At 40.6% G+C, this 233,250-nt stretch overlaps 3 protein-coding genes across 5 annotated transcripts; 1 reads left to right on the top strand and 2 right to left on the bottom strand.

The window, feature by feature from the left end:
- Window positions 1-8,111: 8,111 nt before the first annotated feature.
- On the bottom strand, window positions 8,112-22,800 carry gpnmb (glycoprotein (transmembrane) nmb). 3 transcript variants are annotated; one of them, XM_055225541.1, is made up of 12 exons: window positions 22,643-22,800; window positions 18,928-19,074; window positions 17,147-17,308; window positions 16,250-16,423; window positions 15,513-15,674; window positions 15,107-15,436; window positions 13,481-13,537; window positions 13,134-13,358; window positions 12,863-12,968; window positions 11,527-11,747; window positions 9,957-10,047; window positions 8,112-8,419 (listed from the first exon to the last, which is right to left on the bottom strand). In XM_055225541.1, the coding sequence occupies exons 1-12, from the start codon at window positions 22,713-22,715 to the stop codon at window positions 8,266-8,268; spliced, it is 1,902 nt and encodes a 633-aa protein (XP_055081516.1). In that variant the 5' UTR covers window positions 22,716-22,800; the 3' UTR covers window positions 8,112-8,265. The 3 variants fall into 3 exon arrangements, with proteins under 3 accessions (XP_055081516.1, XP_055081515.1, XP_055081517.1); XM_055225540.1 differs by having other exon boundaries at window positions 8,113-8,419; window positions 13,481-13,540; XM_055225542.1 differs by having other exon boundaries at window positions 8,113-8,419; window positions 13,481-13,540; window positions 17,168-17,308.
- A 4,259-nt stretch (window positions 22,801-27,059) lies between these two features.
- LOC117378297 (polypeptide N-acetylgalactosaminyltransferase 15-like) lies at window positions 27,060-35,498 on the top strand. Its single transcript, XM_055225496.1, has 10 exons — window positions 27,060-27,511; window positions 29,069-29,235; window positions 30,504-30,708; window positions 31,862-32,065; window positions 32,720-32,888; window positions 33,525-33,719; window positions 33,943-34,074; window positions 34,442-34,546; window positions 34,975-35,118; window positions 35,274-35,498. Exons 1-10 carry the CDS (start codon window positions 27,060-27,062, stop codon window positions 35,496-35,498), a joined length of 1,998 nt encoding a protein of 665 aa, XP_055081471.1.
- Window positions 35,499-60,626: 25,128 nt separating this feature from the next.
- kcnh8 (potassium voltage-gated channel, subfamily H (eag-related), member 8) lies at window positions 60,627-214,041 on the bottom strand. The gene is made up of 17 exons (XM_055225495.1): window positions 213,966-214,041; window positions 178,321-178,554; window positions 166,711-166,842; window positions 158,327-158,454; window positions 152,577-152,814; window positions 149,369-149,526; window positions 120,157-120,361; window positions 110,052-110,261; window positions 102,546-102,745; window positions 99,240-99,489; window positions 87,564-87,778; window positions 85,965-86,003; window positions 81,681-81,692; window positions 76,219-76,397; window positions 73,788-73,876; window positions 71,764-71,843; window positions 60,627-61,109 (listed from the first exon to the last, which is right to left on the bottom strand). The coding sequence occupies exons 1-17, from the start codon at window positions 214,039-214,041 to the stop codon at window positions 60,627-60,629; spliced, it is 2,928 nt and encodes a 975-aa protein (XP_055081470.1).
- Window positions 214,042-233,250: the final 19,209 nt, after the last annotated feature.

The raw sequence follows: 233,250 nt of genomic DNA, 5'->3' as shown, positions 1-233,250 counted from the left end.
CCCATAAAAATAATATGAAGCATGATTACATTTAAATATGAAAAGTATATGTTTTGTTTTTTGCTATATTACCCATGCCACTATTGTATCCATTTTATCTTCATTGTCTGTTTTATTTTCCGCCTAATGTTTTTGTTGACCGTATAACTACCTTCTGAACGTTTTGGTTTAGCACTCTTACAGTCCTGGTTTAGCCTTGTTTCAGTCTGGTTCAGTCCTCGTTTAGCCCTGTTTTCATGTGTTTTAGTCATGGTTTTAGCTGTGTTTCAGTCCTGGTTTAGCCCTGTTTCAGTCTGTTTTAGTCCTGGTTTTAGCTCTGTTTCAGTCTGTTTTAGTCCTGGTTTTAGCTCTGTTTCAGTCTGGTTCAGTCCTCGTTTAGCCCTGTTTTCGTCTGTTTTAGTCATGGTTTTAGCTGTGTTTCAGTCCTGGTTTAGCCCTGTTTCAGTCTGTTTTAGTCCTGGTTTAGCCCTGTTTCAGTCTGTTTTAGTCCTGGTTTTAGCTCTGTTTCAGTCTGTTTTAGTCCTGGTTTTAGCTCTGTTTCAGTCTGGTTCAGTCCTCGTTTAGCCCTGTTTTCGTCTGTTTTAGTCATGTTTTTAGCTGTGTTTCAGTCCTGGTTTAGCCCTGTTTCAGTCCGTTTTAGTCCTGGTTTAGCCCTGTTTCAGTCTGTTTTAGTCCTGGTTTTAGCTCTGTTTCAGTCTGTTTTAGTCCTGGTTTTAGCTCTGTTTCAGTCTGTTTTAGTCCTGGTTTTAGCTCTGTTTTAGTCCTGGTTTTAGCTCTGTTTCAGTCTGTTTTAGTCCTGGTTTTAGCTCTGTTTCAGTCTGGTTCAGTCCTCGTTTAGCCCTGTTTTCGTCTGATTTAGTCATGGTTTTAGCTGTGTTTCAGTCCTGTTTTAGCCCTGTTTCAGTTCGTTTTAGTCCTGGTTTAGCCCTGTTTCAGTCTGTTTTAGTCCTGGTTTTAGCTCTGTTTCAGTCTGGTTCAGTCCTCGTTTAGCCCTGTTTTCGTCTGTTTTAGTCATGGTTTTAGCTGTGTTTCAGTCCTGGTTTAGCCCTGTTTCAGTCCGTTTTAGTTCTGGTTTAGCCCTGTTTCAGCTGTGTTTCAGTCCTGGTTTAGCCCTGTTTCAGTCCGTTTTAGTCATGGTTTAGCCCTGTTTCAGCCCTGTTTCAGCTGTGTTTCAGTCCTGGTTTAGCCCTGTTTCAGTCTGTTTTAGTCCTGGTTTAGCCCTGTTTCAGCTGTGTTTCAGTCCTGGTTTTAGCTCTGTTTCAGTCTGTTTTAGTCCTGGTTTTAGCTCTGTTTCAGTCTGTTTTAGTCCTGGTTTAGCCCTGTTTCAGTCTGTTTTAGTCCTGGTTTAGCTCTGTTTCAGCCCAAGTTGTAGCTCTGTTTCAGTCTGTTTTAGTCCTGGTTTAGCCCTGTTTCAGTCTGTTTTAGTCCTGGTTTAGCTCTGTTTCAGCCCAAGTTGTAGCTCTGTTTCAGTCTGTTTTAGTCCTGGTTTAGCTCTGTTTCAGCCCAAGTTGTAGCTCTGTTTCAGTCTGTTTCAGTCCTGGTTTAGCCCTGTTTCAGTCTGTTTCAGTCCTGGTTTAGCCCTGTTTCAGTCTGTTTTAGTCCTGGTTTAGCCCTGTTTCAGCTGTGTTTCAGTCCTGGTTTAGCCCTGTTTCAGTCCGTTTTAGTCCTGGTTTTAGCTCTGTTTCAGTCTGTTTTAGTCCTGGTTTTAGCTCTGTTTCAGTCTGTTTTAGTCCTGGTTTAGCCCTGTTTCAGTCTGTTTTAGTCCTGGTTTAGCCCTGTTTCAGTCTGTTTTAGTCCTGGTTTAGCCCTGTTTCAGTCTGTTTTAGTCCTGGTTTAGCTCTGTTTCAGCCCAAGTTGTAGCTCTGTTTCAGTCTGTTTTAGTCCTGGTTTAGCCCTGGTTTTAGCTCTGTTTCAGCCCTGGTTTAGCCCTGGTTTAGCCCTGGTTTTAGCTCTGTTTCAGCCCTGGTTTAACCTGGTTTTAGCCCTGTTTCAGTCCTGGTTTAGCACTGTTTCAAACCGGTTCAGTCCCGTTTTAGTCCTGGATCAGTCCTTGCAGTCCTGATTTAGTCCTGTTTTAGTCCTAGTTCAGTTTGCTTTAGCTTTCAGCCTGTTCTGGTTTAGTCCTGTTTCAGCCCTCGTTTATTTCTGGTTTAGCCCTATTGCAGCCCTGGTGTAGCCCTGTTTTAGGGCTGGTTTTGTCCTCGTTCACTTCTGTTTTAGCCCCATAGTCCTGTTTCATCCTGGTTTTAGATCTATACAGGTGTAGCACTATTATAGTCCTGGTTTATCCTGGGTTAGGCCATTTTCAGTCCTGTTTTTGTCCTGGTTTCGTTCTGTTTAGCCCTGTTGCAACCCTGGTGTAGCCCTGTTCCAGTGCTGGTTTAGTCCTGATTCAGTTTTATTTTAGCCTTACAGTCCTAGTTCAGTCCTGGTTTCGATTCTGTCTGGGTTTAGCACCATTTTAGTTCAGGGTTAGGCCATTTTCAGTACAGTTTTTTGTCTTGTTTTTGTCCTGGTTTAGTCCTTTCTCAGTCCTGGTTTTGGTTCAGTCCTGGTTTAGCACTATTTTAGTTCTCTTTCAGTTCTTTCAGTCCTGGTTAAGCTCTTTTTCAGTCCTAGTTTTCGTCCTGGTTTAGTCCTGTTTTAGCCCTGTAATCCTGATTAACTTAGTTCAGTCTAGTTTAATACCAGGTGCATTTGTCCAGATGGAAGAGGCTGGACGTCAGTGTCCAAAGAGTGATTAAACCTTATTTAAAATGGCGTTTAGCATGGGTAAAGTTCTGAGTATTAAGAATGAATTTGTCTAATCTCATATTGTTCACATTTGTGTCTTATAGAGAGAAGTCTCTGTCTCAATCTGTCCTGGTGATCAGCTGACAACCCCGAGCAAAGCAGTAAGAGTGTGGTAAACTGGATAAAACTGTTTATACTGTTTAAATCGACTACAGGCCTAGTAATTACACAAAAACTTAAAGAAATTCTTGGTGGACTGACTAAGACCGATTAATCATCTTAACGACTCTAGGGTTCTTATTTAGTCTGTAGAAATGTATGTAATGTGTAGAGGCGGTACATATCCTCTTAAGATAATTTTGAGAGGGCTGTTTTGAATGTACATAAGGCATGATTTGAATTAAAAAGTATGTAACTCAATTTTTTAAACCAATGCTCAAACTACGAAGGGTTGAAATAAAAAATAATACATTCATATATTTACTTTCAATATTTGTAGATTTACATGTAGATACTGTCTGATACTGGAATTGTTATGAATTCATTGTGTATGTCCTGGATTAGCCCTGTTTCTGTCCCTATTAAGTCCTGGTTCAGTCCGGTTTAGTTCTGGTTCAGTCTGGTTCATGCCTGGTTCGACTCTAGTACAGTCAAATTTAGCCCTGGTTCAGTCTTTGCTGTTCTAGGTGATAGTCCAGGTCACATAATCCATGCTTGTACCCTCCCCTCCACCTTTGGCCCTGGTTGTTGAGTGTGTAGGGGGAGTGGACTTTGGATGGAGCACTCCTCAGATACCTGGGGCCCTCCACGTGACCCCTGGGTGACTGAGGGGCCCCTGCTCTGCTCTGCCGCACATTGTTATTAACCCTCTGTTAGCTACTACTCCCTCCCATTGTCTCATTTCACAACCAAATCTTTAAAAAAAAAATCCTGGTTTCGATTCTGTTAAGTCAAAGTTTAATTTTGATTCTGACTTTATTTCCTGATAAATGTCCTGGACTTACTTTGATAGTCCCTATAGTTCTAGCCTTAGTCCTGGTTTAGACCTGATTTAGACCCTGTCTAAGGTAGTCCAGGTTAAATTTTGATTCTGACTTTGGTTATTCCTTATTCAGTCCTGAACTTGGACTTCTTGGGTACCTTACTGTGCCCTATATTTCTGGGTTTAGTCCTGGTTTAGTCCTGGTTTAGTCCTGGTTTAGTCCTGGTTTAGTCCTGGTTTAGTCCTTCCCTAGTCCTTCCCTCCCGGTTTAGTTGACATTTGCCTCTAATCACTTTCTAACACATTCACACAGGAGAGCAGGGTGGTGCCTTGCCCAAGGACACAACAGCATTAGCTAGTTCCAACTGGGATTGGATCAATAACCCTCCTGTAAATGGGCAAGTGTCTCTACTAACTGCAACTGCCTTCCCACACGTTTGCACTCAAAATGTGCCTAAAATAAAAACGTATGTGCTATGCATTGGTTGTGTATGTATTAATTGAAATGTACCTGTATAATTATCCATGTAAGTCTCTGCTGTGAATATTGAAATGTGAGTTTATAAATGTAATAAAGATGAATCTGAAGTCCAGTGTTGTCTTGTGTTATTTAATATATTTGTGTGCACTGTAGCTAAACCAGATCTAAAGCAGGGCAAAGCAGGACTAAACCAGGTCATAAGCAGGATTAAACCAGGTCTAAAGCAGGTCTAAACCAGTCCAAGTCGGGCCTAAAGTAGGCCATAAGCCGATGTAAAGCAGGTCTAAACCAGATCTGATGCGGGTCTAAGCCATGTCTAAAGCAGGTATAAATCCTGTCTAAAACGGGACAAAAGCAAGTCTAAACTAGGTCTAGACAGGGACGGGTTTTGAAGCTAGCCTAAAGCAAACCAGGACTGAAGCAGAACTAAATCAGGACTAGACCAGGTTTATGATCCAGTCCTGCACATGTTGCCTCCACTCTTCTGAGAATAGATGTGAACTTGATAGATGAGATGAGAGCTTTTGAGGGCCGTAGAAGTAGTATACAGACCATAGACTGTATATGTATAAACATGTTTTAGACCTGTTTTAGATCAGGGTTTCTCTTAAAAAGCTCCGTAATCATCTTTATAGAGTCAATGCTACATATCCACTGAGAGGACTCGGACCATAGACAACGTGGTGTGAGACTGAGATAAGGAGGACCTCTAGTGGTGGAAGGCCGTCATCACAGCCCACAGAAGCGCGCCTGGTGGACTCGTGTATATAAAAAAAAAGAAAGAAAGAAAGAAAGAAAGAAAAGATAATTAAGCATGAAAATAATCTTTTTTTTACCCCCGTTTTTAATGAATAAAGAAAGAAGAAACAAGTTACAGAATTTGTCTTTGTGTATATGAAACATTGTGGAAAGGAGAAGGAGTTTAACATATAATCTATTTTTAAAGTTTAGGGGTGAAGAAGGTTTTTATATTTTGATATTCTATGTTAATAATTTGATCCATTTTTTGATGGCTGATTCATTTTAATTGGATCCAAATCTATGTATTTATTTTTCTAAGTGTGCACTCAAAGAAGAAAAGCATTATTATTTCTTCTGTTGCAGAATGAACAGAGTAGCTCAAGATCTAGAGACGACTCCTTACAGGTTTAACCCACAGACACTGAAGCATGGGTCAAATGCAGGTTAAACCCAGAGACACTGAAGTAACCTTAACATTAAACCAGGAATAAACCAGGCAACACATCTAAACCCAGACTAAACAAAGTAAACTTGAACTGCACAGGTGTAAACTACAAGGACCAAACCTGAGATAAAGTCTAAGATAATAATACAAAAGACTGGCATGAGATTGGGCAGTGTTAACAGTATTTGCCTATTTCTAACTTTCTGAGTGACTTCGACCATTTACTTGAGTAACTTTTTAAAGAAATTGTACTTTTCAGAGTACTTTTCTAGTGGCATACTGTTACTCCTACTTAATACAGAATATTTTTATTGAAGTATCAGTACTCTTACTTGAGTAAAGGTTATGGTTCCTCTTCCCACTGTGAGTAAGTCTACAAGTAACAAAAGCTTTATGTTGACAATATGAAATGATTTGTACATGTGTGTTTCTTGCAGCGCTCCTTCAGATATGATTTAGTTTGTCTCATTATTGTGTCTGTCCTTTGAAAATACTTGATTTTGTGCATCATTTAATGTTTTGTCCTTCTAATTTCATTAACATCAAATTATAAATCAGATGTTACGTCCTGACACTTAGTCTTCAATTTAATCTTACTTGAGTAATTTGCATTTCTACTTAATATTTTCTTTTTAAGTTACATTACTCTTACTTGAGTACTGACTGTGGTTGTACTTTTTCGACAGCTGACATCTCCCTCACTTCTGCTCCTGTTTCTCCAATACTCTGGGTCCATCTCCAGACTTAGTACACAGATAATCCGTAGATGGTCTTTTCCCATTTTTGTCAAGAGAAAATTTGTCTAGATGAAGATTGCAGCGAGGAGGACATCTAGTGTTGAAACTATGTCATCACAGCTAACAGATGGTGCTCTGCCTGGCAAATCCACACTGATGTCTCTGTGTATTTTATACAGATTGATATCAGTCTGGTCCACACGCCCTCCATTGTGTCTCAAGACCAGACAAAAGTGATCGTGCAACTAGATCCTTTTCTCTTTTCAATGACGCATGTGAAACGAGCTCATTGGACCTATTGTTTACAAAAGATCTAAAGCTGTTAAAGCCCCAGAAAACACTTCACACTCCTTCAGCTCCTCAATGATATCATTTCATTCAAATTAATCAGGCCTTTCCTATGATCTTACTCCCAGCACATGCCTCTTCCTTTATTTTGTATATATATCTGTATTATCTCAGGTATATATACCTGATATAATATGTGTGTGTGTGGGTGTGTGTGTGTGTGTGGGGGGGGGGGGGGTGTGTGTGTGTATGTATGTATATATATATATGTATGTGTGTGTATATATATATATATATATATATATATATACACACACACACACACACACACACACACACACACACCCATACATATATACACATAGTTCAAAAATTCAAAAATGTGGTGGAGTATAAAGTACAGACACCCATTCTCAGATGTAGTGAAGTCTAAAGCCTAAAACTTGTACTTAGGTGTAGTACTTTACTGCTTTTATTTTTCTTATGTTCCAGCACTGCACTTCATGGCACAGTATAGACTTTGTTCCCTTTAAAACTCAAACACACCCTCAGTCAGTTTGGTTTGGACCTGCCTCTGCAATATCACCCAGAGAATGACACTGGTTAGTTTATTTTTATTATATCTATTCATTACACACCTTAAGTCACTATAGAAGACATTTATATAATCATTGTGCAGATATATTTTGAGTACATCTTTAAAGCAATCATATGTGTTATTGTTGACAAAGTGGTATCAAAGATGGTGGGTTAGTCCAAGCAGTAGTATATGACTGAGCCTCTGTTTTCTAAGTAACTGTAACTTTTATTTTTCTCAAACAGACACATTCAATATAAAAAGCAACTAGTAAGAAAAAAAGCTGATATTAACATGGTTGGTGGTAGATGGTGAGCTCCAGAGGGACAGACGTGATGGCATAGCTCTTGTTACCATGGTAATGTATAAACTACAGTTCATAACAGGTCCCAAACTGAGGCTAGAGAGTGACACATACATTTTTAAAGTTGACTAATCCAAACCATTTTCCTAAACCTAACCATAAAACTGGACGTCCGTAAACATAACTCTAAACATGCTAAACTGTTTGCACTGATCTACAGTTATTCCTCACTAACCTTATGCATTCAGAGCATCCTAATTAGCCACAGCAACAACTAGTATGCTAACGTTCACTTCCTGATTCTCGGACAATAAATTACTTCACAATTAGATGTAGACCTAACGTAGTAGACTTATTTTGACCTCGAGAGCTGCTTATACAATATTTCAGATATACTGTGGGACAAGACAGGACACTTGACCTGTTCCTAAACTAAAAAGTAGGTTGTGTAACCATGTGTGTCTTTTGCCCGGAATGTTCCATGGTATGGCATTTTGTTTTGAAAATGTTATATTCTCTGAAAACAATGTATTAACATGTTTTATAAGTTTCAGTTTTGTTTTTGAGGCTCTGAGTCCCCCTTCCTCTCTGTGTTAAGTCACTCCCCCTTCAGAGGACCATCACAACACAATCAGTGTTCATCCCGCTAATGAACCTATTACATATCGTATCAGGTTTGTCATCTTGTTGTGTACAGTTTTTATCATGGTTTTATATATTTATGGAGAATTGTCCAGTGTGAGCATGCGTGACGTGGGCTTGTGGGCGGAGCATTGGACAGAATCTTGAAGTAGGGTTTTATTGGGAGAGATCGCTAAAATACTCAAACATGCATGGATAACATTTAAAACCTTTGAGGGAACAATGTTATAACATAGTAAAGAGCTAAAAAAAAGTTTTTGCATAATACATCCTCTTTAAAATATAAGTAGACACATTCACAAATACGAGAACAGGTACACAAAAAGCATTTGTTGTTACAGAGGACAGGGAGGGGTGAGCAGGTGGACACTCTCCTCACTGTGGGGGAACAGCGACTCACGGAGGCTCATCATGTGACCTCTAACCCGGGCAGGGCTCAGGGCATCGTCCACCAGGATTCTGCGGATTGGCCGATACACTCGGTAACGCCTGGTCACAACAGGGAGAGGAGGAGAACTGTGACATAAGCAAACACTAAAGGAAAACTGTTACTACTAGTACAACCACAAGTGAACCCAGGTTAAAAAAAATGCTTCATTTGCACACATTTGAGTAATCCTGGTTTATTAGTCTGTCTCATCTCCAAAGCTCAAAATGCTCTGTTCCACCTTGTGATGTCATGAAGCCATAGTTTTCAAGTTAACAGCTCGTTTTACCTTTTGTTTAACAGAGATTGGCAATTCCAGGGCTGAGATTATTCAAATGATTCTAGTGAAGGTGCATGGAGTTTATTAAAAACACAGAGGAGCACTTCCTGTATTACCACATGACATCACTAGGTGGAGTGTTTTCTGTTTCAGGGAATAACTCAGCCTACATATGCAGGGTTTATGTGTTAAACGTGTGTAAATGAAACAAAACATATCACCAAGTCTGTTTGTGATGACGAAACAACATTATAACATAAATCAGAAAATAGTGGAATATGGACCCTTTAACCTGCAGACAGAGGACACATCAAAGTTTTTCTCAATTTCAGTGTATGGACAGGCCTCATGTGAAAACTCAGAACCTCCAGAATTCACTCACTGAGCTGCAGAGACTGCACTGGCACTGACTAAAGATTGGCTGCAGGTGCTGGGCTTTCTGATTGGATAATCATCTTGAGAACAAAAACAACAAATAACTAAATATGTTTTCTAGCGGAGGGTTTGTCAGCTGTTATTTGCCATGGAGATGGTAATATTGCTTTCCCTAGAATGTTTCACACTTGAGAACTAAACTTGCATCATGTGCCGTCATTCAGTCACAGGTATTTTTATTTCTTAAAAATACCTTAAATACATGTATTCTGAACAAGTGAGAGGCCTCGCCTCCCCACTGATCTGACCTATTACTTGGCCTGGTTGACTCTATGAAGTTTATTGCCCTACAGTGACACATCTCAGACAATGCAATAACATCTCCATGGAGACAAGCAGGTGTCTGTTACATCATGCACCTTTAAAGTGATAGTACGTAACATTCTGGAGGTGGAAAGTCATCTGCATGATTCCATGGAATGTCTTATAAAACATTCATAATGAAAAAATATGCTTTTATTTTAGTCTATTTTTTGGCAAAAAAAATTACATACTGTGAATTTAATTCTTTAATTCTTTAATTCTGTTTGCAAAGGTTTTATCTAAACTTACAACTCTATCCAGGGGCTCCAAGATGTGTCATTAAGTTAACATTTTGTAATAAAACATATTTTCATAAAATAAAAAAAATATGGAGGTGCATGCATGCTCCCATAATAAGCTATAGTTAGGATTTAGTTTTTATGTCACATTTTATTACTATTTTATTATAACATAACTTCTCTACTATATTATAAGGTGAAGCTGGGTATTTTCATCACGTGGCTTTCACTCATTAGACACTTTGGGCAGAATCACCAGAATGACTCCACAGCCCGTCGCACACAGGTCAGTACATATGTTATTATAAATGTGCATACCCTGGTTGGTCAGACTGGACTCACCTGTAGACCATGAATGCCACAAAAGCAAAGAGTGCAGTGAGGACAGCACTGGAGGAGATGACCACCTCTGCAGTGTGGGAGCGCTGTGGAGCTGTGCACACAAACATAAGAAATGCGTGGTTACACAATGGTGGTTTGTCCAAAATCTGAACACAGATCCATGAAGTGTAGTGACGTCATGAGTTTTTAAATTTATTTCTACTGTCCTTGTTTTTCTCAATATTATTTTATTTGAATTGAAAGTGAAGATTTATTGTATGTATTTTTGTATATATTATTTGCATCTGTCCATAAGAGGCTTTTAGAGCAGTTCAAATCTTAAAATCTTGAACTTAACATGTTCATTTTCATTTATTCATCCTGGTTTTCTTGTGCAACTTCCTGCATTATTATTATCTTAAAACTTTTTCTTTTTTTTAATCTTATATTTGTTTTTCATTATATATTTATTTTAAATATTTCAGGATTTTGACAAACTGAGAAGTACAGAGCATACTTTTGTCCTGAGGGTTACTACTCTCCTCAAACTGCTCTGATACTGGATGACCCTACTTGTTGAGCTGCACTGAGACTATTGTTTGAGTTTTCTATTGTTTTTTTACTGCCCGTACTTAAATTGCATCTCAGGGACAAATAAAGTGATTAATTGATTGATTAGTTGATTAATTGATTGATTGAGCTCCAAAGTTCAAAATGCTCTGTTCCATCTTGTAATGTCATTGAGTGGTGTTTTTAAGGTTAACAGCTATTTTGTAGCTATATATCTAATACTATTTAACCTTGTTGTAGCTTTTATTTTTGAACATTTTTCATTTACCTTTCATACAGTTGAGATTGTCAATAGAAAGCTTCTGATATCTGCTGGTGCACCAAGAAGTGAAGCAGCTAAACTATAGCTGGAACTTCAAAGATTGGCAAATGACTCAAATGATTCTAGTGAAGGTGTATGGAGTTTAAATACACAGTTGAGCATTTCCTATATTACCACTGTTATGGAAAAACACATTCTTCATTAGACACATCAGATCCTCTACTTTTCTATGCACTATTACATTGTCACTGCTGATGCACTCTCTTGTATCTGTATCTGACCTTGGTATTTCTTTATATAAAACTCCAGTCTGGGAGTGACCCACTCTGGATAATACTGAACAACCACTGTTCCTTCTGTGTGGCCCTCGTTTGCAGCCATTAAAATCCACCACAAAGACAACTCTTCGAGTCAGACCTCCATTTCATTTACATTTACAGTTAAACAACATTTTTCCACGACAGCACTTAAAGACATCACAAAGGGTAACATACTGATTTCAGTTTGAGAGAAGAACTCAGCCTAAATATGCAGGGTTTGTGTGTTAAACGTGTGAATGACGCAAAACACAACTCCAATTCTGTTTGTAATGAGAAAACATAACATACATCACAAATAGTGCAACATAGGCCCTTTAGAAGGAGCATATGCTTTAAACAGTATTGTATAGAATTGTGTTACGGTGTGATTCTATAAGTAAAAAAATATAGAATAATATCAATTTTTTGCAAATTATGACCCTTCTGAAAAGTGTCTGACCTGGTGGTTCCTGAGCCTTGTTGATGGTGACTGTGGTGCTGGCCAGCCCCATGCTCTGGCTGTCCTCCAGGGTGATGTTGACGCAGTAGGTGCCTGGCTCAGGGAAGCTCCGGCGAAGGTGAACCAGGCAGTGTGGAGATGGAGGCACATCATTACACAGAATGCTCTGGACCTTGGAGCAGCTGGGGTCAGACACAATGGTGCAGACTGAGGTGGGAGGACTGGGGAAGGCAGACAGAGAAAGGTGGTATGTAATTTAATGGAACTGTATGTAAGATTTAGATTTTAAGGTTTTAAGGTTATGGTACACTTTATTGTCCTGAAATGTGGCCTCTACATTTCATCCATCCTTCAATGCCTTTGGGGCAACCTGTCAGGAGCAGTGCTTGGGGACCCACCTCTGTGATTTTGTTGCTAGTCTTGGTCAGGACTACTTTAGCTGAAGGATTTGACTTATTGTGTATATTTTGGGTTGATGGATGAAATCAGATTGCCTGGAGAAAACCCACCCAGACATAGGAAGAAACATGAAAACTTCACACAGAAAGGCCCGGGTGACCCGAGGATCAAATCTGAAACCTTCTTGCTGTGAAGCGTGAGTCCTAACCACTGCAAGATCTACTATAACTATGACAACAGATATGGGTTACTCATGTTCAACTCAAATACAGCTTTTACTGACCATTCTCATGCTGATTTATTCTAAATTACAAAACATTGGACAAAATGACCACGTTGTTTATATTATAATTTGGTGCTCTGGCCCCCATTACATTCACCTCCAGCACCTGCAGCCAATCATGGATCAGTGCTAGTGCAGCCTCTGCAGCTCAGTGAGTGAATTCTGGAGGTTCTGAGCTTTAACATGAGGCATGTTCACCTTGAGATCTTAGAAGCTAAGCAGGACTGGGCCTGACCGTCTGGGCCTGATGATCTGGGCCTGATAGTCTGACTTGTACTCGGCTGGGACGCAACTAGGAATACCAAGTGGAGCAGCAGTGTAAACTGACATTGTGCCCTTTATTAAGACTTTATACACTGCTGTATGAATGAGAGGGCGTTTGTGTGACTGAATGTGGGGCAACCGATGGAGGTGAATCCATGGTACAATGTGACATGTTTATGTTGTTTGTTCATTAACATCCACTGTACCCACAAAATAAACCAATACTACTAATAATATTTTAGTCTTACATTCCTAAACATGCTTTGAAGCTCAGAAATCGGGAACAAAAATGTTGGTTGTCATACATGTGAATTAATTCAGGTTACACTTTGTGAAATGCAAAAAATAGCTGCTGAACTAAGTATAGAAGTACACTGTAGTGAACCTCACCTGCCCACACACTTGACCAGGAAGCTGATGTCTGTCTTGGTCTCCCGGGCAGCGGTCACATCGATGATCTTATTGTTAGGCCAGCTCCTCACTGCAGGCTTTGGCTCTATTCATATACAGGAAAATATCAGTAACTGTAAGTATCTGTAACTGCTTTTCTGACACAAGTATAAGAAAATGTACTGCATGTTTTGGGCTACTTATAGGTAACAGTTGTAGCAAGTAAACAACTTCAAAAAATGTTGATCAAAATGTATTTGCATGTCGTTACCGATGATGGTGATGTTGGCAGTGAAGCTGCCATGGACATAGCGGAAACACTGGTTAGCATTAGCAGGGTGCCTGTGGAGCCAGGGGCCCGTGGTGGAGGGGCCCTCAGGAGATGGGCTGAGTGTTGGAAGGAGGGGCTCTGTGGAGAAGAGCCCAAAGGTGGAGGCAGACGGGGTGGAGGAGGGGGGCACAGGGGGAGGAGGGGTGCTGCTGGTGCGGGGCGGGACTGTGGGGGGCAAAGATGTACAAACTTAGAATCTGTTCTTTCAAAACCTGCAGCAGACACATTCGACTTTATTTTCTGAACATCTTGCCTTATCTGTCTTCCTACAACCATGTTTACATTACCTGGTGTGGTGTCTATCCTGATGGTGAGGGCGTGGGTGCCAGGGTTCGCTGTGGATCCTTCTAGAAGATATAAACAAGTCAATGAAGCATGTGTTGTCATCTCTACCTGCTACTGGGGACAATGTTTCTCCATTTGATAAACTATAGCCAACTATTGATAACCACAGACAGTATAAAGAAATACGCTAAGTGAGTGTGACGTCACCCACAGCGTTCGGCTTCAGTCAAATGAAATGAATCGAGGCTAGCAGGTTAGAGGGTTAGATTTGGAGCCAAATTCCATATTTGGAATTCCATCCGGAAGTATCATAGCAACCAAAGAGTCAATCAGGAGTGAGGCAATTGAAGGTAATGCCCCGTCCCACCCACACCACTGGTTTAGCAAAGGGCGGGCATTTAGCAATGCTCTCAATCAAACTTGTTGCTAACACTAGTGGGAACACTGAAGGCCCTTTAGAACCAGGAATCACTCACGCATTCACACACATTCATACAACAGTGTATGCAGTCAGTGAGGGCAAGGTGGGTTAAGTGTCTTGCCCAAGGACATAACGACAGCCTTCATCTGTGGGAGCTAGAATCGCACTGCCAGCCTGTGCATGAGTGGATCTAACTACTCTACCAATGGTGGTAGACAAGCCCAGCCTATAAGCAGACTAAGCAGCTGCTTAGGGCCCCAGGGCCAACAGAGGGCCCCAAGAGCCCATGCATTTGTAATGAAAATAATATAATATGTAAAGTTATACTAGAAACAGAGCTTTGGTGTTTACACCAGCCTAAATATTGCTATATAAAGATTACATTTGTTTTTATTTTTATATATAGTAGCAAAATATCTGCTGCCTACATTTGTTTATGTATGTGTTTACACCCCCAAGGTGCGCTGAGGCCGCTGAGGTACTTTTGAATGGCTGTTTTACAAGTTAGATTAAAACATCTGTCTGTCTTTTGGTCATATAAATAGAAACACATTTGGACAAGGTGATGAGAGCAGGGTCATAATGGTGTCAAATGCGAGTCACCAATAGCTGAGCCCAGGTACATCCACTGCCCGGCGGCCCAGAGACACACTTCTTTTTAGGGCCCCCTGAAAGCTAGGGCCAGCCCTGATGGTAGAGCTCAAGTCCAGCATTTCTGTTCAGAGACAGATTCTCTTTCTTCACCTAGGCAAGGCAAGTTTATTTGTATAGCATAATTCGTACACAAAGTAATTCAAAGTGCTTTACAGAATAAGAAGGACATTAAAATCACACAAATAAATAGTTTCCTTTACTCCTAGTGCACACCAATTCTTTACTCTGCTCACTGATTTCAAAATGAGTGATTTGTGGTTTACAGATGGAGGTAGACAGCAAAATTAACGCAAATTAGCTTGCTGCCCCAGCCCCACACTGAAGAGCTGTCACTCAATCACCCCTGGGCGTGACCTCCTGGCTCCTGTCTCTGGCCTGAACCATGGCAGGCAGATAAGAGGGGAGGTTTAAATTGGGTTCAGTTAATATTACTACCTTCCTTTAACTCCTATGTCTGATGTTGAGGTGCACACCAAGCACACATCTTCCTTTGATGACTGCTCTGCCCTCTCTTACCACTCCATGGAAATGATCAACTGCATGTAAGAGGTACCTGGGCGATGGGTGGGTACTGCAGAGGGCACATGTGGGGTGGGAGTAGCCGCTGCAGGAGGACACTCAGTCAGGAAAGCCGCCTCCACCACTAGCTTTACACTGCGTCTCCCTGGGGTGCTGTAGGTGTGGGTGATGGTCTCCCGGTGGGTGACAAGCTGGTTGCCGTCTCTGAAGTCCCACAGGTAGTCCACGGAGGAGGCAGTCTTCAGGTACCCGCTGGGGTCGTGCAGTTTCACCTGGAACAGAAGCTCCTCACCCTGGAAGAACACGCCGTCGGACATGTTCACCGCCGACTTCTGAAACATGCTCACCAACACCGGGATTTTGTCTGAGGAGGACAGGGCAAGAGTCTACACTGTCGAAGCTCTACCATAGTATTAATGAATATATAAATAACACAATACCTGTGATGTGGTAGACGGCAGAGTCGGTGGTCAGGGGGCTGTACTTCCTCCTCTCTCTCTGCCTGTACACCAGCACCTCCATGACCTCTGCCCCCAGAGGGAAAGTGCTGGTGTTGAGGCTCAGGCTGGAGGAGGAACCATCACATGTCTCATAGTACTGACCTATTCACACACACAGACAGTAACAGTTGGGTATAAATATCTTCAGTCAAGATTGCCTTCAAATAATACGGGATCCTCAGTTTGGAGTTCACTGCTGAAGTGCACTCTACTGGGCCAGTATTCTATCTCGGTTGTGGGGATGCTCTTGGAGCCCTCTGCTAACATCTACCCAGTCTAACCTTGTTGCTAGTTGGAATCCACCAGGACTGCTCTTTTGCCCCAGTTATGTTCATTATATTTCTATTCACAATTTCTTAGTGCAGTCACCCTGGATAAGCAAAATAAGTGGGATTGATGGATTATGGATAGATAGTCCAATTATTCTGGATAAAATACATATCATATAATTTACTACAGTTAATACCCATAAATATTTGAATGAAACTGTCAACTGTCTGTAAAAAAATCATGACTTTTGTCCCTTGCCTTTCAGACTACTCACCACTAAAACAAGTTTTATTCTGTGCTACAATATGACGACTGCTTTTGTCAGAGGCTACTCAGAACTCTATGGACCTATATCTCTGGTCCTGGTGTTTCACTGTGTATGTGTGCATGTCTGAGATGAAGCATACCTCTGGTGTGCCACACGTACACATAGTTCTTGTGTCTCCAGTCATTGCTCTGAGAAAAGGGTTTGCCGTCAGGGAACACGTTACATTGGTTGGAGTCCAGGCACTTCCCATACCCATAATCCTCCAACCAGGAAGTCCAGTTGTACACATATCCAGAGCGCACCTGCCCATTGGCTGAACAGATAAATCACGGATTAGAATATTTAAATTCTATATCTACTGTGCTAGCTTTGACATGTCAACAAGCTCAATGTTTCTTCTTGACTTGAAATGGGTGACTTATTCAATGTCCTGGCCCCTAAAGTTTAAGTAATTAATACTGCCTGAAAAATGATCTCTTTGCATTCATTTTCAGTCAACCTATGACAGTGCTTTAGTAGTAAGGAGGTGGTGTGTGTTCTGGCAGTGTGGTTGCTGTGGTGGGAGTTCATCTAAAATGTGGAGTGCATAACCTGTTGTATTGGGTGTGACCTGAGGTTCAGTGGGTGAGCTTCTGTTAGAATGTGGGTGCGGTTTTAGCTTAATTGTTTGTGGGTGTTACCTGACATGTGTATGTGTTATTTGTGCGTGTGACCTAGTGCGTGGTGGGTGTGGCTTTGTTGTTTGTGCGTGTGGTCTGGCATGTAATGGGCATAAGGTGCGATAGAAATGTTTTTATTATTCTTTTTTTGTCTTCCTTGTTTTTCGGTAAGGTCTGGCGTGTGATGGGTGTGACTTCATTGTTTGTGGGTGTGACCTGGTGTGTGGTGGGCGTGGCTTTATTGTTTGTGAGTGTAGCCTGCTGTGTGATGGACATGTCTTCCTTGTTTTTCGTTAAGGTCTGGCGTGTGATGGGCTTGACTTCATTGTTTATGGGTGTGGCCTGGCGTGTGGTGGGCACGGCCTGGCTCCGAGCACCTGAGGCCTCCAGCTCCGTACCGTCCTCGCAGTGCTCGTCCCACAGCAGCTCCCCATCGGCGTCCTCCTTCTGACAGGGTGGGTATTGCAGCTTCGCCGTGAAGGACACATTGGAGCCGTTCAGGGCTGGGCTGTCACTGGAAAGCACCACCTTGGGTTTACCTGCATCACCAGAAGTATACGTAAGGCTCTTTTGAGTGCACAAAATACACAATGAAGAGTTAGTGCAGTTTGATATGGTAAAGGTGCTAAAAACATACATTCATTCATTTCAATGGCAGTTTTCTTAAAAAAGGCTTTGTCAATCTTTCTAGATTACAGATCTTAAAGTGCCGTATAATAGTTATGCCCCCACCACCATGTATTCACCCGAAGTTGTGGAGTGATTCATGCATGTTTGAGCAATCTTTAGTAACTTATTTTTAAGTTATTATTAAGTTATTTTTTGGCAATTAATCCCCATTTTAAAACACACACCCGCTGTTCATTACTTAGTTCTCCAATTTTATTTTCTTAATCTCTGATACATGCAGGATTTGGCAGCGCTCCTTTTTGTTTTAATTTTTACCAAAAATGAAAAAAACAAAAAAAAAAAACAAAAACAACGGTTGCTTGCCAGAGTGATGTACAGCTATCCATTCGGGGTGACCCTTTGTTATGATGACGGTTATGGCAATGTAAGCTCCCATTGGGCACTGCAGTTTTCTAATGTGGAAGTTAGCGGACTTGTTCCTTTTATTAAGTCGTTTTAGATGAAAATCACGATTTAAAATGTGCAAATTATAACATAATGATTCACAGGCATCATAAATTAAAACTATATAGCAGAAACAAGCACAGCATGTCGTCTTTAAAGCAATATTATTATTATTTTGTATTATTATTTTCAGCAGATACTTTACTTTAAAAAACAAAACTTAAAGAAGATATATTATTCGTTTTGGGGGATATGTATTCATCTATAGCATAGGTAGATCAAGATTGACTTAATAATGGAAACTGGTCTAATGACTTTCTGTCCAAAACTACAAACTGATGCCTCTGCATACTGGCATTTCACCATAAGCAGTGTATTTTCATTTCATATTTTGTTATTGTAAATTGGCTCTGTGTCATTTTTGAACCCTTCATGACCCTGAGTCTGAGTTTTTCTTTTTAATAATTACAAGTAAGTGCAGAGCAGTGGGTGGAGAGAGGAGGTAGGTGAAAACAGTAATTTTCTAAGTACTCAAGCCTCTAATGCAGGACAGTACAGGATTACTCAGACATGCAGGAATCTCAAAATACATCTCTGAGTAAGATAATGATGAGAGAACATCATTAAACATTGTTAAAAGCTCATGAATGTTGATTTTAGACTAATAAAAATTATGAAGCATTTTACTCTCTAATTAGGAAGTGTGTGCCAGAACGCTAGTAGTTGTTGTTAGCATTACCGTGATGGCAAAACTCCGCTCTTGTCTCTGAAAGTTGTAAAAAGCACTTAACTCATCGTGGTGAATAATTAGGATGGTCAGAGTGCAAAAGATAAGTGAGGAATAACTTTGGACCACTGCAAACTGTTTAAAATGAACTACTTCTGTTTTTTTTGTTTTTTAAAACAGTAAAAATCAGGTGCAGATCCTTTAATAATTACAAGTACGTATAAAACAGTGGGCGGAGATAGGGGGTAGGTGAAAACAGACATTTTTCAAGCACCTTTTCTTGCACAAATAACACTGTATAAAATATAGAATACAAATTTAAATTTAAAAGTAGTCATGCATCCCCTTATGCCCCACCTCTGTGCCGCTGCAGCTCTCTGGGTAAGGGTGGGTACAAGGTGTCATCCCAGGGTGCGCTGTCAGGGTCCCAGCCGGGGATGGGGGGCACGGGGAAGGGGAACCAGCCCGAAGGGGAGTGCTTGTGCTGAAACATGTCTGCGTATGCTGCAACAGAGAGGACAGTGAAAGAGTTATAAAAGTTATGAGAATGTAAACAGCAGAAGTGATGTTTTCAGTAACTTTAAAGTAGATAGGAAATTGATTATGCTTTGAACAAACTGGATTACTTATTTTAATTTCAGTCTGGTATCATACGTTGCTATGTTGTGTTTTAGAATGAGAGCTACTAGGGTGGTTGATGACAGGTTTTCATGTTTTTCTAATCATGATTTGGTGGGATAGTACCTGTGGTGAATATTTATCATTGTTTTACATCCGTTAAGTGGCAGTTTGTTTTTCAATTTAGTCCTTGTTTACATTATGGTTGCTAGGTAACAGTTACAAAATTACCTCTGTGTATGTCATATCTGCTGCCCGTGTCTAACAGGAAAATGATAAATAAAAAAAAAAAAGTTGTATACTCTTGTAATTAGGTAACGTAATTTTTTAGGTCAACATTGCTTTCATCTTTTTGTGTCAGACTGTTACTGATTAAATTATATAATAAATAACATCCCCTGTCGTCTGAAAACACATGAGACGACTGATCTGATTATACTCCAGGCAAACGTTTCGATCACAGTGGTCCCAGCAGACAGGGAGGGGGACTATCCCAACACACATGCTAATATTTCTTACAATCGGCACACCTGGATCCCATTTCGCTCATTACCTACAGCGTAAGATGGTTATTTATTCATCAACTCTTCACCAGATTGTCGTTAGTAATACTCCAGTTAGTAGATGTGTTTAATGTCACAAGACAAGTTGACTTTTTTCAGCGTGTTTGTATTACAGTTGCTTCGTTCTGTGTACAGGTGCCTCTGTCGTTAATTTTAGAAGCTGCCATTCTGATTACTAGTCAGCTCAATACCTACCTGTACCTTTGGACCCCCCAGCCTTATACTTTAGCTGATTAATAACCTGCACAATAAACAGTTGAACTACTTACCAGTTGTGGGCTGACTTTGGGTCCTAAGTAAAACCAAGACAGTGCTATATATTTAGCATTTTACATCAGTTAAGTGGCAGTATGTGGGGAAAAAGGCTGAGAAGAAGGGAAAGTTGACAATAAAAATACAAGAACTAGCTGTGACTTCTAAAACAGAATCCTTCTACCTATACTATTAGCACGGAAAACTCCATCCAAAATGCAGAGACAGTTTACGAGCAAGAAACACATTTATCTGACAGTTCAAACCTTCATTTAACAAAATAGTGAAGTATACTTTTGTAAGTCGGCCTGTAAAGCTAACATTACTGCACGGTTGTTTACAGAAATGTTCATTAATGTGCATTATCTCTGGTAAAATAAATACTAGTCATATCAGTGCATAAAGGATGCAGAGGGCTGTGAGTCAGACATCTGACTCTTTACTTCATGGGTTTGGACATGGAACATTCAGGATTGGATCCTTATATCAAGAACAAATGTTTGTCAGGTTGGGATCATAATAGTTGTAATAGTTTGAGCCAAAGCAGTAGGACGCCTGAGAGCCAGGAAAATGGTCTGAGGGCTGTATTTGGCCCTGATAACGTCAGTGTAACTTGGCCTTTTTACATTATGTTAGTGCCATTCTTTCCATCTGATGCTGATGCAGTTTATGGACAGTTAAAGCCATAGTATGTAATTATTATTTTATTTTTATTTTTTTAACAAAAATAGACTAAAATAAAAAACATGTTTTTTTCATTATGGATGTTTTTACTGCTTGTTTCCATAGAATTGTTGTACGTATGGCATAAAACTTATTATCTCCATGGCAAATGTTCCAAAGTTAACTTTCTGTTTCCTGTGAACCATACAGACTTTCCACTGTCAGATAGTTACATACTATCACTTTAATGTACCTGTGTCACAAAGGCCACAACACTGACATTAGAATAATACATAATGTATAAACCCTGTTCTTTCCTGAGGTTAAAGTGTGTTTTTGCAGTCGGGAGAGGGCCCTCGGAGCAGCGGATAACTGACTGATGAGATGTAATTAAGCTCATGGGACTATGACTGTACACAGGCCCTTATGACACAAGCACTGGTCGACAGAGGTGGAGCTACAGGACAGGCCAAACAGGCAAGTCAGGGGGACCCCTAAGTCAGACCACAGGATTCAGTCAGGAATAATCATGACGTGAGGTGAAGTCACTTTAGTGACCACACTGATAGTTGTTTAAAGTGAAACTAAACAATTAAAATGGGCAAACTGGGACTAAAAGGGAAAGTGAGAGGGGAAGCGGGTGGAGTCTGGAGGCATAAGGAACAGTGTGATTGGTTTAACAGGTATTTGCACTTCAAAATCCACCCCTGCAGCCAGGTGTTTGTAATCAGACACACCAGGGCAGTCTTGCGTGGTGTCACCAACTACATAAAATTGCAGAGGCCACTGAAGGCAGTTTTGACTATTAAGCTGAAAATTTACCTAGTTTGGTTAGGAACAGTAGACGATTCTATTAAAACACCATATACACAGTTTATGCACAAAAAAACAAAAAAAAACCAAAAAAAAAAAAACGTAGATTTAGTGTTTAGTTCCACTTTAAGGTTCTGCTAAAGAGGGCATGATCTGATTTGGGCTGGACACATATATAAATAATACAAAACATAGGCACAATAAAACACCAAGACATCCTGTGTAGCTAGTATGCCAGGGAGAAGAGCTGGGTTGTCAGTCCAACTTTAACCTGCTTGAAGTTCCTTTAGCTTGAATACAACAGTATGACTTAGAGTGTATCTCAATGAAGATTGTTCAGAAGTATGCTTTTAACTTTACAACTTCCCACTTCCAGAAAATTCCATAGTGTGTCTTTGAAACTACAGCAGCAGCAGTGCATTTAATGGTGTTTTAATGGCACTGAGTAATTTTGTTATTAAACCCTGCTATGGGGCCCCTGTAAGTGTGTGCTCGGGGCCCCTGAAGACTCTTGCAACACCACTGACTTTCTAACATACACGCACGCACAATACTTTAAGATTGACATGGGAACAAAAACAAAGTGACTAGCCTAGTATCTGCCTGTCATGAATTCTTTAAAAAGTCAACTTCGTGATATTCAAAAAGTAGGCTAGACTATTAAAGGAGCACTATGTAACTTTTCTGGCAAAGCATACACTACTTATTGCGTTGCCTGGAATGGTCAACAATATGGTATTAGACATATCTATTGTACATTTATGTCTTTTATTGCTCAAAAAATCTTCAAAAATATACATGGTTATGGTGAGAGGGCCCACTTCTACGCAGATCCGACTTGTAATATAGGCTTGTGACATCACCTGGTCGTCTTCATGGAGATGGATAGTTTAATGCCATACTTAAGAACATTCAGGGCTAGGATTGTGAAAAGTATTGGGGTAGTTTTATTGTCTGAATGTTTAAATGTTGTATTATCCTTGTGGTATCTCAATCTGTATCTGCAATCTGAGTATCGAGTCTATTCCTTAGTATCGAAATCAAGTTTGAAATTATAGTATCGTGACAACACTATTCTGGGCACAGCAATATCATTTCCATAGCAGAAAAGTTACACAGTACATCTTTAACAGCTATAACTTGTAAAACTACATTAGACTTACTTTTCCGGCCTTCACCTTGACGCACAAACCACAGCACACACGCAAGAAGAACAGCACAGTGAATAGACCCCATGTTTGGAGAGTTTAAAATGACACTGAGTAAAATTATGATTCCTTGGTTCCAGGATGGGTGCGTCCTGGTCCGTGCTGCCCAGACTCGTGCACCTCCTCTGGGTCAGATCATTTAATGTGGGCCCTGAGCATGGGGAACATGTGACGGGCTAACGAGATACAGCGCTCCGCTCATTATCCTCCTCACAGAGACCACTGCACATGCGCACATGCTCTACTGCAAAAACATCTAAATCATGCCACATTTTTCCATTGAAGTTTTGAGTCATGTAGATGGATTAGATCTAAGTAGGGTTGTCAAAAGTATCCAAAATCTGATACCAATCGATACTAAAAAAAAGTCACATTCACAGGCTAGAAATGAACCTTTCCTGAATGATTTTGAGGTGTGTTAGGATAAGGATAAGACACATAGACCTGTATACACCCATGTGTAACCTACCTGGACGACTGAGAGATTACACAGATATAAGGCCTTGTGGGAATATAAAAGAAAGTACTACTATTTAATGCTGAAAATCACATTCTATTATCTAAATAAAGAGTGTTTTTATTATCATCGTTGTATCTGGAGGGATCGTCCGATAGACAGATTGAGTATTTGTTGGGACTTAACAATTCCCTTCTCAAAATGAAGCATATCCCACAAAATTTGTAAATATGTAATAACAAGAAGTAAAGGCAGAATGTCTTATTATCTGTTAAAGCGAGGGTGTCAGACTCATTTTCACAGAGGGCCACACCAGCAAAATTGTTGCTCTCAAAGAGCCAGATGTAACTGCAGAGATAAATGTCACTAAATGTAACCAAATGTAATGTAAATGCAACTACTTTTTAATCTTGTTAATGAACCATTTCTATATTTATTACTTATTCAAGTTACAAATATTGCATATGGATTTGCATAGATATGAAATAATGGCTGTGTAACTGTGTATCTCCTGATAAACTGACATTTTAAGATAGTCATAGCTTTTAATTTACTTTGTCCCGGGCCATAAAATGCCATAAAATTACGTGGTGGACCACATTTGGACCACGGGCCTTGGATTGACACATGTGTGTTAAAGGGCGGACCATAAAAAATACATGAACAATTCTGCAGTTGGTGTAAAGCCTCATTAATAGACCATTTCATGTTTTTATTGTATCACACTTTACCCCATAGTTCCCAAACAGTCTAGTACAGGGCATAGGGTGTGTTCACATAGACCTGGTTTGGTCCTGGTTCGGGGCCAGTTTAGTTCAGATGTAGACTTGGCTTGGGTCTGGTATAGTCATGATCTAGTCTATATTTAGTTCTGAGTCTAGTCCCAGTTCTGATGTGGTGCAAATATGAACAGGTGCTGTATTGTGCAGGTTCTTTTGCACCTCATTGATACAACCACATTTTCAACCCATTCTTCGATGAAGAAGGGGTTAAATGCAGAAATGCTTTAGTACCACACGACATCACAAGGTGAAATAGAGTGTTTTCAGTTTGAAAGAAGAACTCAGCCCTAAATATGCAGATTTTGTGTTAAACATGTGTGATAGAAACAAAACACAATTCTAGGTAAATAGCGTAATATGAGCCCTTTAAAGATTATGCAACACAATGTAATAATACAGTATAAAGTATCGTGGCATCCCCAAAACTGGCATCACAAAAACGCTCCAGTATTTACTTATTTAATAATATGATTTATATTGACTGTGGCATGAACCGTAATCATTGGGAATCTCTAAATTTGTCATCATAATTATAAAATGCATAGAGAACAACTACTAATGCTTTTTTATTTTATTTTTTGAATGATATACCCACCCAGAAAATGTTAACTAGGACATGTTTCTTGCCAGTTGAAAAGTGTGTCTGACCGATCCAGATGAATTCAATTTCAAATAATTTTAGATTTTTTCACCGAAAAAATCGGTGTATGGACTGACACATTGTATCTCAAATGTCAAAATTTGACATTCTAGAAAAAAAAGTTTTTAGAAGCTATTTTGAGAGGATGCAGCACCATCATGAGTTCAGAGTGGAGCAAATTGTGGTTGACATCTCCTTATAACCAGTCATGCACTCTCCTCTATTAAATAATATAATTAGCTCTATAATTACCCTCATGTGATTCCAGCATTATTCAGCACACAGGCCTATCTTAGTGAACTCTTTGTAATTTTCATTGAACATTTCAAAGATTTATGTGAGAGCCTGTTCAGTCGATCTGTTAAAAAAACAGATGTGTTTAGGCCTGTGGAGTCCAAACAGTGACACATGAATCACTTAAAGTCTTTGTGTCTGATTTTTACTGTTTTAAAAATGTGAAAAACCAAACTAGTTAATTTTAAACGGTTTGCAGTCCAAAGTTATTCCTCACTTATCTTATGCATTCCGAGCATCCTTATTACTCACTGCGATGAGTTTATAAGCACTTTTCAAGTAAAGTTAACAATAACTAGTATGCTAACACACACTTCCTGGTTCTTGGGCAATAAAACACTTTATAATTAGTTGCAGACAGAACACAGACTTATTTTGACCTCAAAACCTGCTTAAACAAAATATCTGTACTTGGGCAAGACACATTTCATTCAAATACATGGAAAAAAATCATGTGCAGCTCCACATAGTTTAGAACTATATACAGAGGTAGTGCTCATGTTACATTTACTTGAGTTACTTTGTAATACAATTGTACTTTAACATCATTTTATTTCTACCTGAGTAATGTTTTAATGACGTAAAAGTGCTCTTACTTGAGAAAAAAACTTGCAATGTGATGTGGCTCATTCTACCAGAGGTCAGTCCAGGTGACCTTACACTCCATGCTTGCTCCCACCTGCTCCCACCTGGTCCCAGAACAGCTGCTTTGCCTAGTCCCTTTTTCTCCACTGCCACCCTGATTTCCTCCTGTATGAGCCTGCACTTCTTTTTCCCCTTGCAGTCCTTATGCCGAGGTGGAGTGGAGAACATTACCAAGCAACCTCACTCCCATCAGTCTGTCCCAGGGCAGATGTGGCTACAATAGTATCTTACCACCAGTTTATTCTTAATTACAAAAACTTTGGTCATGATGGCCCATTTGTTTATGTTATAATTTGGTATTTTGATTCTCAAGGCAATTATCCAATCAGAAAAGAGAATGAGCCTCACATGAGTCTCTCATTTGTGTTTCCAGTTCAATGCTGAAATACAGTTGGTTTAAACCTAAAATGCCTCTCTCTGATCTGAATGGTCACTACATAAACCCCAGCTCCTGCGGCTGATCACGAATCAGTGCTAGTGCAGCCTCTGCAGCTCAGTGAGTGAATTCTGGAGGTTCTGATCTTTCATGAGACATGGCCTGTCCATATACTGAGAATGAGTCAAATATATGTGTCCTCTATCTGCAGTTTAAGGCTCTATTAACCCACGTTCAGTTTTAATTGCCTTCTGTTTAAAACAGTGCTTATGCTACACAGTTCCTTTAATACAGACCATGTGACTCACAGGATCACAACATTACATCTAGTTGTGCCCATCACTAAAACACATGTGTATTATCCATGTGACTATTTTGCACTTACACCACAGCAACCTGAAAAACGGTGCCTTGTGATTGACTTGTAACTTATGACACACTGAAATGGCCAATTAAGCAGAACAGACAGGATGGACAGGTCGCAGAGGAGACAGGCAGATCTTGATCTTGAGTCCCTTGTACCAGTGTGTGGGACACTGTAGGACACTGTGAGAAGACTGCCCCTACTCTTCTGTGTTCTATGATCAGGACCCCCAGAGCCCTGTCATCGACACCTGCCCCGCCCTCTTACTGTGGACATGCCCTAATGACAGAGACATGTCCCCTCTGCTCACACCATCAAAGACAGACTGAAAAAGGACAGCCAGGGGCAACAGGTCCACCCGGGAACTGACCTAAACCCCGCCCTTACACCCGCCCATAGACCCACCCAGACCCTCTGACAGGCAGGTCCATGAGCGCGCGTCAGGGAAGCGTCGCGGCACCTGTGGTAGAGGACACAAATAAACTCTGGCTGAGCTGAGCGCGTATGGTACAGTTTAGAACAAAAGTATAACCCATAGGACTACAGTGGCACGGACTGGATTGCAGTCCAAACAAATGTAAATGTGTAAAGAGATCGGAATGTAGACATTGCGAATACGTTTCCAGGACAGCAGCGGGAGTGCGTCAGGTGCGCGGTCATGTGAGGACGGCACAAGCAGGGGCAGTGTGTCTGGGTCCGGATAACTCAGAACCACGTGATTCTAAACTTTAGTGCCTGAGGTCGTTCTGAGCACAGTCCCACCTGTAGACTGATCGGATCAGTGTAGCGCACCGGGCCAGGGCGCTGCTCCATCATGAGGCTGTGCATCAGGGCGCTGTTCCGCAGGAGAACAGTCTGTCTGTGGGGGCTGTTGCTCGGGTTCGCTGCGCTCTCACTGACGCTCACGGATCTGCTAAACCAGAGCCAGTACCGGGACTGGACTCAGGGTGAAAGCACGGCTCCGGTCCCTCCTCTGCGGTTCGCCAGTCCTCCCGAGCTGGAGGTGATGGTGGACTCCCGGGACGCGGCGTCACAGCGGGGTGTGAAAGTGCCTCTGGACTCGCTCCAGGAGGACCAGCTCCTGTCCGTGCCCACCCTGGGAGCACAGCACAGCACACAGAAGCGGAGCTACAAGCTGCTGATGCCGCGCGCAGTGAAGGAGCCGCGCGGGAGTGCGCATGTGACGCACGCGCAACACGGTCCACAGAGCGCGTGGAGGCAGAGCGTCCCACTGCGCCGAAGTCTGCCTGAGTCCAGAGCCCCGGGGTGAGTGCACAGGGCCGTGGAGATGGACGTGACACTATTTCCACAAGACGGGACAAGACATGAGACTGGTCCACGACAAGATTTTGACATAATTTTGCCCTATACTGTAATGCATTTATTGTTAAACCAGTTTCACCATTTTGGGTTTGAAATATCATGATCTATCTCATTTAGTGAAAATTTTGCCTCCAGATGCACAAAGGAGAGGTTATGGAACTTGAAATAATTGTAGGAGGTCAAGGTTAAATTCTCAGACCCAAAACTCCTGGCTGGCTCTGGTTGCATGAATTATGGAGGAAATAACACAGCCCAAAATCTGTTTTAACAAAGTGTTCTGCGACAGCTCCTACAGTTTGCCATCTATATTATCTTGATAAAGCCGAGGTATTTTACTTACACAGCATATTTAGCGAAAAAAAACAAACATATTATCATATTTGTCAGCTTGCTGTGTACAGTTTGCTATCATGTTTTTGCATACTTATGGAAAATTGTCATGTGGGAGCATGGATGACTAGGCTTGTGGGCTGAGAATTGCACAGACTAACCGTAAGGAGGGTTCGAACAGGACCCGGAAGAGATTGATAAAATACTCAAACATGCAAGTATGACATCTAAAAGCTTTTCAGGCATGAGGAAACAACAGTATCTAAGGGCCAAAAAAAAGCAACTTTAATGTGGTGGAGGAGTTTGAGCGCCTGAATAATCCTGGGAGCTGTTGTTGAGGGCTTCATGCCCCTTGTACAGTCACCCATGGCAAACAGGTCCTACGGGACTAAAAGCGGTTTAGAAGCCATTTTTGATGAGATCTACGACAAGGTCAATTTTGTTTCCTGGATTGGGGTCACCAAGGCCCCACCCTAGAGCCAGGCCTGAGGCTCAAGTATCTCGGGATCTTGTTCACGGTTGAGGGCAGGATGCACCGTGACAATAACAGGCAGATCGGTGCAGTATCTGCAGTGATGCAGTCTTGGTAAAGAAGGAGCTGAGTCAAAAGGCAAAGCTTTATGTTTATTGGTCAGTTTACATTCGGCCCCTCACCTGTGGTCAAAATGAGTTTCCTCCGCAGGGTGGCTCGGCGCTTCCTTAGAGATAGGGTGAGGAATAGTTACATGGGAGAAGCTCAGAGTAGAATTCTTCTCCACGTGGAGAGGAGAAGCTTGGGAATCTGTTCCAGATGTCTCCTGGACACCTCCCTGGAGAGGAGTTCAGGGAATGTCCCACTGCAAGGAGGCCCCAGGGAAGACCCAGGACATGCTGGGGGACTAGTTGGCCTGGGAACATCTTGAGGTCCCCCAGAATGAGCTGAAAGAAGTGTCTGGGATGAGGGAGGTTTTGGAGTCCCTGCTTCGACTGTTGCTTCCATGACCCAGCCCTGGATAAGCCGAAGAGAATGGATGAATGGATAATACGTCCTCTTTAAGTTATATCTCAGATAACCCCAACAATTTTACGTTTGTGTGAATAGAACTGCCCCTGGTGGTCAGCTCAGTGTACTGCATGTGTCTTTGCTTGTAAATGCTTCTGATTGCTCTGTGTTACTTGTCTGTGGTGCAGGTGCCTTGGGGGGCAGTACCCACAGACCCTTCCCTCGGTGAGTATGGTGCTCTGCTTTAGAGACCCTCCCCTGTCCTCTCTGCTGCAGACGGTCCACAGTGTGCTGCACACAGCCCCTCCCCTCCTGCTGCAAGAGGTGCTGCTGCTGGACGACCACAGCCACAGCGGTGTGTACACTACAGCACCGCCCTTTCTGTTCATGGGTTGAGGTCATGTTATACTCTTCAATGAGTGCCTGCGTGATCACCTCACTATTTGTTCTTTTTTCCCTCTCTTCCTGTTTTTTGGCACTTCAAACATTTTCACGATCGTTAGATTTTTCTCTTTTCTGTAACTTTTGACATGCCTTATTATTAATCAGTATTAACACTTCATAACACTTTCTCACTTTCAACTCTCTAACTCCATTAATCTTTCTCTGTTTCTTAACAGTTACCTTAGCACCTCAGACTTTACACAGATTTTTGCCTCAGTCATGACTGACATTGGGTTAATTATATGAGCAGATGTCACCAAATTCTCCAAGTCAGGAGGTAATCTACTGTTTTATTTGTATATCAGAGGTGTGCTGGACTAGAGCTATGGTGACTGGGGTCTGAATACTTCTCGGCACATGTGCTTGAGTCTTGCTATTTTTATTAGCCAGCCTGCTGTGTTCTTCAATGGCACTAGTTAAACTTGATGTGAGGATAAACTTACTTTTGTGTCACTTTCAAATAGTTCCTGTACTCAGTCACCTGCAGTGGCTTTAGCTATTGCACTGTGTCTAGTTTAAAGTTTTCATTCTTTTGGGCATTTTTGTAACCATCTGTCATTTTTCATAATCCACGACATAGTGACTTTTTGACACTTGTAAATCCTGGTATTACGTATTTTGAAATAATACGGTTTGCAGTGGTCCAAAGTTATTCCTCACATACCTTAACCATTCTGAGTATTCTAATTATTCACCGCGATGAGATTATAAGAGCTTTTACAACTCTCAGAGACCTGTGTGGAATTTTGTTCGACCAATCATCATTGCACTGTTACTTATACCTCCAGACCTCGCCCCTCCTCCCCCTCACTGTCCCCTTTAGTCCTCCAGGCACTTCCCAGTTTAGAGGCTCTATTTGAAATGTGTTTTTGAGTTTAGTCACACTTTAAAGGCTTTGACCGGCCCTGGTACGAGCCTTGGTACACCGAAGTGGAAAAAAAGCCTGGGCACACCCCTGCTTATTTCATCACCAAGGCAACCATAAGAAAGGGGTGTATCCACATCTATTGAAGCGCGCCCTTCTGAAGCGCAACAAAGTACCTTATTTTCTTTAGTTAGGTGTTCAACCCAAACTAAAAATGCAAACTAAACTTGTATGTTGATATAAAGTTCTCAAAACATGGAAAACGCTAAAGATGAAACGGTCTTGTAAAAGTCAGAATGTGTGTTGTGTTCCAGAGGAGCTGAGGAGAGCTCTGCCCCAGTACGTGTCCCATCTGAGGGGGGTACGTTTGATTCGGTCTCCTCGTCCTCTAGGGCCCGGGCGGTGCAGGAGCTTGGGGGCCTCCAGAGCCACAGGGGACGTGTTGGTGTTCATGGACCCCCGCTCTGAGCCACACACGGGCTGGTTAGAGCCGCTGCTGGAGAGAGTAGCACAGGACAGGTACGGACTGCTTCACTGAAATATATGTGTTGGGATTGAACAACATCTCTTACAGTTCAAAAGAAGCAAAACTAGTGTGCTAACTAAATAAGTACATCTAAAACGGCAAAAATTGGAAACTGAATCACACTATTTATATATTAGGAATTCAGTTAAAATCTCATAGAACCAGTCTCGTTCCATCAGTAGAAAGCCTGTGTCAGTGTTTGAGCACAGAGCTACATAAACACAAAACCACTGAATCACCAAAGAACCATATAGCTCCAGGAACATATATTTGAAATCATAGCTGTTGGCTGAATGGAGAAGCTGTGTCGAAGCTGGGAACCATTAAGTCACACTAACACTACTAACAATGCATTTTGCAGCTGATGTCATTAACATTCCCTGGTTTTGTGAAGCTAACTGTAGGCTCTGCTCCGTCTGAAGCTCTGTTAGACTTTAGTTTGAGCTTTATTTGAACACAAACTGACCAAAAAAAGCTGATTTGTGCTGTTAAAAAGTCTTTCACACATAAAATTACAGTTACAAACTAGCTAGCATTAGTCACTCTCACGATAATTTTAAAGCTTTTTTGACAGTGCTAATGTATGCATTGTGTCACCATGGTAACTGCTGTGACTGAACATTCCACCATAGAGATAATGTAGAACAGCCCCATTGTCTTGACCTGGTTTAGTCCTGGCTAAATCCTGGTTTAGTGTAAGTTGGGTCTTTGGGTCACAAAGTCTCCAAAATGACAACATAATTTGCATATTAACTAGCACCATTTTAGGCTATTAAAGCATCAGAGAACAAAAATATACAATTCAAAATTCTCCCACTGCTAAAGACTTTAAAGCTGCTGTGAAACGTTTTTGGTGGAGGGTCTACCACATACTTGTCTCCATGGGGATGTCATTGCTTTGCCTTGAATGTTCCATGTTATGGCATTAAACATAAATAAACTCATTGGAGATAATTATAGGCAATGCTGCCAGCCCAAGTTCAGGTCAGATCTGTGGAGAGGAGAGCTTGGTCACAGTTATGCATAGTGGTCCAATGAGGTTCATCTGGTTTCCCGATAACTGATTTTAATAGATTATTTTTCCAGACCAAGGTTCAGTTTGTTAAGATATATACATATTTTTATCCTCTGCTGTCTCTTCTGCAGGACCCTGGTAGTGTCTCCTCTCCTGGACGTTCTGGACGCACAGAGCCGGAAGTACAGCGCCTCCCCCTGGCCTCTAAGGGGAGTGTGGGACTGGAGGTTGGATTTCCACTGGGACCCCTCCTCTCCCCCCAACTGCCCCCCCTCCTCTTCCCCCTCTACTCCAGTGGGACAGCAGCAAGAGGACAGGGACATCCTGCCCCTCAAGTGAGTCATTCAGCAAAACATAACCAAGAATCATATTGACTTGAATAAATGAAACACCAACAACCAAAACCACATGAAGCATGGTTTTATTTTGTATAATCAGGAGGCGCAGAAGAAAATGCACCAACACATTTGTATGATAATTATTTTAATTATAGTTTTGAATTTCCAGACAAAAGTAAAACTTTAAAACACAACAAAAAATTATAAATCAAGACAACTCGTACAGGGCCCAGATTACGCTATTTTCTGATCTGTTATAATGTTGTTTCTTCATCAAAAACAGACTTGGAATTGTGTTTTGTCTCATTTACACATGTTTAACACACAATCTCTGCATATTTATTTAAGTTCTTCTCTTAGGCGAAAAACATTCTGTTCCACCTTGTGATTGAGTGGTGATACAGGAAGTGCTCCACTGTGTTTTTAAACTCCACACACCTTCAACTGGAATTGCCAATCAATGTGAGCTCCAAAAAATTTGCAACTGAATACTGGAGGTTCTGAGCTTCCAAATGAGGACATGACATCTTTGGAGGTTATCTGAAATTTGAAATCTCTCCATGTATATTGGCCCCCAAAACTTTATTTTAGGTCCCCCTAAAGGTCCCAGCATAACCTGTGTCAAACATGTGTACATGTGTCACTCCTCAGTGCTGCCCCAGGTGGTAGCACCATGTTACTACAGCTCTGTGTTCCCTTTAGGAGCCCGGCTCTGGGAGGGGAGGTGCTGGCTGTGGACAGGCTTTTCTTTAACCGACTGGGAGCCTATGACCCCGGGACTGTGGCATGGAGCCTCCAGCAGGTGGAGCTCTCCTTCAGGGTAAACACACACACAAACACACCCATACACATTACTGAAGATGAAGATGTGGTAAGTGATCCTCCATGTTTTTAAAGCTCGTACACATTCACCAGACTTCACCTAAGCATTGCACAGCTCAATTTGCACCAATTTTCCATTACTGATTTTAACCACATTTAAAGCAACTGTATGTAAGATTTTTATTTAAAATTTCATAATCAGAAAGCAAAAGGAGCCTCACATGATCCAGCTGGTTTAAACATAAATGGACTCTCTCTGATCTGAATGGTCTTTACCTAAACCCCAGCACCTGCAGCCAATCATGAATCAGTGCTAGTGCAGCCTCTGCAGCTCAGTGAGTGAATTCTGGAGGTTCTGAGCTTAACATGAGGTCTGTCCATAAACTGAGAATGAGAAAAACATGTATGTGTCCTCTATCTGCAGGTTATGGCACTGGCAACCCAGGTAACCCAGGTCTTTTTTAACAGTAAAAGCACAGGCTGCTTACATTTCCTTTAAATTGTTGTCAGTAGAGGGCACAAAGCATATTCAATCATTTTATACCTTCATATTACAGAGTAAACATTAAATAGACTTGACATTGATTTGTCGTTTTACATGTGATCTAACCTTCCTCCTGGTTGTTGTTCTCAGGTGTGGTCTTGTGGGGGCGCCCTGGAGGTGGTACCCTGCTCTCGGGTGGCCCTCCGGAGGGGTCACAGTGCTCTGTATGAGGAGCCCGATCCAGAGCAGCTGCAGCAGGACAGGGTGCGGGTGGCAGAGGCCTGGATGGGCCCGTACAAGGAGGTGTTCTACAGGCGGAGCACACTGGCACACTCCATCAGACAGGTGAGGAGGGACAAATACAGACGACCATACGTAACTTGCTTGTCTCCTTGGAGATAGATATGTTTAAAAAAGATTGGAGCCTCCACCGAACAAACAAAACAAAACATAGTGTTAACAGATATTTGTGTCAATGAAATAATAAAACAGAAAATTTACAAACAACTTACAAAATTCTTATTTCCTGTAGTGCCTTATGTTAGCAGTATAACCATATTGTGTGCAGGTGGAGGCCCCTAACGTGACGGCCTGGCTCCAGATGCAGAAGACCCTGGGCTGTAAAGACTTCAGCTGGTATCTGTCCTCTGTGAGCCCTGACCTCCACGTGCCCCAGGACCTCCCAGGACTGTCTGGAGAGGTACTACACTCTATAATGTCTAATCAGACTGGTACTCATGATCGATTATTGACTCATTAGTCTATTATATTTTGATTAATTATTGGTACATCCTTTGAAGCACAGTTTAAACATGACATCTGTGGACAATGACTGAGTGAAAATGTATTTCTATGAAAGCCACCAAATATTCCTCTAGTTCTGTTCTGACTTTCCTCCATCTCTATGTGGGCAATTCTTTTGTCAGCACATGACGTATAGAGTCTGAGCACAGTATTTTACACAGTTGGATTTGCGCAGTGGCAGTCTTGTATAATTCTAAATATGCTGATTGCTCATCAGAACTTAAGCCCTGTGTGTATGTATGTGTGTGTATGTGTGTGTGCAGCTGTACAGTGTGGGCAGTAGCAGCTGTGTGGACTACCCCAGAGGCCAGAGCTCAGGGCGGGGACGGGATGTGGTTATGGTCCCCTGCAGTGGGACAGGAGCACAGGTAACAGCCTTTGTATAACTTATATCACCTCTCTGGTGACTTGACATCATGTCCTGACGACCAGACGCTGTGTGTGGGTCTGGTTAGACCCTGCCTTCCACTGTCGCCCAATACACACTGCACCTGCATGGGGCCCAGCTGACATGGGCAAAAACCCGGCCTCAAGCCCAGGCTCTAAGGTGGGGTCCTGGCTGTATCATACAGGGCGGCGTCACAATCCTCTTTGATTATTTCATCTGTAAATGTGCAATAAACATTTTAGCATGACCTTGACGTCTATGGGAAAAATGTTGTTTGTTTGTTGTTGACCATTCTCCACAGCTTCCTAACTTGTGTATGTGTATGTATGTGTGTGTGCACATGCATGTGTGTGTGTCTGCGTGTGTGTGCACATGCATGTGTGTGTGTGTGTCTGCGTGTGTGTACAGCACTGTGAGCTGAGCTCCTCGGGGCAGATGCGCTGGGGCCCAAGAGCAGACCTGTGTTTGGACTTGCCCTCACACCACCTCCTCCTGTCCCCATGTGGCACACAGACAGCGCCCCCTGCCTCTCAGCACTGGAGCTACAGGAAGGTGTGGAGACCTAGTGTTCAAGTAGATTGACTAAGTTTTGTGGTTGACACAAGTAGCATTCTTTTGATGTCTAAACCAAAAGAATGCTAGACTGCTTATAGATTCACTAGTGACTCTAATAAATCTAATGCAATTTTTTTATTTTTTGTTTTTAGAGGACTGGTCAGCTGGTCCACTCTGTGTCACAGATGTGTCTGGAGGCAGTGGCACCCCGTGGACAGATGAATGTGGGTACTCAGGCTGGTGGAGGTGGTGAGGCTCCATTGGGTGCCGTGGGTGTCCATAGGACAGGTGGAGTGGGTGCAGTGGTCCTGAGGCCCTGTTCACATGTCCCTCTGCAGCAGTGGAGCTTCGAGCCACTTTTGGATCCAAACTTCTGAAAGTTTTGGATGTCTTGTTATTTAGTTACCTGTACATAAACAAGTATTGGACCATATGGTCCAAATGTACAGTTATATTTCTTGTTCCTGTTTTATGGATCACTTAACAATTGTTTGTATTTTTTATGACGTTTTTTTTGTATTTTGGATCTATTTATTCTATATTTTTTATAAATAAAATGAATGCCATGCAATCCAGTTCTAAATTAAAATGTTCTCAGAAATATAGTTTTATGGCTGTCAAATTCTATTTTTTGCTTTACTGATAAAATGTTATTATTATGCTGTTTCTGATCTATGTTTCCTCATCACAAACAGACCTGGAGTTTTGTCGTTTTGTTTCATTCAATCAAACTCAATGTATGTTTTTGTGGACGTAACAACATTCTCAGGCTCAATTTTGCATAATATAGATCTATTAGATGTTGCAAAGGGGATTTATACTTGTCTCATGTGGATGGTGAGATTATAATAACGCAACTGGAGACTTAAAAATACAAAGAGATACATAAATACAGTTCACTGTTTAGCTCTCCCCTAAGCACCAGCAGAGGGCGCCATTGCTTTAACAAACAAGGCAGATTTGTCTGTTCCATCTGAAACAATATAACTTCACTGATATTACAAACACGATCAAATGTCATGACTTAACATATAATTTTGTATATACCATGGTCAGTGAGTCTTGTAATGCCATCTATGTGTTTTTTATATAACCACATAGACAGTCTGGCAACAATTAATCACTTCTTCATCACTAAACTGTGAGCATCACTATAACAACAGATAAACAAATTAACTGCTGTTAGGAGGGACACGCTTCAGCTAGAACAGAAATAACTAACGCCTTGAACACCAAGAACACAAGTTTATCAATTTAACATTTTCAAATAAGCCTCATTTTTGGGAGGGATGATGGTAAAAGATTATACTGTGATCTTTGCCCACACCATGGAAGTGTCAGTATCCAGAAGAACGTGACTACATTGTGTCCGATAGCCCGTAAACCTCTCAGTGATTGTGTTTATGGTCTGACCTCGCAATAACAGAGACGTCTGCTGCCCGGGGACTCAGACAGAGACAGGATCACACTCCTCCTTGTGTGTGCCTGTGTGTGTGTGTGTATGTGTGTGAGGAGCAGATGTGTGCCATGGTACTTACAGCACACTGGCTTCTGTGTGTGCCCGGTGAGCCGTGAGCTGCCCGGGGGCCTGTACCGGGCACATACCGGCTCCTCATGTGACCAGTGGCTGAGGTAGACAAGCTTCTCAATCTATAGTTCAGATTATATGTAGTTTAAAGAGGCACTAGTGACTTTTCTTATAAAGGGTATGTTATTATCGTGAGTTTATTACTTTATCAACAGTCAGGGGTCAAACCTGCCTTCCCCTCGTCCCTTCCCTCACCTGGCCCCTCCTCTCTCCCCTGACCCACCTGTGCTCTCTGGTCTTCTGCATTTTTTTTTGTAATTTTTATGTATTTTTGTATTAATTGCGTTGAAAAATAACAGTTGTACAGTGTGCAGGGGGCCCACACTGATACTTTTACCTGAGAAGATAATAATTATACATAACATATATCTAGAATGTGCATAAATATGTTACAAAGGGGTGGGGTGACGGTGTGTGTGTGTGTGTGTGATTCATGCATGTTTGAGCATCTTTAATCACTTATTTTCAAGACACCATACCGCTGATCAAACCCCGTTTCCATCACCACCATCTACTCTGTATGTACTTCATTCTCCAATTTTATTTTCTTCATCAGCGATACGCACAGGATTCAGCAGCAGACTTGTATCAGGCCGTTTTAGATAAATATCGTGATTTAAAATGTTCAAATTATAACATAATGATGAATGTTTTAAGAGTATTTCGACAAGACAATGACTGTAAGTTGAAGTAGTTACAAATGCTTAATGTTTTTCTGCTTTGTGTTTTGAGTGGATTATCAGGGACATGTAATTCTCATATTTTTTTTCCATTTTCTTTCTTTTTCTGAAGCTAGTACACCATCAGACAGCAGTAACGCAGCTAGGATCTAGTGAGAATACAACACGGGCGGGATTCTAGTCTAATTTAAAAATGGTAACTTGGTTGGATGGTCTTTCTTTCTTTCTTTCTCATCAGGGACCATGTACAAATTCATTAATCTTACAAAAGAAAAGATGATTTGCACCAGATTTAGCTGCTGCTGCTTTCCATGTGCAGTGTCCGTGCAGGTGAACACACATTAAAATACACTTTTCATTACAATTACATTACAGACAATCAGTTCATTATTAACATTAGCAGTAAAATACAATCAAATGTATACATGATGTTTCCTACAGTCCAATCCAACATAAAAAAAAAAAAAATCATTATGTGCAGGTTTTTACAGTAAATACAGAAAAATACAATTTAACTAGACTGATGTGGACACATTTGATTATCTAAAATGTACTTTTTCAAATTTCTAGTACAATTATTCAAATCTACAAACAATGTCAGTCTGTCTGGAGCTGATTCTCGTCCGATGTTTGAAAAGAAAAGGCGACTGAGCAAAGACCGAGGACGTTTTTGGTTCACAAAGGAGCGAATGGATCAGGGAGTTTGGTCAGAAGAAAGTTTAATATTTTTTTCAATGTTGGTGGAGCTGCATTATTAATACATTTGGATACATTTCTTCGATTTGAATACAGAATTTAATTACTTTCAAACTGTTCCTCATTCGTCTTAAGGATCGGATTGAGTTGTGTACTTTTTTATGCTTAAAGATAAACTCTGGCCCAATTGAACCCCTAGGTATTTTGTCCTAATTTATTTATTTTCATCCATATAGGTGCTCTTCCCATGGTCCATAGAGGTTTTACAACATTTTAAAGTTGTTTTATCTCATTTAGTCCTGGTTTTGTCCTGGATCCATCTCTGATTCATTTGGAGCATCTCTGTGTGGACTTTACATGAAGATAAGTGACGAATCCTCCAGCTAGGTACTCCTAACCATGGTCCCGGTTCATTGTCTCCCAGGGCATAAACTCAAAATGTCTGCTTTAATTTGAGAGCAACTCAGGGTTTTATGATCAAAACCATCCAATAGTCAATTACTCTGTGCAGCCCTTCCACTTTACACTTTTTCCAAGCCCAAGAGCGGGATATTTTGTGCATTTCTAACATATTTCCAACAAATTCAAACAGAAGAAGGAGCAAACGACAAATGACATTGATGTTTTAAGTCAAGAGTGGGATTTGGAACCATCAACCTTCACACTGGACACTCTGCTGACGTCCCGCTCTCTGCTCCAGCTCTGGTTCAGTCCAAGGCCAGTTCTCCGTTCGCTCGGCGCTCTCCAGATATTTTTTCATCATTTTTATTTTGTTTTGACAAGTTGACAACAAATTAAAACCCTGTGAAGAGCTGTGACTTATAATATGTTTGTGTTTCTCGCCTAAAGCACTGCAGAGTTTGCGCTGATATGAATATGAAATGAGAGCAGCAAAGTCCGAATACGGTTTGATTATACGAGTGTTTAAGAGAGGGAGAGAGGGAGAAGGAGGAGAGAGGGAGAGAGGGAGAGAGGGGAGAGAGGGAGAGAGGGAGAAAGAGGAGAGAGGGAGAGAGGGAGAAGGAGGAGAGAGGGGAGAGAGGGAGAAAGAGGAGAGAGGGGAGAGGGAGAGAGGGAGAAAGAGGAGAGAGGGAGAAAGAGGAGAGAGGGGAGAGGGAGAGAGGGAGAAGGAGGAGAGAGGGAGAGAGGGAGAGAGGGAGAAAGAGGAGAGGGAGAGAGGGAGAAAGAGGAGAGAGGGAGAGAGGGAGAGAGGGGAGAGAGGGAGAAAGAGGAGAGAGGGAGAGAGGGAGAGAGGGAGAAAGAGGAGAGAGGGAGAAAGAGGAGAGAGAGGAGAGGGAGAGAGGGAGAAAGAGGAGAGAGGGAGAGAGGGAGAAAGAGGAGAGAGGGAGAAAGAGGAGAGAGGGGAGAGGGAGAGAGGGAGAAAGAGGAGAGAGGGAGAAAGAGGAGAGAGGGGAGAGGGAGAGAGGGAGAAAGAGGAGAGAGGGAGAGAGGGAGAAAGAGGAGAGAGGGAGAAAGAGGAGAGAGGGGAGAGGGGAGAGAGGGGAGAGGGGAGAGAGAGAGAAAGAGGAGAGGGAGAGAGGGAGAAAGAGGAGAGAGGGAGAGAGGGAGAAGGAGGAGAGAGGGAGAGAGGGAGAAAGAGGAGAGAGGGAGAAAGAGGAGAGAGGGGAGAGGGGAGAGAGGGGAGAGGGGAGAGAGAGAGAAAGAGGAGAGGGAGAGAGGGAGAAAGAGGAGAGAGGGAGAGAGGGAGAAGGAGGAGAGAGGGGAGAGAGGGAAAAAGAGGAGAGAGGGGAGAGGGAGAGAGGGAGAAAGAGGAGAGAGGGAGAAAGAGGAGAGAGGGGAGAGGGAGAGAGGGAGAAAGAGGAGAGAGGGAGAAAGAGGAGAGAGGGGAGAGGGGAGAGAGGGAGAAAGAGGAGAGGGAGAGAGGGAGAAAGAGGAGAAGGAGAGAGGGGAGAGAGGGAGAAAGAGGAGAGAGGGAGAGAGGGAGAAAGAGGAGAGAGGGAGAGAGGGAGAAAGAGGAGAGGGAGAGAGGGGAGAGAGGGAGAAAGAGGAGAGAGGGAGAAAGAGGAGAGAGGGAGAAAGAGGAGAGAGGGAGAAAAGGGAAAGAGGAGAGAGAGAGAAAGGGGAGAGAGGGAAGAGAGGGAGGAGAAAGAGGGGTGACCGGAGAAAGGGGGGTGACAGGAGAAAGAGGGGTGACAGAAGAGGAGAGAAAACAAGAGGGAGGGAAAACAGAAGAGAGAGAGAGAGAGAGAGAGAGGAAGAAAGAAAGAAAGAAAGAAAGAAAGAAAGAAAGAAAGAAAGGGGAGAGAGCAAACAAGCAAGAGAAAAGACAGAGAAAGGGATGGGCTGGAGAGAGAGAAAAAGAGAAGGATGATAGAGGGAGAAAGGAGAGAAAGAAAGCAGAGGGGTGAGGGGAGAGAGGAGAAAGATGAGAGGAGAGAAAGAGAGAGATAGAGCAAAGATAGGAGAGAGGGGATGAGGAAAGAGCAGAGAAAGAGGAGCGGGAAAACTATAGCCCTCATCCTCCTCTTCTAGATATTATACACTGTTTAAGTTATAAGTCTAAACCTTGGTCTTAGATCTTAAAATAGCTCCCAGACATATTTCATTGTTTGAAACAGTGTGAAAAGTAAATAGACGTGTGAGGAGTGGTGTCCAGGACAGGCTCACGACATTACAGAGCAGAATAGGCTATAGTCAAACCTGGAAATAGCAATCAAACCAAGCAATACCTGACTGAGTGTGGGAGAATACAGACATTGGGTAAAGAGGGGCTATTGAACAAAATTGATTTTTTTCCATCCATGTATGTTTGAGTATTTCAGCAATCTCTCCTGGGCCCTATTCAAACCCTCCTTATGGTTAGCTGTAAGATTCTGTGCAATGGTCCGCCCACAAGTCTACGTCATCCATGCTCCCACACGACAATCCTCCATAAATACACAAAAACATGATTCAAAACTGTACACAGCAACTTGACAAAACTGATGTGATGTGCAGTAGTTTCATTAGTGGGATGTGGATGTGATCGTGTTGTGATAGTGCTCTGAAGGGGGAGGGAGAGGTGGGAGGGGGGAGTGGAGACAGTGTATTGAAAACTTATACAACATGTTATTATATTTCTGATGAATATAGCATTTTCAAAACAACAAAATCAGTGGCGGGCCATGCATTTCACTCTTGGGCCTTCAGTGATGTCCCACTTACACGTCATAACATCACCTCAATACAGACTAATCAAGCAACACTTAATTTCAGGAGCATTTAAAGCCAATAAGCAGCACTGCATTCACAATTAAAAGAAGGAAACTAAGTTCACAGATTCTGTCGAAAATTAAAAAAATTAAAATATGATTTAAAGATCCATCCATTTTCTTCCGATATCTAAAATCGAGAGCTTTGCCTTGCGACTCAGCTCCTCCAAATCTGAGGCCATGGTTCTCGACCAGAAAAAGGTGGCTTGTCCTCTCTGGGTGGGTGGTGAGTCTCTACCTCAAGTGGAGTTCAAGTATCTCGGGTCTTGCTCACGAGTGATTTAAAGATGCCAAACAAAATGCCACCAAAATTACCCTATGTGAGCTTAAACAAGTCTGTCCAATAAACTGCTCAATGTTGCTGCTTCATATAAGACACCAAACAGACAATAACAAAATATTGTTAGGATATACAGCAGCAAATGACTGAAAATGTGGCGCAGCTGAGATTGAACAAACTGTTTTAACTGTTTCGTGAAAGGCCTGTCTTGAAAATGACGTGAAAAATATATCTGCAACCAGATCAATCTCTCCTCCTTTGGCCATTATTAGTCTACATTACCAAAGCTCAAAATGCTCTGTTCCACCTTGTGATGCCATGTAGGGGTAGTTTTCAGGTTAACAGCTCCTTTTACCTTTTATTTGGTAGATATGGCCACCTCCAGGTCTGATCATCCAAATAGGCATATAGGCATAAGGAGTTTAAAAACACAGTAGAGCACTTCCTGCTTTCCCACATGACATCACAATGTGGAACAGAGCGAGAGAATGCTGTCAATCAAACCTGTTGTAAATGTTAGTGGGAGCGACCTCAGGGAAAGAAGGCTCCTGATTCGTCTGATATTGATGTTCATATTTTGATTTATGGACAAAATACCAGGATCATGGAGAGCAGGTTAATACAAACATTTTAAGAGCAAAATAACGAGTCTGACAGCAGCAGTTACAGAGAGAGGGGCGTTTTTCAATTGAAAGTGAATTGGAGTCGATGGAGCCAGAAGCGTGTTCATGATCACTTCTTATTTGGAACACGGAAACTGTGTTTTTTAGGAAAAAAATGCCCACGCATAAATATGAATGAATATGTCTTTTTTTATGAGCTATTATTGTTCAACACAATGGAAAACAAGAGCCCAAGAATGAGACACGGACTCAGAGGGGTAGACTGGCTCTGAAAATGTCAAGCCTCACCCTCTCTACCTCCATTCCTCTCTATTCTACCTCTTTCCCTCTCTTCTCCTACCCCCCCTCTCTCTCTACTGTCGCTTTTGCTCCTCTTAAACCCCCCTTCTGTCTCTCCCATTCTCTCCCACTCTGTTTATTTTTGTCCCTCCCTCTATCCCCTCTCTCTCTTTCTCATTTGCTCCTCTTTCTCTCTCTCCCTCTCCATTTCTGTCTCTCTCTTTATTTTTCCCTCTCCCTCTAACCCCCTCTCTTGTCTCCTCTTTTCATTCTCCATTTTTATCTTTTCCTCCCCGCCCCAACCCCCCCTCTCTCTTTTCCACGCTCCTTCTCTTTCTCCCTGTTTCTCTTTCCCCCTTTTTATTTTCTCACTCTCTCTCCCTACCTCTCTTTCTCTCCTTACCCACTCTCTCTCCCTCCCACCGTTCCTTCTCTCTCTCCCTCTCTCTCTTTCTCTCCCTCGCTTCCCTTTCTCCCCTCTCCCTCCCTCTCATTCCCTCTTCTCTCTCCCCCCCTGTCTTCTCTCTCTCCTCTCTCTGTCTCTCTCCCTCATTCTCTCTCTCCCCCTCCCCCCTCTCTCTCTTCCCTCTCTCTCCTCCCTCTCTTTATCTCTCTCTCTCCCTCCCTCCCTCTCCCTCCCTCCCTCTCCCTCCTCTCTCTCTCTCCCTCCCTCCTCTCTCTCTCTTCCTCCCTCCCCCTCCCTCCTCTCTCTCTTCCTCCCTCTCTCTCTCTCCCTCCCTCCTCTCTCTCTCTTCCTCCCTCCCCCTCCCTCCTCTCTCTCTCTTCCTCCCTCCCCCTCCCTCCTCTCTCTCTCTTCCTCCCTCCCCCTCTCTCTCCCTCCTCTCTCACTTCCTCCCTCCCCTCTTTTCTCTCTCTCTCTCTCTCTCTCTCTCCCCCTCGCTCTCCCTCCTCTCTCTCTTCCTCCCTCCCTCTCTTCTCTCTCTCTCTCCCCCTCCCTCCTCTCTCTCTTCCTCCCTCCCCCTTTTTTATCTCTCTCTCCCCCTCCCTCTTCTCTCTCTCTTCCTCCCTCCCCCTCTCTTCTTTCTCTCTCTCTTGAACATGTGAGCCTAAAAGCGTTCATTTACGCGCCGGCTCTGTGATAGGTGCGTCCCAGGCTCACACTCTCACACAGGCCTCTATTCGTCTCAGCTCGTGGCATGTGCATTGTTCTGGAGCTCTCACCCTCCTCCACCGCCTCACCCTCCTCCCCCTCAGTCATGGGTCCCACAGCACCCATGGGAGAAGAGCGACACACACTCATTTATCACCACTGCAGGTAGCGAGTGAGGGAAAGAACAGAGAGGGAACGGGAAAGAGATGGAAAGATAGAGAGAAAGAAAGAGAGAGAGAGACAGAGGGAAAGAGAGAAAAGGGTAGTAACATAGCAAAGGAAATGTAGAGAGAGCGAGAGGGCCAAAGAGAAAAGGAAAAGTAGAGCGAGATGATAGAGAGATGGCATGTGGAGAGAAAGATAGAGGTAGAGAGAGGGAGAGAGGGCGAAAAGGTAGAGAGAGGAAAGACAGAGAAGGGTGAGGCAAAAGAGGAAGGGTAAAGAGAAAGAGAGAGAGGGAAAAAGAGGTAGAAAGAAAGAGAAAGAGAGAAACAATGAGAGAATTAAAGAGAGAGGGAGAGAAAAGCAGGTGGAGGAGAGGTGGAGCTGATGAATGGACGTCTCATGTAGAACTTATAAACTCAGGTAAACAGGTAGAATCTTGGAGAAAAAAAGTGCTTATGTAATAATTCATACGCCCTATTTAAATCCTTATGTGGGTAAGTCATGGAGCTGAGGTCTCCACTGGTATCACCTCAAAATCTGGGAAAACAACCTAATCCGTGTTATCCTGCAGGTTTGGTTTTTCATTCAAAAGCCCCGACCTTAACTGAACCCTAACCTTAATTAAACCCTAATGTTAACCCTAACCTAAAGCTTAACTTTAACTTACCTTAACTTAACCTTTGACCCCATAAGAGAGGCAGGTCCGCATGATGTAAGTTTGTGTACAGAGCTACGTCCCCAGATGTGATAAATATCCCTCTGAACGCACGTTGGTTGGGTTTCCATGCTTTGTGGGGACATTCCATTGACTTCCATTAATTTCCGGGAGACTGATCCTAGCCATAGTCACTACTTAAATAGATATAAATTTACCATAAGTTAGGTTAGTTAGTTAATTAGTTTGTTATTTTATTTATTTATTTATTTATTTATTTATTTATTTATTTATTTATTTATTTATTTATTTATTTATTTATTTATTTATTTATTTATTTATTTATTTATTTATTTATTTATTTATTTATTTATTTATTTATTTATTTGGGACACTGCATGCTAATGAACAGACATGATACAACATAAATGTAAACACACCGGGTTATATCCAAAGACTGATTTCCATCCATTGTCCCAAAGAGCTGGGGTCACAAAACGGCCAAATAAGAAATTGCACACTACACTAGAAGTCACACAGAGAACTTGTACAATTGATTTGCAGTGACATCACATTGGTGGGGTTCTACATGTAGGTCTATGGCGGAATGCTCATTTGTTACCATGGTGACACAATTCACACATGAGCTAAAACAAGTTTCAAGATCGTATGAAAACTCAAGAAAAAATACAAAATGGATTTAAACAACACATTTTCAGGAGCCTGAGATCAATATGAGTGTTTATGGTTGCGTTTAGATTCTCAACAAATAAGACGAGATGAGCTCACGTGTCGTAGTTCCAGCTAATTCAGCTCTTTGTAGTTAGATTGTGCTAAAATAAAGTTTAACAAAGCTCTACACAGAACAGTGCCCACAGTTTACATCACAGTCCCAGGAAATGTTACTGACATCGGCCGCAAAGTGTCAAATGTGTAATTTAGACATGTTTTGACCCTTTTACATTATGATTGCTATGTGACAGTTATGGACTTACCTCTACAAATGTCCCAACCAGGAAAAAATGTTAAAATTCAACACTTCACCAAAATGTATAAACTAGAAAAAACTAGGCAATTTATCATGTTAGGTAAATTCAAACATAAATATAGATTTTGTCCCCACACCGTCATAAATACCGCTGCCCCCCCACAGACATGCACACACACATATGGCACCGTCCCATTGTCGTGGACCTGCACTCGCTCCTCTGCCTCCGGACCAGCCCCTCCTCCTCCTCTCCCATTATATCCCCAGATGAAAGCTCTGCACTGGACACATCTTTTTGTCCCTACCTGCCCGAGTTCTCACCTTTTGTCACAGTTTCATGGTGTTTTTGCACAAACACGCACCTCTTTTCATTGGGAGATTTGAATAGTGGCTGCATTTGGGTCAGGACTCTCACTGCAGAGTTAGAACGCTCTGTATCAAGCACATCGCCACAGCAACAATACATAAAAGACGTATTTGCACATTTGGGTGTATGGTGGATTGTCTGAATGCTGAGGTCGCCTGGAACTGTGGAGTGTTGTTTTGTTACGGTCCAAATGCAGTTTACACAGGCGCAAACAGAGGCGCAGATGGAATACTCAAATGTGTATAGTAAAAGTTGATTGCACCTGCATGAGAGAACACGAGGATAAAAGAACTGAATATAGAAGAGGGACTTTTTAGTCCAGGATGAGGGATAAATAATGGGAGCACTGTGGAACTTTTCTAGTAGACGATATTTGCATTGGTGGAACGTAATGAAGTAAAAGCAGTAAAGTACTGTACTTAAGTATGAATTTTAGGTATTTGTACTGTATTTTAAGCAGTCCTAACATGCAAAAATGACTTTTTAGACTTTTTACCCATGTTATAGTTTCCCTTCTCATTTACCCTCTTGAAGTTGTATTTGGAGTGATTTGTGCATGCAGTCTTTAATTGCTTATTTTCAAGATGCCATTTTGCAGATCGATCCCGTTTTCACTGCAACTGGTATATGTCCATTGCTCTGTACATTTTCCAATTTTCTTAATTGGCCATACATGTCGAATTTGTCAGTGCTGGATAGTAATTTTGGCACTTTTTTTTTTTTTTTTTTTTTTAAATCTGCTCTTTGCTACCATGATCTGCAGCTGCCCATTGGAGTATCTACCCATCATACCCAGCCACCCATCATATCCCATTTTTTGTGATTAAGATTAAATCAGCATTGCACTTGTTATCAGTAAAAGCTACATTTGATTTGAACATGTGTACATGTTTATGGCATTTAAAATCAAAACCTTATAAGAATTATCTACATGGAATGACATTTGTCCCTTCATCCAGATATAGGCCAGGATCTGAGGAGTAAACAGCAACAAACAGATCTGAGACAGACGTCAGTCAGACTCCAGATCAGATGCACCTGTCTGGCCCTTCATCAGAACCACCATGCTGCTGGGCAATTTCCTCATTGTGTATAATTTGAGTTGATGGAATAAACACTCAAGATGAGACCCACCACCCTGGCACAGGCAGAACATGCAAACACCACATAACCACAGTGTTAAGAGGTTTTCCACCGGGTCAACTGCTGCCAGCCTGAGTACTGACTGATGCTGACCAGTGCCTCTGTGTCCTACAGGGATTTCAGGACAGAACCTCTGTCCTGAAATCCCTGTAAGGAGCAAATGGACTGCAAAAACAACTCCAGATCCTTTATCTATTTATTTATGTATTTATGTCTCTGCAGTTGGAGCTGTCGTCAGCACAGACCTTGGAGCTGAGGGGGTATTGTTTCAGTTAACTGAGGTTACAATAGTTCAGCACAGTCACACAATTCTTCTATGTGAATTGTAAAATGATTAACCGTAACCGTATTCTAATTTTAAATTCCATAAACATGATCTATCATGTTCAAGTATAGTATTAACCAGTTTCATTTAGAGATGCACCCATCCAGCTTCTTCTGTTCTGAGAGCGATGTCAATACTTTGGCTTTAATGATATCAACAGATACTTGACCAGAAACTGAAAATATAATTTATTGTCTTTAAAGTCAAATGGTTTATGGTAAAAATGATCCAAATGTGTTCTGTAACTCTTATTTATTATTTAAAGTCAGGATCGGCCCAGGCTGTAAGCAGACAGCTGATGGCCACAGGGCCCCCAAGGCCACCAGAGGACCCCCAAGAGCCCATACATTTATATTGAAAAGGGTTTGTGTGTTTACAGTTACCTAGATATCCTTCATAAATTCATTTGTTTGATTTTTTTTTTAATCTACAGTAGGAAAATATTTGCTGCATTTATTTTTGAACCAGGCATAAGTGTAGACAGCTGTGTCTTTACACGGGTGTAAGGACCCCTCCCCCAAGGTGCATTTCAGTGGCTGTTTTACAAGTTAGCTTGAAAGTTAGTGAGCTTAAGTTTATCTAAAGTCTTAAGCGATGCATCAAGAATCCAAGAAGATGACTGTTTTGGGAAAGACAGTGAGAGGACTCGGAATAGCTTTACTCTCGGCCACATCACTACAGACGCTGCACCGATCCACCTGTCAGTCTCACACTCCATCCTTCCCTCACTCGCGAACAAGACCCCAGGATACTTGAACTCCTCCACTTGAAGAAAGCACTCACCACAAACCCGGAGAGGGCAAGCCATCTTTTTCTGCTCTTGATTTACTGGTGAATCTATGCTCCTACCCTCACCTATGGTCATGAGCTTTGAGTAATGACCAAAAGGACAAGATCACAGATACAAGCGGCCGAAATAGATTTCCTCCGCAGGGTGGCTGGGCACTCCCTTAAAGATAGAGTGGAGAGCTCAGTCACACTGGAGGAGCTTGGAGTAGAGCCGCTGCTCCTACACGTTGAGAGGAGCCAGGTCCGGTGGCTAGGGCATGTGTTCTGGATGCCTCCTGGATGCCTCCCTAGGGAGGTGTTCTGGGCATGTCCCACCGGGAGGAGGCCCCGGGGAAGACCCAGGATACGCTGGAGGGACTATGTCTCTCGGCTGGCCTGGGAACGCCTTGGGGTCCCACCGGAGGAGCTGGAGGATGTGTCTGGGGTGAGGGAAGTCTGGGAGTCCCTGCTTGGACTGCTGCCCCGGCGTCCTGGCCCCGGATAAGCGGAAGAAAATGGATGGGTTACTTTAATGGACATGACATTCTGGGATAAAATGTTTATATAATACATAAAGGAGATATATCTGAGCGACAGGAACACATCATGGTGAGTGAGCTTATTTAATTGTCTGCATTTGATTGTTGGCTTTTTCTTTCCCAATCAACCATCAACTCGGCTTCTGTGAATGTTTAGGCTACTGCAGGTTGCTCTGGTTATCAAATTAGTGACCTTAATAAACTGCTGTCACATGTATGCAAAACTGCATTGTGTTACTCAACTGCTGACTGTGGTCATAATGTAGTGACCACAGCTAGTCATTTTTTCTCAGAGGTGGATAGTACTCAGTTACTCTAATAGGCTACATTTACTTGAGTAAGCCTTTTTAAAATTTAATTGTAATAGTATTCTGACACCATACTTTTACTCTTATTTGAGTAAAAGTTTTGGTTGAAGCACTACTTTGTACTTCTACGTGAGTAGCCAATATTATTTTGAAGTGCACTATTACTTTAGTACAGCTTTTGGGTTTTACGCTGCTCAACTCTGCATTTTATAATGTAAATGTAAAATCCACCAAAAACAAGGAAAACATTTTTAGACTTTGAAAAATCTTCTGGGGGAGCCCTAGATACCCCTTATATGTTTGTCTACTGTTCTTGTGGCTATAGTAGTTGTGACATTCTGAATGTTTTCAGTCTGATGTTTGTCATATAAACACAATTGGTTGAGGTGATGAGAGCAGAGTCTTAATGTCAAATGTGAATCACCAATACCTGAGCCAGGGTACATCCACCGCCAGGGGAATTAGAGACAAGGGTCCCCTGAAAGTTTGGACAGACAGAACAGCTTTGTAAAATTACAAGTTTGACATTATCAGATGATTTGGGCCAGCTTTGGCCAGTAAATAGACCAAAATGAGATAATAGCAGAGCCGATATGCGATCCATCAAAATGTTCAATGTCGGCACCAATGTCCGATACCAGTATTGTATCGCTGCATCCCCAGTTTCAATGCTTAAATCCAGTTTAAATGTCACTACATAAACCCCAGCACCTGCAGCCAATCACGAAACAGTGCTAGTGCAGCCTCTGCAGCTCAGGGACTGAATTCTGGAGGTTCTGAGCTTAACATGAGGCCTGTCCATAAACTGAGAATGAGGAAAACATGTATGTGTCCTCTATCTACACCTTAAGGAACTGGCAACCCAGGTGCAGCTGTGATTTCAGATTACTTACATTCCTGTTTAATCCTATAGTGAGACATTCTTGTGGTGGTGAAGAAAGAGACGGGACATTTCAGTCCTATTAGTGGTTTATTGGCATATCATTTTGTATCTAATAAATATCAAAAGGTAATGCTCAAAGTGTCAGATACAGTACATTCCATAGCAGAAGCAGACAGGAGTGCGCCTGTGTCCCACTGCCTTCTCTGAGGTACAAAAATACATCTTTAGAGTAGTTCATACATTCACAGAAATATAAAAGCTTCAGGTTTTTTCATTGTGCTTTTTGGAGGAATATTGCCTTCACGCGGTTACCATGGAAATGGCCTGCATGGCGTGTCTGTGGTAGTCGTAGAGAGTGTACAAGCCACGCCCACAACAGGGCAGAACCAATCTCTGCTCTGCTTTTGTTTAGTATGAGAAAACTGTGTATAATTTTGGCACTTTTACAAAACTTTAAACATTATACTTGGAGATGTACCAAAACACACTGGCCAGAATATTCAGAAAACACCCTCCTATCAATATTTTATGAACTGCATTACTTTAAGTGGAATGTCTGATGTGATGGCAGTCTCTGCGTATGCTATATGGCAGAATGTTTGGGCAGCAGTCGCTCAAGAGTAAACTAAAAGCTGGCAGTTTGATGCCCTCTTCCACCATGCCCTGGGGCAAAGCACAGGACCTGTCCTCAGTGAGTGTTTGGTGCAGAGTGATGGACCGGCTGCTGACACAGGAATTCTGGGAGTCAGCAGCGGTCAAAACGTTTATCAGCCGAATTTAAGATTTTTTTTAAAGGTCATATATGACGCAAAATGCCTCAAAAACATACCTGGAGATGTGTTTTGTTTCATTCACACATGTTCTTTATTATTAGTGTTTCCACAGCTCCAAAGTTCAAAATGCTCTGTTCCACCTTATGATGTCATAAAGTTGTAGTGGTAGAAGTTAACCGCTGCGCTTTACCTTTAGTTCAGTCGAGATTGGGAATTGCAGAGTTGAAATCATCCAAATGATTCTAATGAAGGTGTGTGGAGTTTAAAAACACACTCCCTGTACAATGCCTCCTGTATCACCACATGACATCACAAGGTGGAACTCAGCCTAAATATGCAGATTATGTGTGTTAAAAATGTTTGAAAAATAAACACAATAGAAAAAGAAAATTGTGCCTTCCAGCCTTATATCTGTCTGAAGGAGGAGCTAACTACACTGAAACTGACACATCTATTTATATGTCAGTTTCAGTGTAGTTAGCTTCTCCTTCAGACAGATATAAGGCCAGCAGTAATCTGACCAGAACTGAAGAAGCAGCTTGGATGAACAGCCAAACATCTTCACTCTAAAACTTTTGTCCGATTGACAGAATTGAATTTTCTTTTGCAATGGGTTTACCTGGACGACTAAGGGATAACATAGACATGTTTGAATGAAACAAAACACAACTCCAGGTATGTTTTTGATGAGCAAACAACATTACATAAAATAGATCAGAAAATAGCGTAATATGGACCCTTAAAAGTACACACAAACACTCCAGTTGTTGGGCTTAAATACTGGAACTTCACACCATTAATTTGTTTTTCACTATTAATAACACTGTAAAAGGTGCACGATGTAAGTTTCTGATATAGTGTCTGTCCCTTGCTGCTTCTCTTCATGGAAATATTATTATCTATTTCCATGGAGACAAGCAGGTTACGCCACCAGGCCTAGTTACAGGTCAGATCTGTGGAAAGGTGACCGCTCACAGTAAGAAAGCATGTTTTTCAAGGTATTTCTTTTTAGCCATATAAACAACTGCATGTGAATTACGGTTGTCCAAAGTATTGAAAACCTGATTCTAATTGACACTAAAAAGAGTATCAAAACTGGATACTCATTTGAGCAGGTATCGATACTAAAAAGTCATGTTCAAAGGACAGAAATTAACCAAGTATTTCTGTATTTTAGTATCGTGGCAACACAAATATTAATAAATAAGATAGATAACTTTGGAACATTCCAGGCAAAGCAATAATTCCATGAATACAAGCAGGTGACTGACCCTCCACCAGTAAAGTTACGTAGTGCACCTTTAAATTATAATGGTGGGATTAATCTGCTACATCAAGCCTGGAGTAAAACTGAGAAAGTATTGACATTTTGTGTCTGTGGCCTCTTCTGCACAGGTCGCCACACAATCAAAACACACGCTCACAGGCAAGTTTATGTGCAAGGCCCAAGGGCACAAAGGCAGTGTGAGCCGGAATTGAACCATTTTCACTTGTAAATACCAACACTGTGATCATTTTAACATTTTGTTGGTAAATATTACATTCTGAGAGCATCCAGTAACATGCACAATACGGGTAGGTCAAATACAGAGGACAACTTTCCCTATAGGGACAATGAAGTATTCATATAAGTTTCATACTGTGTAAAAATGTGAACAGTTGCCATGGAAATTAAAGGACCTATATTATGCAAAATTGACTCTTGTGAGCTTTAAGCCATGTTATAATGCGATTACGTCATCAAAACATGCCCAGGGTTGTGTTTTTTCACTCACACATGTTTAAGTAACCCGTTATTATTAGTCTGTCTACATCTCCAAACTTTAAATGCTCTGTTCCACCTTGTGATGTCATGACGTGGTAGTTTTCAAGTTTTACCTTTTGTTCACTAAAGATCGACAATTCCAGAGTTGAAACTATCCAGATGATTCTAGTGAAGGTGTACGGAGTTTAAAAAATACAGTAGAGCACTTCCTGTATTACACATGACATCACAAGGTGGAACAGAGTGTTTTCTGTTTGAGAGAAGAACTCAGCCTAAATATGAAGGGTTTGTGTGTTAACCTTATGTGAATGAAACAAAACACAACTCCAGGTAGGTTTTTTCACAATAACACAGATCAGAAAATAGCGTAATATGGGCCCTTTAATCATTCAAAAGAATATACTCTAACTTTTGAATCACCAGAAGTCCTCAAAATGGCGGCTGACCACATCAACCATTCATACATATCACGTATGACTTTTCCAATGGCTTCTGTAATGTAATATGCTCTACCATAAGGCACCCATGTCTCTATCAGGTATTTCAAAAAAAGTTAGTCTGAAAGTGTATGGGCGTGGCTTGTCCCTCTGCACACCACCCCGCGCTCTCAGCAGGTGCGCTCTCACATTGTGCCTAAAATACAACTCTCACGTGGGATAAATACTCATATATATGCACGGGTAAATGTCATCTGGAGCTATTAAAAGGAATGCCTCTTTAAATAGATGGAGAGAAAAATGCCAAGGCTGAGGGGGCGTGCAGCGTGGGCTTGTGGGTAGGGGACTACATGCAGAAATGGGGAGGGGTTAGGAGGAGGAGGCAAGGAGACAGGGTGTGTGTGTGTGTGGGGGGGGGGGTGTCTAAGATATATGGGACAGAGAGGAGAGGGGGAGAGGAGGAGAGAAAGAGAGGGGTGCTTCAGGCAAGAGTCAACACCATAGAGACATACAAAGAGCACAAATTTGATCCTAAAGAATAGAATATTTGTAATGATAAGGTCTGTCCATAACTAAATAGTGGTCACTATATCCCTGCGTCAGAACCACACACGCAACATCTCGACTTAGATTTGCATGCTAGTTATTAAGAAGCTTAGCCTGTTCTCCAGTGGCATAGGTCATGTTTTGTTAATAAATTAAATCTAAATTGTACCTGAATTACTGACCTTATTCCGCTCTGCCTACTTTTGCCGAACATAAACTTCTAAACTGCACTTTCACTGTGGTAGCACTTCCGGTTATCCGTTTCCAGGAATCCCATACATTTCAATGGAGAATTTGGGAAAAGTTTGGCCACTAAAGTATGATATAAAGTTGGTTAATTTGTGTAAAATGTTAAATGTTCATGTGACCAACAAGTTAACACTGCACCAATTCTCTGAGAGGCTTTAAAACAAGTTTGTAATCTCTGTAGAACTTATTTACTGTCAAGATCGGAAGCCCCATGCAAAATAATACCACCCGAACTTCTGGAATGAGGTGAATACTTTTAATCATAAGACTAATTTCAGATATTCTCAAAAAGATGTTTAGTAATTCCCAAGTTTCTGGCACTGTGAGATGTGGTTAAAGTTAGTGTAAACATTGAAGTACCTCCAGTTTATTGTCAGCTTTTTGTGCATTTATTTCACTCCTCTTCGCCTCTACACCACGTTTTAGCATCTATTTATGTAACGTATTAGATGCATTATGCACTGGAAATGTAGTGCCATGCATGGATAAACAGGAAACAGCTGTTGCTAATGTTTCCTTTTGCTAAAATGTTGGCGAAACATACAAGTCCCATCCGATCATCTGTTTATATCTGCTCCTCCTTATATAAGGTGACCAGACGTCCCTATTTACACGGGTCAGTCCCAGTTCTGAGCCCTATGTCCCCTGTCTCAGAAGATTTATCCAAAAATTTGATTTGTCCAAGTTTTATACGAAAAAATGTCCCAGATGTTTTTAACCAATTTGATCCCTGCCGAGAGTGAAGAGGGGAATATACTGCCATTTATTTTTAGCTAAAATACAGAAAAGCATGCATCGACAGAAGTGCCTCAGTTTATATACTGACCCACAGGTGAGTCAAGAATGGACAGTGCTACAAATTTATTTATACCGACTATCCCAACCGTGGTCTGTCGCAGTTTTTAGTTTTGAAAATCTGGTCACCCTTCTCCTTATAGGTATAAGTGGGAGTCAAAGCGAGTCAGTATCCGTTGTTAGAAGTTAGTACCCCCCCAGGGTCCTCTTTAGACTCCTCAAACAAGCCACTCCAAAGCTATCAAATGGAAACGAGGCTTAATACTCTAATGCTAACGGCTATATTGAAAAACACACGGGACCAGCTCCAGAATTTTAAAAAGCCCCCACCATCCATATATACAATACATACAGTGACCTTCAACAAGCCTGAAGGGTACAGCTGAGCATTACACTGCCCCAGAAAGTGTCCCATACAATGAGAGGGTAGAGGAGGAGGGGGAGGGGTGCTCAGGTCACTCAAACACGGTCTGATTTGAGTCTGCAACAGGAAACTTTGATCCTTTAAAGTGGTCAAATTATGTATGTCATTCAGAAAACACACTTTAAAATGTGTGTGCTGTTTAGACCGTCAGCAGTGGGAAGGAACAATGAACAATAACAAGCCATTATCCAACGTGACTGCTATGCTAATAGAGCTGTGCTTTTGTAGTGAACACAATTCAACCGCAGAACTGCTGTGAACGGTTCTGGCGTTTATGGACATAAAAACTTCTGATTTCATTTTCCATCACATAATTATCTCAAATTGAAACAGGAGTAATTTGTAAGCTCTCAGAGAACACGACCTCATAAACAGGCTTTAGAAAACAAGCAAAAATACAGGAATGATTCTGATGATTATAAGATGGTCAAAAGGTCAAAAAGTCAATTTTGTATTGATATACAGTACCATTCAAAAGTTTGACCACACCCTTTCATCCAGTGTCGTTTTTCCTTTATGTTTACTACTTTATACATTTTAGATACATACAGAATATATGAAGCAAGATATATGGAATTGTGTAGCAAAGAAAAAAAGGTTCAATATTGGAACTTTTTTTTCATTGACAGCGCTGCAAATCATTGGCCTTCTCTCAATGAGCTTTTTGATGAAATCTCCTGAAATTATGTCTTCAGTGATAATCTACAATGTAAATAATGATGGAAATAAAGAAGAAACATGAAGTGTGTCCAAACTTTTGACTTTTGGTAGTGTATCTGAACAAATAATCTCTGTGTTGTACTTGTTCCAACACCAGATATCTGAACAGCAGGTTGTAAACTCTGCTGGACCCATATGCATTTATTCTCAGTAAAGATGTTTATATATGGTGCTACTGACATGACACCTGTGATCTGCCATAATACAAAGAATAGGTCTTTTTTGGAACTACCATCGAACTCTGATAAATCCTGGTAAATATTCTCTCTACTCCAGGGCTGTCCAAACTACGGCCCAGGGGTCAAATGCGGCCCTCAGACCAATTTTTGTTGGCCCTCATGGCTCCTCCTAAACTGGCCCAATTGATCAGGAAGTATTTTTTACTCCAAACTGAAGAGATTCTACCTCTATATCCTGAACAACATCACACTGCATTGTGACACAGACCTAAAAATAATTTTCCATGTCTTATTAAAGGTACAATTCTGTCAAACCTGTGTTAAATGCGCCATTTGACTCCCTGTATTGGCAGCTTCAAATATGTTTCAGTATGCGGCCCTCTGTGAAAAATGTATGGACACCCCTACTCTACTCCGTCAGCAATCTGTCAGAGAACACTAGATCACTGTCAATTAGGGCTGAACAATTTGTGAAAAAATATCTAATTACAATTTTTATGACAAGCCTTGTACTTGCGATTGGATTTGAGCTTTATGTTTTATTAATAGGTTTTTGTCCAAAGTTCACCTTTTAAATGCGGCCAGAAGAATTAGCAAAAAAGACTAAAATAAGCCTACGAACTCACAGACCAATACTTCCTGTAATCACGTGTATTTCAGGACATGTTTGTACAGATCTAAACAGGGTTAGCAACAATACGCACAATAAAACAGCAGATTTAGTTGTTTTGGAGGACATTATGGTACTTCAAAAGCTGCAGACTTTGCGATTTACTATTCAAAAGGTAAATTCATAAATGTATAGAAACAAAACCTGCTATTTAACCATAGACATTTTAGCTGCCCCCCTGTATTAAATATTATTGGTCTATGCTGTCATGTTATCTAAAACCCAGCAATTTACCTTCTTCTGCCGGACTATAATCTCATTAAAGCTCACTGGAACATTCTGCTGTTTCGAAATCCTTGTCAACAGAGCAGGTAGATTTCAACTGGTGTTTTGGCTCTTGGTTTTTTCAACCCCATACTCTTCACATCCTTTTCACCTGTGTTATTTCACATTATGTGCGTAACACAATTTCTCGATATAGAAATAACGATTCTTTTTGTCAGACAGGAGAGTTTGTTTATCAGCTTTACGTGTTTCATCTGCTTGCCGTATCTTCCTCAGAAGCATCACGTGACGGTGTAGTGACATGTTTTTTAGGGCTGCATGGTTTTGACAATCAGAAGGGGAAGCTTACGCCCCCTACTGTCCGTCACCTTCTCCAGGACCTCATCCCATGTGTGTCATAACGTATAGGCTCCCTCGTCTCCATTCATGCTCATTGCACCTGGTTTATGGATCTTAATGGCCTCTCGGATACAGTGATATTTATTACTTTCAGCATGGATGACTGCGGTATTGTTCCAGTGCATGATGTGCTTTTGTCCCTTGCAGTGGTTGGATATGGCTGAGTTCAGATTTTAGCTCCGCCCACTCTACTGGCAAAACCATGCACGCATCCTACAAGACACCTCACTACACCATCACGTGACACTTCTGAGGGCGATACAGGAGGTAACTGAAACATGTGAAGCGGGTAAACAAAGGCTTCTGTCCGACAAAAAGAATCGCTAATTCTACGTATAAAACTGAAGACAGAATTAACTTTTACCAGTGATATTTTATGGCTTATGTGGATTACTTAAAGGTCCGATATTACGCAAAATTGACTCTTGTGAGCTTTAAACCATGTTAAAACCTACTCGGAGTTGTGTTTTGTCTCATTCACGTATGTTTGAGTAATCCTTTATATCATTGGTCTGTCTACATCTCTAAAGCTCAAAATGTTCCACCTTATGATGTCATGTGGTGGTAGTTTTCAAGTTAACAGCTCCTTTTACCTTTAGTTCATGAGAGATTGGCAATTCCATGGCTGAAATGATGCAAATGATTCTAGTGAAGGTGTATGTACTTTAAAAACACAGTTGTGAACTTCCTGTATTACCACAGGACGTCATAAGGTGGAACATAGTGTTTTTAGTCCAAAAGAACGATACAGTACACAACTCCAAGTATGTCTGATGAGGAAACAAACGTATAACCCATTTTAGAAAACAGCATAATATGGGCCTTTCAAGCTTCAAATATGTCTGAAAATGTCATTTGAAAAGCACTTTTACCAATATATTTACTGAGAAAGTGTGACCTGAACTACTGCTACATAGTTACGGTTGATATTTACATTTAAACGCATTGTGTCCATCCACCATTTTAGCGTGTTTGTTGTGTAAGGCGGGTTGTCCAATTAGTGACCTCTGCTTTGTTTACTGCCGTTCGCAAAGCATTCTGGGATAGCCCATTTGAATCCTCTGCGCTCTCTCTCACACACACATACATACATACATATAGATACAGGAACAGGGGGGACAGTATGGGGAAAGAAAAGGGGGGTGAGGGTTAGAAAGGGCTGGGGCAGGGTCTTCTCCGGGGGGCAGTGGAGCTTAAAGAGAGTCCGCGGGCAGTGACAGTACCATCCATCAGAGCATTACCACACTCCTTCTCCTCTTCTTCTTCTACGGCCTCTTCATCACCTCATTTGGAGCTATTGTGGTAATCTGTCAAAATGTGTTTTAACAGCCTGTATTCTGCAAAATCCTTGTTAGTGTTTAATGTTTCTTTTTTTTGTTTTTTAATACCTGAAGTTGAGTAATCTTACAGACAGCAGACCTTCCCTTTAAAGATGCACTATGTAAATTTTCGGATGTCCCCATGGATACGTTATTGCTTGTATGGCATTTCCACGGAGACAGGCAGAAGACACAAACAGGTCAAGTCAGATCCGTGGATAAGTGAGGTTGAATACATGGTTTAAAGCAATAAAAAATGTAATAAACGCCAAATATATCATTTTAATGCCATACTGTGGAACATTTGGGACAAAGCAATAAAATCTACATGGAGACAAGCAGCATAAAGGACAAGCATAAATCATAAAAGTTACATAGTGCCACTTTAAAGCTCAACATTCTTCATTCCTCCGTGTTATGTCATTAGGTGGTAATCCAAGAAGTGTTGTTATGCAAAATATAAGATTTATTTTAATCATTGCTGCGCTCAAGTTGCGCTATGAAATTATCAGCTATTGTTTTAAGCCTTATTAAAACTGCTTCACTCCTCATCTCAACACACCTGCTGCTTTATGTGGTGTTTTGTAGGCTCAAAAAATCAGGATTGAATGAAGTTTTCCCAGAAATGCAGTCTAACCCTAAGAACAAGGCTGACCGGTGCAACAGTGAGGAAGAATGCTTTCTATAGGACCTTTCATGTCTGTATTTCTGTGGGTTTTATCTTGAAAAGAGGAACATAAATGACAGTTCCACGTATTGATCTTTTGAGTCTAAGGCTGTGTCCGAGTGTCCACCCTAGCCCCTACCCCTAACCCCTCGTTCAGTACATAGCCTTCCATTCTTTATCAGACTCTATAGTGCCTCATTCACAGAGCGTTTCAGACACACAGCTCACTACTTCTCCTTCCAGACTCTGGCATCTGAGAGAATCAAAAGTTAGCTAATTTCAGATAAAAATTGATTTCTGCAATAGATAATGATCAATTTGACTGGCACACAAGTATTAATGGACTAATAATAACCCCACATGTTTAAGTTAAATTACAGACGGCACTGGGAAGCTATCGATCATGTTAAGATAAGAATAATGCTGATTGCTATCAACTATACCATAACGGTTTCTTTAAATGCCATATATTACGCATAATTGACTCTTGTAGCTTTAAGCCATGTTAGAATGCTGCTACACCCTCAAAATCCCACCTGGAGTTGTGTTTTGTTTCATTCACACATGTTTGAGTAACTCTGTATTATCAGTCTGTCTACATCTCCAAAGTTCCACCTTGTGCTGTCACAAAGCGGTAGTTTTCAAATTAACAGCTACCCTTTACCTTTTGTTTAGTGGAATGATTTTAATAAAGGTGTATCAAGTTTTAAAACACAGTGGAGCACTTCCTGTAACACCGTATGACATCACAAAGTGGAACTCCGCCTAAATATGCAGGATTTGTGTGTTAAATGTGTCATTGAAGCAAAACACAGCACCAGGTATGTTTCTTTGATGAGGAAACAACATTATAACATAGAAAATAGAGTAATATGGGCCCTTTAAGAGTAGTTTATTGATAATTACGAGACAGCAGAGCATTAAACAGTGCTTCACCTGTCACTGCCCACTGTTGTTTTTATGTAACTTGCAATGCATTGTACTCTACGCTAATCTATAGTGCCCATCACTGGACATTACTTTTCAAGATGCATTGTGGGAAATTTATAGTGCTTTACTTTTTCATTCACTGGACATTTGTACACCAGCAAAAATGGCGTGACCCCTAAATAGCACCCTCAGTGGGGAATAGTGTGAACATTCGGACACAGCCTAAGTCTAAGTAAGACGTTTGAAATGAAGTCAGCTAGACTAGTGGTTATTCTGCATAGTTCGGTTTGTTCACTGCTTGAAAACATATTTTTAGTGGACCTTGAGTGAGTACATATCAGTAGAAAAAACTGTTCTATATTGAAAAGGCTTTTGTAAAGACGACTTAGTAATGTTACCATAGCAACTTCAGAGCAAGTGCGAAACTATCTGGGCATGCACAATTTGAAAGTTTACAAATCAGGTTGGGACCAAACCCAGGAATCTTCTTTTATGGCCATGACGCAGGGTTAAAGGGATGCAAGTAGATTGGGCCTCCTAGTGGCCGATCCACGCCTCTACAAAACTACATCTCTATAGGGTAAAACTAACATACCTAAGCCGTCTGTAACTTCATGCAACTTGGCTAGGAATCGTGCCTTAAAATAAAATTAAAAAAACAAAAACATATGAGCTGCATTCCTGTCCTTCAGTCATTAAGGTCCAATAAATAAAGTCAAGTTTCATCTGTTATAAATATCATAAATATCATTAATAGTCCTGCATATTCCATTGGTCAGTACCAGAGGAGTCGTGTGCTACAAGGTTGCGCTCCGGTTGTTCTCCCAGAGTGCATCGTCCGTGTATAGGCCGCTGTGGGACGGGCTGTGGGACGGGCAAGGCATCAGGCTGTGCTGGAGGTGCAAGGGGGCGGAGTCAGCAGCAAGGGGATGGGGCTGGAGGAGCATGTGGGTGGGGTCAGCGGCAAGGGGGCAGGGTTGTGTGTGTGGCGTTGGGGATGGCGTGGAGCGGGTGATGTTGGCAAAGGTCAGGTGCAACTTGTGAGGTTGGCGGACGTGTGGCGAGCAGGGCATCGAGGCGGGCGTGTCCGTCCAGAGTGGGGGGCCCGAAGGGGGCGGGGGTCCAGGTGGAGAGGGGTGGGGCAGGTAGGCGTGGTGGGGTGAGCAGTGGGTGGGGCAGACTGAGGGGGCGTGGCCCCGGGACATGAAGGAGTCCATGAGCTGGGCCATCCTCGTCATCAGTTGTCCCAGGTCAGACACCTCCTTCCCCAAAGAGCTCACCTGCATACACACATACAAACACAGGTACACTTACATAAACGATGCTTTCATAGGGATGCACAGATCAAGCTTTTTCAGTTCTGATATCGATACTATAGCTTTACGTATCTGCTGATACACGATATTAGCCAATACCAGTGTAGGGACAGAAAATGGCACTTTTTTCCTTAAGACGTGATTCACTTATTACACAGGCAATCCAACTGTGTTATGTAGCCGTTATTTATAAATAACATTACGGTTACAGTATGTTACCATAATTCTGTGAAAAGACTATCTCTCCACACAGTTACATATTCCATATGTACGGGAGTGACCCACAAGGGGTTGTTTAAGGCTGAAGTCCCAACAACTGAACCACTAACCTGCAAGATGTAAGGCTAGAGAGAATAACAACTCATTGAGATGCATCAAGGGATGTACTTGATGCCACATTAGTGGTAGCAGGACAGACCTTGTCTAATGACGTGTCATGCCACAAATCCCAAGAATCCTCCATCTCACTTGTAGAATGGGCCATGACATTTGGATGAATGAGTGGGTGCTCATGCACACATCCACAACCAAGTTTTAGAAAGGGGCTGTCCCAGCACATCTCTCTTAAAAAGGACAAAGAGCTGGTCTGTGGCCCTTTGCCCCTTTGTCCGAGTCTTGTACACATCCAAGGCCCTGACTGGACACACAAACGACCGTCTATCACCCTCTTGTGTAGAGAAGATGCACCTGGGCTTCAAGGTCATATCTGAGTGCCAACAACTTTAGGGAGAAATAGTAGATATGGACACAAAACAACACTTGCCCCATCAGGTAGCAACTTATAAAAGTCCTGATGCACTGAGAGCACATCTCACTTACCCTCTTAGCTGAAGCAAATGCCAATAAAAAAGGGCTTCAAGGACGTCTTCAAAGATAACCATTTGTCATTGCATTGTCTGTCCTCCTGTGTTCTTCCCCCTCCCCTACCTGTCTGCCTGGAGCTGGGCGGAGTTCCTCACTCCTCCCGCGCGCACCTGGAGCGCATCAGCGTAATTACCCCCACCTGTTGCTGAGTATATGAGGGCTCGGCAGAAGACACTCGGTGCCAGACCGTCCGTGTGTCAACGTATATGCCTCAGCCTAGCTTTGTATTTGTGTTGCCTGTCCGCCCGCTACTTACCGGATTTCTGGTACCTTCCAGATTCCTGCTCTCGCTCGTCCCTGCTCCTGCCTCTGTGCTCTAGCTCCGGTACAGTCCTCCTCACTGCCTTTCCTCCTGTCCCGTCTTGGCCTCCGGCTTGCTTCCCGTCTCCGGCCCTGTCTCCCACTCTCTGGACTATCCCTTCTGGGTCTTCCCTGGCCCTGTTCCTGGTCCCGTTGTGCTCCGGCCCTGGCTGTCTTCGTGCCCACTCTGGACATCTCTGCCTGGCTTGCTCTGGTCTCATCCTGATCCTGTCCTCGTCTCGGTCCTGGTTTCCCATCCCTGCTCAGCACCACTCCCGTCTGGTTCGCCTCCCGCTCCCTGCTCCCTGTGTGTGTGTTACATGAACTGTGTAAGACTGAACTTTCACTACCTGTAAATAAAACACTGTAAACCTGTCCCGAGTCCTGCACGTCTTTGGTCCACTACACCCACTGTTACGACACCATTTTAGGTTTGCCACTTCCAGGGGCTTAAATGGACTTATTTCCATGCCCTGTAAATCCAGCTCCAGAGCCCAGGAGGGAAGGAATGGCCTGACATGCCAGCCACCACACCTCCTTGACCCTATGAAGAACAGGGCAAATACCTCCCCACTTGAGCTGCCCTATAGCGGCCACCATTCCACCAAGTGTCCTTACAAAAATTGTAGAATCTCTTGGTGCTAAGCATGACTTTGTTCGCACCACTTCACAAAGGCATTCCATCTACACTCGTAGATAGCCTGTGTAGCTGGACACCAGGTCCCTTGCATGGTCTGTATGAGAGCACAAGGCATAGATGAATTGTAGCACTTTCTTTTATAATACCATGTGGCCTTATATCTATGTACAGTTGAACCCAGAAGTTCATATACTATGTAAAATGACACATACCCTTTTTTTCCCCCTTCACTGTTTAAGATTAAATCAGACTAAACCTTTCCTGTTTTAGGTCAATTAGGATTACTAAAATTATTCATTATCATTATCCACAGTGAAACGAGTACTGTACCAAAATGGGCTGAAAGGCCACTCTGCCAGGAAAAACATAAAAAAAGCCAGATTACAGTTTTAAAATGCACACAGAGACAAAGGCTTTAATTTTTGAAGACATGTCCTGTGGTCTGATGAAACTGAAATGTAACTGTTTGGCCATAATGAGCATTGCAACAAATGAATCACAGGTATGCTGTGATTCATTTGTTGTCATGTACCCCCTGCTGTTCAGACTGGTCACTACACTACAGTACCCTGCTCTCTGACCATCTGTTGCTGCCAGCCCCCTCCTCCTGTCCATTCATCATCAAGATCCTCCCCTCACTCCCCCCACACTGGAGGGTCCCTGGACACGGCACAGGGTCTCCCCACAGAGAGAAGGTCACTGGTCAGACAGCATGTGGCCGATATAAATCTTTCCACTGTATGATTGGATAATGAGTGGGTAACTGCTCCTGTATGGGTAAGTCTAATGGTCTAATGCATGTCGTGAAATCATTACACTGTTCAAAAGGTGGAGGTGCTACAAATATGACATCTCTGAAGAGTAATAACTGCCTATGTTCAACAATATACGCAATTGTGATACTAAAATTTCAATTCTAAATTTCGATACTAAGGAATAGACTCAATACTCAATACAGTTTCTGACATCAGGATGATAATAAAATGAAGTACTTTCTTTTATATTACCATGTGGCCTTATATCTGTGTAATCTAGGTAGGTTCCATTGATACCTGTTCAATTCTGATTTTCGATACATTTGGCAACCCTAACCTCTAATAACAGAACATGAATAAATAAAATGCAGCAATACTGTGTAGTATGCTTTGTGTAATCCCTCATTTGTCCAAGTAGGTTCCATCACTAAAGAAAATTCAATTCTGGACAAGAGGCTTTTTCAGTTCTGACAAGGTTCTGGTAAGTCACTGCCTTATATCTGTCTGAAGACATGAGCTAACTACACTAAAACTAACACACCCTAGTTGTTTACAGTAGGGAGTATCTGTTAAATCCACTCAACTACTCTAAGGTGTGAACTGTCTCAGGCTTCAGTTAAAACAATTGCAAAGTCTGAAAAGATGACAGACATGGTGTGCTTAAATTCACTTAAGGGAATTACACTGTTTGGTTTGAGTTGGTTTATGTGTGTTCCACAAATGAGGGGCATTAAATCTAAAACCAGTTTTACCTTTGTGGTACTACTGATTTGTGGTATTGCTAAGGTCAGTCTCTCCTGAGACCTGATATGGTAATGATGAGAATTGAACTGAATCAGGGAGGTGAGGTACTGTGGAGGTTTGGCCAGTATAACTTTGTAAATGAAGATGTGGGTGTTCAAGTCTGCAGTGAAGTCCAGCCAACCCTGAAGTACAGATCATTTATTATTTTCACTTATATAAAAAATAGGCTTTAATCCTGTAGAGACCTATTTGAATAATTTTTAAGTTTTTGTGAAAGGTTGTCAATATGTGTTTTAAAAGATAGCCTGCTATCAAACCAAATACCAAGGTATTTATAATGAGGGACTTGTTGAATGAGGTCATAATTTAAAGTATAGATGTGGTTGTAGGAGTCTGTGACATGAGACCTGGTGAAGTGCATAGTTTTAGTTTTTGATGAATTTAGGACCAGTTTTAGATTTATTAGTGACTGTTGAAGTGTCAAATGTCAAATATGTTTTGTAATTTGGATAGACTTTCCTGAGCAATGGGTGCAATAGCCTACAAAATTGTGCCATCTGCACAAAAATGGGCCGTGCAATAGGAAGATGTGGGGAAAATATTATTAATAAACAAAGTAAAAAGTAATGGGCCAAGGATTGAGCCTTGGGGAACACCCTATTTGGTTATTGACCATGGAGATATGTATCCATCTGCCATTACTGATTGTAATCTATTTGAAAATCTTATCAAACTCAAGGGACATAAGCGTATTTAGGAGAATAGTTGAGTTGACAGTATCAAACTCCAAACTCTAACTATGTGACCACTGCAGTGACAGCCGTGACTGTACTGTGGCCCGATCTAAAACCTGATTGCTGTGGATCCAGGATATTCCTAATTTCAAGAAATGGCCGCAAATGAGAGTTTACTAGACTCAAGAATATTTGCCAGACCTGGTAATTTTGACAGTGGAAGATAACTATTAAGGTCACTTGTATCATCTTTATGTGGAGGGACAACTTGTGCTGACTCCACACTGATAGAATGTTGCTAGACATGTTTAAAATGTGCATGGGGAACCCAAGTGGATGCCTAAATTATATTGCAAAGCTTATTGCAAGTAGTGGGTTTCAAATTCTAGAGGCAAAAGACACTTTTTCCTGACATATGCAAAAGGTAAATGCATAAATGTTGAACATGTTAATGACTACACCCTAGAACTCACTGTATTACAACACAAATCTGCATTTTAACATTATTAATGCTACATGCGGCCCATCTGTTTTAAATATTATTGGCCTGTAGATTATGGTGATATCATATGAGCAATTACAATCTGACAGTTTTGCACAATAACTCAGTCCTAGCCACTACATCAACATCAGTGTATCATTATCTGTCGTAGTGACCATATCTCCAGAGATTCTCGTGAGCCTGCTGGTGCGCTCCATTTGATTTTTGTCAAATGTTACTGCTCTAGGCAAATAAGCAATTAGCTGCTCCTATTAGCATACACCCAGAGTGACATGGAACCCGCACGGGGCTGGTCGTGCATCTGGCTCTCCTCTGGTCCATCTCTGTCCATCTCTCCGGAGCACAGATATAAATAGCAGAAGTGAGAGCCAGAGGACAGTCCAATCTGACACAGTGTCCTCCCACCACCACGCTTAGAGACGGACAGTACCAAATCATCACTAGATCTGCTGCCCACACACAGCAGAACAACATGGTTTAGGATTTTAAATAGTGAATAGTACTGAGCGATGAGAGAAGCTATTAAAGAGGCACGACTGACGACGTATTTCAATCTTTAGACCAAGCAGAGTCATTATGTTTATACACACACCAGGAGAATTGGATAACCGGCCTAGTGCAATTTAAACAGTTTTATCAAAATGCACATAAACATGGGAAGTGGGATTGCAGTGTCGTGAATCGAATCTCCCAGAAGTTTATACTCCGATGCCTGCTCCATGTAGACTTGAGTAGCCAAAAACTGTGCTGAAGTAAGAGTAATATTACTTCAAAATAATAGTACAAAGTAGTGGTTCAAGAAATACTTAAAGAGTAACTGTAGGGACGTAACATCTGATTTATTATTTGAAGTTAATGTAATTTGATGGACAAAACATTAAATAATGCACAAAATCTGGTGCAAAAACGAGACAAACTAAGTTATACCTGAAGGAGTAGAGCAAGAAACACAAATATTCAGATCATTTCATATTACTACATAAAGCTTTTGTCACTTGTAGACTTACTCACAGTGAGAAGTCCGATTTACATTAGGCAGAATATTGGAGGCGTTCAACTGCACAAGCTAAGAAACAGCCAGGCAAAAATAGAGACATCTGTTTGGACGTGTACTTACTGTTTTTACTAGCTGTAAAGTTTAGTGCCAATGCTAAATTACTAGAGACACCTGCATGTCTTGTTCACACCTGTTTGGTTGTTTGGACTGCATGCAGATTGGAATCAGAATTTAGTTGTTTATCTCGGTTGTTTCGCTTGGAGTTCCAGAAATCACCTTTTTGCACCATTTCTATCCAAAGTCTTATTCTTTCTGTCTAAACATGCTAATCGGTCAGCTCAGATAACTACCGGTACATAATGTAACATGGCAGCTAGCTCTTTGAGACAAAAGCTGCTCACTGTGTGGATACATGCACTCTGCAGAACAATGATGATACATAACCCACACTAACCCATACAAATAGGCTTCAGTGTTATGGCCTGGTCCAACCCTTACTGTTTTGGACTGTTTAGGTTTGAAATTACTGGTGAACTCAGAAGACCTGACACAGTGTGGAGGTGCTCTGCAAATCGCCGGCCTCATAGCAGAACTGCTTAAATCATTGTTTTCGCAAATTGAGTTTTCTGTTTCAGCCCAGATTCTGCTGCATCTGTATGTGTTGGACTTAGCCAATCAGAAAGATATTACAGCCAAGAAAACACAAGCTTATGCTATGCTAGGAGGCTAACAAAATGGTGCCTCGTGTGTGAAACAGGACTCCAAAGCATATACGGTAAGGTCTGTTGTGCTGATGGTATATTACAGTATATTATAGCAGAAGAGAGTGGACACTGGAACATATAACCCATTTAAACCATTAAACTTGTGCTAACATATGTATCAAATGAGTCGCTCCAATTGGGCTGAAAGAGATCTTATGACAGAATAACCCTGTTTAGTCTGGGCTTCTAGAGCATGGTGCACTTCATTTTAAAGAGGAGGTATTAATTGCTAACACATAGTATATTTAGATCACCATGTTACCTTTTATTGTTTTGAAAATGGTATATTCGCTGTAAACAATGTATTAACATGTTTTATAAGTCTCACTTTCATATTTGATGCTCTGAATTTGACGTTTCTTTTGCTCTCCATGCTAAATCACTTCCCCTTCAGAGTTCTATTGCAGCACAATCATCCTGCTAATGAAACTACTGCACATTGCATCAGGTTTATCATGTTGCTGCGTACAGTTTTGTGTCGTGTTTTTGTATATTTATGGAGAACTGTCATGTGGGAGTATGGATGACATAGGTTTGTGGGTGGAGCCTTGGACAGAATCTTACAGTTAACCGCAAGGAGGGTTTAAAAAGGGCCTGGAAGAGATAAAATACTCACACGGATGATGTATAAATCTCTTCAGGTACGTTTTTGATGAGGGAGCAATACCTTTCAACCAGGTTATGACATTGTAGAAAAAAAAATGGCATAATACCCCCTCTTTAAACACATGGAAACCCCACAGGTGAATGGCAAATGGTCACATTAATACCATGGTTTCTTTAGTCAAACATTGCACATGGAGGGAGTATTCATCCGTTCACATGGACCATGGATTGTTTTGTGAACCTCACTGCTCTCCTCTTTGTGCCGCTGACAGAGATCTTTTATTTCTTGTAACACTGCATTTTTAACTCCCACTGGATTTAACCCCTCACTCTTCTCACATACCTCACAACAGGGGACCAGGAGTTAGAGTTCAAAGGTCAGAGAGCAAACACCTGCATTTTGCTAACATGTACAGTTCATTAGCTTCATTAGCCAGGGGTTTAGGTCAAATCCATTCATAGAAAATGCCTATACTACATTGGCTGTATGTACATATGGTGATAAGGTTAAATTGCCTTAAAAGAGAAGGACTGGTTCATAATCTTTAAATTCATTCAAGTATAAATATGAACTTAATACTCATTTATTATTAGGAATGCAGCTATGGATCATTTCAATAAAAGAGTATTTTTTTGTTTTTTGTTAGGCTATGATTCATAGGCTGGTTAAAACAATACGTTGTTTTTTCTATTTGTAATAATAATTTGGACATCAATATGTCCACAAAACAGAAACATTTCACTTCTATGATAGACCAGATCAAAATGTCCCTAGAATATTTAATCCAGTTTACTTGTTAACAGACTGTATTGTAAACGGGCCACGTTAAATGTGAACTACATTTACAGTTTCCTAAGAATGAATTTCATAGATAATTAAGGTTTGTGTCCCATCACTTCAGTTAAGATATCTATATCTTAATATATAATAAGGTGTTTATCCTGCTCTGTCTGTCGCACAGAGGAGACATTTTGTGGCACTAGCTGCGAATGCTGCTCGTTTTAGCCTCCATGTCTTGGCCTCTCAATGCAGTCTTTTATTGAACTGGTTTGTTTTCATCACCGAGGTCCTCAGAGTTCTCACTTGCTCTCACAGTTTCAGGGCTGGACTGGGCACCTGAGCCAGTCCAAAAGCTCCTTATGTAACTTTAAGAATGTTGGGATTTGTCACTAGCTGGTTTTTATTATTTACAGGTGCTTCTTACTGTCAAAGAAATACCTGCTTGTCTCAATGGAAACGGATAAGTGTTATTTCCACTGAAATAAGCAAGTTAACCAAAAATGTCTCATAGTGCAACTTTAAACATGTATATAAAGTAATAATAAGGGACTGGATTTATATAGCACCTTTAAAAACACCTTTGCTGTGCATTATTCATTCACAATTCACTATATGGTGATCAGCTACTACTACCGCCACTAACACGTGTCTTGCCTAAGGACACAACAACAGTTTTGGCTGTGTGTGTATATATATATATATATATATATATATATATATATATATATATATATATATATATATATATATATATATATATATATATATATATATATATATATATATATATATATATATATATATATATATATATATATATATATATATATATATATATATATATATATATATATATATATATATATATATATATATAGCTAGCCTGGAAGAATCTGTAAATGAGTTTGTTTAAATGAGTCAATTGGTATTTCTAACACACATCTGGCAACTGGCCTATTGTATTTTATTGTATTTTGTTAATGGTGTCTTATAAACCCATTAATGGGCTTGACATTTTTTGTATGCAAGACACAATAACAAAATAAATTCATTCATTCATATACATAAAACATAATAAAAACAATAAAGTTATATGCATTATACATGAAGTGTACAATATGGCAGAGCTTATACACTTTGCAGCTGATGTCATCAACATTCCCTGGTGGTGTGACGCTAACTGTAAGAACTGCTCCATCTAAGACTTGTAAGGCCTTGATCTAAACTTTATTTTAATCCAATCTGACTAGAAAGAGTTTGTTAAGTTGAAACTACAACAGGTGAGCTGATTTGCACTGTTAAACACACCCACACATACATTACAGTCCCAACCTATCTAGCATTAGCCAACAGTTTTTCAGTTAGTCATTTGCACCTTTCTGTTGAAAATCAAACACCTAGACAGGATCATGAATGCTCATATCGATCACAGGCTCCTGAAAATGTGTTGTTAAAATCCATTTCTTCTAAAACTTTGATGGCTGTGTGTATTGCATCAGCATGATAACTGCCAGACATTCCACCACAGAGATACATGTAGAACACCCCCAGCGTGATGTCACTGCAAAGTATCAGTTGCACTCTTGTCACCATGACAACACTATATTCCCTGAAACAGTGCCTGATGACTTTTCTCTGTATAACGCACTTGTCCTGGCTCGATGTGGGACTGAATTGGATTTATGTTGCATTGTCTCCTCGCAGCAGCGCCCTGTTAAAGCTCTGGTACAATCTGCTTACTCAGACCGGTCCTGGTACCAGTCCTCGCCAGGTCCCTGGTCTCTGCTCTCTCTGTTGGACATCGCTCAGAGAGGATATTGGGGATTAGCGGGGTACAGAAGCATGCTGGGATACTTCCTGTTCTGCTCTGGGGCCAGCCAAAGGACAGTGAGTCAGAGGGAGTGAAGGTGTGGGCAACAAGCTAACACCTGCCTGTGGGTGATATGAGCAGCTGGGGTATGAGAGTCTTAGACATTCTTGATACAGGACCTAAGGGTGTACAAGGGTCTCCTATGTGGTTTAAAGACAACACCTATATCTTATCATTAAAGGGCCCATATTACATTATTCTCTTATCTATCTACCTTTAAAGAGGGGGTATTAACACTTTTATGGGGTATTGCTAATATAGCATATTCAGATAACCATGTTTCCTTTTACTGTTTTGAAAATGCTATATTCGCCAAAAACATATGTATGTCTATGTATAACCATGGTGATACAATGCACACATAAGCAAAGTCTGCCATATTTTGGACATATAGATCTGAAAAATTGGCAGAGCTAGATTTAGATTTATTAATTCATTTTGTTGACATTTTAGATAGACAAATACACAGACAGGATTTTAGATATCTTATTTAGTGTTTAAGTTAACTACATTTGACTGGAAATCAGCCAACAATATAATTATATTATAATTAGATGTAAATTTCTTCTAGGGAAAAAAAAAGTGCTGCTTTGGGGAAAAATATAATAATAATAATAATAATAATAATAATAATAATAATAATAATAATAATAATAATAATAATAATAATATACATTTTAAAGTAAACAAACTAAAGGCTTGAGAATACAGGAAATTGTAGTCTGATGTTTACATAATCACTCAAAGCGCTTTACATCAATGAACCAATCTGGTCAGGAGAGTGAAGTGTCCCCAGAGACAGTAGCTGAAATTGAACTCCAACCTTTGAATTAATAGCCAACTGTTTCTCCTGAGCTTCTGTTACCTCATATAAACCACAACAATTTTGCTTTTGGAGACAGTACATTTCCCAAAGCTCTCCAGTGCCTGTTTTATCCTGAGAGGGTCTGTTTCAATCAATGCATTTTTAGCTGTCTAATTTAAGCCCTTCCCCTTGACCTTTAACCTGCACATATATATGACCATCTGTGGAGTGTTGCGGTGCCGTGGACATGTCCCACCTGCTGTCCCAGGCTCCGGAGCTGTCCTCTGGTCTCCTCTGCTTTGGCTGCCAGCTCTGCTGTGCTCACCTGCAGAGCACCTGGATAGATAAATAAATACATATTTTATTAATCCTGAGGGAAACTGCAGTGCAGTCTGTTGTTCACATTCACACATGACATACAGTTGAAACCAGACGTTTACATACAATGTATAAAAAGACACATACACTTTTTCTTTCTCACTGTCTGACATGAAATGAGACTAAACCTTTCCTGTTTTAGGTCGACTAGGATTACCAAAATTATTCCTATTTGCTAAAATGCCTTTCTTCAAAGTCACAAGTTTACATACATTAAGATTACTATGCCTTTAAACAATTTGGGAAAACCCAGATGATGATGTCATGTCTTTGGAAGCTTCTGTGGATGAAGGCACACCTGAAACACACACATTTGTGTAACATCATGGGAAAGTCAAAAGAAATCAGCCAAGATTATCAGGAAGAGAATTGTGGACTTGCACGACTCTGGTTCATCCTTTTGTGCCACGTTCATCTACTGAAATAATTATATGTAAGTATAAACACCGTAGGAATATCCAGTCATCATACAACTCAAGAAGGAGACAGGTTCTGTCCCAGAGATGAGCGTGCTTTAGTCTGAAATGTGCATATCAACCGAAGACCAAAAGCAAAAGACCTTGTGAAGATACTGCTGAAGTGTGTCATTATCCACAGTGAAATAAGTACTGTACCAACGGGCTCAAAGGTCACTCTGCAGGAAGAAGCCATTACCCAAAAGAAACATAAAAAAGAAAAAAGACAGATTACAGTTTGCAAATGCACACAGGGATAAAGTCCTTAATTTTTGGAGACATGTCCTGTGGTCCGACAAAACTAAAATTTAACAGTTTGTCCATAATGAGCATCTTTACGTTTAGAGGAAGGAAGGGGGAAGCTCGCAAACCTGAGAACACCATCCCAAGTGTGAACTACGGGGGTGGCAGCATCATGTTGTGCGGTTGTTTTGCTGCAGAAGGGACTGGTGCACATCACAAAATAGATAATTTATTCAGGCATCACGAGGAAACACACGTGGAAATACTGAAGGAACATCTCAAGACATCAGCCAGGAAGTTAAAGCTTGGGCGCAAATGGGTCTCCCATATGGACAATGACCCAAAGCATATTGCCAAAATGGTTACAAAGAGGCTTAAGGATAACAAAGTCAATGTGGAGTGGCATCACAAAGCCCTGATCTGAGGCCCATTGAAAATTTATGGGCAGATCAGAAAAGGCATGTGTGAGCAAGGGCCTACAAACTTGGCTCAGTTACACCAGTTCTGTCACGAGGAATGGGCCAAAAATATGAGAAGCTTGTGAAAGGAAATCCAAAACATTTGACCCAAGTCACACAGTTTAAGGACAATGGAATCAATTACCAATGAAATGTATTTCAACTTCTGACTTTGAAGAAAGTAATGAAAAAATGTCTAAAAAAAAAGTCCTTCTCTCATTATTCTGGCATTTAATAAATCTAAATTATTTTGGTAATTTTTTTTCTATTTATACTTGTTCTTGAATAACTTGTGTGTACATAAAATCATGATGTTTAAGAGCACTTTTTGGGTATTTAATATGAAACTATAACATACAGAGATGATTATTTTACATTTTGTTCATAGTAAACAGCGACATGTAGTGGATGTTTTGAAGTTAACGCCTACCTTTTACCTTTTGTTCAGTAGAGATTAACAATTCCTGGACAGAAATTATCCAATGGTATTACCACATGACATCACAAGGTGGAACAGGAATGTTTTATGTTTGAGAGAAGAACTCGGGGTTTGTGTGTAAAACATGTGTGAATAAAACACAACTCCAGGTCTGTTTTTGATGAGGAAACAACATTATAACATAGATAAGAGAATAGCGCAATATGGGTGCTTAAATTCTCAGGCTAAATGAATCTAAACTAAACTTTTTAACATTTTACTCTTAAACTTATGATGATTAGCAGATTCTAGTTGTAATGGGCTTCACCTGACGAGGGAGCTGTGGCGCTGGGGGCCCGAGCGGAGGAGAAGGAGAAGGCTTCTGTCCCCGCGCTGTCTTCTGTCCCGTCCACGATCCTGTAGGACACACGGGGACATCACAGCTTTAGACTGCAGATTAAATTAAGACGGCTTCGCATTCCGAGAGACAATCCCAAATGAACCCTCCGTGCCCATTAGCGAAGATAAGATAAGCAGAGTCTGGGAATGAATGCAATGTCCAGGAATAGATAGAGATGAAACACAATTTAAGTTACAAACAATGCAACTCAAAAACAGTGCATTCTGGAAATCAAAGAGAGGAATCAGAGAGATAAACATACATTAGGGCTGCGGCTAACTATCTAAGGTTACGGGCAAAGTGTATAGACGGGTTAGACTACACATTTCAATAAAACATAGTCAACATGATTCAATTTAAGATTTTAATACAAAGGTTATAATTTTACTTCCTGGTTGCACACGGGCAGCAGATATGCCAAAAGTAAAGGTAGTTCCTTAACTGTTACTAGCAAACATAGTGTAAAGAAGGGACAAGGTTCTAAAGTACACTATGGCTATGATTTAACTAATAAAAATAAATAACACTTTTATTTTGTTAAATGAAGGTTTAAACTGTCAGATAAATGTCTTCCCTTTTTTATGACAGAGGTAGAACTTTTCCATTTTAAAATTCACAGCTACTTCCTGTATTTTTGTACTTTTCTTGTCATCTTTTTCCACAAACTGTCATTTAACTAATGTAAAGCCAGGCATGTACTATCCCACCAAAACAAGTCAGGATTAGAAAAACATGAAAACCTGTCATATGCACATGACATTCACCTTATTGTCCCCATAGGAAACTTTGTAGTAGCATCTTTCAATGCCACTTGGGTAACCTGTTAGGAGCATACTGTATAGGAGTATGCTGTCATTTGGTTTTATTCTCTCCACATTTCGTCTCTGAACTGCATGCACTCTTGGTATTGGAAATAGTCTATATACAGTTCATATCCCAATCTCATACTCGTGTAATAGAGAGGTCTAATGTTCTGAGAGAGTGATCTGCTAAAATGTTTTCACATTCGAGAGGAGAAACAGCAGGGAGGTGTAAATGAACCCACGGTATTCATAAATAAGTGATAGTATTAGAAAGGGATAGAAGGAGGAAAAAGGGAAAAACATAACAGATCGATAGTGGTATTGTTATCATTGTAATAAGCAAAATAATATCTATGTGAGTTACAATTATTTCGATTAATAGCATTTGAGTAGTAATTATAATTAGATTAATGGAATAACTTTTAAATTTTCAAAATGGCTGATTTCTTTTTTCAAACCTGACACATGAAATATAAAACGTGATCATGTTATAGAGTTACTGTTGTGGCCTCATTGTTTGAGTCTGAGTACAAGTCACTTAGGATCAGTCTGAGTCAAGTCCATTTCAAATTCTTGGACTTCAGGTCTGAGTCCTTTATTCAAGTCCAAGACAAGAGTTATTATCATAAAACCATATGTACAGAAGTAGGACTTTAGAGGTGTAACCACTCCAGACCTTTTGTACAGAGGCACAGCGTCAACCAATCAGAGACTACGCTCCAGTGACAAAGCGACGTTATCCGGAAAACACATCAGACATCAGCCACAAACGAGCAGCAACTTAACTATGCCGGGTGCACCGGCTAGTTTAAAGGCTGATCACCTCTGTTGATGGGTTTTATGTAATAAATATACTAAAGCCACTTTCTCAACCTCATCTGTAGCATTCACAAAGACACAGGGAAAACAAAACATCCAAAGGCGTCCAACTAGAGGCGTTCAACTAGAGGCGCCCAACGCATTCTTGACGCCCCGGTGTGAACGCACCATTCATCAAGTCAAGAGCCTCATAAGACACTGCTGGTCAATAGGAAAAAAAAAATCGTAAATTTAGGCATGAATCTATAGTTTAGTTGCAAAAATGTCAGAAAAGTGTGTGTGTGTGTGTGTGTGTGTATATATATATATATATATATATATATATATATATATATATATATATATATATATATATATATATATATATATATACACACTTTTCTGACATTTTTGCAACAAAACTATAGATTCAAAAAAAGTGAACCAGATTTAAATTTCTTGGTTCATTTTGTTGGCACTTTAGATACAAGAGGGCTTTTTCGATAACCTAATTAGTATGATGTCCCCAAAGCCAGTTTCCATGTCCAGAGATCTGGTCGTCGAGGTGTCTGCCTTCAACTGCCGTATCATCCCTTATGCTCTGATCAAACTGGGGCGACAAAAACATCTATCAATGTCTATCAGTGTCTATCAATGCAGCAGTATCAATAAGGTTGCAAAACATACACAGAGCAATTTAATTCCCCACGGGGTAAACACAGAGCAGATTGCATTTGATTTCATTGAGTTGCACATACCTTGGGCTGAGGCTGGCGGGGTCCAGTGTGCTCAGGGACATGTCCTGTGTCCTTCTATGGGACGTCCTTTTTTGGGATGGGTCCGGTCTGCTCCTCTCTGCCCCCTCCCCCTCCTCCTCCGCTCGCTCCACCTGGGCCTCCGTGAGGGGGGGGTAGCCCTGTACCAAGCGCCCATTCCTCTTCTCTGCACACTAAAGGCCAACAGACAGAAATCTTTAATGAGTGGAGATATTAAAAGGTGCGCTATGGAACATTTCTGGTTGGGGGTCTACCATCTGCTTTTCAGAATACAACATCTACCGATCTATAGGTGTTTTTATTGGTCAAAAATACCTCAGTATATTTTTACTGTGAGTAGACAAATCTGACCCATGACTTCACAGGTGTAGTGTGGACTGTACTTGTACTGATAACAAGGCTAATGCTGATGTATTCTTAATTACAAAAACAGTGGACATGAGGCCAAGTCGTTTACGTTATAATCTAGCATTTTGGGTCTCAAGACGATTATCCAGTCATAAAGCAGAATGAGCCTCACAAAAGTCTGCCATTTCAGTGCTGAAATACAGTCTGATTTGGTCACAACCTGAAACCCAGCACCTGCAGCCAATCGTGACTCCGTGCTCGTGCAGCCTCTACTTTCACATGAGGCCTGTACATATACTGAGAATGACAAATCCTGCATGTGTCCTCTGTCTGCAGATTAAGGCTCTGGCAACTCAGGTTCAATTGTGATTGTAGTACATTTTCTTAAACTTTACGTGCACAGAGTACATACAGTTGTATTTGCTAAAACATGCCTTAAAACTTGTAATGAAGCATTGGAAGTACTACAGTGAGTCTTTATTCATTCACTCCATATTTGGCCGCTGCGACCACCAACACTTACGCACATAACACATTCATACTAGGCTATGGCGATGACGTGTCTTGCTACTAATTAGATTAGACAACGTGTATGTCTCTGGGCAAATTATTAGTTGGCCAACATCTGTTTTAGCTCAAACTTCAAAATTGTGATAGTACTGTGCAACAATGTTTGTTTTCTCAAAATCCTCCAGAGGAACACAACCAAACAACAACCAGCATGATGGGATTATTTTGTTCATCCACTCTGGTGCGGTGCAGGTATGTAGTCCGACGGTCATGTGGGTTTTATATTTGTGAATGAGTTTATGCAGCTAAAATGTGTACACCTTCCAAAATGTTATGCTCTTTGTTATGTACGTTTCCACCTCAAGTTACTTTTACAAATCTTAAAATGTGTGTGAGCTTTGGAAAGACAGACTAATAATAAAGGGTTACTCAAACTTGTGTGAATAAAACAAAACACAATCCCAAGTTTGTTTTTGAGAAGGTAACATTCTATCATGGCTTAAAGTTCACAATTTACCTTTAAAGAACAATATGTAAAATGGTGGAATTATGTTAATAATACATTTCACTGATGTCTCTCATGGAGGGAGTTACACCAGGGCTAATCATTACTGTGAACACTGGTTCTGCTTTAAGAAAAAAATATTTGGATCATGCTGGCTTTAGCTGGACTCAAATCTCCAAAGGTGTTCCAAGGTCAGAGAAACCTGTTTATGTGGAGTTTCTCACAGTCCACATGCCCCTGCGGCTCAGAGCCAACCCCAAATCAATGAACACATCCAGACTTATGCATAAATAACAACTACATATCACAGATGTTAGAAGCAGCACTCTTATTAATATACAACTGACTTTTTAAAGTACGGTGGCCATCAGACCCTTTAAAGTGCCATGTCATCGGAATGTAAAAAAAAATCCAGAAAGGAGGAAAAATGAAGCATACATAATATGTTTTCAGTTATTATTATCATTATTATATCATTATGCAAAATCAATTAGTTTGAGCTTTCTACCATGTTATAACATTGTTCCCTCATCAAAAACATGTCTGAAGAGGTTTTATATGTCATCCATGCTGGTTTGAATAATCGATCTCTGTCTCGGGGGAGGGGGACTCAAATATACACATATTTGTTTTCACAAAGCCGGACTACCCTGTACAACAAACATGTCTCAGTTGGGTAATGTAATGTGGGTATTTTATTTTATCTTACACATAAGCTCTCTTGTAAATATATTGTGTACCTGCTGTGTGAGGCTTGACACTGGTAATGACAACAGTGTAGATGCAGTTTGAGTTTGCCAGTGTTTGTAACTACAACTAGAACACAAAGTTGTTGAAAGTAAATACAGCTTCAGGCTGATTTTACATCAGGGCTAAAGTTGCACATTGCTCTTATTTACACACTGACAACAAGTGACACTACCTGCACATATCCTGCATGCAGACGTAAATCTCCTGTTTGCCAAACCCACCTTCATTTTTCACATTTTGTGATATTCTGAGGTTAATCCCAGTTTCCCCATTAAAACTGCATTGGGTCCTTTTCACTTTTGCCTCCAGCTGCCTCTATTGTGGACGGTAGAACGCTTTTGTTTACAATTTTTTAAAGGCAAAGTGATATATTGGTTTTCTTAGACCAGGGGCCGGCAACCTTTAACACCTAAAGAGCTATTTGGACCCGGTTTCCACAGAAAAGAAAACACTGTATGTATGTATGTGTGTGTGTGTGTGGGGGGGTGGGGGGGGTGGGGGGGGGGGGGGGGGTGTGTGTATGTATGTATGTATGTATGTATGTATGTATGTATATATATATATATATATATATATATATATATATATATATATATATATATATATATATATATATATATATATATATATATATATATGTATGTGTGTGTGGGGGGGGGGGGGGGGGGGGTATTATTTAACACATTTGGAACTCTTAAAAAAATTATTACAAAAAAAACCCAACACACCGAGTTGAAGGTAAATATTAAATATAAATGTATAATATATAAATGTATATATATCTGCATAAATATTTATTTTACCTGGTTAATGGGACTTCTGCTCTTGAAACTCCAGTCTGTACGACGTCACTTTCATCTGTACGCAGCACTATAAGCTCACATACGTATGTGGATCCGAAGATCAGCAGGACTCCAAATGCAGATTTCTTCATGTTTATGTTAGTGTCGGGGATGGTATTCCATGTTTCAAACACGAGTTTGTCTGGTGTGGTCCATGTGTGATTGTGATTCTGAACAACAGTGGCTCTGATGGGCAATATCTTCAAGATCCTCTGTCACATATCTTTGTCAGCCAAATACTTCTAATTCATTTTCCCAAGCCACGAGGAGCGACAGTAAAAGTATGTTCCAGAGCTGCATGTTGCTGATCCCTGTCTTAGACTGTAGGAAACTCATTTGATGGTCTACACATGTTGAGCACAAAGTATGGAATTATTGGAGCATTGATTGGTTCTGTGCTTCAGATTCACAACAGTCAATATTCCAATAGTGTTCAACAGACGTGGGAGGTGGAGGTGGAATGTAATGAAGTAAACATAATAAAGTGCCATCCTTAAGTATGCATTTTAGGTATCTGTAATTTTCTTAAGTCAATTTTAAACAATTATTGCTTTTACTTCACTACATTTGAGACAAGGTATTTGTACTTTCTACTCCATTTTTGAACTGGACAGAAAAGTAAAAGTATTTTTTTATTACTATTTGAGATCATCTGAGCCTATTCATCGTTTAAACACATAGAAAAAGTCAACAATCAATTTAATGGTTTTAGTTGAACAAAATTCTGCACAAATCTTAATCAAAATCACTACATATGAAGCTTCATAAGGCCTAAAAATCTGCGCTAAATACTACATATTAAGTACATTTTTTAAATAGTACATACTTTTACATGAGATGTTGTTGTTTTTTTTACTTCAGTAACAACATTGGGGGCATGTACAGTAAAATGTTTATCTATAATATACAGATTGTATGCTTTGATTGGATAAATATAGAGCTCGGATTACAACTTTTCACTTAGCTTTTCACTTTTTTTTTTTGTCCGTGAGAGGGAGGCAGAGAGGGGCCGAGAGGGGTAGAGTTCAGGAGCCTCACAGCCTGTGGATACAGACTGTTGGCCAGACGGGCCAGAACATCCAGACTGGCTAACAGTCTGGATGTTCTGGAAAAAAAACCACATCCAACTCTCAATAACACTGAACTGGTTGCATTGTTGCATTTTGTCATCATTCTCGGGTCCCTGTCTGTATGTCCCTGTTTTTGTGCACCTCACTGACTCCATCCTGCTGCTACAAGACTGTCTCATGTTGTACTGAAGCCACACAGTCAATGTTTACACTGGGGTTTAAGAGGTATTTATTATTTATGGGTTCGCACTTTATGGGATGCTCCAAACGTAATTTCGTTGTTCTTTTGTGACAATGACTACAAATAAATTGATTGATTGATTGAAGATCCTCAATATTAAAATTAGCTTTCTTTAAACTAAAATAGTTTGGGCTAATGCATCTCTTCTTTTACGTGTCCATCCAGAGCTCTATAGGAGAATAAATAATTGAAGCCATTCCATATGACTATATAGGCTTTTGAATATATACTTTTTTAGCAAAATACAATTTAACTCCACACTGAAATGGAAAATTTGGTGAGTAACCAATCTATCATGTTCATTAACTCTCCACAGTAATGCTTCCATGCTTTTTGGGAACAATAAAGTGGATTCCTTTCATTTCCTGGAGACTGATCCTAACCTTAACCATAATCACTACTGGCCAAACCTTAAACTCAACCTTAGATTTAACCTAGATATAAACTATGTTGTTGATCTGATAATAAAGGATTTACATCATGGACCTGATTTGTTTCCTCATAAGGCTGGTAGGTCCCCATGATATGATAAATATTTGCACACACTTGCACGGGTTTATTCCAGGTTTATCTCCAGTCCTATTTTTGTTGTTGGCAGCTGAAGAAAAAAAAACAGAGGACTGAGAAACCACGTGGATTTCTGTAGAATCAACAAGCAAAGCACCAAACTCTGATTTATCTCTGGTAAAAAAAAGTTATATATAGTAATATATTTAGTTCTGAATGATATGAGAATTTTGGAGAGATGATGTCTATCGCATTTTAGAGACATGTGATACAAATTAATGGTTGGACCGTCCCAAGTTTGGATGGAGGTTAGTCATGCTCGGTCGTCCGATTCCTGATCCTTCTGCATTTGAATAGACTGTCAGGGGGCCGGGCTGGTCACACAATGAGTGTAAAGCTGGACTTTGATGTGTCCTGGTGGTGAGTGATGGCTGGGCTCAACATTCTCCTGATGTAAACGTAGAACTCAAACAATCAATATCACTTTATTTCGAAAAGCTCAAACAAGAGTCTCAGTGCAGCTCAACATAGGGTGATCAGATCCATTGTCACGGCAGTTTGAGGTGAACCTTCAGGACAAAAGTGCCCTTCCTCTGTGTCCTCTCTACTGTCTCCATGGGGAGCCAGGTGAACTCTGGAGACACAACAGAAAAGCCTCTTCTAAGCCTCACTCTCACTCCGCTCTGTTGTTTGTGTCAGTGATGAGACGGGACATTCCCTCCAAGTGTTTCCTCTGGAACGTCTTCTGCCATATTTGGTGTAGAAAGTCTGTTGCATTGATGTAAAAAGTGTAGCATTTAGCCTGTTCCGGTCCTTCTTCTGTTACCTCCCTATTTTCCCTGCAGCTGACTCTCATTCTGTTAATCAGCCCATTGGACTCTATATATACGGCTTCTGTTCAGTCAGTCCTTGCTGGATTGTTGGTCAACCAAGAGCAACACTCAATCTCTGTTTCTGTAATAATCTGTTGTTTGCATTTGTAATTCTGAACTTGCATTGAGTGTTTGAGTTACCTGTTCCTGAGTTTATTCTCCTAGTCTGTTTCCATTATTGAATCCCCAAAGTGGAAGAGATTTTCGTTGATATTAAATAAGACATTATTCCTCAGTTGTTTGTTGCCTGAAATACCATATTCTGAGTTACCTGTTTAAAGGACGCTTTCTGTTAGATTTACTAAGACGTTTGACTGTTCTCTTTGTTGTGCCTTTGTGTACAGTTCATCTGTGTGATACAAACCGCTCAAATCACACAATCGAACTGAACTTGGTCAAAATAACAAAATGTTCAGTAAAAAAAAAAAAAACTGCTCAGTGTGGCAGCCACTCGGCCACAAGAGCAGCCGGCTATGTCCGTGGCAACCATGGAATTCTGAGCTAAAACAGCAGAGATGGTCCCACATGACTCTATATCCATATAGTGTAATTTTGAAATAACATACAGTGTACACCTCCATTCAGCATATCTCTCACCGCTGAACTCTGACCTCAGTGTAATGAAGGAGACATATTGACTCCTCCTGTAGTCACTGTGACCCATACAGCTCCTGTCAACCCTCTGTCCTCACTGGGATTTGCAAGGAAGGTTTCATATTAGGTTTATGTAAATGTTAGGTTAAATGTTTGACCAGAATTAAACTGTAACCCGAACAAACCAAAACCAAAATAAAGAGGGGATATTACGTAAAATCTAGTATATATCATGTCTTAGTGAGTTCTCTCTGGGAACTCGCCCATTAACCCAAAACATGCACAATAGGTCAAATCCTCCTGCTAAGGTAGTCTTGACCAAGACAAGATCAGCAATAAGACCTCAGTTTGCCTGACAGTTTGCCCTAGTGGCATTGAAGGATGGGTCAAATGCAGAGGACACATTTCCCTTTTGGGGGACAATAAAGTGCACCTTGACCATAAAGCAGGGCACTGTTTAACAAATATCCCTGAAATCATAGGCTTTTGTTTTGTTAAAATGAACCTGATCTATAAAAACTGACTGACTGAAAGCACAGTCCACAGTCACATGGCCTCTTGTCCCTCTAAGATGGTGAATCCTCTTTTTTGGGGTCCACTCATGAGTCATGTGTCCTCTGCTACTATACTTTACTATGTCTGAGAACATGAAACAGAAAACTCTTAATTATTTGTCTCAGAGGCGATCAACTCAGGCTTTGTTGAACCTTCTTTGTAAGATATAGAACAAAATCCGGACTAACATGTGTATCCCAATAATTGAGCTCAGTATTCGTTTATAATGAGGGCCCAAGTGGACCTGAGCGCAGAGGCCTCTCTCACCTATCGATCGCAATGAGGAGCCCTAATGACCCCTGCATTGATCTGCCTGGGACCCCTGGATGGACTTGATTGTGTTTGTGATGGAAGAGCCCGGCCACATGTGGAGAGTCCGAGTGCTCTGATTGGTCAGGACGTATAATGACTTTAAGAACAGGAAACAGTCAATTTCCTGTTCACCTCAATATGAATATAACTGTGTCAATGTTATGAGAGAGAGAAGGGCGGTGATGGATCGGGTTAGGGCTGTGAGCTGACCAGAGCTGAGGAAGGGAGAGGAGTTAGAAAACGTGTACTCAAGAATGTGTCCTTAACCGTATAGACAAGGCGCCTCACACACTTAATCGTCCATCTCATCTCAATAAAATTAAAGGTTTTCTTTTATTTCTGAAAATCATTACTTCAATAATTCTCTGTTACTGTCAATAATTATGACATTTTAGATATAATTTGTAATTCGATCTGGTCACCACCATCTGTTCTACCTTGTGATGTCATTAAACAGTATTTTTCACGTTAACAGCTCCTTTTTACCTTTTGTTCAGTGAGATTAGTGAGTCCAGGGCTGAAATTATCCAAATGATTCCAGTGAAGGTAAATGGAGTTTAAAAACACTTCCTCTCTTAACACATGACATCACAAGGTAGAACAGAGTGTTTTTGGTTTGAGAGAAGAACTAAATATGCAGGGTTTGTGTGTTGGACATGTGTGAATGAAACAAAACACAACGATGTGATTGTTTGTGATGAGGAAACAACATTATAACATAGATCAGAAAATAGCATAACATAGGCCCTTTGGAACTGTAAGTAGCCTGGGCTCTTACATTAAAAAAAAAAAAAAAAAAAAAGAACACAACTGAACCTGGGTGCCAATGCTTTAACTCACATATGTCAAACTCAAGGCCCGGGGGCCAAATGTGGCCCTCCACATCATTTCATGTGGCCCTCGACAGGGTAAATTAAAAGGTATGATGGTCTTAAAATGCTATTTTATCAGGAGATAAGCAGTTACACAACCACATTTTTACATCTAGGCAAATGCATATGCAATATTTGTAACTTGAACAAGTAGTAAATACAGAAACAGTTCATTAACAAGTTTAAAAAAGTAGTTGGATTTATTTTACATCCGGAATTTGAAGGCAGCAATTTTGCTAATGTGGCCCCCGGTGAAAATATGTTTGACACCCCTGCTTTAACTCATACAAGAATCAGAATCTCCAGAATTTACTCAGTGAGCTGCACAGGCTGCAATAGCACTGAATAAAGATTGGCTGCAGGTGGAGGGGTTTAGGTTGGATTGACACTGACAACCCAAATGAGGCTCATTCTGTTTTCTGATTGAATGATCATCTCAAGAACCAAAACATAAAATTATTACATAAGCAACTTTGCCCTTTTTTGCCTCTAAAACTGAACTTTTAAGACCAAGTGTATAGCCTCATTTCCAGTGGCATGGTTCGCATGGGGCCATCTTGGCTCGGAAGAGTTGGGGGAAATGGGGAGTGTTTTCATTACAAACAGCACAGGCTGATTTTGGGTGTGACACAGGTCTAGCGAGACACCCAAAGACATGCAGTGTGCAGGACAACTATAGAAAGGCCCGTGCTACATTAGCATCAACACAGATCAGTGATCTGGTCCTCTCTTGTGCTTTTAGCTGGTTCTGAGTGGGGATGCAGTCACCCTGTGTTGTCTCTGGTTTGGGGGGAGAGTGCAATAGACCTGGACTTGACAAGCAGGATACAGATACAGAGCGTGACTCTGATGGTACATGTGATGAGGAGTGTGACAGGGATGGCCTAGGAGTGGATGTCACATCTCCCTTGTGAAGCTTTGTGTTTTTGGCACCTGACCTTGACGTGCAAGTCAACAGTGACACTGCTGCAGGTCTGTGGCCGTAGATGCTGTCCATCGTCTTGAACCACCTTCAGTCCTCTTGCCCAGTACCTCTGGAATTATTATTGTATTAATCTTCTTGTACATGAGGCACAATTTCTTTCTCTTCAACCTGCACTGCTCCACGCTGTGGCTGTACTCAGTGGGCGCCATCTGCTGTGAAACTGACTGGAAGGCCCTGTCATTTCGAATAGCTCCATCAAGGTTTTACTGCAGCTAAACTTCGCCAAGGAGAGCAAAGAAGGTGTCCACTTTGTGATTGGTCCAGGGCTGAACTAAACAAGCAGGAGCCTTTTTATCTATGCTTGTTTATCCAAGAAATGTCCATCCTTTCAAGGTTCACACTAGTCATGTTTTGCCAAGCATGCGTCACTACTGGCTTGCTGCTGGTCCTCCAATGACTGTGTGGTGGTGTGATTAGCACCCCCACCCAGTTCCAGGTCCCGAGGGTTCCAAACCCCTTCAGGCGGTAGTATCTCCAGTGGTCCACTTTGGACCGCTTTCGCTTAAAAGGCGTACTGGCCCTATGGAAATGAGGCTTATACGACATGTTAGACTACAAATTTAGATTTTTAGAAATAAGATTTTACTAAAACAATGAGCTATAGTCTTTTCTAGTTTTAATGTTGATGAATGTTATAATTCTACGTCCTGGTTGGACACAAGCAGCAGATATGACATAGAGGTATGTTACCTAGCAACCATAATTATCACAATATACCCTACTGCCCCTCCCACAGCCCTTTTTTTATGAGACAGGAGTCCATACCTGAGAGTCCAGAGCAGTGGTGGACAGCCGTGCTTTGACCTGAAAGAAAGAGACACCATTAGATCACATGGACACACTGAGCCTGTCCTCACATCACACTGGGCACACTGGCACAGAGACCTGAGGGTGCTAAACAACCAAATTCAAGTATTTGCCCCAAAACCTGTCAGACCAAGAATAGGTGTGAATGGAGCATTTGATTTTCATTCTGTGTTACTCCGTTATTTGCTCTCCGACGCACGAATAAACACATTGAACCTCCGGTAGGAGTTTAAGATCAGCAGCAATGACAAACTACAGTCTCTCCACCCGAACTAGCACACGTTTTATTGCTTTGGCCCGCTATGTTAAAGTGAAAATAAAAGATACCAGAGCTTCAATGTGTTTATTTGTGCTGCATAGAGCAAATGAACATGTCAAAAAAAACTAATGACTGGTGCCAATTAGTTGGGCCCAGTGCATAAAATGTATACATTAACGGACATAGCTAACCTGCTAGCCTCTCTGTAACAGCTGCTGTCAGGCTCATCATGTTGATCTGCAAATGTTCGTATTAACCGGCACTACATGAACTTGGTGTTTTCATTTGGCTATTTTTTCTGTAAATCAAGATATGAACATTAATAACAGACCAATCAGGCACCTTTTTGGATTGGGATTTGATTAAAGTTATGAACAGGGTTAGAAAGTCAGATGCGTTCTTCTGGACCCCTCTATCTTGAACCAGCTGGAAAATCAAATGCTCTACATGTCGATAGAGAATTTTTCGGTTGTCTAAATTACAAAATGCACCTGAACATCTCTTAGCACACCATTCAGATAAGATTAGTATTTTCTGCATAAACGGCACAGAACTGCGATGAAGAGCATAGTCGGAGTTGTGCGTGCCTGTTAATGTCGTGACTTGCACGTTTGTCAGATGTGTCCTATGAGCGGTGTATCTGAGTGAACGGGCCTCAGTCTGTGTGTGTGTGTGTGTGTGTGCATGCATGTGTGTTTGTGGACTATTCAAGCACAAACTAGTCCTGATCACAGGACTCTCTCTGGTGTCCATCCAATTATCTGTACTCCACCAGCACGTGTTCAGCACTGATGCATCTGATTGCTGGAGATGGGTGGGTCAATACCAAAACATAGATAGGGCACAGTATAGTTAAGTATTCATGTACAAATAGCAATACTGTACATTTCTGAGTGACTGTTGGTTCATTGGAATATATATGTCATTGTTTCGCTGCTGATTAGAATTTACATATCATTGTTTCGCTGCTGCTTTTTTTCTTGGGTACAGAGGTGGCCAGTGAGCTACTCAAAGATTCAAGAGCGAACCATGAGTTTAACCAGCATTTTTTCATACATGCAGTCTTGTGAGTGCAGTTTGGGTCAAATCACAGAGTTATATAATAGTTTTAAGAGCTTTTGCCATTCCCCCTTTTTGTCGACTAATCAACAGGACATGCCTTTTAGTCAACCAAGAATTTCTTTAGTTTTCTACAACGCTAAACAACACAATGCCCTCCAACCCCCTCACCCTCTCTCAACTGTGTCTCCTGGTCCTCCTCACCTCCGTTTCCTACCCATCCCCTCCCCTTGTCTCACCAGTGTCTCCTGGCCCTCCCGCAGGTTGTAGGTGAGATCTTGCTGGATGTCCTGCACAAAGCTGTGGGAGTACTCGGGGTACAGGTCGAGAACTTCGTAGAGCCCCTTCAGGTTGATGCACTGGAGGTCACAGTAGGTCAGGGCTTTCACGTCTGCATTGGTTTTTATCACGCGGTCGTCCAATGAGAGGTTTGCACCAATCAGGTCGCCCTTACCTGTGCATAAACAGAGTGCATCCAGTCAAGGTTCATAGGTTATATATGCTGATTAACTGTGTTTAACTACTTAAATGAACCATATGTCAAATTTGGATTTTAAATTCCATACACTTGGCCTAAATGTGTCCCCAGATATGAGGTAAACATGTTCAAATCAAACATAGCTTTTACTGATAACAATTGTAATGCTGATTTATTCATAGTTACAAAAACACTGGACATGAATAACAAGCTGTTTATGTTATTATTTTGTGTTTTGGTTCTCAAAGCGATAATGCAGTCAGACAGCAGAGTCACATGAGTCTCTCATTTAAGTTGACAGTTTCAGTGCTGAAATCTTGTTGGCTTACCTAAAAGTTAACCTAGAGCGCTGTCTCTGATCTGAATGGTCTCTACCTAAAGTCCAGCACCTGCAGACAATCATTAATCAGTGCTAGTGCAGCCTCTGCAGCTCAGTGAGTGAATTCTGGGGGTTCTGAGTGTTCACAAGAGGCATGGCCTGAAAAACTTGCATGTGTAGGTAAAGGCACTGGCAACACAGGTTCATTTGTGATTGTAATACTTAAAAGTAAGAGCCCAGGCTACATACAGTTATTTTAATATAGATTCAGACTGAATGTCCTTCCCGTGCTATACCCCCATTCTAGACTATACTTCCCTGCAGCGTACAGACCAAGTCCAAACACTAGGACTAAAACTACCTGAAAAATGTATGACCCATGACATCCAAAATCTTGGCAAAATCTATCACTGAACAGCTAACAGAACACTCCAACTCTACCTTTTTCACCCAATGCAATTCAGTTTTTGCAGAAACATTTCCTCCGAAACTTCCTGCTGCTAAATGACAGAAAGCATTAAAGCTCACCTGGACGGAGGAGCACATGGGCTCTGTGTTTTCAGACTTACTTGGGCACAGTAAACCACTCTGTCCACTGGAGTACTGAAATGTCTATAATCCTATCCCTCATACAAGGAGCAGTGTGGGAGAATAATGCAAAGTTGTCTTTGACGCAATGCACATGTATTAACTGACCAGCCAGTCCCTTCTACATTGTCTTAGAATCTAGAAGGGAATTGGACCATAGACCATTACAAACCTTCATCCAACCACAGCCGATAACTTGTATCACGCGTCTCTCAAATGTGGAAGACATATCCTCTCAAAAATTCTCCTATCATTCAGAACAAAACTTTTTTTTTAAATTTTTATCTGAGATGAAAAAGTGGTGGGAATCAAGGGTCGATTCTGGGACCTGTAAATTGTTCAGCACTCTAAAAGTGTATGTACTTTACAAAAAAACAAAAGGTCAAATGCAACAATTCCTCTTTCAGACACATGAGGGACCGCTTGACAGCCAAGGCCACTTTCACATATTTCTGTGAGATGTGATTTCAGTGAGATGATAGTTTCACACATGACCTCGTGTCTATTCTGCTGCTCAGGCCAATCACTCCACACTGTAGTCTCTCAGATCTTTATAGTCAGGCATTAAAGTACATAATTAACAAGACTATTGTGTCCTCTGATCACAAACTGCACAATCACAAACGATTCTTTGTACAATCTGCTGTTTCATTTCAAATCATCAGACAGTGGGATCAGTCAGAAGCTCTCTGATAATCAACTATAACAGCATAATTGTAGTGTACTTGCAGAATGCACTTTAAAACTGTCATTTCTGAATGGTTTCAAAATAACACCTCTTGAAACAATAATAGGTCCATCAAGTCAAACTCGCTTTAATGATTTCAAGTCATTAAAACTAATAAAGATTTTTAGGCGTGAAACTCTTTTAAACACATAAATTAGGATTTAGGAACTTTAAGTCCATCGATCCATCCATATACATCATTTTATGGATGCTCTGAGTGGAAAGTGAAAAAGGGTACATCATTTGGGCTGTATTTTGTTATTTTTTCAGTTCAAAATGTTTTTGTTTTTTTTCTCCATCTTTTTTGTACCGTCATTAGGGAAACATTACTGAAGTACTGAATTATGCCAGCTCTCACACTGATTGGTTTAGCTCAATTGACAATTGACTTTTAACTTGGTAGTCTCAGGTTCCAGATTATTTCAACCTGCAAGCTCAACCAAATATTTTGAACTCAGAAAATACAGCCCAAATGATGCACTTTTTTGTGATTTCCACTCAGTGCTTCTGTATAATTTTTAATATAACAAAGGTTGTATTTTCTTGTCATTCTTTCTTTCTCTTATTTTCTTTGTGTTAATTTGTTTCTTCATTTAAGTGCATCTCTCCGTTCTCTCCCCCATGTCTCACTTCTCATAGTCCTGCTGTATCATATGATCCTTCAGAGCCTTAAATAGCTTTTTTAACGTAAACAGCCAAATTTAGTGTCTGGCTCTAAACAGCAGCAGATCCCTGGAGGTCTCTCACGGGCATCTGTAACAAATGAAATCCTGTTTTTCTCCAGGGCCCTGTACTCCTGTGCTCACATCCATCATCCCAGACATCCCAGTCTATCAGGGAGGGAAGGGCATCAGAGTCAGATAGAACAGAACAGGTCTATCTTGTATCTGTTGTTGATTTTGTCCTTCCAAGCAAGATGGATGCCCAGTACACGCTTGAAGCTTAAAAATCTGTGACCAAAGTACTGCTAGTTTAGATGGTATTAAAATATGTATAGAAATGAGATCTAGTGCAAAGGAGATAATAATAAAAACATGTAAGAAATACTGCAACCAAGGACTATGCACACTCTAACATTCAAGTCTGACTGTAACACAATCCCACACAAAGACTGACTGAAAGAAAAAAATGTAGAAAGCGGCACTATGCCAAATTTACATTTTGGAGGTTTTTACCATATTATTCCTAAAGACATTTTAGATGTCATCCACGCATGTTTGAGCAATCTTGTGATCTCTCCTACTATTCAGCAGTTTGTCCAACTAAACCCAAAAGTCTACATCACCCATGCTCCCACACGACAATTCTCCATCAATGTACAAAAGCATGATACAAAACTGTACACAGCAACTTGACAAACCTGATGTGCAGTAGTTTCATTAGTGAGATGTAGCTGATTGTGTTGTGATAGTGAAGGGGGAGGGACAGGGCGGGTCGCAAAGGGAGGGAGGATTCAGAGTATCAAAAAACGGATGTGAAACTTATAAAACATTTTGAAAACAATAAAGGTAGCTTGGTGGTCTAAACATGTTGTGTTAGCAGTTGCGTAATAAATAGTTTTGATTTAGGCCACATACTGCATTTGACCTATATTAACTATCATAGTTTCACATCTAACAGAATGATTCATGAATATTCTGTCAAAAATGCAGGTCTTGTCTAATAAAATAAAGCTGTTATATATTTTTATTTGACAAGATTTGGCCTCGAATCTCCTGCTATAACCCTCCTCTGCCCCAGCTCCCCTGCAGCAGCAGAACCATCAGCCTCTGACCCTCTTCATCTCTTCCTCTTCTCCACTGCCTGTCTAAGTTAAGGTCATATGGTCCTTAAAGAAGGAATATTTTACTTCTATGGGGTATTAACTGCTAACACATTTAGATCACCATGTTATCTTTTATCATTTTGAAAATACTATATTCGCCGCAAACAACATATTAAAGTAAGTTATAAGTTTTGCTTTCATTTTTGACACTCTGGGTGCACCCTCCCTTTGCCCCTACATGTTAAGTCACTCTCCTTTTAGAGCGTTATCACAACACAATCAGCGTCTATCCCAGTAATGAAATGACTGCACATTGTACCAGGTTTGTCAAGTTGCAGTGTACAGTTTTGTACAATGTTTTTGTTTATTTATGGAGAATAGTCATGTGGGACATTGGTGACGTAGGCTTTTTGGGCAGAGCAAGGAGGGTTTGAATAGTGCATGTTTTTGATGAGGGAAAAATGTTATAACATGGAAGAAAGCTAAAAAAAAAAGATTTTGCATAATACTCCCTCTTTAACATCACATCCCTGACATTTCTACCTGCTCTGACCTAAAAGAAAAAAACTTTAGCCAATCAATAAAACCAGTGGTCAAGCCTCACCCATTTCCTCATTTGCCTGTTTAGGTCCACCGATCCTTCTTTCTTGTAATATCCACTTGATACAGTGGCATTACAGAAAATCAATGCACCGCCCACACCTTGCACACCCACATTTCAAATAGAGCTGCTAAACTGGAGAACTAAAGGGGAGAGTGAGGGGCAGTGTCTGGAGGTACAAGGAGCAGTGTGATTAGTCTAACAGGTATCCACACTTAAAACTCTGCCCCTGCAACTAGATGTTTATAATCAGAAACACCTGGCTGTAATCAGGGCAGTCCAGTGTGATGTCATGTAGTACTTGAAATTGCAGTGGGCACTGACCAGAGAGCTGCAAATGTACGTTGTTTGCAGGAAAGTTGCCAAATTTTCTATGAACAGTAGATGATGCTATTCAAATACAATATACACAGTAAAGTCGCACACAAGTAGATTTGGTGTTTAGTTCCACTTTAAATAAGTAGAAAGATGTGGTAACGTAAAGACGTTTTGGATACTTCACTCCAATCTGTTTAGAAGTACAAGTCCTTGACCAAGCTAAACATAACTGATTACTCCCCTCCTCTAACCATGAGCGGCGATGCACCTGTTCTCCTGTATATATGTGCGCTATATAGAGCCGTATTGAGGCATGGTGGTCCCTCATCATTAGCCCCCCTTTCCGACCCTGACCTCTGCCCCTCACACCCAGGAGCGGTGCATTGCGGGTGTGAGGAGGAGAGAGAAACCAGAATGTTCTGTTTTCACCACCAGCCCAAAGTCAAAGTGACCTTCCACAACACAATAACAGCCCTTTCTCTTCCCCTGCGCCTGTCTGGCCCCCGCCGCCGCTCCTATCTGCTGTCCATACTAACGCTACAGGGTGCCCTACCTGTCCAGGGTCAAGGATACAGTGCACATACAACATGAATGTCTGTGTAATCCCTCCACAAACTTTTGTACAGTTGACGGAATTTTCTTTTCTTTTGCGATACTACCATAGAATAGACATACACAACCTCTGACTTTTACAGAGACGGTGTTTAGCCTTACAGGGACAGTCACAACTGAACCTGTGCTGCCAGCGCCTTCACCTGCAGATAGAGGACACATACAAGCTTTTCTCATTCTCAGTGTATGGACAGGCGTCATGTGAAAACTCAGAACCTCCAGAATTCACTCACTGAGCTGCAGAGGCTGCACTAGCACTGATTCATGATCACACAGGCCTTGCAGCATAAAGCACAAGGTTCTTTGGACACAGTTATGCTTATGTCCTGGGTCAGCTGTATGTGCCTATACTTAGACAAACGTTATAGAGTCGCAATTCTAAATAATTAAAGCTACAGTATGAAACCTTTAACCAAAACTAGACTAGAATAAAAGCATGTTTATTGCACAGAAAACATGTTCTCACTATGAGCAGGCTTGCATCTCCACAAACCTGGCACATATTTGGCCTAGAGACACATTTGACCTGCTTGTTTCCATGGACTTGTTGTTGCTTTAACTATAATCTCTCACAGTATGCCATATAACATGTTTATTTCCATGGAGAATGTTCCGAATTATGCTTTTAACTTTATTTTTCCATGGAATGTTGTAGGTGCCACTTTCAAGTTCCATACATTTGTTATTGAATGAGAAATAAACAGGAGAGGAGAGAAAGTAAATAAACTGCGTTGCTCAAATGTTTTTACTTTCTCTTTAGCATAACTGACCAAAACAATGAAAAACACATGCTAGTGGGACTGTAGTTTGTCATTGCTGCTGATCTAAAAGGAGTGAGTACACATCCAAACACATGTCTAAAGTTCTCCTGGCTGTTTCTTACCTCATGCAGTTGAATGCCTCTCCCAGCCTGCTTCTAATGTAAATAGGACTGTACTGTTACACACAGATATCCGAGTATGTACCAACTTCTCCAGATGTGTTATTGAGATCTTTGAGATTCGATTCATGACACCTCAACAGTAGCTCCCGGGTTAACGTGCATTTTGATAAACAGGTTTAAAGTGGACCAGGCCTGGTATCTGGTTTTCCTGGCGTGCATTTGTAAACGGAGAGATCGAAACTGTCTTGTACATGTTGTATGATAAGCATCTGGAGTTAGCTCAAACAGAAAGTATAAAAGGAGTCATCACCAATCACAAAGTAATACTGTAATACTGTACAGTACTTTTTGAGTTATACCAATCAACGATTACAAAAACACAATACAAAATTAGAACACTACACATTGTCTTGCCCTCATTTAAAGCCCGGCTGGTTTGGATCCTGTTTCCCCATTAATTAAAAGTGAAATGACTTTTTGTGTCATAAATGATTTTCATAATTTGAGGATTTCCAGTGTCTATTTTTAACCCGGCTGTTTGGCATTCTGTTTGAATTATTGTAATTAGCTGTTGGCAACACAAAGCAGAGTCTCAGAGTGTGAAATGGAGCACTGACTGGACAAGAAGAAAAGACAGGATGAAAGAGAGGAAGAGAGAAGAGAGGGAGGAAGAGGAACGGGAGAGGAGGCAAGGATGGTGGAGCAGAAGGAAGAAGGGAAAGAGGTGGAAATAAGAGGGATGAGAAGAAAAGAGGAGAGAAAGAAAGGGGGGAAGGACGGTAGCTAGAGGTACCAATAGAGGATAGGGTGAGAGAGAGAGAGAGAGCGGGGAGGAGAGTTGGGGCAGAAGGAAGTGGCGAGAAAAGGAAGAAAGGTAGGGGAGATAAAAGAAGAGAGCGAGAGAGGAAATATAAGAGGAGAGAGAGGTGTGAGTGAATGAGAGAGGAAAGGAAGAGGGAAGAGACAGCGGGAGGGAGGGAGCAAAGAAAGACAGAGAGAGGGGTGTAGAGTGGGGATTAGAGAGGGGTAGTGGTAGAAGGAAATGGAGAGAAAGGAAAAAGAGGGAGGAGATAGAAGAGAAAAGAAAAGGGGGAAATATAGAGAGAGAGTGGAGAGAAGAGAGGGGAGGAGAAATAGGGGACAGAGAGGTGGTTAAAATGGGAAAGGTGGGGCAGAAGGAGGGTGACAGTTGGGAAAGGAGAGAGAGAAAGAGGGCGGAAAGAGAGGGGAATGAGTGAGAGAGCAAAAAAGAGAAGGAGGAGAGAGTGAATGAGTTAGAAAAATCAGAGCGAGAGAAGAGAGAGGGGCAGAGATGAGTGAATAAGAGAAAAAGGGACAGGAGAGAGAGGAGAGTAAAAAGAGGAAAGAAGAGTGAGTGGGTGAGAGAGAAAAGGAGAGACGGAGGGAGAGAAGGAGAGTGAAGGAGGAGAGAACAGAAGTAAAACAAGGAGATGAGAGTGTGAGTGAATGAGACAGTAAAAGGTGTGCTGTTTAACAAAAAAGTGGTATTGCTGTATTGTTTCGCAGTATGGCATTTGATTTATCTATCTCCATGGGGACAGAGGTGAGGTCAGATCTGTGGAGAGACTCACAGTGAGAGTGCATGTTTATTAAGGTATTTTTGAGCAAGAAAACACCTGAAATTCAACAAATGCAAGATGGATATGTTTAATGCCATACAGTGGAACATTAAAGTGAAAGCAATATAATCGCCATGGAAACAAAGTGAGTAGTTTATACTAAAAGTTGCAAAAAAGCTAATAAAAAATAAAATGGAACAAACTCGAGTAGTTTATTTTAATACATAATTTTTTCAGCCCAATGTTTAGTTTTCCCTGACAGTTTTGATTTCTCACTAGTGGTTGTCCTCCGTGAAAGACAGCGCCATCTGCAGTCCAACTTTTTCAGTACATTATCTCAGGTGTGTGACCGTAAAAAGGCCCCTCATCCCAGTTTAAAGTCCCATGGGCATGTTTTTGTATTTCCTTGTATTGCCTTGCCTCCTCCTACCTGAGAAACTGCCTTGAAGAAGTCGGACTGCAGATGAAGCTGTCGTCCTGCCTCCACCGGTAGGAAGACAGCGCCAAAACCTGTTTAAATCAGCTGATTGGACACGTCACATCAACATCACATGACCGCTCTGTGGAAGAACGCTAGTGAGCAATCAAAATGAGAAAAAACTTGAATGTGTCCCCTATCTTTGGACCTTTTTTTAAAACGGTAAGAGTGCAGGCCACATACAGCTCCTTTAAAAATGTAAAAGGCGCCCGATACTTGGAGAGGAGGATGGACGATGCAGCGTGTGAGGAGATGTTGGAATGGTGAGGCAGTGATGGAGCAGTAGGATAGTTTTTGTGGGTACATGTCTACAACTGTCTAAATGTTTTAAGAGTTTCACAAAAGGAAATTGAATTGTGTCAACTGGACAAAAGTTTAAGAGTGAATATGTTTGAACGCTCATCCAAGAGGCTTCTTCATTTCTGACAGGATACTGGAATCAGTTAAACCCACTGAACTACTCTATGAACTGTCCCTGAGTCATGAGAGATTGTTCAACCCTCTTTTGGGTGACCTAACACCGATAAACATACTCTGACTGTAGGTGTGCTAGTGCAAGGGTGTGATAGTTTAAGTGAAGTCATTCCTTTAGACAGATTAAAGAACTGAAGAAGCTTCTTGGATGTGTGACAAAACATATGTACTCAAGTTTGACAAAATTAAATGTTCTTTTGCGATGGAACTTACCTAGACAACTGAAGGCATCTTATTTGGGTGCTATCTGTGCTCGATTTTAGGCAGGTAAACTTGCAAAATGAAAATATAAAGGTCCTAAAATGGAACCCTGAACTCCACAGCAACAGTGGGCTAACTGAACAGATCTGGTCTTTCTTCAAGATATGACCTGAGCCACTTCAGGACCACACTTTTGATGCCAACATAATTCTTAAGATGGGAAATCAAAAGTTGTGATCAACAGTGTCAAATGCTGCAGTCAAATTTAAAAGCAGTAAAACAGTGGAAGAATGAGAATCAGCAGTCAAAATAAGACCATTAAAAACTCTTAAAAGTGCAGTTTCAGTGCTGTGACAAGTTTTAAATCCAGAAATTTTTCAAAGATGCAATTTTCCTCCAAATAGGTTTGAATTTGCACAAAGACAAATTTCTCAAACACTCTTGAAATTGGTCTATAGTTTGACAGAATGTCAGAATCCAAATTGTGTTTTTTAGGCAAAGTCTGAACAATAGCATGTTTAAAAGCACCAGGGACACATCCTGAGCTCAGAGAGGTGATCATAATTATCATCAGATAAGGAACAATCACACAAAATACATGTATTAAGAGCTTGTAGGGAATACAGTCAAGTGAACAGTCAGAAAGTTTTAGCTGTCGTGCAACATGACAGATCACCAAGAGACACATGATCAAGTGTATTCAAAAATCACAGTACAATCAGGTTTTACAGGAGTCAGCAGTACAGGGTGGGGCTTAGTCCCTAGAAAACATTCTCTACACAAAAAAAGAAAAATCGTTCACACAATGACTGTCAATATAGTACTGGCAGACTCAACACAATTCACAAGGCAGTTTAGGGTATTAAAAAGTACTTGGGGTCTATGACTTTGGCACACTTTGGCTTTGGCGCACTTTACAGCTTTCTGATAATTACTCAGTCTCTTTAAATACCCAAAGAAACATACAGCCCGTCCTTATTCTACCTCGTCTCAGCCCGTCCACAATCTCGCCTGAGCGCACATGTGTGTTCACTTAACCATGGCTGGGACATGGCCTTTGGGCTCCAGGTTTTCAAAGGAGCCACAGAGTCAAGAGCAGTGGTGCAGGTAGAATTAAGTAGTTGTAGAACCTCATCACCACTTGAAATGTCCAAAGTTGGGCCAAAATAAATGAATGCCTCAGTGAATGTCTGTGCAGTTGGAAAGTTAATTGCACATTGGTTGCCTGTAAAGGTGCACGGTTTAGCCCATGAACTCGCTACCAGCCTTAAAGCTTTAAGACAGGCAAATGATTCGATAAGACAAAGCTCCTCAATGCACACATTTAGACTGTATGAAAGAACAAAACTGACAACAATTAAGAAATTATCACACTTACGAACCATTTCTGCCATAACATTTTAGAAATCCATGATACATTTTGGCGGCCACTAGATAAGACACAAGTGTCGCTCTGTAACTCAAACAAATGTAGTTCAAAAGTGGAGAAGGTATTCAATGGACATTGGCTGCATTTAAAGCTGGATTTAAACACAGAGGCTGGCCCTCTACCCTATCCAGAGCTGGAAGGAGAACTGAAAAATGAACAGCCTGGACGTAGGTGAAGAAATGATGTCTGACATGGCACACCTTGAATTGAAAACCATTTCAGGACAGTTTATTGTAAAGCTCATTGAGAAAAGGCCAAGGGTCAACAAAAAAGGGTGGATATTTGTATATTTGGACAAATTTGTAGATAAAATATATAGTCATTTTACTTTTTTCCTAAATTACACAACTCCATACATCTTACATCATATAGTTAATGTCTACAGTATGTACAAAAGAAAGAAGTAACATAAAGAAACATAAAGAAAAACAACAGTGAATGGGAGGTATGTCCAAACTTTTGACTTATAATAGTGCTTCGAAGGATGGACTGCCTCTGACAAGACGGATGTAAGTAGAGTGGGGAGGACCACAGAAAAAATCTTTGGAAGCGCCCTCCTCTCTGTTCAGGACATTGCCCCAAAAGCGCTGTTTGTCCCAGGCCAGAAACATTATCAGGGACCCTTCACACCCCCATCACTGCTGACCTCTAGAAAGAGGTTTTACAGCATCCGATGGAGGACATCCAGGTTCTGCAATTGTTTTTATCCTATGACTGTCAGACTGCTGAATTCCTCTTAAATGTACTATATATAGCAAAAGAAAATTTTACTCTGTCAACTGGACACAAGCTTTAGAGTGAAGATGTTTTGCTGCTCATCCAAGTTTAAAAATAGTCTCCTTAACTCCCCTCTCATAGCACTTTTTTCTTTGGCTAGGATCTGCACCTCACTGTCTTCAAATGAGTGGTTAGTGGCTATTAGGGGAGTGGCAGTGAGAGGAGTTAAAGAGGCAATTTTTGTTAGGAGAGACAATCCATCTTTGAACAGAAATGGAGACCTTAGACATCATTTATCTCCTATTTATAACTCCAGCCTCAGCCCTAAATCAAAACAAAGAAAACAACAGGGATAGCCAGAGCACCCATCAGGGGCCTGTACAATTATGCTAAATATGACTCAGGGACGGTTCACACTGCTGGCACGTTTATCTGAATTTTTAATCTAAAAACGCTGCACTTTATATAATGCGCTGCTTTTTATTCTGTGTGGAGCAAAACTGCAACCCAATTTTGTCCTCTGTATACTTAATACATGAGATCTAAAAAATATATATATTTACAGTCATTAAGCAGAAAACATTACTCAAGTTTTTTGGGTTTTTTTTGCTGTTCCTTTTTAAATGATTAAACTGGTAGAGTAGATGGTGGAAATGTACCTAATTTGCTGAATGCCGCCTGCCATTAAACCAAACGAATAAGAAATGTGCTTTTGTTCGTGTGTGTGTGTGTGTGTGTGTCGTACCCAGAATCGCGAGCACCATCCCGTCCTTGAGCACCTCCATAGAGCCTGAGCAGACGAAGAAGATGGCCTGCAGAGCGTCGCCCTCCCTCAGCAGGTACTCCCCAGGTGCACAGAAGGATGTCTTTATGTGCAGGGACAGGGAGCGCAGACACCCCCTGCTGGCCGAGGCAAACAGAGACAGCTCCAGGATCTCCTTGTTCAGGTGCATGGTGATGTCTGAGCGCAGTTCATCTGGGAAGTCCTTGAGCAGCTGCAGGGGGCACAAAGGAGCAAAGAACGGATGTGGATTCATATTTTTGTTCAATAAAAATACATTTCAGCTCTATTTGAATATACTATGTTACGCTATTTAATAATTATTTTGATCTATATTTTTATTTTATGTTCCATCCATTTCACTTTCCTCACTCCAGACACTTCCTTCAGCTACTCCAGTGTGACCCCAAGGCATTCCCAAGCCAATGTTAAGTTGATTCATTAAAAAAAAAAAAAACAGCATTCATTTATAAAATATATAGGATTTCATAACATCAGTATAAATAAAGCTGGGGCTATCACACCACCCTGAGGCACTCTAGTGAATGAGAGTCTAATTTGTATTTGCTGTGAAAGAAGTAATCACATTGCCTGAGATCCACAATAGACACTTCTACAATACTTTATGAAGGTGTGAGTCTGGTCACTAGTGAATCTCCCTGTTTTCAAATCGGTGTGACTGACAGGTGGATTAGCCAATCAGAGACACACATGGCCCGTCCATTTTGGAAAAAATAAAAGAAACAAACGTCACAGGGGACTGAAAAACATTGTGGATTTCTTCAGGATCAATGGCACTAAACTGATGGCACTAATCTGATTTTATTTGTAAATCATGGAGGATCAATGAGCTCCTTTGTTTCATATGTATTACTGAAAAATAAATCAGATTGCATGGTCACATTTGACCAGGCTTGAGTGGCAACAGGGGGTATGGGAACCAGACTGATGTCAATGTATAAAAAATACAGAGAGATATCATTCTGTATTTGCCAGGCAACTAATCACACAAGCAAAGTGTTCCCAAAGGTTTATGTAGAATTTATTATTTATTTATGACAGTCCAGTGATAGTCAATCAAGTGTTTAGGTAGAAATTGATGCTCAGATATTCGTAAATTATCCAACAAAAAAAGTCATCGGCCTGTCATAGTATGCTTTGGGACAGGTTTCACATCTGCTCTCTACTGGTAACAAAAGTCTATAATTGTACACATAGTAGCTTTCAACTTGTCAAAATGAATGGATAAAATATGATGCATCATTTGTACTTAAAGCCTTTATTTTTATTTTATTGCACAAAAAATATTCGTCCTGACTCTCACTTGGCCTTCACTAGGGTCTCCTCCTGTTTGTGTGCAGTGGAGAGAGAGAGAAAGAGAGGAACGAGTGGGGATGTGGAGTGAAGATAGGATAGAGAGAGGAGCGAAGGGATCTGCGTCCTGACTCTTACTTGGCCTCCTCCTGCTTGTCTCCTTTGTTCCTTTGGCTATAACCCTCCACAGTATGGCAGAAAACCCATCTATCTCCACGGTGAATGTTCCGAAGTATGGCTTTAACGTTCTGTTTCCAAGGAATCACGCAGGTGACGATCCAGGTATTGCAAAAACAGACTTCCCTGCTTCCCTCACCAATCTCAGCTTCAAATAGAGATTCTTCAAGCACACACAGTAAACACTTTAAGCTTTAGTCATTTATCTGAAATTGTTGTTCAGTTTAAGGTGAGTTATTTTTTATATGTTTTTTTTTTCTTGTCGTCGAGGCTCTAAAGACATTTCCCTGGAGCGTTCCTTTGTTTGCTTGCCTCATGAGTGATGGTTGGACTGTTTCTCCATTTGATCAAATTGTTCTGTAAAACCCTCCCGTACTGGTGTTGTTGTTCTACAGCTCAGACTGAATAGAAGTACTGCAGTACACAAATGCCCTCCCCTACAGTATTCAGGAGTGTAAAAGTTCCCTCTCTGCTGTTCCACTCTAGCACCTCACAATCAATGTCCCATCAGACGCCGCTGATTACAGAGAAGAGTAGAAGGAGAGCAGGGTTCACTGAAGGGAGCTGGGTTCTCATCAATGCACACCAATCCCCTGCACCCCACCCCTCCATCACCTCTCCCCTCGCACCCTTAACCCCCCTGGCCCTCCAGCACCCCCTACTCTCTACAGTATATGCTTGTGTCTGTTGTACATTTATAATCTATGACACCTCTGGAGCCTTATGTTTTGGACATTTTAAGTCCCAATATGGCCAAACCTCCTTGTCCGCCAAAAAACGAGAAGATACAAGTCCGCAGATTTGTACCAAAATGACTAAGCTGGCGAATCTTACGTGTATCACTGATTAAGAAAATAAACTTCCTACGTCACAGTGGGTATGTACCGGTAGTGGTCAAAATGGGGGTTGATTAGAGCAATAATGTCTTGAATACAGGAAAATAAAGATTACTCATTCATGAAAACATTATATATGCATGAATCACTGACGGTACAACTTTTGGTGAAAATGTTATATTGTGATTTTCTGTTTAATGCAGCTCTATGCTCTAAACAAACACTTTTCTGCACTAACACCTCTCATTCTAAAGCTCAGAGTGAATGACAGCTGGATTTAACCAAGCAAAGTCAAGTGTGGACTATTTGAAGAAGCAGATGAGACCATTTATCAAAGCAATGTAGGGATATTAAGTGTAAATGAATCATGGTTAAATTCTAAATTATGTGTGACTGGCTCAGCTGTTGGCGGCAGGTTGGTACCTCAAATCGACATAAACATCATAGGTAGAGCTATGACATCCACTGACCTATAGGTTGATGGTTCGATTCCTGCTCCCACAGATGAATACTGTCCTTGGGTAAGTGTCTGCATACACTGGTTTATGAGTGTGTGTGGCTTTGTGAGTGTGAGTGTTTTCTTGATGTAAAGTGCTTTGAGTGCCTTGAAAAGTGCTATATAAAAATGTGACCATTTACTATTACCTACTGACCCTGAAACTTTATACAAACTCAGTTTCCTAAGAGTCCAAATAAGTCCCATACTTGTACATGTCTGTGTAATCCCTCAATCGTCCAGGTCTGATCCATGGTAAAAGCCAAAAGTAAAATATGTCAATTGGACAAATACGTCTGAAGACGTTTGGCTGCTAATCCAAGCCGCTTTTTCAGTTCTTCTTCCATTTTACTTTTGGCTTTTACCAAACTTGTACATGCAGATATCCCAAGTGTCCCATGGTCCCACCACAAATACAGGACTGATGCATGAGAGGCAGCTCATTACCTCATTGCAGTCGATGCCGTTGTTGACCGACCAGGTGGTCTGGAAGTACTCGAGCATGCGCTGCTTGAGGGTCTGGGGCAGATGGTGCACCCTGATGAAGTCCTTGAGGTCCTTGGTCCTGGTGTGGTACTGGGACCAGCGCGAGTACATCCTCTGAATTATGGCCGTCACGTTTCCAAAGACCAAGGCGTGCATCAGAGCTGAAGCAAGGGGCACAGGAGAATAAGAGGACTTTAATTTGATGTAGTACAGATAGGTTAAGGTTAAACTTTTAGATTTATTTGTTTTTATTGTTTATAGAGGAGAAGAGGGGGAGGATAGAGAAAATACAGAGAGAGAGTAGAGAGGAGAAAAGACGGCGGGGAAAAAACTGGGAATGTAGAGGGAAGACCGGATTGAGAGAAGAGAGAAGCGAGAGAGGTTGTGAAGTGAGAGATAAAGTGGAGGGATAGAGAGAGAGAGCAGGGAAGTCAGAGGGGAGAGATGATGGAGAGATAAGTGAGTAGAAAGAGAGAAAAGAAACAAAGAGGTGAAAGAGGTAGAGGGAAGACAGGATAGGGAGAGAGGAGAGAAGGGGGAGAGGGGGGTGGAGTGAGAGAGAGGAAGGAGAGGAATAGTGGCAGAGACGGGGACGAGTGAGGGGAAAGAATGAGGGGAAGAATAGAAAGAATAAAGAGTAGAGAAAGAGACACATGACGTATAGAGAAAGCAGAGAGAAGCAACAAGGAGGGGAAAAGAGCGGGGATGTAGAGGGAAGACGGGAGTAGAGAGAGGGGAGAATGGGGGGAGAAAGTGAGAGGAAGGAGAGGAATCATTGGAGAGAAAGGGGAGAGTGCGAAGGAAAAGTGGTGAAAGTAGAAAGAGAGAGAAGAGGGGTAGAGAGGAGGCAGGATAGAGGGATGACAGAGAATGAGGAGAGCGGGGGTCTCCTCAGGGGTCTGTCTGAGCACCTCTAAACAGGTCAATGGTCTCTCACACAAACAAAACCACACACACACAAACATACACAGTCAGTCACACAAAACAATATTATGCTGTGTGAAGGAGAGGTTCTGTAATGCTCGCCACGGGAAATTTCCTGGTCGACCGGCAGCCTATGAAGACCAGCGTTTGATGCAAGACTGTCACAGAACGGTTCTGCTGTGGCTCTTTGAGGAGCTGTCAGCGGCCGACCGTTCTCGCGCGGCGGATAGATTTTTTTTTTTGCTTTGTTTCATCACAGCCCAAACTCTGCCATGAAGTCATGTAGCCCAAAAACTACTGCTGTGTCAATGCGCTGCTAACATCAACTAAACACTTCTCTTGGCCCTTTCGAAAAACAAACCTTATGCATTCACAAACTGCAGGTTCTAAAATGACGATGCACATAACAAATAAAAGAGTCGTATTATTGGCAAAAAACAGTTACTAAAATGCAGCAGAATACAGTATGCGATTTTGTGCAAAATTATCCTTGGGGAAAAACACCTCAAACGTCTCTACACGCTGAAAAGGGCTGGCAGACTGATAATAGGCCGCTGTATTTCAAACTCTCCCGGAAGATTTCAGAGCCCCACTGCGCCTCTGTGTACATGTGTCATCCACCTGTAGTAATCATGTGCAATACTGTGCAACATCATGTGAATCATCTCCTGTATAATACATCAAGTCACTTTACCTTTAAAAAGAACGTAAGGTGCCATCCTCTGTAGAAGGAGACCTACACCAGATTCAAGTATGAAGGGGGATGGGGCACTGAAGCTGGAAAAATATGTCTGCTTCTTTAGAAAGGCAGTATTTTAAGACATGAGCTGCCAAAGCAAAAGGTACTAAGAGTGTGTTTAAAGGTCAGAAACACAAATGCTGTTGCCAGAGCAGCCAGTCACTTCTACATTCTGTTTGAATCCAGAAGGGTCTGTAATGGGACCATAGAGTGTGACTAAGCTCCGTCCAAACTTGAGAAGGTCCAACCACAGCTGCTCATTTGTATCATGTGTACAGGAAGTCCGCATGGGCGCGATTCTGGTTCCATCGACTCCGGCTCCAATTCACTTTCTATTGACTTTCACTTTCTATCAGCCTTCTCTCTGTAACTGCAACTGTCAGGGTTATTATTTTGATCTTAAAATGTTCGTATTAACCCCCTCTACATGATCCTGGTACTTTTTTATTTCAAACTCACCCCATAACTGCAATCCTCGATGAGGTTCATTTGACTGGAGCAGAACGCTACGGGTGACGTCACACTCACTTAGTCCTCTTCTCTATACAGTGCATGCATTATACACATCCGATTTTGGGGTTTACATTTTAATAATCGACTGACTCCAGAAAACTGACATTTGCATGATTTTTGAGTGTGTGTAAACATTCCCACGTATTTATTTATTTATCTTTATTTATACAGGGGGACCCAATGAGAGCACTTGGGCTCTCTTTTTCATGGGTGCCCTGTTTAAAATACAACACAAACCGAAAAAACAATCAAAACAAATAAGTCCATAAAAAACATCAATAACAAGTGCAGGTGTGTGTATAAACGTTTGTTATCAGATTATTAAATTGCAATTGTGTCACCAACGTGCCCAGTTTTGCTTTTCCTTGGAGCATATTCCATTTTTGTGAAGCAAAACAGCCAAAAGCCTCTTTCCCATCTCAGTTCTGCTGTGGCTCGTCCTTAGTCTTATGCAGTCATGTGATCTGGTGTTAAATGTTCCGGTATCAATAATTAACAAGCAGGTGAGGTATTCTGGCAGTTTTTGAAGTAATCCCTTATAGATAAACTTAATGCAGTGCTGTTCTCTTCTAACAGACAGTGATGGCCAACCCACTTTTTCATAGAGCGTACAGTGATGAGTTATAAATCCATCACCTGTAACAAAGCGAAGGGCCGAGTGAAATAGTGGATCCAATGGTTTCAAAGCAGAGGCTGAAGTCTGCATATACACCACATCCCCATAATCCAATAGGAAGGTCGCTTGCACTATTTCTTTTCTGTAACTCACTGGCATACAATATTTGTTTCTGTAATAAAATGATAATTTAGATTTTAAACTATTACATAATTCTGAGATATGTTTTTAAAGGACAAGTTTTCATCAAGCCAAAATCCAAGATAAGTGTCGACTCTTCCAATGGATGTACCATTTAGCGTGTAAAGGTTTGTAGCTTGCATGTTAATGAAATGTTTTTTAGAAAAAATCTTACACTTAGTTTTACTTGCATTCAAAAACAGCTTAAGATTATATAAATAAGTATAGTTTTCTGAAGCTTGTTTTAAATGGTTGTCAATCTTTCACTACACCATCTGCTGTTATAAACTATAGGTGCAGTGTCGTGGAGTGGTTAGCACAGAGAAAAGGGGGAGCAGGGCTGAGAGGAGAGGAGGGGTGCACTGTGGAAGCCCCGAGGCAGAGGGAGACATTTAAAGATGGTGTCCAATCAGAGCGAGGTCAGCCCCTGCTCCCCAAAATATTAACCTACTTTTACAGTGAAACAGGGCAGATAGGACAGCTATAAGCGCTCTATAGCACGGAACAGTTTATGATATAGGGCGGCCACTTTAATAGGTACACAGAAAAAAACTGAATGATAATATATCGAATTGCATTAGCATCTACGCTGTACTTTCTAGATTGTACATTTGGTCGAATTTAACCCCACATTATTCATTCACTACATATGACTCTCTGACTACCTTCACTTCAATTAATCGCACCTGAACCTGTGTTGCCAGAGCCTTAACCTGCAGAGAAAAGAAACATATATGTTTTTTTCATGCTCTATCTTGGATTTATTCAGTTACATGTGTTTTTATTGCTCGAAATACTTTGAAAACTATGCCTTCTCTCCACAATCTCACAATCTGATCTATAACTTTGCCTGGCCATCACTTGCTTTTCTCCATACAGATAGGTTTAATGCCCTACTGTGGAACATTCCAGGCAAAGCAAAAACATCTCCATAGACTAAAGACAAGCAGATGGCTTCTCAACCAGAAAAATTACATACTGCACCTCAAAATGCAAATCCAGAGCTGCAGAGGACCCTGAGTACCACCAGAAGAAGCCCATGTACCACAGTCTGAGAACCAGTGCAGTAAAGCATCCAAACGTCTGCTTTCAGACATTTTATCCACTATATTTGTTACTAGGGAAACCTCCACAAGCGTGAGTAAATTAAGATGTGTAGTTTTTGCTAGCCCACATTTAGCTTTAGCTGTTTCCTGTCCAGAATAACACATCACTTTGAGAACACCAAAGCACTCAAAACGATCGAAACAGTGCACTAGTTTAGACGTGTCATAATTTGTGATATGTGCATCACTGATACAGCTAAGTACTTTTACTGCACAGAAAAGCTGGCGACACACTACGCAGGAAGTAGTGTGGTTAACAATTAAGTTAACCAGGACTAAACCGGGACTAAACCAGGACTAAACCAGGACTAAACCAGGACTAAACCAGGACTAAACCAGAGCTAAACCAGGACTAAATCAGGACTAAACCAGAGCTAAACCAGGACTGAACCAGGGCTAAACCGGGACTAAAGCAGGACTAAAGCAGGACTAAACTAGGACTGAACCAGGACTGAACCAGGACTGAACCGGGACTGAACCAGGACTGAACCGGGACTGAACCGGGACTAAATCGGGACTAAACCGGGACTAAACCAGGACTGAACCAGGGCTAAACCAGGACTAAACCAGAGCTAAACCAGGAGTAAACCAGGACTAAACACGGAGTAAACCGGGACTAAACTGGGACTAAACCAGAGCTAAACCGGGACTAAACCAGGACAAAACCAGGACTAAACCGGGACTAAACCAGAGCTAAACTGGGACTAAAGCAGGACTAAACCAGGACTGAACCAGGACTGAACCAGGACTGAACCAGGACTGAACCAGGGCTATACCAGGACTAAAGCAGGACTAAACACGGACTAAACCAGGGCTAAACCAGGACTAAACCGGGACTAAACCAGGACTGAACCAGGGCTAAACCAGGACTAAACCCGGACTAAACCCGGACTAAACCCGGACTAAACACGGACTAAACACGGACTAAACACGGACTAAACACGGACTAAACACGGACTAAACCAGGACTAAATCAGGACTAAACCAGAGCTAAACCAGGACTGAACCAGGACTAAACCAGGACTGAACCAGGACTAGACAAGGACTGAACCGGGACTAAACCGGGACTAAACCGGGACTAAACCAGAGCTAAACCAGGACTAAGTCAGGATTAAACCGGGACTAAACCGGGACTAAACCAGGACTAAACCAGAGCTAAACCAGGACTAAACCAGGACAAAGACAGGACTGAACCAGAGCTAAACCAGGACTAAATCAGGACTAAACCAGAGCTAAACCAGGACTAAACCAGGACTAAACACGGACTAAACCGGGACTAAACCAGGACTAAACCAGAGCTAAACCAGGACTAAACCAGGACAAAACCAGGACTGAACCAGGGCTAAACCAGGACTAAACCAGGACAAAACCAGAGCTAAACCAGGACTAAACCAGGACAAAACCAGGACTAAACCAGAGCTAAACCAGGACTAAACCAGGACAAAACCAGGACTGAACCAGAGCTAAACCAGGACTAAATCAGGACTAAACCAGAGCTAAACCAGGACTAAATCAGGACTAAACCAGGACGAAACCGGAACTAAACTGGAACTAGAGTTTTATTCTGCACTTTTCTTCATTAATGTCAATCTCATGATGATTATTAGGCCCGAGCCCATACAGGGCGTAGGGCCTATTGCTTCCGCAACGATGAGTGACTCAATGTTGACGCTGACATGCGTCAACAGGAGTCAATAGGAGGAGTCGTCCCCCATCGCCCCCTGCACAGAACTCCTGTGTCCTAGCAACCCATGCCGTAGGCATGGGACATGCATATTTGTTCTTGCTAGCATGTCAGCTTCGCCTATTGACTCAATGTTGCATGGTGTTGCCATGGCGATGCCTGGAAAACCCATGTTTTTGCATTTTGTGCATCAGCACTTCCAATGTGTTTTGACTTGTTTTGTGACAAGTGCAGCCCAAAGTCGTAGAAAGTAGTAAAAAAGGGACAAGTGGCACGTCAGCGCCACACACAGGGAGTGCCGGCTCGGCCGAGTGCGAAGCACGGCCCGTGAGGGCCGTTCGATGCCGCTTGCGGCTTTAATTTGTTTTCTTTTTCCTATGTATGACTCCCCCTGGCATTCTATGTTTTCTTATGTTGTGTTCTGTATCTTATCTTTGTGATATTGACTTTTCTACAATAAAATAATAATAATAATAATAATAATAATAATAATAATAATAATAATTTATTTTAAAAATGAAGAAAGTAGGCACGATTTTTACTAATTTTAAATATATAATGATGTTACCTGTGTTAGTGAAACAAATGGAAAAACAATAGAAAAAGTATTTTTGGGCTACAGACAAACTCTGTGGTGGCCTACTTCACCTAAAATAGTGTTAAATAGACCTGGCATTCACTGTTGTGGAAAAAAAGTTTGCATCAGAGCAGGCCAAAGCAGATGAACATAACTTTCAGGGGTTATGAGATTTTCTTTTGTAACTGTGTTGTTTAATTGGCTAACAGAGGACCGTCCCTTTAAGAAAAAAAATGGTAGAATTTTTAACTTACGAAATCACAAAAACAAATTATTTTAACTAAATGTCTCTGTGTGTCAGATGCCCTCCCTGTGTCTCCATACAGGGTTATGGAGGGTTCATCTACAGCAGGGGTCTCAGACTCGCGGCCTGCGGGCCAATTGTGGCCCTGGGGCCCCGAGTTTGCGGCCCCCGCCTTAATATGTAACTTTAATGTTAGTGCGCCCGCGAGTTTGATATGTAAGGCAATTTACAGTGTTGTGTGCAGAGCTGAACGAATCTACCGATCACTGTGGGGTATATAGCTCTCGGGGGCGGGACATCGGCCGGGCTTGCAGCATTGTCATGTTGAGTTTTCTTCCGTGTCTGACTGGTGCCTCGTTTCTATTCTTCCTGAAGATGTGAGACAGGCCTCTACTTTGACAATGTTTAAATCCAGTCTCCATCCGCTGTGCATATGATATTGTGCACGTGTCTCTTTAATATACATTTTATGATGATTATTTATGATTATTTATGTTTTGATTTGTATTATTGTGATTTTAGTAGAAGTAATAATATGTGTATAAATAGTTGTGGTAGTAGCCATAGTAGTAGAAGCAGTAGTGCAAATAGAAGCAGTAGTACCAGTAGCAGTTATTGTAATAGTAGCAGCAGTAGTAATAATATAAGTATGTAAATAGTTGTAGTAGATGCAATAGTACTAGTAGCAGTAGCAGGAGCATTAATAGTAGTAGCACTATTAGAAGCAGCAGTGCTAATAGTAGTAGCAGTAGTAGTAGTACCTCCTTTAAGCATGACGCAGACACGTTGCCAAAGCCCATACTGCTGAGCACTACTATAATAGCGCTAGTATGCAGTAGTAGTGATAATAGTAGTAATAGTAGCAGTAGTAACAGTAGTAGTACCTCCTATGAGCATGACGCAGACAGAGAATATCTTCTCTGCATCAGTATTGGCTGACACATTCCCAAAGCCCACACTGGTGAGGCTGCTCAGGGTGAAGTACAGGGATGCGATGTAGACACTGCGGATGGACGGACCACTGCTGCTGCCGTTCACTGCTCCCAGACTGTAGTACGGAGACTCCAGACGCTTCCCCAGCTCGTGCAGCCAACCTAGGACAGAAAGACAGGGGGGCAGGAGGAGAGAGGGGCAGGGGGAACAGGGAATGGGGGGCAGGGGGAAAGGGGACAGGTGAGAGACAAGCTGTGTTCAGTCATAGATCAGCATGAAACCCACTTTTGACGCATTGCATCAGGTTTGTGAAGTTGTAGTGTATTGTTTTGTATCATGCTTGAGTATATTGATGGAAAATTGCTGTGCAGGAGCATAAGTGACCTAAGCTTGTGGGTGGAGCTTTAGATAGAATCGTAGAATCTGCATAGTGCGCAGGAGAGATTGTAGGATAACTCAAACATGCATGAATGACACATGACACCTCTCGATGTTTTTGATGAGGGAACAACATTATAATATGGTAGAAAGATCCCAAAAATCGATTTTGCATAATACCTCTCTTTGAGAATCAAATCTTAAACCTCTTCACTGGGAGGGTGTGTCACAGCTCTGTTTCCTCTCCAGTCTTTCTAAAGACCTTCTCAAATGGGGACAGATCCCCTGTAAAACAAAGTGTACTGAAAAGCCTCATTGTCTCTAAGTACACTTTTTCTCCTCACAAAGTCTGTGCAGTTTTTCTCAGAGGGAGTTCCACTTGATCCTGGGAATTACTAAAGCTGATTGTTGGATAACCATGAGTTGTTATCTAACCGTTTGGCCACTCTGTTTGTTATAAGCCTTACACCTGTTATCAACCACCTCTGTATAAAAACTGTCCATCACTGTGACTCAGTCTGGCTGTCATCACATGCAGGTGATAGAGCCACAGCTCTGTGTGTGTATGTGTGTGTGTGCGTGTGTGTGTGTTAAACCATTAGAACAATATTTGTCAACTACGCCTCTTTGCTTATACAGCAACCAGAAACTATTATATAAATACTTAAAGTGTTGGTTTGCAGAAAATAAAGAAAGTAAAGAAAATTAAAGTATGCAGCATACCGCCAGGCTCAGACTGTACATTAGTGGTCCCCAACCACCGGGCCGTGGACCGGTACCGGTCCGTGGATCAATTGGTACCGGGCCACCGGCCATCCAAGAAATAATTTATTATTTCCGTTGTATTTATTATCTGAGTCTGAACAATCATTTATTTTGAAAAATCTTTTATTTTGAAAAATGACCGGATTCTCTCGGTTACATTTCCGTCACTTGAGCGCCGACAACTTAACCCACAAATTAGCAAAATGAGTAAAAAACAGACGTCTTTGGAAAGTTTCTTTTTGAAGGGGAAAAGGCCCAGTGAAGAGACAGAAAAAGAGCCAACTTCCAAGTAAAAGAAAGCTTTTAACAGACAATACCAAGAGTTCTACTTGAACTATGGATTTATCGCGACAGGTGATTCCCACAGACCAAGCCCGCTCTGCATAATATGCGGCGACCAGCTCTGTAATGAGGCAATGAAGCTTTCAAAACTGCTCCGCCACTTGTAGAGCCCCAAGGTAAAATTTTCAAGCTTTGGCCGGTCTGCGGTGATAAAAAGGTTGGGGACCACTGCTGTACATGGTGTATTTGCAGGGCAGAGGTGCACTTGTATGCCAAAGAATACTGAAAGAAGCTCTGCTGTGTGTCCTCCCTCCACAGCAGAGGTGCTGCGGAGCTCCAAGTTTATTCCAAAAAGTCTTTTTCTAAAAAGCTGCAGAATGACTTGACCTTGCTCACACTAAGTATTGAGTATTTTTGAGCAAAAAAAAGAGAAAAACATCAGTAACTGAGTAAATGCAAGATCAATGCCATAGTGTGGAACATTTCAAGTAAAGCAATAACATGTCTATGGAGACACGGAGATAGCAGACCCCTACATGTGCATGTTTAAAATTTATTTAAGACATTTACAAACAAGTTTTGTTTCACATTTCAGATGGATTTACCATAGATACTATCTGGTCAATTGAAGGATTACACAGACTTTCAGATGGATTGCAAAAATATGATCTGATTAACATTACTGAGAGATATTTCATAAACCTTCTGTACTTGACATAGCAGCCAATGAGCGACGAGGCGATGCACGGCTGTAAGTCTCCTCTGACAGATTCAGTATTGAGCATTGAGTCTACTCACTGCTCACACTGAAATCGAGTTTGAAATGTTAATATCATGACAACACTAATTACAAATACAAGTTTAGAAATCTACTAAATTGTGCTAAAGTACAGAGAATTACTTCTAAAATGTACTCAACTGCAGTAGCATGAGTAGCCTATCAGTTACTTTACTCCCCTGTAATTGAGCTTGTACGTTATTTCAAAGTGACAGTCCATGGATAAAGTAGCTGGAAAAGGTCTAAATGACAGAAGAGAAGCCATATTTCCCCTGAGCTCTGTGGTGGAGACAAAGACACACCAGGGAATGTTTAAGTCTTACTGTCACCTCAGACATCAGCCCCTCATAACAACACTACTGTTCCTCAGTGCATTTGTGATAGACACATTGTAGATTGTTGTAATCATTTGGGTGTTCATTCAGGAATAAAGTACACTAAATGAGAACTGGACAAAACCTCCCATTTCATTGTTTGTAAAGCATAGATTCTCACAATTTGAATTGCTGTGCTTCAAATGACTTCACAACATGCAAATGTTTTAATGTCATCAATAGAGTTGTTAAGTGATGAAATCACATTTGGGTCCAACCAGAAACTTCACAGCTAAACAGGGTCCAAGCACAAATGTGCAAAGAGGGCACATAAGCGACTCTAGGGAGTGAGTTTAGTGAGCTCTAATTTTGAGCGAAGACTTAATATAAATAATAAAACAACAGAAAAAAATCAAATATTGAAAGATGGCTCAGTAGTACTACCTCAAAAAAACAACACAATGACATTGCACCAATAGAAGCCCGGCTCAGAATGTCATTGTAGACAAATGAAAGCATCAAAAATAGGTCAAGTCAAGACATGTAAAAAATATATTATGGCCCTGCTAAACCCTACAGGAAGTCGGCCATATTGGATCAAACCCGGGATTGACAAAATCATCATCATAATCTTTTGACATCTCCTCCAACAGTTTTCATCCACAACACTTCAAACTGTCTAAAATTCTATCTCTGATGTGAATCAAAACTTGTCCTAGAGTTTTTATCTGATGGAGAAGCATCATTAGTACATATCTGGGATCAAAATGTATTAAAACATTTTACATAAGTCTCAGTGTGTGCAGCCAAAGCGCAGTACAGTTGCTCATGTACGCACACACGCACCATTTATGTTTATGAGCTCTGTCTTGTGCACGGAGCGGATGGAGGATAAGAGGAAAAAACAAATGAACTCTGCTCCAAACTCATGGAGAATGCACGCTCACCTTCAGTGGGGATTGTGGACAGACAGAAGTTTTGAAGCCTCGTCTCCTGTTGTCCTTGCTCCTCCACACTGTGGTTTAATCCATAAACTCATGTATCACAGCAGGACTCATATCTGCCTCATACTGGTCTTATTTTCTCTGCTAAAGCGACATGTAAACAAACAAAGGCATGTGATGTCGTCATCGGGCCATGGCTCATTTCTGTAGTGAGCGTGGGCCATAGAGCTCTACATAATCGTGCTTGAGCATGGCTAGTTTCAAAAGTCCTAATGTGAACCTAAACTCACTCGAGGATCTAAAATACATGAATTACTCAATTTACTCGATTCATCATTTTAGCCCTAAAACTTATTTCTTTAAAACTGGCTCTGCAATGTCCAAATGAGGCCGAAACATTTATCTCCAATGCAACAGTGGCAATTTCTCACCAAATATCAAGGGTTGACAGGAAGCCCTCCCACTGAAGCACGCCCTTCTGCTTCCAGTTTTAATTTTTAGCTTTAGTTTTGTTCCTTATTCCTCAAACAAGAAACAATTACCTTTCAAAATCATACGTTTAACCACAAACTGTCTCAAATATGTAAATAATGATGTAATAATCATCATATCATATCTATCATATAACATAGGATTACCAGTGTGTATATCTCACTAACGGCCAGACAAACATAATACTAACTTAGCCTAGCCTAGCTTCTTACCTCAGTCTCCCTCATACACTTTCTGTCCTAACCATAGACTCATGCTTATAACTTTGCTTTAAATCTGTCTCTTGCCTCTCATCTGGGAGTATAATTTACAGTCTGAGAACCACCGATTTCATCACGATTCTTCGACACTGAAACGTCTTTAGATTTCTTTGCAGTGCCAAAGCAGTGTTAGGAACCAAGTAATTAAAAAAGTATACCTTACCTTAAATACCTAAATTAGATAAATATCTCAGTTAAGTCAAGCTAAGTTAAGTGGTTGTCCCCATTTTTTTCCATAGTTGAGCCAAATATGTCTAGTCCCAGGACACATATACTGTATAAGCAGCTCTTGGGGTCAGTATTAGACCTTTGTATACTGTCTGCATTTAGCCAAGAGGTGCCTCAAGGTTAAACAAATTACAAAAATAAAATAAAAAAGGACTTTATCATCTGCAAACCAGGAAGTAATATGGGTGTGCTGTTATTGCTAGTTGTTGTTAACCTTCTAGTAGTTGTTAGACAAGTAAAAATCATCTGACATGTGCACACATTAGCAGCTAGTGTCCTAAAATAATTACTGTACTGAGAAAACGGCACAGTTAGTTCGGGTTTGGTTGTGAGGAGAGGGTCAGACGGTACAACTTGGTCTAAAATCGTGACTAACAATGGGACTAAACCAGGATTAAAGTGAACAAAGGTCCAAATGTGATCCAAACCAGATCAAAACCCGGACTCAGACAGGTCTTAACCAGGATTAAAGTATCTATGTGTGTGAGCGGTGTAAGCCAGAGCGACGGAGCAACGGAGCAACGGAGCAACGGAGCAACGGAGCGTACAAGTGGAGCAAAGCTATTCCACATTCTGTCTGGACGGAGAGAGAGGAGGAGGAGGAGAGAGAGAGGGGGGGAAGGATGGGAGAGAGGACGGAGACAGAGAAGAGACAGGGGAGGAGAGGAGGACAAGGTACGAAGAGAGGAGAGAGGGAAGGACGCGAGGACAGATGAGAAGAGGAGGGAGAAGGAAGGAAAGAGGGGGAAGAGGGGGGAAGGAAACTAAGTATAAAAGGGGAGCAGGAGGAGAAGGAGGGAGAAAACAGGGGAGGAGAAAGGCAGAGGAGGAGTGAAAAATGGAGAGAGGGAGTAGAGGAGACAGGAGGAGGAAAAGGGTAGAGGAGCGAGAAGGGGAGGTGATGAAAGGAGGGAGAGGGGAGGAGATGAGGACAGATGAGAAGAGGGGGGAGAGGGAAGGAGAGAGGGGGAAGAGGAGGAAAAAGGAAAAGAAAGGAAAAGCATAAAAGGAGAGGAGGAGAAGACAAGGAGGGAGAGGGGAGGAGAAAGGCAGAAAAAAATGGAGAGGAGGAGAAGGGGAGGAGAAGAGACAGGGAGAATTGGAGAGGTGGAGGAGAGGAGACAGGGAAGAGAGGAGGCAGGAGGAGGGGGGGAAAGGGGGAGAGGAGCGAGAAGGGGAAGAGATGAAGGGAGAGAGAGGGGAGGAGATGAGGGGGGTAGAAGAAGAAAGAAAGTGAACGAGAACGAGAGGCAAAGAAAGGGGATTGGTGGAGGAAAGAGGGAGAGGGAGAAGTAGGAGAGAGGAGTTGGATAAAATAGGCAGGAGGAGGGCGGAGGGACTAGAGAAAAGTGGAGGGAGGAAAGAAGAGGAGATGAGCAGGAGAGGAGAGAGAAAGGGACAGGAGAGGTTGATAGAGCAAGGAGTGAAGGAGTCCAGGTCAGTCCAGTTATAGACCAGTTTTAGTCCATTTTAAAGAGGAGGTATTATGCTAAATGTACTTTTTGGAGCTTTCTACCTTGTTAAAACATTGTTCTCTCATCAAAAACATGCCTGAAGTGGTTTTAAATGTCATCCATGCATGTTTGAGTAATCTAGTGATCTCTCCTGGGCCCGATTCCAACCCTCTTCATGGTTAACAGTAAGATTCTGTCCAAGACTCAGCCCGTAAGCCTTCTGCATGTTCCTTTTTCATTAATGTATAAAAGCATGATACAAAACAATACACTACAACTTCATAAACCTGGTGAGATGTGCAGTAGTTATTAGCGGGGTGCACTCTGCTTGTGTTGTGATAGCGCTCTGAGGGGGAGCGCAGGTAGCAAAGGGAGGCGAGACTCAGAGCATCAAAAACGAAGCAGAAACTTGTATAGCATTTTAAAACAATAAAAGGAAATATGATCTAAATATGTTTCGTGTTAATACTCCATAGACATGTACCTCCTCTTTAAATAACAAATATTATGTATTATTTGTGTTGTTATTGGCCTTTAAACATGCTCTTGAGTACTTTGGCTTTGGCATCTCATGTTTTACAACTTAAAATAATGACTATCTTCAAACAATAGATACCAGGCTTCTACTAAAGTCAAAACTGGGGTTATGTCGCCATATAGTTTACAACTTTTAACAACATGCTAACAGAAACATGCAGTCGGAATGAATGCAATTTAGATTTATGGACTTAAAAACCTTCCAGGTGACCTCTGGAATTTTACCTGTGATATAACAATCCTGGGAAATTCAAAATAGCATGTTTTCAGGGCTCATTAAGTGAAGTTATTACACAGGACAATCGTTATTACAACTCTAACCCTTAAAACAGACCTATTACGCAAAATTGACTTTTCAGAGCTAACATTTCCCTTTCTCATTTACCCTCTCCTTATTTTCAAGACACCATATCATCAATCAACCCTTGTTTTTATGCCTACTCCTCTGTAATTATTTTTTTTCATCAATTTTACTGTCTTGATCGGTGATACATGTACGATTCGGCAGTGTCGTGTAGTCATTTTTGCACAAATGAAGAAAATCCACTGCTTGTTACTGTAATGTGTAGATATAAGAGTTTGCGGACAGTTACACGGCTTCTTTATGTGATGACGTTTATGGTAACGTTGTCTCCCATTGGCCACTGCATTTTTCTAACAATTACACCTATATAGCAGAAACAAGCACAGTAGGTCTTCTTTAAAAGCTCAAAAAGTCGATTTTACATAATATGTGTACTTAAAGACCTAGTTTAGTCACAGTTTAATCTTCTTCTAGTCCTGTCACTCACACCTGTTTAAATCTGGTTTAAACTTTAATTATCAATCATAAAAAACACCATAATAACTAATTACAGCTGTTTGGTGTCACTACTTTTCATAATCAATGTTTGCTGTCATTGACCTCCCTGTTCTGAATGCCTTAATGGTAACTCTCCTGGAAACACACATCTCCAGACCAGGTGAGCTGAATAATAGGAAACACACGAAGCGGCCGTATCGATCTTCTGTCACAGGGTAAATAATGAGGAGTACTTTGAGAAATACTGCAGTTTATCGTGCCCCATAGAGCTGTGGTGTAACTCAGATGAAGGGGTAGTGGGCATGAGGGGTAGGTATGTGGGATTAATAAAGACTAGTTGGATTATCGTCATGGGATCCTATAGTAAGCGACATTGGGTGTGAGTGTAAGATTCTGCTCAAGAACACATTCAAACTAATAGAGCTGGACCATTTTCTTTTAGTTTTCCTTTTAATACTTTGAAAATTTGCTTTTTTGTACTTCATCTAATGTCAGTGTTCTACCAAACTAATGTGAACAAATCATTATTAACAAAAATAGATGTATCTAAAATTTTAATATTAATAGCTACAATGGTTGTGTCCATACGTCGTCTTGACAAAGAAACATACTATAATATAGAGACCAGTTTTTAAGGTGAAAACTTAAATGTTATAATTCAAAACTTTCATGATGGAGACAGGTAGGGTCCCCTGCTTTGTTTGGACTACAAAAAACTGTGATTTGTTGCATCATTGGTAGAAACTCTGCACAGTTTAAATCATCACCAAACTCATTCTAAGCATTTCTGCTGTTGAACTGAACTGTGTCTAGTAGAGTGTAACTGATCCATGCCAGACTGATCAGACACACAAAGCACTTCCCTATATATGTTTTTCAGACAAAATTGTCAGTAGTTTTGGTAGAGGTGTCTGTCAGCATCAAACCAAAACCAAGACCTTTGGCTTCCATCCAAACCACAATGTTGATCTGTGATTAATCTGAAACACTGGTGATCTGGGCCCAATTGCACCATCAGGAACATGCTGAGACAGATTCTCCTGAGTTTATAAACTCACAAGTATGGTTAGTAGATGGAGCCCTACACCAGATTCCAGCACAGAGAGCAAGCTGAAGAATAATGTCTAGTTCTATACATGGTCATTATTTTGAGCTCTAAAACATGACATACTGAACCAAAGGTACTCAAGAACATGTAGTAAAAGCCGCTAACAATGTAAATAAAGTATACAATGTGTCCTTTACTCCATGCATGTTCTATAGCCTTTATGAATACCTCATTGAGGTGCAGGAGCAGGGGAGTACAGGGGGTAGGGGTAGAGGGGTAGGGAATGGGGCAGGGATACGTGTGCTTAAGTGGAAAATGATGGCTGCTTTCATTATCAGCATCCGGTCGATATTTGTGCATTGTTCCATGGGCTCCAAGGGGAGCGGCGGAGCGTGGGTGCTGTTAAGACTTGCATTGATTTAGCTTAAGATGTGGATGGGGGTGGAAAGGGGGGTTTATTGTTGTCCATATAAACAATTATAATATTTTGTTATGCGGAGGTGGATAGATGAGCCAAACTGTACCATTACTCAAGTTAAAGTAAAAAGTAGTGGCCCAAAAAATGACTCAAGTAAAACTATTTCTTTCAGGCCATCTACCGCAGCATCAGAACCATGAGCCTCCTCAGCTTCTCCTCCTTCACTTCTTCCATATGCCAGTGTCCCGTGTCCATGGTTCTTTCCATCTCTCCTACATCAGCTGACTTAATATTATTATTATTCTGCTAATCTGTTCATTGCTCCTCACTCAGAACAGAGTTGAGAATAATTCATTTAAATTGGTAAATATAAAGAGTAGGTATTATGAAGCGTTCTACCATCCACCCATTCATCCACGCAGGTTTGAATAATCTAGCGCTCTTTCCTGGGCCCCATTCGAACCCTTCTTACAGTTAGCAGTATGATCCTGTCCAAGATTCAAGACACCCCACAAGCCTGCTGAGCATTTTTTCATAACTATATACAAAAGCAGTATACAAAACAATACGCTACAACTTTACAAACCTGTGCAGTAGTGTCATTAGAGGGATTGGGTTGTGATAGTGCTCTGAAGGGGGAGTGACTTAGCGTGGGGAGCAAATGGAGAGAAACTTATTAAATTTAATTGTTTGAACTTAGTATGTTGTTTAAAGGCAGCATGATGATCTCACTTCTATGATACATTCACTTCTAACACATACTTACATCACCGTGTTTTATAAGTTTCACTTTCATTTTTGAGGCTCTGAGGCCTCCCTCCTTTCACGCCCCATGCAAAGGCACTCCCTCTTTAGAACGCTATCACAATACAATCAAAACTACTGCACATCGCACCAGGTTTGTCAAGTTGCTGTGTACAGTTTTGTATCATGTTTTTGTATTTATGGAGTGTTGTTGTGTGGGAGCAGGGGTGAAGTAGGCTGGGCATTGTACAGAATCTTAGAGCTAACCATAAGGAGGGTTTGAGTAGTGCTGGGAGAGATTGTTAAAATACTCAAACATGCATGGATGACATATAAAATTACTTGAGGCATGTTTTTGATGAGGGAACAACATTAGAACATGGTAGAAAGCTAAAAAGAATCAAACATATTTGTATATATAACCTTTTGTCCTGACTCTGAACCACTGTTGCTCAAGCTATCATCAGACAGTCAAACGAATGATGTGTTTTGGGAACACATTCATTAAACCTTGATCACTTTTCAAGTTAATTACCGCCTAATGTAGTGAGAGAATTGCTCTGTGATGAATACCCCTGCCCGCGGTGCTTCTCATGGTGCCCCATCACTCACCGATGTCCCAGTTGTACGCGTTGGCCTCCATCTCCATTTTGCCGATGATGTACCAGATGCACGCCATCCAGTGAGCGAGCAGCGCGAACATGGACATGAGCAGGGTCAGGACCACCGTGCTGTGCTGGGAGTACCGGTCCATCTTCTGCAGCAGGCGGAGGAGGCGCAGCAGGCGCACGGTCTTCAGGAGGTGCACCACGGACACCTGGAGAGAGGAGAGAGAAAGAGGAGAGTGAATGAACGGACAGGACCACAAGGCTCTGCTGGAGAGACAGGTGCTTGTTGTGTAAGAGGAGCACGGTCCTCAGGAGGTGCACCACAGACATCTGGAGAGAGGAGAACGAAAGAGGAGTTTGAATGAATGTAAAGGGCCACAAGGCTCTGCAGGAGACACAGGTATGTGTTGTGTAAGAGGATCGAGGGGGAGGGGTGCATGGTCTTCAGGTGGTGCACTTTGGACACCTGGAGAAAGAAAAGAGAGAAAGGAGTGTGAATGAATGGACAGGACCACAAGGCTCTGACTGAGAAACAGGTTCATGTTTTGTGAGAAGAGACAGTCTTCAGAAGATGGACCATAAAGACCTGGAGAGAGATATCAGAAGAGAATGTAAAGAGAATGGACCACAAAGTTAGGTTGGAGAGCCAAGTTCATCTTTTGTAAGAGAAGGAGAGATGCCTAGAGACAAGAAAGGAGTGTGATTAACTAAACTTTTGTAGCGCACAACAAGTCACAACCTCCACAATTCACTCAGTGAGCTGTTGGGCTTTAAGTAGTGACCATTCAGATCTGAGAGCATCTTTTAGGTTTACACCAATGGGATTTTAGCATTGAAACTGGCAATCTAAATGAGAGACTCATGTCCATTCTGCTTTCTGATTGGATAATCAGTAATGTGACATCATGTCCAATGTTTTTGTGACTAAGAAGAAATCAGCAGTACCTCATATTTGGGGACACAGATGGGTCATATTTTGAATATTATTTTAAATTAGTATCTTATAGTATTATATACCGGTAGTTATTTTAAAAGAGTGTATATGATGGCAAGGCTTGGATGGAGAAACAGGTCCATCCTGTAAAATATGGGGAGTAACTGTCACTGAGACCTGTAATCTCACCAGAGAACTGTCAATATTGTTATTTTTTAGTGACATAATTTTGTGTTCTGTTGAGGTTATGGCGACACACGGGGACCCAAGCACTGAAGTGTCTTAGATACGAAATGGCATAAATGATCCACGCAACCATGTGTTGTCTCATTTACGTGTTGTCAACATGAAACGTGAGTGAGACTAAAGACCATGATACACAAAGCATGTCACTCTCAAAAGGCCTTGAGACAAACCAATGAGTGATGTTTGCAGATCACAGACAGAATGAAGAACATGTGTGTCTGTGTGTGGAGAGCATGGACTTTCATGTGTCCTATTTGAAGGAGAGGATCAGTGCTTCTTCTGTCTCACTCGTTTTTGTCTGTGAAGTTTACATTGCTCCTTCTGTCAGATACAGAGCTGAGAACTGCCTGTTTCACTTCCTCTGAATCCAGCTTTCACATGTTGCAATCCTGCTGATATAGTATGTGCTCAAAGGACAAACTGAAAGACTGGAGTGAGCTAATGCAACCCTGTGGCTTTAAAGGTGCAGTTCTCTGGTGGCACTTGTCATATAAAAATGATACTGTTTTGAGTGGAATGTTCCACAGTATAAATGTATCTGGCTTTTATTAATTTAATTAGAGGTATAATTATTAATTTAAAAAGACACTTGGTTTGATCACCTGCTTGTCTCCATGGAGATTATGCCATTTTATGGAACATTCCCCGCAAAACAACACCTCTCCATGGAAAGAAAACTTACATAGTACCTCTTTAATGTAACTTGAGAGAAAACTATGACACATGTCAGAGGTCAGACTGTGCTCAGACTTCAGTGTAGCTTATAACATATTCAGACAGAGCAGTGTGTTGCCCAGAAAATGTGTATCTCAAGAAATTCTGTCATGACACAATGAGATATCGCTTTGACATTAATTAATAAACAACTCTGAACATCTCTCATTTCTGTCTTTTGGACCTATCCGTGCACAGCAAGATGGATTCTTGCGATGTTTCTGAGCTCATAAACTCACAAGAATCCACCTTGACATATTCTCACTGGTGTGATAGGGCTGGTGCTGATGGTCGCTGACTAATCTCAGAGCAGCTTTGAGGTTTGTGTAAAAGCTAAAGACCAAGCAAACAACAACAACAAGCCAAAGCAAACATGGCGACGCCGACAGAAGTTCTTCAGCCTATTTTAGTGTCAATACCGATTATTTAGTTTGTGAAAACCGTACAGAAGGTTAGCACTTTGTGAATTTGTGGACAGGGAAGATGTCTGTGCTTTTCTCTCCAGTGGATGTAAAAAAAAGTTTGATTTTTCATCTTGCTCCACTGTTGCGATGCTTCAAATATTCATCACGATGTTCTGCCTTTTCCAGATCGCTTTCAGTGAAAGTCATCCCAGTTGTCGAACTCACTTAAGAGAAACACATATCAGTCTGGTGAGAAGTTATCTTTGTACACTGGGACATGAGTGGTCTGCCTGGTTCTATGGGCAAATCAGACAAAGGCAACAAAAACGTGTACTAGCCACAGCCATGTGACACTACACTTCTTCTGATATATCTGTGTGCATGTTCCCACGTCACTACACCTGTCCCCCAGCAGCATGAGTCTGAGAGAAGACCTTAGCTTGGCCTTTTCAACACGTACATCGTGGAAATAAAGTCAACAGCCCCATTCATCACAACCTCCTCTACTTCTCTCCTCCTCTGCTCCAGCTCCACTCCTCCTCTCCTCCTCTTTTCCTCCTTTCCTCCTGCTCCTGTACTCCTGCTCCACTCCTCCTCTTCTCCTGTTTGTCTCCTCCCCCTCCTTTCCTCCTCCTCTCCACTTTCTTTCATGGACTAAACCAGAGACAGAGACACTCCATCACGTCCAAGCGTCAAGGCAAAGTCATGCTAATAAAAAGCAGTGGCCTACTTTTGTTGTCAAATATTGTTAGCCTCCTAGCATAAATGAACCAAATAATTTTCTAAAGCTTTCTGGAAAATTAAAAAATAAACTACATATGTCTTTGTGGGTTTTTTTTTGTTTTTTTTTTTTGTTTGTTTTGTTTTTTAATTTATGTCTAGCTTTTTTTTATCCAGTGACACCTACAGATGCAGCAGGATATGACAAGTGAATGAGAAAAGTAAAAAATGACTATAGCCTTCAATAACTTAAAATTCCCAATAAACACAAATTACAAACTAAAGCACTACTGCGTAACATTTCAACCAATAAATAGACTAAATTAAAAGCATAATTTGAAGGTGCACTATATAGTTTTAAAGGTAGAGGGCTGCCTTCTACTTGTCTCCATTGTCTTGTCTGTAATGTTCCACAATGACATCAAACTTGTACATCTCCATGAAAACAAACAGGTCAGATTTGTGAAGAAGTGACACCACAATAACAATTCCAAGGTAATTTTGAGCAATAAAAACATCTGTCATTGAATAAATAGTAAATACAGAACGTACATAATACTGGTGTTTGTATCGGTCAGAAACCTTTAAATGCAGACAACCTCACTGTCTGCAGGACTGTCTCTCTGCAGACCTGACTCATAACTTGTCCTGGTGGTGTATCCTACCTTCTCGTTTCCATGGTGATGTTGTTACTTGGCTGGAATGTTCCACTGTAGGGCTTTAATCTGATGACTAAACAAATGACAGGGAAGTTCTTGTGATTTCAACAGTGGTGTTTTGAATATTCAAATATCAGGCCCAAACTACAATACTCACTTTTTCCTCATACTAAATGTTACATCATCAATTTGTAATGTTTCTGTATTTTTCATTCAGAGGATATCAGTCTGGGCACTGTGTTTTCAGCAGAGGTGGAAGGTAACAAAGTACAAGTAGTAAAGTACTGTACTTTTAGGTATCTGTACTTTCCACTTCACTACATTTTTTAACTGGACTGAAAAGTAAAAAGTACTTTTCATATGATTCGAGGGGTTATTTTTACCATGGCCACATCCTGACTAAAGTTTTCGAGTTCAAGCTTCGGCTTTGAGCAAAACAAAAATAAATACTCAAAATTCATAAGTAAAAGTAAAACAGTGATTCATATTGTTACTACAGACCAAAATATGCATGATTTTTGCATCAATATCAATACATTTAACACTAAATGGGTACTTAAATACTTTTACTTAAGTTGATTTTTTCATCTGATACACTCATTTTACTGTTGCTTGAGTAACTTTTTACCTCTATATTTGTACTTTTAGTTAAGCAACAAAACTGAGTACTTCATCCACCATTGGTTTTAGGGCTTTGTTCATTGATTCTGCAGAAATCCGCTGTGTTTTTCAGTCCCCTGTGATATTTTTTCTTTCTTTTTTCCTCATTAGCAGCCATATTTGTTTTTTTAACACAGCCAGCTCATGCATCACATCTTCCTAAAGTATTGTATTCTGGATCTTAGGTTAATTCTATATTGTAACTTAACCGCATGCCATGCTTCCTACACCTCGTCCTAAAACAAAAACCTGTACAGACTCATGCAATTCAAACCCACAAAATCATAATTACAAAAAGATGTTAATGTTTCCTCTATGCTGTTTTTCAAATCGACGTATCTCGTTTGTCTCCTGTCTGTGGGTGACAAAAGCAGACAACAGGGTGCAGGGAGCTGTGGCGCTGTACACAGTCATGGTTACCGCAGTGACAGGTAGTGACAGATAGTGACAGGTGCCATACGGAGCATCCTACATGTCAAATAAGTGTCAGAAACTAAGATGTCATTAGCAAACAAGGCTCATATACCTGATCTATATTGTTACATTTATATCCTTATCTTCGGCTGAACCCCCCAAACACGTAGACTAATCCTCCTGCTAGGTACTCCTCAGGTCAGAAGCAGAGAACATATTTAAGGGTCCTATATTACGCAGTTAGACTTTTGTGAGGTTTAAGTCATGTTGCCATGTTGTTACTTCATCCAAAACATACCCGGAGTTGTGTTTTGTTTCATTCACACATGTTTGAGTAACTTTATGCTCTGTTCCACCTCGTGAACAGCTACTTTTACTATTTGTTTTTGTTTTACCAGTGCTGACATTATCCAAATGACTCTAGTGAAGGTGCATGGAGTTTAAAAACACAGTGGAGAACTTCCTGTGTTACCACATGACATCACAAGTGTTTGAGAGAAGAATATGCAGGGATTGTGTGTTGAACATGTGTGAATGAAACAAAAACATAACTCCAGATATACACTCACCTGAAGGATTATTAGGAACACCATACTAATACGGTGTTTGACCCCCTTTCACCTTCAGAACTGCCTTAATTCTACGTGGCATTGATTCAACAAGGTGCTGATTCATTCTTTACAAATGTTGGCCCATATTGATAGGAGCATCTTGTAGTTGGAGATTTGTGGGCTGCACATCCAGGGCACGAAGCTCCCGTTCCACCACATCCCAAAGATGCTCTATCGGGTTGAGATCTGGTGACTGTGGGGGCCATTGTAGTACAGTGAACTCATTGTCATGTTCAAGAAACAATTTGAAATGATTCGAGCTTTATGACATGGTGCATTATCCTGCTGGAAGTAGCCATCAGAGGATGGGTACATGGTGGTCATGAAGGGATGGACATGGTCAGAAACAATGTTCAGGTAGCCCGTGGCATTTAAACGATGCCCAATTGGCACTAAGGGACCTAAAGTGTGCCAAGAAAACATCCCCCACACCATTACACCACCACCACCAGCCTGCACAGTGGTAACAAGGCATGATGGATCCATGTTCTCATTCTCTTTATGCCAAATTCTGACTCTACCATTTGAATGTCTCAACAGAAATCGAGACTCATCAGACCAGGCACCATTTTTCCAGTCTTCAACTGTCCAATTTTGGTGAGCTTGTGCAAATTGTAGCCTCTTTTTCCCATTTGTAGTGGAGATGAGTGGTACCCGGTGGGGTCTCCTGCTGTTGTAGCCCATCCGCCTCAAGGTTGTGCGTGTTGTGGCTTCACAAATGCTTTGCTGCTTTCCTCGATTGTAATGAATGGTTATTTCAGTCAACGTTGCTCTTCTATCAGCTTGAATCACTCGGCCCATTCTCCTCTGCCCTCTAGCATCAATGAGGCATTTTCGCCCACAGGACTGCCGCATACTGGATGTTTTTCCCTTTTCACACCATTCTTTGTAAACCCTAGAAATGGTTGTGCGTGAAAATCCCAGTAACTGAGCAGATTGTGAAATACTCAGACCGGCCCGTCTGGCACCAACAACCATGCCACGCTCAAAATTGCTTAAATCACCTTTCTTTCTCATTCTGACATTCAGTTTGGAGTTCAGGAGATTGTCTTGACCAGGACCACAGCCCTAAATGCATTGAAGCAACTGCCATGTGATTGATTGATTAGATAATTGCATTAAGGAGAAATTGAACAGGTGTTCCTAATAATCCTTTAGGTGAGTGTATTTTGGATGAGGAAAATTATACCCAAAAGTCCTGTTTAGCAGAAGGTAAACTGAACCTTCGGAGATTTTTGGCAATATATATGGGTATAATTGTTCACTTACACTTGAACTTATCACTACTTAAACTAGGAGAAGTAAAAATGACCACATTTTTTAAAAGTGTCCACCATTTTCGGTTTCACACTGAATAGCCCGATCCAACACACTTTGCATAACATTTTAAAGCGTTTCTGGGCTAATGGCTCTTATTTGATCCTCGATATTACATTTTAACTCACTTATTGTCTGAGGTTTATTCACAAACACCTTTTCTTTAAGATTGCCCCACAGAAAGAAATCAGGACTAGTCAGGTCTGTGGAGATCACATACTGCTCCTGTCTTTGAAAACAACTTATTATTCCTTTAATGGCGTTTACTCTCGGGGCATCTCTGGTATTAAGATGTCGAGGGTAACACCACTGGGTTTCTGAATTTGACCCATGTGACTCAAAGTACCACTGTACAATGAGGGTTTGTTCCCCAGTGCTGTATTTGCTCATATTAATGTCAGAAGGGTCGTTCTAAATGCTCTGAAAAATAAAAGAAAAATATTTATTCAAGTATTTTTCAACTGTGGTCCAGCCTGTAGCATCAACAACTTTAGAAAATAGTGTAATATGGGCCCTTTAACCAAACATCAATTTTGTAAAGAACAGCACTTCTCCATCAAATCTTGACCTACAGGTGTACACTCCGGTCAGGTGTACTTTACAGCTGGTAGCCTGACAAGACAGGATTACACAACTTTACACAAATACTACACTAATATTTTACCTATTGTCCAGGATAGGAAATGGCACAACATTTCATATTAGATCACAATTATACCACAATGATTAAAAACTCTCTTTTTTGCACATTTTCAGTACAAAATAGTGGTAGTTCAACATTACTAGTTCTACTTCTGTTTGAACATTCTCAAACTATTCACAAAAAATAAACTTTATCCTTTGTCTAGTGATTTAACCAGTAAGTCCGCCCAGAAGTAAGCCCCAAAAGTAATAATCGATAAAAATCAAGTAGGATTTTTACCATTTCGCTAGTGTGGATGCTAACCGCCGCTGCTTACTGTTAGTAATTATGCTTTCTTCCAGCAAAGTTTTGTATTTTTTTGTGTTATTTTATCAGTATAAATAATAATCTTTCAATCAACACGTGCAGTTTAGTGATACAAAGTGCAGGGGTGGGTAATAGCTTACTCAAGGTACTTTTTAAAGATATTCTACTTTTCAGCGTACTTTTCTAGGGGCTCCTACATTGTTTGACGTAATAGTACTCTTACTTAAGTAAAAATTTTGGCTGCTCTTCCCTCTGTGAGTGACAAAAGCTTTATGTCGACAATATGAAATGATTTGAACATTTTTGTTTCTTGAAATGCTCCTTCAGATCTGATTTAGTTCGTCTCATTTTTGCGTCTATCCTTTGAGTAGTACTTTTCCCAAATACTTTCTGACTCTTTTTACTCTTTACACTGCTCTATATTTCTACTCGAACAATCTTACTTTGTACAGATTACAATTTTTAGCTACTCCATCTTTTCTATCCTTGCAAAATCCTTCAAATCAGGGAGGAATCATTACCCTGAAACCCTGACTTCACCACTTCCCCTCACACTGCTTCACTACGGGACATCCTGACTCTTCTTTTCACCTGCCTGTTAGAACAATGGAGGGCCCTGGGATCATTGACCTCCATTCAAAAGCACGCAGCGTCTTCAGTGGCACAGATAGCACCAGTATCAGACCGGGGCAGGATCATCGTATCACACGTATAATCTGCGAGGCCTGGTTAGCATCGAGACGGAGCGCTCATCAGTGGAGAGGCTAAAATTAGCGCTGGAGCTAGGGTAAACATGCAGGTTGAGGAGGATCGTACAGCAGGGGGCAGCGCAATCAGCACAACACCACTGCTACTCTGAACGCTCTAATGTATTACGCTGGAAATTTTCTGCTGCAGAGACTAAATAAACACATTTATGACAGAATGAATACAGTATGTTAAATGTATTGAATTTAATTGGCCTTAAAGGGGAGGTATTTTACTTGTATGTGTTATTAACTGCTAACACATAACATATTTAGATCATATATTTAGTTACCTTTTATTGTTTTGAAATGTATTTTATCCTGCTTTTGTTTATTTATTAGACCTGGGCAGTGATTAAAATGTTGTGATTAATCTCCTGCTTAAAGTTGCAATTGCAATTAATCACATGTTGAGCTCAAAAAATGATATAATAAGTGTTTTTTAACTCCTGAACAGCTCTTTGTTTTCTCATCTAGGCCTAATTATACTGGAGTATTCACCCAGTGCTTTGCTGTTTTGACTTGGACATGATTTTTCAATGTATCTGGGACCACGTTATTTAAATATGAAGTTAAAATAATATCAAAAGGTTCAGTACTAGTTAATTTAATATTTTTTCTAATGTCTAATCCAAATATAGGATTTGAATGTTATTTAACCTTTTGAAGTTGAAACTATATTTCAAATCAAAACTCTCTGATCTGTGGTTGTCCTGTGTCATCTGCTGCTCTTTTCTGCTCACTACTGAAGGTTGGCAGAGTCCTGCTTTAGTCCTGCTTTAGTCCTGGTTTAGTCCTGGTTTAGTCCTGGTTTAGTCCTGGTTTAGTCCTGGTTTAGTCCTGGTTTAGTCCTGGTTTAGTCCTGGTTTAGTCCTGCTTTAGTCCTGGTTTAGTCCTGTTTTAGTCCTGGTTTAGTCCTGGTTTAGCCCTGGTTTAGTTCTGCTTTAGTCCTGTTTAAGTCCTGTTTAAGTCCTGGTTTAGTCCTGGTTTAGTCCTGGTTTAGTCCTGGTTTAGTCCTGGTTTAGTTCTGCTTTAGTCCTGCTTTAGTCCTGGTTTAGTCCTGGTTTAGTCCTGGTTTAGTCCTGGTTTAGTCCTGGTTTAGTCCTGGTTTAGTCCTGGTTTAGTCTTGCTTTAGTCTTGCTTTAGTCTTGGTTTAGTCCTGCTTTAGTTCTGGTTTAGTCCTGGTTTAGTCCTGCTTTAGTCCTGCTTTAGTCCTGCTTTAGTCCTGGTTTAGTCCTGGTTTAGTCCTGGTTTAGTCCTGTTTTAGTCCTGGTTTAGTCCTGTTTTAGTCCTGTTTTAGTCCTGGTTTAGTCCTGGTTTAGCCCTGGTTTAGTTCTGCTTTAGTCCTGGTTTAGTCCTGTTTTAGTCCTGGTTTAGATCTGATAACCAGTCCTTTTATTTCATCCTTGTTCAGTCCTGGTTCAGTTCTGGTGCAGTCCTAGTTCAAACCATCTGACTGCTTACTAAACACCTAAGAAGTACTGCCGCTGACAGATCCTAATCCTCCTTGCGCACATTTAATCATGTATTTAGCGTCACTCTCGGTTTGAAGACGTTATAACCTGGTAGAAAGCTCCAAAAATGATTTTGCATAAAACAACCTCTTTAACTTTGTACAGAACCTGAAGAAGTTTCTGCTTTGACAAGAATGTTCCACAGTATAGCACTGATGCTGGCATTAACCTATCTCCATGGAGACAAGGGGGTGATGACTCCAGACCCACTTACAGGTCAGATCTGTGGAAAGGCAATCCCACTCACTGTCAGAATGCATGTGTTTCAGGGTAGTGAATGAAATAAATGGTAGCGAGTATAGATATATTGTATAAGCAGCTCTTGAGGCACACTGTGTACTGTCTGCATCTAATTATAAAGTATTTTATTGTCTGTGAATCAGGAAGTGCATGGTTAGCATGCTAGTTGTTGTTAGAATTATCCTGACAAACCGTGGTCTCTGGCAGTTGTGAAAAGCACTCATAATCTCATTGCAGTGAATAATTATAATGCTCAGAACTTTGAAGCACTGCAATCTTTTTAAAATGCACTGGTTCTGTTTTTCACATCACCTTTAGCTGATTTGAGTTTGACTTACATGGACTGGACTTGATTTGATCTTTTTAGAGACAGAATCTTTAGTCAAAGGTGCTTTTGATTTATAATAAGCACAGACATTTTATTACTCTTTTTTTTGAGTCCTCAGTTACACTTCTTACTGTATGAGTATTAATATAAAACCATTCAACATTCAGCATCCTCTGAGAAATTTGCTTTGGAATGAAATCTGACACTCTGAGCTATAACAGGTAAACAACAGTTTGGTGCCAGAAGATTGACTGACATCTAGAGAGAATCCCAATGTGAACGTCTGCAATAGCTACAGAAGCGTTCATGATTTTTGGCAGCATTCTCTTTGAAAACTAAATATCCCTGTGGCTCCATAGAGCTTATTTTGTGTAAACGCTGCTGACTCTGTAGTTTATACCTATACAAACATATTCTGAAATGGCCCTTTAAACCAGATGCCTTCCCTGTGTCTCCATGGGGTCTTATTCTGTGTAAAAACTGCTAACCCTGTAGTTTAGACCTCTACAAACAGGCTGTGAAATGTCTGTGTAAGACAGATGCCCTCTTTATGCCCTCATGGGGTCTTAATCTGTGTAAAAGCTGCTAACCTTGTAGTTTAGACCTCTGCAAACATGTTCTAAAATGCATGGGATTGTTACAGCTTATCCGGTTCAGATTTCAGTCTCTCAAATGCAAACTCTCCTGGACGGGTTTACACTGTGCGCTGTGAACTGTATCTTTACTAAAGTTGTCAAGTTGCAGCATTTGTCAAGGAAATAACTTCACGCTTCCCCGTATCATTCAGCCGTAGCTTTCCTCTGCCGTGTGCAATGTGAGGGCTCCAGTCCCTCCACCTCCCTGCTTATTTTAAACTCTGCTCACATCCTCCAGAGAAACAGCAGCAAAATGGGACAAACCCCGAGCAAATGGAGGGTAGATGAGCTCCACCCCTCTGCTCTCCAGTCTTCCTCCCTCCACACACACATATGCTGGGTTTCCACAGTACCTGGGGACATTGCATTCCTCTCCTGGAGGCTGATTCCGACCTTAAAGATGGGGTGTTTTACTTCTATGGGGTATTAATAGCTAACACAACATATTTAGATCACCATGTTACCTTTTATCGCTCGAGTCACTCCCCCCTCAAAGTGCTATCACAACACCATCAGCGCGCATCCTGCTAATGAAAATACTGCACTTTACATCTGGTTTGTGAAGTTGTGGTGTATTGTTTTACGTCATGCGTTTGTATAATCATGAAAAAATGCCGTGTGGGAACCTGGGTGATGTAGGCTTGTGGGCTGAGCCTTGGACAGGAATGTACCAGTAACTAAAAGGCGGGTTTGAATAGTGTCTGGGATGCATGGATAACACATAAAACCAGACAAGCATGTTTTTTTATGAGGGAAGAATATTATAACATGGTAGAAAGCTCCCAAAAGTCATTTTTTTTATAATACCTCTCTAACCTAAACCCTAAGCTTAACCTATTTTAACCCATATCTGAACTTTAAACCATGATGTTGATCTAATAGAGTCCTTAAAATATAATGTCATCCAAATGTTCAATATATCCGAGTGGAGGTGGTAAAGTGAAGCAAACCAACACACATACTCGCTGATTGACTGACATCATCTACAGTTTCCAGTGTGGAATTTTCAGTTAGTTTGTCTATAACGAGTGACTGAAAAAATAAATAAATAAATAAATAAAACACATTTCAGCCTCAAAATCCGTGCGTTTCTACCTTCAATACATTCAAGGCACTTTTAACCAAAGAACCCCTCATCAATTCACTCAGATACACCATTGTAGAGTCTGAGGGCTAGGAGGGCGTGTCTTGCCCAAGGACACAACAACATTATTCATCTATGAAAGCTGGAATCGCTCTGCCAGCCTGTGTGTGTGAGTGGAGATGACCAATCTACTAACGATGTTCAACTTTCAGATCAGAGGACAAGCACTCAACCAACGAAACAGAAGTAAACACAACTGTAAATGCCCTGAAACCTTCCTGTGATGTAATTAACATGTATCAGAGTGACTGTGTAATCCCTCAGTCGTCCAGGTCTGATGCATAATAAAAGTCAAAAGTAAAATCTGTCAACTGGACAAAAAGTTGTAGAAGTGAAGATGTTTCTCTGCGTGTCCAGGCCTCTTCTTGAGTTCTGGTCAGATTACAAGTGGACATTGTCTTATATCTGTCTGAAGGGAGGAGCTAACTGCACTGAAACTGAAAAGAGCTGAAAAGAACTATCCCTTCAGATAGATATAAGGCAGTGTCCACCAGTAATCCGACCAGAACTGTAAAAGCGGCTTGGATGAGCAGCGAAACGTCTTTACTCCTACAACTTTTTGGCCAGTTGACAGATTTTACTTTAGTCTTTCATTATATATCAGAGTGGTTCTCAAATTTTCCTTTTTTTTTTTTTTTTTTCCAGTTTTCCATTTTTTTAAATTTTTTTTCCAGTTTTTGTTTACAAACTCATGTGCCACATCATGGACACTTGACTCATGTCCCCACGATGTGAGCGTATGTACAGATTTGAATCCCCACAACGTCATGACTACCTGCCAATATTTCAGTTTCAGTCCAGCTCCAGAATCAGGTCACTTCTTTTCAAGCAACCAATCATGTCTGAATGCACTTTCTCTCCCCTCCTTCTTCCTGTCACATCCCCTGTTCTCCATCCCAGACTCTGACAGGTAGTCGAACCAGAGTGCTTACGCTATTTATCAGATCTCACTCATCTGTCAGAGCTTCTCCTGGACTCGGCCAATCAGACGAGCGGTTTTTGTGGCTCCGCTGAGAAGTCAATCCCAGGTCAGTGACACAAAACATCCTAAATATATTGTGTAACGTGCATATGGAAGGTTAAACTACTAATTTCACTGCATATTTAAAATGATTGTATTGTTATATGTTACGTAGCAAGTTACAAAGGGCCAAACCTTAGACCGTAGACTCTGCAGAAGTGGACCTCACCACAATCGAGGTTAGCAGTTATATCGGCTGTACGTAAACATCCGGATAATTGCGTTCTGTTGTGTGGATGTTCACCGTCGTCCCACGCGTAGCCCCTTAATTCACTCCACAGCCTTGACTCTATAGTGCACTCATTCACAGAGCGACTTTAGCATCTGGGAAAAACGTTTTTGTCAAGCTGGGTCTCACGTAAACGGACTGGATTATTCGACTTTTTGTCTGAGATGTGGAAAATATTGATCTTTTAACAGTTCAAGGTATGGTAAGCAGCTAACACTAACCTTTACACAGCAACAGAGTGTTATTTCAGAGTGTTTAGTTCATAATCAGGAATCAACAGTATGATAAACCAGTCGTGTTGTGTCCAGTTAAAGATCCGCCACTGCCCGCTGTTGTTTTTTTGACTTTCCCAATGCCTTGCGATCTATATTGACCGGAGTAGTGGCCAGCGCTGGACACTGCTTTTTCAGAATTTCGAGTGCACAATTTTTTCACTCGCTGGACGTTCAGACACCACTAAAAATGGTGTGACCCTTGAATATTTTGCCCTGTAGGAAATAGTGTGGAGATTCCAACACTTTACCGCCTGCATTTGGTTACTCTCTTTCCCAAAAGTCCGACCAAATCCCGTTCTTGTTGTTCTCTAATGAATTCAAGATTTAGCTTCTGGTCTTCCGCGCACCAATCGCGGAGTAATCATGGGAGGGTGTGTGGGGGAAGGGCAAGGGGGGGAGGGGGCGGAGTAAGTGGAGCAGAAACACTCAGGTACAGTAATGTGATGGAGTACACTAGGGAGAAGGGAGGAGGGGGTGGAGACGGGAGGAGGAGGAGGTGGAGGTGGAGGATTACTATTGTTCCTGTCTTCTTAATGGAATGTACGGTGTGGAATCGAACAGAAAAAAAGACAGAAGTCGCCCAAAAATGCATAAGTATAAATTTGTGGCCCAAGAATGACTCAAAAAGTATCTTAAAACACAAGGATAAAGAGAGCTTCAGAAGGTTTTCCTAGTAAAAAAAAAAAAAAAAATCCACGACAGAGCCAGCAGACAGTGAAAATGACTGTGATTGTAGTATAAAAACTCGCTGTGATAAAAGTTCAAAAGCAGTTGAAAAAGGTCCAAGGCATTCTGCTGGATATAAAGTATTTGAAGAAAGTACTACTCATGTAATTGTAACTATCTGAACTCCTATTTACAACTGAAAAGCGCTTATAAACTCATTGTGGTGAATAATTAGGATGCTCTGAATGCATAAGGTAAGAGTGGAATAACTTTGGATCACTGCAAAATGAACTAGTTCTGTTTTTTAAGTTTTTAAGACAGTAAAAATCAGGTATAGAGACTTAAAGGTGATACAACAGGGAACAGCAGTAGCAAACTGATTTAAGTATATCCAGAGATTGGTAATAGCATTTTTTAGCAGCAAACTTTTACTCCTACTTGAGTCATATCTTTATTGTAGGTAAGTAAGAGTACTGTTAAGTATATAACTTTGACTCTTACCTGAGTAAAAGTTGTGTTTACTCTTCCCACTGTGAGTAAATCTACAAGTAACAAAAGCTTTATGTCGACAAAATGAAATGATTTGAACATTTGTGTTTCTTGCAGCGCTCCTTCAGATATGATTTAGTCTCATTTTTGAGTTTATCCCTTGAAAATACCAGATTTTGTGTAGTATTTATTATTGTGCTCTTCCAGTGACATTCACTTATTAACTGGGCGACAGTGGCTCAGTTGGTAGAGCATTTGTCCACTGATCTGGAGGTTGGCGTAGTGTAGAATTTGAGCAATTTCTACACTACATTGCACTTCTACTTGTGTAATGTTCCTCTTACTTTAGTACAATTTGTGGCTCCTCTACCTCTGAGTATACCTCCAACTATAGATTTGTTGTATCTAGAGCAGGACTAGGCCCATAAGCAGATGAGGATTTGGGCTCCTGGATCAGTCTAAAATAAAAGTGCGCACCTCAGCCTCTCCTGTGCTCTGGTCCACTTTCAGAACTCCACGCACATCTTCACCTGCTTGTTCTAGTTCTATCAACATCTAAGAAGGTACTCGAACCACCAGCCAATCTCACCTGAGTACAGATACTGTGTCCCTGAGCAAGATACACACACGCTGTCAGTGTGAGTGCGATAGTGATGTGAATCGGACAAAGTTGATTTTAGTCATTTCAAGATCTGCAAACCCAAAGTCCATTCTGCTTCCTGATTGGATGATTAGCGTGAGAACCAAAACAAAACCATGAAAAATAAACTTCATAGCTTTCTGAATTTAAACTGATACAAGAATCCCATGTATTTTATAACGTGTTTGTAGAGATCTAACAAAGGTATACAGGTTTTTTCCATAAGTTAAGGTTTCATTTTCAAACCCCAATGACAGAATTCAGACTTATCATAGGAGCCCTGGTTAAAATACAAACAATAACAAAACAAATAACTGCACAGATCCATTTAAAACATTAAAAACAGGCATAAGTGTGATTATAAATGTTTATCACCAGATTATTAAAGTGCATTATTGGCACCACTCTATCCAGTTTTGCATGTCCTTGAAATATATTCCATTTTTGGGAAGAAAAATAACCCAAAACTTTTTTTTTTTCCATGCTGCCAGTTTTTAGACTAATACAATCATGAAAGCTAGTATTGAAAGTTCCCGTATCAAAGTTCCTGCATAACAAGTCACAAACAAGTAAGATATTCAGCCAGTCTTATCAAGTAGTCATGGCCTGTTATGGAACAAGGGCAGAGTGACAGAGTATATCTAAAGATTTCAAAGTAGTCTGCATGTATATTATATCTCCATAATCTATTACAGAAAGAAAGGTTCCTTAAAACATGTCTTTTCTGTAATTCAATGTGATACAAGATGTGTTTCTATAATAAAATGATCATTTTGATTTTGGAGAGGAGATGACCTAATTACCAGCCATTGTGATCTGATAAATGTAGCAAATTTAAATGTCTATTTTTATTCTATTGTGACATATTGTGCATTGTGTAAAAAGTGTTTTAAGTGTAGTAAACTGATCATGAATGTAATGTAAATGTGTCTGTGATAGCTGTTTTTACCAGGCTCTCATCAGATTCATGTCTATCCCTCTATACTGAGCTCTACACATTTATCTGGAGTCGCACTCAAAGTCATCAGGAAAATGCAGATTGAGAAAAGCAGAACGTCTTCCCTGTCCACAAATGTACACAGCTCTTCCTCTACATGTTTTTCACAAAAATAGACTGAAGTTTCCATGTTTATTTTGGTTCACTTGGGCGCTTCACCTTTGGCTTCTGCATAAACCTCGGTGCTGCTCTGTCATTGGTCCTCCCACTGCTGGGCAAATTTGACTGAATACATTTCTTCATATTAGCAGTTAGTTTTTGTGCTAATGCTAAATGACACCCCTGAAGGTCTCGTAGTCCCGTTCACCCCTGTTGGGTTGTTTGTCCTGCTGTAGACTGGGATGAGCGTGGTCTGGGGCGCTGCTGTGCCACCCTAATGAAAAAACCCTGACAAACATTATTTTAATAGATTTTTTTTTTTTAAACCAAGTTAGTTTGTTTTCATACCTGACAGTGTAGTCATGTTGCTGTGAAGTATTTGGTCAGGTGTTTTTTGTCATCTGCAGTCTGACTTCAGGACAGTATCGTGGGTGTGTGAGAGTAAAAAGCCCCCCTTGTCCTGGTTTAAAGTCCCTCAGACACGTTTCAGTATTTCAATTACCTCCTTAATCCAGCAACAATCTGCTTTGTGTTCACATCTTCACTGTTTTCTTGTCATAATCTGTCCTATGTTCCTTTTTTCATGTGCTGAATGCCCTCTTTGTTTCCTCAGTGTATGTTTTATTGCACAACATGTGGGGTATTTCGGATATGACATTACATTTGTGCTCCGGTTCTATTTTATCTTTTGGGTGGATGAGTAGTGTCCTCAGTTTTCTGTGTGGTTTTACTGGGGTGTTTAAATTCAGTTTTACCCTGACACACCTGGGATAGTGCCCTGAAGAAGTCGGACTGCAGATGGCGCTATCGTCCTGTCCCTACCAGTAAAAAACAGTGCAGAAACCTGAAATCAGCAGACCAGACAGTCACAGCAACATGACATGACCACTCTGAGCAATGGAAACTGTCAGGAAAAACTAAACCTTGGTCTGAAAAACATAATCAGTTGAAATAAATTAACATAAGACCAGATGAGCCTCGTTGGTCAGTGATGTACAGTTTTCACTTCTGCAGTGTCTGACATGAGCGGTGTGACCCCTGGAGGCAGTGGACCAGACTAACTCCGTGTAGCCCCAGTCACACTGTGCTGTGCTGGGTCTCTGAGGACTCTGCAGCTGTGGGAGCAGACAGAACCAATACTCTGCTCAAAGACAAAGGATTTACTCTTTTAAAGACATATGATATGAAATGTAGAATGATACAGATATATTTTTTTGGCCCTGAGTAAAATTATTCTCATTTTGAAACAGCGACTGAATCGACAGGTTAGGTACAAGTTCTTGTGATATTTTTGGAGACTTTTGTACTGTTTGTACTATTGCTGTGTTCACCGGGTCTTCATAAAGTTGGCAAAATGTTTTTCTAAGTTGAAAAATGCATATGCTTAAGTCAGAAAAACAACTCGGGAACTCGGGTCAAAGCCTGCTGTTTGATTTCCAGTTAGCTTGCATTTATTCAGTTTTTAAAGCTGAAAAAAAGACTTTGCATTCCCACAGATCTGACCTGTAACTTGGCCTGTTGGCACAATCTGCTTGCCACAAAAAGAAATATCGTACGTTTAATGGCATACTGTGGAGTATTTTCTGGTAAAGCAATAACATTTCCAGTTTGACATGGTTTTACTCAAGCATTTTGGACCTTTTTCTCCACCAGCTGCACTTTCAGATTTGAAATGTCCATTTCACAAAATACAGAAACTTACCTGTCTGATTTGGCCTCAAACATAACCCCGTTTTTTTTGTTGAAAACATTGAAAATTCTCCACAAAGACTCTGCACTGTCTCTCTCCACACAAACTCCCCTCTTTCTCCCTCTCTCTTTCTCTCTCTCTCCTCACAGAAGCAGGTGACCTCTGACCTCTCTCTGGGAAGTGCTGTCACAGCAGAGGAGGCATTCACAGAGTAGGAATAACTCAGGTTTTTATTATCAGCCTTCATAGTAACGCCATAGAATCATATCACAAAGCAAATGTGGGAATTATCTGGTATTTAAAATAGACTTGAATGTTGTTACCTCATCAAAAAACTACCCGGAGTTGTGTTTTGTGTTTTGCACATGTTAAAGTAATCCTGGTTTATTAGTCTGTCTACATCTCCAAAGCTCAAAATATTCTGTTCCACCTTGTGATGCCATGTAGAGGTAGTTTTCAACAGCTACATTTTCTTTTGGTTCAATAGAGATTGAAAATTCCAGGGCTGAAATTATCCAAATAATTGTGGGACAGTGGACAATTTCCTGCATTACCATATGACATCACAAGCTGAAACAGAGTGTTTTCTGTTTGAGAGAAAAACAAATCTTAAATATTCAGGGTTCGTGTGTTAAACGTGGGGGGAAAAAATAAAATCCAGGTGTGTTTTTGATGAGGAAACCTTTTAAAGTAGACTTATTCTGTAAAATAAAAAAGAAAATTGTTTCCCTTCTCATTTAGCCTCTTGAAATTGTATTTGGAGTGATTTCTGCATGTTCGTGCAATCTTTAAATTGCTTATTTTCCACACGCCATATTGCAGATCAGCTCGTGTTGTCACCGCTGCTGGCACACACCCACTGTTCTGTACTTACTTTGTTCTCCAATATTATTTTCTTAATTGGTGATACACAAAGGATTCGGCAGTGTTGTGTAATTTTTTCTTACAGATGAAGAAAAATCCGCTACTCATTAGTATAATGTGCAGCTATACATTGGAGTGGCCAACACTGTCACAGCTCTTTGTTTCGATGATGTTTACGGCGATGTCAGCTCTCATCAGACACGGCAGTTGTCAAACACGGACGACTGGTTACTTTTATTTTGTCATTTTAGATGATACGACAAATATTGCAATTTAAAATATCCAAATTATAACATAATGATCCACGGTTGTCATAGATTAGATAGTCAACACAAGCACAATATCTCGTCTTTTGAAGGAAACATCTTATACACACATTTGACTGAGCTTTTTTGCTGTTACCCCCTTAATGTGGTTCTTCTAAAAGTTCAGACTCTGGGACATACATATAGGGTTCAGCTGTCTTAAATAAAATCCCTGTATACAACAATCTGCTGCTTGCTTTGAAGTGTTCCTAAGAAGACGTGGGGTCAGCAGCTCCGTCTGAATCAGCTCTGTGGGTTGAACGATTGTAGACAAATAAATATGTATTTTGTGTTTATATCTGGAAGGGTGAGTCCCAAACGTTTTATAGTCACATACCCCCTGCCTGGGTCATTGTGCGTACCTCTGGGGATACCTGAAGCACAGTGATCTAAAACGGCCAAACGTTATAAAAATCCAGCAGTAGCTCTTTATTGTTGCTGACACATCGCTCACGTAACAGCATTGCCAGCTCTGACTGATTACATTGTTGTCAGGCACTCACTGTTCCTCTGTTACAACTTTCACGTTTCACTTTTTTATCCGTTTGAGGTTCTGCAAAATGAAGTTAGCTGTGATTCAAGCTGCAAAGTTACTCACTGGTATGTTTATATTATTTATGATACACTATCACATATTATGTAGTAGTAGGATTTTTTTTTATTTTTTTTATTGTAAGTCACAATATCAATCTAAAATAAAAGATGATAAAAGAATCCACTTCCTGTGCAGAATTGCAAATTGTCCATAAGTACAGAGCAGTGGGCGGGGCTAAGGTGTAAGATGGAGTAAGGTCATGATGAAGTAAAAAGTCCTTTAATCTCTAGTGTAGTCTCCTTTAAAGTGTGCTTTTTGGGTCAAATGCAATTATGTTTGGAGGACTGTGGGTACACTGGGCTTGTTGGGTCCAGTGTGGTCATTTCTGGAGGACTGTGGATACTGTGTGCTTTTGGGTCAGATGCAGTTGTGTCTGGAGGTCTGTCGATACTGTAAACACAAAGCGGGGATGTTTGTGAGCAGACCCTGTTTGTGATCACATGTTTGGTGTAAATGTCAGGACAATTAACAGAGGACTAAACCAGGCCAGTGTGAGCAGGACGCACTCCAGAGGCCTGTGCTCCTGCTGCGGAACAGACAACACTCTACATGTGTCCAAAGAGGAGGCCAGGGACAGAGAGGAGAGCAGACAGAGAGGAGGGCAGGGATAGGAGGCTCGGGATGGAGAGGAGGGCAGAGAGAGAGGGGAAAGCAGAGACAGAGAGGAGAGCAGAGACAGGAGAGCAGGGACAGGAGGCTCGGGACAGAGAGGAGGGCAGAGAGAGAGAGGGGACAGCAGGGACAGACAGGAGGGCCAAATGCAGTCATGTGGACACTGTGTGCTTGTTGGGTTAAATGCTTTTGTGCTGACACCGTTTACTTGTTGTTTCAAAAGCAGTCTGTGGATACTGTGTGTTGGATCAAATGCAGCTGTGCAGATACTATACGCTTGTTGGGTCAATTTATCATATTATTTGTGTGAAGGAGTGTCTGTTGGGGACCCGTGAACAGTTTGAACCTGTTTTTAGGACATGGGATAGTTTTAGGAATTGGGACAGTTTTTAGGACAGGTGACAGTTTTAGGACAAGGGACAGGGTTTAGGACAGGGGACAGTCTTTAGGAATTGGGGCTTTTTTAGGTTCAGGGGACAGTCTTTAGGACATGGGACAGGTTTTAGGACAGGGGACAGTCTTTAGGAATTGGGACAGTTTTTAAGACAGAAGACAGGTTTTAGGACAGGGGATAAATGTATGAAAGTTTGATGGACAGCTGCAGTAGAACACTCCGGGTCAGTGGGACACTTGTGAGAGTCAGAGCAGGTAAAGAGTTTTATTGTGTTAATGCTGCTTTGCAAACATGCTATTATTTTCTCTGTACTTATGGGCCATTTTAAAGCATTTAAATCACTATCAAATGTCCTATTGCTGCACAAATAGCAGCACTTATCCTGTGTAAAAAGTTTGCACCTGTCTCTCCAGTGTATTATATTTTCACAGTTTAAGCTCTAAGTTGTGATAAATCTGGCAACACACTTTATTTCCTCCAACTCATGCTGGCAAAAAACGTCCTATTTTGCATATTCATTGGCTCGTAGGAGTAAAACTGCGCTGCGTCTTTTAGCGTGGTTAGCTGTTTAGCACATGCGCAAACTCTTGATATATGACACCCTACAACTTCATTGTTATTGGCAAATATAACATATGTGTTAGCAAATAATCCCCCATCAAAGTACCCCATCGTTCTTTATTACGGATAACTAATGTGACGTTATTATAAAATGTAACCGGTTCATCCAATCAGTCGCACCCCTTTTTTGCAGTACGTTGTTGTGATCCAAACCAACCGCATGGTCTGAGCAGTGTCTTATGAGAGAAAGCATCATTATTTTAGTGCCTACAGCCTCCCCTCTTCCTTAGCCAATCACTGTCCCGCTTGCTCGTGTTTTTATGTTTTTATGTTTACTGCTGTTTCCATGTTAGCGCTGGCACCTCTCCCCTTCACCAAAGCCATCGCCGAGGCCTGGGGTACGGGCATATTCACCAGCGCATTAGTAATAAGAGGGAAATATCACCCCCAGGGCCTACACGAGGAGGAAGAGGAGGAGGAGGAGCATTTGGAGAAGGTCAGGGAGAGTAGGGTGTTCCAGGGAGCTCCAGAGAGGGCCTGGGATACAGTGAGAGTCCTTGGATCGTGCCCTTCCCCCAAGGAGAGGGCAGCGAGGTGAAATGGAGAGCCGGGTATGGAAGCGGAGCTATTAGATGGAGCGGAGCATTAGAGACTGGCAAAGAGTTCTGGCATTAGAGCAGTGAGGGAGGGCCGTGGCATCTGAACATAAAGGAGACATGTTCTGCTAAACGACTTGTTTGACCTTTTCATTATGGTATAAGGTTGCACGCAAAAACATACTTGGACCAGTGTCAATTTCCAGATGTGTGAAGTTGGTGCAGGAGTTTGAGCAGGGCTTAAGTACAAGGTATTTTACTTCTAAGGGGTATTAACTGCTAACACATAACATATTTAGATCACAATGTTACCTTTTATTGTATTGAAAATGCCATATTAGCCGAAAACTACGTATTAACATGTTTTCTAAGTTTCACTTTTTGTTTTTGATGTTCTAAATCCCAACCTCCCTTTGCTCTCATGCTTTCCACCTTCAGAGCGCTACCACAACATAATCAGCTGCATCCCACTAATGAAACTACTGCACATCACATCAGGTTTGTCAAGTTGCTGTGTACAGTTTTGCATCATGTTTTTGTGTATTTATGGAGATTTGTCGTGTGGGAGCATGGATGACGTAGACACATTGCACAGAATCTTATAGCTAACTGTAAGGAGGGTTCAAATATGGCCTGGAAACGATCACTAAAATACTGAAACATGCATGGATGACATTTAAAACCTCTTGAGTAGGCCTGTCATGGTAATTATTATATCGACTCATTGTTGAATATATAAGCTGTAATAAGAACTTTAATGTACAGTTTCATTTGCAGAGTGAATAAGTCAGAAAATGAAATAATAATGTCTCTAACAAGCATAAGATTCAGTGCAATTCGCTATCAGTCCAGGATGTAGAGACACTGGTATGGCTGTCTTTTTAAAATGTAGATGTTTACTGTTTGTATTGTCACTGTGAGTCCAAAATAAAGATGAACTAACTAACTAATTATATGAAAACTGGAACAATAGTTTTTGGGGGTCAGTATTTATCATCTATACTTTTTCATTGCACTACAGTAAATCCAAATGTTGCTAAGTTCCTAAAACACCAGAATATATGTGTATGAAACCATTATACCCCTAGTTCAGAGTGAAATGCTACATGTGCACCATAAACTGTATAAAGAAGTGAAATAAGGGAGTGTGCGTTCGGATTTATAAGTTGCCTGCATCCTTTATTTTACCTATTTCGATGTTCAACCTTCATCACGTTCTTTACTCCTAACGTGAAGTAAACCATCTTAGTCACACCTTTTATCTTCTTAACCTCTCCACTGTGTCCTCTCCCTCCTGTGTGGTCTGTCATCGAGCTGAGGAGTAGGGGGACAGTTTAAACCCCAGATCTGCGCGACTGCCGGGGGAGGGGCCCATCACGACGAGGGCCCTCAAAGGACAGTGTGGAGAATGTCTGCTCCACTGTGACTGTTCAGGGGCCGCCCACACGCCCGGGCCCCTGGGAGACGCTGGTATTTCCATTATTAGAGAGAGAGGATCCCAACGTGCCTTTAGCCTGGAGCTGTCACTGTCCTCACCTGGCTCCATCATACAGGTCCCACTGACAAATGCACCATAAGGCGTTTGCACAGTTTGTCAGGAAGAATGGCCCAGATGTGGTTCAGAAGCAAAGAAAATGTCTCAGATTGGCAGGTTTTTTAAATTATAATAGATAGATTGTTGGTTAAATCAAACTATAAGGTGCTTTACTTAATTTTCATTTTAAACTATTTGCAGTTACTCCTCACTCCGCACATCCTAATTATTCACTGTGATGAGTTTATAAGTGCTTTTCACAACTTTCAGAGACCAGAGCAGAGTTTTGCTATCACAGTAATCTTATCAACAACTAGCATGTTAACAGTATACTTCCTGGTTATGACCATGAAGTGCTTTATAATTAGTTGAGGACAGTACACAGCTTAACATTGAAGGCTTAATATTCCCATTATAATTGGTAGGTTAGACTGAACAATAAATGGCTCAAACAAAACCTTATATCTGGTTTAAGCCAAGGGTGTAGCAGCACTTAAAGTTGTAGACCAGGGAAATCCAAACTATCGCCCAGGGACCATATAGTACAGCATCTCAGACCAATTTTTGTTGGCCCTCATGCCCCATGTTGACATATCCCGACTGGTCATAGACAAACACTTTTTACAACAAATTTAAGGAATTCTACAACTAATGCCTCAATAGAATCACATTTCATTGTGATTCAAACCTAAAATGACTGTTCCAAGACTTATTAAAGGTACGAACGCTCTGTCAACACTGTGTCAAATACACTAATGTAAATGTCTCACTGTATCGACACAGGGCCACATACAGTTATGGACCAATGATGACTCAGCCCTGTCATTTATGCAAAAATGATGTAACAGCCCAGTAATGGGGACCAATGGTGTAACAGCACTGATAATAATGGACCAATGATGTAACAGCTCTGACATTTATGGAGCAATGGTGTAGAAAAATTTCAATAACCTCTTTTCTTAGTTGAATATCTTTTTCAAGCCACCAGTCAGGGCTGTGTTGGCAAGAATCAAGATAAATTCTGTCCACTGTTGCATGTATCCACATGCTAACTCCCTGCACACCATCTCTCCCATTATGCAATGCATCTTTGTATCTTTATTATTGAATCGCTGAGCTCAAACTGCAGCAAATACAGGCCTTTCCTTTAAATTAGGCACGAAAGAGAGGAAATTGCGGTATAAGCAACCAATCAGATGCTCCCTACGGTAGCTCATCAGCGGCATCGGTCAGCAGCATCGGTCAGTCCACGTCCAAACCCGAGCTGGGCCTAATTGCTCCCGTTTTGGTTCTTCAGGGGACCACCACTCTGGCTCTGCACAGCACAAAGACTTTTTAATGATATGGTTTGATTGTTTAGTGTGAGCTGGAGGATCGATGTGAGAGCAGAGCAGCTTGAGAGCGTCCACTCATGGTCATTAAGAATGTGCTGTGTTGTGCTTTATGGTGGATTTTAAACATCTGAATTGGATTTTCATATTTTGTAACTTAATTATGAATTTATAAAATACATTTACATACATGTCACATTTGTATAACAGTTTTATAGATGCATGGCATAGCATAGCAAGTTTTAATGCTCATTTAGTCAGCTAAAATGCAACTGACCTTTATTTAACCAGGATAGTCCCACTGAGATTAAGAATCTCATTTTCAGGGAGTTCTGGACCTAGAGGGAAGGAGCCTATCGTACATGGAGGAAATCTATGCATACTCCACACAGAAAGATCATGCACCGCCCCAGAATGGAACCATGGACCTTCTTTCCCCCACACATATAAATTAAATATTTATACATAAAAACACACAACCAGGTTAAATTTGTATATGTTTTCCATAATACGATGATCAGGGGAAGGGTTTGGGTTGCAGTGGCACCGCCCGACAGTATTCAACTAGTCAATGCAGTGAGTCTTATTGATTAAAGTAGTTACTTACTTTAGATTCTAACCAAGTGTCCTAGTTCGAATCTTTTAGTTTATATCACGACAATCTATAGTTTACATAGTACATATAGTTTATATTTATAGTACATATAGTTTATATTCTCAGATGTCAGTAAAAAGTGATTTATACTGGTCCAGGCATGACGAGATGAAACTTCAAGTGACTTCATTTTGGATAAAAGATGGAGATGATGAAAGCCTGATTTAACAACTGTTTATTTTATCCAGGCCCAGAAACTTCTGCGACCCCCCGCTGAGGGCTATTCCCCTAACTCACTAACTATGCCCAATTCTCATGAGAGAGAAGTTTGTCTTATTTTCTTCTGTCCTTTGGGTTACAGACTCAGCTCCTTCATCAGTTTCCAAATTTTCCATAGTGAGTGAACTGCACCAGGGTTTAAGGAGCCATGATGACCATAGTTTATTCACAAAATCCTGGTTCATGAATGATGTGGGAGCGGGATTCAAACCTTCAACCTTCAGATCAGTGGACAAACACTCTACCAACTCTACTCTGACTGTTTGTACAGATCTAAATTACAGGGTTAGCAGTTTGTATGCAGTACATTTTGTGTTTGTGGAGAAAATTATGGTACTTCAAAAACTCCCGTCTTGTTGATTTGCTAATTGCGTCCGTTCAAACTGTGATTCTTATTGAATTATGATTAATCGTGCAGCCCTAATGTAATTTTAGATTAAAGGTGAATATCTCACATTGTCCCGCTGTGTAACTGCTGCTGCCGTGGGTGAACTGTTTATGTGAAAAGTTATGAAATACAGAAGCAAAAGTATCCCCCTGCACAAACTTTACCAGTCCTGCATTGTGTCTCCAAACTTTTAACAATGTCACTAACGCCCTTTAGATGGTTACTCTGCCTGTGGTAAGGGACTGTCATTAAGCTTTGGGAGATTCAACTTAAATTGGGAGAGGTACGGGCCATTTCTTTGTTCCGGAGAGGGGATGCCGAGCCTGAATAGACAGTATTTTCATAGCTCATAGCGGATTCTTTTGTGTACATTGCAATCCGCACACTGTAATCGACCGTAAGAGCAGTGGACCTTTGTTATATCTTATGACAAAAACTCTGCATGGAAACATCAACAGCGTAAACATTGTAAAGTCAAACAGCATCCTTTGTATAAGTGAGCTGATGAGTTCTTCTCATTCAGACACAGTTTATTGCATTATCGGCTGTATGTTCAAAATCTAAATAACAAAATCCAAATCTATAATATTAGGGACAACCATGTGTATTGTAACACCATAACACAAAACAGTCAGGCTTCCATCAGTGTTTTAGGCCAAACTTCCTTGTCAAAGCCTGATCCTAGAACTTAAGTAGGACTGGGCCTAGTTATTGCTTGGCTTGGCTTGTCTTGGATTCGATTTATATAGTATATTTAAATCAACTTCAGCTGCTCAAAGTGCTTCACATAAAACAAATATGCCAAGAATATAAAACAAAGGCAAAGAACAATAAAACACCAAGATATCCTGGATGGGAGATCGCTGGGAATACCAGGTGAAACAGTGGGACAGCAGCGGAAAAGCACTGTTCTTGTGTCCCGAGGCAAAACACTTCATCCACATTGCCCAGTGTGAGTATGGTGTGTGAGTGCTGGTTGTGGTCAAAGGGAGAGGTGGAACATATTGGCGGCCTCACTTACGTCAGTCTGTTTACCATCAATGAATAATGTGCTGTAAAGCATCTTTGACTGCCTTGAAAAACACTATATAAATCAAATGCATTACAATATGAAAGCGTGGAGTGTAATAATAAAGTGAGCACCAGGACAGATTGATGCGACTCACACGAAACGTTAAAAAACATGAGCTCCAACGAATACATAGCATAATAAATATGTATTGTAAATATTGAATGAAATGTTTGATATATGCTTTGTCATTTCTGTCACACAAATAAATATAGTGCTTTGCAATTTGTATTTTAAAGAACCTCAGGAATAGCTTCTGCCTGTTAAGCTCAGCTAATGGAGATCCTGACAATAAACTAAACTAAAATCCATCACAGTTACTACAACCCTCTAAAGCTCAAATGTTATCGTAGTACAGAAAATGAACAAAACCTTCCACACTAGTACAAAGAAAAAGTCTCAACTATAAATACAGACCAGGGGTGTCCAAATTTTTCTCATTAAGGGCCACATAAAAAAGCAAAGATAAAGCTGAGGGCCAATTGAGGGCTTTAGACTAGTCAATAATACAGTGAATACTTCAAATCTGTGTTATTATTACAAGTTAGACTGAACCACTAGACCTTTATTCATGCTTAAATCAAATAATAAATTTGATATGGGCTTGTTAAAGTAGATTTTCAGAAATGTACAGTAAAAGGCACTGTTTAAGGTTATATGGGACAATTCACCTGGAAGCTTGAGGGCCAAGAAAAATTGGTCTGAGGGCCACATTTGGCCCCCGGGCCACAGTTTGGGCATACCTGATATAGACTGTCCCGCAGGTCAAAAGTAGTACAAGTAGTGGACCGTGATGGTCACTAGAGGTGAGGTTCAGATATTTAACATGGTTTTCACATTAGATTAAACCTGAATAATTATTAACAGTCCATAAATTTGAGTCATTCAAATTTGATACATTAAAGAAATCCATTTTTACCAGCGTTTTACCATACAGCAGAGCCACGTTGAGGAGAAAGTAGTGAGCTGTGAGCTGATACTCTCCGAATCAGAGCTCAGACAAATTGCTGGGCTCTTTGTGAAGCTGAGGCTCTGTAGTTTTGGCCTCTGTCTGACCTACTCTCATTAAATGGGAACAAGCTCAGCACAGAGGAACATCAGATTTTAAATCCTGCCTGAATTTTTTGGGGTAAAGCCGCTGTTGGGGAAGTATGGATTTACTGACAGTAGATGGATCTTGACAATTCCCATGTTAAAGCTGAAGCCAAAATCACTACAATGAGATTTAGGGACTTGAAATGAAGTAAAACTAAAAAATCCAGGCAGAATTCATGTTAAAGTCCTGTTAAAATGTTATGCGTTTTTGGCTAGTTCTTTTGTTTGTGGACTTGATGTACAATTGATTTGACAATTTGAAAATAAAAGGTTTACAGCTTTCTTTTTATATACATGTACATGCAAATAGAAAATGTTGTTTTATTAGTATTAAGTAGTAGACATATAGTTTTTTTCTTTTTTAGAACAAACTGGCCCTGATTAATCCCAGAATGATGGATTTGACAGCTTTCTTTTCATATTTTGCACACCTAAGAGCTAGTTTTATTTATCAGGTGCTTGGCAAAATAAAATAAAACAAACAAATTCAAACGTCCCTGGACAGACACTTTGAAATTTAAAGGATATAAACTATAAAGTACATTGGAAGCACAGAAAGGTCAACGCCATCTATCATTCTATTCACTGCCGCTCCATCGTTCTCCTCACTCCGCCAATGAACGCGGCCTACGACAAAAGCTATGACATGTCACTCACCACGCTGACTTTGAAGGCGTAGAGGAGGTCAAAGGGCAGGGCAGCAACCAAGTCGATGATGAACCAGGTGGTCAGGTAGTGGAAACATATCTGGCGGGCGTCGAAAATCACCTGGCCCGACTTACTCACATAACTGGTGCGGAAGTTAAACACGATGTCTGCAGGAAAGAGGAGAGGAAACTGATAAGGCGGCTGTGTCATCTGTAAACTGAACTGTGAGGGTACTGACATAAACCCTATTCACACGGGATTACTTTTACCTAGTGACCTTGGATAAACTGTAACGGACGTCATGTGTTCCTAGTCCTGTGCGAATCGTCCATGGCAACAAAAAACTCTCTGTAATAACTTTCCCGACTGTCATTCTATAATTTTTACTGATGTCTACTGATCCAAAGCCTGACAGTTTGAATCTCACTATCAAAACATGAACATCAGTGGTAGAGCAGACTGATCCACTGACCCACTGGTGATTCCAGCTCTCACAGATTAATGCTGTCACTGTGTCCTTGGGGATGTTAGACACAGGTGTATGAATGTGTGTGTGTGCGAACGGGCAGGTGGTTCCTTTATGTAAAGTGCTTCAAATACGTCGAAGATGGAAAAACGATATATAAAAATGTGACTATTTACTATTTACCATGTGTGATTTGGGCTGTTTTGTGTCCGTGCGTTGAAGCGAACAGTGATTTAAAATGTCTCTACCATCAATTTCAGAGCAATATTCAAACTAAACTAATAATATGAATGCACCATGGATCCATCTCTATTCCAAGTACAGTTTTTTTTTCTACAATTATGAAGAAAAAAAAAAAACAAAGTGCAGAAAGACATGACAACCCAGGACCAAGCAGCTTTTGGAAACATTTGGGTGCTTCTGGTGCAAAGTTTAGATGAAGGAGTTGTATTAGTGTGAATGGATTAAAAGAGAGAGTCTACAGCTGTTTCCCGAGAAATATGATGGTGTGGATGTAACATTAGCAACATGAATGACTTAAAATGTTGTAATATTTCAGTGTTTCTATCAGGCCACCATTTTTGGACTTAAATTTGTAAAAACAGATTGTTTATCCCATGTGAATGTACAAACAAAAAAACACAGACGTTATGGGGTAATGTCCCAAACTAAACTAACCCTGTGTGAATAGAGTTATAGTGAGATGTCGTTCAGCAGGGAAGAACAGAGAACAAGAGTGAGCTGAGAGTTCAACCTAGTGGGATCCCTTGTGTTTAGGTAAATGTTAAGTTGATACTGCTATATTGAAATGTATATTTACAACATGTATTATTCCACTAAATTAAGTACAAATTTGAAAATCATCAGAACCTGTTATACACACTTTAAATACACCAAACATGTTAGTTTCTGTGTGAATTCTCCTGTACTACACCTTCTACTATGGAGTTTGTTGTGTGTGCTGGGGTTGCATAATGATATTTGCCTGAGCTCTATGTGGTTTACTATGACCTGGAATCCAAAGCAGAACTCTGTCATTCCTTCAGAGCAGATGGGGGGCCATATTCTAAACAGGACACTGCACTGTTCTTTTTTTGAATGGCAGAAGGCGTATGTTAACTACTTTGTAGTAAAGTAATAACAAACTCTGCTAAACACCAGTAAATAAAACAACTGGAGGTACGGTCCTCTTCATGCTACGCTTTTGAAATCCATAGTTTGGTAACGAATGACAGATACTGAGTTTAAATTTGACCTAGATAGACCTTAACAGAGGTAGCTAACATAACATTGAGCCCCACAGACACTGCATTGACCTGGAAAAGGTAAGACAGACCACATACTGTTTTAAATGCAATAACTATAGCCTGGTTTGCACTGGCTCAAAATGCATCATCTCCTGTGGAAATGAAAGGATCTTAATATGTCATCATGTTGAATAGACATTTGGTTCATTTTCAGAAAATGCCACTTTCTGAAGAAACACTGATGTAAGGAAGCAAGCGTTCAAATAGGTTTTAGTTTATATTCTCATCTATTATTATTTGCAGTTCTGCATGTTCTTTAAGTGTTGTTTTTTTTTTACAGGAGGCTGGTCCTCAGCGATCTGTAGAATTTAAAGGCCTACAGATGGAAATTAGCATTTTGCTAAATCTGGTGCAGCCATCTTTTTAATGCATCTGCACACTGTGCTTCAAATAAATAAATAAATAAATAAATTTGATGTTACAATATGAAAGTCACCTTGACAACACTGTGCTTAGAGTGGAACTATCCAGTGCTTAAGTCAGGAGGAAAAACTTGGTGTGTCATTGGACTAATCAAAAGAAATGTAATAACATGAATGTTTTCTGTTACAGGACAAACTGGTGTCCAGGTGTTATGTGCATCTCTGAAGAGGGAGAAGAAGCTTTACAGCTCTTAAGAGATCACTTCATTTACATTCTCTTTTACAGAGATTACTTCAATTTATATTTTATTTTCAGTAAATGAAAACTAAAATGACATAAAAGTGAATAAATAAAACAAGGATACAGTATAATAAGTAGCATAGATGAAGTCAAATATTTTAAGCTGAGTAACTAATAAGGCCTGAGTTCAGTCACTAACTCAGTTCTCTTCATTTAATCACACATTATATGTTGAGATTTGTTATAACTTTCCTGTAACTTCATTTATAACTTATTATCTAATCATTTGCCTCATAATGAATACGTTCACTGAACTAATCCGGATTTACAGTGTAGACTGTCTGTATCTTCAAAGCTCAAAATGCTCCATTTTCATCTTGTGATGTCATCAGATTTTTTGCCGTTTTATCTAAATTCGTTTTACTTTTTGTTGAGTTGAGATTTGCACAGAAAATGTACAATATCGTCTATGCACAGAGGAGTGAAGCAGGTTAAACTAGGCTAAAACAATAGCTATAGCTTCAAACTTTGTCAATTTCAGGACTGAAAATTATTATTCTAGTGAAGATATGTGGAGTTTTAAAAACACAATGGAGAGCTTCCTGTATCACCACTCAGTGACATCATAAGGTGCAGTTTTCCATTTAAGAGAAGAGCACACGCCTTAATATGCAAGATTTGTGTGTTAAACAAAACATAACTCTATATATGTTTTTGATGAATATACAACATTATAACATAGATTTTTATTTTTTTTTTATGTGTAATATTGAACATTAAACACTGACTTTCCAAATGATAAATACCTCTGCAGTGACCTAATACTAATGTGACAGCTCACCGATGATGAAGAGGATCTCCACGAAAATGTCGCTGACCGTGGTGCTTCGGGTCAGCTCCTCGTCGTCCCCGATGAAGCACACATTGTAGGGCACGGTGACCGCCACATAGAAGGTGGCCAGAAGAATGAGCCAGTCCCAACCGGCCTTCATCGTGCTGTAGTGGAGCAGGATGAACCGCGACTTCTTAGCCTCTGAAATCTTATATTCAGGGAGGGCGGGGGGGTCTCCAAATACATTCTGAAACAAAACAAGTAATATATGATGCATTAGCTTATTGTTATAATCTAATTTAAATTGTGCTTTTTCATATTAAAAGCACTGCACTCAATTGTTTCCATGTATTTGAGCAAAATGTATAATGTTCCAGTACATATACATTACATATGCAGAGGTGGGTAGTACTTAAAGTATCACTAATAACTGTGGTCACACTCTTCATTCGTAACAAGTCCATGGTCTTTTACCCACTGTGAATATCAAAGCAGTCTGCTTCAAGTACTTTACAGTTTCCAGTATAATCCTTTTTACTGACATGCAGTGGTGGAGGAAGTTTTGTTATTTAAGTAAAAGTACAGGTACTGGGGCATAAAATAGTCAAGTAAAAGTAAAAATATCACATGAAAATATCTAATTAGGTAGAAGTATTCATTTAAAAAGTAGAAAGTAAAAGTATTTCCCACAGATTTTCACATCTAATAAAGCTTCAAATGTAGTGATTATTATAAATATTTCTGCTGAATTTTGCTTAACAGAAACAATTGAACTATTTGCTTTTTTCCTAGCTGTTTTACTTGTATATTTTTGTTTGCTGAAACTTTGAACATGTTAAAAAAAAAAACCTCTCAGCTTTATCAACAGGTCTCACAGTAATGAAAATATTTTTACTTTTCAGTCCTGTTCAAAAGTGTAGTGGATATCTGCTGTCAAATGTAGTAAAAGTTGAAACTATACACTTCAAAATATACTTAAGTAAAGTACAGATACCTGAAATTTGTACTTAAATACAGTACTTTACTACATTTACTTACATACTACCATTGCTGACATGAACCCCAAAACTACAGTCCTTTGAGTGCATTTGGATATTATGTCCAACATAGTATTTCCGAGGACACACAGAACAAAGTGTTTTGGTTTTGTACGTTCAGAAGGTCTTTGGCAAGGCTCCAGAGTAGTTGTACAGCAGGACATGATTACAGCAAGTGATGAAGTGTGCCAATCTGGCCACATCCATGACAACACAGCTCTGAGTTACTTTTTTTTTTAAAGCAGACAGAACTATTATGCAAAATTAACTTTTCAGAGCTTTTATTTGGTGTGATTTGTGCATGTTTTATTATGTTTATTTTCAAGACGCCATATTGCCGATCAATCCCCGTTTTCTCCCCCACAGGCATACGCCCTCTACTCTGCTCTTACTTCATTCTTCATTTCTCAAAGCAGACCTATTCTGCAAAATCAACTTTTCAGAGCTCTTCACCATGTTATTGTTGTTTCCCCTCTTAATTAAGGCAAGATAAAACATGCAGAGGTTAAGGACTCCAAGCCCACATTTTCTTTTAGGTACAGTAAGTTCATTCTTGACTTGTTTCCACACCTTAGAAAGGGGGAAAAAAAGACCATCGATTTCCTTAAACCACTTTTGTGGCACTTTTACCGGTTTGGCGGATATTGGAAAAATAAGCCGAGGCAATATGTTCATTTTTATTACCTGAGCTCTTCCCCATGACGACAAAGGCAGGGCAGACCACCTCCTGATGTCATCTATAATAGTTTTAAGCTTGTTTGGGCCATGTAGTTCAAATATCGATCGGCGATTTAATGCTGACCCCAAGATATTTAATTTCTTGTGATTTCCAGACAAAAGGTGTAATTCCTCAGTGGCTGGAGAATGACTGATTGATGAACACAACAGCCTCTGTTTACTGGTTAAAAGGAAACATGTTGCTTTTGCTGCAATTTATTTTATAACCAGAAAAGTTTCAGTAATTGTGGAATAGAAATTTAATTAATTTTTTCCTCAAGTCAAGTTTTTTGATTGATCATATGCTGTTTTTCTGCTTTTTTATTTCCTCCATGAGCATTATCTTTTTGTTTGCTGTAGAGTCACTTATAAACCATCCTCTGCAAGTTTCTTTAAAAGGCAGCTGCTAAACTTTGTAATTTAAAAATGCTTCCACTGCTTACATTTGTGTTTTTGTGCATGATCTGGAATAATAATACTGTGCATCTGTGAGTCTAACACATTCTGTTCTTTTGAGTAGAAACTGTATTATCTTGAATAGAGGCTTAAGGACAGCCAGAGATCACTTAGGGCCAATGTGTTTTAAATTCAGCAGATAGCGCTCTGTCTCATGGTAGTGGTTTATTGGACCTATCCACCAGGAGGTCCCCTGTCAGGTTAAAATCATCTCCAACTAAAATGTGATCTCCAGTAAATGTAGCTAAAAGCACCATCACTGTACACTTGACAGATTTAGCAAACAGCCTGAAATGATGACATATCTCCCATCCTAGTCAATTCTTTGTTCTAATAATCTAAATGAAGTTCTTTTTGACAGTAAAATGCTGACCCCTGAGCTGCTCCATTGCCAGGTGATGAGAACACCTGTCCAACCCATCTCTGTCTCAGTTTCATAATTTCTTTAGATTGTACCTCTTGTAGCTTGACAACATCACACTCTAGAGTTTGTCCTGTGTCTGACTTATTCAAAGGTGACCAGGAGAAGTTTTTTAAGCTTGGAGTTTCTTCTTGAATTCCATATAATCTACTTTTTTACACTGCAGTTCCACAGGGACGTCCGGGCACACATACAGCAGCTTGCTTTTCCAGGATAGCTGCTTCTATATAGTGGCTTTCCCGGCCCTTCTAATGTAGCAGATATCAGGTACAGTCTTGGATCTGCTGGATCTTTGCAGGCAAAAAAAACTCCACCTCAGGCATTGGGTCTACTGCCGTGTCCAGGATTTTGGACAAGACCTGCTCCTCCTTGCTCCTCCTTTCATTCATATTCAATCATGTGACTCCAGTTCAACGAGTTAGTTTTTTAAATATTCCACAGTTTTGGTGAGTTTGTTAATAGACTCTTTATCAGATGCAAAATTGTCTTTTTATTCTCTTAATGACACCACAGATATCTTCTTTTACACTTTGAGTCAATACCTTGGACTTGGGCCATAAGCTTTTGCATCCAAGTGATTCCAAATCTTCTTCAGTTGCCGTGTAGTCTGTCTCTCTTTGCTTTTGGCACTCACAAATTCACATGTGTGCTAGTTTTCTTTAGGTCTCCATGCAAAATCCTTGCATTAATTTTCCTTCAGAGACTTTTTTTTTTATGTAGCATCCAAAAAGTTTGTAAGAAGCACTAGCAGACTATTACTCACCTCATTTTTTGAAGAAATTGTACTTTTCTAGCAGCATAAAAGTACTTACTTGAGTAAACTTTTGGCTACTCTACCCATCTCTGTGTATAAGCAACTCTTGAGGTAAGAATCAGCTGCAATAATCAGGAAGCATGCAGTTAGTATGCTAGTTGTTGCTGGCTTTACAGTGAAGACTAAACTCCGCTCTGATCTCTGAAAGTTCTGTAATCATCATGATGAATAAATAGGATGTTCTGAATGAATAAGGTAAGTGAGGAATAACTTTGGACCACTGCAAACTGTTTAAAATCAACTAGTTCTGTTTTTCACATTTTTAGACAGTTAAAATCAGGTACATCGCCTTATGGAGAGGGGTTGAGAAATGTTAATACAAAGTACAAACGCAAATAATACAATAACAATAGAACGCTCAAACAAATCTCAGTGCAGTTTAACAGGTCATCACATCCAGTGTCAGGACAGTGCGAGGTGAGTAGCAACCCTCAGGACAAAAGTGTCACTCTCCTCTGTCCTCTGCATCCTCTGTGTCCTGTAGCATCACAGCAGCCTCCAGAGGGAGCCAGTGAATTTTGGAGACACTAGCCTATTCTAAGCTTCACTTTGTGTCTGCTCTGTTGTTTCGGTCGACGGTGAGATGGGACATTCCCTCCAAGTGTTTCCTTTGGAACATTTTCGGCCATATTTGATGTAGAAAACCTGTTGCATTCTTGTAAAAAGTCTGCTCAAATCATACAATCCAATAGTCCTTAAATTATGTCCCTTGAACCCCACATGCTGCACTTCTTAGTTGGTTAAAATCCAAAGTGTGCCAGCCAGTCAGTCACAAGAGCATCCAACCACAACCATGGCAACCCTAATACAATATATGCACATATCCATTGTATTATATTGTTATTATTTTTGATGTGTTATAGTGTCGTCCCATGCAAGTTTTACAGTACAATGTGAAGCCTAAACATGTGGGATTAGCTGTCAGGCCCAGCTGAGGGGAGCAGAGCAGAAATCCCCTCTACAAGCTGAAGAAGCTGTCATTTAATAAGAATCAAAAGGTCAAACATATGCCATATTTAATAACCACAGTGTTTATGGTATTGGTGTCTTTCGGAGCTGAGAGGTGCAAAATGTCAGTCGTTTTTGGACAAATGTGCCGATTCATCTAAGTAAGACAGATAGAGCTTGCTGTAATAGGGTTAATCTAAAGAAAAGGAATATGTGTCGGGCTGAAAATGGGGCTGGTTCTGTTGGTGAAGTTCTATTTTATTTTGGGGTGACAGTAACTCAGAGGGTAGAGTGTTTATCCACTGATCTGAAGGTCAGCGGTTTGAATCCCGCTCTTGACTTAAATCCTTGGTTGAGTGATCAGATCCACTGAGCCACAGGTTGGTGGTCTGATTCCAGCTCCCACAGATGGATGCTGTTTTTGTGTCCTTGGACAATACACTTAATCCACCTCGCCCCTAGTGTCTGTGTACACTGGTGTATGAATGTGTGTGTGAATGGGTGAGTGCCTTGACGGTGGAAAAGTGCAATGTTAAAATGTGACTATTTACCATATTGTTAAAAATCACTTAAAAAAATCCTTTAAAAATGCTGCTCCTTCTTCCTTTAATGTACAGTACACATGTTTAAAGAGATTTCCTAAAACGTGCATTATATGATCTCTGGTATACCCTGTTCAGTTTGATGGTACCCCCTCATATATGTGTACCCTAGTGATAGTACCCTGTATATCATACCCATTGAGTACATACCATGTTCATTGTACCCGTTGAGAGCAGTACCTCATTAGCAGTCTTTGTACCCATTTGTACCCGACTGCTGGCACCTTTTTGCCCTTCTCTTGTCACTGTACTTATTACATCTACTTATCATTCAACACATGATAGAACAATTTTTGGGGCGTCAGTTTTAATCGTGTGTACTTTTTCATTGTACTAATGGCAAAATTTTGGTTATTTGTCTGTACTATGAGATTTGAGCTGTACAAAGTTAAATTATGAACTTCTACGACTCATTATAGACACAAACTAACTACTTAAGTCTTGAATTCTGTTCTATATTTATTGCAGTTCATATTTTCTTAACAATATTATACACCTTGAATACTTTTTTTGGACATTTTTGGCTTTATGGCTTGGTTTCAATAGTATATCGCACTTCAAAATTTGTTGTCCTAGCTTGATCTTGCACTCTCAAGTCCTGTTCTGTGTGTCCTGTTGAGTGCCCTGTTCAGTTTGAAGGTACCCCTCCAATGTCTTTGCACATATAGATCGCTCGTACCTTGTTGAGTGTGATTTTGTCCATCTTATTTAAGCGTACCCGTTGAGTTCACAACCCGTTCGTTGCCCCCGTACAGTGTCAGTACCTTGTTGAGCTTGATCTTGCCCTTCTCGCGGCTGTGCAGGTGTCCGGAGATGTGGTAGAGGACGGTGCTGCTGCGGAGACGAGCTGAACTGAAGGGAGAGCTGCTCTTCACTCGCTCCCTCTTCCTCTCTGCAAAATACACACACACACCTTTTTAAGTATTAAGAAGTCATAGGCCGAGTATGTAGTTAGGTTTGGTATGTAATGAATCAGAATTTAAAAAGCTGTATTTCTATTGTTAAATTCACAAATTAGCAATGTGCTTCGGCAATGTGATGCAATATAAAAGAATGATACTATCAAAGTGAGAAATATAGAAAGTCAAAAATATAAAACAAGATTAAATACAAGGCTTGTGTAGTCGTGATACTAAAATTTCAATACTAAGGAATAGACTTGATACTTTATAACAATTCTGATACCACAAGGATAATAAAAAACACTCTTTATTTAGACAATATAATGTGATTTTCAATATTAAATCATAGTGCTCAGTCCTTCAGGTAGGTTCCACAGTGGTCCATGGGCATATACTAGTCGATGTGTCTTATACTTGTGAAAGATACAGCTTAAGATCATTCTAAAGATATTCAGGAAAGGTAAATTTTTGTCCAGTGAATGTGACTTTTTTAGTATCGATTAGTATCTGATTTTTGGTACTTTTGACAAACCTATACAAGGCATGCATACAATTCTATGTATTAAAATTATCTCTCTCTTAACAATTTCACCACAGTACCACGACCTACTTACTTTCCAGACACTACACCCAAAAATATAATTCATTGTTTTGTTTGCTCGCTTGTAGACTTTATTACTCCATAAGGAGATTTGTCCTCTGCATTGTCCCACAGCAGCACCCATGGGACCCATCTCCAGGATCTAGAGCCAGTGTTAGTCAGGAGTGCCCAGCTGGAGACTACATCACTGTACAGGTGTAGATTTATGAGGAAACCCATAAATATTAAGACCCCATTATAAAACAGAGAAGCTGTCGTGACAAAGCATACAGGGAAGAGTAACTTTCTTACTCAAGGAAAAGTACTGTTACACTGTAAAACACTGTAAAATATATTACTCAAGTGGGAATAAATATAGTGTCTGAAAAATACATTTTTATAGCCTGGAATTCAGAATACATACCAGTACTTTTCTAATGTTTTAGAAGAATTGAAGATGTGACTCTAGTGTTGACACGATACAAGGAACAGACTGAATACTCAGTGATTAATAATTAAAAACACTCTTATTTTAGACAATAGAATGTGATTTTCAACATTAAATCACAGTACTTTCTTTTATGTTATCCTGTGGCTTTATATCTGTGTAATCCCTCAGTCGTCCAGTAGGCTCATAGTGGTCCATGGGTGTATACTATTCTATGTGTCTTATACTTGTGAAAGATACAGCTCAAGATCATTGTAAAGATATTCAGGAAAGGTTCATTTTGTCATGTGAATGTGCCTTTTTTAGTGTCCATACCTGCTGAAATGAGTATCTAGTTTGACAATAATTGTAGCATCAATTAGAATCAGATTTCCGATACTCATAACAACCTTGGCTCGGGCATCTGCTCAGGATGCCTCCTGGACGCCTCCCTAGGGAGGTGTTCTGGGCATGTCCCACCGGGAGGAGGCCCCGGGGAAGACCCAGGACACGCTGGAGGGACTATGTCTCTCGGCTGGCCTGGGAACGCCTTGGGATCCCACCGGAGGACCTGGAGGACGTGTCTGGGGTGAGGGAAGTTTGGGAGTCCCTGCTTAGACTGCTGCCCCCACGACCCGGTTCCGGATAAGCAGAAGAAAATGGATGGATGGATAACAACCTTGGTCTGGTCACCGCTGAATTTCCTCAAGTTCAGATGGACATGATTGACAGGTGGATTAGCCAGTCAGCATAGTCCACTTGTATCAAAACAAATATGGCTGCATACGATGAAAAATATATATATATATATATCACAGACGACAGAAAAACATGGCGTATTTCTGCAGAATCAATAAGCAAGCACTAAACTCTGTTCATCTGACGTGTTTGTTTGTGTCATGATGCATATATTTTTGCTCTGTTCTATCTCCCTGTGTGCTTTCCCTTCCCTCACCTGTCTGAGCCTGGAGCTGGGTGGAGTTCCTTCTCCTCCCGTGCGCACCTGGAGTGCTTTAGCGCAATTACCTCCACCTGCTGCCGAGTATTTGAGGGCTCGGCAGAAGACACTCGGGGCCAGATCGTCTGTTTGTCCTTCCCCCCTGCCCCCAGGACCGTCTTGGACCAGAGACTCGGCCAGACCGCCCGCGTGTTAACATCCCTGCTCTCGCTCGTTCCTGCTCCTGTCTCTGCGCTCCAGCTCCGGCACAGTCACCTCTCTGTCTTGCCTCCTGTTCCGTCTCGGTCTCCGGCTGCTTCTCGCCTCCTGCCCTGGCTCCCGCTCTCTGGACTACGCCGGCCCGGCCTGCCCCGGTCTCGTCTCGATCCTGTCTTCGCTCTGGCCCTGGTCTCCCCGTCCCCGCCCTGCACTACGCCCGTCTGGTCTGCCTCACGCTCCCTGGCTCCCCTTGTGTGTTAAATGAACTATTAAAGACTGAAATTCTCCACTTTGTAAATAAACGCTGTCAACTTGCCCTGAGTCTGCACTCCTTGGTCCGCACCCGCACTAGCCGTTACGACAGTTTGAAATGATGGGCGACCAATGAGCTCCTTTGTTTCACATGTTTCACTGAAATAAACAAAAATGATTGGACAGTTGTGTCTGAGCCTGGCTCGAGGTGCGACGGAGGTAGTGTTGGCCAGACTGATCCCTTTAGATAAAAAAATACTGGCAAATATCAGTTTGGACTTTTCAGGCAAATACAATATAGATAAATACCTTGTAATTTTGTACTTTTAATATTGCTTTTGCTCCATCCTTTTTTTATTACTTTTGGCTTTTTTGACTACCTTTTCTCTCATATCGCAATTTCAGTGTGTTTATTTTGGGTGGATCAGTGTGTGTTAATGACTATACCTGACACAAAACAAATGTAACACCAAATAATAGCCTCTGTGCGCAATAGAGCCCAGCAGCCTCACTGTTAGTGTCACTACGTCTTGTACAGTTTTATCTCTACGAGGCTTTTGCCCATTTTTGCTAAAGTGAATAACTTAAGCTATTAAAGATAAAGCAGTGAACAAGAAGCTGCGGGTGGATGTCACTGACAACATGTTGAACACTACACAAATAAAACTAATACTTCACTGGGGGACACTTCTTTGTTTAGAAACGGAGATGTTTGTGTCTCAATGCTAACGCTAATGCTCATTTTTAGGCATAATAAATAGTAAAACAACACCACACACGGAAGGATTTTACATAATAAAACAATCAGGTAGTCTTATTTTAATTAATTTGAATTTTAATAGGTTGTTTATTTTATGTTTTCCAAAATAAATAAAAGTGTTAGCTTTGAGACACAATGAGCTAGCTAGTGTGTGGCTCGGCCTTTTGTGTTATCCCAAAATTACTTGTATAAAAATTGTTATAATTACACAGAAAAATTATTTACCTTAAAACAAAATGGAAATACACTGCCTGGCGCAAAAAATAGTCACCACCAAAAAAAAAAAAGGTCACACACAGCGCCTTTAGTTCTGATTATGGCACTCATTCACTGTGGCATTGTTTCGATTTCGATTCTGCAGTGTCACAAGATTTATTTCATCCAATGTTGCATTCATTTTTCACCAAGATCTTGCATTGATGATGAGTCTGACCGCTGCACAAAGCCTTCTCCAGCACATCCCAAAGATTCTCAATGGGGCTAAGGTCTGGACTCTGTGGTGGACAATCCATGTGTGAAAAAGATGTCTCATGCTCCTGAACCACTCTGTCACAATTTGAGCCAGATGAATCGTCTGACTGTTCCTGAACCTAAACCTGATCAACTGCAGAAAGCTCGTACCTATTTGCTTAGTTAAATCCAGTTGCCGCCTTTTTTTTTTTTTTGGCCAGGCAGTGTATTATAACCTCTTCTCTTCGCTCATACCATCCGATGAAACCCACAGCACATCGCAGCAGCCGAGCACACTACATGCATATCTCTCTTATATTACCTTGTTTACACTACACCTTCTGCTTAAATGTCAGAACGCATGTGCCACTTATCCTCCCTCGTTCTTCCCCGGTATATACGTGGACGTGTGGGGATAGACTGATGGCATGGAAGGGGGAAAACGAGCAGGCAGTTAAGGGAGAAGTGTCTGGGGAGATTGGGTTTTGGGGGGAGGGAGGGGTGTATACAGTGGGTTGTACGCGGGTCGGTTGGTTGGACGGAGCGCGGGGGTGATGGGAGAAGGCAGCCGCGCCACTACGAAGGCCAGATTGGATTTGAGAAAAGCGAAGAGTAATGGTGAGGGATGGGACTGATAAATGTACTACGGCCTTACAGGAGCAGAGGGGCAGGTTAAGTGGACGTGATCAAATCAACTTTCGTTTCAAGGTTTTCAGACCAAAAAAGACAGAAGTTATAAACGTGGCAGTTACAAATACTTGAATAACTTTTGAAATAAATTGTACTTTTCAAAGAACTTTTCAGATTGCATACTTTTACTTGGGTGAACAGTGTAACTTAATTTAATCTTGATATCATTTTTAATCAATATGCAAAGGCGCCGTACCTAATTTTTACTGATGTTTCTTAGTTAATTTTGAATAGTTTGCAATTATTAAGTAATTATACACAGCGATGAGTTATAAGTGCTTTACCATGATGCCAAAACTGTACTTTGGTCTCTGAAAGTTGTCAAAAGCACTTATAAACTCATCATGGTGAATAATTAGGATGTTCAGAATGCATAAAGTAAGTGAGGAGTAACTGTAGACCACTGCCAACTGTTTAAAACTGTATTATTCTGTATTATTTTCACCAAATAAACCATGTGCATATCCATTTCATCATTTAATCCAAAAAAACAATGTTATCTTACAAGTCCATATTCTAATCTCATAGCGATAAACCAGAAGGTAATGGGTTTGAGCCTTCGCTGTCTGAAAGTCCATATAAAAGCGGCAAGAAAATTGAGTTTTTAGATTAAAGATGGGGTATTATGCAAAATTGACTTTTTAGAGCTTATAACGTTGTTCCTTTATCAAAAACCGGAAGGGGTTTTAGATGTCAACCAATGCATTTTTAATCTAGCGATCTCTCCTGGGCTCTGTTCAAACCCTCCTTACGATTAGCTGTACAATTCTGTTCTGTCCGATGCCCCTATGTCACATCAATTTTTCATAAATATACAAAACTATGGTACAAAACAATACACTACAACTTCACAAATCTGATGTGCAAAGGGAGAGGGGGGAGTCAGAACTAATTAGACATTTTAATATGTTGTTTTTTTAGCATTTTCAGAACAATAAAAGGTAACATGGTGATTTAAATATGTTACGTGTTAACAGTTAATACCTCATAGTAATGTAAAATAGCCTTTCTTTGATTTGTATTTATTTAATTCACTTTTTTTGTGTATATTAAACCACAGAAACACTTTTCCCTGTTTGGAATATATTTGCGTATGAAAAATAGTGTAGGGGAAAGCTCAAGGATGGACCTGCTATTGACTGTCAGGTGTTTGTGGAATTATATATATGAGTAGAACCGTGTGCGTGCGTGGGTGTGTGTGTGGGGGTGTGTGTGGGGGTGTGTGGGGGTGGGTGTGTGGGGGTGTGTGGGGGTGTGTGTGCGTGTGTATGTATGCATGTGTGTTACAGTATGTTCCAATGTACAGGCCCCAGACGAGAGCTCAGACAGGGCCCATCTATAACCGCCCAGCCTTGGGGGATGCTCCACCACCACCCCACCCTCTCCCTGCTATTTATAGAGCTCATGAATTTCCCCCAGTCCCAACAGGAGGGGGCGCCGTGGGGATAGTGTGTGTGTGCGCGTGCAGAGGTGAGAGCGGACGTATGGAAAGAGAGAGAGAAGGACGTTAACTTCACGGACATAAGTTTAGCTGAAGACAACGGTACGATGCTCTGACCGGGACGTCCTGTATGGGGACAGGGGACAAAAGGCTCACAGGAGGGTTTAAATATAAGAAGGCGGGGCGGGAGGGGATAGAGGGGTAAAGATGTCCTACACTGGCAGTACATTTGTGAGTACATTTTATGGTTCATTGTGCAAAACTATTAGATGAGGTTCAGAGGTGCAAGGACTCACTCTGCAGTCACAATGAGCAGTGAGACAGTTCAAATGAGGCTACAACAATAGGGGCTAGTGTTAAAGTTAAAGTGATTTTAGGGTATGTTTGGACAGAATATTTTTGTGAAGTTGTATTGGATTTCTACCTTTAGACCATGACATTAAGTGCTGGAAATAGCAGCATTTATTAAGAACAAGGTTAATAACTTTTATCATTAACCAACTTGTGATTACAGTTTATCCCTTTCAAAGTACACCCCAAACACAACCACAGTGAGTGTGAACCCAGTGTGAGAGTTTCCTGCTTTCGTTTAGCAGTGATAAGAGGTTTGCTTTTGTTAGTGAAAAGACAGGTCTCCATCGAAGGAGGACACTCATATAAGAACATATAAGAATTTTTTTCTCAGTGAGATCTGCTTTGTCGCTAATAAAGATTATTGTACATTTTCACAAAATTCACACTTTTATCACCAAATCAGTGTGCAGCACCGCACAGCTGTTCAGTCACAGTACAGGAGGGTGATGGTGAACATTTCTTTAAACTGTTTCAAAAATCCCAAAGCTGTAATCTTCTGTGTCAAAGGAACAACACCATATGGCTTCATGTTTATATTCAAAACTATGTCCTAAAATCACACCACTGTGTCGTAACGTCCATACACAAACTGTGAATGTTTGTGTTGGTTTTCTTAAAAATTAAATCAGCCCTCTTTTGTAGATCCTTTTGGTTTTGGTTGTTATGTTTGTAACGTTTCTGTGAAAGACGGCTGCCTAGTTGCTAATTGGGTTCAGAAAAAACATTTCCATCAGGCCTGAGTTGAATTACTTGTGTACAGACACAGTATGAATCCAAAAAATATTTTCACATAATAAGCAGATTTTTTTCTGCCCCAACTAGTTATGTACCGGCCCCACACTGAGTATAGCCTCGATCGTGGTTGGAAACAGCGTTAGAGTTTGCAGTCAGGTGGGCGGGGTTTGTGCCAGCATAAGTATATGTCCAGATGCACAATTGGTGATAGCAGAGGACACATCATACACGGCTATAGCTGTCAGCTGCTTTCACCTCAGAAAAAAAGAGTCATACAAAAGACACTGTTTAACAAAAATATGCACACAAGTATATTCGGATTTGCTGATAAATGAAGATCATACCAGGTTCTCCTTCAGTGGAGATGTATCAGTTGCATAAAAAGGTTGTTGGTCCACCGCTTATGAAACGCTTACTTATATGACCAAAACACTGAGAAAAGTCATGTTTCTATTAATATGAAAATTTAATGAAAAAACAAAACAAAAGTAAGAATCATAATAATATCTCTTTCAGTTTCTAGCTCTTTTGTGCTCTCATGCAGTACAATTGCAGCTTTAACCTCTTGTGGATATAATCATGTCTCCTCTGCTCTTCTGCTCCTCCAACCATCTGGATATATGCTATATGCTAACAATAGCCTATATGTATAGAGCATGTTCAGACTGTCAGTAGATCTCCTTCAGTGGGCACATAAAGATGAACATACATTCATTAGTTAATGGGAGCAAATTGGGGAATTAATACTTGAAGCTGAACTAAACAGTAAATAAACTTTTTTTTGCAACTGAACTGTGTACATGGTGTTTTAATAGCATTATCTACAGTTTCTAGTTCTTTTTTGGCAGTTTTAATGTTAACTAGGTAAATTTTCATTTTTCTAAATCTAAGTGTGTGCTTCCTTCAGTGGCCACTGCATTTCAAGTAGTACATGACATCACACAAGACTGCTCTGTTTGTAATCAAAAACACCTGGCTGCAAGGGCTGAGTTTGAAGTGTGGATACCTATTAGACCAATCCCAGTACTCCTTATACCCCCAGACCCTTCCCCCCTCACTTTCTTCTTGAGTCCTCCTGTTTTTGAAATTTGGTTTATTTATTCAGTCCCACTTTAATTCGGCAATGACAAATCTATAGGAAATACGTACTTAAATTTAGCCTCCTCCTGTCCCTTGGATGTGGATCTCTCCTTCACTGTGGTTCTCCTCGAGGTTTCTCTTTTTCCCACTGTTTTTTTTTGTTTGTTTTTCCTTGTCGAGAGGGAGGGTAGAAGGATAGGGAAATGTTCTGGGACAGTTATCCATTTGCTTGTTTTCTGTTGATTAATCAGTTTAGACTCAATAACCTTTTTACCTCTGGATAAACCTAGGTACCCTTCCGATGTGAGTACGGGTGCTTACCTTCCTTCTTGTCCTCGTGGATGGCTTTGGCTTTGGTGTCGGTGATGTCCTTGAAGGAGGCCAAGAACAGCACCACGTCCCCCTTCTCGTTCTTAATTGGCACGATGTCCAGAAGGCACCAGAACTGCTCCGCTGCAAGACAACCACACACATAAAAGAGTGCACACAACCATAAACAAACACACGCACAACCATGCACCCATAACCACACACAGCCACACACAAGAGACACAATTTAGTATCAGATTAGGTAAGGTACACTTTATTGCATTTGTATAGATGAATTTGTCTTCTGCATTTGACCCATCCTTCCATGTCATTGGGCTTATCTGTCAGGAGCCATCTCCAGATCTTGAGCTAGTCTTGGTCAGGACTACATTTGCTGGAGGACTTGACCTATGGTGCATGTCTTGGGTTGATAGGGCAAAACAGAGTGCAAAGGAAAACCACACAAATACGGGGAGAGCATGCAAACTCCACACAGAAAAGCAAACCCAGAACCTTTTTGCTGTGAGGCCAGAGTGCTTCCTTCATTTCACCAGTTCTGTTCATTGTTTTTATGGGCAGAATTTCTAGGCACCACAGAGGACCACAGGATCTCATCTCTGCTGTTTGCAGATGATGTTGTCCTGATGGTTTCATTGAACCATGACCTGGGCGGGCACTGGGCGGTTTGCAGTGTGAAGCGGCTGAAATGAGAATCAGCTCCTCCAAATCCAAAGCTATGGTTCTCGACCACAAAAAAGGTGGCTTGCCCTCTCCTGGTAGGTAGAGAGTCCTTTTCTCAAGTGGAGAAGTTCAAATACCTCGGGGTCTTGTTCACGAGTGAGAGAAGGCTGGAGCGTGAGATTGACGGATCGGTGCAGCATCTGCAGTGATGCGGTCACTTTATCGGACTGTTGTGGTGAAGAAAGAGCTGAGTCGAAAGGCGAAGCTTTCGATTTACTGGTCAATCTACGTTCCTACCCTCACCTAGCTCACCTGAGCTTTGGGTAATGACGGAAAGGACAAGATCGCAGATACAAGCGGCTGAAATGAGTTTCCTCTGCAGGTTGCCTGGGTGCTCCCTTGTGAGGAGTCACACGGGAGGAGCAGTTACAATACTGTTTAAAAAAGAGCTTTTAAAATTATCATTTGGGTATCAAAAATTGGTAAGTATCAAGTCTATTCTTTAGTACTGAAATATTGTTTGTAATTTTAGCATTGTGACAATACATACATTGATTGATTGAGCTGATTGGATCAAATTACCAATTTCTGGCTCTGTGGACAAATGCTCTACACTCACACACACATAGGTCAGTCTTTAGAAACTCTGTCTGTCATTAGCCTCCTCCACATGTGCTGCTCCAGGGTGTAGACCGGGCCCATTGTTAGTGACCAGCACACCCCAGAGCCAGAGCCTTTAAATAGTTTGACGAATGAGGGATTCCAACAGTGAGAATGAAATATGACTATACTGGGTTGACTATTATAGTTAAAGGAGACAGATTATATATTCTTGTGTCTTTAATTCCTCTTTAAACATGCTTTTGGTCTCCCTAACGAATCCTATCTTTTTTCCCTAAAACGCCTGACTAAAATGACCCCTAAAGTGACTCTATATCTGAACCCTTTGGAGCAGAGACAAACAGTTTTCAAATCCCTCTGGAGGTAAATACACAGCTAGGTGTAGCTCGTGTCTGGAGGGTGTAGCTGGTGTCAGTAGATTGAACATTTGTTGGGTCCTGACAATTCCCAGGTCAAAGTTGAATCATATCTCACTAAAAATGAGATTTAGGGAATTGTAATTAGGTAACAAAAAAAAAAGGTCAAGGTGGAATTGCTATTGATACATTGTAGTGACATCATGCTGGGGGTGTTCTACCTATGTGTATGGCAGAATGTTCAGTAGTTACTGAACACAGTGCACAAATGGTGACACAGTGCACAAATGTTTAAGCTTTTTAAGACTTTCTGAAAAGTCAAGCAAAATACAAACTGTATTTAAACAACATATTTTCTAAAACCTATGATCAATACAAGCTTCACAGTCCTGTTTTTTTTTTGTTTTTTTTCAACAAAAAGGTGCCTGAGGGAAAAACTGTTGGCTAATACTGGCTAGCTCTTAACTGTGATGTTATACGAGAAGAAAATCACATCACCTGTTGTAGTTTCAATTAATTCAGTTATCTCTGGTGAAGTTGTGTTAAACTAAAGCTCAGATTAAAGTCAAACACAGCCTCAGACAGAGCAGTGCCTACAGTTAGGATCACATCAGCTGTTGATGACATCAGTTACAAAGTATAGATTAAAGTTATTTTAAATGTATGTAAATGTTAATAATATTGTTTTTTGGTTTGTTTGTTTTTTGTTTTTTTTTGTTTTTTTTGTTTGTGGGTTTGAAGCGCAAACTGGTCCGGAATGGTTGATTTGACTGAAAATCAGTGGGTTATAGCACAGTTCCCTTTTATCAGATCCAAAATAAAACAAAAAACTGAAAAAAAATTGAGATGGCTGGCAGGCGGGATAAATTACACTGAGGTACTTGGCGTTGGAGCTCCCTCTGCTGTCAGCAACTGGAACTAACAATGAGAAATAAATAAGGTTCTTAGTCCTTATTAATGCTCTGCTAATAGAGTCATGAATTTGTTGTAAACATAATTTGAAAGTGTCTGGTGATGGTTTAAAAAGGTGTAGAAATTTGAATTTTTTACCTGTGATGTAACAAAACTGGCAACGTGCAAACATCTTGTTCTCAAAACAATGACAATAGCTCCAACTTTCTATCTTCTTTACTAGTTTGAATGTACGTGTATGCTAGGTTTATACATGTCATTGTCAATGTTGTTTTCCACATTAATTAGTACTTTCTTTTATAGTACCTTGTCGCCTTATATATGTGTAATCCCTCAGTTGTCCAGATAGGTTCCATAGTGGTCCATGGGTGTATAGTAGTCTAGTCTAGTCTTATACTTGTTCTGATACAGCTCAATATTATTCTAAAGTTATTCAGGAGAGGTTTATTTCTGTCCTATAAATGATACTTTTTTGTTATCAAGACCTGCTCAAATGAGTATCTAGTTTTGATACTCATTTTAGTATTGATCAGTATCTTATTTGTGATATTTTGACAACTCTAGTTGGCAAAAAAAAAAAAAAAGATTAAAAGTACGCTCACAGCATAAACAGACTGAATGCAGTATCTCAGTTTCATCTGTGATTAGCCTCCTCCACATGTGCAGCTCCAGAGAGTAGACTTAGCCCATTGTTAGTGACCAGCACACACCAGTCCCCAGAGACAGAGCCTTTAAATAGAATAGAAGAATAGAATCGCACACACATACACATACACACCAACATACACATACACCCCCCCCCCCCCCCACCCCACCCACACACACACACACACACACACACACCCACACAAACACACACACACACACACAAACACACCTTGAGTTTCCATGCTTTTTAACTTACATTTATTTTGTGGAGACTGAGCCTAACCTTAACAGAGGCATATTATGCAAATCAACTATAATGAGCTTTTAACATTGATAAAACGATATATCCCTCCATTTCGCCAATAACAACTCTTATATGTAGGGTCGAAAAATGTCACGGTCATTTTTCAAAAACTACAATTATGCTACTTGCTACAGTGAAATGCCACTATGAGCTACTGTAGTTTTGAACAAGAACTTGATTGTCTGTTGTTTTAGATAAATATTGAGGTTTACAGTGAACAAAATGTAAAATGATACTCTACTTAAGGTATAGTTAAATACTAAGTATGTAAGTAAGCATAATATGTCCTCTTTAAAGACACAGCATGTAACGTTGGCACTGGCACATCACCAGCATAATTCCATGGAAAAAGAGTTAAAACCATATGTCGGAACATTCTCCATGGAGGCAAATTACATCCTTGCCATACTTTGGACGATTATAGGAGCAACATTTCAATGGAAACAAGCAGGAGGAAGCCCTCTTTCAGGCCAAAAAAAAGAGTCAGGTTTGTGGAGATGCAAGAGCGCACATAGTAACTGAAAAAAAACAAACATGCTTTTATTTTAGTCTGTTTTTTGTTACATACTAAAGCTCCAGCCATAGTTATTACTTGTTAATACTTAACCTAAACCATAGGCTATTTTAACCCAGATCTGAAATTTAAACCATGTTGTTAATCTAATAATAAAGGATTTACATCATAAGGACCCATAATGAAGGCAGCCATATTGTGTGTATAGAGATTTTAATCCCCTCAAGGATGTATACACATACACCAACACACGCAGACACACACAGACACACAAACACACACAGACACACACAGACAAACAGATACACACACAGACACACACAGACACACACAGACACACACAGACACACACAGACACACACAGACACAGAAGTAGTCCCTGAGTCCCCCAGCACCAGGCTCAGGAGGGACCAGCTCGGGGCCCCTGTTAAATGGATGTCTTTGCACATGTTCCATGCTGCCTGTTTCCATCTCTCTCTGCTCCCACTGACTGTTTGGGCACTATGCTCTGACTGGTGGGAGATTTGACCAAAATGGTGGTTTTAGCCAATGACGTTTGGTTGTGTTCAAATCATTGAATAACATAAAGCTTTTGTCACTTGTAGACTTGTTTTCACAAAGTATAATTGTATAATAAGTATAAAACAGTTTTCAAAGAACTAATATTATGCATTACTTGAATTGTTATGGCCTTGAGAACATGGTCTTGAGAACCTTTGGTATTTCATCATTTAGAAGTAAAAATACAAATATTTCACAGCCTCAGTGGCATAGACTGTACAAAGAAGTGGAATATGGGAGTGTGACGTCACCCATAGCATTCAGCTCTAACCAAATTAAACTCATCGAGGCTAGCAGTTATAGGGGCAAACCTCAGAGACAATCTGGAGCGAGGTTGTTTAGCACAGAGTAGGTGCTCAGCAACACTGTCAATCAAACCTGTTGCTAACATTAGTAGGAGCAACCTCAGGGAAAGACGGCACTTGATTTGTCTGTTAATGATGTTCATATATTGATTCATGGACAAAATATCAAAATAAAAATACCAGGATCATGTGGGTTAAGATGAACATTTTAAGACCATAATTACGAGACTCACTGCAGCAGTTACTGAGAGATGTGAGGTTTCAAAGTAAAGTGAATTAAAGCCAGAGGCGACGGAGGTGGAAGCGCGCCCATGATCACTTCTTATTTAGAATATGCCAGCTAGCACGTTGTCCATTTATATAGACTGTATATATGAATGGACAATGCGGTAGCCGGTGCTCAGTGCTCATGCTCGGTGGTCAGTGGACTCTGCTCTGATCTGGTGCAGCTTGCTATCTGCTGGGAACAGAGGGATTACACCACAGCAAAAACAATTAAACTGCATAAAGAGGAACATGCCTGGGCATGTTAACATAAGCACACAGGAGTAAAGAACATGATTTGATGACAGAGATGCTAAAAATGATTCTGGTGATGATTTTTGGTTTTAAAAACTCTGCAGGGCTTCTTTCTATGACATCACAATCCTGGGAAATTTCAAACAGAATGTTTGGTGAGGCTCAGAGACAAAGGACTTTCTACAGAGGATTACTGAATGGATTGAAATAAAACTCTAGATACCAATATTCTAATATCTCTGAAAGTCAAATGAGTCATTTTGTATAATGTGTTCTCTAAAAGTTCTAGGATTGCTTCCTGCTTCTGAAGAATGCAGACGCAAACCTTGCATCCGCCAAAGCTTTCATCACTTTGCTTTTTAATCATTTTACCTCTTCCAGTGCTGGAAAATGTGTTTAGTTATGATTTTATTTTAAGTAAACCAAGACTTTTAAACATTTTTTTACAGTTTTTAATAAAATTTCTGACAAGCCAGTGGCAGGTCTAGGGGAAAAGAACCAAAGGAATTCTTTCTGTGAATGCTGTCGGAACTATCAACAACAAATTAATGAGTTGTCACCACTCACTTGCATAGTTAACATGTCACTTCAATCTGGGACATTCCCAAGAGTTTTGAAATCTGCGGTTATCAAGCCTCTCCTAAAGAAGAACAGTCTTGATGCTACAATACTGAACAATTACCAATCTCAAATCTGCCATTTTTAGGCAAAGTCCTGTTTACAGCTTATTAACTTTGTCCAAATGAACAACTCCTTTGATATTTTCCAGTCAGGTTTTAGACCCCACTACAGAACTGAGACTGCTCTTATCAAGGTGACAAATGGCATCCACCTGAACACTGATGCAGGAAAAGTCTCAGTCTTGATCCTGTTAGATCTGAGTGCTGCCTTTGACACTGTGGATCATGGATCCTCTTACAGAGACTAGAGGACTGGGTGGGCATCTCTGGTACAGCACTAAACTGGTTTAAGTCCTATCTAGAAAACAGGCACCACTTTGTTGAAAGTGGAAAATGTGTCTCAGATAAAATGTCCCTGACCTTTGGGGTGTTCCAGGGGTCAGTCCTGGGACCCTTGTTGTTCAACGTCTACATGCTGCCGTCAGGCCAGTTAATACACAGCAATAATGTGTCCTACCACAACTCTGCAGATGACACTCAGATCTATGTCTCACTGCAGTAGGTGAATATGGACCTGTGGATTCACTCTGTCACTGCATCAACAGATCAGTGTGTGGATGCAAAACAACTTTCTCCAGCTAAACTCAGACAAGACTGAAGTCATAGTCTTTGGCCCACGGAAACAAAGACAAAGTGTCAGCAGTCACCTCCAGTCTGTCCCTAAAACCTTCAAATCAGGGGAGAAATCTAGGGCTCAGACTTCATCTTTAACAGCCACATCACATCAATAACATCTGCCGCTTTTTACCATCTAAAAAACTATTTTTAAAAAATCAAAGATATACTCTCAAAACCAGAACGCTGCTGTTCAGGTCCTGACTAGAAGTAGAAAGTACTTCACACATGCCTCCTGTGCTCAGGTCTCTGCACTGACTCCTGTGGCTCAGAGAATAGACTTTAAAGCAGCTTATGTACAAGTCTCTCAATGATCTAGCACCAAAGTACATCTCCCACATGTTAGTGCCACATGAACCATCTCACACTCTGAGGACTTCAGGGACCGGCCTCCTGGGGAACATGGGGAACCTCTAAAACAGTTCTGTTTAGCTGTGCATGTGACTGAAAGGTTTTTATTCTGCTCTCTTCTCTTTTAATGTTAATTTTATGATGATTATTTATGTTTTGATTTGTTGAATTGCAATTTTAATGTCTTTCTTATTCTGTAAAGCACTTGGAATTACTTTGTGTACAAATTGTACTACACAAATAAACTTGCCTTCCCTAGAAATGATTAAGAAATACAAAAAAATAAAGATTGAAACAACATTTTTATGATTTAGAGAATGTAATACAAAGGGGCAATTACAAAATCTCCTTATGGCGCTGTATTTCAGTCTCAAGTGGTCCCTGTCTGTTACAATCGAGGACATATTTTTTTGTGAATGAGGTTTATTTAGAAATTCAATTTATTATGTTATGTTTATGAATTCTGGACATCCTCTAACCCCCGTTCAAGTATCAAGGTCAGGTTAAAATATGACATGCTTTTGTCTGCTGTTTAGTTATAACCTATGACACACATGGATTGAAATGTGTTGGGCAATTTAATATTGAGCTAAAGCAACTTAATAAGAGTAAGTAGTCTGCTGACCTCCGGTTGAAAACTCCAGCACTGATTTCATCTGCCCCTTTAAGATGTGTCATCATAGAAAAGATATATAGTGCAGCTTTAAATAATTTGATATTTTGTGATTTTGAAATTGCATCCATTCAAATAGTGATTTATATTCATTAATTTATGAACATATCTATTTAAATTAAACATGCCTTCAATGCCAATTGTGACTGAAAATAATCAACCATTTTTTTCCTCAGCCTTGTTTCCCCAGATAATGTTCAAATCAAAAGGAACTTACTGATAACAAAAGTAATGATGATTTATTCTTACTCCTCTATGGGGTATTCACTGTTAACACATAACATATTTAGATCAGAATGTTACCTTTTATTGTTTTGAATATTGGAAATGTTTGAGATGTTTCAGTTTTGATGCTGAGTCTCCCCTCCCTTTGCTCCCCACATTAAGTCACTCTCCCTTCGGAGCGCTATCACAACACCATCAGTGTGCATCCTCCTAATGAAATTACTTCACATCGCATCAGGTTTTTGAAGTTGTAGTGTATTTATTTAAGTCATAATTAGGTGTTTGAGTTCTCAAGACGATTATCCAATCAGAAAGCAGAATGAGCCTCACATTTGGGTTGCCAGTCTCAATACTGAAATCCAGTTGATTTAAACCTAAAATGACTCTCTGATCTGAATGGTCACTACCTAAACCCCAGCTTCTGCAGCCAATCATGAATCAGTGCTAGTGCAGCCTCTGCAGCTCAGGGAGTGAATTCTGGAGGTTCTGAGCTTTCACATGATATATACTGAGAATAAGAAAAACTTATATTTAAGGCACTGACAACACAGATTCAGTTGTGATTGATCTAGTGATCTCTATTTCATTTCCGTCTTTTCCACATTAGTTTGCCTTTTTTAATAATTTTCCTTATCCAAACTTGCACTGTGAACAATCAGAAAGAAATCAGATTACTCACATCAGACCAAACTGTTTATGGTAATTCAATAATATAACTCTAGAAATCAGATGACTCCAGAAATCTGATTAGATTCTTGGTGTGCATGTAAACATTGCCAGTTGGATTTTATATGACCTCCACAAGAGATATATATTTAAAGGTCTTGTGAGCTTTAGGCCATGTTATAATGTACTGTCCTCCTCAAAAACATACCTAGAGTTGAGTTTTGTTTCATTCGCACATGTTTGACTGAAACAAAACACATTATTATTAGACTATCTACATCTCCAAAGCTCAAAACACTCTGTTCCACCTCCCGATGAAGTCATGAAGCCATAGTTATCATGTAAACAGCTCCTTTTGCCTTTAGTTCAGTAGAGATTGGCAATTCCAAGTTCCAATCCCTGTATTACCACATGACATCACACGGTGGAACAGAGTGTTTTCAGTGTGAGAGAAGAACTTCTAAATATGCATTGGTTGTGGGCTAAACATGAGAGACTAAAACAAAACACAACTCGGTATGTTTTTGATGAGGAAACAAGATTATAACATAGATCAGAAAACAGCGTAATATGGGCCCTTTAAAGTTTTATGTGGCACATTATAATGTCCATAACTGATGACTGCAAATGTCCTTTTAATGGGTCTGGTCAAAACATGCTTCAACTCCTCAAATCCAGCTGGAGAGTGGAAGGGATGGTGTTCTTGACCTAGTTCCACATAGTTAGAATGATGGAGGGAGAGGAGCTGGCTCAGTTTGGTAAAGTCTGGTTATAATGGAGTTTGCAGACAGTGAGATGAGGAGACATTGGAGAGATAAAGACAGATTCAGGTTATGCTAATCAGGAAGTATAAACACAAATCTGCATCCAAATAATACTCACGTTTTTTTAGCTGCCCCTCATCTGTATTAAATATTATTGGCCTATAAAAGGTTGTGATGTCTTCTGAAACACAGCTGTACATTCACTTGTTCTTTAAGTCTGAATGACATGACTCTTATAGCTGGGGTATATCTGGGCTTGGTAATGCTATTCTTATTTTATTCTGTAAAGCACTTTGTGGTTTTTATTTGTGAAAGGTGCTCTATAAATACAGTTTATCTGACACCACAAGATATGCAGTAATGTAAAAATACTGACTGCTGCTGCTGTATGGTTCAGATTTTAAAACATTTTATAAGATGGAATCTGATATATTACAATGCTACGTCATGGGCTGCTTGACCATGTGAAAAGGCTGTTTGATAGATGAGCCTGAACAATGTGCGCAATACCAGTGATCAATGGTGAATGAAGTACTCAGTTTTGTTACTTGAGTAAAAGTATAAATGTAGAGGCAAAAAGTTACTCAAGTCAAAGTAAAAGTATCACATAAAAAAATCTACTTAAATAAAAGTATTAATATACCCAATTAAAAATGTACTTTAAAAGTAAAAGGCAAAAGTATTTCACTTGTTAATTGTTAATTTATTTATTTATTTTGCTCCAAGCCAAAACTTGAACTCAAAAACTTTAGTCAGGCTGTTACCAAAAACATGGGTAAAAATAACCCCTCAAATCACATGAAAGTACTTTTTACTTTTCAGTCCTGCTCAAAATGTAGTGGAGTAGAAAGTACAGATACTGCTCTCAACTGTAGTGAAGTAAAACTAAAAAGTATCCACTGTAAAACAGATGTAACGACCCAGCTCGGCTGGGCTCAGGGAGGTAACAAAAAAACAAGATCTTAAAATGGTATAAATAAAGTTGCAATTTAATAAACAGGATTGTAAAATGTAAAGTAACAAAAAAGTAAAGTAACAAAAGTGGCGTAATATCCATCCATTTTCTTCCGCTTATCCAGGGTCGGGTCGCCAGTTTAATCAGGGACTCCTAGACTTCACTCACTCCAGACACGTCCTCCAGCTCCTGGGACCCCAAGGCGTTCCCAGGCTAGAGAGACATAGTCCCTCCAGCATGTCCTGGGTCTTCTCTGGGGCTTCCTCCCAGTGGGACATGCCCGGGAACAATTCCCTCGGAAGGTGCTCAGGAGGCATCCGGAACAGATGCCTGAGCCACCTCAGGAGCAGTGACTCTACTCTGAGTCCCTCCCATGTGATCGAGCTTCTCACCCTGTCTTTAAGGGAGCGCCCGGCCACCCTGCGGAGGAAACCCATTTCAGCCGCTTGTATCTGCGATCTTGTCCCTTTGGTCGAGCACCCACCCCAGGCCTGGCTCCAGGGTGGGGCCCCAGTAACGCTGGTCTAGGCGACATAACTAGCCTTGGTAGTTCTCTCATTACAAGGGCTTCTGGTGTTAAATATTTGTGCAAATGTATAAACAAAATAACCTAAACATGAAAAACTAAAAATAACGAGTTTAACAGAAAACAAGGTTTGTGTCTCAAAAAAATAGTCACGTAGGTCTATTAAAAACAAATTACAAAATAAAGGACACATAATGATACCGAACCACAAGTGTCCCAAAATAAACACGAGTCACATAAGCTTACAAATTTAACCGACTGACAAAACAACAAGAGACACAAAAACAACTAGAGTCTCACATATTGGATAATTGTCTTGAGAACCAAAACACCAAATTACAAGATAAACACATTGTTTGATTTTGTAGTTAAGAATAAATACAGTAACAATTTTAATAATTATCAGTAAAAGTCACATTTGATTTTTGCATATCTACCATTTATCTAGGGACACAAATAGGTCAGGTTTACAGAATTTTTAATTGAAATCTTAAAACTCTGTAAATCATCATCCATTGATCATAATATTAACACTCAAAGTGTGAAAAACAAAACTGAAACATCTTAATACATTGCTTTCGGCTAGTGCAACATTTTCAAAATAATAAAAGGTATGGTGATGTAAATATGTTATGTGTTAGGAGTTAATCCCCATAGAAGTGTAATACCCCGTCTTTAAGTGTGTAACAACAGCTCTTATATCATACTTAACCCCAGAGTGTCATACCGTTACAAACTGGACTCACCTGTCTTCTTGTAGAACATAATCTCGTCCTTGAACTCCTTGCGTTCTTCCAGGGCTTGGTCGATGCTGAGGATGATGCCTTCACTGGACTCTGGGCCGTAGAGGAACTTGCAGGCACAGCTCTTCTGCATGACCTCTCCCCTGGAGAAGCCCGTGAGCTCACAGAAGCCATCTGAGCAGTACACGATGGGGAAGCCCTGGGACACCTGCGCGTTGGCCAAGATGAAGTTACTATCTGTGGGGAAAACAGGCAGGTGTGACTGTGAGGACATGGAACAGCATTGTAACACTTGAAGGACACATACGTCAAATATACTTTTTTGAAACTGAGAACTGCAGTTGTATTTTACATCATTCACATTTTAAAGGGCCCATATTACACTATTTTCTGATCTATGCTACAATGTTGTTTCCTTATCAAAAAAAAGAAATACTCAGAGCTGTGCTATGTTTCATTCACACATGTTTAAAACACAAATAGTACATATTCAGGCTGAACACTTCTCTCAAAATAAAAACACTCTGGTCCACCTTGTGATGTCATGTGATGATACAGAAAGTGCTCCCCTGTGTTTTTAAACTCCATCCATCTTCACTAGAATTATCTGCATAATTTTAGCCCTAGAATTGCAATTTTTACTGAACTGAAGGTAAAAAGTAACTGTTAACATGAAAACTACTGTTTCATGTCATGAGACTGGATTCTGCATATCAGGGACAGCTAAAAGGTCCTACGCAAACTGGACATGTAGGTGTCCTGTGATGGGATATGCATTGGATACAGTCAGAAAGGCGGCAGTTTGCAGAATGTCAAACTAAACCCGGAGATCCAACAGCTATTGCAGTATTTTTAACCCATAATGGCTGAAGGAGGAGAAGAGTCTGATCTGGTTGCAGATATATTTTCTACACCATTTTCAAGACGGGCCTTTCACGAAAAGGTGGATATTATGAGAAGAGGTCGGCACTGCATAACATTTCTTTTGGGGTGTCTGTCAACTGCTCCATCTCCATGGAGATGTCAATGCTGTGCTATGAGAATGAGCTCCTCCAAATTTCAGGCCATGGTTCTGTATCGGAAAAATTGGCTTGCCCTCTGCAGGTCGGTGAAGAGTCCTTGCCTGAGGTGGAGGAGCTCAAGTATCTCGGGGTCTTGTTCACGACTGAGGGAAGGATGGAGCGTGAGATTGCCTGCAGGGATGTGATCACTGTATTGAATTGTTGTGGGGAAGAAGGAGCTGAGTTGAAAGGTGAAGCTTTCAATTTACAGAATGCCTTTGGGACAGATATTCGGGCATGTCCCGCCAAGAGGAGGCCCCAGTGTAGACCCAGGACATGCTGATGGGACTAGGTCTCTCAGCTGGCCTGAGAATGCCTTGGGGTCCCACCAGAGGAGCTGGAGGAAATGTTTTGGGTGAGGGAAGTCTGGGAGTCCCGACTCAGACCAATGCCCCTGCCTCCCAGCCCCAGATAAGCAGAACAAGATCGGTGAGTGGGTGGATGGGTGGGTGGACATACTGTGGAAATTCCAGGAAAAGCAATCACCAATCAATCAAGTGGCAGACCCTCATCCAGCAAAGTACTGCACCTTTAAAAAGACAAATGTTTTGGGGGGTTTTTGGGGTTTTTTTTAGTAATAGTAGTAATTTGTAATTATATGTAGATCATTACATAATTTTCTTCACTAAAACCGCAGCATTGAACTGAAACAACTAAAACAACTTAAAAATAGAAATGATCCTTTGCCAGATTTTCAGAATGAAACAAGCAGCTAAGCTTTTGAAAATAGCCTAACACAGGCACCCTCAAAAAAGTACAAAAAGAAATATTCAAAAGAAAACTACAATGTTGTGGGTCATATTGGACATCATTAGTGGCTCTAAAACATTAACAGTCTGCATTTAGAGAATGTGATTAATCCAAATAATTGCAGTAAGTGTATGGGCCTCAAATATAGAACAATACAGGATTACACATGCATGAATCACTCAAAATACAACTCTGAGCAAGAGAATGAGGGAACACAATCCAAACATAATTAAAAGCTAACAAAAGTCAATTTAAGCTGTATTATCACAACCTCCTCTTTGGTCTCCCAGTAGGCCTTCATATCCTTTCTCTCCTCAGTGTCATTCTACCCATTATAAAGTCATGAAATGCTATCATTTTATAATCAAATTCTCTGCAAGTAACTAAATATCCTGTTGTCCTGATCTACCACTGTTTTCAGCGCCACCGGCATACGCCCACTGCTCTGTACTCTACTACTTTCTACAATGTTATTTTTCTAATTGGTGATACGCGTAGGATTCAGCAGTGTTGTGTAGTTGTTGGGTTTTTTTTGGGGGGGTTTTTAAGTCGGGGTACTACACTTCTATTAACTACTAACACATGTTTTATTGTGGTGTTCAACATTCTTCAACATACCTAGATAACTTTGCATATATCAAACAAAAGAAAGCTTCAATTCAAAACAGTAAGAAGCAGAGCCTGGAGGTGAGGCATCAGAGGTGGAGCTACATCTTTGGTCGTTGCCTACAGGGAGACACTGATTCCAGCAGCACAAAGCATCTGTCCAGTACAGAGTTCACCACCAGCGCCAGGGGACACACTGTTTTTGCCCTTATTTTGAGCAAGATGAGAGAAATAGGGCCCATAGTGCAGGTATAGGGTATGTATAATAACAGTTGTATTAGGAACTATTAGGCTAATGGAAATGGAAATTGTGGTAATTGATTTTTTTTAAATGTCCATTTATATTCATATTATCACAATGTTCCCAGATGTCATAGATGATAACTATATAACAGACACAAGTACAATATGTATTCTTAAAAAAACAAAAAAACAAACACCGTGCATCTTCACAAATATGAAGATGCACGGTCCTCCTCCAAAAGTCCAGAGTCCTCTCAGCTCCTCCGTTAGCTGCATCGCTAACAGCTGTTTAATTAGTGTTTACATTACAGCGTCTGGATACCTGTGAGGTCTGGAAAATGAGATGCAGAAATGAGCCCGAATCATTCACAACATTTGAGTAATTATAAAGCAGCAAAATCTCTGGAGTGACCCAAGACGTTGGAAATCCAAACCTTTAAACAAACTTTTACCTCACCGGCTGCAGTGTTCATTTTCACTATTTACTGTTTTATTATTATATTTTTTCGTATTGGTCTGTTTGTGTGGTTCAGGGTGCATATATTTGTCTTGATAAATATTTTGACTATGATAAATATTTACCACAGGTTCTATCCATAGACTGTATGAAGAAGTGGACAAAGTGAGTGTGACGTCATCCACAGCGTTCGGCTCTAGTCAAATGAAGCTCATCGAGGCTAGAGGGGCCAAGTGGGGTGATCGTTCATTTTCTGTGGCTGGTCCCAGACTTTGGAACTCTGTGCTCCTGGAGTTACGCTCAGTCACTACTTTGTCCCTGTTCAAAGCCAAGCTAAAGACTCATCTGTTCAAGATTGCCTTCAGCTAATGACAGTTTTTATTGTTTGTTGTTTTGTATATAGAATTTTTGTTGTTGTTGTTTTTACATTTTAATGCACTTGAAAAGCACTTTGGTTCAGTTTTTGCTGTTGTAAAGTGCTATACAAATAAAGTTTGAAGCTAATTTCCATATTTGGAATTCTGACCACAAGTATCATAGCAACCACTGAGTCAATCTGAAGTAAAGCTGTTTAAGGGAACTCACCTTCCCGCCCGCACTGATACTTTAGCAGGGAACAGGTGCTTAGCAACACTGTCAATCAAACCTGGTGCTAAGATTAGTGGGAGCGACTTCGGAGAATGAAGGGAGTGAATGTTCCTATCTTGATTTACAGATACAATAGTGGAATAAAAATACCAGGATCATGTAGTGCGAGTTAATACAAACATTTAAAGACCAAATAACAAGGCTGACAGCAGCAGTTACAGAGAGAGGGACCACAGTTTTTCAATAGAAAGTGTACTGGAGTTGGAAGCATGCCACGGCTTCTTTTTGGAATGTGGCAGCTAGCAAGCTAGCTATGTCCATTTATATATAAAGTTTATGCTACTATCCTTCCAAACCAAGTCAGAATTAGAAAAATGTGAAAACCTGTCATATGCACTTTAAATAAACTCTTCCAGAACACCTGCAGTCGAAAGCCTGGTCCCCTCCAAAGATTATCTCCAATGCATTTTCAATGGGAGAGTTAGACTTAGCCTTCAGACAGATTACAGTGTGTGTTGAAACATTTAGGGGACGTTATTCATGTAGCAATTAGCAGGAAAATTAGCATAAACAACTAACAATCGCATAATAAACCTTTGACCATTTTAACACATTTTAATAGATAACCTGCACTAATAAACATAAGATTGAAATGTATTTGTGTGTTTCATTTTGGTTTGTAGCCCACCACAAATCCTGCATAAATCTCTGAACTTTAGAAAACATAGCTGGAAGTCAGATATTAATTCTTGTTGGGAAATGTAACCTACCATTTGTTTCTGCTGTCTAAAAACATCGAAATAATCTTTTTATTTTGCTGCCTCATTAAAATGAATGAGAGAGAATGGTAATATCTGTACCGGGCTCTGTGCACAACTGTTCTAAACACATAAGTCTTGGAAAGGCTTATTTGAAAGTGGTGATTAGGTAATTCTTACTTGAGTAAAAGTTGTGGTTTCTTTTCCCACTGTGAGTAAACCTACAAGTGAAGCTTTATGTCGACAATATGAAATGATTTGAACTGTGTCTATCCTTTAGTTACTCTTCCCAAATACATTTTTACTTTCCTTGGACCACAACTTGAGTAATATTATTTATTATTATAACTCTTACTTGAGTACAATGTTTGGCTACTCTACCCGTCTCTGGTTGTAAGTAAGCCTATGCAGGATCACTGAAACATGTGTGAATGAAACAGAGCACAACTCCAGGTATGTTTTTAAAAGAAAACACACACATATTTGACTTTTAAATAGGAGAGGGAGAGAGAGAAAATGCTTCTGGCCCCTGGTTTTATGTCTGAGCACGATGAGCGGGAGTTGGCCCTCAGACCTCACTTCTCCTGAGATGTGACAGAATAGTGAGGTCAGTCCATTCAAAGCTTTAAAACCAAACCATAGAATCCACGAAACAGAACAGAAGTTGTCAGAGCTGGACCAGGGAACCAGTTCTTCTAAAGCTCATTTCTACAGTCCACACTCAGAACAGAGCAGATAAAAGGAGTGTAATCCAAACAGACAGACTTGTTTGAAGACAACGTGAGGCTATAAGGTCAGAGAGGATTACATGCGTCATCGTTCTAAAGATGATGATGTTAAAGGTGCTTTATGGAACTTTTCCTGACATTGCCGATATTGAAATGTTTCACAGATCAGATATAGGTTCCAAGACTAAAAATGATATCAAAACAGAAAAAGCTGGATTGGTGCATCCCTAAAACTTTATTGTGAGCTTTAGCAAAAGTTTCAGAGTGAAGTTCTGGTCAGATTGATGGTGGACACTATCTGTCTATCTGAAGGGAGGAGGTAACTACTATGAAACTAACACACATTTTCTTTACAGATTCTAATTGTTGGTTAGGTCCATTGAACTATACTAAGTGTGCACTGTGCCTGAGTCATATTTGCATAATCATTCAGGCTCCTAATGGCTGCTCTCACGCCTATTAGCATCCTGGCTAGCACCATTGTTTTCCTTGTTTAGATTTAGGTCTGAGGATGCAGTTATAAATAGGAGATAAATGATGTCTAAGCCCCTCATTCCTATTCAGAGATGGATTGTTTTTCCTAACAAAAATTGCCTCCTATTGTGAGCTCTGTATTGTTTGTTTTGCTGTGGTGAAACAGGAGAATGTATTCACAAAGTTTAATGTAGTTTTATATATCTGTTTATTTAATGAATGCAACCCTGAGTCTGTGTGATCGGGGGCCACATGGCTGTTCTCAGGCTCATGGAGAGTCACACTTGATTCTAGGCATCATCGTGCCGTTTGACATGCCTATTGCTTTTGCCTCGAATATTCCAAGGTCTGACCTGTAGCTTGGCCTGGTCATCTACTTTATTGTCTCTATGTTTAAATAACACATGTGTCAAACTCAAGGCCCGTGGGTCAAATGTGGCCCTCCACATCATTTTATGTGACTCTCAACAAGGTAAATTAAAAGGTATGATGGACTTAAAATGTCATTTTTGCCAGGAGATACGCAGTTACTCAGCCATATTTTTGCATTCAGGCAAATGCATATGGAATATTTGTAACTTGAATAAGCAATAAATACAGAAACAGTTAATTAACAAGTTTAAAAAGTAGTTATTTATTTTACGTCTGGCCTTTTGAGAGCAGCCATTTTGCTGATGTGGCCCTCGGTGAAAATGTGTTTGACACCCCTGGTATATAAGTTTAATGCTGTGCTGAGTAACATTCCAGTCAAAGTATAACATAGTGGACCCTGCACCAGAAAAAGGTACATAATACACCTTTAAGTTTCCAACTAATCACAAAATCCTCCAAACCCATTCTATGTTTGATTTAAAAATATATCTTTAAGTTTCATAGTGAAATTTGGGGTGATGAACATTCCTCATAACTGCACTTGTCCCTCTCATGACTTTCTAACTCATTTTTGATAGTGTAAGTGAAATGATCAATAACTCATTTAGTTTCCCAAATATATATTATGCAGTTCGTTGAAGAGAAAAATTGGTTAAAGGACCTGTACTCATTTATTCCTACGTATTTGAGCACGATGTGCCTTGCCTCAGTACAGATATATTGTATGTGCAGCTCTTGAGGTCAAAAGGAGTCCGCCGTCTGCATCTTAATGTAAAGCCTTTTATTGTCTGATAATTGGGAAGTGCGTGTTAGCATGCTAGAGTGAAACTCCACTCTAGTCTCTGAGAGTTGTGAAAACCATTTATAAACTCATTGGGATGAATAATTAGGATGCTCTGAACGCATAAGGTCAGTGAGGAATAACTGTTTAAAGTTTACTTGTTCTGTTTGTCATGTTTTTAAAGACGGTAAATCAGGAAAAGAACAGAAAAGAGAGTTAAGGGAGGGAGGACCTGAGAGTCAAAAATGAAACTAAAATGTGTCAAACGTGTTAATATGTTGTTTTGGGTGAATATAGCATTTTCAAAACAATAACAGGAAACACGGTGATCTAAATGTGTTATGTGCTAGCAGTTAATACCCCATAGAAGTAAAATACCCCCTCTTTAAGGTCACATGTAATCATCTATTCCATATTCCTTAAACAAATGAAAAAGCCCAACACAAATCTTCTCTGGTTCTCATTTTAATACCAAATGGTGAAATGGTGTAATGTGGTTTCAACACAATTATAATCCTGTCTCCAGTAAAACAAAGCTACGCTCCACAACAGATAATGAACATTCTTCTATATTGAACCGGAGACCTTCTAACTGTAATGTGCCCGTGTTCACATCAGCCTGGGACGTCCTACAGGGGCCCGGGGACAACGGCCCATTTTCTGCTCCGGTGGCCCCCGTGTCGGCCACTAATTGTTTTGTGTCCATGTTGGGATTTGGTGCAGGTATACAGCCAGATTAATAACACTGAACAACCACAGTCTGAACAACCATCTGCTCATCAGTGCATCTCCTGACCAGTGTAACTATGGTAACACATTTGATTTAAAGCGGGATTTAAAGAGGCTGTATCTAATTTTTTTTTTTAAATGTGAAAAATAGAGAGATCATTTTAAACGGTTTGCAGTGGTTCAAAGTTATTCCTCACTTACCGTACACATTCAGAGTGTCCTAGTTATTCACCGCGGAGAGTTTAAAAGTGCGAACAACTAGCATTCAATTCAATTCAATTCAAGTTTATTTATATAGCACATTTAAAAACAACCTCAGCTGACCAAAGTGCTTCACAAAAATAACTAAACACATAAAACATCACACAATGAGGTATAATTACATTATACAAAAGAGCATAAAATACAATAACAGTGCAAGTACCAAGACATTCTATCTACACAATATTAAAAGTCACGGAGAAAAGATGAGTTTTGAGCCGAGACTTAAACTGAGTAAGAGACTCAGATAATCGGACAGACAAAGGGAGACTGTTCCACAATTTGAGCGCTGCCACAGAAAAGGCCCTGTCACCCCTAGTTTTGAGCCGAGCTTTAGGCACAGTAAGCAGAAGCTGGTCAGCTGACCTCAGAGCTCTGGGAGGAGTATAAGGCTGCAGCAGCTCCTTAAGATAGACTGGGCCCATGAAGTTAAGACATTTAAAAACAATCAGTAACACTTTCAATTTCACCCGAAAAGCAATAGGGAGCCAATGTAAAGTGCACAGAACAGGCGTAATGTGCTCCCGTCTCTTAGTTTTGGTCTGAAGCCGAGCTGCAGCATTCTGAACAGTCTGCAGACGCTGTATAGAGCCCTGGTCCAGACCTAGACCAAGAGTTACAATAATCCAGGCGCGATGTGACAAAAGCATGTATAGCATTTTCAAAATCAGCCAGAGGCAAGTAAGGCTTAAGTTTAGCCAGAATCCGGAGCTGACAAAAGCTAGTTCTTATAACTGAGCTGATATGTTTGTCAAGTTTGAGCATGGAGTCCACAATCACTCCTAGATTCCTCACTGAAGGACGACAGAAGGAGGACAGTGACCCAATCACACTGTCATGTCCAGTGACTAGCTCAGTTTGACCAAAAACCACAGTCTCAGTTTTACTTTGGTTTAAGTTTAAAAAGTTACTGCTCATCCAATTTTGTACATCTATGAGACAGTCCTGAAGTTTTAATTGTGGTCTGACTATTGGCTGCCGTCATAGGCAGATAAATTTGAATGTCATCTGCAAAACAATGAAAAGACACTTTGTGTTTTTTAAAAACAGCACCCAGGGGAAGCATATATAAAGCAAAAAGAGCAGGCGCTAATGTAGAACCCTGGGGTACACCATAATTTAAGGGTGACATAGAAGAAGAATACTTCTTCTAAAGGTACTGTGCTGTGATTTAAAACCAGATTGGAATTTTTCACCAATTTCATTAGAACTGAGACAGGCTTGCAGCTGATCATACACAACCTTCTCTAAAACTTTGGACATAAAGGGCAACTTAGAAATCGGTCTAAAGTTAGACAGAACATTTGAGTGAAGATTTGACTTTTTGATGAGAGGCTGGACAACAGCATGTTTCAGAGAAGTTGGGAAACAACCTGACAACAAAGATGAATTTACAATTTTAACCATAAAAGGTCCAATAGAATCAAAGACATTTTTGAAAAGACGACTTGGAATAATGTCTAGAGGACAAGAGGAAGGTTTTAGCTGTTGGACAATTTTCTGGACAAGATTCTGGATCAAAATGCTCAAAGACCGAATTATAAACTGTTGGAGCTACAGGAACCACAACAGGTGTCAGTGTTGACCTAAGCACTGAGACTTTATCAGTGAAAAATGACAAAAAACGTTCACAAAGCGTTGGTGATGGCACTACAGTATTTGTGTTACAAGGATTTACAAGAGATTTCAAAGTGTTAAAAAGCATTTGTGGTCTGTGGCAGTTGGACGACACAAGGTTGGACATAAAGTTATTTAGCAGTTTTAACAGCCCGCTGATATTCTGTAAGACTGTCTCTCAGTATTTGCTGGGAAACCTGTAGTCCATCCTTTTTCCATTTCCTCTCAGCACGTCTGCATGTGCGCCTAAGTTCACGTGTGGTATCATTAAACCACGGCTGTGATTTAGGCTTTGAACGTTCAAGCCTGAATAGAGCCACTGAGTCCAAAACCATGCATGCTAATGAGCACTTCCTCATACTCGGGCAATAAAACACTTTATAATTACATGCGAACAGTAAACAGTGGACTTATTTTAATTTCAAGACTGCTTATACAATATATCTGTGAGGTTCGACCACCACCCAAATTGAACTTTAACCCCGCCTCAGCCTCACTGTGTGTGGTCCATGTGAGGAGCTAACAGGCCACGCCCCCGGTTCCCAATAAATAGCAGAAAAGACTGGTTTACAGAGTGATAAGTCTGTAAGAATACTTTGAAAATGTATACTGAATACTTGGAATAATTTTACATCGAGTGGTATTATATTATGGTTTAAAAACACGACATACAATTACAAACAGTTTTATGTTTGTTTTGCATTTCCTGTCACTGATTAGTACTAATTCTGAACCGTTTAAAGCCTAAATTGTGTGATCAAGTGCTGCAATGCAATCTTTTGTTATTAGAAAAGTAACTGTATTGTGAAAACATCAACTGAAAAAGTAACTGTACAAAAATGCAGTTCATTAAAATTTGTATTCAGAATATGTATTTTCAGTACATGTATTTAGTTAGTTCCCAACACTGAGTACAGGTGTCGTACGGTCTTTGTGAATGCAGCTGGTTTTGTTTTCACTTCTGCTTTTGAATTGTTAGATCTTCTGTAATGGAGCTCAAAAGTGAAAAGCCTCCACTTCATTCTCAAAGTCAGTATCCCATTCATTTTTCTCAAAGACTTGGTTGAAAAGCTCAGGGTTAAACAGCTCTGTGATGACAAATGACCATAAGATCTATCGTTTGATTTCCATTCTGTTTTGAGAAGGCAAAGCAAGTTTATTTGTACAGCACAATTTGTACAAGCCTTTACGGAATAAGAAACACATTAAAACATCATCATAAAGTGAACTTTAAAGGAGAAGAGTGCAGGATTGAGCTTTGAACGTTTGGTGGTACTTATCTTTCACCATACAAGCAATTTCTGTTTTATAATGGCAGTTTTGATTTTTTAAAACAATGACTCAATCACAGTACTATAGAGCTGTCAGCTTCATCAAGAGTGCTTAAAGCGGGGGTAATATGCAAAATTGACTTTTTTGTAGCTTTCTGCCATCTTATAATGTTCCCATATCTAAAACATGCCTGAAGAGGTTTTAGATGCCATTCATTTGAGTAATTTAGCGATCTGTCCTGAGCCCTATTCAAACCCTCCTTATGTTTAACTGTAAGATTTTATCCAGTGCTCAGCCCAAAAGATGACATCACTCATGCTCCTGTGTGGCAATTTTTCATAAATATGTAAAAGTAAAATAGACAATGGCACTACAACTTCACAAACCTGATGTGATGTGCAGTAGCTTCATTAGCAGCATGCACCCTGATTGATAGTGCTCTGAAGGGGGGGTGACAAAGGGAAACTGAAACTTATAAAACATGTTTATATATATATATATATATATATATATATATATATATATATATATATATATATATATATATATATATATATATATATGTTTATATATATATATATATATATATATATATATATATATATATATGTTTATATATATATATATATATATATATATATATATATATATATATATATATATATGTTTATATATATATATATATAATTTTTTATTTATTTTTTTCCCGGTGAATATAGCAATATTCAGTACAATAAAAGGTAACATGGTGATCTAAATATCTTGTGTTAGTAGTTAATACCCCACAGAAGTAAAATACCCCCTCTTTAACAAGGCAGTATGCTTTTTTGGGGTATTTAGTTTTAAACTATAACATATTATGTAGATCAGGTGACTTTTAACATAGCAGGCAGCAGATTTTGATGGCCAGAAGTCTGAATTCTCTGAGTTAGTAGAGAGAAGTGGGCGGGTGAAAACTGCATTTTTTTCTGAAATTTAGGACAACACAGGATTAAAAACATGCATGAATCATTCCAAATACAACTCTCACAACTCTCATCGTGATGAGGGAACGCTGTTATAACATAGTTAAAAGGAAAGATTTTACTTAATATGCCCCATTCAAAGTGCATAAGGATGGTGACACTATTAGATCTACTATTATTTTTAACTAAAAATATGACCACTACTTTTGTGCAAAGTATAATTCTTATAATTCTTGGTTGGTCATCAGAGACTGTGTCAGTGGTACAGTTGTCAGGGAATAAACTCTGATAATGATGCTTTGTCTCCTCTGAGCACGTTGATGTCAGTGTTGAAGCTGTGGGGTTAGCCTTCATCAGACGTGATACGCTTCAAACTTCAGTCCAGCCAAACCTTCTCATTCACGTTCATATTCAAGTTTTTTTTTTTTTTTTTTTTCTTTTGTTTTTTTTATGTTTACTCCTTTCTAAATTTTATATAGAAGACATAAAATATATGATGTATGGAATCATCTAGCAAAAATTCAGCTAAATATGTTTTAAAAATCCTCAGAGTATTCAGTCTTTGCTTTGTCGACAGTGGTGCAAACTCTTGGTCTTCTCTCAAGAATGAGTTTGAATGAGTTTCATGAAGTCTGCTCAAATGGTTTTCACTTCTCTTTTCACAGTTGTGCCATGTCAGGGTCAAGAAATGTGCCCATGTTCCACAAATGTGTCTGAAGCAGTGATCAAACATCATACATTAACAACTAATATTTTACTGGATTTAATTGTATCATCTTGATTGTAGTGAATCTGAACGTCTGAAGAGTCAGATTTTGTCTTTAAGGTCTTTCACTTACATAGATGTCTGAAATGTGATCCCTCATTCGTCCAGGAGTGGTCACTCCTTCTCTCCCTTTCTTTCTTTCTTTCTCTCCCGTTCTCTCTCCCTCTCTCTTTGTCACTTTATCTCTTCTTTCTCTCCTTCTCTCTCCTCTCTATTACTCCTCCCTCCTTCCTTTCTATATCCCCCTTCTCTCTCCTCCCTCTTTCCCACTTTATCCCTTCTCTCACCCTCTCTTTTCTATTACTCTCCAGGAGTGGTCATTATATCAAAGGTCTCAAAAATATTAATCATGTTTCCAGTTCAGAAGTGATGCGCCATAAAGAGGCAGGCGGGAATCACCTACATTTTCTAACCTAGAAGTCAGCAGATTTGTTTCTTACACTCATTTTAAATCAATATTGAGATTTAAAATGTGCAAATTATAACATAAAGATTCATGGGTGTAAGATTCTAAATAAATAGCAGACACGAGCACAATTTATCTTTAATTTGAGTCTTGAAGTCAGATCTTTGTCTAAGCATGTGTGTCCAGAAGAACTGTGAAGAACATGTTTATCTGGGTTTATCTGTGCAATTTTAATATTTGTTTTTTCCTTGTTTTCATTTAGCCAGACAACTTATCAGTGAGACGCATTTACCTTGACATGTTTGGTGTGCTAGCTGCAAGCCATCCTCAGAACTGTCACAGGTCTAGAGACGTGACACATAGCAGCTGTTGTTATGGAAGAAGTTAAACCAATGAGGAAATAAATGAGTGTAATGTAATGCAGGTGGCTATAGACAGGCCTCTATAGAGTTTACAGCAGTATGCTCAGTTCCACCTGCTCTCCACCTGTCTCACCAGTATCTCTTCATGTACATTTTGTGTAGTAAGTGCATCATCTGTAGAGTTTTCATGTCACTCATATGGTTTCTAGATGCATAATAATAATGATGACATAGATAACAATAGTACTAAAGGCTCAGCTGCATAAATGTGGTGTAGAAATAGGACAAATCTGTGAAAAAACAAATAGCCCACTGACTAGCCCTGTCTGGGTGTCAAATACAGTCCAATTTATACAAATATAAATAAACTATGTAGGTTTAGGCTTTTCTAGTTTGACTCCAAATGGCTCATTATGCATTTCATGTGAGTAAAAATAAATGCACTAATTTGCAGTGTATTTTGTATTAAAAGTGGCACTATTAAGTTGTTATTGACTAAAGGATGATGTCCACCCCACATCTGCTGCCTACCCATTAAAGTCACTGCACACTACTGCTTTTACTGATAACAGATGTAATGCTGATTTATTTTTAATTACAAAAACATTCAACAAGTTGTTTATGTTACTACGAGTTTGTGTTTTTGGTTCTCAAGACAGTTATTGGCCTGTCCATATACTGAGAATGAGAAAAGTTGTATGTGTCTTATATCTGCAGGTTCAGTTGTGATTGTTGTGTCTTTTTAAACCAGTGCAGGCGAACACAGTGTTGTATGGTTATTGTTTTCCTCTTTCCAAACAAACCTTAAGCCTTAAGGACTGGAAGGAAGGGAGGAGGGTAGAAGAAAGTAGGACATGTGCAGGGACATTACAGAAGTGATTAATGAACGTCTCAGCCAGCTCTGTGTAAGTAACACAGCTCTGCAGTGGACTCTCTTAAACAGGCTGCATTCTGATACACTGGATTTAGTTTGTGTTTTTGTGTTTATTTGCTTTTGGTTTTTTTTGTTTTTTGTTTTTTTGTTTTTTTTGTACTGCTTCTTCAAATAAGCATATAATGGACTCCTTCAGAAAATAAAAGTATAATATCTTCTGAGTTACAGTTTATGTCTTTAAACACATCTCTGGTCTCATATTGCTTTGTGTTATGAAAACTGAGAGGACATTATTTTGTGCTGCGGCGTCCCCTTGTGACAGGTAAATATGCAGTATATCTTTCTCTTTTTCTCACCCTCCTCCCTTCTTACTTCCCCATCCTCCCTCTCCCTCTATCTCCCTTTTGGCTGCCCTCCCCCCTCTCTCTCCATCTTCCTTTCTCTCTCCTTCTCTCCCTCTCCGTCTCTATCTCGCTCCCTCTGTCTCATTCCACTATCGCTTTCTCCCTCTCCGTACCACATCCCATGTCATACGCTCTGTTCCTCATCCTCTCTCTTTCTCTCCTTATTTCCCCCCCTCTCTTTCTCCATCCTTCCCTCTTTCTCTGCCCCCTTGCTCCCTCCCCTCTCTGTCTCCCCCTTTCTCTCTTTCTTGCCCTCTCACTCCACTGTCTCTCTCTCCCTTCCCCGTCTCTCTCGCTCTTTGTCTCCCCAGGTCTTTCTCTTTCTCCCCCTCTTCTTCCTCCCATCTCCTTCACCCTTTCTCTTTCTGCCACACCTTTGCTCTCCGTCTCTCTCTTTCCCTCCATTGTCTCTCTCTCCCTCTCTCACTCTTAATGCTCCGCTCACTATCACTCTCTCTCCTCCCATCTCTCTCCCTCTCCTACTCTCTCCTTCTCTTTCTGCAGTCTCTTTCTCTCTTTATTTCTCTCTCTTACCCCCATCTGTCTCTCTTTCCCTCCCTCTCATCCCCCTTGCTTCCTGTTTTTCTCTCTCTCCCCTCTCTGTCCCCCCTTTCTTTCTCTATCATTCTCTCTCTCTCTCTCTCTCCCTCTCCCTCCACTGACTCTCTCTACATCAGTTTTACCAGTGCAGTTTGGACACTTTCATTTCTCCTAAACAAATCAAACATGGCCGCCTCCTCGCCACCGCGCAGCTCTGGCTCTTATCAGATCACTCTCTCTCACTACACTTGCTACATCACAAATAAAGAAAGAGACGCTCCGAAAAGAGAGAAAGAAACGCTAACCTTAAAGGTACACCGTGTTACTTTCCTGGTAGAGGGTTTACCAAGTGCTTGTTGCCATGGAGATGTTTTTGCTTTTTTTCTGGAAAGTTTAAGTTATGACTTATCAATCTTGTGTGTATTCATGTATTCATTTACAAATGTTTTATTATTTAAGGTCTTATGTTACTCTAAATGGACTCTTGAGTGTTTAGCTTTCTTAGATTGTTGTTACTTCATCAAAACCTCATCAAACCTTAGAATTGTGTTATTCATCCATACATTTTCTTCCACTTATCCGGGGCCGGGTTGTGGGGGCAGCAGTCTAAGCAGGGACTCCCAGACTTCCCTCACCCCAGACACATCCTTCAGCTCTTCCAGTGGGACCCCAAGGTGTTCCCAGTTCTGCCGAGAGACATTGTCCCTCCTGTGTGTCCTGGGTCTTCCCTGGGGACTCCTTCCGGTGAGACATGCCCGGAACACTTCCCCAGGAAAGCATCCAGGGAGCATTCGAAACAGATGCCTGAGCCACATCAGCTGGTTTCTCTCGACATGGAGGAGCAGCGGCTCTACTCCGAGCTCCTCCTGTGTGACCGAGCTCCTACCCTGTCTCTAAAAGAGCCACTCTTCGGAGGAAACCCCTTTCGGCTGCTTGTCACCGCGATCTTCTCCTTTCGGTCATTAGTCAAAGCTCATGACCATATGAGTTGTCTTATTTACTTTTTCTTTGCACTATTGAGAAATGTTTTCTTGCATTTTTTTGGCTGGTTGAATTCATAACTTCTAGGACACAAATGCAAACTAAGTACCAAAGCGTTTCATTCTGTTGTTTTATTGCAGCTCATGTTTATTTATTTATTTATATTTTACATTTAGAATAGCGTTTGTGTAGATATGTTGTCATTCTCGTTTGTGTCGGTGTGAGATGTGGCTAAAACTAAAACTAGCATAAACACAAAACTACTTCCTGTTTATTGTTAGCTTTTTCTGTATTCATTTAACTTCTCTGCACCTCTATGTTGCGTTTAAGCATCTCCTTAATAGGTTTGAGTTTTTTTGGGCCATGCATAGATAAACAGGGAACAGCTGATGCTAACATGCTAGCTTTGTTTTGCTAACATGTCGGTTCAATGTAAAAGTCCCATCACTGGAAATACAGCGGTTTGTCACAAGATCAAGTCGCCGTTTGGTGAGAGATCATTATTTTATGTTTATATCTGCTTTTTGCCATCTTTAGTCTGCCTTTTCTCAAACATATATGACCAGTCAGATCTGTGGAGAGGCGAGCCCACTGACAGTAAGAATATCTTGTCCTAGAATGGAATAAATGCAACATAGATGAGTTTAATGTGGAAAATTCCAGGCTAAGAAATGACATCTCCATGGAAACAAGCAGGTGGCAGACCCCCCCTCCAGAAAAAAGTGCAGCTTTAAAAGTATAAGATCTTATGGTTTTATAGTGAATGTCACAGTTTATGTCTTTAAACACATCTCTGGTCTCATATTGGTTTGTGTTGTGGAAACTGAGGGGACATTATTTTATGGAGCACCTGCCCCTCATGACAGGTAAATATGCAGTATATCTTTTGCTTCTCCACCCCACCACCTCCCACTCTCTCTTTCTCTCTCCACTTCTCGCCTTCTATCTCCCTTCCCCATCTCTCTCTCTCCCCCCTTCTCTTTCCTCCTCTCACCGCCTATCTCCCTTTCTCTCCCCTTCTCTCTTTCTATCTCTATCTCCCCTTCTCCCTTTACTTCTCTCTCTCCTTTTCCCATCCCTCTTTTCCCTTTCTCTCTGTTTCTCTCTCCCTCTCTCTCTTCCTTCTCCTCTCTTTTTGATATGATCTTAAATGTAATAGGCACTATATATTTAACTTGAATATGCAGTCTTCACAAACCCATATGTGGAGGTGTCCAGGAAGTAGACAGATTCATAACTCATGTGGAGGGAAGGAAGGAGGGAAGGAAGGAGGGAAGGAAGGAGGGGGGGGAGGAGGGAGGGAAGGAAGGGCTATATCCTGGTGGAGAGGGGAGAGAAGCGAGGTCCGCTAATGGGAGGAGGCAAACGACAGGTAAGGAGAGGAGAGGGACATACGAGAGCGGGTTTGAATGTGTGAATGGAAAAAAGGAGGGAAGGGGAGAGGGGAGGGAGAGAGGGAGGGAGGGAGGGAGGGAGGGAAAAAGAGAAGGAGACAAATACAAGGACACATGCATGAATGTGTGAATGAGAAGAAGAGAGGAGAGAGATAGAGGCGTGTGTGTGTGTGTATGTAAATGTGAAGAGGGAGAAAAGGAGGAAAAATAAGAAGAGATGAAAAGAGGGGAGAGAGGGAGGGAGAGAAAGGGGAGATAGTAGGTTGAATTTGTAGAAAGAACATTGAGGAAAAGGAGAGAAGGGAGAGGACGTAGAGTAGTAGAAGTAGAGAGAGGGGAGGGTGTAAAGGAGAGGGTAAGGATGGAAGTATGAAAGGATGGGTAAAGGGAGAGAGAGAGGAGAGAAGAGAAAGAGGGAGGAAGAGAGGGTCAGGAGATGTAGGGAGAGGGGATAGACAGATGAGAGGGTGATGAAGGACCTAAGGGTGAATGGGTGAATGAAAGGAGGGGAGAGAAAGAGGGGTGAGTGTGTAAAAGAGAAGAGAAAGAGAGGTAAAAGAGGAGGATAAAGGGGTGAGGGAGATATGACACAAGGAACAGACAGAATAAAGGAAGAATAAAGAGAAAGAGGGGTGGTGGAGAGGTAAGGAGAGGTGATTGACTGATGAGAGGGATATAATTGTGTGAGCAAAAGGTGGAGAGAGAAAGATAGGAAAGGAGGGAGAGAGAAGAGGGGCGAAAGAGAGGATAAAAGAGGAGGTGGGGAGGAGACAGGAGTGGTGGATGAATTGAGTATGGGATCAAGGTAGAGTGAGAAGATAGACAGATGAGTGGGCTAAAAAGGACGAAAGGGAATGTGTGAATGAGAGGAGAGAGAGAGAAAGGGATAGAAGGGAGAAGAGAAAGAGGGAAGGGAAGAGCGGGTGGGGAAAGGTAAGTTTTGAAAAAGGGAAGAGTAGATGAGAATAGGAAAAGAGAGAGCTAGAGAGGTATGACAAAAGTACGCGATGGGGGAGGAAAATAGGAGATGGAGAAGGGGTGGATAGAGAGAACTGTGGGAAAAGAGAGAGATAGAGGGGGAGACAAATGTGAAGAGTGGAGAGAGAGGGAAAAGAGAAAACGGGGAAGAGAGGTAGAGTGAGGAGACAGACTGAGAGGCCAGAGAGAGAAAAAGGGGTAGAAAGAGGACGGTGTGGGATAGAGGTAGAGCAAGAAGATAGACAGATGAGTGGGCTAAAGAGGATAAAAGTGGATATGTAAATGAGAGGAGAGGGGGGCAGATTGTGAAAGAAACAGGGGAGTGAGGAGAGAAAGAGAAGAAGGAGAAAGTATGAAAGAAGAGAGAGAGGAGGTGAGAGACAAGAGAGGAGGGTATGAAGAGAATGAGTGACAAGAGAGAGAGGGGGATGGAGGAGGAAGTGAAAGATAGGAGAGGATGGTATAAAGAGTAATAAGATGAGCAAGAGAGAGAAAGGTAGGAGAGGTGTGAGGAGTGAAGGAGAGCGTATGAGAGAAGAGAGAGAGGAAAAGAGAGAGGAGGTAATGGAGGAGGTGAGAGACAAGAGAGGAGGATTTAAAGAGAATGAGTGGCAAGAAAGAGAGCGAGAGAGAGAGAGGAGAAGAGGTGAGAGATGGAGGAGGTCAGAGTGGAGGGAGGACAGCGACAACAGGAGAGAGAGAACGGTAGGAGAGGTGTGAGGAGCGAAGGAGAGAGTACGAGAGGAGAGAGAAAGTGAGCGGGACAGAGGAGAAGAGAGGAACTTCGGGTGTTGTCATAGTTACAGCAGACAAACCATGGCAACCAGGTTCACAACTGTACAACAATGAGCCAGCTCTGTGTGTGGGATTACACTGTTTCTGCTCAAGTTTACACCTTGGGCCTTCCACATGTTTGACCAGCGCAGAAAACAAACTGCAATTTGAATGTGGTTAGCACATTTAGACACTTTGGGAGGATTTCCCTGTGTATCAGATGTCCTCTTTGTGTGTCAGATGTCCTCTTTGTGTGTCAAATGTCCTCTTTGTGTGTCAAATGTCCTCTTTGTGTGTCAAATGTCCTCTTTGTGTGTCAAATGTCCTCTTTGTGTGCCAGATGCCCTTTTTGTGTGTCAAATGTCCTCTTTGTGTGTCAGATGCCCTTTTTGTGTGTGTCAGATGTCCTCCCTGTGTGTGTCAGATGCCCTTTTTGTGCGTCAGATGCCCTCTCTGTGCATCCGGTGTCCTCTTTGTGTGTGTCAAATGCCTTCTTTGTGTGTCCAGTGCCCTCTTTGTGTGTCCGGTGCCCTTTTTGTGCGTCCGGTGCCCTCTTTGTGCGTGTCAAATGCCCTCTTTGTGTGTCCAGTGCCCTCTTTGTGTGTCCAGTGCCCTCTTTGTGCGTCCGGTGCCCTTTTTGTGCGTCCGGTGCCCTCTTTGTGTGTGTCAAATGCCCTCTTTGTGTGTCCGGTGCCCTTTTTGTGTGTGTCAGATGCCCTCCCTTTCTACCATGTTATAGCGTCGTTTCCTCATCAAAAACACGCCTGAAGAGGTTTTAGATGTCATTCATGCGTGTTTGAGTAATTTAGCGAGCTGTCCCGGGCACTTTCCGGACCCTCCTTACGATTAGCAGTACAGTCCTGTTCAGTGCTCCGCCCACAAACCTACATCACCCATGCTTATATAGCTTTTTTTAAACAATAAACGGTAACATGGTGATCTAAATATGTCATGTTAGCAGTTAATACCCAATAAAAGTGGAAATTTTCTTCAACTGTGTGTATACCTCATCCACACCCACTAGCCTCTCTCCCGCACTGTCACTCTCAAAACGTCTAAAAATTGTAGAAAAGAATGTGTAGAATCGTGCTAATTAAAAGAAAAGGGAGCCAGATTGACAGCGGTGGTAGTACGCACACGGAGCACATGAGGGGAGAAGGGGACGGTGTAGGGGACCAGACTAGAACACTATACTGCTGAGTGCGCACTGCAGAGGGACACTCCATGTTCACTCCATAATGAATCCTAATAGTCATATGCACACTCATTAGGTAAGTGACTACTGGACTATTTCACTGTAGGAGAGCTCAACCATCTGCCTACTCACACCTTGGGACTACGCCGCAGACAAATATAATAATGTTCGCAGAAATTATGGTGGTGAAATGTGACACTTTTCTATAGGGCTAAAGAGAGTCTCGGTTGACGTGGGGCGACAGTAGCTGCGGGGCGACAGTAGCTCAGTCGGTAGAGCGATTGTCCACTGATCTGAAGGCGGGAGCTCCCTCAGATGAATGCTGTCATTGTGTCCTTGGGCAAGATATTTAACCATCTCACCCCCAGTGTCTGTATGTGTGAATGTGTGTGTGAATGGAGGAGTGGTTCTTTGAAGGTGGAAAAGCGTTATGTAAAAATCTGACCATCATTTAATGCATTTTTTTTTTGGGTCAGTTTGTCTCCATTCAGCACCAAAAGATGTTTTAATATTTACTTCAATCAACTTGCAGCCATAGAGTTTTATGGGACATTGTAACTTCAAAGGCAGTTTTCTCAAAATGCATTTTTCTCCCATAAAGATACAAGGATGAGTCCTTAAAGTATAGCACCTACTTAAACCAAATCTTACACTTTTGTACTTTTTATTATAGATGAAACGTACAGAAGGATTTTTAAATATTTAATTCTATGCCTGATTTATTATTTATTTCATTCATTTATTTCCAGCAGATTAATGAACACACTTAATGTACATTTCAGATATTTTTTCCTTATTTAAGTACAAAAACTGAGTGGAAGAAGAAAACTTGATAGTTTTAGCACCAAAAAATTAGACAAAATTAGAATTTTTAGGCAAATTTTCAATCAAATCTAGTTTATTCAAATACTAAATAAGATATGTAAAATTCCGTCTGTATTTTTTTGTATTTAATATCTCAACAAAAAGACATTTAAACTCAGCAATTTCAATGTTCACTGTTGCCTTAATTTTATATAGAAACACTGCATGATTTTTTTTGTCGTATAAGATTGTTGGATGTCTACACAGCGTGAGGAGTTTAAGTGGTACGACAGCTCACATGCACACTGTGAACTGAGATCAAAGTTTGTCAGAGGGAATATCAGGCTCCAGGCTCCGTGTGGTAACGTCTGTGTAATTGTACTGATCAGCACAGGCTAGCGCTACAGTACATTCTAGCGTATTTTCTGTGCTTGTAAAAGTGAGAAAATGAAACCGAATAAGGGAGAAATGTTCCTGTTCATGCCGGAGCTCTTGTTCTATTACTGAGGAGCACTTGTGTTCGCTGTTGGCCACAAAGATTAATCGCAGATGCAGGGAGAGGATGGCTCACTCTGAGACAAAACTTCCAATACGACGCGCAATTTTTAGCTGATGATCACAAATCTTTGGTCACAGCTAAAGTGTGTGTGGCATGTTTCTGACAAAGACTCTCAAACTGATTAAGATCTCAGACAAAAACAACCATGCAGAGAAACGTGAGTAAACAGCATCTTCAAGTGAAAAGGCAGATTCAGCTTTTAAGCCGACAGTGAGCTCTATAACTACATTCAAAGTTTTATCGCTGAGGTTTTATCAGCCTGAGAGAATCCATGACTCGATGTGAACGGCGCTTTGCTTTCCCAGGGTGTGAGCGGCTCCTGAACGCCTCACGGAGCACAGCGTTTGTTAGCGGTACAGGCTTATAAGAGCTCAAATGTGTAATGGTACTGAAGCATCAAGGCAACAACAACAGTGACAGCGCAATTCCACAGTGAAACATGGGCCGCTCAGAATGATTTCTCACTTTCTACGTTTCATTTTTCAAAATCACAGCTGGACAAAAGTTAGATTGTTTTGAATGCATTTGCTACAAAATTTTTATCCTATTACCTGATAAGAGACTCACTACGTTTACATGCACAGAGAACTTGAAATGCACTAAACGACACAGTTCAAATTGTTTTTTGAGCCAAAACCTGTGAGGTCACTCTTGTCCCAATCCACAGCAGGTCAAAGAACCGAATAGTTGCGAATGGAGGACTACGAGATGTTCGGTAATTTAGCATTAGCGTTAAAACTTAGTAGCTATAATTGCTAATAAAAACGATTATCATACATACTCTCAAGTTATTTGCTCTCCGCATGTCTAATATTTGCCTGACTGTTTCTTACCTCGTGTAGTTGAACGCCTCTCCTAATCTGTGCTTAATGTAAACTGGACTGTGCTGTTACATGCCGACAGTCAGTGGTGGAAGAAGTACCATAAATTTTGGACTATAAGCCGCTACTTTTTTCCGATGCTTTGAACCCTGCGGCCTATACAACAGTGCGGCTAATTTATAGAGTTTTACTGTCTCAATAGACTGAAATTTATGGTATTTAACTGTGTACTTAAAAGGTACAAGGTAAAAGAACAGATACTGGAGCAAAAACATACTAAGTAAAAGTATTACATGAAAAAAATCTAAAAGTGTAAGTTAAAAAATGTACTTTGAGTAACAAGTAAAAGTATTTTGTGCAGATTTTGAGCTCTAATAACGTTTCAAATGTAGTGATTGAATATTTTTACTTGAATATTTTTGTTTGCTCAAATTATGAACTGAATAAAAAATAACCCCTCAGTCTTTTCAGAAGGTCTCATACAATAATTTAAAAAAGTACCTGTACTTTTAAGTCCAGTTCAAAAGTTTTGTGGAGTAGAAAGTACAGGCCCCGTCTCTCAAATGTAGTGAAGTAAAAGTACGTAGCGACTTCTCGTGTTATTGGGATGTTTGAGATTTGAACCACAGCACCGCAATCGTAGTTTACAACATTTTGATTAAAAAAAAAAAAAGTATGATAGATGATGGATACTGCTGTGTTTTTAAGTGTTTTTATGTTAATTCATCAATGTACACCTCACTGTTTTTGTTTTGTTTCAGAAAATTTAATGTTTCATTAACCTGAACAGTTTGACGTCCAGGGCTGTCAGAGAGTCAACACCTCTGTGCAGTATCCCATTCATTTTAATGTCTCACCCACTGTTTAACGACTACAGGAGCAAACTCTGACTTTAGGAGTTACATGACGTCATCACAGTATAGTCCAACGGTCCAAATTTGTGTAAATATTCAACAACCGCAATATTAGTGGATATTAGTTACCTGCGGCAACCAACCAATCTGTTTACTTCCTGTGGTAACGTTATACCATGTTATTACCATGTTAGAAAATGCTATATTCGCCCAAAACAACTTATTAAAATGTTTTACTAGTTTCATTTTCACTTCACCTTTGCTCTCTGTGTTAAGTCACTCCCCCTTCAGAGCGCTATCACAACAAAATCAGCGTGCATCCTGCTAATAAACTACTGCACATCACATCAGGTTTGTCACGTTGCTGTGTACAGTTTTGTATCATGTTTTTGTATATTTCTGGAGGATTGTCGAGTGGGAGCATGGGTGATTTACGTTCTTAGCGCTAACTGTAAGGAGGGTTTGGATAGGGCCTGGGAGAGATCGTTATATTACTCAAACATGCATGGATGACATATAAACTCTCTTCAGCGATGTTTCTGAAAAGAGAACAATGCTATGACACGGTAGATTTTGCATATCGCTCTTTAAAATACATAAAATCCAACAGGAAAATGCTGTCTGTGTCTGAATGTCTCTAGCCCCTAACCCCTCATTCAGCCTTGCACTCTTTAGCAGTACTTAGTATTTAGTGTACTCATTCACAGACACTTAGCTTACAACATTCAGGTCACACTCGGGCATCTGGTAGAAAAACGTCCACTAAACTCTGAGAAAAACTGATTTCTGGATAAGATAGTGATCAAATTGGACTAACGCACGAGAATTTATGGACTAATAATAATCATGCAAGTTTTCAACATGAATCTCAGGCAAACGGACCGGATTATTTAGCCTTTTGTCCGAGAAATTATTGATCTTTTAACAGCCTGAGCTAAGTAAGAGGCTAACGCTAGCAACTGTTTATTTAATCGTCTTTTGTTCATAATCACAGGTCAACAGTGCTCAATTAAACCAGCGCCTCTGTCTGCTTCTTTCAGTCGTGTCGTGTCTCCCCATCTCTCTCTCTCCTCTCTCTTCACTCCTCTCCTCCTTCTCCCCTCTTTATATCCCCCTCTCTTCTGCACAGTGTCAGCCCCTCCCTCCTTTCTCCTTTGTGTTCACTTGTAGAAATCAGTAGAACTTTTACAGCCTCACCTGCGCAGGCCGCCATTAGAACGCTTTAATTATACACGCCACATTTAGGGAGACCTCACTGTGTTATGTTCAGACAGAGAGAAGAGGGAGAGAAGAGGGAGAGAGAATTATACATGCCATATTTAGGGAGGGAGAGAGAGAGAGAAGAGGGAGAAAGAAAGAGTGTTATACATGCCAGGTTTAGGGAAATATCACTGTTTATGCTCAGACAGAGGGAGAGAGAAAAGGGGAGACTGAGAAAGAGGGAGGGTGGGGGAGAGAGGGAGGTATGGAGGGATTGAAGAGAAAGAAGAGGGAGGGAGGAGAGAGAAAGAGAGAGAGAGAAAGTGGGATTGAGAAAAAGAGGGAGAGAGACCTGTCTGTATTGTGTTCAAGAGACAGAGAAGACAGAGAGAGAGAGAGAGAAGAGGCATGAAGAGAGAGACAGAGAGAAGAGGGAGGGAGCGAGAAAGAGAGAGAATTATACATTGTATATTTAGGGAAACCTTACTGTATGATGCTGAGAGAGAGGGAGGGGAAAGAGACCTAGAGAAGAGGAGAGAGAGGGAGATAAGAGAGATAAGAGAGAGAAAGAGAGAGAATTATACATGCCACGTTTAGAGAAACCTGTCTGTGTAATGTTCAAAGGGGGGAGGAGGAAAGAAGAGGCAGAGAGAAAATACTTTGTAAAATGTGAAGTTGACATTTGAGATGTGGGGTTGAGACATTAGAAGCTTCTGTCAGGTGGAGTTTAGTGTAAAGGCAGCAGGGATAGAGTGTGTAGATAACACAGATGCTTGGATAAAAAATATAGCTTGACATTTTGGATATTTGTCATGACATTATATACAGTTTACTTCTCCCATATAGTTTCAAATTCTATTTTGACATTACTAAAGAGGACTGGTACTCCCTACCACAGTTAGTACAAATACACTGTTTAATATAATCCCATTTTTGTAACTTAACAACCCAACTCTCACCAAAAATAGTTTGGAATAAAATATTCACATCTTGTTTGCTGTCAAAACCTGACTTGGAGATACTTAACCATGCATTTATCTCCAGTAGGTTAGACTACTGTAACGGGCTGCTCACTGGCCTCTCTAAACGAGTCTTAATTTTTTATCCAGAACGCTGCTGCTAGAACCAGGAAGTACTTCACACATGCGTCCTGTGCTCAGGTCTCTGCACTGGCCCCTGTGGCTCAGAGAAAAGACTTTAGAGCAGCTCTGCATGTGTCAAGTCTCTCCATGGACCAGCACCAAAGTGCCATATGAACCATCTCACACTCTGAGCACTTCAGGGGCCTCCTGCTGGTGTCCAGAGTCAGGACTAAACATGGAGAATCAGCGTTTTAGTTTTATGCAACTAAAACAGTCATCCCAAAGATGTGAGACAGGCCTCTACTTTGACAATGTTTAAATCCAGGCTCATTAGCTGTGCATTTGACTGAAGGGTTTTGATCCTGCTCCTACTCTTCTCTTGTTCATTTTATGATGATTATTTATGATTATTTATGTTTTGATCTGTTGTATTATGACTTTAATGTTTTTCTTACTCTATAAAGCACTTTGAATTACTTTGTGTACAAATTGTGTTATACAAATAAACTTGCCTTGCCTTGTTTAGAAGACTCTGGACACATCCTATTGATAATTATAATTATAATCATGCATTTATGTAGCCCACTTTCAGACATCCAAAGTGCTCTACAGTGCATTCACACCACAATCGGTGGTGGTAAGATTCTGTAGCCCCAGCTGTCCTGGGGCAGACTGAGGGAAGCGAGGCTGCCAATCTGCATCATCGGCCCCTCCGACCACTCACACCAAGGACACAACAGCAGTGTGCAGTGGAAAGAGCTGGAGTTGAACCATGGACAATTGATCAATCACAATAGCAGCTCTGTGAAAACAATGAAGATATGAATGTAATAAGGTCACTAATAAAAGTATGTTTTATTTGGGCTGACAGAACTTTGTCCCAGTTTTAGTTTTATGTGGACAGGCCCAGTGATTACAGAGATATAAACCATAAACTAGGACAAAACAGCATTTTCAGAAAACCCATCTCTATTTAAATGAGGGTATCATCCAAAATGGACTTTTTGGAACTTTCTACCATGTTATAACGTTGTTCCCTCATCAAAAACATGCCTGAAGAGGATTTAGATGTCACCCATGCATGTTTGAGCATTTTCGCCATCTCTCCTGAGCCCTATTCGAACCCTCTTTACAGTGAGCAGTGATCGTATCCAAAGCTCAGCCCACAACCCTACGTCACCCATGCTCCCACTTGGGAAAAAAAAGAGCAGGATACAAAACAATACACTAGAACTAAGTGTGCGGTAAGTGTGCTATTCACAGGGACTCTCAGCGAAACACAGGAACAAGGGCAGCCATTTTGGAAGGGGGAATTCTGTAACACTTTATAAAAACTACACCATAACTGACCTTAGGAAAGAATGAACAAAGACTGAATTCCTAATGAACACATAGTTTATTAAAGTCCATATGACAGATTTTCATGTTTGTCTAATTCTGACTTGGTTTGGTTTGGTTCACCATGAATTACACAAGCAGCAATTTGTGTAAAAAAAAAGTATAAAAATACAGGAAGCAGCACTGAGTTAAACAGAATCCCTCTGCCTATGTCACCAATACAGGAAATTCTATCTAAAATTCAGAGACTATTCAAGCTCAAGACATTTTTGTGACAGTTTAAACCTGCATTTAACAAAATAAAGGTGTTGTAGTTTATTTTTATTAGTCTAATCATAGCTGTTGTGTTATTTTGACACATTTTGGCCTTTGTTAACATTATTGCTAGGTTATGAAATTATCTCCACACCAAAATTGGAAAAACTAGAGAAAAAATAGGCATAAATCCAATCACGTTTACTGTGTTTTAGTGAAATGAATATGCTAACATTTCATATGCACTTTAAGAAACATAAATCAAACCTAAATAAATAAAAAAAATATTAACAACATGACAAAAAACATCAAATACAGCACAGGTAACTTTGGACATATTAGACCTGATCTATCCTTGGAAGCACGGCCTTATTTTGTCCCACTTGTTTCCATCACTTGCGTAGACCTTTAGGATGAGTGTATAAACAAACCTCTAATATAAAATATAATAAAAATCCTCTAATGCATCATCACTGTAACATCTTGACAAAATATAATCTTTTAAGTCTTGAAAATTACAGACTCTTTTTCAATCTGTGTCTGGTTTTCAAGATCGTAAATGGCTCGGCTCCTGACTGTTTTGGACTTTGTGAGCTATCGTGCTACAAACTCCACAAAAATAGCTTCTCTGCATGACGGTACAGTACCTTTCCATCACTCCACCTTTGGACAATGGTGTTTTTTTCAGTGAAGGCCGCTACACAGTGGAACATGCAGCTGGACTCCATAAAGTCATGTGTCACAATCAAAGGTTTTGAGATTGAACTAAAAAAAAAAAAGCACTTTAAGAGCACCCAAAACTGTACGAATTCATCTATTTAGGTTATATGGTCCAATGGTTCTGGATCTGTATGTATACATGTGTGTGTCTATGTGTGTGGAAGGGTGTGTGTACTTTTTGTGTTTCAACCCACTGTCACTTGTTTGTGTTTTGTCAAATGTTTGTGTATTGTTGTGGGGACTGTGCATGTAAATGAACCAAAGGCCAACTCTGGTACAATGCATCAAATGGAAATATTCTGTTCTAACTGTACATGGTTCCTTAAATAAATAAATAAATAATAAAAATAAATAATAAATATAACTAAAAATAAATAAATAATAAAAATAAATAAATAAATAATAAAAATAAATAAGAAATAAGAAAAATAATAATATAAATACATTCAAATAAATAAATACATAAATAAATAAAAAGAAAGAAAGTAATAAAAAAATAAAGAATGATTTTTGACTTAGTAAATAAATAATAAGTCTAACCCTCTTAATAACTTTTACTAAGCCTTAATAACTAACTATCTAATTAAATGGGGTATTAACTGCTACCATCTAACATATTGCTACATTCACTGAAAACAATGCATTAACGTGTTTTATAAGTTTTGTTTTCATTTTTGACTTGCTGAGTCTCCCCTCCCTTTGCTCTCCATGCTTGTATACACACCTGCACCTGTTTTTTATGGACTTATATGCTTGTTTGTTTTGTTAGTTTTTCTTCTTGTATTGTATTTTAAACAGGGCACCCATGAAAAAGAGAGTCTAAGTGCTTTCGATGGGCTCCCCTGTATAAATAAAGATAAAGAAAAAAATTAAAAGAAGTCTCTCCCCCTTCAGAGCGCGATCACAACACAATCAGCTGCATCCCGCTAATGAAACTACTGCACATCACATCAGGTTTGTCAAGTTGCTGTGTAGTTTTGTATCATGTTTTTGCCTATATTTGTACTTATGTCTATGTGTCAAAATCTCTCCACCTCTTTTTTCTCTGGCTCCTTAATTTTTCTCTCTCCCTGTCTCTTCTTTCATCTTCTCTCCCTCACCTTTCATTCCTCTTCTGTGTATTTTCTCTGTCTTTTCCTTTTCCCTCTTTCTCTTTCCCTCCTCTTTCTCTCCCTCTTTATCTCTATCTCCCCCCTCTCTCTTTCTCTGCTTCCTTCTCTCCTGTGTGTTGATCCTCTCTCATATTCTTTCCTCTCTCTCCCTCTCTCCCCTCAGTACAAATTTCACTTCCATTCATCATCCGACTTCTCGACTGGGCTCTGTGTGACGTCAAACTGGATTCACTAAACTGGACCATACTCTCCTTTTTCTCTTTTTCCCTCTCTCCCCTCTTTCACGTCTCCCTCCATTTTTTTCTCTCTCTCTTTTCTCCATCTCTCTCCTTCCCTGTCCCCTCCCCAATCTACTCCAACTCCTCTCCCACCTTTCACCCCTCCTCCTCTCTCTTCCTTCCCTCTCCTACTCCTCTCTGTTCTCACTCCCCTTTCTTCTACTTCTTCTTCTCTCTCTTTTTCCTCACCCCTTTCTCCTCTCTCTCTTTGTCCTCCCTCCTCTATCATCTACCTTCTCTCCCTCTCTTACCCCCGTCTTTTTCTCTTCCTCTCCCCTCTCTTCCTCCTGTCCCTCTCCCCTCTCCTCCACCCTTCTCTCATCTTCCATCCTCTTTCACTCCCTCCCTCCCACTCTCCTCTTCCTCTCTCTTCCTCCCCTCCCTCTCTCCCACTCCCCTCTCTCATTTCCTCCCCCTCTCTCTCCCCTTTCCTCTTCCTTCTCCTCATCCCCTCTTTCATCCTCTCTCTCCCTCTTCCTCCCCCTCACTCCCTCTCTCATCGTCCATCCTCTCTCTCTCCCACCTGCTCACCTGTAATTCTACTCCCTCTCATTTTCCCTCCTCTCTCTCTCTCATCCCTCTTTGTCTCCTCTCTCATCTTCCCTCCCCTCTCTCTCTTCCTCTCCCCTCTCTCATCTACTCTCTCTTCCTCTCCCCTTTTCCTTCCCTCCTCTCTCTCACATCTTCCCTCTTGTCTTTCTCTCTTCCTCTCCCCTTTCTCATCTACTCCCTCTTCCTCTCCCCTCTTCCTTTTATCTCTCTCTCTCTCATCTTCTCACCTCTCTCTCCCCATCCCTCTTCATCTCCTCTCTCATCTTTCCTCCTCTCTCTCTCTCTCTCTCCCTTTTCTTTGCCCCGGGTCTTTTCCTCTCTCTCTCATCTTCCCTTCTCTCTCTGTCTCTTTCTCTCCTTCTCCTTGTCCCACCCCCCTTTCCCTACTTCCCTTCCTCCCCCCACTCCCCTGACTGTATTCTCAAGGCCACTCTCCACTCTTGTTACCTCCTTCTATTCCCTTTCTTTCCCCCCCTCTCTCTTTCTCCCTACATTTATTCATCCCAAGGACACTATACGTTTCGGTCTGGGCCGTTTCATGAGGCGATGGTCCAGAGCTTCCCTAAGGGTCCTGAACAGAAACACAGTGTTACGGATCATATCTGTCACATTTCTGTATCTGCTCATGTTCACACTGCTGTTGTCATAATTCTAACATTTTAAACTCGATACCAGTTCTGATGCTGATAATTGTGATATTGTGATAATTTAAAAAAAAAAAACACTCTTTATTTAGACAATAGAATGTGATTTTCAACATTAAAATGCAGTATTTCTTTTCTATTCCCTTGTGTCTTATATCTGTGGGGTTTATTTTTAACACGTTTATAATTTGAGCAAATAAAATATACAAATAAACATGATAAATTTAATTGTTTCTGCTGGACAAACTTCAACACAAATCTGTATCAAAATTACTACAACTGAAGCCTTATAAGACCTTAAAATCTGTGTGAAATATGTTTACTTTTACCTTTACTTTAATATTTTTTGCTCTGGTATCTGTACTTTTACTTAAATAACAAACATGCGTACTCTTCCACCAATGATTTCTGTCCCGTGAATCTTTTAGAAACGATACTTGCTCAAATGAGTATCTAGTTTCGATACGAGTTTTGCAATTGATTAATATCTGATTTTCGATACTTTTGACAGTCCTAACTCATGTAATCTTTATTCACATTAAAGTGACTGTACCTAATTTGTGTGTGTCCATGTAACTACTGAGAATGTGTTTTAGCCCAGTGTAAATATACTGTAAAAGCAGCTCTTGAGGTAACAATAAGGTTAAGGATGAGACACACTTTATTGTCTCCGTAGGGAAATGTGGCCTCTGCATTTGACCCACCCTTCAGTGTGTCTGGGTTAAACCTGTCAGGAGCTGTGAGGCCCATCTCCAGACCTTGAGCTAGTCTGGGTTAGGACGTCCTTAACTGCAGGATTTGACCTGTGGTGCATGTTTTGGGTTGATGGGGGAAACCGGAGTGCCCAGAGTAAACCCATCCAGAAACAGGGACAAGAGACAAACTCCACACAGAAAGGCCCGGGCGCCCAGGGGATCCAACTCGAAACCTTCTTATTGTGAGCGCTAGAGACCCTTAGCCACTGTGTATCATTGTCTGAGAAACATGCTGTTGCACTGTTTTGCTGGTTGTTGTTAGTATTATTGTGACAATAGAAATGTACTTATAAACTCATCATGGTGAATAATTAAGATGGTCTGAATGCATAAATTAAGTGAGGAATAACTATGGACCACTGCAAACTGTTTAAAATGAACTGACTCTGTTTTTCACATTTTTAAGACAGGTACAGTGCCTTTAAATCAAAACTTCAAAGGATTTTTTCTGAACAAAGTCCAGGTATTTATTTGTCAACTAAAGAGTTGAGTAAAGTGCTGACACAAGCATGAAAAGTTACTGAATGCACTGTATTAGAATCTGTATCTATCCATTCAGAATGATAAAATACAAATGTAAAAATAGGGCCGTTGCCATAGCAATTAGCATGGAAAACAAAATATGTATTGAATGTAATGAATAAAACTGGAATGAATCAGGTTTGACCTATGCAGGATTAAACCAGGTCTACACCAGGATTAAACCAGGCCTACACCAGGACTAAACCAGGTCTACACCGGGACTAAACCAGGTCTACACCGGGACTAAAAGGAAAAACATTGCAGAAAGTAATGCTGAAATACCTTTACCTATGTCATCAATACACAAAATTTTATCCAAAATGATATTTACACAGGAAACAGAAGATTAAACCAGAACCAAACCAGGACTAAGCCTAAACCAAGACCAAACCAAGAAGACAGCAGGACTAGACCAGGACTAAACCACGACTGAACCATGACTAAACCAGGACTAAACCAGGACTAAGCTAAACTAGAACTAGACCAGGGCTAAACCAAGACTAAACCCTGATAAAACCAGGACTAAACCAAAACTAGACCAAGACTAAACCAAGGCTAAACATGGGTTAATCCAGAACTAAACCAGGGCTACTCTTGGACTAAACCAGGACTAAACCACCACTAAACCAGGACTAAACCAGTAATTTTGAATTAAAATTTTTACAATGAATCAAAGTCCATAGTGCTAAAGGTGTGATAAAGTACGGCACCTAAAAGTGAGGAATGAGAAGACGCTGACCCAGCATTCATGACGTAAATACACGTGTAGGACTGTCGACCGTGGACCAATTAAATTTGATAAATGTGTTCAGGGCTGCCAAGGAGCGCCGGAGAGTCCCCACGCGAAGAGCACCAGAGCTAACTCTCAAATGAGACAAATATTCTGTACCATGTGAGGAAGACTATGGTTATGCAACGGCCAATTCATGACGATTAATGGACTTCAATTTGGGCAGTGTTGAAAAGTAAATCTATGGCCAGTTAGTTTAAATTAGGACAGAATCTGGATTGGAGAGGCCAAGATTAAACCAAGACTAAACCATGACTAAACAAGGACTAAACCAGGACTAAACAAGGACTAAACCAGGACTAAACCAGGACTAAACCAGGACTAAACAAGGACTAAACCAGGACTAAACCAGGACTAAACCAGGACTAAACAAGGACTAAACAAGGACTAAACAAGGACTAAACCAGGACTAAACCAGGACTAAACCAGGACTAAACAAGGACTAAACAAGGACTAAACCGGGACTAAACAGGGACTAAACAAGGACTAAACAAGGACTAAACAAGGACTAAACCAGGACTAAACCAGGACTAAATAAGGACTAAACAAGAACTAAACCAGGACTAAACAAGGACTAAATAAGGACTAAACAAGGACTAAACAAGGACTAAACAAGGACTAAACCAGGACTAAACCAGGACTAAACCATGACTAAACAAGGACTAAACCAGGACTAAACAAGGACTAAACCAGGACTAAACCAGGACTAAACAAGGACTAAACCAGGACTAAACCAGGACTAAACCATGACTAAACAAGGATTAAACCAGGACTAAACCAGGACTAAACCAGGACTAAACAAGGACTAAACAAGGACTAAACAAGGACTAAACTAGGACTAAACCAGGACTAAACCAGGACTAAACAAGGACTAAACCAGGACTAAACCAGGACTAAACAAGGACTAAACCAGGACTAAACCAGGACTAAAGAAGGACTAAACAAGGACTAAACCAGGACTAAACCAGGACTAAACAAGGACTAAACCAGGACTAAACAAGGACTAAACAAGGACTAAACCAGGACTGAACAGGATTAAACCAGGACTAAATCAGGTCCAAAACAAGACAGATATCCACATGAGCCAGCTCAAAAAAACAATGTAAAACTAGTATAATATAACAAGGGCTAAACCCAGGTCTGAACCAGGATTAAACCAGAACTAAACCAGAACTAAATCAGGTGCTGAACAAGACAGATGCCCAGGATTATCAAATGAACCAGATCAGTAAAACAACAGGGAACTAGCATCACATAATAAGAGTTTAACCTGGACTAAAGTGGGATTAAAGGACTAAACCTAGGTCTGAACAAGGACTAAACCAAGTCCAAAACAGGATAGATATCCAGGATTACCAGATGAACCAGATTAATAAAGCAGCAGGAAAGTAACATCACATAATAATGACTAAACCATGATCAAATTGGGACTAAAGCAGGACTAAACAGGTGTGAAATGGGATTAAAACAGGACTAAAACATGGAATCACAAAACCAGGACAAAACCAGGATTTAAGATAAAGATTTAAGCTCAAGGATTTAACTAAAAGAGGTCTAAACAAGGATTAAACTTGGACTAAACCAGTAACCAACCAACTAATAAAGAGGAACCCAACATTCTCTAAAAATAACAAAAAATATATATTTAACTGTTTCTGCGACTGTTTTTATTTTTAGTTGTTTTTTTGTTTTTTTTATCATAAACAATAAAGTCAAATGAAGTTCGTATTTATTTATTTATTTATTTATTTATTTTATCATAAAGAATTCCTATAACTCTTTCCTCGCAGTCTGGCGGGTGACTGACTGGAGGAGTTGTCTGGAGGTTCGGTGTCACAGGAGCTCGTTGTGTCGCTGTCCGTGGTGCTGAGCGCGCGGTGCCGCTGATTCAGGACCGTGGACAGCGACAGGCCAATGGACACGAAGAGAAGACCATTAGGATCGACTTTAAAGTGTGATTTGATGATAACAGTTTGTCCAAGTATTTAAAACCAGGACTAAACTAGAACTAGACCAGTACTACACCAGGACTAAACCAGCACTAGACCAGGACTAAACCGGGACTAAACCAGGACAACAAAACAATGACATAACTTGCAGGACTAAAAACGGTTTAAAGGTTTAAACCAAGTATAACCCAGTACAAAACCAGGTCTATAGGTGGAGTAAACTAAGACTTAAGTAGATTTAAAACATGGTTTAAAGACTAAACCAGGACTAGACCGGGGCTAAACAAAACAATGACATAACCAGCAAAACCAAAACAGGTCCTAACCATGTCTAAACCTGGACTAGAACTAAACTAGAACTAGGACTAAACCAGTATTATGAAAGAGGATGTGTCGCTCTTCATTCCTCATGGCAAGACATGATCTGGTTTAAAGTACTTAAAACAAAACAAAACAAAATTATAAATAAATAAATCTTGTGTCCAGGAACTAAACCAGGAACTAAACAAGGACTAAACCAGGACTTAACCCGGATAAGACCAGGACCAAAACAGGACTAAACCCGGACCAAAGCAGGGGGAAACCGTACTAAAGAATCCATCAAAGCGCGTGGCAATGCTGTCCAGGAGCTAAACCGGGGCTAAACCTGGACCAAACCAGGACCAAACCCGGACCAAAGCAGGGGAAACTCGGACCAAAACCTGACCAAACCTGGACCAAACTTGGACCGAACCCGGATCAAAGCAGGACCAAACTCGGACAAAAACCTGACCAAACCAGGACCAAATTCGGGCCAAACCCGGACCAAGCAGGGGAAAAGGAGAATCCAACTTACGGGTGCCAACGATGCTATCCAGGACCTAAACCAGGACTAAACCTGGATCAAACCAGGACCAAACCAGAACCAAAACAAACTAAAGCAGGGGAGAGACACCAACTTACGGGTGCCAACAAAGCGCGTGGCGATGCTGCCCAGGAACTAAACAAGGACTACACCCGGACCAAACCAGACCCGGACCACAGAAGAGGAACTTACAGGAACCAAAACCAAACCCGGACCAAAGAAGAGGAACTTACGGGTGCCATCAAAGCGCGTGGCGATGGTGTCCAGGAAGGTGTTCTGCGGCGCTAATAATCCCTTCATCACCGGCATGGTCCCTGCGCGGTGTGGCGGTCCCCATCAACGTGAGCGGCAGAGAGCGGCGGTGAGCGGCAGAGAGCGGCGGGGACGTGCGGCACAACGCGGCAAAGCTCTGTATCCTGTCTGTACGAGCTGTTCAGACTCCGAGAGCCCCAGCCCCAGGGCGCGTAACTGTGAGTGAGGCGCGCGCACGGCCGAGTACAGTACGGTACACGAGCTCAGATGTGCGCGCGCTTTGGGAACAATGGCAGGTTTAGACATTTTGGTTTTGGCGCTGTCTTGGTTAAGTTTTGGGGGGAAGGGGGGGGTTGCCTTGGAGCTGGTTTACACCTTATTTTTGGGGTTTTGGTGAAGGAGAGTCTTAGTTTTTGTTGGTCCTGATCCTGGTTTAGTTCAGGGTCCGATTTAGTCCTTTTATAGTCCAAATTTAGTACAGGTCAGACCACTATTAACTCAGACTTGCAGTGTAATTTGTATAAAAGTAGCCTACAGGCTTACTCGAGCGTCACACGGGAGTCTCCCGCGCGCACCAGCTCTCGGGCAGCGCGTGCGTGAGCGGCGTGACAGCAGCGCGGGGAGGCTGTCAGCGGCGGGAGTTATTATGCGAGGGAAAACAATGAGCTGCTGTCAACAAGAAGCAATGGCGGCGGACATCCATCACTCAGAGGGAGAAGTCAACAGCAGCTATGGCCCGCGGGCGCACGGCGGAGGCGGGCACGGGAGCAGCGCGGCGCGGGCAGGTCCACACAAAGTACGCGCGGAGAAGTTTGAGCTCCACTGTGTTTGGGTGGAGTTGGTAAAAGAGGTAGTTCTTCTTGAGCGTCTACACATACTTATTACTATCACAAGATCCTCAAGAAACTGAATTCACTTTTACGCATGATCCATTCCATTTATTTTATTCCACATATATTTGATGATGAGTGATACTATCTCTCTGTCTTGAAGTGGAAAGTCAACTGCTTGATTCCATGGAAATATAAAGTTAAAGCCACACTTGGGAATATTCTCCATAGCAGGGCCGGCCCTATCTTTGGTGAATGTGTCTCTGGTCCACCAAGAGCAGATGTATCCTGGCTCAGCTATTGGTGATTTACACTTGACAACATTATGACTCTGCTCTCATCACCTTGACCAACATCAGACTGAAAACATCCAGAATGTCACAACTATTATAGTCACAAGAACAGTACACAAACATATACTGGGCTCAAGATTTTAAAACTTCTACACATTTTTTCTTGTTTCTGGTGGATTTTAATGTGTTCCGGTTGGCGACAGTGGGCTTAAAGGGTCCTTGTACTGGTGTAAATACACAGCTGCCCTCTCCTCTGCCCGGCTCAAAAACAAATGTATGGATCAGTAGATATTTTGCTACTATAGATTTAAGACAAATGTAATTGTTTAAGAGGGATATTTAGGCTGCTGTAAACACACAAGCCCTGTGCCCAATAAAATTTGATATATTATTTTCAATATAAATGTATGGGCTCTTGGGGGCCCTCTGGTGGCCTCGGGGCCTTAAGCAGCTGTGTGGTCTGCTTATAGGCTGGGCCGGCCCTGCTCCATGGAGATAGACGAGGTTTATGTGATACTGTTTTGATTACATTTTGATCAAATCCTGCTGAATACACACATTTAAATGATCTTACCTAAGCATGAAATTTGTGTTTACACTTTTATATCTAGGCCTATGTGCAACATCAAATGATCTTAAAAGTTTTTAAAGTAAAAGAAAACAAAAGTCTGAAATGAATTAAGCACAGAGAGAGAGAGAGAGAGAGAGAGAGAGAGAGAGAGCGCACAGCGACAGTGTGTGTTGGAGCTGGACAGTGTGAAGACTTAGTCCAGTGAAAAGGTTCAAGTCTCTGCCTGTGGAAATGATCAGCTTAGTATCTGCCTTGTGCTGTCAATGTATGTTAATATACTGACAGCACTTATTACTCTCAAAGACAATAACAGACCAGTCCAGGACAGAATCACAGAGAACTACTCAGAAACAAAATGCAGAAGTAATACTCAGCATGTGATTCATCTTTCTCAATGGTATTCAGTAACAGGTAGGGCATCAGGTACAAAGTGCTCCTACTCCCACACCGCCCTGTGGATACAAGTGTTGATACATTTTCACTGGGAAGTATATGTTATAAAAAATAGACCTGTTAAAATAATTGGAGTCTGTTCTCTCACTTTGTTCATCTGTGCCCTGTGTTTTGATGGTTCTCAGAAATCATGTCTTTTTCTGAAAGAAACAGTGATGTTATTGACTCACATTTTATTTTATTTGATACAGTTTGCAGAATGGTGCTGCACAAAATCACTAAACATCAACTGCAATATTGGTTGTGTTACCAGCAGCGACAGCAGTGCTCTGGATGTCAGTCTTTCATGTTTGCAGACTCTGTGGAGGCAACACATTGAAATCTTAGAATAATTCCCACACTCTTCTAGATGGGGACTCATGCTTGTTTCATAGAAACAGTCCTTACACCTGAACCTTAAGCTTAATTTCGTACAACGCCATCACAAACATGTTTACAGTGACTACATTCACACCAGAAGTGTGTCCAGTCTTATCTCCAAAGCAGCTCTCATAATCCACCTGATCCACACTGCAGAGCAGAGGCTCCTGTGACTGACCAGTGTCCTGTTATATTTGAATTTTACCTCCAAAAGTTTTGGGGAGGGGAAATGATAAAGTCATGTTTTCCCAGGGTGATTAAAACATGTACATTTAACATCACCCAAAATCAAAACTGCCTTTGAAAGATTTTGGTCAGAGAATCGTAAATGAGTCATTTTATTGTTGTAAAATGTGTGTTTGCAATTTGACTCGTCTCAGGCCATTTTTCTGTGTGTCTCTATGGTGGAATGTTCAGCAGTTACCATGGAGACACAACGCATAGATCAGCAAACACTGTCAAAAAGGTTTTCAGCTTTTTCTGGTCAGATTGTGTTAAAATAAAGTTCACATTAAAGTCTAACAGAGCCTCAAACAGACCAGAGCCCCAGGGAATCATGATGATATTAGCTACAAAGTATTGATAGACAAAGAAACGGCATTTCCATGGAAACAAGTCAGGTTTGTGGAAATGCAAGTACTTACATATTTATTTGGGGTTTTTTCAGCACTCAGTTATTATTATTATTATTATTATTATTATTATTATTATTATTATTATTATTATTATTATTACATCAAATTTGGCACTGTTGCAGGACTGTGGACAGTGACACACTGCTCAAAGACAACACAAAGCAAAGATCATTAAGATGGAATTTAAAGTGAAATTTGACAGGGGCAAGAACCAAACCAGGACTAAACCAGGACATTCAGCTACCCCTGACAGTTAATCAAAAACTACTCACACACTACATTCATACAAAGGCAAGGTCGCTGAAGTGTCTTCTCAATCATACAACTGCCAACACTGAGCCAATGCCTCTATTATTTACATTATGTACAATAGTATTTTTTTTCCAATGTGTATGAGCAAAATGTGTCTGCTCCAGAAAATAGCAGAGGTGAGTAAAGTAGCCAAAAACTGTACTGAAGTAAAGTTACTTCAAAATAATATTACTCAAGTAGAAGGACAAAGTAGTGGTCCAAGAAATTACTCAAGCCAGAGTAAAAAAGTATTTGGGAGAAGTACAACTCAAGCAACACTAACTTAAAGATGAACTGTGTGGACATGACTGTGGACATCTGATTTGTAATTTATAGTGAATGTAATGTGAAGGACACAAGATTAAATACTGCACAAAATCTATTTTCAAAGGATCGACACAAAAATGAGACAAACTAAATCATATCTGAAGGAGCGCTGCAAGAAACACAATAATTTCATTTTGTCATTTTGCTTTTGTCACTTGTAGATTTACTCACAGTGGGAAGAGGAGCCACAACTTAGTCAAGTAAGAGTACTTTTACTTCAACAAAACTGTTACTCAAGTAGGAGCAAAAGTATGTGGCTAGAAAAGTACACTGAAAAGTACGATATCTTTAAAAGTTACTGAAGTAATTGTAACTGAGTACTGCCCACTTCTGGAAACTGGAACCCAATTTATGGAGTTGTGTGAGGCTCATTCTGTTTACTGACTGAATAATCCTCTTGAGAGACAAAACACCCAAATAAATTATAACATAAATAACTGGGCAATCATGTTTTTGTTCTGCTAAATAAATCAGCGTTACAGTTGTTATCAGTAAAAGCTCAACTTGATTTGAACATGTTTATCTTGTATCTGGGGACGTAGACAGGTCAAGTTTGTGGAATTTAAAATCTTACATTTAAAAGATTAAAAAATAATAATAATTTAAAAAAAATGTCTGTGCTGTCCTGTCCTGCTCCTGTCATGTAACAACAGCGCCCCCTACAGTATCAGCTAACACATTACCACAGTACTGTTTCTGCACTTCATATGTGACACTGTGCTGTCCTCTTGTGTGTAAAAGATATACTGCAGGCAAAAATACACAAATATGTCAAAATACAACTACCAATACATTTGCATTCACTGTGGGCACAACTACATGAGATTCAGAGAAAGGATAGAACGTGTTTGAGCTAAATTAATCTCTTACTTGTTGGTCAAATTAAAATATAAATACATATTTTAATTACCACTCTTTTTACCGTTTATCTGTGGTCAAATTAAAATCAATTTAAAGGTCCTATATTACACAAAGTTGATTCTAGTGAGTTTTTAGTCATGTTAGAATGTTGTTTCCTCATCAAAAACAAACTGTAGTTGTGTTTTGTTTCATTCACACATATTGGAGTAATACTTTATTCTGTCTACTTCTTGAAACGTCTACAGCTCCTTATCATGTAGTAGTAGTAGTAGTAGTAGTAAGAGTAGTAGTAAAAGTAGTAGTAGTAATAGTAAAACTTGTAATAGTAGTAGTAGTAGTAGTAATAGTAGTAATAGAAGTAGTAATAATAGTTGTAGTAGTGGTAGTACTCACATAGTTAATATGTCACTTCAATCTGGAACATTCCCAAGAGCTTTGAAAACTGCGGTTATCAAGCCTCTCCTAAAGAAGAGCAGTCTTGATGCCACAATATTGAACAATTATCGACCGATCTCAAATCTGCCGTTTTTAGGCAAAGTCCTTGAAAAAGTTGTTTACCAATATCTTATTAACTTCCTCGAAATGAACAACTCCTTTGATGTCTTCCAATCAGGTTTTAGACTCCACCACAGCACTGAGACTGCTCTTATCAAGGTGACAAATGACATCCGCCTGAACACTGATGCAGGAAAAGTCTCAGTCTTGATCCTGTTAGATCTGAGTGCTGCCTTTGACACTGTGGATCATGGATCCTCTTACAGAGACTGGAGGACTGGGTGGGCATCTCTGGTACAGCACTAAACTGGTTTAAGTCCTATTTAGAAAACAGGGAGTACTTTGTTGAAATTGGAAAATGTATCTCAGATAAAATGTCCCTGACCTGTGGGGTGCCCCAGGGTTCAATCCTGGGACCCCTGTTGTTCCATTTCTACATGCTGCCATTAGGCCAGTTAATATGCAGCAATAATGTGTCTTACCACAACTAAGCAGATGACACTCAGATCTATGTCTCACTGCAGCAGGTGAATATGGACCAGTGGATTCACTCTGCCACTGCATCCAACAGATCAGTGTGTGGATGCAAAACAACTTTCTTCTGCTAAACTCAGACAAGACTGAAGTCATCATCTTTGGCCCACAGAAACATAGAGAAAGTGTCAGCAGTTGCCTCCAGTCTCTGTCTTTAAAACCTTCAAATCAGGCTAGAAATCTAGGGGTAATAATGGACTCAGACTTGAACTTTAACAGCCACATCAAATCAATAACATCTGCAGCTTTTTACCACCTAAAAAACATTGCAAAAATCAAAGATAAACTGTCAAAGCCAGACTTAGAGAGACTTATCCATGCATTTGTCTCCAGTAGGTTAGACTACTGTAACGGCCTGCTCACTGGCCTCTCCAAACGAGCCTTAACACAGCTGCAGTACATCCAGAACGCTGCTGCTCGGGTCCTGACTAGAACCAGAAAGTATGAGCACATGCGTCCTGTGCTCAGGTCTCTGCACTGGCTCCTGTAGCTCAAAGAATAGACTTTAAAGCAGCTCTGCTTGTGTATAAGTCTCTTCATGGCCTAGGTCCAAAGTATATCTCCGACATGTTAGTGCCATATGAACCATCTCGCAATTTGAGGACCTCAGGGACTGGCCTCCTGCTGGTGCCCAGAGTCAGGACTAAACATGGGGAATCAGTGTTTAAGTTTTATGCAGCTAAAACCTGGAACAATCTTCCTGAAGATGTGAGACAGACCTCTACTTTGACAATGTTTAAATCCAGGCTCAAAACGGTTCTGTTCAGCTGTGCATACGACTGAAAGGTTTTTATTCTGCAGTCTTCTCTTTTAATGTTAATTTTATGATGATTAATGGTGATTATTTATGTTTTGATTTGTGTGATTTTAATGTCTTTCTTATTCTGTAAAGCACTTTGAATTACCTTGTGTACGAATTGTGCTATACAAATAAACTTGCCTTGGCTTGCCTTGCCTAGTAGTAGTAGTAGCAGTAGTAGTAGCAGTAGTAGGTATAGTAGTAGTAGTAGTAGTGGTAGCAGTAGAAGTAGCAGTAGTAGTAGTAGCAGTTGTTGTAGTAATAATAGTAGTAGCAGCAGTAGCAGTAGTAGTAGTAGTAGTAGCAGTTGTTGTTGTAGTAATAATAGTAGTAGGTGCAGTAGCAGTAGCAGCAGTTGTTGTTGTAGTAGTAGTAGCAGTAGCAGTAGTAGTAGTAGCAGTAGTAGTAGTAATAGTAGTAGTAGTAGTAGTAATAGTAGTAGTAGCAGTAGTAGTAGCAGTATTTTTTCCCTTGCCTTCAGAGTGATCTCCATGTGAGTATTATGCTCAGTCTGAGTCTGCAGGTGTGGAGCCGTGTGCCAAATATCAGATTAACAGCATTATTTGCCAAACGGCTTGTATACTTTTGGATCACAGTAATAATATTGCTGGCAGTCTTTTTTAATTTATTTTTTTAATATAACTTAGTTATTTGAATTACAAGTTTTCCTATAAACTAGAACATTCCAAAAAAAAGCTATAACACTGGCAGATCCCCCACCCAAAAGTTACATAGTGCACCTTTAAAGGAGTATTATGCAAAATGAACTTTTTTAAGGTTTCTACCATGTTATAGTGTTGTTTCCTCATCAAAAACATGCCTGAATAAGTTTCAGATGCTCTCCATGCATGTTTGAGTAATCTAGTGATCTCTTTTGAGCCATTCTTAGCCATAAGATTCTGTCCTAATGAAGCCTACGTCACTCATGCTCACATATGACATTCTCCTTAAATATACAGAAGCAGCATACAAAGCAATACACTATAACTTCACAAACCTGATGTGATGTGCAGTAGGTTCATTAGTGGGATGCATACTGATCGTGTTGTGATAGCACTCTGAAGGGGAGTGATTTAGCACGAGGAGCAAAGGGAGGCTGGACTCAGAAACATATAAAAATATGTTAACATATTTTTGGTTAATATAGCATTTTCAAAACAAAAGGTAACATGGCGATCTTAATATGTGTTAGCTGTTGTGTTTTATTCTACAATTTGATAACTGCCAAACAGCTCTTTTGAATCAATTCCAGTTTCTTTGTCAAACCTTTTTGTTGTCATACAGCACCAGTGGGAGCAGACGTTTGAGTTTTGCAGAGACAGCTAGGCTAAATATGCCTAGATTATTGAAATGTGTGATAACAAACCCAACTCCAGGTATGTTTTTGATGAGATTAGGCTCTGTGCACAATGGCAGCTGGCTAAAATCAATAAATCCTAACAGATCAGGTGGTGCACAGGGAGCTGCAGGTGGATGTCAATGACAACACGTTAAACGTGCAGTGAAAACTTCACCAGAGGACATTTCTGCTTTTACAAAGGTATGTCTCTGTGTGTCAGTGCTAATACTGACTTTTATTACAATGTTAAATCGAACATAACAACAAAATTACATTTGTTGCATAGACTGTAAATGGACATAGCTAACATGCTAGCTGCAGCGTTCCAAACAGCCTGGTGCGATGTGGTTCCTTTGAGCTTTGGTTGCATTCATTTTCCATCACCCCACTTTCCATAACCACTGTTGTCTTTGTTTCACTATTTTGTTCCTAAATCATGAACATTAATAATAGCCCAGTCAGCTGTCTGTTTTCACCGAGGTTGCTCTGAAGGGGGAGTGACTTAATGTGGGGAGCAATGGGAACAAAAGTGAAACTTATAAAACATATTAATACATGTTAGTGTTTTCAGTGAATAGAGCATATTTAAAGCGTGCATGACAGATTAGACTAGTAAATTCTCTAAAACATAGTTAACATGATTATATTTAAGATATTACAAAAGAAATACTTCCTTGTCTTTTTTAGTTTTGTAATTTTGATGAAATTTATCACTTTACTTCCTGGTTGGACACAAGCAGCAGATGTGACATACGTAGTGGAATGTTACCTAGCAACCATAATGTAAACAAGGGCCAAAATGTGTCTAAATTACACAATAGTTATGATTTGAGGAATAAAAATAAATTATAACACCTGTTGCAATGGCATAAAAAGTCTGTAGTATTTCAAAACTAGCTGATTAGCTTAGCAAACTGCTCAAATCACACAATCCAATAGTCCTTAACTTCCATCCATTGAACTGAGCATACTGTACGTCTTAGTCAAAATCCCAAAATCCCAAAATGTAAAATTTTTTTTTTAAAGTAAAATGTTTAAAATGCTCAGTGTGCCTGCTAGTCAGCCACAAGAGCAGCCAACCACGACCACGGCAACCACGAGAAACAAAAGCTACTTAATGTTTTGTTTGCAAAAAGCAAATGTGAGTCCGTTCAGTGTGAAGTGGAAGCTTTAACAAGTGTTTTAGAGAATCCTGTCAGAACTCATATCAGTGAAGACTAAACCTTACATAAACAGCAGCTTTAGTTATCTGTGCACCTTTGTAACCGTATAATAGATACTCAGAGGACACGAATGATAAAATCGAAATGATGATCTGCCTTTGGAAAGATTGAGATATTGAATTTAGAATTTTTTGGCATATCGCCCGCCCCTAACCTGTGCTCACACGGCTCCTCTGGTTTCATCTGATTCCATCTCCCCCCCGCACAAAGAGCAGAGCTGCACACATACACCACACCCGCCCCAAACGCCCCACCAGCCCCAAACACCCCACCCGCCCCGGGGCATCTGACACCTGCCTCTGCTCTGTGTGCGTGAGGGGTGGTGGGTGGGAGGGCAGGCGGACACACCCACACTACAGAAATCCAAATCCTGATAAGATAGCAGCGTGGATACTGATAGACTGTGTAGACATTGTCAGGGGTACACGCTTGTGCAAGTAGGGCTGTGACAAAGATCAATGTGTATAGATCCAGTTTAACATCATGAGAGTGGAAGCAGTGCAGGTCTGAATAGCTGGAGGAAGTGTCTGGGGTGAGGGAAGTCTGGGTCTGTAGTTATTACTCTTATGTTTGGCTCTTATGATCTTATTAGAATGTCGTTACCTCCTCAAAAACATACCTAGAGTTGTGTTTTGTTTCAATCACGCATGTCTTGAGTAACCCGTATTAGTCTGTTTACGTCGCTAAACCTCAAAATGCTCTGTTCCACCTTGTGATGTCATGAAGTGGTAGTTTTCAAGTTAACAGCTCCTTTTACCTTTAGTTCAGTAGAGATTTGGCAATTCCAGGGCGGAGATGAGCAAAATGATTCTAGTGAAGGTGTATGGAGTTTAAAAACACAGTGGAGCACTTCCTGTATTACCACATGACATCACAAGGTGGAACAGAGTGTTTTTCATTTGTGAGAAGAACTGTGTTAAACATGTGTGAATGAAACAAAACAGAATTCCAGATATATTTGTGAAGAGGAAACAACATTATAACATAGATTACTAATGTGCCCGTTACTGTTTTGCAACTCGAAACATTTGCCCGTTCAAATATGTAAGAAACTATACAAAAAAAAAGACACTACGCAAACCCCAGACCTTCTCTATGAGTGTGTTCATCACAACTACAACACAGTTTGGTGAGGTTTCTGTCCCCATTCTCTTGTCTAACGTCTTCGCAGTGAGATTTCTGTCCCCATAACGTCTTCGCAGTGAGGTTTCTGTCCCCATATCGTCTTTGCAGTGAGGTTTCTGTCCCCATTTTCTTGACTAACGTCTTTGCAGTGAGGTTTCTGTCCCCATTCTCTTGTCTAACGTCTTCGCAGTGAGATTTCTGTCCCCATAACGTCTTCGCAGTGAGGTTTCTGTCCCCATAACGTCTTTGCAGTGAGGTTTCTGTCCCCATAACGTCTTTGCAGTGAGGTTTCTGTCCCCGTTCTCTTGTCTAACGTCTTTGCAGTGAGGTTTCTGTCCCATAACGTCTTTGCAGTGAGGTTTCTGTCCCATAACGTATTTGCAGTGAGGTTTCTGTCCCCATAACGTCTTTGCAGTGAGATTTCTGTCCTCATATTGTCTTTGCAGTGAGGTTTCTGTCCCCGTTCTCTTGTCTAACGTTTTTGCAGAGACGCTTCTGTCCCCATAACATCTTTGCATTGAAGTTTCTGCCCCCACATCGTCTTTACAGTGAGGCTTCTGTCCCCATATCATCTTTGCAGAGAAGTTTCTGTCCCCATAACGTCTTTGCAGTGAGATTTCTGTCCCCATATCGTCTTTGCAGTGAGGTTTTTATCCTCATAACGTCTTTTCAGTGAGGTTTCTGTCCCCATAACGTCTTTGCAGTGAGGTTTTTGTCCTCATAACATCTTTGCATTGAGGTTTCTGTCCCCACATCGTCTTTGCAGTGAGATTTCTGTCCCCATATCGTCTTTGCAGTGAGGTTTATGTCCCCACATCGTCTTTGCAGTGAGATTTCTGTCCCCATATCGTCTTTGCAGTGAGGCTTCTGTCCCCATAATGTCTTTGCAGTGAGGTTTCTGTCCCCATATCGTCTTTGCAGAGACGTTTCTGTCCCCATATCGTCTTTGCAGAGACGTTTCTGTCCCCATACCGTCTTTGCAGAGACATTTCTGTCCCCATATTGTCTTTGCAGTGAGTTTTCTGTCCCCATATCGTCTTTGCAGTGAGTAGAAAGCGTGCCTTGATAAGTTGATAATCCATTTTGCTGTAGTGCGCAGAGCCTCGCTAACCTCATCATGAGTTATACCATCTGATCCAGGCTCAAGAGAAGAGCGTTTACAGAGAGAGAGAGAGACTGTCCCTGGAGAAGGGCGCTCGGCTGCACGGCTAATGCTCTTAATTAGCATTTAGCACGCTAGCTTCATTGCCGACGAATCAGGCAGTGATTAAGAGCAGGAGAGGGGAGTTAGCTCAACACTTGGAGCACTTTGAGGCCCACACATATTAGCAGACACGTTGTTGGTGCCGCACACATATTAACAAGAGTGGGATGCATTTACTTCATTAAGAGTGGCTCTATCTTACCTTTTACTGAGGTAGAAGTAAAGCGAGACACTGCAGGTGAATAGGACACATCTTACATTTAGAAACTTCCGTAGTTTACTCACATTAATGCAAGAAAAACATGTATTACAGGTTTTTCATCATGTTTTTGGGGACATTTGAATCTCAGAAATAGATGGAGCCTGGTTTAAATTTCTCACTTCTTTTTGTTGTTATATTTGATACAGCAAAAATATACAGAGGAGATTTTGGGTATCTTAATATAAAAAGTGGACTAAGCTCGAGTTAAATGAAGCTCATCGGGGGAAGAAGTTATAGGGGTGAATTTGAAGCCGAGTTACATATTCTGAACCACGAGTATCATAGCAACCAAAGGGCCAATCCGGAGCGAGACTGTTAAAGGTAATGCTGCCGATCAAACCTGTTGGTAACTCTAAAGCAGGCAATGGATAGGGAGCTGCACAAATCATATAAATCTCATAAAATCAAATCAAATCAAATAAAGCTCAGATTAAAGTCGCACAGAACTTCAGACAGAGTAGTGCCTTTAGTTAGCGTCACACCCCCAGGGAATGTTGACGACAGTCCCGTCTACTGCACTGATCCTTCAGGAGATGTTCCGCAGTCCGCGTGTCGTGAGCTGGTGTAGTGTTTCAGAGCAGCTGTGGATGTGATGAGAGCAGAGGGGAGCTCGGGCACAGTCTCAGTCCTGAGACGGGACACTGCACCAGGGAGCAACGCCCGACCCCGTCCCCTCTTTTGAGCAAGACACCTCAGGGATCCACAAGTACTCTGGAGGGCTGAGGGAGAGGACGGAATAGGTAAAGTGCTTATGACAGGTTTTCATGTTTTTCTAATCTTGACTTTGGTGGGATAGTGTCTGTGGTCAGTGTTTGTCATTGTTTGACATCAGTTAAGTGACAGTTTGTGGAAGAAAAGTTGAAAAGGAAAGTACAAAAAAGTAGCACCTCCTTCACTAACACTAATAAGACAATGTATGTGTTTTTTTTTGTTTTTTTTAACAGAAGCCCTATATTACACAAAACTGACTCTTAAAGTGGTGTTTTGTTTTATTTGTTTTGTAGCCCTGTATTATTAGCCTGTTTACATCTCCAAAGCCAGAAATGCTCTGTTCCAAACTGTGATGTCATCAAGTGGCAGTTTTAGGATTACCAGCTCTTTTAGCCTCAACTGAACTGATTTAATCTACAGTTCTCTAGAACAGGGGTTGGTAAATGTTTTGGATTCAGGTGCCACCACCAGGTCCATGCCTCTGAGTGCCACCACTTGCCACAGTTACAATATTTAGCTTTTTTTTGCTCATCTATTATAAATTTGAATTTTTTTATTTTATACTTTTAGTGCAGCTCATGAATTCGTAATGTTACTCAAAATGCTAAATGCTATCAAATTTAATTTATTTCTCAGTAAAGTAAAGTAAATCCTGCATTGTGGTGCTTTTTGGTGTCATTTTGCTGTTATTTAATATTCTCAGCATCATTTATTCCCAATGATCTACGGTCTATGGTCTACTTTATTTCAAGAAGCTGTCAAAAAACATCATCCTTAAATGACCTACAGAAGATATATTTGATGTATTATTATAGTTTTTTATTATTATAGTTCTATTGTTTCATGTATACATGTATTCCATTTGTAGTTTGTGCTTAATATTATCAGATGAATCCTGAGGTGAACCCTCTGCCAAACTCTTTCATTCTGGATATGTATTTATTTTGTAAGGGGTGATCGCTGTTAGCGGAACTTTGACGACATACAGCGTCATATTGTGCACACGCGGGTCATGACAAAAGGACAAAGAGAACAACGCCACAGTGGGTCTGCAAACGGCAGCGCGCGAGCTCACGGGGCACGCCGCTCCTCCGCTCGGGTCCAATGGCGCGTCATGAAGTTATGGCGCGTCAATGAGCTGCAGGACGTGATATTTTTTTCCTGACAATTTTGCTGCACATACCGCTCAAAATTCCCCCGCGTGCCAAAGACCTCTGCTCTGGAATAATCTTAAGTTTGATTTTTATGTATATATTTTTTGTTTTACCTTTTGTACAGTTGAGCTTGTCAATAAACAGTCTCTAATATCTGCTGGTGCACCGAGGAGTGAAGCGGTTTTAATGAGGCTAAAACAATAGTTGTAACTACAAGGTTAGGCAATTCCAGGTCTTAAATGACCAAAATGGTTCTACTGAAGGTGTGTGGAGTTTAAAAACACAGTGGAACATAATGTCATGAATAATCATTTAATGACATCACAAAGTAGAACAGAGTGTTTTCTTTTTGACTAAATATGCAGGATTTGTGTGTTAAACATGTTCGAATGAAATAAAACACAACTCCAAGTCTGTTTTTGATGAGGAAACATTATTATAACCCATTCCCATAAATGCAAAATAGTGCAATAACACTCTTTAAACACTGATTGAAGAAAATGAGATGTTTTGTCATTTATTTGTATTAGTCTAATCATATCCATTGTGTAATTTTGACTAGGTGTGGCCCTTGTTGATGTGGAGGGTTCTGCTTGACATTAACTTTAAAATAAGTCCAACAACAATCAGTGCTTGAAAGGAGAAAATAAATAAACAACCTAAGGCCCAAACATCCGGTGATAAACAGAGACATTGTCAAAAATCAAAAACAATCATTTATTTAGTACAAGTTAGGATATTAAAGAGAGGCTATTTTACTTCTGTGGGCTATTAACTGCTAAAACATAACATTTTTAGATCACCATGTTACCTTTTTTGTTATGAAAATGCTATACAGTATTCGCCGAAAACAACGTATTAACATGCTTCATTTTCGTTTCTGATGCTCTTAGCCACTTCAGAGCATTAATCACAACACAACCAGTGTGTATCCCACTAATTAATCTACTGCACGTCGGGTTTGTCAAGTTGCTGTGTACAGTTTTGTATCATGCTTTTGCGTATTTATGGACAATTGTGGTTTGGGATCATGAGTGACATGGGCTTGTGGGCGGAGCCTTGGATAGAATCTTACACAAACCAGATGGAGGGTTTGAATAGGGCCCTGGAGATCCCTAGATTACTCAAACCTGCATGGATTACATCTAAAATTTCTTCAGGTATGTTTTTGATGAGGGAACATTATAACTTTTTTTTTTTGCATAATACAACCTCTTTAAAAAGCAATCCATGCATGTTCAAGAGAAACAAGAGAAGCGAGAAAAGGCACGGTGACACAGTGCTGTTTTTTCTGTATAAAGTCTCACCTGGGACATTTTCAAAGTTATAAATACAAGTTTTGATTAATTTTGCTCCACAGGTCAGGCTTTAAATAAGGTAAACAATTAGACAAAAACCTACCAAAGCAAAACTGGCACAACTCTCCTCCTGTGTAAACAGCAAACTGTGTCAAGACTATTTATTCCTATAGTTTATAAAAGCATAATTATGAACGAGTGGTGTAATAAATCTCTCACTCATGCACTATACCGCCACAAAGAAGTTATATCTGAACAAGAACCCCGCATATTCCCTCGACACAGAAAAAAGTTTGATTAGGAGCCACTCCTGCTGCACTTCGTTGCCATGGAGAGCGCCTCGAGCCCCTAAAGACAGTGTATAAGTGCGTGCACAGCATGCCGCACAACAATAAACAGATTTATGCGCAATTGTCAAGTTTAATACATTTACCGCGCTCGCTGGTGAATTCATTATTAGACCGTATGTTAATCCAGCTGGCTCCAGTGGGTGTGTGTGTGTGGGGGGTGTGTGTGTGTGTGTGTGTGTGTGTGTGTGTGTGTGTGTGTGTGTGTGTGTGTGTCTGTGTGTCTCCTCTCTGCGTATGTACACGGTTTTCACTGTAACCACAACCTCTGTCCCGCGCTGTGGTGATGCGAGGCTGACGCGCGCCCAGATGCACGCCGGGTATTGTTCGTGCTCGTGTGCGCGTTCCCGGAGCGGCTGTGAACTTGCACCGTAAAGAGGAGGACAGCTCCACAGAGGGACCGCTGCCTGGTTTGTGCTGAAGCGACGGCGTGCGGGACGAGCGGAGGACCTCGGTGTAAAAGCCACGAGACACGCCACGGCGGTGCGTGAGGGAAAAACGCGTGGACTTTGAACGCGACAAGCTGCACACGATAGAGCAAATGTTACACGGACGCACACGGATGGGTTACGTGTGATGGATAGCGCGTGGCGGGACTACGCCGAGCACGCAATTTGGTTCTTCGCGATGTGGGACTGGCTAATCAAACTTTGGACGAATGGAAAACGGGGAAATTAGCGCGCCTTTCGGATTGAACTGAGACGTCGTGGAGCCCGGACACGTGCCCTTGTGTTTTACGAGAGGAAGCTCGGTGAAAGAGGAGAGGTACGTGAAATGCCACACACAGACAGACAAATACATGTGCGCCGGTTGGAAATGGGAACCCCGGGCCAGACGTAACACGGATCTGTGCTGGGGCGGCCGCAGATTTGAGGAGAGGCTTCATTTTAGCCAGATCTCCTACAGATTCTGTCATTTTAACCACTATCTCATATGGGCTGGGTGCGCAGAATGGATTTACAGAATATTTGTTTAAATAGCACATACATACACAGGAGTATACATTTATTTTATTTTATTTATGTATTTTTTATTTTTTTTTATTTTTTTTATTAAATTTTTGATTTTTTGATTACATCCATTTACATTTGCAATATATAGGCTCTTATAAGTGATGCATTAGGGTTGCTGCACAAACTTTCCTCATAAAAATCTGTTTTATTGCTAAAGGGAATAGCTGGGATAAAATAATGTGAAAATGCGTCAAATAGTTTTTACATTTTTCTGGAGAGTTATAAATTCCTACTTACACATAGATTTTCTTATACCTAATGGTAAAAAGTAATCAGAACAGTATAATTTTGCGTCAATGTCAACGTAAAATATGAGTGCACTGGACAGTATTAGTAACACAAATGAAGCTGACAACACAAGAGAATGTGACTGACCTTAGCCTTAAGCTCAAGGTCTTTCTTATTTATAATAGTTCCGTGTTTCCTCTGCCAGTCTCCTCAGTACTTTAGTCTTTCAGTAAATCCATAGCACAGTACAGACATGTCTCACTCTTCAGTCGCACAGAGGCGGGACTATGGCAGGAGGAGAGTCACCCAGAGCAGGACTGTGGCAGGAGCAGAAGTCACTACCCTCAGAATACAGACTTTAGTCCAGTGCAGTCCTGAATTCAGCCTCAGCTCACATGGGTTAATGGGTAGAAAACACACACACACTTTACACAATATGCCTGACAATGAATGCAAAGAAATATCTGATCTTTTATTTGTACCACTTGCAGAGGGTTGTCCTAGAATGTGTTCAGAAGGCTCTCAGGATGTCCAGCATGAGGAGATCAGGAGATACAAACAGAACAATAAAGCAGAAGCAGATGAGTGTGGAGTCAGAAGTCAAACTAAAGGCAGAGACACACTCGCATGAGGAGGGTCAGCGTGTTCTCAGACAATCTTCTTGGAAACTACACAGTACCCCTTTTTCCTCCTGAGTAATTTGTTAAAGTGAAAAGACAAGCAGAAGACAATAAAACAACATTAAAACAATCAAATATGAAAGAACTAGGATAACATACTGTATTTTCCAGTCTATATGTCACACTTTTTTCATAGTTTGGCTTATATGTGAAATTATTAAAGTATGTAATTTCACATCTTCGTTATTGTCACACTGAGAAAAGCACGAGGGCTCTCTAGGTTTGTGTATCAATATCTACTACTCCTGTACCACTGAAAATGTAAAAGTTCAACAAAAAATTTCAACATTAAGGTAATTTGACACCTGAGAAAGTCTAAACAAAAATGCCCCTTAAAACAAAATTGTATTCTGAGTCTGATGACAGCCACGTGGAAGCGGCGCTTCATCTACCTCTGGAGTTGACGGAGTTGTTCAGAAGCGTCCCTGAGGATAAAGAATTCCATGGATTTAGTGATTTGGAGTGAGATCGAGAGTAAACTTGTTAGCTTGTTTTTTACGCTTTAGTTATCTGATTAACTGTTAATATCTCACGTTAAAATACCAGACACGTATTCAGTTCACTGAATACATAGCTGAATAAATATAAATGTGTTATGTTAGCGTGCTGTACTACTATTCAGCATTCAGATTTTGTAAGATAAATTTCCCCCAAAAACAAACTGTCCATCCGTCCGTGTGTGTGTGTATATATATAATATATATAATGTATGGTCCAGTGTGACTTATATGTTTTTTTGTTCATTATTGTGCATTTTTTGTCTAGTCCGACTTATAGTCGGTATTGGACATTAGATAAGCAAATATTTACTGATTTGACCTAATTTGTCACTGCATCTTTCCCAACACACAGGCCTGTACCTTGCACCACTCCTTTCTCTTAAATACAAAAAGAGCTGTTTATTTACCTGTTTTAGTAGTATTTATGTTTTACTATGGGGTGGATCTCCATAACCTGGTTCATGTCAGATTGGTATGTGTAGCACTCTGAATAAAGGTTTACATATTATCAGTCAGGTACTGCTCTTGCTGAAAACCCGTAATGTCATGATTATGTGAATCTGATTGATTGAAATGTCAAAACAACAGAACAAGCCGGAAAATCAATCTTTTGTTACATTTAGTTGAGAGAAAGGCATCTTCCCTGTCCACAATTAGTGGTTTAATTGGTGGTTGGGAAACAACTTTTGGAGCATTACTGCCACCAGCTGTTGTGGAGTATGAACTGAAATGAGTAATAGCGATACTAAGAACAAAAAATAAATTGATAGACTTTGCTTCCATTTTACTTCATTGCTTCAGTTGCTACATTTGGTTTCTTACTCGATTTCTTTTCGTTTATCTGCAGCTTCATTTCCTCTAGCTCCAAATTGTACCGGTACCCATAAAAACACTACCACTAATCCCACCCTCACCACCTATAAACGGCTTGTTTCAATTCCATGAGAAGATCTGGTCTACTGTCTGAATGACTGCTTTGCAAACTGGCTTCTGCTGCACCAGAGTCAAGTTTTGTTTTTGTTTTTTTATCAACTGAGAACTTGAAGCCCCAGTTATAGGATCTTTCTTCTATCTTTCCAACAGCTTCTTGAAGTTTCTTAACTGTGTATTCAGCATTTCGCCCCCTCTTCCAAATTGCCCTGTTATCAGCGAAAGGTGATATTCCATTATTCAGATCTTTAAAAACATAATTAATCAGAATTGAAAACAATAATGGACTGACAAGCTTGCCACCAATTTGTACCTGAATTTTCCTTCAAGATAAAAAAAAAATCTCTTATCCACTTATACATTCTTCCACCTAGACTTCTTATTAAATTGAGGGAATTGGGTTTAACTGCCCACATCATACCATGAGCTTTCTCAGTGTCAAAGAAAAACTTTATTAACTTGTTCTTTACGAATCTCATACCTCAAATTTGGTCATTTGTAAGATCTCCTTTGCTTTCCATGTAGTATGTTAATCTATTGTTTACCATTTTTTCTATAACCATACAAACATTTGATGTAACACTATCTGTAACATAAACTGTATAAAGAAGTGGACTAAGGGAGCGTAAAGGGAGTGGAGTGTGTGGCTCCAGCCAAATGAAGCTCACTGAGGCTAGTTATGCTCCAGTTATGGGGCAAATTTGGAGCCAGATTCCTTATTTTGATTTCTGAATGCGAGTATAACAACCAAAGAGCCAATCTGGAGCGACGCTGTTGAAGCTAACACCTAGCGGGACCAACCT

Source organism: Periophthalmus magnuspinnatus, chromosome 11, assembly GCF_009829125.3.
Source record: "Periophthalmus magnuspinnatus isolate fPerMag1 chromosome 11, fPerMag1.2.pri, whole genome shotgun sequence".
Lineage (NCBI taxonomy): Eukaryota > Metazoa > Chordata > Actinopteri > Gobiiformes > Gobiidae > Periophthalmus > Periophthalmus magnuspinnatus.
The sequence above is the reverse complement of the archived record's forward strand: the minus strand, read 5'-3'. Positions and strand labels throughout refer to the sequence as shown.

Coding starts and splice junctions, on each gene's coding strand:
- gpnmb (XM_055225540.1), bottom strand. CDS start 22,715: ATGGGGTCTATTCACTGTGCTGTTCTTCTTGCGTGTGTGCTGTGGTTT. Junction 13,359..13,480: donor CAGGATAGACACCACACCAG/GTAATGTAAACA, acceptor TGCCCCCCACAG/TCCCGCCCCGCACCAGCAGC. Junction 8,420..9,956: donor GTGGCATTCATGGTCTACAG/GTGAGTCCAGTC, acceptor TGTTGTGACCAG/GCGTTACCGAGTGTATCGGC.
- LOC117378297 (XM_055225496.1), top strand. CDS start 27,060: ATGAGGCTGTGCATCAGGGCGCTGTTCCGCAGGAGAACAGTCTGTCTG. Junction 34,547..34,974: donor GCAGTGGGACAGGAGCACAG/GTAACAGCCTTT, acceptor GTGTGTGTACAG/CACTGTGAGCTGAGCTCCTC. Junction 35,119..35,273: donor AGCACTGGAGCTACAGGAAG/GTGTGGAGACCT, acceptor TTTTGTTTTTAG/AGGACTGGTCAGCTGGTCCA.
- kcnh8 (XM_055225495.1), bottom strand. CDS start 214,041: ATGCCGGTGATGAAGGGATTATTAGCGCCGCAGAACACCTTCCTGGAC. Junction 110,262..120,156: donor CGCGTACAACTGGGACATCG/GTGAGTGATGGG, acceptor TTTCTGTCCTAG/GTTGGCTGCACGAGCTGGGG. Junction 102,746..110,051: donor CTGCGTCATGCTCATAGGAG/GTACTACTACTG, acceptor CCCTTGCTTCAG/CTCTGATGCACGCCTTGGTC.